Source organism: Rana temporaria, chromosome 1 (genome assembly GCF_905171775.1).
Source record: "Rana temporaria chromosome 1, aRanTem1.1, whole genome shotgun sequence".
Lineage (NCBI taxonomy): Eukaryota > Metazoa > Chordata > Amphibia > Anura > Ranidae > Rana > Rana temporaria.
The window spans coordinates 447,103,118-447,349,508 of NC_053489.1; the positions used below are offsets into that span (position 1 = coordinate 447,103,118).

Here is a 246,391-nt window from a genome sequence, read left to right on the forward strand (position 1 = left end):
ACTTTCCCTGTCTTCTCCATCCCTTGACCCACGGCTTGTGCTCCGGACTTGTCTTTGGTTCCTGTCTGCAACCCTGAACTTTCCGTCAGTAGTTACCTGACTCTCTCTGGAATCCTGGACCGCGGCTATATTTCGGCTATCCTTGGCAAATCCCTATCAAGCCCCCGTGCACAGACTCACAGCCCAGGTAGTGTCTTACCTTATTACTGTGGGCTGTGTGTATTTGTAAGGGTGAGCATACAAACCTGCAAAATGGACTCCACTCAAGGTAAGCCCTTACATAATGAACTGACCAATAACATGGAGTCCGCAGAGTTGTATAAAATGCTCACCTCCCTGGCTTTGCAAGTCTCCAGCCTGGGCCATACCATTTCTGAACTACAGCAAGAAGTTCTATTGCTTAAAGGGACAGTACGCCCAGCCCCGGAACCAGCATATCCTGAGCCATTTGTTGTGATGCCAGAGAGGTTTGACGGTAGCCGTGCATCCTTCTCATGCTTTAAGATGGATTGTGAGTTGCTGTTTACTCTTAAACCTAAGACCTATGCCACAGACTATGTTAAAGTTCGCGCTTCCATCAACCTGCTCACAGGGCAAATCAAATCATGGGCTCATCAGTTGTTGCAGGAAAAGAGTCCAGTCTTGGACAGCTGGGAAACTTTCATGTTTGCTCTGGACTCATACATTCCTGTCTCCAAGAGAACCAGTATTCCCAAGTCTGCTCTCGGTTCACGTGGCCTACGAGTATCCAGGGACAGGAATTCCCAGTACAGATATGACACCAAGCCAGCCCAGCATGTGCCAAGGTATGAAGCTCCAAAACCACATAGCCTTGACGCTCCTGTGGATGCACACACGCCTACCTTGGAGGATGAGGAACCCATGCAGATTGGGGCCATCCGGTCCAGCCTATCTAAGGTAGAAAGAGAGCGGAGGAGAGGCTATGGACTTTGTTTTTATTGTGGTGTTAGCGGGCACCTTATATCTCTCTGCCCAACTCGCCCACCTCGGCCAAGGGTTCTTCAGGTGGGTACTATTGGGAGTTGTTTCTCTACCCCAGAATCTTTGCCTGCTATGCAGCTTGAAGTTCCTTTGCCCCAGTCTGACATTCCGGCTCCAGTGTTTCCAGTGTCCCCAGTTCCTGTGTCTCCAGTGTCTCCAGTTCCTGTGTCCCCAGTTCCTGTATCTCCATTCGAAGTTCCTGTGTTTCCAGTCCCGGTGTCTCCAGTCCCTCTGTCTTCAGTTCCTGTGTCTCCAGTTAAAGTTCCTGTGTCTCCAGTTCCTGTGTCTCCAGTTCCTGTGTCTCCAGTTCCTGTGTCTCCAGTTCCTGTGTCTTCAGTTCCTGTGTCCCCAGTTCCAGTTCCTGTGTCCCCAGTTGAAGTTCCAGATCATGTCTCCCCAAGTGAAGTTCTTCCACCTGACTGCACATATGCCTCGAATGGTACTATGGTCCGTAAGCAGGATCTAGCAGTGTTTGAACAAGCTTTACAAGCAGTGAGTGCACCCCCTACCAGAACTTCAAAAGCAACGAAGTCCAAAAAGAAAAAGTCTTCGGACTCTGTCGTTGGTGCTTTGTTTCCCCATGGTTTGGACGAGAACTGTTTGTATGGCATGGATGCCTATGGCAACATATCTCTCCTGTCGGACGATGTGTTTGACTACTCTAGTGAAGAGGGTGGTTTGGACTTTACAGACTGTGTCTATGAGGAAGCTCCTTCCAACACCCGGAGGGCGTCTTTAAGGGGGGGGAACTGTCACGATCGCTATCGTGACAAACAGACAGCGAGGCGTGGTCACGCCCCAAGTGGCTCTGGGTGGGATTGAACCCAGGACTTCTTCTTCACTGCTCCAGATCTTTGCCACTGAGCCACTTCTCAAGTTCATATTCTGCTTGCTGTCCATCAAAGCCTGGTTCTGAACTATGTGCTGATTGCCTGTCTTTGAATCTCCCTGCAATCTGCACCTGTTTATCCTGGTCCAGCTGAGGCAGGTTTCCTAATCAACCAGGGTATAAAGCCCTGCCTCACTATGAGGCAGGTGTCAGTTCATTGTACTCTGCTTGTCCTGTCTGTGCCAACGGTTCCTGTGTTCCTGTGATTGACTTCATCTACAAGACTGACCCCGGCTTCTGACCCTTTGGCTTACGTACCCTGGATTGCTGCTGTCTCCTGCCCTCTGACCCCGGCTTGTACTTTTGGACTTTCCCTGTCTTCTCCATCCCTTGACCCACGGCTTGTGCTCCGGACTTGTCTTTGGTTCCTGTCTGCAACCCTGAACTTTCCGTCAGTAGTTACCTGACTCTCTCTGGAATCCTGGACCGCGGCTATATTTCGGCTATCCTTGGCAAATCCCTATCAAGCCCCCGTGCACAGACTCACAGCCCAGGTAGTGTCTTACCTTATTACTGTGGGCTGTGTGTATTTGTAAGGGTGAGCATACAAACCTGCAAAATGGACTCCACTCAAGGTAAGCCCTTACAGGGGCTCGTCCGGGATTATCGGCTGTTGCCATTGACAACCAAAGAAAGTGTGAGTGTGATCTACTAAGGAGATAAGAGTGTTTGCCCGTGTGTGAAAACTGTCCAGGGGTGAAGGAGTTAACCTTGCATCGCTGAGCCTGGGCTTGCGTGCAGTTCAGCACGCGCCAGCAACATGCCTGAGAAAGTTTTCCAAGTGGGAGGAGCCACCCTCCCCTGCGTGCAACGTGCACAGAGACTTTTCACGCCAAGCAGTGGTGCACCGCCCATCTACCAAGAAGGGAAGAGCCGTGTGAAAATGTCTACCTTCCTGCAAACTGAATTTGTGTCTGGACACTGCTCTTTATTCACACTCACAGAAGTCACCCCTAGACCAAGTCAAGAAGGTAACCTAGAAAGCCGATCCTGAATCAAACAGTGGCTCCTGCGGGGGTAGCGCTACACGTGGGGGCTCGTCCGGGATTATCGGCTGTTGCCATTGACAACCAAAGAAAGTGTGAGTGTGATTTACTAAGGAGCGAAGAGTGTTCGCCCGTGTGTGAAAACTGTCCAGGGGTGAAGGAGTTAACCTTGCATCGCTGAGCCTGGGCTTGCGTGCAGTTCAGCACGCGCCAGCAACATGCCTGAGAAAGTTTTCCAAGTGGGAGGAGCCACCCTCCCCTGCGTGCAACGTGCACAGAGACTTTTCACGCCAAGCAGTGGTGCACCGCCCATCTACCAAGAAGGGAAGAGCTGTGTGAAAATGTCTACCTTCCTGCAACCGGGGGGTGCTGCCCCGCAACAAAGGTCACCTACCCCATCAACCGGGACTTTCAATATATTTGCGCCATCAGGGGTACTGGTGACCGATACGGGTGTTCGTTTGTCTGCTCAAGGACAGTTTGTTCTCCTATCTAGCAGAGGAACGGATATGCTGGGCCTGGCCTGCCCTCGCTGCGGGGACCTGTCAGTGAAAATGCAGCCCTTTGCCAGGTGTCAGCGATGCGGGACTTACTTGTTTGTGGCCATTTCACCCACACAGTCCCCCAAGGAGTACCGGGTGAATGTCGTTACGGCCGCCCTCACGGCAGAGGAGGAGCAAACCTGGCCGAGGTCCTTTCCATCGGTAGTGATCGTGGAACCGAAAGTTCGGGACTCGGGTGTGATCTCAGTGTCGTCCACCCTAACTTTACCCTCGGCTACCTCGGCACCTACTTCATTGGAGGTAAGCCTGGGAGAAAGCCCAGACTTAGAAAGTGTTCTGTCTAGTGTGACAAGTACATCGGATGTGACAAGCACCCAGGGAGATACCCCCTCGGAGACGTCCGAAATTCCTTAGCGGTCTCCGAGTGGCACAAGCCCGCCCAAGAGGGGCCTACTGCAGCCTCCCACAGCCATGGTCGAGGCCTACGTGTTGAATGTCTCCCAGCAGAACAGCCAGAAAGTTCTCTGGTTGTCAAGCCCTTAGATTCCTTATCGCCGGAAGAATGGCGTTTAACGAACTTTAGTTCAATACCGGAAGAATCTAGGATTGTTGACGGAAATCTCTCTGATCGCCTTCTCTAGTCCTGTCTCCCGCGGTCGCGGGACCTTGAGGCGCCTCACGTTTCCGAGGATACCCAGTAAGGAAAGACCCACTCCGGCCGGAGTGAATCCGGCGAAGTCCGCCAGCCATCTGAAGACGCTCTGAAAATTAACTCGGGGGTCGGTGAGTTAAGCCCTGTGTCCGTTACCATGTTTGCCGCCCCACTGCCCCGCGCCACTCCTGCTTTGAAGAGAGCACCAGACGCTTTGGTATTGCCGGGATGTGGTGATTCACACACCTTGCCCAGGCTGGCTTACCTACAGTGTGTGGTGGATCAGAAGGTCGCCGCTGAGTACGGGTATGAATACCCATATGTGCCACCCTCTCTCCTTTGCCGAATTGATCAGGAGCGAGAGTTTTGGTACCAAGATGCCATTTGGGTGCATTTGAAAGTCCCCCGCATCTTAGGGGAGGCTAATTCATAAGGTTCAAATATTGTTACCGTGATTGGAGCCGGGCCGACACATCTACCGGGACCGGCTTGTGTTAAAGAGTCCCGGGAGAGAAGACCAGGTCTTCACTGTGAAATCTACCACGCCTGAGGGGAATGTTATTTGGTTACCTGACCCCCCGTTCTATAAGTAGAAAGCATGCGGACATTGCGTGACCTATTAGTTCTACGAGAACATTGGACAAGAACTCTGTTCCCACTCTCCTGGATGGTCCCAGTTCCCCTATTCCCCCTACTCCTCCAAAACCACATAGACTTCTTTTGTGCAGAACTCTCTGGGGGGTGGGTTCAGTCAGTTAGAGTGGAGGTCTGTGAACGTTGGAGGTACAGCATTGGAAGATCTGGTTGGAAAAGAAGGGCTATTCTTTTATTTTTTTCTCTTCCTCTTTCCTCCTTTTAATTAAGTGAACTGTTGCAGTACCAGCGCACTAACCATTAGGGGCAGTGCTCGGCACTGTTACTTTAAGAAACAATGCCATTACTGATGTGTGGATTAAAAAATGTTTTCTTTTTTTTTTTCTCTCTCTCTCTCCCTCTGAATAAAATGCCTTTTACCAGTACTTGCAGGTTTATGTTATTTGGAGAGGGTTTCACGTTCAGGTTCGAGCGTGCAGTCCTGAACCTAGACAATTATGATCCTAGTAACATGTTAGGATGCATGTCTTACATTGTTTTTTTTGTGTGTATCACATGTTTTTCTTTATACATACAGGTTTTTTTCTTTTGGACCCACCTGTTGTCCACTGCGGAGAATGGGCATTCTGATGACAGGGTTGTGTATGTGTGTATGTCATGAACATTGAAATGTAATGCCGTTTTACAAATGTGTTCTTCTCTTCTTTCTTTACTTTCCTGTTGTTCAGTATCAGACCCGCATTCAGGTGGGAGGAGAATTGATCTGCATCATTGCTGAGAGCAGGCTTGCTCTCACCTAACATCCAAAGGCCTGATACTAAAGTTCCTCTACGCTCATCAGCCTTTTTCCTGTCGTGTGCCCTGTTGATGTTGGCCAGTTTGGGCCTTGGAATAAAGCTTTGAAACTGAATTTGTGATTTTCTGGACACGGCTCTTTATTCACACTCACAGAAGTCACCCCTAGACCAAGTCAAGAATGTAACTTAGAAAGTCGATCCTGAATCAAACAGCGGCTCCTGCGGGGGTAGCGCTACATCAATATAATAAAAAAAAAATCCCTTACACACAGAATGTTTAGAATTTTTGGAATACAGAATTTGTATTTTGTGCAAAAACTGAATTTCTAACAAGAATTAAACCCCCAAAAACATTCTGCTACTCCTTGCAAGTATGAGGATACCACATGGGAGTCTTTTTTGCTGCCTTGTTGCAATAGAGGGGTGCAAAGTCCAAGGAACACCTTCAGGCTTTCAAGGGGCAGTATTTACACATCACTACAATAATTTTGGAGGCCCTGAAGTGCCATGACACTAAAAACAATCAGAAATTTTACACAATTTGGAAATCATATATCCCACGGTATTTGCCAAGAGGTATAGTGAGTCTTTTAAAGATTTCATTTTTTACCACAGGTTTTTGGAAAATGCCGAAAACATAGAAATGTATTTTTTCCCACGAATTATAATTTGACATTAATAAGATTTTAGTTTTTTAACACACAGCAAGGGCATAGTTAGAATTTCATCACAAAACAAACTCCCCAGTATGGGTATAACATATGGGTGAGACTGTTTTTGCAGCCTAGAGGAGCAAATACAGACAAATGGCAGATAGTCAGGATTGTCAGAAACATCTGCATCATACCTTCTATAATACCGTAACAAGGTATAGTGGTGACGGAAGCAGTCCTTGATGCAAATGACAGGTTGTAAAGGACAGTAGGCACAATAGTAACATGCATCATGCCTTATTCCACATTTGGTGCATACACAGCATCTTTTTTGGGGTCTTCAGAATGCTGACTACATCAGATCAAAGGTTTTCAGGTGCAGGGCCTTTCTGGTATTATTTTATCGTATCTTATTATGGTATCTTATATTAGGAAAGAGTCAGGTTTAGCAAGTTATGGCTGTTAAAATGTTTTATTAATTTATTTCCTATTTTAGGAAGGAGCCAGGTCAGACATTTAAAATTACATATGAAATTGTATATGGCCAATTGAAATTAATAGATGACACTTTTTGTAAACGAATCTTCAGGTTGTCAGCTAGGACATCATCATCTGAAATCTAAACTGCCCGTATGCAAATTGTACTTATGAATGCAGACCAGCATGTCCTTGAATTTGCACTGGTATTTGGGTAAATAGAAGAAAGAACATAAACATCCTATTTATCTTTCCAATTTAATAAAAAAAAAATCCTCATTATGCAAACTTGCTGACTTCCATCTTTTCTGCTTTGTGTTGACAAATCTTTGAAGAAAGCCTTTGCTATTTGGCCATATTGTACAACAAACTATGGTTTGCTTGAGAAAAAAGGCGTTTAAAAAGTGGCACACAGAAAAAAAGTTGTCCAAAAAGAGGTAGTATCTCAGATGGAAAAGGGTGTAGATATTTGGCAGTACACCATGAATCTTCAGATTGAGTCCAAAACACTTTTTAATGAAGAATGACCACTAGGGATGAGCTTCGTGTTCAAGTCGAACTCATGTTCGACTCGAACATCGTATGTTCGCTCATCGTCTAATTACGAACGTTATGGGCTGTTCGCGCCAAATTCAAGTGGCGTGTCACGGACCATAATTCACTGCGGCATCGCAGTGCATTGCTGGCTGATGATTGGCCAAGCATGCACTATGACCCGCATGCTTTGGCCAATCACAGCGCGCAAAAAATGGAGAGCCTAATGTATGTGTTGTACTAATGGATGCCAATCAGTGATGCCCATTGTGGGGACTGATTGGCATCCATTGTGGGCACTGATTGGCATCCATTTGTGATTGTCATCCCTGGTGGTCTAGGTTGGTATACCTGTGGTGGGCATCCCTAGTGGTCTAGTGGCATCCCTGGTGGTCCAGTGTTGGCAATGGCATCCTTGGGGGGGGGGGCTGTGCTGATAATCGACCAGCACAAACCCCCTCTGTCAGAGGAGCAGCCAATCGGCTCTCGTCTACTCGCTTCTGATTGGACACGGCTGATCTCCGTCGGAGACTCTTTACTTAGATCGGTGTTGCGGGGTGTCAGACTGACACCCTGCAACAACGATCACCGCGATGCGTGCCCCCTGGGGGTGCGCAGCGGCTCAATATCCTGAGGACATCATATGACGTCCACTCAGGATATTGAAACCACTTTGCCTGACGTCTTTATGCATAAGGCGGGTGGCAAGTGGTTAATACCACAGGCAGGGATCTGCAAGTATTTTCAATTGGTGTACTGTGTCCTCTGCACAGTGTGCACCTAAATCTACGTCAATACATTTGCTGGTGTTCTCATATTAATACCACATGCAGGGATCTGCAAGTATTTTCACTTGGTGTACTGTGTCCTCTGCACAGTGTGCACCTAAAGCCACATGAATACAATTGCTGTTGTTGTCATATTGATACCACAGGCAGTGACTGATCAGCAAGTATTTTCACTTGTTGTACTGTGTCCTCTGTACAGTGTGCACCTAAAGCTACATCAATACTTTTGCTGGTGTTCTCATATTAATACCACAGGCAGGGATCTGCAAGTATTTTCACTTGGTGTACTGTGTCCTCAGCACAGTGTGCACCTAAAGCTACATCAATACATGGTGTTCTCATATTATTACCACAGGCAGTGACTGATCAGCAAGTATTGTCAGTATTTGTGCAGCTACAACAAGGAGAGACAGAGAGTCACAAGCCGATAAAGAGGGCAAGCAGGCTCTGCGTCTAGAAGCAACAGTGCTGCTGGTAGTGGACATGGTGCATCCTCATCAGCACGTGCCGGTGGCACACGCTCGTCCTTTTTTTCGGCAGCTGGCCGTGTTGAGTCACAACATGTTGAACACTTGGTAGAGTGGATGACCAAGCCATTCTCATCCTCCTCATCCTCTCTCACCCAGGCTCAGGGTACTTTGTCTGGCAAAGCAGCTACCAACGCGGCCTCTTCGCTCTGCTCAATGGCATCAGTCACTCCTTCACTAGCCCCACCATGTCCTCCTGAGGAGTCCCCCGAACGGTTTGACCACAGTGTTGGGTACATGCTGCAGGAGGATGCACAGCTCTTTGAAGGCTCAGATGATGGTAAACAGCTAGAGGAAGGCAGTAACGTGAGCCCAGAGAGAGGGGGTGTCCAAGAAGGACAGCAATCTGGCAGTCATGTTCCCCCAGCTGCAGCATACTGCCAGGTTTTCTACAGTGATGAGGAGGAAGGGGATGATGAGGTCACTGACTCCAAATGTTTGGAGAAGGAGGAGGAGGCATATCTCCAACAAGGCCAGCTTAAGGGCAGCACACCGACTGCATCACAACGCAGAGCTACGCATGTGCAGGGCGCTGCTGTCTCTCAGCGTTATTCCAAAAGTTCTTTGGTGTGGGCCTTTTTTGAGACAAGTGCATCAGATCGCACTGCTGCTGTTGCAAGCGTATCTTGCGTGGCCAAAACATCACCCGCTTGACCATATGCTTGACCAGACATATGTCGACCTGCCATGCAGTTCATTGGCAAGCGTACCTCAAAGACCCACACCAAAGAACAAAGCAGACCTCTCCTTGCTCCTCATATGCTGGGATCTCCAACCCCACTATACCTTCAGTCCTCTCTGAAGCCTGCACTGATAGGACTGAAGGTGTAGAGTTAGGTGTGTCACAGCCAAGTACTTGCGGGCAATCTACTATCGGTACACCGACGTCAGATTGTACCAGGCAAATTTCCCTGCCCCAGCTGCTGCAGCGCCAAAATAAGTTTTCTCCCAGCCATCCACATGCCCAGCGGTTAAATTCTAGCTTAGCTAAATTGCTAGCACTTCAACTGCTGCCTTTTCAGTTGGTAGATTCTGCCCCCTTCCGGCTCTCTACCGGCATGTGGAAGGCAATGTCCATGCCTCGCTGGACAGGGCGGTCAGTGGTAAGGTGCATATTACCACTGACTCATGGTCCAGCAGGCATGGACAGGGACGTTACCTATCTTTCACGGTGCATTGGGTGACTCTGCTGGCAGCTGGGAAGGATGCAGGACAAGGTACAGTAGTATTGGAGGTTGTTCCGCCACCACCCTTCCAAAATGTTACTACTCTCTCCTCCACCCTCTTCTCTTCTTCCTCTGTGGCCTCTTCCTGTGCTGATTTGTCCTCGGAACCAGTGGTGCTCCGTAGGCGTTCAAGGGGCTACGCAGGTACGCAGGCAAATAGATGCCATGCGGTGCTTGAGCTGGTGTGCTTGGGGGACAGGAGCCACACTGGGGCAGAGGTTCTGTCAGCTCTGCAGGGGCAGGCTCAGAGGTGGTTGATGACATGCCAGCTTAAGCCAGGAATGCTGGTTTGCGACAATGGCACCAACCTCCTCTCCGCCCTGCGACAGGGACAACTCACTCATGTGCCCTGTTTTGCTCATGTCCTTAACTTGGTGGTGCAGCGGTTCTTGGGCAGGTACCTGGGCTTACAGGATGTCCTAAAGCAGGCCAGGAAACTCTGTGTGCATTTCCGACGGTCATATAATGCCAGTGCTTGGCTGGCAGACCTCCAAGAGGAATACAACCTGCCCAAGAACCGCCTGCACTGTCCTGTCACCATTTGAGGAGGCCACGAGGATGGTGAGCAGTGACAGTGCATGCATCAGTGACACTGGTTCTCTTATCCACCTGTTGGAGCACACGCTGCGTGGAATAATGGACAGGGCCCTTGAGGCAGAACAGAGGGAGGAAGAAGAGGACTTCCTTACCTCTCAAGGCCCCCTTTATCCAGACAGTGTTCCTGCTTGCCCACCTATCACACAGGAAGAGGATGAGGAGGAGGAGGATTGTGTCACCATGGAGGTGGAGCCTAGCACTCAGCATCAGCAGCAGGCTTCAAGGGATCAATTACAGTCCCAAGAAACCCATGGACTTGTACGTGGCTGGGACGAGGTGGCTGCAGATCATGTCGTCCTCAGTGACCCAGAGGACTCCGCACCGAATGCCTCAGCAAACCTATGCTGTATGGACTCCCTGATCCTGCAAAGCCTTCGGAAGGATGCTTGTATTTGTGCTATCAAGGAGAGGGATCATTACTGGCTTGCAACCCTCCTTGATCCACGTTACAAGGGTAAGGTTGCAGACCTTATCTTGCCAGCGCAGAGGGAGCAGAAGATGAAACATCTTCCGGAGGCCTTGCAGAAAGGTGTGTGCAACGCGTTCCCAGAGACTGGGAGGTTACAAAATCCTGGTCTTGGACAACGTGTTGCTGAGGCTTCCGTCAGTCACAGAAGGAGCTGTGGAGAAGGTGGCCGTCTGACCGATATGTTCAGACAATTTTTTAGTCCGCAGCCCCAAGGTATGACCGGTTCCAGCGACCATCGCCAGCATCTGTTTTACATGGTGGGGGAATACCTAGGGGCAAGATGAGACTTGGACACCTTTCCCACCGAAAATCCTCTGGCTTACTGGGTCTTGAGGATAGATCACTGGCCAGAGCTGGCACAGTATGATGTGTGGGTGAAATGGCCAAACATGGACAGCCTGTTCGGTTGTCCAGTGTTGCCTCCATGGTACAGGAAATGCTTGACTAGGGTGTAAAAGATGATTTTGTCCCTCTGACTGCTAGACCAAAACATCCCCTTTTACCATACCCAAGTAACACACAAGACACCAAAACTGGAGTTAAATGGCCAGAGCAGCCTTTTATTAAAAAAATAATGTACAAATAACATATAAAAAAAACATACAAACAACAGTCGGTACAGTCTGAAAATTTGAAGCCCCAAGGTCCTTGTAGGCACCACTACTTCAAGTACCTGCTAAACCAAACTTAGGCCTCCAGCCGCAAAATACTGACTCTGAGACAACACCACTACTAGCAGGTACAACCTAAACAAACTACAGGGAGCCATACCCAAGACGTGTCCCTACCAATGTACATTTATCAAATAAAGCAAATACAAGGACCTTGTACCCCACCAGCTGCCACTACAGGCCACCAAAAGAACCGACCCAAAAAGCAAAAAATTCCCAAGAACTTAACCACAAAAAAGGGGAGGGTGGGAAGTTTTTCCGATGTAGTATCTCTATTCTGAGTGAAGACCTCATCCGGATCCTCCTTCTTTTCTTTACTTCGGGCCTTGCTTTACTGACGAAATCCAAGCTGAAAAAAAGTATACTGGTTACTCTTGAATACATTTTTATGCAAGAAATTAAGTGAAGGGATAATTTTTATAGTCATAAATACCATTTAGCAGATTTGAAAATCTGGCTCGTATATCAATTGACTGGGCTGTAATGGAATATTTTAAAACAAGTACTTTCTGCATCCAAAATTGAGTTTGCATTCTCAGGTTGGTTCTTGTTTTATGCTACTGAAATCCAGACATGTAAGTAAAGGGCTCGTGCACATAGGTGAATGCATTTATGCTCCAAATATGCTAGATATTTTCTGCCAGATCTTGGCATTAAAAAGATGCCTCTAATGCTGTGCATGTGAATATGCGTTTATGCACATATGTGCATGCATTTAAGCACGTATGGTGTAAGGGGTACCACCAGGGACCCGGACCTCTTCACTTCAACAAGGGGGCCGGCTGGCTGGCTGGCAGCTTTACATATCAAAATGTATGCAAAGAGCTGAAGGCAGTTTAGTTATGCTACTGCTCCTGGTTCCGGTGGCTCCCAGGGGGTCTGAATGATTCATATTGGGCCCATTAGTTCATTCACAAGGGTCCAGGACCAGAAGCATAGAAGGACTTTTTTTGTAAATCGGCACGCAGGGTAGATTTATACCAGTTGCCAGCATCGCATTTTCAGATAAAATTATAGTTCTGGTTCACAATCCCTGTTGGCGGAGTTATATTACGCACGGCTGCTTATTCACTGCCTGCCTCCTTTAGCAAAGAAATGTTGAGGGAAGGGTGGGCTCGGGCTGAGAGGGAAGAAGCTGCAGGTTGGAAGGTGGTACGTGGCGGACATCACATCATCAGCGCAGCGGGCAGAGACCGCTGAAAGTGTAAAGTGAACACATAGGCACAGGAGCACTTTGATCAAGTCTGCAGAGAATTTTCAGAAAAGGTACAGTCAGTAAAAGTGTGTGCAATGCTCTGGATGTTTTCCATGATGAATTAGTCCTCTTTCACATGAGCAGTCCGAACAGATCCTCCCATTATGCTCTTTGGAGTGGCGGGTGTAAGCATACTTTTGTCCATGTACACCCGCTTATAGCCAATACAATCTGCTAAAAACAGACAGATGGGGATCTACTCTCAATCTGGGTGGACTGGATGGCAGTCGGGTGTAAATGAACAGGTGGTCTGTTAACATCCATCCACCCATAGAGGAGAAAGAGCTGTGTCTGCGTCTGCTCTGCATAAGCGCAGCAGACACAGACATGTCATCCACCTGCTCAGCGGGGGATAAGCCGACAAATCCCCCACTGAGCAAGCTGACAGCTAAGGCCCCTTTAATGCGATAAGTTTTATTGGGTCCACACCTGATCGGACCCTCTATTCTCCTCTATTGAGCAGTGGATGTAAACAGGCCTGTGTCTGTGTAGTGGTACCCCCGTAGGGGCTGCTGTTAGTTGTTTTCTGTCTCTAATCCTGCACAGCCAGACGCACAATCTTCAGACACTCAGAAGTCAAGAAGCAGTACTTGTTTTCATGTTTTATTGAGGAGAATTAAACTTGGGTGGGGTAAGGGTTGCCCAATTGATTGAAGAAATAAATAATTGGGACTTCAACTATATAAACTCCTTGTATATACACCTCCTCACTTTCAGCTCCAGCACATCGCTTGGCTATTCTTCCTCACTTCCAGGACCAGCTTGCACTCTCCACTCCACTGGCTCTGCACTCATCTCAGACTGCACTCTCCCAGTCCTCTCAGGCATGCTTCCCCAGTCCTTCTGAATGTGTGAACACTCCCCAGCCTTCTTGGTTGCCCCTGTGGAACCCCTGGAGACTTGTTCTCCTGCTGTCCTCTCTTGCTCCTCTTGTGCCTCCAGGCCCAGGGTCACCTCCCCCAGACTGGGGAGCCCCCTTAAAGGCCCGACAGCCTAAAACTCCATCTCCATCTTCCACCCCATACCACCACACACCAGCTGGGCTGACCCTGAATATTTGAGGGTGCCTACCTCATGCCAATCCAGACACCGCTACTCTCCTCCTTCCTTTCCAGAAGATTCTAGCATATTCTGGAAAGAAGTGGGAGGTCTCAGTGACGCTGCCTGTCACTCACCCCCTCCCCCTCTAATATCCAGCCAGTCCCTTGGATCAGGAAGTTTCAAAAATCAGCTCCTGGGGGTAAGGGGAAGAAGCTGGGACGGGGCACAAATAAATACGTACAAAAATAGAGATGGCATTTTACAAAATTTACACTACATACACCTAACTACAAGTCCCTGTAGCTAACAACAAGTTTACACCACATACTGTGTATATATGCGGCCACTCAGCGTGAAGACCCATTCGCAGAGAGGCTGCATATATGTGCGAAGCTGGCGTGAAGAAGTTAATTTCTTCTGGCTATTGGATTACAGATAGAATACATTACATCATATGCTCAAAAACCCCTCTCTGAATGCAACTTTGTTGGGGGTCTATGCTTCTAAACAATGCTCTTAAAAAAAACTGATCTAAATGCCTGATGTACATGACCACATAGGCTAACAAAGAATTGCATTTAGAGGCATTTAGAGGCATAAAAAAAATATGCTTTTCACTTGTAAAAGTGTTTTTTGTTTTTTTCGATGGATAAAAAATTTATGGTAAATTCTGATCGTCTGTGTGGAACTCCATCGGAGAAAAATCCACACATGCTCAGAATCAAGTCGACGCATGCTCGGAAGCATTGAATTTTTTTTAGCTCCTCGTAGTGTTTTATGTCACCGCGTTTTGGCACAGTCGGAGTTTAGTCTGATAGTGTGTATGCAAGACTGATGAAAGTCAGCTTCATCTGATTTCTGGTGGAAAAATCCATCGGATTCTATTCCATCACAAATCCGATCGTGTGTACAGGGCATTAGAGGCACCTCTCTTCTCTTTTATACTAAGTTGTGGCATGCTGCTACTTGTATATCAAAGCATCACTTGTATATCAAGTGAAAATTTACTAAAAAATGTTGCTTGTCTTGCAAAACGTTCTCAAACCAAGTTACTCTCAAATCAAGGTTTTACTGTATATTGCAGCAATACAAGTAATACAATGCCAGTGCAGTCAAGTTACTGTATAATGACTTTTAGTACCACTAGATGGCAGCAATGCCTTTATATTAAATCTGCTCCATTTGGCATTGATAGTGCATTTGCAATAAAATACTGTAGAAAAAAAAAACAGCATTCGGCATATTTTTAAGGCAAAAGGCAATGTGTTGTAACCCTTAGTAACCAAACATCTTTGACTGTTCTGGCTGCTGTACATTTATAGGCATTGCTCATTTAGGATTAGGAATAGGTTATTTCAGCCGATTATAATTTACATTGCTTTTTAGAATAGCCTATTTGTGCCTAAATGCACAGATGATAAAAAAATAAAAATCTCAGCTTTGAGGAAATTCTAAAAAATAATTTCACAACAACAAGCATGGTGTATATGCGTCTCCCATTTCTGATCATTCTTCCAGTGTGCAGAATGCTGTAAATTGACAGTCTACATTGTGAACAATTATATTGCTTAAATGAATATTGCCGCACCGCTTGCTATGAAAACATTTGCCATTTGACACCCCTGGAAAGCTACATGCCTTGAGAATTGACTGCCTTAAGAGAGGTACCAAAGAGGGGTGTAACTGTACTGCAGTCCTTCCTACATATTTTGCATCGACCATGCCCACTGCCCCTGTGGCAACTTAACTCCTCTTCTGCCACATAACCTCTTCAGAATTACACAATGATGTGTTTCCAAGTCATCTGGCAACAAAGGGGTTAAATCGATGTTGCTACCTCCTTACTAATTATGCTTTAAAATTTCACACGCATACAAAAGTTTTGGCTACTGTCTGGGAATGCTCCTTTAAACACAACCCCCTTTAATTATGTGAGGTCAACGCACTTTTTTTTTTTTTTAAGCAAGCAGCTGCCAGAAAAATCATCCACTACATAGATTGCTTAAAAAACTAGGAAAGAGCAGGTCCCAGGAACATCAGGATCAGTGTGCGGAAAGCCGGCACTCATTTGAAATCCTCAAGGAAGATCACAAAAAAAAAGTGTGCTCGGGTTCATTCTTCTAAAGAACCGGTATGTATAAATCTTTCTTCCTTAATACAAACTGTAATGAAATACTTTGATTTAGCAAGTAAATTGGTCTTTTTGTGCAGATATATTTTTTTTTTTAGTATACTAAAACCGTAGAACAGAAGTATTTTTATTTTTGCAGTCAATGAGACTAATACAGTATGTGTCTATATTTAATGTCCATATGTAAGTATAAATTCTGCATGATACCATAATTCTGTGTGACCTAATGTGTTGCTTTACAGGGAAGGCTATTTTCATCGTATTACTTTATCCAAGCCAAAGCGACTAGAAATGTTAATTTTGTAAGAACGGAAAAAAAAGGATTATTTTAGTTGAAGAACTAATAGCGTGGGATTTGATTTAATGAACTTACTGAATATTTGCATGGATTCTTTCTTTTTTTTTTTCAAAAGATCGCTTTTACTTATTTTTTTGCAAGTTGGTATTTGAACACAGCACTGCTGGAATGCATAGGTTACGTTACAGGCAGCTGGCTTGTAATGACTGTTTCTCCTTTACAAAGCACCCTTTGTATAAATCCTCTTATTATCCCTTCAATAACTAATTGCCTAAATCTTGTGATGTGGCTCTATAGCAGCTCACCTATTATAATAGTAAATCTCTTTAAATTTGCAGTTTGTTATTCAGTCGAGTTTAATATGTAGCCTGTATGTTCCTAATATGATTATTTCTCACCCTATTTTTTATTTAATTTTTACTCATAAATACTTTTTGTCACTGTAATCTTCCCAGTGTCCTGTAGTTAACACTAAAGAGCCACCATTACATTTTGTTAGGTCTTTTCTTGCTGAGACATTCCATTTTTTCTTTGAAGTCTGACCTCTGTGGTTAATAAGACCTGAGGAGTCTTCTTGAGACCTGATAGGGAAGAAGGGGTAATTGAAATGATGTGTGCAATTATGACAACAACAAAAAAGCTAAGAAGTAGTCAAAGCTAGCAATCACTTTATATTCTTTTGGCTGAACAGTTTATGATTTGCGCTACTGAACATATACAGTATATCCTCATTGACCTGAGTCATGTTTTGTTGATGATAGACTATGAGAAAATCACAATGTAACAGTATAAACTTTTATCTGTTGTGTAGTTAGCTTAAAAAGTTGAAGACATATGGACAAACCAACCAATATTTACCATTCAGAGTGCCAAATCAAGCAAACCTAAAATCACCTGTGTGATTGCTAATTGTACTCTATCAAAAATTTGTTATATTAGCAATACTCAATGGATATGACTCATGAAAATAAAAAGTATACCAAGTTAGGCCTATTCTAGACCTGAGCATGTTATTTGTATCTTGAAAAGCAGAAATTACATCTCCTGAGTTGGCTTCCGGTACTTATTACTATTTACCTAAGGTCTTGACCTATTTAGGTTACTTTAGATGCTATTGTATCAGATTAACCGCTTCACTCAGGTTCACTTAGGCAAACCAGTCATATGCATTGAGCCCAATTGGACTCTGGACAGACGGCGGACCTGAGAGACAATTTTAATCACGCTCACTTTGTATGTGTGTTTGTCCATGGTTTTGTTATAAATAAAATAAACTTAAGTTACTGTATTTATTGGCGTATAACACTCACTTTTTTACCCTGAAAATAGAGGGTAAACTGTGCCTGCGTGTTATACGCAGGGGGCTGTGGAAAGTTTTTTTCCTGAAACTTCCCTCTTAAAGTTAGGGTGCGTGTTATACGCCTGTTCGTGTTATACGCCGATAAATACAGTATATCGCTTTTAGTATGCCTAAAAAGTCCATATTTTATCAATTCTAGCTTTTGATCTATTCTAGACCTAGACCTAATGAGAAGATTTACAAATGTTTTACAGCATAAAGTACATCTAAACAACTCAACTCCTGTCCTCAGGACCCATTAACACACCAAGTCTTAAACTTTTTTCTTAGTTTTGGGTAGAATGGGTGCTTTCCGTGTATGTTGGGGAGGTTTTCCTTCACCTTCAGTTCACAGGAAGTGAGAGGAGGTCTCAGCAGTAAAGGAAATCCTTCTGTAGACAGTGGTCATGTGAATTTGTCATTAATGGAAGGTTCCTGTCTTGTTGAGCACTTATATTGCCCGCTTTAAGCACCAGTGATACTGGTCTTCAAGACAAATAGTAAAGATGAATTTCCCCAACAATAAAACAAACAGCAATATTACACTCAAACTTAAAAAATGGATTATAATATGTGAAGCTTTGGGTGTTCCTCAGACTATACAAAGACAAAACACTTTACTGTTCCTATACCAAAAATAAATACAAATGAATAAAAATATCTCAAGTAACATTTTTTTTTTAATGCAAATGACTGTACCCCATTTCCCTACTCTGAAATATAACCTAAAACCTAGATGTCACTCAGAAATAAAAACACCCAACGCTTGATAAGTCCTTCTTTATTAAAACAAAAATCATCAATCATGATTCCTGCCATCTCAACTAAGAAAAAAAAAAAAGGTTTTGCATATGCCTCTATCCCAATGTTACACATAGCCAAATGACAGCTCCCTGAGTTGTTTTTAGCTATATTAGGGGGCGAAAATAAAGGTGACATCATTGCCCAAATATACCCATGGGAATATATAAATAATGATGTAACCCCCCCTCAAATCCCCACCCATTTGCTCTTGTGGTTGGGCATTCCTGGCCATGTAAGTGAATGGGCTGGATGACGTGAGTGTTTTTCAAGGACACAGTGGGTGCAAGCAACTAACATTCTGACTGAACACTGTGCTCATCCTTAGTCAATAAGTGCCTACACCCTCAGCTTGAGATATCTCAGTGCTGAAAAGATTCTTCACATCTAGAAAAATGACTTGATCCTAAGGCCCCGTACACACGACCAGTTTCCTCGGCAGAATTCAGCTTCCGCCCGAGTTTCTGGCTGAATTCTGCCGAGAAACCCGGCCGTGTGTACACTTTCGGCCGAGGAAGCCGACGAGGACCTCGGCGAGGAAATAGAGAACATGTTCTCTATTTCCTCGTTGTTCTATGGGAGAACTCGGCCCGCCGAGGTCCTCGGCGGCTCCAGGACTGAACTGGCCGAGGAACTCGATGTGTTTGGCACGTCGAGTTCCTCGGCCGTGTGTACGGGGCCTAAGAGCTATCATCATCATCAAGAGTTGGGCATCACAGAATCTTGGCGTTGGAGATATCTTCAACTTAGTAATGCGGCTGAAGCTCAGTTGGGGAACAGAAATCAGTATTGAATAAAACCTTACTTCAACCAACAGACACTAGATTAATCCTTTATGGAACTGTACTACAAGCGAAATTGGCCAGGTTGCAAGTTAATTGGCTGAAAGACATTCTTGATGTCTTGAAAAGTGTCTTGAGTGTACTAATTTTTTTTTAAAAAACAACTCTATCAGCCCAAGATAGATTCTTTCAACTGAGAATCTTCCATAGAATATATTATACCCCCTTATGACTCTTTCATATACGTAAGAAAGGCAACCTAATTATCATAAGTCTCAAAAACAAAAAGAAGATTTCTTATATATGATGTGGAGTGCGAACGATCAAACTATTCTGATCCCAAGTCCTTAACTTTATTGCCACCACTATGATTTGCCATTGCTAAATGGTGCATCTTAAGTATCTTTGAGGATCTTGATCTTAGTGCCACACAGAAACTATTTTTGAGAGCTTTATTGTATTATGCTAGGAAAACAGCATTCTTTTATACTAAACCCATTCACCTTAACTTTTGGAAAAACATGTGAACCAAGCTTTACTGTTTTATATGCTAACCTGTGAAGCCAGAGGCTGCATACTGAAATCTAACATGGTATGGAACATTGATAAATTTTTCAGATACCTGTGAGATGCCTCCTCTCCTAAGTTATTCTGTGGGCCACTACTTATTGTCTTGTAACCAGTCGGTTAATTCTTTGTACACCTACAATTTGTGATATGATGCTTCTGTCATATAGTCTTACAATGGATGTATGTTCATGAGTCTACCTTTTCCAATTTATTTTCTTCACCTATGCCTTGTAAGACTACTGTACCTTGCATGTTATTGCATAGTTTGTGAAATAAGGAAGCATTATGAAAGACTACTGTATTGCAATTACTGCACTTGGTGCGTATGTCATTCCTTGTTTTTTTTTAATGCAGCAACTGCATGGACACAGCTGCTGCTCCCGAACTGACTGCTGTGTGGGTACGACTGTGTGTCCCTGAATGTAGACAATGTACACTCGGGGACAGGTACCCGCACACACAAATCTATGTGTCCGTGCAGCTGCTGTGTCCCAATTGATATAAGTGGGACTGCCTGTGCACCCAATGCAGGCAAAACACAGCCTTCCCACAGGTGTACGCTAAAAGTGGTTGTATGCCCTTACGTGTACCTAGTAAAGTCACTAGCCTTAGGTGATACACAAAGATTAATCAAATCCTCCTACAAAACTTGAACCTGCTGTCATGTTTTCTCTACCTTCGTTCCAAGTCCAGAATTTAAAAAGCTTGTCTGAGTTGTCAGAAAACAGGGGACGCAGAGCTAAAAATCTACACTGCAGAGCTCAGTGAGGAGAGCTCTGGGAGCTGATTGGAGGGAAGGACATACCCCCCTGCACACAGCACACAGGAACAGAGATGAGGGTGTCAATCTGCTGGAGCTCCCTTCCCATCACTTTTTTCTTTTTGTGTCACGAAAACTTGTCACAAGTGACTCATGTTGATAGCACAGGAATGAAGCAGCAGACAGAAATGACTCTTATGCCTTGTACACACGATCGGACATTCCGACATCAAAACCGTGGGTTTTTTCTGATGGATTGTTCGCTCAAACTTGCCTTGCTTACACACGGTCACACAAATGTCGGAAATTCCGAATGTCAAGAACGCGGTCACGTACAACACTATGACAAGCCAAGAAAAATTAAGTTCAATGATTCTGAGTATGCGTTGAATTGATTCCGAGAATGCGTAGGATTTTTGTGCATCGGTATTGGCTACAGACAATCAGAATTTTTCCGACAAGAACTTTTGTTCTCGGAAAAATTGAGAACCAGCTCTCAAACATTTGTTGTAGGAAATTCCGACAGAAAATGTCCGATGGAGCATACACACGGTCGGATTTTCCGACAACAAGCTCACATCGAACATTTGTTGTTGAAAATTCCGACCGTGTGTACGTGGCATAAGTGTTCTTAATTGAGACAAGAACATACTACACATGCAAAGGATATTGCATTCTTCATATTTCATGTCTTTAAGGGGGTTGTAAACCCTCAAGGTTATTCACCTTAATGCATTCTGTGCATTAAGGATAAAAACCTCCTGTGATGTAGCAGCCCCCCAGAGCCCCCCTTTTACTTACCTGAACCCTGTCTTTCCAGAGATGGGGACAAGCACACCTGCTCCAGCCGGTGTCTCAGGTCCTGATTGGATAGATTAATAGCAGCGCAGCCAGTGGCTCCCGCTGCTGTCAATAAAATCCAATGATGAGGGAGCTGGGGCGCGGGGCCGAGTCCTGCTGTCTGTGTCAATGGATCAGGACAGCAGCAGGACATAGGAGCGTGCCCGCACAAGTGCGAGTCCCCCGGTGGAAGAGTGGCTCTCCAACGGGGGAAATGGAGAAGAGGAGGAGGCAGGAGTTCAGCTAAGGGACCCCAGTAGAGGAAGATCGGGGCCCCTCTGTGCAAAACAAACTGCACAGAGGAGGTAAGTATGACATGTTTTTTTTGTTTGTTTGTTTTTTAAACCTAAACCATTACATATGCTTTAAGTAATCCTGTTCAGACTGCATAAAAAAAATCAAATAATCAAGATACAGAATTAGTGAATCATTTGTAACAGATGTTCAGTGTATACATGAGATAACATACATATATTTTTATATTATGTAAATGTGATGTCACATGCAGAACTCCAAGAAAGGCACCAAGAGGTTACATTGGTTTTGGTCAGATTGCCCTAGGGTCTAAGGTTTGAGTGGAGACATACAGTTTTGATAACTCAAGATAAAAAAACTATATAAACTCTACCAACACCATTTGTGTACTATAAACACAGACCACTGTGCATTGAATTTTCAAAAAGTTCATTGTATCAAAAGCATAGAATAGCCAACATTAAAATCCAAAATCAATCAATTGTGACATTCGTGCAGATAAAACTCAGTGTCCACCATACATGCCCACCTCCAATGACCATTTGTATATAACAATGGGAACTCTAATATATAAAACACAGTGGTAAAACTGACGCCCCCATTTATGCCAGATGATTAAAGGGTAAGTTCTCCTGGCATGGATATACCGGGGCTCAGAACTGGAGATTGCGGTGGTCCAGGTCAGCGGGACTGGGGGGGGGGGCGAGGACTGGAGGGGGACCTGTGTAAAGTTCACCTTACAGATTTTTCTGTGGAGGTGAACTTATACTTAAATGTATATACATATACACAGGTTAGTGCTTGGCTGAATTCCTGCAAGGGATGTATAGAATATGCCTTGGACTAGTAAAAACCTAAAATCCTGGAAAAAGCACACAATTAGATCAATTCAGCACTAGTCCTTAGTGTGATGAAGTGATAAGGAAGTAGCTGAAAAAGCACAAAATGATAAACAGTGGTCCAATGTAGGTATGTTTATCAGGACTGTGTTCAAAAACTGTATATCATAGATCGGCATGTAAATGTAAAACTGTAATGGAGCCATGTCCTCAAATCGTAGAAAAAATTGATACCTTATTATTTGGTTTGCTGCAATCAGAAAAAAGGCGTAAAATGCCAAAAAATATCTAAACAATAAGTGGATTGCACTAACCTTATAGTTGGACCCAAAAGTGAACAACCTATCTGCAAAGCCCTAAAAGAGCTCTATACAACATAAATATGTGCTTATAAAGCAAAATTATTTATTCATTAATATGTATATATGTACTCAAAAGTACTTGAATTAGACAAACGAGACAAAACCCCTGTGCTTTAAATAAATATACTGTGCAAAATATTCCCCCAAATGGGCAAAAGTGTTTGCTGGTATATATCGCCAATTATTATTATTATAAAATTCTTTTGCTTTATAAGCACATGTCCTGAAATCACCTCCCTCACACTGTGCTGAAGATCACAATGGGAAACCAAAACTTGCGTGCAAGCTACCAATCCCAGTCCCTGGTGAACCATTTGTATTCCAAGGGGTAAAGTCCCAAACAAATATGCAGTTCCAAGGATATGTTTGGTAAGAGATACTTATCGTATCCTTCGAAGCGTCAATGTCATCGGCACAAGTTGAATACCAATTCCTTGCAGGATCTGCTAAGCCAAAAAGAATGAAGAGGCGTCCTCTGGTCACAGGGGCAAGGGTGGACAGTGAGATAGCCTAACCGGTTTCGCCGGTCTTCGTCGGCTGCTTCAGAGACTCATAGGAGTGCGAACCTGCCTCCACATGTGGCCCCCAAGCTTTAAATGGCGATCATTGCGTATCACCTCACGTGCGCATCTACATCCTGGCACATCACAGGTGTGCCCACCGTCATACTGCATGAGCTGCGGAACATCCACGTAACTCACAGGGTGGCGCCACGGTGCATGTCAGGTGATTATGCAAGTGTAGTGGCTCGTATCATTCAGCACAGTCTATAAATGACTGAGTTCTCCACAAAAGGGAGCTCCATAGTGATTGATAAAATGTCCACCAACACCAAAAGCTTAGGAGAACCACCACAGGAGGCTGAAGCACTCATAATTGGCTATAAGTAGAAATCTTAACATGATACTAAATATAATGTGTATCACTAAACAAAATATGTACAAAGGGCTTTAAAAAAGGATTGATAAATCTAGAAATGCAATAGCTCCTTTAATTTAAAAAAAGGTACAAAACTGATACTATCATTCAGGTCAGGGGTCTTGGTGGCCTCCAACTCCCAGATCCAATGAGTCTCATGTTGAAGTACCAATTAGTCAAAATTATCCCCCCTCTAGTATCCTGGGGGATGACTTCAAGGACCCAAAACTTGAGACAACGAGAATCTCAATTATGTTGTAGGCATACGAGTCTAGCTATTGGGGTCTTTAGATGGTAAGGCTCAATTTCATATAGATATACAATTTTCCATTACATTAGTAGGGTTTACTATTTAAAAAATGCTTTGGTGCCCGTTGGAAGATGCATGAGAAACAATACATGTCGGAAATGTTCTTGTACAAAAGAGTTTTATTGAAAAAACACATCAACAATCAAAAAAAAAGAGAATACAAAAGAAAAAAAAGGCAGTGGAGGACACACCATAAGCTTATCAAATATCAGAAAAGATAGTCCGTAAACCTGAGGTTAGTCCCGCTCCTAGGGATCCGAAAGCGAATCCAGAAGGCCGGCTATAAAATGTCCTCAACTCAAGTGGCCTGCTAGAGTGACCTAATGCTGGCTTAGGTAACATTCCGGTTATCACACCGGGGTAAATGTAAAACTTAAAAGCACAGTTGTTATACAATACACAACCTTACAAAAAAAATATATGTATATAAAAAATAAAAAAAAATTAGAAATATATACATATATATATAAAAATAAATGATGTGACAAAAATAAAAAATAAAATATATAAATATAAACATATATATATATATATATATATATATATATATATATATATATATATATATATATATACATACATATATATAAAATTCAAGCAGGCACATAACAGAGGAAATCAGTATTCCAATTTGTAAAAGAAAAAATGCATCCTGTGTCCAAGGCCAGCAGGACCAAGCCTGAGGGCCCGAGCCACAAAGAAAGAAAGGGAGGATGAAAAGAAAGAAAGCCAGCTAGAAAAGTAGCATGAACAAGTAGCGATGAAGGGAAAGAGGAATAGAAATAGAAAAGAACAGCAAGAAGAAAGTAAAAAGAATAAAAGAAGATAGAAGAAAAAAAAAAGGAGGAAGGAAAGGGGTCCACGGGGTGGGGGGAACGGAGGCTCATCAAAGAGAAAGTAGTGCTGGGTCAAACCGTGAAGGGTGGTTGTAAGCCACCCAGGGTTGCCACACCCGGAGGAATTTATCGTGGGTATCTGCCAACACAGCAGTAAGTTTCTCATTAACCATAATATCATTAATGCAGTTTTTAACTGCTTCGAAGCTGAGAACCGGGGTCTTCCAGGCCCTTGCAATGATCAATTTAGTTGCAGTAAAAACATGCGCCGCCAACTGGCGTTCAGGGCGGAGAAGCTCCGTGATCGGTTTCCATAAAAGGGCCTCAAAGGGGTCCCTCTTCAAGTTGGTATCAAAGAGGTTGCGGAGCAGCGCATAAACTCTAACCCACAATCTGCATACCCTGGGACAGGTCCACCAGACGTGTGCCATCGTACCCTCCTGAGAGCATCCACGGAAACACAAAGGAGAGTAGGAAGGTATGAAACTCGCCAGCTTGGTCGGGGTATAGTACCACCTATAGAACACTTTATAAGCGTTCTCTTGAAAGAGAACATTTGTAGAACATTTAGACAATGCCATGGTCATAGCCTGCCAATCTTCCGGATCGAGTTGCTTCCCAAGCTCAGCCTCCCACTGGAGGTGATAAGGTCTCAAAGGCGGTCTCTTAGAGTTGATAATCGCTGTGTAAATCAGAGATATGAGACCCGGGGAATGGGGGCGCGATCTACATAAGCTTTCGAAGGGGGTCATGATATAGGGGGTAGGTTGGGATCTGAGAAGGCGCTGAAGGAAATGTCGGAGTTGTAAGTAGCTATAGTGTTCCCTGAGGGGAATATCATGGGAGGAACGTAAGAGTGAAAAAGAAATAATCTTGGTTGGAGAAAGCATAGAATGAACATCTACGAAGCCATGTTCAGTCCACCATGCAAACTGTAAGGCATTATCCCTACCTGGTGGGAATAGGGGGCTATGAAGAAGGTGAAGCAACGGAAGATGAGGGGAGATCAGACCTGCAGAATATTTAACCGAATCCCATAACCGAAGGGAATGGGCCAGACAAGGACCTATAGAAGGCGGGCGATGTGCTCGAGGGAGCCATGGAAGAGAGGCTAGAGGCGTCGGGTGGGAGTCCACCAAATCAAAAGTAGCCCACAATGGCATTTGCTGTTTCTCATGGAGACGAGACAATGGAGCGATACCCGCCGCAGTATAGTAAGCAAGCAAATTAGGAACCGACAGGCCACCATTAATTCTGCGTGCAAAAAGCACCTGCCTCTTAATCCTGGGCCTCTTATGGCCCCAGATAAACTGCATAAGTTTACGTTGGTGTATTCTAAGGATATGAGAGGGTACCTGGACAGGTAAAACCCGAAAATAATAGAGCAGTTTTGGAAGATAGGTCATACGTACCGTCGCCACCCTCCCGAACCAAGAGAGCGGAAGAGTGGACCAAGAGGCGAGCATAGCTGACAAATTGCCAAACAAAGAAGGAAAGTTGGCCTGATACAGTTCGGAGTACTTCGAGGTAAGCTTAATCCCCAAATAGGGTAATGAGGTCAACCATTGAAAAGGGAACGCCGACCGTAGGGAGTCTAAATCCAAGGGGGAAAGGTTGATAGACATTGCCTTCGATTTTGCCTGATTAACTGCTAAGCCTGAGAACAAAGCAAAAGAATCCAAAAGGGACAACAAATTGGGGAGAGAAATTCTAGGTTTGGTGATGGTCAACAGAATGTCATCTGCAAACAGTGACAATTTGTGTGAAGTACCCGCCACCTCCACCCCCGACACGTCCGGATGGGATCGAATGGCCTCTGCCAAAGGCTCCAGAGCCAGGACGAACAGGAGCGGGGAAAGCGGGCACCCCTGCCGTGTCCCCCTCCTAATGGGGAAGGTGGACGACTCAAATCCATAGTACCGAACCTTGGCCTGAGGGGAGTCATAAATAGCCGAAATCCAGCCCAAAAAAGAAGTACCGAAGCCATAATGGCTAAGGACTTGTGTCAAATAAGGCCAAGACAGTGTGTCAAAGGCCTTATTGACATCGAGGGACAAAAACATCGTTTCCAGGGACCTGGCATGTACAATATGTTGAATTTGGAGAAGCCGTCTAATTGCATCCCCCGCTTGTCGACAAGGGACAAAGCCCACCTGATCCTTCTTTATCAGGCGTGGGAGAAAAGAATTCAATCGATTGGCCAAAATCTTAGTCAAGATTTTCATATCGATATTAATTAATGAGATTGGCCTAAAATTAGCCCAAGAGGAATGGTCCCTATCCGGCTTCGGGATCATCACAATGTTAGCGGTTAGCAGATCAGGCGTGAACGACTGACCTTTCTTTATGGAATTATACATGGCCGCCAAATGTGGGGCCAGGACGTCCGCTAACTTCCGATAATACAAGGCCGTGAAGCCATCCGGGCCCGGTCTCTTTCCGACCTTCAAGTCCTTAATACATTGAAGAACTTCCTGGACCTGAATATCTCGATCCATCAAAGACGTGTGTGCGTCTGATAGAGAAGGCAAGGATAAGTTAGACAAAAAGGTATCTAGACCTTGAGTAGAGGAATGAGTAGGGGGAGAATAGAGCTTTGTGAGACGGTGGCGGAATTCATCCAATATCCGTTGTGGGTTACCCGTGAGGACATTGTGGCGGGTGCGCAGGTTTATGGGAGCAAATTTAGGGGCGAAGGTTCGGAGTCTATTAGCCAGCATCGCATTAGGTTTATTCGCCTTGGCGTACCACTTTTGGCGAGCCCAACGCAAAGTGCGTTCGGCTTCATCAGTTAAACATAAATCTAAGTCCGTACGGACCGCATCTAAAAGTCTGCGATTCGCCGGGGAGGGAGTCTGCTTGAAGGCCGAAGACAAGACCTCCAAACGCTGCTCCAGAGCCCGACGAGCTTGAGTACGCTCTCTCTTGCGCTGTGACGCTATGCGAATCACATGACCCCGAAGGACCGCTTTATATGCTTCCCACAACGTCACAGGAGATGAGACAGTCCCCGTATTGAGGTTAAAATAGTCCTTAGAAGCTTCGTGAATATCATTAAGAATCGATTTAAAAGACAGGAGGGAGTCGTTCATGACCCAGGGGGCATATTGCGGTTTGTTGAGAAGAGAGTGACATACTGTCAAAACAGGGTCATGATCCGACCAGGGGGCCGCTAAAATGGAAACAGAGTCGACCAAAGGAAGATGTTTCCGGAGTACAAACATATGGTCGATCCTGGAATGGGAGTGATGAGGGTGAGAATAGTGGGTATAGTCCCTACCAAGGGGATGAAACTCCCGCCAGAGATCCACCAAGTCATGATTACGCAAAGCCTGAAGGAACTTTTTAGCAGCGGGAGAGGGGGACTTGTGTTCCGATGGATACTTGTCAAGCGAGGGGCTCAGCGACACATTGGAGTCACCAGCAAGTAAAAGTGTGCCCTTCTGATGGGTCCTTAACAGGGAGCAGACGTGGGTCAGAAAGGGTCCCGGATTATCATTCGGGGCGTAGTAAGTCATGATAGTTACCTCATTATCCTGAACAGCACCCTGCAAGAGGAGATATCTGCCATCCGGATCAGCGATCTGTTTACTGCAAATAAATGGAACTGAATTACGTATGGCAATAAGAACACCTTTCTGTTTAGTAGGACCATTGGCTAAATAAACTTGGGAGTAGTTTGAAGCAAAATACTTAGGACAAGAAGAAGTGGAGAAGTGGGTTTCCTGTAAACATGCTATATCAATGTTTTGCTGTTTAAGGTATTTGAAAACCTTGACTCTTTTTTGAGGGGAGTTCATGCCCTGGACATTCAGGGACAACCAGCGAAGGGTCATTGAATCAGGGGAATATCTCTACAATATACTCCGTTCACGCACCCCGGGGACCAAAGAAGAAAGGGGGAGAAAAGAAAAGAAAAAGAAGCGGAAGAAAGGGAGAAAAAAATAGAAGACAAAAGAGAGCAAAATAGAGCTCGGAGTAGAGCAAAGACTAGGTACATAGATGCATCATGACGTGGGCGCTGAAGCCCACAATGGGGTGGGACCACGACTAAGACAGCCGTCCTAGTCAGGTGCCAACACATGAGGGGAACAGTGGTCCGTCGGGACCAGCAGCCTATTGTTTTACTATAAAACTTAAATAACATTAGCACAGAAACTAAAACATCAGTAAAAAACAGGGCAGAATCAAAAAGAAAAAACATGGTTCAAACAATGACTAAAATGGCGACTACCATAGGCAGTCAACAGATTGAAACATATGACGTGCAGGTCCCCCGAGCCCCCAGAGACGACCAACATAGGGCCGTCAACTCCCGGAAGCAAGAGGGACCGAAGCACCACAGCCATAGCCACAACCCCCCAGCCCCACAGGGCAGGAGCGGAGGGCCGCGGCACGGCATCCCTAAACACACCCAATCCGGCAAACTGCGGGAGCGTCCCCCACCCCAAATGCACCCCCTCCCCCCTCCGCAACACCCCAGAAAATTACAGAAATAGTTAAAACGAACAAATAAGAAAAAAAAACTAAAATAAAAGTAAACTCACAGCCCGACCCGCTCGGGCAAAATGGGGGGACATCAGAGGAGGAGGGGCAGGAAGGCACACTCAGGTCAAGGCCTCGCGTGGCAACAAAGGGAGAGCAATCAGTGCCCCGGACCACCATCTCACAAGCGGGGCGGTCAGCAGGGCAACCCCCCCCCCCCGGCCACGCAGTCACGGCCAAAACAGGACGAAGTAACAGCAGGGGGACACAAACCAAAATCCACCATCCCGATCCATGTGTGGAGCTAACAAGAGAGCAACGTCCAGATGGTGCAACACAGGATCGGGTAGCTTTGAAGGAAAAAAAAAATAAAAAAAACAAAGATTGGGTGCAATCAAAATGAGAAAAAATCAAGCAAGTTCAGCCATTGTTGGACTGCTGAAAACGCTGGGCCTGCAAATCTCGCAGGGCCTGGGATCCAGACTGAGAGCCCTGAGAAGCCCGGGAGAGCTGACGGGGTGGTCCGGAGGGTCCGGGCCTGGAAGATGAAGACGGAGCATCATGCTGGGATGAAGGGAGGCCCAGTTGAAGATCCAGGAAGTGGCGCTTCAGATCGGCAGGGGAGGTAGCTTGGTAGTGGCGACCCAGGTGAGAGAAAGACAACTTGAACGGGAATCCCCATCGGTATTTTATCCCATGGGACTGAAGGATTTGAAGGTAAGGCTTGAGGCCCCGTCGCCTGGCAATTGTGACCGGCGAAAGGTCAGCGAATAGCTGGAGGGAATTACCTTGGAATGAAAGATCCTGACGTTCCCTAGCAGACTGCAAAAGCTTCTCCTTAGTACGATAGTAATGGAACTTGATAATCACATCCCTCGGGGGCCCCTCAGAAGGCTTGGGGGCCAAGGACCTGTGAATGCGATCAAATTCGAGCCTGTCTGCCGGTATGCCAGGAGCCAATTCTTGGAAGAAAGCAGTAGCTGTTCCCTGCAAGTCGGTGATGACCTCGGGGATACCACGGACACGCAGATTGTCTCTGCGGGCCCTATTTTCCGCGTCTTCCAACTTGTCCCGTAGTGTTTCCAGCTCAGTTGACAACCTGCACACTTCCTCCTCATGGCCGTCTAACACAGTGGTGGCCAAATCCATGCGTTGCTCCAACTGATTGGTGCGATGGCCTATTTCTTTAAGACCCCGCACAAAGTCCGAGGAGAGCTTACGAGAGGCAGTGGTGATTTCATCCCTCACAATGCTGCGAAATTTGGCCAGCAAAGTCTCCGAGTCTGCAGGGAGAGTGCTTTCCCCATCCATGGGAAACAGATGGAGACTGTCAGCAGGGGATCCCGAACTAGCAGCTGAGAGCCGAGTTTCCTCATCAGGCTCCGGAGGCTCAGGCGCCATCTTGTTTCGGCCCCTACCCGAGGCCGGGGAAAGCTTACCGGGCTGCCGCTTCTGCTTGTTCTTCGCGGCGCGGTGCATAACCACCGGCTGCCCCGTGTACTCACAAGCTCCCGGAGGTGAGTAATTAATGCCCCCGCTGATTCTGTGCTACGTTAGGCTGGTTTGTTGATCCCGACGGCGCGGAGCTAAGGAATCAGGCAGGCATCTCCATCACTCGCGCGCATGCGCCCCCCAGATTAATGTCCATTTCACGGGGTAATGTGCCCCCGGGCAGTCAAAGGGGACAGTGGTCTATATACAATTGTTTCTGCAGCAAGGTCAGGCAGCAAGTAGTGATTGATAAGTAGGTGACACCGACCAGGCACTAATCAGGGCTGAGGGGTAGTAGGATGCCTGAGAAGGCCAGGAGTAGTTGGAGCAGCAAGATGGCCGCCGACCTCCAGGAGTAGGCCGAAGCCACGGTCTTTCCTGAGAGGGGAGGCCGGCCGAGTAATAGTTAGGCCTGGTGTCCCCCCCCTATGCTGCAATCGTGTCCCCAGAGCAGGCTACTGGATGGTGACAGCCCGGGATGTCAGTCGGTCGGGGAGAGGCCTAGGCCCGTTACTCACAGTGTCCTGATAGCTGCAGGGATCCGGACAGTAGGCCGCAAGATGGCGCCGCGGAGCTCTGCGGTCCCCGGCCGGAGATTAGGGGGTTTCCCCCTAGCAGAGCGGGCAGGTGGATACCTCCGGAGATGTCCCGGCAGGCGGTGTAGGAAGGGCTCCTCTCCCTGCGACCGGGATGCAAGTGCCACGAGCTCCGGAGGAGGCACAGGCCGCAAGATGGCGGCGGCGCGGAGCGGGTCACTCCACAGCTGTAACCCGGGATTCTCGGTGGATGTGCCTCCAAGCCAGCCGGACCGGCCACAGTCAGCTATGGAAGGTAGGTGGCGTAGTAGCTGCCGAGTTAGGCTGGATTTGAGGCGAGGATGGCAGTGGATTCTCTCTGCCTGCGTGGAGCTCAGCATCCACACGTCCTCCCTGCTTCACGTCCGGACACGCCCCCTACATGTCGTAAATTTTCAAGGGTGGTGTATTGATACACTTTTTGACACTGCAGGAAACTTAGGGCCATATCCACAAAAGAGATACTCCGGCGTAAGCCGTCGTATCTCTGGTTCTAACTTTGGAACTGATCCTCAGAAGCAGTTTTCCTAAGTTAGGCAGAAGATCCGACATCTGTAAGGGACTTACACTGCCGGATCTTAGGATGCAGTACCGCATCCGCCACTGGGGGCATTTCGAGTCGAAATGCCTCTTCTAGTATGCAAATTAGCACTTAGGGCGATCCTCAAAGCTTTTGTGCCTAGTTTTTTCGCCGTAAGTGTTAGTTTGCCTGGTGTAAAACTAGGGCTGCTTTTACAAAGTGTAAAGTTAGTCACACCTTGTAAAGGCCCATTCAAGCGACGGCATTTGGTATGCATTCCCGAGGGAGAACTCCACGGCAATTTGTAAAATCCAAACCGGCATGGGTTCCCCCCAGGAGCATACCAGGCCCGTAGGTCTGTTATGGGTTGTAAGGAGACCCCCCTCCGCCGACAAATCGACGTAGGGGGTCCCCCTACAATCCATACCAGACCCGTATCCAAAGCACGCTACCCGGCCGGTCAGGAATGGGAGTGGGGACGAGCGAGCGCCCCCCCCCCCCTCCTGAGCCGTGCCAGGCCGCATGCCCTCAACATGGGGGGGGTTGGGTGCTCTGGGGCAGGGGGGCGCACTGCGGGCCCCCCCACCCCAGAGCACCCTGTCCCCATGTTGATGAGGACAGGACCTCTTCCCGACAACCCTTGCCGTTGGTTGTCGGGGTATGCGGGCGGGGACTTATCGGAATCTGGGAGTCCCCTTTAATAAGGGGGCCCCCAGATACCGGCCCCCCACCCTAAGTGAATGGATATGGGGTACATCGTACCCCTATCCATTCACCTGTAGGCAAAAAGTAAAAGTTAATAAACACACAACACAAGGCTTTTTAAAATAATTTATTATTCTGCTCCGGATGCCCCCCCTGTCTTCGTTATTAGCTCAATTACCAGGGGGGCTTCTTCTTCCACTCTCCGGGGGTCTTCTTCCACTCTCCGGGGGTCTTCTCCGCTCTCCGGGGGGGTTTCTTCTTCCGCTCTCCGGGGGGGGGCTTCTCCGGACTCCGGGGGGCTTCTTCCATCTTCTCCCCTCTTCCGCTGTTGACTCGGCGAACCCCGGTTCTTCTGCAGATGTCCGGTGCCTTCTTCTTCAGCGCTGGCTGCCTGCTATGTTTGTGTGTTAGCTCAATTAGTAACAGGCAGCCGGCGCGGTCTTCTGTGACGTCAGGGTCTTCTGTTCTTCTCCCTTCTTCCGATGTTGACTCGTCGCCTCTTGTCGCTGTAATGATGGAAGCGCGCCTTGCATCCCATTTATATAGGCATCACCGTCCCATCATGCTCCGGCAGGTACCCACGTGGTGGGTGCCTACCCACGTGCACCCACCACGTGGGTACCTACCGGAGCATGATGGGACGGTGATGCCTATATAAATGGGATGCAAGGCGCGCTTCCATCATTACAGCGACAACAGGCGACGAGGCAACATCGGAAGAAAGGAAGAGAAGACCCTGACGTCACAGAAGACCACGCCGGCTGCCTGTTACTAATTGAGCTAACACACAAACATAGCAGGCAGCCAGCGCTGAAGAAGAAGGCACCGGACATCTGCAGAAGAACCGGGGTTCGCCGAGTCAACAGCGGAAGAGGGGAGAAGATGGAAGAAGCCCCCCGGAGTCCGGAGAAGCCCCCCCCCGGAGAGCGGAAGAAGAAACCCCCCCCGGAGAGCGGAGAAGACCCCCGGAGAGTGGAAGAAGAAACCCCCCCTGGTAATTGAGCTAATAACGAAGACAGGGGGGGCATCTGGAGCAGAATAATAAATTATTTTAAAAAGCCTTGTGTTGTGTGTTTATTAACTTTTACTTTTTGCCTACAGGTGAATGGATAGGGGTACGATGTACCCCATATCCATTCACTTAGGGTGGGGGGCCGGTATCTGGGGGCCCCCTTATTAAAGGGGACTCCCAGATTCCGATAAGTCCCCGCCCGCATACCCCGACAACCAACGGCAAGGGTTGTCGGGAAGAGGTCCTGTCCTCATCAACATGGGGACAGGGTGCTCTGGGGTGGGGGGGCCCGCAGTGCGCCCCCCTGCCCCAGAGCACCCAACCCCCCCCATGTTGAGGGCATGCGGCCTGGCACGGCTCAGGAGGGGGGGGGGGGCGCTCGCTCGTCCCCACTCCCATTCCTGACCGGCCGGGTAGCGTGCTTTGGATACGGGTCTGGTATGGATTGTAGGGGGACCCCCTACGTCGATTTGTCGGCTGAGGGGGGGTCTCCTTACAACCCATAACAGACCTAAGGGCCTGGTATGCTCCTGGGGGGGGGAACCAATGCCGGTTTTTTCTTTGAAAAGTGGCATGGAGTTCTCCCTCTCAGGAATGCATGCTGAGCGACGCTGTCATTTTTTTTTTACAATTATTTGTTTTCCCGGCGCGTCTTTTTTTTCACCCGTCGCAACTTTAGTGTCCCGTCGCAATCCACAAAGCCGCCCGGCGTCAATTACGTTCGCGCGATGCACGTCGGGAAAATGACGTCACACGCATGCGCAGTACGGCCGGCGCGGGAGCGCGCCTCATTTAAATTGTAAACGCCCCCCAGAGAGGAGGAACGCCTTACGACGGCGGCACTTAACTTACACGGCTTGAAATTTTTACGTAAGTGCTTTGTGGATCAGGCACTTAGGTAAAAACTTTAAGTCAGTGTAACTTAACTGCTGAAAGTTAAGTTACGCCGCCTGGCTGAGGATTTGGCCCTTACTTTCTACCATCCCATATGCACTTTTATGCACAATTGAAACATGTTGTCAGAGTGCAAGGAGATATGGGCAGATGGACCCATTCCTATTTGTAATCTGATTCAATCCACCAATAGCTCCAAAAAGCTTAATTCCCCAATGTTATGTTACTGTGTTATCTGAATTCCTTACAGGCGACCCTGTAAAAATGCTGGCCAGGTGGGAGAGGGATGTTGGTCTGTTAACCACTTACCCCCCGGACCATATTGCTGCTCAAAGACCAGAGTACTTTTTGCGATTCGGGACTGCGTCGCTTTAACAGACAATTGCGCGGTCGTGCGACGTGGCTCCCAAACAAAATTGGCGTCCTTTTTTTCCCACAAATAGAGCTTTCTTTTGGTGGTATTTGATCACCTCTGCGTTTTTTATTTTTTGTGCTATAAACAAAAACAGAGCGACAATTTTGAAAAAAATGAATATTTTTTACTTTTTGCTGTAATAAATATCCCCCAAAAATATATAAAAAAACATTTTTTTTCCTCAGTTTAGGCCGATACGTATTCTTCTACATATTTTTCGTTAAAAAAAATCGCAATAAGCATTTATTGATTGGTTTGCGCAAAAGTTATAGCGTTTACAAAATAAGGGGGTATTTTTATAGCATTTTTAATAATATATATTTTTTACTAGTAATGGCGGCGATCAGCGATTTTTTTTTCGGTATTGCGACATTATGGCGGACACTTCGGACACTTTTGACACATTTTTGGGACCATTGGCATTTTTATAGCGATCAGTGCTATAAAAATGCATTGGATTACTATAAAAATGCCACTGGCAGTGAAGGGGTTAACACTAGGGGGCGGGGAAGGGGTTAAATATGCCTGGGTGTGTTATTACTGTGGGGGGGGGTGGCCTCACTAGGGGAAACACTGATCCTCTGTTCATACATTGTATGAACAGAAGATCAGCATTTCCCCTGCTGACAGGACCGAGAGCTGTGTGTTTACACACACAGCTCCCGGTCCCCGCTCTGTACCGAGCGATCGCGTGTGCCCGGCGGCGATCGCGCCCGCCGGGCACACGCACGGGAGTCGGGGGCGAGCGGGGGGCGCGCGCGCGCCTCCTGCGGCGCGCGCCCCTAGTGGCGGCTGAGAGAGAGGACGTTATACTACGTGCTCTCGCCCAGCCGAGCCGACCTGCCGACGTAGAACGGCGGTGCGCGGTCGGCTAGTGGTTAACAGGTGATCACTAGAATGAGACATTTTATTCTGTGGTGACTTGCTCCCTTAATGTATCCCGACATGTACAATTAGGTAGATTCACGTAGGGGCGCCTAACTTTAGGGCGGCCTAGCCTAGCCTTTTTAGGCTACACCGCCGTAAATTAGTTAGGCTAGTAGTGATTCTCAAACCACTTACCTGCTAATTTTCGGCGGCATAGCCTAAAACGAGCGGGCGTAAGGGCGCCAAATTCAAATGACTTGGAGGGGGGCGTGTTGTATGGAAATGAGGCTTGACCTCACGTTTTTTGACGTTTTTTGACACTGCGCATGTGCCGGGCGACTACATTTCCCAGTGCGCATTGCGGCTAAGTAGGCCGTACGGGCCTATTGATTTTGACGTGTACGTAAACGACGTAAATCCCGATTCGCGGACGACTTGCGCAAACAACGTAAAAAATTCGAACCTCGCGGCGGGAACGGCGGCCATACTTAACATTGTTATTCCACCTCATAGGTGGAATAACTTTAGGCGGCCTATCCCTTACGGAAACGACGTAATGCGACGGTGTAGGCCTGGCGTACGTTCGTGAATCGGCGTATCCCCTCATTTACATAATCTACGCCGGCCGCAATGGAAGCGCCATCTAGCGGACAACAGAAACATTGCAAGCTAAGATAGAACGGCGCAAGCCGGCCTATCTTAGCTTTGTTTAAGTGTATCTCTGTTTGAGAATACACTTAAACAAACGCCGGCGTAGATTCAGAGTTAGGTCGGCTTATCTACTGATAAGCCGGCCTAACTCTTTGTGAATCTACCTAATTGTCTTAAGAGCACATCACACTCCCCTATGCCTCTGTGAAAGGGGCAGCAGTGAGGAACACCTTTGTAACAGATGTAGTAGAGATCACAGGGGTTTGATTAATTAACTATGGCAATGCCCAAAATGACATATCTGTTGGAAAGAAATGTTAGACACTTTGAATAAGTTAATGTACCACTGGACCCTAAAAATTGCCTTTTGAGCATTCTTGGGGAAGCAGTGCAAGAAGAGTTTGTTGGGGTAGTGATGGGCCATGCGCTCTTTTATGCCCATGAATTAATACTGCATCTTTGGAAATCCCCAGATCCTTCCTCTCATAGGACTTAGGTGACTAATGTAGGTAATATCCTAGACCATACGGGTATACTTCTGGCTATGTTGTATAGTGTAAAGGGCATTCTTGTCTTTTGATATCTTTGATGCTTTATTAGTGCTGGCAATTGCTGGAGGACTGTTAGAAACTGTATAAGTGTTTCACTAACGTGCTATCACTTACCTAATGACAATTGTATGTAATGTCCTGGAATGCCATATTTTCTTTAATAAACTTGTCTTGATTAAAAAAAAATGCTTGACTGCAAAGAAGAATTATAATCACTAGAAACCAGGAAGGATACAAACACATATGGATGCAAGGCACAAAAATCATTACATGCCAGGAAGTATGCCAATGGTAACAAAAGCAAGTACGACTGGGAGGTCTTTCTGCAAGCCAAAAGAGGAAAAACTGGAAAACTGGAAACATCTTTTTCAAGTCTTTTCTCATAAGTCTTTTCTCATGTCTCCTTATGAGTCTTATTTTAATGTTTGGACTTGCAGAGCAAGAAATACTCCAATATAACGTTCAACTTCAAAAGGTGACACCTGGGAAAATTAGGACAGTGTGTAAGACACAGCTTTTGAGTGTTAGTATGCAGTTAGTATGCTCAAAAAACACTCTGTGTTATGTTTAATACTTGTATAATGTAATGTTTCCCAAAGTGGAAATACAAGGTTATGATGTAATTTCCTTTCTGTGTTCGCTTAATTTTCAAATAAAACAAGAAGGGTTTAGCTATGTGGACAGTACTATCTTTATTTTTTGAACAGATTATAGACTAAGCTACCGTCAAAGTACTAAATACTAGGGCTGTTACCGATTAAAATTTTCGTGTTCGATTAAACGATTTTTTTTAATCGATTAATCAACTAATTTTGATTAATTATAACGCACATACATTTTTCGGATCACCACCATATATAGTCCCCACTGTAATATCCACAGACAACTCCCCACTGTAATATCCACAGACATCTCCCCCACTGTAATATCCACAGACATCTCCCCACTGTAATATCCACAGACATCTCCCCACTGTAATATCCACAAACATCTCCCCACTGTAATATCCACAATCACCCCCACTGTAATATCCACAATCTCCCCACTGTAATATCCATAGACATCTCCCCCACTGTAATATGGTCCACATCTCCCCCACTGTATAGGAAGATTAGTGCTTGCTTAGTCTTACCAGAAAAGCCAGTCAAACACGAGCAGTCGAGGCTGGGTGATGATGTCAGTGCGCCTAGGCTCACCTAGGCCAGTGCCGGGTGGACCAAGATGGCCGCCTCTCCGGGAGCTAGGCCGAAGCTGTGGCCTTTCCTATGGCCGAGGCAGCAGCGGAGCTCCGCGGATCACCTGGTGTGCCGATTCGCATATGGTGACCCACTCAGAACAGGGCTCATTTACTATTCGTAAAAAAAAATGACCTCCCGAAAATAAATGTCCTTAGTATCATTAGTATGCTAGATCTAATTTAAAAAAAATGTTTTTTGAGTGATCCCTCGCTTTAAAGTATACTATGCTTTGCTGGTAACCTAGCAAAGATGAAGTTCCAGATAAACTACAACAATGGCTTACCCAAGTAGGCAACACATTCGTCAAAAATGCATAGATAATGCCACAGGGTGCACAAGTGATAAAACACAAGCTTTTTTTGTGAAAGAATAGAATTATGGTCCAGACTGTTATAACATACAATCCAGAACAAAATAGTGATGCAGAGAGAATGAACCACACTTTAAGCGAAAGTGGCAGACACATGCTTTTGAAGCAGAAGTGCCACAGAAAATTATGACCGCCTTCTATCTACAAAACTGCTCCCCTGGAAAAGCAACAGAGAAACCCCATATGAGCTATAGAATGGAAAGAATTTGACCTGAAACACATCAAAATCAAAATTGGAAGCAAAGCGTACGTCCATGTTCCTGAAGAAAACCATAGTAATTAGGAAAATTGGAACCTTGTGCTAGGGAAGATATAGCACATTTGACATTTGAACAACAACCTGAGCATGAAGCCCCACCACCAGTACTGCATGAAAAGGAGAAGAACATCACTGAAATTGCAAAGAATTTGAATCAGTGACTTTTTCCCTGAAAAGGAAGCTGCAACCTCAGTCAGAAAATCTGTGAGATCCAATAAGGACATCTCAGCTAGACAATTGTCATATACTGTACGATTCACATAGTGCCACATGAGAAGAAACACAAAAGTTACATATTCATGAGAAGCAAATGTGAATTAAAACTGCATATGAAGTGATAACATCTCTCAACCAGATCAAAGCTAAAATGCAAAGGTGTAAGCATATTGATAGAAACAGCTCACCTTAAAGCCGAGGTTCACCCTAAATATAAAGTAGAGATCATCCATAACATCTTTTTATGTAGATCGACATTTCGCTATGCAATTTTTTTAAAATCATTTAAATACCTTTTAATGTCTTTTAGATACAGACACTTCCGGGTCTGTCTCCCGCGGGAGTGGGTGTTTCGCTTTTCTGTTTGCTTAGAGTCTTTCGCTATGTCTCCTGGGAGCACAGCGTCATGCTTTCCAGGAGACTAGTAATTCCCCATAATGATGAACTCCCGCGGGATTTTAAACGTCACATGACTCTTAAAGCAGGTCATGTGACGAGGACGAGGATATCAGCTTCACGATTCCCGGAAGTATTTGCTTGTGGGCTTCACAATGCCCACAAGCAAGATGGAATCTTGCTGCAGAAAATTTTATAAATCAATATTTCCGGCCGAATGTAATTGCGGATGCATGTGGATTTCATACAAGTGAGTACACTCCTAACAATCATAAAAGCAGTAGATGGACATGTTAAAAAAAAACGATTCCCCGCAGAACCCCTGCTTTAAGGTGGAAGAAGTAGAACTTTGACCCTATAATGGATAGCGCAGACATGCCTTGGGGGGGACTTTAAAACACTGCAATGACTACATGTGTAGATATAATAGCTGCCATGTCATCTCTCTACAGATGTAAATCGCTACCAAGACAAAGTCTGAAGAACTCCAAAAGAAGATTTGACTTACAGTATATGCGAAGTAGCTCTTGAGTTCTGATGTTAGCATGCATAGGTGGAACAACTATTCTCATATATTACTCCATGATTAGTAGTTTTGCCTGTAGATAGTTTTGTCTCTAGGTGGTGTGTGTTACACAATTCCAAAACAACTTGAGATTCTATATAAAAACAGAATGCAATGATTTGCAAACCGGATAAACCTATATTTTATTCAAAATAGAAAGTAGAAAATATATCAAATGTTTAATTTTAAAATTAATGACAGCAATATTGCAAGTGAAAAATCTATTTCAGAAACATACAAAAGAGAAGAAAAGGCAAAACAAAGGGAATAATGCAAACATTAATACAAAACGTCATTATTTGTGGCAGTGGGATGGCACCGAAGTCAGTTTATAAGTCTATCTTCAAAGGGGAAGGCAGCAACACACGCTAGTCCTTCTTATCTTCATTTAAATCAAGTTGCTGGTGTAGAAAATGCATCCTTCTCAATGGTAGAAGGTCTTTTACACATGAACCATTTACAACACCCTTCATGGTCCTCAGTATTGGTTGTGAAATGATCAGCAACATGGATCATTTGTGAGATAGCTTGCACAACAGAAGGCTTCTTAGAAAGGCATTCAAAACGGTGAGAACTCAGCCTTGTCCTTGACTTCACAGTGATGTTGAGTGTAACAGTATTGGTTCTGATTTCCTTGTCAGTAGTGTTAATTTCGTCAACAAAAACATTTTTGTCAAAATTTTCATCAGCGGCATTTTTACAGTGATGAAAATTAAACAAGACAAAAAGTACAGCACATTTCGTCCACTGACGAACACTAGGACAAAAATCAAATCCGTTTTCGTCAATGAATGAAAAACAGGACGAAAATGTGAGGCGGGGACCTTTACCCTCGTGAACAAACCCTCAGAGCTCCGCCTGCTTTCGCAATTTATTCCCAGCAAGCAAGCGCACTGTGACGAGGACGACACTGAGTCTGTAACTAATGAGATGACCGCACCACCAGGCGCACAGAGCAGAGCAGACTGTGAGTGTGTACAGTAAGGCGCCTTTCACACGGACGGCTGTTCTGCCACAGTTATTTCTTTTGAAATGCAAGACTCCAGGCACAGCGATCGGCTGCATTTGTACACTGCGATTAGCTGCGTTTACATGCAGCTACGTTTAGCTGCGGTTGGCCATTATTGTCATCCCCATAGCAACCGTTTTTATCTTGATGTGTCCTGTTGTTTTTTCTTTTGTTCACGCTGCTATCCGCAGCTGACACAGTGCACTGCGATTACCTGCAGTTATGTGCAGATAGCTGCGCAAAATCGTTCCTGGACGCAGTCAAATCTAATTTTTCTATCTGCACCAAACCACATGTAACCAAACCGCAGCTAAACGTAGTGTGTGAATGGGGCCATAGGAAAGCATTGTGTGCTTTCAGCTGCGGTAGAAAATTATAAAATCCGCACCTAAAAGCACCATTCTATCCGCCCGTGTGAAAGAGGCCTAACAGTTGCGTAGTACATTACAATTACAGCAGCCTGTGGCCTCCCCTCAGACCACCATTTGTACAGACTGAGCACTGTGTGAGCAACTGTGCATTACAGGCCTCCTCTGACCACTGGCAGTTGCATCCAGGGCACTGTAGATTACAGGCCATCCCTCAGACCCCATCCAGCACTGTGCAGCATTACAGGCCTCCTCTGACCACTGGCAGTGGCATCCAGGGCACTGTGCATTACAGGCCATCTCTGAGGCCCCGTACACACGACAGAGTTTCTCGGCAGAATTCACCGAGAAACTCGGTCAAACCCGGATTCTGCCGAGAAACTCTGTCGTCTGTACACTTTTGGCCCGATGGAGCCGCCGAGGAACTCGTCGAGAAAATAGAGAACATGTTCTCTATTTTCTCGTTGTTCTATGGGAGAAGGCGGCCCGCCGAGCTCCTCGGCGGCTTCATCCCTGAACTCGACGAGGAACTCAACGTGTTTGGCACGTCGAGTTCCTCGGCCGTGTGTACGGGGCCTCAGACAACAACCATCCAGCTTTTGTGGGAGAATAGTTTTGCTAAAACATGTTACAGCTGAAAACGCTATTGCAAAAATGCTAAAAAACGAATTTTACAGCTACAGCATTCTACAGCTAATGCTACTGCCCTTTTTATGATGTCCAGTGTGCATAAGGCCTTTAAAGGAGTTGTAAAGGAAAATGTTTTTTCACCTTAATGCAATCTATGCATTAGGGTAAAAAAACTTCTGCTGCTGCCGGCCCCCCCGAGCCCCCATTATACTTACCCGTCCCCTCGAAAGTCCTGCACGGTTCCGATATCCTCTTTGACGCTCAGCCTGGCCGCCGATTGGCTAGAGCGGATGGATTAAGAGCAGCGCAGCCATTGGCTAGCGCTGCTGTCAATCACATTCAGTGATGCGGCGCGCTGAGGGGCGGGGCCGAGTGATACAGTGAGCGGCTATGGCCGCTCGCTGTATCACGGGAGAGCGCCTTCAATTAGTGACCACCATGCAAGCTCTCGCATGACTGTGGTGACTAATTGCGGGGAGGACCAGAGACAGCCGCCGAGGGACCCCAGAAGACATGGATCGGGGGCACTCTGTGCAAAACGAACTGCACAGTGGAGGTAAGTATAACATGTTTATTATTTAAAAAAAAATTAAAAATTTCCTGTAGTAACCCTTTAAACGGTGTTCTGTGGAAGCACAGCATTTGAAGCAAACCCCAAATGTATTTAAAGACTCTCTGTGTTCTTGCAATTGTTTCTTTCTGAAAAGGATCAAGTACATTTGCCTAGTCTGTGTCAGACTAGTGGCAATCTGCTTAGAAAGCACCAGATATGCTTCAACATTGTCTGTGGTGGACATCTTTTTGTAGGGCCCACTGCACAGCCTTTCACAGGTCATTCTGCATAGTGGAGTCATCTTGAAACCTGCCTTTTATAGAGCTTAATGAGTTCAGCCAGCAAATGGTTAGTCTCTTGTTTGGCTATGACGGCCTCTGATATGGCTTGCTGTCGTGTAGTCATAACTATTATTGCAATAATCACTGGAAGCTTCTTGGATGCAGTAATAGGCTTTACTTTCATTGAGAAATATATTACATGTCTTACAGCATGGAGAAACAAGAACAGGAAGCAGGAATATACAAGTAGATGCACTGAGATAGATAATACATCCTGTTATATCATAGAAAACATGAACTATCCACTCTAATCCTACAGCGTCACCTGCTGCATAGATAGGTATACAGAGGCATTTTAAGAGGAATATCGTTTTTCTGGCAGCAGCTAGCTGCCATAACCCCAGTATCCGCTTCTTCAGCAGGCGGTCCTCTTTCAGATAAAAGTGGTCTCTGCGGTGGATTTGCTGCAAGATCACTTTTATATATATATATAGGGCCAGATCCACAAAGAACTTAGGGCGGCGTATCTATTGATACTCCGCGTAAGTTCTACGATGCGCCGTCGTATCTTTGTTTTGTATCCACAAATCAAGATACGCCTGAATGTGGGCTAGATCCGACTGAAGTACGTCTTAGTACGCCCTCGGATCTTAGGTGCATATTTACGCTGGCCGCTAGATGGCGCTTCCGTTGATTTCCGCGTAGAGTATGCAAATTAGCTAGAAACGCCGATTCTCAAACGTACGTCCGCCCGGCGCATTTTTTACGTCGTTTACGTAAGGCTTTTTTCGGCGTAACGTTACCCCTGCCTCTATGAGGTGTACGCAATGTTAGGTATGGACGTCGGGACAGCGTAGAATTTTCCGTCATTTATGTTGATTGCGTAAAATGTTCGCGAATAGGGCTTTGCGTAAATTACGTTCACGTCGAAAGCATTGACTATTTGCGACGTGATTTTGAGCATGCGCACTGGGATACCCCCACGGACGGCGCATGCATCGTAAACCTTATTTACGTGGGGTCAAGATGAATTAACATAAAACACGCCCACATCTTAGTCATTTGAATTTCGCGCCCTTACGCCGACACATTTACACTACGCCGCCGTAACTTACGGCACAAATTCTTTCTGGATAAGGAACCTCCGCTCTAAGTTAAGGCGGCGTAGTGTATCTGAGATACGCTACGCCTGCCTAAAGATAGGCAGTTCTTTGTGGATCTGGCCCATAATGTTTGGGTGTTGTAAGTAATATTCTAGCAAAAAAAATATATTTTAACTTGTAAACAACAAGTTTGAAAAATAGGCCCGGTCTTAAAGTGGTTGACAACTTTACATTACATGCTGTTGTTCTTTTCCAACAATAACCTGCTCATGGTGGGTCTGCACTTGCTCAAGGTGGGCCTGTTCTTGCATGGGGCAAGCCTGTCCTTGTAAATTGGCCAATACTAGCTACATAATCAGCTCTTACATTGCTTTTTCTTAGGTTTTTAAAGCCTGTGCAAATTTACCTAGGACATGGAACTAGTCTGCGTCCCTTAAATTTAAATATTACAAATGTAAATCCCTGCTGTGAAAATCAGTAAATACAGTATATGGCTGCTAACACTAAGGTTTGATATACAAACCCAGAAGGAATTAAAAAAAAATAAAAACTTAAGCGCCACACATATAAACAAGCACCAATAAATGAAAAGTGTAGAGATAAGTGTCCACTATTGATATATAGACAAAAGAGAAACATAAATCAATAAATAAAACCAAAAAGTCCCATAAACACTTCCTATGCAACAGCAAAAAAGCTTATCATCCACCAACTTCTTAAATTACCCTTCATAACGTCCAATTGGACGAAACACATCGGGATAAAGACTAGTTGCTGACATCACAGCGCTGCACAGTCCTGGTTCGGCAACAGCCATCTATGCGAGTTTAATTGTTTTTATGTTTGTATATCATTAAATTGAGAGATTTCAATAAAATACTGTGCTATTGATGATATTTGGCTCCTGGTGAGCTTTATTTGCCAGAATTTTGACCAGATTTGGGTGGCATTGAACAGAGAATTCTTGAGGCCGGAATGCACCTCCTGGAAGGATCCCTACTGTTACACATGCCGTTGATGCAGTATTTACCTGCAGCATTCATATTAGGTGACTTTCTATTTCAGACGGAGGTGGCTGGTGTCTTCCTCTGGCACATGGAGGATTAGAGCAATTTAAGAAGTTGGTGGATGATAAACATCTTCACTGTTGCCCTGTAAGCGTTTATCAGACTTATTGGTTTTATTTATTGATTTATTTAGCTGATAAAAATGCTGGTGGGCTAGGAAAAAGTAATATAATATTGCACCACTAGCCTCCGATTTTAAAAAGATGACCAGGAAAAGGATGATTTTCTGATCTTTGAATGACAGAACTACTTTCTTATTCACAGGCTATTTGGCATGTTATGGAAATACACTCAGCATGTTCCACACCAACTTTAGGGGGAAACTGCTTATTTGAGCCTAGCAAACATGGGCTAGACATCTAGTAAGGCTTTCAAACAGAAATTGCAGTCATATTTATCGATAGGGTTAAGTAATAGGGTGCTGACAATACTGCATAAAAGCTAGGGAAAAGACCAAGTAAGGTAGGGCATGACATGGTATTAGATAGTACTTGTTTTTCAAAAACCACTACCGGTAGTTAAGTATGTTAACCGGAAATTACACTGTACCGTGTTGGCAGGACTGGCTTTGGCACACCCATAAATTTACCCCAGAAATAATGCCCTCTTTCTCTGAGTTAAAGTATACTTAAACCCTGTTTTTAAACTTAATGCATAAAGATAATAAAATATGTATGCAAAAGTAGTGTTGCTCACGAATATTCGTATTGCGAATATTCGGCTCGAATATGGCATATTCGAGTATTCGCGATATATTTCGAATTTCGCGGTGAATATTCGCTATTCCGAATATTCGCATTTTTTCAATTTTATTTTTAAAACAGATCACATCCTATCGACGTCTAAAAGCATTGCTGGTATGATTAGAGACCCTGGGCCGAGTAGCTAAGCTGAGGCGATCCTTTTATGTTGCCGAATATAAAAAAAAAAAATTGCGAAATTTCGCTAATGCGAATGCGAAAATGATTGCGAATTTTCGATAACTGTGGTAGGAGAACTCTGATTGTCTCTGATGCAAAAGGGGGGGCTTTGTGTATGTTTCTGTTATGAATATTTGTATGTTTGATATTATTTTTTTTTGTAAGAAGGAAAAAATTGCGCATACCTTAAAAAAAGGGGAGAATACAGCAGCAACTAAAAAATGTTATACAACATAAATTAATACAAGACAGAAAATGGAGTCGCTCTACAAGAATAAAAAATATGTCTAGTGACAAGACATGTGGGCAAATTATAAAATAAGCAAGCGCAAATAACTTGTGAAATACACAGTGAAACAAATATATAAAGAAATATAGTCCCAATAATAGAAAAATAATCTTTCATAAAAATGTCTTTGATATGTGAAGTGAAAAAAAGTCCAAAGCATGCAGCATGAACGTGTTCAATCTTCAAGGTGTTTGATTGACAAACGGCTGTGACAGATGGATAGAGTAAAGAATCACCACCAATGCAAAACACTTTTTATTTTCTATTGTAAAATATCACGAATATTCTGAGCCAATCAGAGTGCTCCTTCCGCATTTGCCGAATATTCGCAATTATTTTGTATTGTAAAATATCACGAATATTCTGAGCCAATCAGAGTGCTCCTTCCGCATTTGTCGAAATTTCGCAATTATTTTGTATTGTAAAATATCACGAATATTCTGAGCCAATCAGAGTGCTCCTTCCGAAATTTCGCCATCAATATCGCATTCGCATTTTGCGAAATTTCGATACAATATCACGAATATTCTGAGCCAATCAGAGTGCAAAATATCACAAATATTCTGAGCCAATCAGAGTGCTCCTTCCACTGTTGTCGAAATTTCGCAATTATTTTCGCATTCGCAATAGCGAAATTTCGCAAAAATTTCATTTCGATAAAATATCACGAATATTCGAATTTAGCGAATATTTCTCGAATATTCGGCTATATATTCGTGATATATCGCGAAATCGAATATGGCGTATTCTGCTCAACACTATGCAAAAGGCAGTATTAAAGCAGAACAAAACTCCCCTTCCCTCGCTCCCTCAGCAGCGCTAACATCTTCACTCAGCTTTTTCTAGGCTCAGGATCTTCAGCCAACTTAATTGGCAAAGCTGGCATGATGTTCCATTGTACTCCAAAATCGTAGGCGATCTGTTCTGGTAGGGGCCTAAAGCACACAAATATGCCTGCTGGATAATTATGCACTTCATTAGAGACAGGCTTCATACAACTGATAACAGTGCACCCCTCAACTAATGACACTTGAGGTCTCTCAGGCACTTTGGATGGGGAAGAGGCATACACCAACATGTATGCTCTTTTGGGGGCAAGGAGTGTTTTTTAAAATGGCACTTCAGAGAACTGTATAATAAAACAAGCACATGTATAGATCTGAAGGTGGTGTTTTGATGAGCTTGTAGGAGGAAGTAAGGCCGGGTGGTTGGCATCCAAGAGGGAAGGAACGATACACGGAGGTTCAAAGGAGTGTATTATCAAGAATGTTCCAAATACGCTGTAACAGAGTCTATGTAGAGGTTTCAAGCAGGCAAAAACACTCACGGATAATGATGCAGTACTTCGGAGAGCGATGCTCGAGAACCGACAACACCTGGCACAGGAGGCAGTTGATAGGCAGTATGCAACAAGGCACTGAAGAGGAAAAACTCCACACAGTAACCATAACAAACAATTCCCATACTGTTACTCCTCCTCTGGAACCTTTCCCTACGTTAGGCACACTAGGCCAGATTCTCATACCTGCGGCGCAGCGTAACGTAACCCGTTTACGTTACACCGCCGCAAGTTTTCAGTCTAAGTGCCCGATCCACAAAGCACTTACCTGTAAACTTGCGGCGGTGTATCGTAAACACGTCCGGCGCAAGGCGGCCCAATTCAAATGGGGCTGGTACCATTTAAATTAGGCGTGCTCCCGCGCCAGACGTACTGCGCATGCTCCGTTCGCAAATTTCCCAACGTGCTTTGCGCAAAAATTACGACGCGCCGACGTGTTGAGAATCGCGACGTGCGTAACGTACTTACGGCGGGAAAACCAAAAAATTCAAAAGCGACGCGGGAAAGACAGGCATACTTTAACATGGTGGAGTAATTTTACACCATGTTAAAGTACCCCTATCTTTGCGACGGGAATATAAAACTTGCGACGACGTAACGACGGGAAAAACCTTTGTGGATCGCCATTACTGCTAATTTGCATACCCGACGCTGGTTTACGACGCAAACTCCCCCCAGCGGCGGCCGAAGTATTGCATCCTAGGATCCGACGGTGTAATTCAATTACACCTGTCGGATCTTAGGGCTAGCTATGCGTAACTGATTCTATGAATCAGTCGCATAGTTAGAACGGCTGTAAAACAGAGATACGACGGCGTATCAGGAGATACGCCGTCGTATCTCTTTTGTGAATCTGGCCTACTATCCCTATCCTTTACCTATTCTGTCCCTATCCTAACTACATGCCAAATGTACATCAACTGCAGTGACCCAGTGCTTCTTATAAGCACTGCCCTCACTAAAGGAGGCCATGGAGTTCATGCAGGATAGCAGCATCCAATGGGACAGCTGCTCACCTAATGATGCCTATGGAGGCCCAAAAGGAATGTGAGTTCTTTTTGTCCTCCACTCTTCCTGCAAGGTGGTTGAAGACAGCACCACCTGTTTAGGGAGGTCAACCTGAACCTGCCTACAAGCTAACTATTCCATATTTCTATTTTATGATAGGTCAACCTGTCTGATGCAATTCTCAATGACTATGTTTTGCTCCATAGCAATATTGGGCCAGATTCACAGTCAGCGGCGTAAATGTAGGCAGGCGTAGCGTATCGTAGTTATGCTACACCGCCACAACTTAGAGAGGCAAGTGCTGTATTCACAAAGCACTTGCGTCTAAAGTTACGGCGGCGTAGCATAATTTTGCCGGCGTAAGCACGCCTAAATCAAATGAGGAAGATGGGGGCGTGTTTTATGTAAACTAATCATGACCCCACGTAAATGGCACTTTTTTCGAACGGCGCATGCGCGCGCATGCTCAGTATCACGTAGAATTTTCAAATTAAATTACGCCCGCTCAATGCCTAGTCGACGTGAACGTAACTTACGTCCAGCCCCATTCACGGACGACTTACGCAAACAACTTAAAACACGGCGCTGTTCTGACGTTTCCGACGTCCAAACCTAAAATTACTTACCCCTGCTTTATGAGGGGTAACTTTATCTTGCTACGCCAGGCGCACGTACGTTCGTGAATCGGCGTATCTAGCTCATTAGCATATTGGATGCGGAAATATACGGAAGCACCACCTAGCTGCCAGCGTAAATATGCACCCTAAGATACGATGGTGTAAGAGACTTACGCCGCTCGTATCTTAGCCAAATTTATGCGTAACTGATTCTAAGAAACAGCCACATAGATACGACGGCTCTCATTCGGACTTACGATGGCGTACCTGGCGCTACGCCGTCGTAAGTCCTTTGAGAATCTGGGCCAGTGTCGCTTTTTTAACCTTTTGTTCAAGTTAGGTGGTTTATGTCTGAGCATGTAGAAATATCAGCTTTTAGATTTGCTTCATGTACATTTTTTGTGACTTGAAAAATTCAACGGAATAACCACAAGGTGGAAACAAACATTATTAGACTGCAGGAAAATATTTTTGCTTTGCCGTTGTGTTGCCACACCCTGTCAAACAGTCATTTTTTTTCAAGAAAAACATTACTTGTTCTCATTCATTTTCTCAGATTTTGCTGGGAGGCCAAAACTATGTAGTTTACCTCCCTCCAAAAAAATAGTTTTGTAAAAACCCATGAGTAAAAAGATTTTAAAGTCACAATACAGTTTTTTATTTTATGTTACTGGATTGGTAAATCGTCAAGTGATAAGGGTTTATGGAGTGATCTTATTTTTATTTACAGGTCAGTGGATGTAGTTAGTTAAAGTGATTTTAGAGGCTGTGGGGTAGATTCAGAGAGAATTTAAGCCGGAGTATCCATAGATACGCCGCGTAAATTCAAATCTGCGCCGGCGTATCTACTTTCTGTATTCAGAAAGCTAGATACGCCGACATTAGCCTAAAATACGACTGGCATAAGTCTCATACGCCGTCGTATCTTAGGGTGCATTCTGACGCTGGCCGCTAGGGGCGCTTCCGTTGTTGTCGGCGTAGAATATGCTAATTACCCAGATACCCTGATTCACAAACGTACGTACGCCCGTCGCCATGTATTTACGTCGTTTACGTTAGGCTTTTTCGGCGTAAGGTTGTTCCTGCTATTAGGAGGCGCAGCCAATGTTAAGTATGGACGTCGTTGCCGCTTCGAAATTTGAATTTTTTACATTGTTTGTGTAAGTCGTTCGCGAATAGGGCTGGACGTAATTTACGTTCACGTCGAAACCAATACGTTGTTGCGCCGTACTTGGAAGCAATGCACACTGGGATATGTACACGGACGGCGCATGCACCGCCCGTAAAAAACGTCAATCACGTCAGGTCATCATACATTTACATAAAACACGCCCCCCCTTCCACATTTGAATTACGCGCGCTTACGCCGGCCCCATTTACGCTACGCCGCCGCAACTTACGGAGCAAGTGCTTTGTGAATACTGCACTTGCTCCTGTAAGTTACGGCGGCGTAGCGTAAATACGATACACTGCGCGGCCGTATCATTACGCGCCCCTACCTGAATCTACACCTGTGTTATTTGCTTCTAAAAATAGGAAAATATGTTACAGTTTCCTGTACTGTGCAATAGTATTGTACACAGATGTCTCTTATCTCCTCTCCTAGAGTCCCCCACCAGTGCCGCCTGTTCTTTCTTCTTGTGGGTGCCATAGCAAGCCATGTGCAGGTGTGCGCTCAAGCTTCGCTGTGTGCATCCATAGATACAGACACACCACTGCTTGGCCATCCCCCACTCCTTCCTTTAAGTTTAGAACCAACGCAAGAAGGGTTAGATTAAAAAAACACACAAGTCCATCAACTTCAACCAACGAAAAAAATAAAAACAATCCTATGCCCACAGTTGATACAAAGGAAAGCAAAAGCCCTATAAAGTATGGCCCAGTTTGCTCCAGTGGGAGGCAAATCCTTTCCTTATCCCCTGGGTTTTCCCTGCATTAACAATCTCTGGTATTACCTATAAATGTTACTATTCAGTAATATTTTGTACATTTAGGAATGCATTCAGCTCTTTTTTTAAAAAAAACAATCTACTGAGCTGGTGTTTTTGTCCATTAAACACAGAGGGGGTTCAGACTTGCAGACTGACTTCAGTTCCTACTATAGGAGATTGAATAAAAACACAGTGAATAATTGTGCTTCATGCAAATTTATTACAGAACTAGCTGAATACCCGGCGTTGCCCGGTCTTCCTATCTTAACCTTTTGGGGAGGAAAATCATAGTAATATAAATATACCCATCTTTTATATAAGGGTGTAGGTAAGGGTTAATTTAACTGTCATATATTTTTATTTGGCATATAAGTAATATGTGTACCAGGTATTATTGAAATATCTCCAGGCGTACAGAACTTATGTGGGAACATACATTTCCCATTGATTTGCATGGGACTTTAAACAAAAACCCCGACCCTCACAAATGGGGGTAGTTAAGGGATAAATTAACTATCCTATAGTTTAAGTGGACATATTAGTAACATGTGACCAAGTGTTATCGAAATATCTACAGCCGTTTGGAAGTTATGAAGTAACATGTATTTCCCATAGAGTTGAATGGGACTTTAAAGGAAAACCCCGACCATGGCAAATGGGGGTGGGTAAGGGTTAAACCACCTATCCTATGTTTGTTGCTGACATATAAGTAACATGTGTGCCAAGTTTCATGTTAATATCTTTAGCCGTTTGGACGTGATGCTGGAACATACATACATACATACATACATACATACATATATATATACACACACACACACACGTTGAGTTTTATATATATAGATTCTGAGTTTTTCGAATAGATGGGAATGTTGTGTTCCATTTTCTGAAATAATTACAATAATTAGTGTTTCTATTGTTTGCATTTGCTTGTGAGCAATGCTTGTGTTTATTTGCGTACCACTGTATACCTGGAGTACAGCAGCCATTCATATCTATAAGGGGGGGTGGGTATGCAGCCCCCAGACTGCCTAGGTGTGGGAAAATTCACCTTCCATTGGCTCAGACGCCCATGTGCAAGAGACCTTAAAATCTATGCCTGTCAGGAAGTGAAGCAAAATATTCCAATACAGTGGAACCTTGAATTACGAGCATAATCCGTTCTAGGAGAATGCTTGTAATCCAAAGCACTCACATCAAAGCGAGTTTCCCCAAAGAGGTCAATGGAAACAAAGATAATTTGTTTCGTATTGACTTCTATTGCATGCAATACTGCATGTGGCCAGAAGGGGGGGGGTGCCGGAGAGACTTAGAAATACTCAGAGACCATTCGGATGCAGTCAGAAACAATTGGAAAGGTTCGAAAACACTCGGGTGATGGTGGCAATCTTACTGAGGAGAAACAGGAAGTGAGAAATTCAGACAAAGAAAAAAAACATTTAGAAGGGAAATCGAAGGAAAAGGTAAGTGAACCAACAATGCACTAGCTTAAAGGAACCTATTTAGAAAATAAAAAACAAACCTTTACAACTCCTTTAACTGCTTGCTCACTAGCCGCCGCAGTTCGGCTCTGCAGCTCTGCTGGGCGAGAGCACGTAGCTATACGTCACCTCCCCCAGCAGCCAATAGGGGCGTCCCTGACTCCCGTGCACGTGCCCGGCGGGCGCGATCGCCGCCGGGAAACCGTGATTGCCACCACAGCCGGAGCACTCGTGCTTTAACCGGCAAGACCCTCCGAACTTGCAGTTTCCTTAGTTGAACTGCCAGCAGACCCCCTTTTTCTTTCCGGCCGACTGTCCTGGGGAAGAGGTTCCACCCCCCCCCCCCCCCCTGAAAAAACGGCGTGGACGTCCGTGGGGCCGACATAAGCCGCATCCAAAGGCCAATGTCCTTAGTGTCCCACCTAATATCCGGCCTGATAGCCCGGCGTTGCCGGAACTGCTCATCATACCGGAGCCACCCCGTGCCCCATAACACCGGTAGGCCTCGCTAATCGCCTCCTGATAACTGAAAAGCGCCGAACAATGTTCAGGGTTTTTCTCACCGATCACGCTCGCCATGATCGAGTAGGCCTGCGACCAGTTCGCAAAAGTCCTAGGTTTAAGCCTATACCTCCTCTTCTCCTCGTCCTCTTTCTTGGACTCCTCCGGCTTAACCCTATCAAGGTTAAACTTTTCAAGCGGTAACAACGCGAATATCTCTACATATTCACTCTTCCAAATCTTTTCCCGCACCTCCGGCTTCAAATGCGAACCCAGTGGTGCCTTATAACACGTATAAACCTCCCCTTTCGCCGCGTCCGCCAACCGGACCAAATCCCTCTTCTTCGCAGGATCGACCCCCGCATCCCCCTTTTCCGTAGGCAGCACCACAGTACCTGCCGCCACCGCCCCTACATTTTGCCCCTTGTCCACGGGCACCACAGCCCCCGACACGGCGACTGCTACTGCAGGTGACGTAACCCCGGATCCCCCCGCCGGACCCCATGCTGCCGCCGGGCTAACGGCGGGGCTGACCCCACCCTTCAGCTGGCTCACCAACGCCTCTAGACCAGCCAGAAACCGGTGCAAACCCGCATCCTCTCCTGACTGTTCCCCCAGGGCACCAGAACCACCACTACTCACCCCCACCACCGCGGGCACCCCTATCCGACTACGGGGACCCCCCACCCCCCCCATCCCCCCACTGACACCCCCACATTTTGTACAGTAGAAGAAAAAGACAAAATCGACTCACCGGGCTGTCTGGAAGCAATCCCACCAGCTGTCCGGCTTGACTCCCGCGCTGCGACCTCCGTCCTGGGCACGACTTCCTCCTCCTCCTTCCGATCGATCTCCAGGCCGACCCTCCGCACCAGATGAAAGCCCACCAGGCGACTCGGGCCTGGCTGCCGCGGGCCCAGAGCTGGACTCGCTCTCGCTGCGCACCCTGGACCCATGCACCGACTTCCTCGTCGCTTTCCTTGGTGCCTCGTACACTCTGCCGTCTTCCCCTCCCCCTCGCTCCCTCACCACGGGGCTGGATTGGAGGTGGCTAGCCGCGGATGCTGGAGAGCTAGCCACTGCTGGGACAGATTGTAGTCGCCGAGGCTCCCGGCCCCCCGGTGCACAACCAGGGTTGGAGCACGCATCTCTCTGCTCATCCCGCCGAGCGGACCGGGCCGCCGCATTAGAGCCCCCTGGCCGCCCCCCCCTGACCCGCGCTGCCGCCCAGTGATCCTCTCCTGGCGCCCCGCCGCCGCCGACCGTTTTGCGGGGGGCACGAGGGGGCCCGGATGGGGCTGCCCTCCCTTCTATGGGACCGGGTGGACGGTCCTGGGGAATATCGATCTGGAGGCCGAGACACCCGCGCTCGCGGGGTGTCCCCATCCCCCCCCGGATGGGTGAATTCAGCCTGGTGTCCCCGGGCGGGAGGAGAGGCCCCAGCATCGACTGCAGCCACCCCTCGCTGCGGCGATCCGCCTCCTGCCTAAGCTGGGCGAGCATAGCCTCGACCCCAGACATAGTGGCAGGCGGCCTAACTGTGCTCGTTTTTTTTTTTTTTGGCAGAGCCCGAGACCCCCGAAGCGCCTGTCTCTAATCACTGATAAAAAGAAAAATTAACGTCCCCAGCCGCGGCCTACCTCCACTCGTTTTTCTGGCAGAGCAACAGAATCCCCAGCAGCGCCTGTATAGAAACTTCGCCCCTCGTGCGTTGACCCGGGAAGCTTGGGAGGGGAAATTTATAACCTCCCTCCCTCCGCTCTCCTTCCTTGCTGACCACTCCCCCCGACCATGGCAGGGTTTTTCTTTAACCCCGTCATGGCCGGCCCTGCGCCTATGTCATTCAGTTTTGCTCCGGGCCTCTCTGGAGGAGAAGTTCCTAGCCTGGAGGGTTGCTGTCCTCCGAGGCAATCCAGCTGAAATTTACCTGAGTTCATTGAGGTTTCAGCTATACTAAAGCTGGGGGGGCTGCTTGCTAAGAACTTCTGAAGCTAAACAAGGGGATTTCACCTAGGATCTGGTCTGGAGTTCACTTAGGAAGTGTCTGCCTGATACTGGAAGCAGGCATCCAAGTATACAGGGACCTTGTGAGTACAGGCCTGAGTGCAGGATCTGGGTGACTGTTGTTGCTGTTAACCCTTGTGCACTAATATTAAGGCTTGCCTGGTCTGGAACATTGCTTGGTGTCCCAGTGCTGTCCATTAACAGGCTATAAGCAAAGAGACTGTTCTAAGAAGTAGCTGCAAAGGGAAGCATGCCCTTTTGTTACTGCTCAGGGTTTGTTGGAGTATCCCACAGCCCCCAGTGCCCTATGCAACTTTGCTCAGCAATAAATATCAAAAAGGTAACCCCTAGACTGTTTATTGAGCCAGAAGAGTGAATGTTGCTGTGTACCTGGCTGCCACTGCACTAGTGGGGGGAGGAACCTGTGGCAGATCAGCGGCCCTATACGGGGGTAGCGATATACTCCATGTATGGCAAGCTATACTGTCAGGTGTTTAAGTAAAACTATGGATCCATGGGGCAAAGTCTGGGAGCCTCTTACCCACAGCTCATATTCCAGGAAAACCTCTAGAGGGATGCAATTAGAGGTGAATAATGGAAAACCGGCTTACCGTGTTGTTGCTTTGCTCATCTGGATACCACCTAATAAGGAAGAATACTTATTAGGCAAGTGATCGAGGTGAGGATTACTGCTTTTTTCCCTTGGAGCATGAGATTTTGGTTTGAAGCACGGTTTACGCTGTTAAGTAGTGCTTTGGACCACTTTACTAATTTGCAGCATAAATCAAATTTGACATTTTCACAGTATGTTCTGAACTTATTTACTCTTGGCTAGTGAACTTTTTTGTAAGAAAATTGTAAATGTTTTTTTTTTGTTTTTGGTTTATCTGCTATGCCATTTTAAAAGGTATGCCTAAAATTGTGAGCTGATTGGGACCCATTATGTTGGTTTTGCAGGCGATGCAGGCAATTACACATGTCAATTCTCTAGCAATTTAAAATTATCTGTGGGGTACACACTATAAGGTTTTTTTTCTGCTCAACCCAGCAGCCTGAGTTACAGATTGTTGTGCTAACCCTATTCCCCTGCCAATGACTGAGTGCTGATCGGATGCTGGCTCTCCAGCTTGCTCGTTCACGGAGCTGTACTCATGGACCAAAAGTTGTCCGATGCCTGCTGAACCGAACGCTTTCAGATGTGTGTACCCAGCCTTAAAGCAAAATGGATCCCCATAATGCAGCAAGCTTTTAAAACCAATTTATTTAAAATATAGTGCACTTACATGACGTAATAGCATAAATAGTATGTAAAAATAGCGTTCAACTTTGAAGTTAAGGGCCGGCATTAGAGTAAGTATCTTATGGTACCAATTAAGCAATGCAGTAAGTTTTTTTTCTTTCATGGATTTCCTTGGGCCTATCTTTATGCTACATTGAGCTGCTCTAGGGCACATGTTCCGAGTTGGACCTTCTGTATCCTAAGGCCTTGTTTACACTTGCTTCAAAATGTGGCATTGGACATGCTTTTTTAAAGCACACTGAATGCCGATTACAGCCCCTTTTACTAAATTGGTTACCTTACAGTCCTGTTCACATTTTTGTGTTTGCTTTGCTTCAAAAATTATACCCATGTTGCTTTCTTGGTGCTTCAAAATGTCTCCAATGCCTCCATAGAAGTCCTTTAACAATGCTCGTAACAGCCTTTGAAGGGATTTTATTCAGCGTTAGCTTTGCTTTGTTTTAGAGGTATTGCAGATATGAGACATCCCAGGATTCATAGGGAAAACAACAAGTGAACCGTAAAGACGTCATCTGCAGTCACTTCCGGTTCATGTGTAAATATTCTGGGAGTGCCAGAGCAGAGCTATGGGTAACACTGAGCAGGGGATCTACTGAATAAGAGTACTAATAAGATGGGAATCTGCTGAAATAGAGTACTAACAAGCTGGGGATCTGCTGAATAGGGGTACTAATGATCTGGGGATCTGCTGGGTGGGTATACTAATGAGCCAGGGTTCTACTAGGCTCCTTTAAAACACATAGAAAATCAACACACACACAGCATTTGCAAAGCTTCAATAAAGCATGTTGAAGCGGTAGGCGCGTTAAAGTTGAAGCAAGTGCAAATGAACCCTAAATCTTCAAAAAGGCATCACAAAAGCATCAAAAACACATCAAAAAAGCAAGTTGAAGAAGTAAGCACTTTGGAATCAATTTACTGAGAGTTAAATAACGACTAATAAAATGCGGTAAAATACCGCATGCGGTAACAATTATGCAAGTGTTCAATTCTTAATACATTTCGCGTTAAATACTGAATGTGGTGTTTGTATGATTTAGCGGTAATTAAGGAGCGGGCCACGAAGCCAGTCGCCGCGTCCTTAACAACGGATGACTTATCAGCGGTCAGCAGGTTCCCCACTGACAGCTGAATATAAAATAAAGAGCAGACAATTAAAAAAAACGAAAAAAAAAAAACCAGCGTAAAGTACCCCCCCACCCCCAGTCCTTTGGATCGGATATGTATTTTAAGCAGAACCCCACACCAAAATTAAAAAAAAACGCATGGGACCCTGCCCAAAATCCATACCAGACCCTTATCCCAGCATGCAGCCCGGCAGGTCAGGAAAGAGAGGAATAAGAAGGCGCGCCCCCCTCGAACCATACCAGGCCACATGCCCCCACACCCAAAAGCAACTTGTTCCCATGTTAAAGGGGACAATGGCCTCATCCCCACAACCATGGCCGGTGGTTGTGGTGGTCTGCAGGCAGGGGGCTTATAGGAATCTGGAAGCCCCCTTTAAAAAAGGGAGGGCCGAGATCCCGGCCTCCCCCCTATGTGAATGAATATCGGGTACATAGTACCCCTACCCATTCACCAAAAAAGTGTCAAAAGGAAATAAAAACGCAGAGACAGTTTTTGACAATTCCTTTATTTCAAAAATAAAACGCAATATAAATCCATCATCAATCACGCTGCCCACCGCACCCAAAAAAAAAAGAAAAATGCCCGCCTTTGATGAAGGCTGGCTGCCTACTGCAGGCGCCGCCGTTTTAAATTTCTTATATAGGTAGGGGACGGGGCCACCTGGCTACGTTACCTGGTGGTCCCACCCCCTTATGATGTCACAGACTGATGCATGCTGGGTCGGCGTGGAGATTTTCTCGACCCCCATGCTGTTTTTTGACAAATACCACATGTGATACCGTCAGCAAAACCCTGGTGGTAAATATTGCATGTTTTTTTAATCTCTGGTCCGCATAATCGTTATTTTTTTTTTATGAATTGGACTTAATTTACTGTGTGTGATAATTTATGCAAATAAGTATTATGATAGCCTTATCCCATGCAGTAAAGTTTAATGAATTGACCCCACTGTGTGTTAAACTCATAGCAAGTGCAAACTAGCCCTAAGGCCCCCGTACACACGGTCGGACAAAACCGATGAGAATGGTCCGACGGACCGTTTTCATCGGTTCACCGCTGAAGTGGCCTGATGGTCTGATATGCGTACACACCATCAGTTCAAAATCCGATCGGGTCAGAACGTGGTGACGTAAAACACACGACGTGCTGAAAAAAACGAAGTTCAAAGCTTCCAAGCATGCGTCGACTTGATTCTGAGCATGCGCGGGTTTTGAACCGATGCTTTTCTGTACTAACCATCGGTTTGGTCCGATCGGGCAGCGGTCCATCGGTTCGGTTTTGAAGCCGAACCGATAAACCGATGAATTTTGGACCGAAGGAAAACAGACCGATGGCCTATACACACGGTCGGTTTGGTCCGATGAAACTGAACTTCGGTTCATTCTCATCGGTTTTGTCTGACCGTGTGTACGACCATGTGTAAGGCTTCTTTTAACCACTTAACGACCGCCGCATGTACATACACGTCCACAGAATGGCACGTACAGGCAGATGGGCGTACCCGTTCGTCCCTGCCTAGATGTGGGTCGGGGGTCCGATCGGGACCCCCCCCGGTACATGCGGCGGTTGGAAATCGTCTGGGAGCGATCCGGGATGAGGGGGCGGCTATTCGTTTCTAGCCACCCCCTTGCGATCGGTCCCCGGAGCTGAAGAACGGGGAGAGCCGTATGTAAACACTGTCACTCTATTTTTGTTTATAGCACAAAAAAAAAACGCAGAGGTGATCAAATACCACCAAAAGAAAGCTCTATTTGTGGGAAAAAAAGGACGTCAATTTTGTTTGGGAGCCACGTCGCACGACCGCGCGATTGTCTGTTAAAGCGATGCAGTGCCGAATCGCAAAACCTGGCCTGGGCCTTTAGCTGCATTTTGGTCCGGGGCTTAAGTGGTTAATGAATGCTAAATAAACAAAATCTATCTGTGTATAGTCAGTTTAAAGTGGAACTATACAGTACTTACTGTTTGGGCTCATTTACACTTTCTTCGACTTTAACACACATAAAAGTGCCTACCACTTCAACATGCGTTTTGATGTGTGTAGCGCATTCCCCCGTAGGAGCCGCTGGTAAATAGGGATCCCCCACCCTACACAGCCAGGCACACTGAATTTCCACAGACTCACTTGAGACAGGAAACAGTCCAGTGGCTTTGTTTTTGTATTTTATTAGGGGTTAAACTTGGATGGGGATGGGATGGGATGATTGACTGAAACAAACTTCTTCAGGGACACTTCAACTATATCGACTATCTGCATACATGTCTCTTATTCCAGCACATCACTTGATTTCAGAAAACAACAAAGATCCAGCTGGAACACTGTTTTATGAATCTGGCAAAGCCAGATTAAGCAAAAGCCCTTTACAGGCAGGGACCGAGTGCCCCTTTGGTAGGTTGAGAAAACATCCAGTATCTAGCTACATTCCTGTGGCTATTGATCCCAGCACCACCTCTTCGGGCCATTTGCAAACCTATCAAGACATGGCCGTTCACTTAAACTGACAGGCCGGGCAAGGAGAGCATTAATAAGAGAAGCAATCAAGAGGCCAATGGTAACGCTGGAGGAGCTGCAGAGATCCACAGCTCAGGTGGGAGAATCTGTCCACTGGACAACTTTTAGTTGTGCACTCCACAAATCTGGTCTTTATGGAAGAGTGGCAAGAAGAAAGCCATTGGTGAAAGAAAGGCATAAGAAGTCCCAATTGTAGTTTGGGAGAAGCCATATGGGTGACACAGCAAACATGTGGAAGAAGGTGCTCTGGTCAGATGAAACCAAAATTTTACTTTTTAGCCTGTAAGCCAAACTCTATGTGTGCCAGAAAACTAACACTGCACGTCACCATCCTCACTGGGGAAAATGGTGGTGGCAGCATCATGTTGTGGGGATACTTTTCTTTAGCAGGGACAAGGAAGCTGGTCAGAGTCGATTGGAGGATGAATGAAGCCAAATACAGAGCAACCTTAGAACAAAACCTGTTAAGAGTCTGCAAAAGACTTGAGCCTGGGGTGGAGGTTCACCTTCCAGCAGGACAACAACCCTAAACATACAGCCAGAGCTACAATGATCGAGCATATTCATGTCTTTGAATGGCCCATCAAAGTCCAGACCTAAATCCAATTGAGAATTTGTGGCAAGGCTTGAAAACTGATGTTCACAGACACTCTCCATCCAATCTGACAGAGCTTGAGCTATTTTGCACAGAAGAATGGGCAAAAATGTCACTCTATAGATGTGCAAAGCTGGTAGAGACAGGGCTTTTTTTCTCAGAGAAAAGGTGGTGGAACTCACCCTCCCTCCCCTGGCCACGCCCCTACCCACCCCTAGGACCGCCCCCTAGAACCGCCCCTTTAGAGAACAGGGATGCAAGTAAAATTTTGGGGGGCTAAAAAGTAATTGTATGTAAATAAATAAAAACAAATGCGTACAGTAGCAGCAGAGACATTCCCAAATGTACTGCAAATACATTCCCAAATGCGTAGCAGCAGAGACATTACCAAATGCGTAGCAGCAGAGACATTCCCAAATGTACAGCAAAGAGACATTCCCAAATGCGTAGCAGCAGAGACATTCCCAAATGCGTAGCAGCAGAGACATTCCCAAATGTACAGCAAAGAGACATTCCCAAATGCGTAGCAGCAAATACATTCCCAAATGTACAGCAAAGAGACATTCCCAAATGCGTAGCAGCAGAGACATTCCCAAATGTACAGCAAAGAGACATTCCCAAATGCGTAGCAGCAGAGACATTCCCAAATGTGCAGCAAAGAAACATTCCCAAATGCGTAGCAGCAGAGACATTCCCAAATGTGCAGCAAAGAGACATTCCCAAATGCGTAGCAGCAGAGACATTCCCAAATGTGCAGCAAAGAAACATTCCCAAATGCGTAGCAGCAGAGACATTCCCAAATGCGTAGCAGCAGAGACATTCCCAAATGTGCAACAAAGAGACATTCCCAAATGCGTAGCAGCAGAGACATTCCCAAATGCGTAGCAGCAGAGACATTCCCAAATGCGTAGCAGCAGAGACATTCGCAAATGTGCAGCAAAGAGACATTCCCAGTGCATTAGAGACAGCCACAGTCCAGCACAGAGACCGCCCAGCTAGTCCAACAAAGACTGGCCAGCCCAGCAAAGAGACTACCCAGCAAAGAAACCGCTCATCCTGCAAAGAGACTACCCAGGCAAAGAGACTGCCCAAACAGTGCCCAGGGAAAGAGACTGCCCAAACCGTGCCCAGGGAAAGAGACTGCCCAAACCGTGCCCAGGGAAAGAGACTGCCCAGCAAACAGTGCCCAGGAAAGAGAGTGCCCAAACCGTGCCCAGGGAAAATTTCCCATGGCACGGTTTGGGCACTCTCTTTTCTGAGCACTGTTTGCTGGGCAGTCTCTTTCCCTGGGCACGGTTTGGGCAGTCTCTTTCCCTGGGCACGGTTTGGGCACTCTCTTTCCTGGGCACTGTTTCATGGGCACTCTTTTCTGGCCAGTCTCTTTCATGGGCACTGTTTGCTGGGCACTGTTTGCTGAGCACTCTCTTTCCTGGGCACTCTCTTTCCTGGGCACTGTTTGCTGGGCACTCTTTCATGGGCACTCTTTTCTGGCCAGTCTCTTTCATGGGCACTGTTTGCTGGGCACTGTTTGCTGAGCACTCTCTTTCCTGGGCACTCTCTTTCCTGGGCACTGTTTGCTGGACACTCTTTCATGGGCACTCTTTTACAGTGCCCAGGAAAGAGACTGGCCAGAAAAGAGTGCCCATGAAAGAGTGCCCAGCAAACAGTGCCCAGGAAAGAGAGTGCCCAGGAAAGAGAGTGCTCAGCAAACAGTGCCCAGCAAACAGTGCCCATGAAAGAGAGTGCCCAACCAAGTCAGGAGATCACCCAGCACAACCTCATTGAGCATGATTTTTTTTTCAATACACAGACCTGGCCTAGGGCTAGTGAGGAGGATAAGGCAGACCGCCTAAAAGGCTACTTACCGCCACCATTCACATCAGGGGAATCTCCCGCACAGCACTGAGGGGCAGTGCAGAGCTGCGAAGTACAGATTACTCCGCCTCCCGCCCTCACAAGCTCTCAGGTCAGACGGAGAAGCAGGAGGAGGAGCCGGCCCGGGACTACACATCGCTAAGCTACAGGCAGGGACATCAGGTCAGTCACCTGAAATCTTTACAATAGCGATCTCCCGCACAGTACTATAGGGCGGGCAGAGCCTCTCTTACAAGCTCTCACCTCTCAGGGCAAACGGAGGAGCCGGCTCGGGACTTCAAAGCGCTACGGACGTTTTTACGGGCGCGCTGCTGGCTGTTTACTGTATTAAGGAAGGGACACTCAAAATAGGTGGCGGAACGCCGTTCCGGTGCGTTCCGCCAGAAAAAAAGCCCTGGGTAGAGACATCCCCAAAAAGACTTGCATCTATAATTGCAGCGAAAGGTGGTTCTACAAAGTATTGACTCAGGAGGGCTGAATACAAATGCACGTCACACTTTTCACATATTTATTTGTAAAAAATAAATAAACCATTTATCATTTTCCTTCCACTTTAAAATTTTGTGCAACTTTGTGTTGATCTATCACATAAAATCCCAATAAAATAATTTTTTGTTTTTGGCTGTAGCATGACAAAATGTGGATAATGTCAAGGGGTATGAATACTTTTTCAATGCACTGTAGTTATCACGTTAAGACATATAGATGGAAATAGTTACCTGAAGTCAGTTAACATAGTTTGATAGTTTAAAAACAGTCCTCTCCTGGTTCGACTGCTGTATAAGCATTGTGAGAATTTTAGCATACCTAACTGCAGATCCTTACTTCCCTATGTTTGTAGGTATTGAGAAAACACATTTAAGAGGAATTTCCCCCTCTATCCACTTATCAGTTTGTTTTAATCCCTGCTAACCTGTGCTGGATTGTGCACAATTCAGATACTCACCCACCCAGCGGACCCAAGATTCACTGCTCTTCTGCCATCACTTGGGTACCAGGCTGCCGTGTTCTGGTGTGATGTCACCAAGAGGTTCCAGTCTCTTTCAGGTTCACGCCAATGCCTCCCAATGACATGCCATAAGGCTCACTCCTCCTCCTTTTATGAATGGAAGACTGTCTCCTGGTATTGGTGACATGCATATCCCAGAAGGCACCGGGAGTGCTGTTTATCATTCGCCTAGGCTAGAAAAGAAGATGGGGTGGGACTGAAACCTCTAGTACACGGAAAAAAGAATAGATGCGTGGAGTAGGGTAGGAGAAAACATATTTTTCAGTGTGTAGATATGCTTTAAAACACAAAATAGATTGTGATGTTGCAAAAGACTGGCTGTAATTTTATCTCAATCTCAAAGTTAATAAGGCACTTACAGAGCAGGGGTACAGTGATTCTGGATAATCCTGAATGTGAATATTGCAGAAAAAGCTTGCGTTGTTGTCCTATATTTTATTTGGCTATTGCTGTTTGTCTTGTCCTTGACTGGAGTTTTGCTTTTAAAATATTATATAACAAAATTAATGCGTAACAGTTAAATTCTGCATTTAAACTTTAATGGAGCTGGAGGTATCCTTTAAACCAAGATGTGTGGAGCTTGTTCTCTTTCAACACTCACTAAAATACTGAAGATTTAAAGCCAATAACTTACTAAACATCTAAGGAATTTGGCTCTTGGCCTGTTTCTGCCTTTTATCAGCTTTCTTATCGGGTTTCACAGCACAGAAAAGCAGCATAATCAAGTTTTGTTGTTTTTCTAATTATTGTAATACTCCACCTTTATTTTATTTCTCACAGTTGTACTTCATTGGGGCTTCAAAATTTGCTTCTAATATTAAAGGCATTTAAAAAAAAATTATAATAATGAAAATAACGTTATACTTACCTGCTCTGTGCCGCAATTTTGCACAGAGCAGCCTCAATCCTTGTAACAATACGCCAAATTAGTTTCAGGTTTATGGATCGCAACTGCGGAGACTTCTCAGGTTCGAACCCAGGTTTCACTCCTAACTCAGTCAAGAGTTTGGGTTCTATCATCACAGCCTCAGTAAAGTAAATAGTGCTTATTCCAGCATAAGCAACATTAAAGTAAATCTTGGTATTAATGGTATAAGGATAATTATAGCTGCAGTACTGGGACTGCACACTAGGGGTTAGTAATGAACATTAACATGAGAGCTGGTATCTGTAGCAGTGAACATTAACATGAGAGCTGATATCTGTAGCAGTAAACATTAACATGAGAGCTGGTATCTGTAGCAGTGAACATTAACATGAGAGCTGGTATCTGTAGCAATGAGCATAACTTGGAAGCAAGCGACAAGTATGGAGATCAGCGTTTAGCAACTGGTTTCTATAGCAGAGTACTTGCGGTTGCAGATAGCTGGGCATGGATGAGCGTCCTGGGAGCCTGGAGCTGGTTGCTGTGAGCTGTAGCAAACAAGGAGTCCTGGTGGTCCAGTTCAGGAAGCTGGAGCTTAGATCAGGTGAGTCTGGAAGCCCAGCTGACAGTGGCGTTCTGTCAGCAATAGAGGAACACCTTCCTGTCAGTGCTGGGAGTTTAAATAGGCCGCAGGAAGTGAGAGGGTATTCGGGAAGAAGGAAGAAACAAAGAGAGTTGACTGGGAAAGAAGCAACTATAGTTGTACTTAGTGGAAAGTTATAGGTGTGACGTTACAATCCTCCCCTTTTCCAGTACATCTCCAGCGCTTCTGGCCCCTCCCTTCGACCAAGCGCCCCCAGAGCAAGCAGCTTACAATGGGGGCCTCTGAGCAGGGTCACATCTGATGCATGTCCATTCACACACTGAGCTTTGGCTCGGCCCTGCCCCCTTTTTTCTGTGTTGATTAGCTGTGATTGATAGCAGCAGGAGCCAATGGCAGTTCCGCATTCATATAATTCATTGTATTTTTAAACTTATACAATTGTGAGAACCATGATTAGACTTGGTATCAGCCTCTTTTAATTCCTTGTACAAGAGCATTCGGATTATGGGGAAGGGGCAGCGCAGGGAGCCAATCAGGTTTGTATGTGCTGGCAAAAAACATGTTGGTAGGTGGAAAAAGCAGTGTTAGATAAAGAGCGCTAAGTAGTTGCTGCACCTTTAGGCCTCCAAACATAATTAATTTGCATAAAGATGCAAGCTATAATTGTGCTACACATGTTGTGGGGAAATAGATGTCAACCTCTAACATTCAAAAGTGATCCCTCACAAATCAATGTTGAATTGATTTGTCTTAAAAATATTCTTTTGTTGTAAGGAAGCCCAAACTGGGCAAATATTATGGTGTAATACAAGCAGTCATCGTGTAGCAATTTTCCCAGGTATGGCACATCTGAGTGAGTGAGTGAGTGAGTGAAAAACGTATATAGCGCTGCACATGCAAACTGAATCGCCTCTGGGTGCTCTTGTGTCCATTTCTCCTTTGAAATCTTAAAGACCATTGTATATGTCAGGAAAGGATTCACCTGCTGGTGGCACTATGGCTCCAAGATCCATTGGATGCAGTTCAGTGTCCACCAGCAGGTGTCCCCCAGGAGCCAGCAGGCTGTACTAATTAGTGATATTAGAGTACAGCTGCCGGGGGGCTACTTAAAGGGGAGTTCCAGCCTTTTAGTGTTTATTAAAAGTAAGCAGCTACAAAAAGTGTAGCTGCTGACTTTTAATAAACAGGCACTTAAATGCTCCATGGTCCAGCGACGCGGCCGCCCGGAGCTCCTCTCCCCCCCTCTCCGGCCAGCGCCTCCATTGATAGTGTGGGCACCCAGCCGTGACAGCGTTCGGCTTCACGGCCAGACACTCACTGCGCATGCGCAAGTTGCGCTGCGCTCTATGAGTGGACAGGCAATCTCAAGGGACCTGTTACGTGTCCCTGGAGATCACCTAAAGGGAGGGGCCGAGGCGGTCCCTGGGCGGAAGTAGGAAGTGGGACATGATGTCCCACTCCTACTGAAGCCCCCACTCCCCCCCCCCCCCCCAAAAAAATTACATGCCAAATTTGGCATGTAAGGGGGCGAGGAGTGCTTAAAGTGGAAGTTCCACTTTTGGGTGTGTGATGGATCTCAGATACCCCAGATGGGAACATCTGCCAGACCTGTGTCTCCTGTCCTCCAAACGCACCCGCAGCCTGCAGATTCGCTATAACCAGCCCTTAACCCCTCAATCACGAGACAATCCACACAGGTGTTGAGGGTTAAACATGCAGAGCACAAACTGTTTATTAAATCCAAAAAATAGTTTTACACACAGTTAGGGACACTCCCCTTAGCCTTGTCTAAGAGGGGAGGGGGGCAAGGAACAACCAATGGGAACTGAACATTTGTACATTGAAACAGGCTACAGATAAACCTAATGAGATTATGGTAAGCAGGCAGCCTCTCAATACACACCCCCCTGCGGAGAGACGTCTCCAGTCCAGTCTCCATTGTCTATGTGTCATGAATCAACACAATTAGGCACAGCAACAAGGGGGGGGTGGGGGAGAAGGGATGTAGCATTACATTATCTCAATGCCAGCCTAAGGTCTCCAGTATTTTCTGTCCCATAGTCTGTGGGTAGGAGGCCCGCCCCCAGTCCCTTCCAAAACAAACAGTGACAGTGGGTTCTGTCACATTTCTCCCCTTTTAAAAACAGAGTAACCAGGTTCCTGACCCTCAACTGGTCTGGACCTGCGTTAGTCACAAACTTCCACCCCAGGCAAACAGGAAAAGTAAAAGTACGACTCTGGCGCTGGGGAGCAAAACCGCACAATGCTCCAAAAAGATCTTGTAATGTCCATAGTAAGTCCAAAAGTTTTTTTACTGCACATTCATACCCCATAAAATTTTCCACATTTTGTCATGTTACAACCAAAAACGTAAATATATTTTATTGGGATTTTATGTGATAGACCAACACAAAGTGGCACATTATTGTGAAGTGGAAGGAAAATGATAAATGGTTTTCATTTTTTTTTTTTCAAATAAATATGTGAAAACTGTGGCATGCATTTGTACAGTATTTAGCCCCCCATAGTCAATATTTTGCAGAACCACCTTTTGCTGCAATTACAGCTGCAAGTCTTTTTGGGTATGTCTCCACCAGCTTTGCACATATAGAGAGTGACATTTTTGCCCATTCTTTGCAAAATAGCTCAAGCTCTATCAGATTGAATGGAGAGCATCAGTGAACAGCAATTTTCAAGTCTTGCCACAGATTCTCAATTGGATTTAGGTCTGGACTTTAAATGGACTATTCTAACACAAGAATATTTTTTGATCTAAACCATTCCATTGTAACACTGGCTGGATGTTTAGGGTTGTTGTCCTGCTGGAAGATGAACCTCCACCCCAGTGGAGTCTTTTGCAGACTCTAATGCCACATACACACGATCGGATTTTCCGTCGGAAAAACCTTGGATGGTTTTTCCAACGGAATTCTGACAGAATTCCGCTCAAGCTTGTCTTGCATACACACGGTCACACAAAATTTGAGATGTACAACACTATGACAATCTGAAAAAATTAAGTTCAATACTTCCGAGCATGCGTCGAATTGTTTCCGAGCATGCGTCGGAATTTTGCGCATCAGAATTGCTACAGACGATCGGATTTTCTGATAGGAATTTTTTCTGTCGGAAAATTTGAGAACCAGCTCTCAATCTTATGTTGGCGGAAGTTCCGACAGCAAAAGTCCGATGGAGCATACACATGGTCGGAATTTTCATTCAAAAGCTCACATTGAACTTTTGCTGTTGGAATTTCCGATTGTGTGAACGGGGCATTACAGGTTTTCATTACAGGCCTATGCTTGCACGGATGATCGTAGGAAAACCCTGGGTAGATGGTTGCACTGATTCTCACACTGATACCACCATAAAGTCCGTGATCATAACATTCAGCATTGGACCCCAAAAGAGAAACTGACCATAGCGTAATATTGTCTAGTTGATAGTTTATTTGAGTAAAACAATTGCACTTACATTTAAAAGGTTAAAAATTTGCACATAAAATAAGAAGTCGGCCGGCTACAAACAAACTCCCACCCTCCTAGTGAGACAGCCTGGCGATGTCAGCACGTACCCTCCTCAGACGCATTTCGTCATACATAAAGTTGTCAATGGGGAACAGTGAGCGTGCTGACTCACCACCTTTTATAAAACCACACCTCGGTCTGAGTCCCGGATGTGGAACCGAAAACGCCATATTGGATATGGGCAGCCCTGTTTGTCTATTCAGAAACTGAGCCGTAGCTTGGCACTGCCCCCTCTCTCTCTCCTCGCTAGTTCACTGACTGATTGAGAGTAGCGGGAGACAATAGCACCCAGCTGCTGTTTCAGCCAATGAGGAGGGGAGTTCCAGACAGCCGACACTCTTGTGCAACATCGCTGGATCGAGATAGAGCTCAGGTAAATATTGGGGGGGCTGAAGGGGGCTGCTGCACACAGAAGGTTTTTTTTATTTAATGCATATAATGCATTAAGATAAAAAAACTTCTGACTTTAGAACCAATTTAGGCAGGCCAAACACTAGTGATTAGTTTTATTTTTTTTATTTTCTAATCATTAATGGGGTCAAATGGACACTCGATCTCAGGAAAAATGAAAGGAACAGAATGGAAAATTTCCTTAAACAAATTTCAACAGTGAGTGTGGTTTACATTCAGTCCATTCATTTGAACATTGGGGGCCAGATTCACAGAAGAGATACGATGGAGTATCTCAGATACACCATCGTATCTCTGATTTTTACTGGTCCTATCTATGCACCTGATTCATAGAACCAGTTACGCATAGATAGGGCCGAGATCCGACAGTGTCACACTGTGTTACACTGTCGGATCTTTTTTTGGATTTAAAAATGGCGCCGGGGGCGTTCCCGCTGATTTACACTGAATAATATGTAAATCAGCGAGATACGCGAAATTCACGAACGTACGCGGACCCGACGCTGTGTTCTTACGTCGTTTCCGTAGCGCGGTACCCGTCGTATACTTACCCTTTCTAAAAGCAGGGGTAAGTATTGTTAAGTATGGCCGTCGTTCCCGCGTCGATTTTGAAATTTCCTACGTCGTTTGCGTACGCCGATTCACGAACACGCGCGTCGCAAGTCCCGCTCACGTCGCAACCACTGACGTCCTATTGACGTCAGTGGGAGCAATGCACGCCGGGAAATTCCCCGGACGGCGCATGCGTATTTAAATCGGCGCGGGAGCGCGCCTGATTTAAATAGTACACTCCCCCAGCCGCGGAATTTGAATTCCGCCGGGGGAGTTAGGATCCGCCGTCGCAAGTTTGGAGGTAAGTGTGTTGTGAATTTGACACTTTCCTCACAAACTTGCGAGGGCGGATCTTAAAACACATAGGTTACACGGATCTAAAGATCCGCTAACCTTTGTGAATCTGGCCCACGATGTTTAAGCAAATATAACTTTGAAGTACTTTCAAACCACATTTATCAAGTCATGATTGTACTAAGTATTGTCAAGCATCTACAATAAATTTCCAAAAAATGATTTGTACAAACATACATTTGACAAAATCCTAGTGTATAGCCAGCATTAGTCATAGAAGTGGGCTATTTAATGATGTGGGTGGGTAACTGAGGTGAGAATGGTCATAAAACTATTTGATAGTGAATAACGCAAGCCCAAGAAGAGGAGGAAAACTCCCAAAAACTAGAAGACGAACTGTTAGTACAATTAAAAGGTATCACAGGACATTACTGAGCTGTGTAGTTGCAGGTGAATGAGTATTGGTACAATTAACTAAAAGCCCAACCCATTTTTCCCTGCTTGTTATCTTCTTGGGCACTGCCCCCTTAATGCCCCCATGAGTTCTTCAGCCTGTGGAGTTTGTAAGAGAGGACCTGGTCGCACATCCATGCAGTAATGTAGACTTTTGAAGAGGGACCCCAGAAAGAAAACACATGGAAGGATCATCACATGACCATGGCTTTAGGCAAGTACACTGGGCGTATAGTTATTTTTTTATTTTTTTTCAGTGGTTAGCTAGAGGCAGGTGGGAGCAGTTCTTGCTAATCCTGGAGTTGGGCTTTAAGCACTGCAGAAAGTATAGATAGTATGCAGACAAACTGTCATTCTCTCCTCAGATAAAAACTGCATCATGATTTATGACTGATCCTTATCTGTCACTCTGACCTCTCTGTAATATGTACAATACTTTGACAGACTGCTTATTGCTCTTTTTCTTAGGTAACTGTAGAGCAGACCCTGAACAGAAAGAAGGCAAGGCAGCTCAGATGTCATAAAGTTAGTAATAGGATGATAAAGATTATTTACATAATTCATAAAATATGTCTTTCATAGCCTGTTTCCACAAACATCTCATCAGTGCTCCTCTCTTTGAATAATAAATATATGTTCAAGCTTGTGACATTAGTTCCTTAACCACTTTAAGACCAGGCCTTTTCTGGCACTTTTTGTTTACAAGTTTAAATTAGTATTTTTTACTAGAACCCCCCCCCCCCCCAAACATTAGGGGCTGGATTCAGAAAGATCAGCGGATCTTTCTGCTGGCGTAACGTATCTCAGATACGTTACGTCGCCGTAACTTTGGGCGCAAGTTCCGTATGCAGAAAGAACTTAGTTACGGCGGCGTAGCGTATGTGTGGCGACGTAAGCCCGCCTAATTCAAATGGGGATGTTGGGGGCGTGTTTTATTTAAATTTCACTTGACCCCGCGTATTTTACGTTTTTTGTGAACGGCGTATGCGCAATTCGTGAAAAAAAACAGTGCGCATGCTGGAAATTCCGCCGCAAAATGTCATTGCTTTCGACGTGAACGTAAATTACGTCCAGCCCTAGTCGCGAACGACTTACGCAAACGACTTAAAATTTTCAAAACTCGACACGGGAACGACGGCCATACTTAACATAGGATACGCCTCATATAGCAGGGGTAACTATACGCCGAAAAAAGCCACTTAATGGCAGTACTATAGCCATCTGTATGGGAAGTTTCATCATACTCTCCTGCCATACAGCATCTAATACATTTGAAATATATAGTAATATGCAGTAAAGAAAAAGTTACTATCAATGCCAACTTTTTAAGAGAAAAATTAAGTTGGGATAAATCAAAGGATAGAAAGGGGAAGAAGAGAAATAAAAAAAAAAAGAGGAAAAATAAAAATAAACAAATAAAAAAGCACTAGTAGAGTAGCATCCAGTAGAGGGAACTGCTATGCAAGTCTGCCATAAAAAAATAATAAAAAAATTCAGTAATTGTCTAACCATGGTGGCTCGACCAACTATGGCTTCCTTAAGTAAAGGAGAGACAGTGAATAGCTATCTTGTATAGGATACAAATAAGGGAGATTCACGAAACTTCAGTAGTAGCATACTTAAAGTGGAGGTTCACCCAAAATATACATTTTTAACATTAGATTTAGGCTAATTAAGAAGAGCAGAAACGGGTATTTTTTTTTAAATCAATGCCATACTTACCGTTGTAGAGATAGATGTTCTCTCGCCGCTTCCGGGTATGGGCTGCTGGACTGGGCGTTCCTATTTGATTGACAGGCTTCCGACAGGCTTCCGACGGTCGCATCCAGCGCGTCACGAGTTTCCGGAAGTAGCCGAACGTCGGTGCGCAGGCGCAGTATAGAGCCGCACCGACGTTCGGCTTCTTTCGGCACCTGGTGACGCGCTGTATGCGACCGTCGGAAGGCTGTCAATCAAATAGGAACGCCCAGTCTTGAAGATCATACCCGGAAGCGGCGGGAGAACATCGATCTCTAAAACGGTAAGTACGGCATTGATTTAAAAAAAATACCCGTTTCTGCTCTACTTAATTAGCCTAAATCTAATGTTAAAAAAATTTTTTCGGGTGAACTCCCGCTTTATTTGTATATTTCATGTCTAGCCATTTGTGCTGCATTTAGTTGTTTATTATTTGTTGGGATCCTTTCAAAGCCTGAAGCAGCTCTGTGAAGCCAGCTGATAGTGAACTGTAGCCCGCTTTCAGCTGATTCTAGGTCATAGAAGAGCAAAAGTAAGTGCACTCCTGTGACCCACAAGAGAATTATGTTTAATATATTTTTATTGAAGGAAAGAAATGGCATTGTAATAAGAATAACGGCACTTAATGGCAGTACTATAGCCATCTGTATGGGAAGTTTCATCATACTCTCCTGCCATACAGCATCTAATACATTTGAAATATATAGTAATATGCAGTAAAGAAAAAGTTACTATCAATGCCAACTTTTTAAGAGAAAAATTAAGTTGGGATAAATCAAAGGATAGAAAGGGGAAGAAGAGAAATAAAAAAAAGAGGAAAAAAAAATAAACAAAAAAAAAAGCAATAGTAGAGTACCATCCAGCAGAGGGAACTGCTATGCAAGTCTGCCATAAAAAAATTATAAAAAAATTCAGTAATTGTCTAACCATGGTGGCTCGATCAACTATGGCTTCCTTAAGTAAAGGAGAGACAGTGACTAGCTATCTTGTATAGGATACAAATAAGGGAGATTCACGAAACTTCACCCAAGGGGGCCACATTTCCCTAAACTTGGATTTGTTTTTGTTTGCTGTAGAAATGAACTCGTCCATCCGTATAGTGTGATTCATCTCGGCTACCCACTCCTGTAAAGTTGGTGATATGTGAGATTTCCAATGTCTTAGAATTAATGCTCTGCCTGCCATCAGCAGGAAGCTGAATGAGCCCTTTTTAATGGATCTGATTGATTCAGGGATCATAGAGAAAAGCGCTATCTCTGGGGTCTTTGGCCATTTTTTGCCTGTGACCAAATGACTAAGCTTAAATATAGCCGATCAATATGGTGTTATCGCGAGATAGGACCACCATAGGTGTAAAAGTTTGCCTCTCGATTTGCCACACCTCCAGCTTTTGTCTGATACAGCCAGATTAATCTTGTTTAGTAGGACCGGTCAAAGGTACCATCTTGTTATAATCTTGTCATTGCGTTCCTGCGTGTAAGAGGCTAGAGTTAATTTAAATGTGAGGGAGAATGATTTTTCCCATTCCCCGGGGGCCAGATGTCATTTTGAGTCAGAAAGACACAGCTGCTCGAACTGAGTCAAATCCATACATTGCCTCTCCCTGTTCAGCTATTCATAGAACTGGCATAATTGAGAACATTGGAGCCACTCTCCTCCCTTAGAGTTGGAGCAGGAGCTAAGCTTTCCCAACGGTCTCAAGCCTCCATCAGTAAATGAACATCACATAGGTGATGGGTGTGGCGGTTGCTAACAAAGAAAGCCCTTGTCTGGCATACCTGGTGGAAACCCCAGATTGCTTAATATTGGGGATAATGGACCTGGACAGGGGCGTTACCTGTGTTACAGGAGGACAGTCAGTGAAAAGAAGTTATGGAAGCGAGGTCAGTAGTACGGATGATTATTAGAACTCAAGAATGACCCACTGCTTAAGGGAACCATGATGTGACCAATCTAGTACCCTGCTAAATAGTGTGTCCCTATGATATAGTTCCAAATGGGGCAGACTGGCTCCACCAGCATCTTGCCTCTTTATCAATATATAATACCTGAGTCTAGGCCAAATAAATTTAAGTACCAGTAGTGAAGACCATGCCGATCTAAAGAACAAATGTGGCACTTGAATCAGGATCATTTGAAAAATATAAAGAAATCTCGGGAAGATGTCCATCTTAAAAAGGGTCTTCCGTCCCAACCATGAATGTCACATTGGTGACAATCTCTTGAAACTTTGTTGCAAGAGATGCATGACCAAAAAAATGTTTGTCCATACTCTTCTTTTAAAGCTGACTTTACACTGATATGTTAGGTAATAGGCAGGAAACATGTTTTTTTTTTGCTCATAAATAGGGATGAGCCGAACACCCCCCCCGTTCGGTTCGCACCAGAACCTTCGAACAGGCCGACCGTTCATACGAACATTTAGAACCACATTGACATCTATGGGACTCGAACGTTCGAATTCAAAAGTGCTAATTTTAAAGCCTAATATGCAAGTTAATGTCGTAAAACGTCTTTGAGAACCCGGGTCTTACCCCAGGGAACATGTATCAATGGAAAAAAAAGTTTTAAAAATGGTCGTTTTAGGTGCACACTGCAGAGGACACAGGCAGTACACACCACGTAGCTTTAGGTGCACACTGCAGAGGACACAGGCAGTACACACCACGTAGCTTTAGGTGCACACTGAAGAGGACACAGGCAGTACACCACGTGAGAATACTTCAGCTAGCACAATCACCTGCCTGCCACTAAATTAGGAAGTGCAGATCTAGCTAAACTATACAGTGTGTAAATATATATACAACACCTGTGATGCATATATATCCTCTACACACTGTAACTTTAACTGACTAGCCTGCCTGCCTGCTCTATCTACCTACTAAAAATGACACTCTCTCTCTCTCTCTCTCTCTCTCTCTCTGTCATCTCTCTTTTAAACACTGCAACACACTACACAAGGCCGACCTGCAGGCGGCCTTTTATAGTGTGGGGCTTGTACTAAACCCCCTGAGCCATAATTGGCCAAAGCCACGTAAAAGATATCTTTTACATGAATGTTAGAAGTTGCATTAAGTAAATACAACTAGGTAAAACGAAAACTATGTCTGTCTTTATTTCAGGCTGCAAAGCAACAAAAAGTGATTATTTTCTGTACCCACTGTAACTACAGTGGGTGGTCAAAGCATATGTTGTATTCATGTGGGAATAAATTACCAATTATTACTAGAATACTAGAGTTTAGCACTGTATCTCTGCTATACACCAGCAGTTCAGGATGTTCAGTGAATGATTTGCAAGGCTGCACCCACTAGACTAAAAAGAGATAGTGATGACATGTAAATGCTTTCTGTATTTAAGAAGGCATGCTGTTCTCTTTCTAATTTTAAAGTGAGACAGTTTTAGTACACTTAATATATTTAAAACTAGGGAACTTAGAATATTCATCGGATTTACATTAGGTGTTGAAACATTGATCACTTACTTGTAGAATAGGTCATAGTGCAGTAATGCCATCATAGACACATAGGAAGACAGTGCTAAGTTACTAGACTGCATGATTGTTTTGGATAAAGAAAATAATCATCTCTGTAAAAGTCAAATATGATTGCTACTTGGTAAAAAGGCATGCTATAACTAAACTTAAGTAATATGTGTGTAAAAGATTGGCAGACATAGTACTATGGTGTATAAAATACATTATTTGTTCAAAAGAGCAAGTGACCTGTAAAGTCTTGATTTATTTCATACCTTAAAACTGTACTTTAAACACATGCTATTATTCAGAATTGTGAATAACACTACTAAATGTTAAGATAAGCACTGCTCTACACACTCACATGCAAGGTAACATATAGGCACACCCTAATTCAGTCTAACAGGTACAGTATACATACACTGAGTGTCAACTGACATGACCCCCATAATCAGACAGTTTAAGGATATATACAGGAAGTCGCTGCCCAAAAAGACAGACAGTCTTTCAGGAGAGAGTAAAGCTGGAGAACAGTGAAACTGTTGTATTAAAAAAGAGACCCTTCCATGCATACCCTGCTTTTGCTGCCCTATGTAAAACAACAAAATAGTATCCTGCTAACACAATGGCACATTCAGTGCACAGACTAGCTGAGGAGCACATTAGTAATGAAAGTGGCAAAAATACGAAGAGAAATGACATAGAGAGCGCTAAGAGGTGCCAAAACGTATAGCTTATGTAGCAATTGTATATGCTGTATTATTTTTTTCTTTGCTATTATTTTCCCCCCATGAACGTGGAGTTACCCTTTAGCCACTTCCATACCAGGCCAATTCTGGTATTCTCTTCTACATATAAAAAACATAATTTTTTTGATAGAAAATTACTCAGAACCCACAAGCATTATATATATATTTTTAGCAGACTCTAGGGAATAAAATGGCAATAGTTGCAATTTATCATGTCACATTGTGCAGCAATTTTTTAAATGCAACTTTATTTTTTTAAATACATTATTTATATTATCATTTTTTTATTCTGGTACAATGTTTTTATTGGTATATAAAAAGGGGGGAAGCCAGATAACTTTTCCCATGCAGGGGATATGGACAAGAAGCATAAGATAAGAGTTCATGCAAAATACATAATAAATCATATTAGGTGCCCCCACACAGGCGTCCCAAAGGGTTGCTGAGTGATCATGTGTGACTCTACAGGGGGTCACCGGATAAGGGGGCGACGCCCGACAAAGTGGATAGGAAGGGAGAGAGCGGAGGGGGGGGGGGGGTTTTGGCCTGCAGTAAAGTAATTAAAGCACATCTTGTATTAATTGATTGGATCCCATTAATGGCCAGCCCTGACAGATCCCACAAATTAAAATTGATTGAAAAATAAATGAAACTATGTTGATTTCTTATGTTAAGTGATAGTGTCACGTTAATTGAATTAAATTGAAAATCACTAAAGGTGAGAATGTGAAAAAGCGGTGAAAAAGTGAGAGGGCAGAAAGGTGAAGAAATGGTGGAATGGTGAGTGATAAAGTGCAAGTGCATAAGAAGCTAGAGGGAAGAGAGGGAAAGGAGAAAGGAAGTGAGAGTGGGAATAAGGGAAGGGGACATGATCACTCAGCAACCCTTTGGGACGCCTGTGTGGGGGCACCTTGAAGTTGGAACATCATCCAGGGAACCAGCTGGGCCTCCTCTGTTGCGACGATGAAGCTTAATTTGGACTGTTCCATACTCTTCTACTTGGTAGAGATGATTTTGATATCGATTTTTACTTTTTTTCTATTTTTATGTGCATTTGTTTTTTCTCTCCCCCCTCTATTTCACTAGTGCCCATATACAGACGGGGCTGGGGCGGGGGACAGTTGATATAAACATATAATTAATAAATAATTTCTTGCAAATTTCTTTTCAGTCACAACTAAAACCTCTGAAGAAGACCTTTAGGGTCGAAACGCGTCAGTATCTATTTTTGTATATGCTTTGTTTACACTTACCAAGCTGTATAATTACCTGTTGTGTGCTGTAAAAAGTTATGGAATTTTAAATGCTGATGTCAAAGTATTCTTTACCTCTGAAAATGAAACAGACGGATTTTTCCAGGCCCTTGCTATTGTTCGTGTAGCTGCGATAAATAGGTAAGAGGCTAGTTTCTGCTGGTGAGAGAAGAGGCCCGGGATTAGACAATGGAGTAATGCAAATTTGGGATCCTTGTGGAAGGGTACGTGAAATGGGGAAGATAGTAGGCCAACGACCCTTGACCAGAATTCTGCAAGACCACCATGTATGCAGTTTATCTCCTCGCTGACCACATCCCTGAAAACATCTATCATTGCATGATGGGTTTAACTTGGCGATGCGGGCTGAGACCCAGCACTGGTGTAGGGGAACCTTATAGGCTGCCTCCAACGTGGCAGTGTTAAAAGAGCACTTTGCTATGCTGGACCAGGCTTTACTCCAGTCTGCAAGATTTATGGGGGACAGGTCACGTTTCCATTTAAGCACATAGGAAAGGGTAGTGAAAGTGCCTACGGCAGTTAGTAAGAAGTGGATCATAGAGATGGTGTTGCGAGCGCCTGGGCAATGCTGGCAGGTGTGTTCAAAGACAGTCATTTGAGATGGGAAGGAGTCAAGATGCCGCAGGAAAGTTATCCAGTGTCACAGCTGAATGTAATAGAAAAGTTTGGTTGGTGGAGCATCGTGGGTCTCTTGGATCGAGGACCACTTGAGGAAAGCGAATATTTTGTAACATTAGGAATATATTTAGGAATATTTTGCAATTTGCAGTTCTGGAATGCCCAGCCTGCCCCATAATATATGAGCATATAGAGTAGAACAGGAAACCCTGGTGTACTTGTGTGTGCCTAGGCTTTGTTTCCTTTATTTATACCTGGCGATCTGGCCAGTAACACTTCCTGTCTTAGAGTTTCTCCCTTCTGGGTGGAGAAGCAGTGGAGACACCTTTGGACAGCATCATCATCAGTCTGGGGAAACAGTAGTGTCAGATGTTCTCACTGTGACCAGACAACAAATAGGAGGTGCCGCTCAAGGCTCCAGCCAGGTCCTCTCCTGTAGTACACTGCTGGGAGTGCTGGCGAGGACAGAGCTCATCCCAGCTCCAATGATACAAGAGAAAAATAATCCTATGAGCCGCACATCACTGCAAGATCCTGTGGATCTTTGAAATGACAGCCTCAGTTCGAGTTCCAGACAAACCATGCCCCCAACATGTTTCACTCCACCCCGGAGCTTAATCATGACTCACTAATTGCACACAGGAATCCAAAAGATGTGATTCGTTAAAAGAACTGTTTGTTGCTTCTTAATCTTGTTCGTAAAGGCAGAAGCTATAAGTGAAAGTGCTTTCTTCATCCAGGAGGGGAGAAGAATAAAGATTCTTCTTTCCCCTAATCGTCCAGTGGAAAGCTTTGGCACTATCAGTAAATCCTGTTACCAGGCTATTGATATTTAAGTTTACATATCCTTAAGCCATAAATAAGCTTTAACCACCATGGCCCGTGTATACATATATATCTATATCTATAAATATATATATCTATATATATATATATATATATATATATATATATATACAATGTTTCCCCAAAAATAAGACCTACCCTGAAAAAAAGACCTACCCCAATTTTCAGAAAGGGCTGCAATATAAGCCCTACCCCTAAAATAAGACCTAGTTTAAAGTGCTGGTGAAATACTAGAGTCCACACTATTACAGTGTTATATAGTGTAGACTGTGTGTGTGTTTATGTGATCTAGTTGTGCCAAATACCTTCTGTAAAGCGCTGACCTCCCGCTCCTCTCAGCTGATCTCACGCTGCTCTCCTCTCAGCTGTTAGGTGGGAACTCGGGCCCCCCTCCCTCTGCATTCCTTAGAGCTGGGAAGAGACCTCCGGCAGGCCATTGAAGCGCCGTGTGAGCGGCGCTCAGCTGATGTCACGCTGCTCTGCTCTACTGAAAGCTGTCAGGGGGGATCTCGGGCCCCCCTCCCTCTGCATTCCTTAGAGCTGAGAAGAGACCTCTGGCGGGCCATGGAAGCTGCTCTGCTCGTCTGCTCTTATGCAAACTGTCAGGGGCAATTTGGGCCCCCTCCCTCTGCATTCCTTAGAGCTGGGAAGAGACCTTCGGTGGGCCATGGAAGCGCCGATCGGCGCTCAGCTGATGTCATGCTGCTTTGCTCTTCTGCAAGCTGTTAGCGGGGGATCTTGGGTCCCCTTCCCTCTGCAGTGTTTGAAGAGGGAAAGAGAGCTCCAGGGTGTTACAGATGCGCCCAGCACTTGAAGAAGGTATGTGGCACAATTGAATTGCAGACATACACATTTTGCAATATGTGGTGCTGTGGATTTTAGGAATTTACAAGCTTTTTTACACAGTTCCACAGGGGATTTCTGACAGGCAGGGGGGAGAGAAGACAGCACATGGCATGATAAGACTTACCCCGAAATAAGCCCTAGTGTGTTTTTGGTTGCCCAAATTAATATAAGACCCGTACTTATTAACACGGTATATATATATATATATAGATATATATGTGTGTGGCCTCAAGAGAAAGTGGTTATACTAAAAAAATGAGTGGGTATTATTTTTTAGAGTTATCGATCGGCTTTCGGGCTTTAAAAGTGATATGATCCACTCTACAGCCACCCAATGACTTTTACAAGGCACAGAAAAAGGCCTCCCTCCAGCTGCCGCATGTCCATTCCGGGCTCTCTTGTTCCACCAGGGAGCTTGGGACTTCTGTAAATGGTCAGGTTGGCTGCCCACAGAGGAGATAGAGAAACATTCCATTCCTGATTTCCTCTGTGATGAATGAAGTCAAAAGCAATGAGGATTTTGTCAATTCCAATTTAAGCTCAGTGCTCCCTGACCGGTACAGCCAAGGAAATAGCCAAGTAAACAGATCTACTGTATGTTTGATCAGCTGCCCTGAAGGGCAGTGGAGGGATAAGGGGACCCCTGATCTCTTCATAAAGAGCACCTGTCACTGCCCAAAGCTATGATAAGGGGTGGTGTTAACCTCTTCTGATAGCAGTAAAGTTGAATGTATTTTTGTTTTTAAACTGTAAAAAAAAGAAAGCACCCCTGTCTCACATGTAAATGGTATTGTAGGTCTCTTTCACATATGTAAATGGTGATTGCACCAAAACACATGAGATATCGCCACGAATGTCAGGGTAAGAGCAATAATTCTAGTGCCAGAGCTCATGTTTAACTTCAAACTGGTAACCTGTAAAGGCTTTCAAAAAGTAATCTATGACATGTGGTTAACACAAGCCGTCACTGCAGGCACAGTGGAGCAATAATCCTTTAAGTGGAACCTTTGTTAATTTATTTATTAGTTACAGGTACTTACAGTATACACCACCGACAATTTCTGCAGTGCTTTACAGTATATATTGTACATTCTCATCCGTCCCTACCATCAAGGAGCAACAATCTAAGGTCCCTAATCCACATTCATACATATACATACTAGGGCCATTTTAGACAAGCTACCAGAATGTCTTTAGAGTGTGGGAGGAAACCCACAAAGGCACAACTCTAGTGCTGCCAGGCAGAAGTGCTAACCACTTAGCCACTGTGCTGCAGCTGTGTGTTTTTTTTTACGATACAGTAAAATACAGTAGCTGCTGACTTTTTAAAATCAGGTTATTAGCAGTGCCTGGAGTCCAGTGCTATCTTCCTGAAACCAGTTCTTCTTACTGCTAAGTGTCCCTGGCACCAGCATCTTAGATACATGAGCCGGGTCCCTCACTGCACATGCGCAAGCTCATGTGGCCCTCTGTGATAGGTCCAGCAGCCTCCTGGGACAAGTAACATGTCCCAGAATGCTGAGGGTGTTAACAATATGGTGAAAGGGACCCCCCACAAAAAAGCAGACTGGGGGGGGGGAGGGAGCAAACCAGTGGTACATTTTGAGTGAAGTATTGCTTTATGTTCACAGTGAAAGCATTCATTCAAGTAATTTTCTCAACAGCTCAGCCCACCCTGCTTCCCTCCCTGCAGTGACTCAGCGGCTTTTACAGCCTTCTAATCTGTAATGTAAACACAGGTGCTATGAGAGGGAATAACAGAGTGAAAGGAGCAGCTGGGAATGTTTTTGCTGTGAAATTTGAGGATGACTTGCTCCACAGTGCCTGCAGCAACAGAGGTCAATAGGAGTTTGCTTTAGTGCCGGTTCACACTGAGGCGACCTGGGATCCGACTTCAAGTCGCCCCAAGTTGCCCCAAGTCGGGTGGTTGAGAAAATGAATGGAAGTGAATGGGAGCCGTCTTAATGTACACTACTGAAGTCGCTCCGACTTCAGAAAAGGTTCCTGTACTACTTCATTCTGACTTCTAGGCAACTTGTAGGCAACTTGTACCCATTGATTTCAATGGAAGTCGCCTCAGAAGTCGGATCACTGTCCTAACTGAAGCAACAATAGAGGAAGATAACATACATTTCTCAGGCAAACCCCTCCCTCCCCCCTCCCTCCCACAGAGCTGATTGTTGTTTGATTGGCCACTGGAAAGCCTCCTGTCCTGGAGGCGACTTAAAGTTGCCTTGTACTGTCCTGGAGGCAACTTGAAGTTGCCTTGTAAGTTGTCTGATGATTCATACTCAAGTCGTGTCCAAGTTGCCGCCCAAAGTCGTGCTAGAAGTCCTGTTGCCCCTGTGTGAATGGGCTCTTAAAAATGTATTTACAATTTGTTAAGAATAAATATTTGAATTTCCAGCATGTTAACTTTTCCCCCTATAGACAATTTAGAAATTGCTCTACTGCTAATATTCAAAAAATAAACATGATATGTGAAAAGCAGCGACTTAAATGGGTAAACCCTCATGTTTTTTTCATCTTAATGCATCCTTATGCAAAAAAAATACTCAAATAAATATAAAATAACAAAGTCCACGTGAAAAACAATTAAAGTCCAAGTGAACTTTTGAGTGAAAAAATCTCCTTATAGCATCAAGGAATCCAACACCATCAGTGAACAGAATTCCTCCAGTGAAAACCTCCACTTCTGAGAGTAAGGGGACATTACCAGATCTTATTGACCCTACATCTCTGGAGAAGTCAAACAAGCAGTAGTCAATAGGACATTTGCAGACACAGGTAAACTCATATTGAGAATGGTTGACTCTATTTGTCTCCCCAACCACACCAGATATCGTGGATCAATGTATGTAAGGGAAAGGAAGCTCCAATAGTGTAAAATTGTCAAATGATATTTTTAAATAGTTAAAACTGCACTTTCATAGGTCAATGTAAAACAATCAATGCCAAACTGTACAGACTTTGCCAGCAAAAGCAATCAACCCATGCTTCCGGGATTGGTAAGGACACACTGACGTCATTACGCAGCACTGTCCCACATGTTTTGTCATAAATTACGTCATTCAGGGTTGCGCCATTGCTATTTATGGATACATGCAGTAACCAAGCCTCATTTTGATTTGTGGCCATATTAGGAAATAGACTGACCTAATATCTGAACTAGTAGCAAGCCTCATTTTGGACTGTAGCCATACTATTCAGCTATTGAGCTGTCCGGATGGTGAATGAGTGCATGTCTAAGTCATTAAAAATAAGCATAAAAGAAAAAAATCAAAAAGATGTAATTTATGACAAAACATGTAGGGTGGTGCTATGTGCTGATGTCATCGCTTCCTCACAGATCCCAGATGCTTGGGTTGATTAATTTTGCTGGCAAAGACTGTACAGTTTGGCGTGTTTTACATGAACCTATGTAAGTGCAATTTTAACTATTTTAATAAATCATTTGACGGTTTTACACTATTGGAGCTTTCTTTCCCTTACATACTACAAACCACGGTATCTGGTGTGAGTATGAGTGTACCTGTGTCTGCAAATGTCTCATAGATGGCAATGACTACTGCTTGTTTGACTTCTCTAGAGATGGAGGGCCAGTAAGATCTAGTAAGCGCCCCTACTCTCAGAGGCGGAGGCTTTCACGAGAGGAGTTCTGTTCACTGATGGTGTTGGATTCCTTGATGACACTATAAAGAGATTTTTTTCACTCACAGATTTACGTGGACTTTACTTTGTTATTTTATATCTGATGTTTTTTCACGTGGACTATTTATTTTATTTATTTTTTTGCATAAGTGCGACTTTGTTTTTCTGCAATTAACTTTTCCCTCTAGTCTACTGCTTGGCTGGCATTATTCTTATTTTATAATGATAAATGTAGAGCTTTAACCACTTCCCTACCCGCCCATTGCCATATGACGTCCACAGATGGGATCTCCCATCCTGGGTGGACATCATATGAAGTCCTGGGCTTCTGGGCCGTCTAGGAACTTCAGTCTGCTCACATAATTTGTAATATAAACACCTTTGCCATTCTGAAGTTTCCCTCCAACCACTTTGCATATTATTTAATATATACTGTGATACTGTACTTGCCAAATATGCTGAAGAAATCTCCCTCCGCTGAGTCTGGCTGCATCCATTTTAACTGTGTGCAGCTGAAGCTGCTGCCTGTTTACTTCCTGTGTTTACACAGACACACAGAGGCACACCTCCAGCTCTGCAGCTCTCATTGGCAGTCTTATAACTCATCCCCCCTCCCTTCCTGGTAAACTCTCAGGAGAGTGAGAGAGAGAGCTGTGCATGATGTCATAAGCATAGGCTAATGACCAAAACAAATGCTTCCAGTTACTTAGCACAAGCTAATTTACAGCCTTTAATGAGAACATAGGGGCAGATTCACAGACGAAGTACGCCGGCGTATCTACTGATACGCCGGCGTACTTTCAAATTTCCCGCGTCGTATCTTTAGTTTGAATCCTCAAACCAAGATACGACGGCATCTGGGTAAGATCCGACAGGCGTACGGCTTCGTACGCCTTCGGATCTTAGATGCAATACTTCGGCGTCCGCTGGGTGGAGTTTGCGTCGTTTTCCGCGTTGGGTATGCAAATGAGCTTTTTCCGACGATCCACGAACGTACGCGAGGCCGTCGCATTCTCTTACGTCGTCTCTAGTCGGCTTTTTCCGGCGTATAGTTAAAGCTGCTATTTTGTGGCGTATAGATAGACTTGCCATGTTAAAGTATGGCCGTCATTCCCGCGTCGAAATTTGAATTTTTTTTTTTTTTGCGTAAGTAGTCTGTGAATAGGGATGGACGTAACTCACGTCTAAGTTCAAAAATTTACGTCGTTGCGTCGTCATTTCGCGCAAAGCACGGCGGGAAATTTCTGGACGACGCATGCGCAGTTCATTCGGCGCGGGGACGTGCTTCATTTAAATGAAACACGCCCCCTACCCGCCGATTTGAATTCCGCCGCCAGAAATACACTACGCCGCCGTAACTTACGGCGCAAAATAAGGTTTAAAATGTCTGTCTATTTTTCATTGCTGTCAGGCCCCGTACACACGACCGAACATGTCTGCTGTTTCGGTCGTGTGTAGGCCCAAGCGGACAGGATTCCAGCGTACATTTGCCTGCCGGGCCTTTTTCCAGCGGGCAAATATTTCCAAACTTGTTTTAAAACAGCCCGCTGGAATCCTGTCCGCTCGGACATGTTCGGTCGTCTGTACAGACCTACCGTACATGTCCGAGCGCCCGCCATCCCTCGCATGCGTCGAATGACTTCTACGCATGCGTGGAAGCATTGAACTGGCAGGGCCGCCCACGTCGCCGCGTCATCGTCGCGGCGACGGCGCGGCCACGCCCCGCGTATTGTTTACGCGCGGATTTCTGTATGATGGTGAGTACAGCCACCATACAGAAATCCCCGGGCAGACATGTACGGTGAAAACGGTCCGGCGGACCGGTTTCATCGTACATGTTTGCTCGTCTGTATGAGGCATCAGTCTCAGGAGAAATTTCCTTCAACTTCCTGTACTTGACAAGGTGTCACAGGCACAAGTGATGGAAGTGATGGGAAATCTTTCTCCCAGCAGTGGTCTCTGCGATGGGTTTGTCCCTTTAAGATTTTCTTTATCACTCAGGCATGGTTTACCCAGACCTACAGTAGGTTTCACCTGTGTGTGATTGCATTCCATGAGCATGTTAAGAGGATTTTGATGCAACCTACAAAGTAAGAGAGAAGTGAATACTAAATCCAGAACATTTACGAAGAGCACCTTCTCATTTTCTTTGTCTTATGCCGCGTACACACGGTCGTTTTTTGTCTTGTAAAAAAATGAAGTTTTTTTCTCATGAAAAAAAAACGAAGTTTTTCAAACTTCATTTTAAAAAACGACGTTGCCTACACACCATCGTTTTTTCAAAATGCTCTAGCAAAAGCGTGGTTCAGCACGTACGACGGCACTCTGTTCCTTTCAAGCTCGCGTCATAACTTGCTTCTGAGCATGCGCGGGTTTAAAAACGTTGTTTTAAACGTCGTTTTACCCACACACTATCATTTAAAATGACACAAAAAACGACGTTTTGAAAAATGACATAAAAAATTGAAGCATGTTCGAATTTTTTTTGGTCGTTTTTCAGAAGACATAAAACGATGTTTCCCCACGCACGGTCATTTTAAATGACGTTTTGAAAAATTTTGTTTTATTTCATCACGAAAAACTATTTTAAATTTGTTCTTGTTATTTTCGTTTTGTCATGTTTCAACCAACAACGTAAATGTATTTATTGGGATTTTATGTGATAGACCAACACTCAGTGACACATGAGAGAGAGAGCTTGAAACACACTGCTCAAAGCCACCTTTGATGAGCTGCTGAAGAGATCTGGGTGCCTGCCTGGTCCGCAGCAAGGAAAATCCAATGGAAACAAAGTGGACAGATTCTCCCACCTGAGCTGTGGATCTCTGCAGCTCCTCCAGAGTTACCATGAGCCTCTTGGCTGCTTCTCTGATTAATGCTCTCCTTGCCCGGCCTGTCAGTTTAGGTGGACCGCCATGACTTGGTAGGTTTGCAGTTGTGCCATACTCCATTTTCGGTGATGGATTGAACAGTGCTTTGTGAGATGTTCAAAGCTTGGGATATTTTTTTATAATCTAAGGTATTTATTCACTAAGGTTCTCCAACAAACCTCTGAGGGCTTCATAGAACTGTTGTATTTATACTGAGAATAATATAAACACAGGTGGACTCTATATACGAATTAGGTGACTTCTGAAGGCAATTGGTTCCACTAGATTTTAGTTAGGGGTATCAGAGTTAAGGGGACTGAATACAAATACACATCACATTTTTCAGATATTTATTTTTAACAAAATGTGAAAACCATTTATAATTTTCCTTCCACTTCACAATTGTGCCACTTTGTGTTGGTCTATCACATAAAGTCCCAATAAAAAACATTTAAGTTTTTTTTTGTACCATGACAAAATGTGTAAAATTTTAAAGGGTATAAATACCTTTTCAAGGCACTGTATAGATATATACAGTCATGGCCAAAATTATTGGTGCACCTGCATTTCTGTCAGGTAATGCACCACTTCACCCAGAAAATTGTTGCAATTCCAAATGTTCAGGCATTCTCATGTTTATTTCTTTTGTTTGTATTGGTATGACACAAATAAGCAGAGAAACAAAGGGCCAGATTCACAGAGGAGATACGACGGCGTATCTCCTGATACACCGTCGTATCTCCTGTCGTATCTATGCGGCTGATTCATAGAATCATTTCCGCATAGATAGCCCTAAGATCCGACAGGTGTAATTGACTTACACCGTCGGATCTTAGGATGCAATACTTCGGTTGCCGCTGGGGGGAGTTTGCGTCGTATTCCAGCGTCGGGTATGCAAATGAGGATTTACGGCGATCCTCAAAGTTTTTCCCGTCGTTACGTCGTCGCTAGTAATTTTTTACCGTCGCAATTTTATACCTGCTTTAACATGGCTTAACTTTAGTCGAGCCATGTTAAAGTATGGCCGTCGTTCCCGGGTCGAATTTCAATTTTTTTTTGTTTTGGCGTAAGACGTCCAGGAATACGAATGGACGCTACGCACGTCACCGTTCTAAAAAATGACGTCACATCGCGCAAAGCACGGCGGGAATTTCGAAACTGAGCATGCGCAGTACGTCCGGCGCGGGAGCGCGCCTAATTTAAATGGTACCCGCCCCATTTGAATTGGGCGGGCTTGCGCCGGACGTGTTTACGATACACCGCCACAAGTTTACAGGTAAGTGCTTTGTGGATCGGGCACTTACACTGAAAACTTGCGGCAGTGTAATGTAAACGGGTTACGTTACATGGCCGCAATTCTACGAGAATCTGGCCCAAAAAGCCAACTCTGACACATTCCACACAAAACTCCAAAAATGGACTGGACAACATTTTTGGCACCCTCAATTTAACATTTGGTAGCACGCCTCTTGGAAAAAATCAGTATCTACACTTCTTTTCTATTAAGTATATCTTTAGATGTGGGAACACATTTAGGTGTTAGCAGCAGCTATTTTTATTGGGTATTTATTTGAGTTAATTTTCTATTTTTTATTGGTGACGCAGGAGTCTCTATATTATTTATTTACTTTGGTTGGCTGTTATAAATTAATAATCAGTCACCGTATAATCCCCACTGTTTTTTCACCTCTTGTTTGAAGAAAAAAGTGTAAACAAAGAAAGGTGTGTAAAAAAAATATATACAGTATATATAAAAAAATAAAGATAAAATTGTTAGATTTGGGGTTGATCAGGGTTAGAGCCGGTTCACACTTTCGCGGCACGACTTCGGGGGCGACTCTGCAAGTCGTCCTGAAGACGACTTCAGAGGCGACCTGCAAAACGACTTCTGTATAGAAGTCAATGCAGGTCACCCCGAGCCGCGTCGCGTTGCGTCGCTCCTATTATGCCGCGTACACACCATCGCTTTCTGCGATGGAAAAATGCGACGCTTTATGTGCTTTAAAAAAACGTCATTTTTCAAACTTCAATTTGAACAACGGCGTAGCATACACACCATCGCTTTTTCACAACGCTCTAGCACAGCGCAGTTCCGTCAATCACGCACGACGTCACTATAAAGGGTCGTTTCCATGCGGAAGACGGCCTCTTTTGCTGATATCGTGTTGCTGCGTGTTAGTAAAAGTTTGGTGAGATACGATTCGTGATTTTCAGTGACTGTGCTTTAAATTTCGTTTTCTGTCGTACAGTTTGTCTATTTGTTGTCGGATCTGTGATACAGTGCTTGTACTAAGGACGTATTTGTTTTGGCATTACGTTTTGTGTGCACGGTGCTGTTTAGCAGGTCGTTCTTCAAAGGCCATTCTGTACTTCAGGGCGTAATTTTTAGTCTGATCTGATTTGACGACCGTTTTCTAGCCATGTTGCGGGTACGAACTCGTCGCCGAGATCGTGCTGTGCTTGTTGTTAGGATGTGTGCTGCATCCCAGCGACGGTCCATGAACAGGGTGAGGAGGAGGTTGTGGACCAAGAACTGGTTGCTACGCAGGGACCAGTTCTCTCATATGCCTCTGCTGCGGGAGATCCGAGAAAATAACCCTGATGATTTCAGGAATTTTCTTAGGATGTCTGACCCCGTATTTCAGCAGCTTTTGGCTTTGGTGTCGCCATATATCACCAGGCAGGACACCGTTATGCGGGAAGCCATCACTGCTGAGCAGAGGCTAGTTGCTACATTGCGCTACCTTGCAACAGGGAGAAGTCTGCAGGACTTGAAGTTCTCGACGGGCATCTCCCCCCAGGCTCTGGGCCTCATAATCCCGGAGACCTGTTCGGCCATCATTCAGGTTCTTCAGGAGGACTATGTTAAGGTAAGTGGTGTTCTTTCAATGGTCAAACTATGGCCCAAAAAAAGTAAAAAAAAAATGTTTCTAATATGCTCAGAATGCTCACTTTGTCTCTATGTATGCTGTTCTACACAATTTGTAAAGCCCTACATGTTTATTTAATTTAGCCAACCTGTCCATCATTCTATGTTGTGGCCAAACCCACCTAGCATAGTCCCTATATCCCCGTTTATTTGTGGCCTCCATTGTAGTGCTGCATTTTGTGTGTCCCTATATCCCCGTTTATTTGTGGCCTCCATTGTAGTGCTGCATTTTGTGTGTCCCTATATCCCCGTTTATTTGTGGCCTCCATTGTAGTGCTGCATTTTGTGTGTCCCTATATCCCCGTTTATTTGTGGCCTCCATTGTAGTGCTGCATTTTGTGTGTCCCTATATCCCCGTTTATTTGTGGCCTCCATTGTCCAAACCCCCCCCCCCCCTAGATTTTTTAACTACATACTAATAATTATTTTTATTATTATTTTATCTTTTTTGTGGGGTTGTTTCTCAGGTGAGAAACTCATCTTGGGCCCCCACTCCCCCTAAATATATTTGTTGAACATCAGAGGGGGTGATTAATATGCTTAGTGTTCACATGTTATTTTTTAATACTAACCTTTTTTGTGGAATTGTTGGTGGGATCCCTTGAAATTTTAGCTATATTCTGTTCAAAATGTTTGTTTGAATGGATTTTTTATTTTCTTTCTATCCAGTTCCCCACCACGCCACAGGAATGGCAGACTGTGGCAGCGGACTTCTCCCAGCGTTGGAACTTTCCGAACTGCGGAGGAGCCATTGATGGCAAGCACATCCGCATTGTGCCCCCACCCCATAGTGGATCCCATTTCTTCAATTACAAGGGGTTCCACAGCGTTGTTTTGATGGCGGTGGTCTCTGCCAATTACGAGTTCATGTACGTGGATGTTGGGAAAAATGGCCGGATGTCGGACGGCGGTGTCTTTGCGGAGACGGAGTTCGCCCAACGGCTTCGGTCGGAGGACCTAGGATTGCCACCTGCGGAGGAGAACGAAGAGGGTCTGCCCTTCGTGTTTGTTGCAGATGAGGCTTTTGGTTTGGGTCCCCACCTCATGAGGCCATTTCCCGTACGCACCCTCACCCATGAGAGGAGGGTTTTTAATTATCGGCTGGCCAGAGCAAGACGTGTGGTAGAGAATGCCTTTGGAATCATGGCCAGCCGATTCCGATTGTTTTTAACAGCAATAAACCTTGCGGAATACAAATGGAATTACATCATCCTATGTTGTTGCATTCTACACAATTTTTTAAAGAGAAATTCACAAACTTATCTGACGGTATTGCCTGATGAGGCTGATGTTGTGGCTCCGGAGCCAGGACATCAGGCTAGCCATAGAGGCTTGGCCCCCCAAACCGCACGTGCAGTGCGTCAATCATATGTGGACGTGAGGGCGTGGCCAGGCAGCGGATGTAGCCGGACGCAACCTAAGCGAGCTCCGCTGAAAATCCTTGCTACTATCCTGTAAAAGGCAACTTTACCTATCCCTGAGCACACCGGAGGAATCCTCAGCTCCCGAGGAACAAATACTTACCTCTCCCGGCGAAATCGTCCCACGATGTCACACAGCAGACGCCAACTAGTGAACAAGCCGGCGGAAATGATGGCTCAACATGGCGCGCATGCAGGCCGCAGCGCGAAAGAGAAGCACCGCGAGGCGGCCGAGAAATTGTTCTCCCAGCCACTGCTAACGGAACCCGTGGCATCCTCCAGCTCTCCGGATGATTCGGCAGGCGGTGGGTCGGAAACGGACGACACTGTCCCCCTGGAAGAAGCGGTTCAGGCCAGACTCACGTGGGACACAGTGAGTACTCCAAATCAGGCTCCAACTAGGCCGCAGGGCCGGGAGAGCCCTGTAGTTGAAGGGGAACCCACATTAAGAGACATATTCACAGCAGTAACATCATGCAATGTGTCCCTAGCGGCCTTAACCACGGAGGTGAAGGGGATGAAGTCTGAAATTTCATTCCTCAGGCAAGATGCCCAAAAAATCAGGGAAAGAACCTCTGCTTTGGAGGAACGGGTGAGCACCATAGAAGATGACATGGGGCCCATGCAGAGAGACCTTGCCTATAACAATCATCTGGTAGATCAACATTCTGCCCGTTTGGAGGAATTAGAGAACAGAATGAGGAGGAATAATGTGAGGGCCATAGGCCTCCCGGAAAAGGTAGAAGGGAAAAATCCTGTGGAGTTCATTGAGAAATGGCTGATCGAAGCGTTTGGGCGAGAGGCATTTTCCCCTATGTTCACTGTGGAACGTGCTCACAGGGTTCCCTCCAGACCCCCGCAGCCAGGAGCACCTCCAAGACCTTTTTTATTTAAATTCCTGCACTACAGGGATAGAGATGCCACGCTATACAATGCCAGAATTAACCCGACGGCCCTGAAGTTTGATAATACTAGGGTTTCTTTATTTCTGGATTTTTCTGCCGAATTACAAAAGAAAAGAAGCAAGTTCATTGATGTAAAACGTCGCCTAAGAGCTCTCGATTTAAAATATGCCATGTTGTACCCAGCCCACTTAAGAGTGGAAGTCTTTGGCTCAGTTCAATTTTTTGATTCCCCTGCCAATGCAGCACAGTGGCTGGATCGTGAGGAGCAGGCAATTAAAGAAGCCAGAGGGAGACGGCCAGCAGACTGAGATGGCTCAGATTATGGATCTGGTGAAGCACACATGCACACTTGCCTTTGTTCTAGGTTGCCTATAGATAGGCGATGACTGTTCGCTTGGTTTGCTAAGGACCAATGTTTAGCTGTTGAGAAGCACCAGGACTGTTTGGTTGCTTCCACTGTTGCCCCCGAGAGGGTTGTTATTGGCCCTTGCCAGCCTAATATCTGAGTGGTGTCAATCAGACTAACTACACCTTATATGTCTCAGTTAAGTGGAGGCCTCTCCGCATCGTACGCACTGAAACCATCTATTTGTTTTGTTTTTCTCTCCATGATTTTTCTTTTTCTTTGGTCTTTGTCCCTGTCATCTCTGACCAGCTGCCACCTTGACCATAACCCAGGATGCTTTTTACCTACTGTCTGCCTGCCCTACTACTATAATGCAATTTTAGTTTTTAATGTGATACTCGATATCAATATGCTCCATAACTTTGCTCCAATGCTTTACTCGTATGCTGTTCTTGAACATATTCTCCTGATGTTACCCAAAATTGCAAGCCATGTCGAATGTCGTTAGTCGTTAGCTCTGTTAAGCACATAGAAGTGCTACGCACTATCAAGAGATTAGGTGCGGAGGTGATATGCTTACAGGAGACTCACTTCCCCTCGGGTTCTACCCCGAAACTGGCGAGTAGGCAATTTTGCTACCAATATCATTCAACTCACACGGTTTACTCAAGGGGAGTGAGTGTCCTGATCCGTAGAGGATCCCAATTCACGTGTATAGATACCAAAATAGACCCAGAGGGTAGATATGTCTTTCTATACGGTTCTTTTTATGGAGTTAGATGTGTGTTGGCAGGAATGTATATCCCCCCCCCGTTTTCCTCTACTATACTGAAAACTCTAGCTAATTTTATATCCAGTCTCCCTGGTGTCCCGGTTATGGTCCTAGGAGACTTTAATAACTTGATGGATTACGGTCTGGACAGACTTAGACACACCATGGATATGGAGGAGGCGGGTAGGAGGGGCCCCACCCCTTTTGCACGGCTAATGGGCGAACTAGGCCTGACTGACATCTGGAGGATGCGCAACCCTGAGTCCAAAACATACTCATGCAAGTCAGCCTCAGTGGGTGGGTTATCCAGAATTGACATGGGCTTTGGCAATGGTCTTCTGCTTCCTAAGGTGAGGGACTCAGAATACCACCCGAGACACACCTCCGACCACTCTCCATTCACAATAGACTTGGGGTTGGGTGAGATAAGAGACAGAAGTCTCTGGAAACTTAACCCATTTTGGTTATCGCTCTTCCCAGAGCCAGATCCAATAGCACCACTCCTTACGGAATTCTTCCAGGTAAACTTGAACACAGCAGATATCCACATTGTGTGGGATGCGGCTAAAGCCTTTTTACGGGGACAATTTATTAGAACTATTAACCACATCAAAACCGACACTAAAGAATGGGAGAAGAGGGTACTGACAGATGCAGGAAATGCAGAAATAGACTATATTGCAGACCCCTTTAATGATGATTTTAAAAGAAAATGGTTGGCTTCCCAGACCCTGCTCAAGGATCTCTCGTTTCAATTGGCCGAAAACAAGAGGTTCTTTCTGCAACAGAAGCATTTTGAGGAAGGTGAGAACACAGGCCACTTACTGGCGATGTTGGCCAGATCACAGCAGCCTTCCTCCCACATCGCAGCTGTTGCTGATGCAGGGGGAACGCTATACCATTCCACTCGATCTATTACAAATTGTTTCAGAGAGTTCTTCCAAAGTGTTTACTCATCAAAGGTCAACCCCACTCCGGAACAGTTGAGCTTGTTCCTGGTCAAGTGCCAATTAACACAGCTCCCTAGGTCTGAGGTAGTATTGCTTAATGCTCCCATCACTAGTGAGGAACTTCTAGAGGCACTGGCGCAAGCACATAATGGGCGGGCGCCGGGAGCCGATGGACTTCCTTCGGAGATATATAGCAGATACTCTGACCAGATTATCCCCATCCTATTGAAAACTTACAACGCAGCATTCGAAACGGGAGTACTGCCACCGTCTATGAATGAGGCCTTGATTGTGGTCCTGCTGAAGCCGGGGAAGGACCCTCTTTCCCCGGATTCATATAGGCCCATCTCCTTGCTGACGTTCGATATCAAACTTTTGGCTAGAGTCCTGGCCACTAGGCTCTCTAAATGCATTCACCTCATAGTTCATAGGGACCAGTCCGGCTTCATTCCAGCCAGATCCACAGCACAGAATCTACAAAGATTATTCCTAAACATACAAATCCCGGTAGATAACCCAGGCAATAGAGCCATATTCTCCCTTGACGCCTCAAAGGCATTTGATAGTGTTGAATGGCCTTATCTCTGGGAGACACTGAGTAGATTTGGGGTAGGTCCATCTTTTTTAAAATGGGTGAAACTGCTATATAGTTCCCCAACAGCAAGAATGAGGATTAATGGTGAGGTGTCTGACTCGTTCCGTCTCTTCAGGGGCACACGGCAGGGGTGCCCTTTGTCACCCCTGCTGTTTGCCCTAGCTCTTGAACCCTTGGCTATACACATGAGATCTTCGCCTAACATCACAGGATTCATTAGAGGGAATAGACAAGATATTATCTCGTTATTTGCAGACGACACGCTAATATATTTGGGAGATACTCAGGAATCTCTGAAGAATGTGATGACATTGATCGCGGACTTTGGAGAACTATCAGGGTTCAGTATCAACTGGAACAAATCAGTGCTTATGCCTCTAGACCCCCTGACTGACCGACTACCTGACTGTGCTAGAGACATTTTAGTGGTAAACGAATTTAAATATTTGGGCATACAGATCACACCAGAACCTGCCCAATACCTTTCTCTTAACCTAGCTCCCCTACTCCTTAAATTTAGACAAAAATGCACAGCCTGGAAGAAACTCCCGTTGTCAGTAGCGGGCAGAGAAAACCTGGTAAAGATGGTGTGGGCCCCTCAGCTCCTGTATGTTTTCCACAATGCTCCAGTTTGGATCCCACATAAATGGTTCGCCCAGATTGATGCACAGTTTAGAGATCTGATCTGGGGGGGGAAGGTAGCACGCATAAAACTTACAACACTGCAGTTAGCCAAAGACCAAGGCGGCCTGGCCGTCCCTCATGCCCGCCACTATTTCATAGCATCTCAAATTCAACATTTGGGACATTGGGGGGAGGTAGACTCAGGAGACCCTGTAAGAGCCCCACTGATTCCTTCAGAGTCAATGCTCCCAGCGGTCTCCCACCTGGAGGCAGGATTTACACACTTAGACCAAACTCTACCCACGATAGTGTTACTTAATACCCTGTGGAAATACATTCGATCTAGTCTAGGTGTCAGGGGGGTATGCTTATATACCCCAATCTGGAAAAACTCCTACTTCAGGGAAATCTTCAAGCTAGAGGGTTTTGGGACCTGGGCCAAAATAGGAATCCGGTATATTGCACAATTGTTTGTGGGCCAAACCCTCAAGTCCTTTATTAATTTGCGGGAGGAGTTTGGACTGAACAGAACACAGTTCTATAGGTACCTCCAATTGAGACATGCTATTCAAAGGGAAGTCAGACTTTCTCCCATGTCACTAATACAACACCCTCTACATAATGATGTACTTCTTAATAAGGACAAGAAAGGCATGATATCCCAAGTTTACTCCAGGTTGCTGAATACTACCCATGACGCGTCTACGCTACCATGTAAAAGGGGGTGGGTCACTGACTTGGGCCCCATTGACGGTGACACCTGGGAGTTGTGCTTGACCTCAGCTCCGTTGGTCTCGGTGTCCGCACAACATAGACTATCACACTTATTTTTGCTACACAGAGTATATAGAACCCCTGCTCGCCTACACAAATGGGGCGTGCGGGATTCCCCCATATGCCCCAAGTGCAATACACAAGAAGGTGATTTGTTACATATGTTATGGAAGTGCCCCAAGCTTTTCAGGTACTGGCGGTATGTTATAGAGACTATATCTCAGGCGTATGACTTTTCGTTGCCTCATGACCCAGTGATCTGCTTACTGGGAGCCCTTGAGGTACCAACACTATCCCCTAACGGACACACTGCGGTATTGCGGTTGCTTTATGCGGCACGAAGGGCCATAGCTCGACATTGGATTACCCCCAGGATACCATCGGAGGGACAATGGGTTAAAATGGTAAACAGTTCTCTGATAAGAGAAAAGATCACATACCAGCATAGAAATGCCCTTAAAAAATTCTACTCAATGTGGCAACCCTGGTTAGATGTGCCAGGGTTGGGACCTAGCGAACTGATTATGGAGAGACTACTGCAGGGTTAATTTGCTGCTAAATGGAAATGGGTAGAGAGCCTGATGTTGGGGTAAACGTGGACTTATTTGATGATGGTGGTGTGACGGGGTGTGGAGAGGCAGAATAAGTTTAAGGTGAAAGTTCACATGTTTATATGTTAAATGCAGAGAAATCTCTCACTTTTATATTTATTTTTATATATTTTTTCCCCTTTTTTTTTCTTTTTTTTATTCTCCCTTTTATTATGGATGTTATAAATTCCCGATACAATGGATACAGGGGCTGATACTAAGAAACTAGTCCCAAGGATACAGGCCTAACATAGATGTAATATGTATAGATCAATCCCATCGAAGAGAGGGAGGGGTAGTTATAAACTATTGACCGTCATATTATGTAGTGAGTATATTCATATTCATTTTTCTCTGTACCCTCGCGAATAATTTTTTTCACAATGTTTGTATACATCCTACCTGTACTGTATGATTATGATGTATCATTATGTATCATTATCATTATGATGTATCAATAAAAAACAACTTTTGATTAAAAAAAAAATCATATGTGGACTATTTTATGGGGAGGGGGGCCATTGAAATGCCCGATCTTGACTAAAGAATAAAATTTACTTTACTTTGTTTGATTAAACAGTGTTTATTTTTTGGATTTTCTTTATTTGTAAGTTTTGGGGGGTAATGTTTCTTTTTCCTAGGTTCTCATCCAGCCATGTGTTTGGGATGTCATAAATTCCCATGAGTGTTAAATCTTAATAACTCTACAAATATGCCTGAGTAATTGAATGAGTCTGCATTGATACCAATAACTACACACAAATTTTTTGGAGTCCAAAATTTTATTTATTTTTTACTGTTTTTTTTTTGATTATTACAAAATAGAATCATTTTGTTTTTTTGTTTTTTGTTTTTTTATTAGTACAAAATATATTTTTTTCTTTTTTTTGTCTTTTTTTTGATTAGTACAAAATATAATTTTTTTCTTTTTTTTTGTCTTTTTTTTGATTAGTACAAAATATTATTTTTTTCTTTTTTTTGTCTTTTTTTTGATTAGTACAAAATATTATTTTTTTATTTTTTTGTCTTTTTTTTGATTAGTACAAAATATCTTTTTTTATTTATTTTTTTGGTGTTTTTAAAATTCAAGGGAAATAAAAATAACACAAACAATTAAACCCTCCCCAAAACATTAATAAAATTTTTAAGCTGCCGTTCCAGCGTCTTCGCTTTGTGGCGAATTTCCCGGCAGGCCAGACGTATGTCCTCGACTTGGGCCCTGCAGGTGAGAACCTCGCCGATGAGGAGCTGGGGACTATACGTGTCTAGTCCCTGACCAGCCCGATTTCCTCCTGAAATGTGGAACCAAAACATGTGTTAAAAGATTGTATGCCTATATCTATATTCACTGAAAATGTGGTATATGTTACTTTACCGGATGTTGTGGCAGGTTCCTCTTCATCTACATCCCTCGGGGGTGTGGCTTGATTGGCTTGTGCCTCCTGCCTTTCTGCTTCATTGTGCCCTACAAGATTGAAGAAAGGGAAAACATGAGGTTAAAACATTACGAGCGGCCTGAAATGACCCCAAAATATTCCGAAATTATAAACAAAAGGGCAATATTGTTGATTTTTAAACAATTAGCAAGAAAATAGACCAGTATTTAATCCATTCACAAAGTAATGTCAAATCTGGTGACCAAATTTTTTTTATTATATATGTAAGCTAACCAAGTCTCCCCTGGATCTGCTCACCCCTGTGTGTGACCCAACATAGGTTGTGATTGTGACAAACAATTGTGCTACTGAGTACACATGTTCAATAAAAAAAGGAGTAGCAAACGCTCCTTTTTGGGAATCTCAAGGTATTTACGTTTCTTATAAAATAAGCTGAAACACATTTACATCAATACCAGAATTGAATACACCTTTTTTTTAAGCCCCAAAAATGTCACAACTTTCATATTTGTGTCGACTAATTGGTCATAGGAGTCGTCGTTCATTCGCCCACAATTCCTAAATTTACGATTTTAGTTCAGATACAGTGCTTCAACTCCCCTTTGCACATGCAAACTAGGCATGATGCCATTTCTCATTAATATGGTATTGGATTATTGAAAGTCAGCGAATGAACGACGACTACGACGACTGCATCATGCGTCCACATTCATAATATTCATTATGGTCAACCTGCAAAAATAAAAAACATGGCACAAAGAACACACCAAAATAATTAATACACATGGAAAAAACTTACTTCTTCTTCGAATCACCCTATTAATTTTGGCAAGTTGGTGGGGTTCCCTTTTATTTAAATCCGACCACCTTTTGCGCAGGTGCTCTCTGCTCCTGGTTTTCCCAAACTTCCGCTGGAGCCTACGGATGACCTTCTCCATAATTTTTGCTTTGACTTTATTGGGATGCATGTAGGGGCCATGCTTGGCATCATAGTCCTCCCTCCTCAATATGGTGACCATCTCCACCATTTCATTAAAACTCATGTTGGAGGCTCTGCAGCGGAATCTGCGGCGTGGTTGGGCCTGGCCTGCCTCCTGGCTTGAGCTGGAATACACCTCCATGTTGTCCATCTTTTCTCACTCACCAAACGACAGAGAAGGGGCGTGGAAAGGACGATACCGAACGTCAGGGGCGGGGTGTCGTGCGGAGCGTCACGCGTGCGTAGTGTAAAAGGGATGGGACGTGTTTGTAAACGGCGTGCATAGTCTGTGGAAGAAGGCGTAAATCACGATCTTTCATAACGACGATACGTAAGTTTTTTATTCCGACTTTATTATAGTGAAGAGGGAATGAGTTTGTGGGCTAGTTAGGGGAAGTAAGCTAGTGGCTTTAATTACATTATGTTTTGGCTTCTGTTTCATGTGCAGAAAGAATGGATCCCTTCAAGGATGCTGATTTCCTCACAGAATTCATTCAAAAATGGAAGGAACATCCTGTTCTGTGGCAAACCAAAAACACAATAAATAAAAACAAAGATGCCAGGGAAAAAGCTAAAGAGAGCATGCTTGTTTTTCTGAAAACAAGGGTCCCCAACGCCACAACAGACACAGTGCAAAGCAAAATCAATTCCATCAGGGGCACCTACAGGGCCCAACGGGTCCAAGTCCTGGCCTCAATGAGGTCTGGGGCTGCAGCTGACTCCATATACAAACCAACCCTGTGGTACTACAGTCAGCTGCAGTTCCTGGACGACCACATTGAGACCAGGGCATCCATGTCTACCCTTCCCCCAAGAGGTAGCTCCCAGCTTCCCAGCAGCCAATCCTCCAGTGTTCCCTGCAGACAAGAGCAGGCAAGCTCGGAGGAAGAGCAAGAGTTCCTGGAGGACCCCAATTGTGAGCCATGGAGAATGGTATGTGTTTTTTGTATGAATTTAGTTAGTATATGACAAGTATAGTAATAATGTTAAATGTATGTTACTATTGTTCTAAATTCTATGTGAATCTCCTAAGTTTAGGGATAAGATCAATAGTCAGTAGTGGCAAAACATGATGGGGACAAAATTGGCCAATTAATAATGTTTATGAAGGAGTGGGTGGCATTTTCAGATAGGCCAGTAGGGGGGAGTAACGCAATACACCTGCAAGGGGTCCCAGATGGAAGACACCCTTTTTGAGTACTATCTAGTTGACACTAAATTTAATATTAAATTTTTGGGGGAAAAGGCCACTTATTTGCTAAATTAGGCATGCAACAACCCACATAATTCCAGGGGGACCATGTCTGAAGGTGTTTAAGGGGCCACATAATTAGGGATGGCGACCCTGTGTGTAATATATATTGACATTCAATTTGCATCACTCATGATTTTAAAAATGTGTGTGATTAATGACAAACACAAATAAAATATGTTCCTTTTTTTGATACACAGGCAGACCCAAGCCAGGAAGAGCCAGGGCCCACAGGGAGCCAGGAAGAGACAGGGCCCACAGGGAGCCAGGAGGAGCCAGGGCCAACTGCAAGGCAGGAGGTGGCAGAGCCCACTGGGAGCCAGGAGGTGGCAGGCCCCAGTGGGACCCAGGAGGCACGCCGGCGGGATACCATCTCCCGGATCCCTCCATTCCGCAATCCCAATAAACGGCTCAGGAGTATGCGACAAATGGAGGAGGAGACCCAGGGCCTGCTTCGCCAAGCTACTGCAGCCATCCGAGAGCCACCCAGTGAAGTTGAGGGGTTTGCAGCGCTCATTGCAGCCAGGCTCTACAATCTGGAGCAGAGCCAGCGTGTGCGCTGCGAACTCCTCATCTTCCAAGCCATAAGCATGGCATCCCTGGGGCAGCTCGATGACGACACCCACATTGTGCGGATTGCTCCTCCTGTCCTTGCTGCTCCTCCTGCTCCTGCTCCTGCTCCTGCACCTGCTCCTGCTCCTCCACTTCATGAGGCTGCTCTGGCTCCTGCCACCTCATCTCCTCCAGGAACCCAGCCCCCAAGGACTCGGGCTACAGGGAAGGCTGCAGGGAAGACTGCAGGGAAGGCTGCTGGGAAGAAAAAGCCCAAGAAATAATACGGTGCCCCTGATGGAATTTTAATGTGGACTCACAGGCTGTATTTGTGGCTTCGGGGACCCTTGTTTTCAGAAAAATTCAAGCATGCTCTAAAGTGCTGCCTTCCTTGGCATCTTTGTTTTTATTATGTTGTGTTTTTGGGTTGCCACCTTTTTTTTTTGGAATTTTTATGAAGACTAAAATAAATGTTAATTTTTCAGCCAAATTTCACCATGTTTCTTTATTGTAGATTTGAGAGATCATTATTGAGTGGGCAGACCCATTACAAAATAAATATTGCAAACATTAACAAGGTAAAAAAACATGCTTGTGGGTGAGTTAAAGAAAAAATTAGGTTGTTGCAGACACTTCACACACTCCTAAATCAACACAAAATAGAGATTACAAATAAAATTGGTGACAAAAATATAAAAAAAAAAAAAAAGGTGGACCAATATATATATTTAAAATGTTTAAGATGGAAGATACAACTAAATAACAGAACACAAACATAAACATTATCAAACAAGAAAGAAACTAATTAAAAGCTTGTCATAACTATGTAACAAGATCAGCCGCAACAAACGTCCATTTCAGGGTAGCAGTTAAAAGCAGGGGTTAAAGAAGCGCTTTCTTTTCTTGTCTATAAGCTGAAAAACACCTTAACGAATGTGCTGATTCCATTCTGAACAGTCGTTTTACATGAATGAGCGCTGCCGTCTCCTAACTTGCTTCTGAGCATGCGCGGGCTTAAATCGACGTTTTTACGTACACACGGTCAATGTTTAGAACACAGAAAACGACGTCGGCCAAAAACGACACATAAAATTGAAGCATGCTTCAATTTTTTTCTGTCGTTTTTTAGAAGACATAAAACGACGTTTTTGCCCACACACAGTCAATTAAATTGACGTTTTTCAAAATGTCGTTTTTTTCCATCGCAGAAAGCGATGGTGTGTACGCGGCATGAGAACGGTTCCATTGCATTTAATGGGAAGCGACTCGCCTGACGAGTCGCCCCAGTGTGAACCGGCTATTAGGCCCCATACACACCATAGAATCTATCCGCAGATAAATCCGTGCAAACGGGTTTCAGCGGATAGATTCTATGGTGTGTACACTCCGTGGGATATTTATCCGCAGATAAATCTCCCCTGGGATGGATTTCCAGCAGATGGATATTTGCTGACATGCTCAACAAATCCATCTGCTGGAATCCATTCCAACGGATGGATCCGCTCGTCTGTACAGACTTACCGGATCCATCCGTCTAAAGGGATTCCCCGCACGCGTCGTAATGACTTGACGCATGCGTGGAATTCCTTATATGACAGCGTCGCGCCCGTCGCCGCGTCATAATAGCGGCGACGGCGCGACACGTCATCGGCAGAGGATTTCAGCGCGGATTTCAATGCGATGGTGTGTACACGCCATCGCATAGAAATCCTCTGAAATCTTTGAGAGGATTTATCCGCGGATACGGTCCGCTGGACCGTATCTGCGGATAAATCCTCTCGTGTGTATGGGGCCTTAGAGTTACGCCTCACACGAAGAGATTATTGGACAAATAATTGTCCTTTTTTTTTTTGCTTACAATTCTCATATTGGAAATGAAGAGGTTGCTCAACTTCATTTGACAGAATAGAGCTTCACAAGTAATGTAATGGTTTGTATTGTTTTGTAATGTATTCTTTCATTTCCGAGCAGTCTTGCTCATGCGATATTTTTCGGACGAAAACTGTACTAATTAAATGAAAATCGGATGTTGTGTTCACTTACGATAAAAAATTTGAAGAACGCACCTTCGGGTTTTGTCATCCGAAAAGTCGGAATCGGCTTGTACTATGCTAACAATCGTATAATCGGCCAATTATTCGTCATACTAGATTTTCCTTCTGATCTTCTTATCGTGTGTATGGGCCTTTAGTGTCACGGCTAGAGTCAAAGGTGATGGCTTGAGGAAAAGGTTGGGTAAAAAGGTAGAATCGTGGGTTTTTTAGGTAGAAAGAAAAAAAGATTTTAATTTAGTATCAGTGTCAGATAGTATCAGTGTGTTTTAGGTAGGTAAAAATCACGATATATCCATGACCATTTACCACGAAATGAAAGCCCACCTAAAAAACAAGGTATAATTTATTTGGATACTCTAAGTAGTTGCGATGATATGGATTTTACTAACACATGCAAAACTGTGTTCAGGCATTAGGATTTGTTTTACCTTTTATCATGAAGGGGTTAAAGGGCAAATGCCTTTTATAAATGTCTGTCACCTCAAGGTGTGTGGGTGAGTTTTGGGCCAGTTTGGGTAGGTCATTGTGGGAGATAGAAGGACAGAAGAACGTGATTATCAGCGGCTTCCACCATTTTGTTGGCTTTATACAGATGAGTAATATAGGTTCCTTTTTACACGCCACTCGTGTTAATTTTTTTATCTTTTACAGTTTTCTGATGTTTTGTGGCTTTATGTTATATTAGTAGGACTTTCATTAATATATTAACTGCAAAGCTTGCATTGAAAATAAAGGAATATTATGAAAACTTTGAAAACAGTTTGGCTCTGTTTTTATTGACCGTGCTGCATCCAGAAGGTTTTGTGCATGTAATTTTACTACAGTCAGATGTTCCTCTCATATTTTCTAAAGCATGTATACACAATGACATGGGCTTCTTGTAAAAGTGTCTGTTGAATAATCTGTTCTGTATTATTCTTCTAGTGTAGTAGTGGGAGAATGAAGAGGAGAATCTAATTGGCTGACAAGCCTAGAAAGAATCATTGGGCCAAATCCACAGACATGCAGCCTAACTTAACTTTTCAGAGTTAAGTTACACTGCCGCAATTTTCCGAAGTTAAGTACCGATCCTCAAAGCACTTACCCGGAAAATTGCGGCAGCGCAACTTAACTCCGTCCATCGTAAGGCGTTCCTAGTTTAAATGGGCGATTCCCATTTAAATTAGGCGCGCTCCCGCGCCGGACGTACTGCGCATGCGTGTGACGTCATTTTTCCCGACGTGCAGCGCGCGAACGTAATTTACGCCGGGCTTTGGGGATCGCGACGGGACAATAAAGTTGCGACGGGTGAAAAAAAATTTACGCGCCGGGAAAAAAAATTCAAATTTAAAAAAAAAAACGCGGCGATCGAAAAAAAGGTCTGGTTTTACATGGTGTACTAACTTTACACATTGTAAAACCAGCCCTAATTTTACGCGTGCAAATCGTAACTTACGCAGAAAACACAAAGCTTAAAAGCTTTGTGGATCTGCTTAAGTACTCATTTGCATACGCTAGGCGGCATTTCGACTCGAAATGCCCCCAGCGGCGGATGCGGTACTGCATCTTAAGATCTGACAGTGTAAGTGTCTTACAGATGTCAGATCTTCTGCCTAACTTTGGAAAAATCCTTTTGAGGATCGTTTCCAAAGTTAGGCACAGAGATACGCAGGATCGTTTCCAAAGTTAGGCACAGAGATACGCAGGCTGAACAGCAGTTCCGCCTGCGTATCTCTTTTGTGGATTTGGCCCATTGTTCCTTCCTTTCCTCTGTCAGGAGGTCAAGTCGCATCTTCTTTTACAAACAAAGTTGATGCGTTTACAGTGTACCATGCACTAAAAGATTCTAACTAAGTTTACAACAATGCTATTGATGTATTGCCCAGAAACACCACTTTCTAGTAAACCTGAGTATAACGATGCTTTAGAACTTTATTAAACTAAAAGTTTGTTTTACTCTAGGGAGAGGAATACGCGTGAGTCTTTTGTTCCTTTTCTCTCAATTTCTCTTTCAGTCTCTCTCTCTCTCTCTCTCTCTTTCTCTCTCTCTCTCTCTCTCTCGCTCTGTCTGTCAGTGCTTGCTTTCCTTTCCATTTCCCCATTTCATTCTTTCCCACGCTCTGCTTTTCCTCAATAGTCCTCACATCTGTTCCTAATCTCTTTTTCAATGTTCTCTTTTCTCTTGTCCTCCTTTCCTCTCTGTGTATTCTTTTCTGCCTGTAACGCCTAGCAAACTTGATTGCGTGTTTGTAGCCAACTCAGAAAAATGTATGAGGCTCCTCTGATTTTAACGTTTTCAATGCCAGGCACAAACAGATTTCTATGACAAACAGAAAATTTGAGAACCAGCTCTCAAATTTTTGTTGTTGGAAAAACCGATGGAGCCTACACACTGGATTTCCGACAACAAGCTTGTTGGAAATTCCGACCGTGTGTACATGGCATTAGTGTTAGCCACAAACAAAACATTGTGTAAGAAACAGCGTCAAAACTTTAGCAGAGTACCTATTTATTCACTATGCTCAGATGCAGGCCCAAGTTCTTTACATCCATTTTCCACAACTTCTTGGGTTTTTGGACATGCCCAGAGAAGATAAGTTCCTCAGCTTCTCTCCCTCAGCAGCTCAAAAAGATCACATCGTTAAGGTAGAGGTAGCTTAGCAAATGATTTGTAGCAAGGTGAGCGGCCCTTCACTGTTAAAATCTGCATTCTGATTGCCTTGGATATAATGGTAGAGGAATAGGAGACAACCACCACTGAACCTCTGGTGGCAGAAAAATGTGTGGCTCAGGAACTTGGACAGTTTTTTTGAAAATCTCCTTGTAGGCTTCTATGTGGGTCTCAATGGGTATGAGGAATTTAGAGTAAAAGCATCTTGATTCCTCTTGGGTTCCTTCTCTCTTGATATTGCTTGGAATTTGGCTGTTGTAGGACAACTCATGGGATCTCTTCCCACAGGGTTTGAAATTTCTTTACTTTGCTGGTGCACACCTCTATGTTAGACTAGCACTATTTCCCCCAGAGGTTCAAAATTGGCTACATCCTGCTCTTCCACTGTTTTCTCCAAGGCTCCCAGGAGAAGCCATGGATTCTGACAATATTACACAGCCCAACGATTGCCCATCTCAGGTCCATGCTCTTGTTGTGGAGGCCTCTGAACCATTAAAAAGCTCAGCCTCTTGTCCTGGGGGATTGAATCAAGACTTAACCCCAGAAGTACTCCTGCAGACCCGATTTCAGAAGTCCGCCTGTACACTTTGCACAGGATGAATATGAATGGTCTGCAGACTTGCCAGGGAAAGATCAAAATATTCTTCAAAAGGGGGTTCTTGTTGAGTACGGCGTGGTCGACGAGTGGTAGTGGTAGAACTAGACTGGACTCTCCTACCAGAAGTTGCCTGCAAATAGATAGAATATACAGATTATGCTTTTGAAGTAGAAGTAACACTTGGTGGACAGCATACTGACACACCTGATGCTTGCCCAAATATTAAAGTAGTGGCAGAGCTTGCAGCACCTGTTTTAACCACTTAAGACCCGGACCATTATGCAGGTTAAGGACCTTGCCCCTTTTTGCCCCTTTTTGCGATTCGGCACTGCATCGCTTTAACTGACAATTGCGCGGTCGTGCGACGTGGCTCCCAAACAAAATAGAGCTTTCTTTTGCGGTTTTTATTTTTTGTGCTATAAACAAAAATAGAGCGACAATTTTGAAAAAAAAACAATATTTTTTACTTTTTGCTATAATAAATATCCCCAAAAAAGATATACATTTTTTTTTCTCAGTTAAGGCCGATACGTATTCTTCTACCTATTTTTGGTAAAAAAAATCGCAATAAGCGTTTATCGATTGGTTTGCGCAAAATTTATAGCATTTACAAAATAGGGGATAGTTTTATGGCATCTTTATTAATATTATTTTTTTACTACTAATGGCGGCCAACAGCGATTTTTTTCATGACTGCGACATTATGGCAGACACATCGGACAATTTTGACACATTTTTGGGACCATTGTCATTTTCACAGCGAAAAGTGCTATAAAAATGCACTGATTACTGTGGAAATTACAAATGCAGTTTAGGAGTTAACCACTAGGGGGCGCTGAAGGGGTTAAGTGTGACCTCATATGTGTTTCTAACTGTAGGGGGTTGGGGCTGGACGTGTGACGTCAGTGACATTGCCACAATGAAGAACGGGGAAGGTGTGTTTACACACACCTCTCCCCGTTCTTCAGCTCCTGAGACCGATCGCGGGACACCGGTGGCGATCGGATCTGCGGGTCCCGCGGGCACGATCACGGAGATTTGGACAGGGTCCTTAAGTGGTTAAATAGATCAGACACAGGTACTTGATTTTGCCTCCAAAAACTGATGTCGCGGTATTAGCAGCAAGACCTTCAAAGCCATAAGTATTGTGAACACCTCCAAAGACTGATGTGGTCCTTTGCTCAAAAGCCGAGTTGAATGTTGCCCCCCCCCCCCCCCCAAAGCCTGATGTGTTATTTTGCCCAAAACCAGAAACTGTTGTTCCACCTCTAAGAATATTTAAATGCACCAACAACAGTTGTGTCAGTAGTAAGTTGTAAGTTGTTTGTGGATGTAGGTAGTGACATTTTGGAAATACATACCACAGATTCATGAGTCACTGCTTGACTATCATTGGGTAAAACTGTCTCTGAAATTGTTTCTTGACTTTTGTCTAAATCATTTTCTGGTGACGGACTTGTACACCTCACTCTGGCAGAAACACTTGAGACAGTTTAGGTTTGAAAAAACATTACAATTATAAAAAAGAAAATACATACAATGGTTTGAATGTTTGCAGAATACTGTAATGCAGCCCTCAAAATTTGCACTCGCCTACTCGCATTTGGCGAGTAAATAAATGAGGAGGGCGAGTAATGACAGGGCTGTTCTGTCCCAGGAATGTATAGCCAGTGCTCCAGCCGAGAACAGGCTCGCAGCACAGCCATTTCAATACATACATAGTCAGCCGCGTAGGACCACACCTCTCCACCTCCTGCCACACATATCCACCAAGGCACACAGAACCTGCTGTTCAATAGGCATAAAATAGCCACCTGGGACCGCCCCTTTCTGCCTCAATCCCCACCCAGACCGTGCACTTCAATATACATTCCAGAGCCGCCTGGGACCGCCCCTCTCCACCTCCTGCCACACATCCCTGCCCAGGCACACAGACCATGCTGTTTAATAGGCATGAAAGAGCTGTCCGGGACCGCCCCTCTCTGCCTCTGTTTTACTGAACACACCTAGCCAGGCACAAAGTCCGTGCACTTCAATAGGCATTAAAGAGCCGCCCGGGACCGCCCCTCTCTGCCTCCTTCCTGATCATCTCCTTTCAGGCACACAGATTATGCTGTTTAATAGGCATTAAAGAGCCGCCTGGGACCGCCCACTCCGCCTCCCTCCTGCTGCACATCTAAGGAGTGGGGCGGTCCTAAGTGGGCAGGCTCAAACCGTCTCGGTCTGCCCTCAGTGGGCACAGTGATGAATGACACCCGTTAGGGAAGGGTACAATGGGGGATTAAATAATATGTGTGCTGGTGTGCTGGGGGGTGGTATTGAGTGCAAGCATGTGCTGGATTGGGGGGGGGGGTGGGGGAGTGCTAATTGAAGGCATAGATGCCATGGATTGGGGCGTGGGAGTTATTGGAGATCTGAATCATATCCATGCCTCCAATTACACCCCCTTCCTAATACATTATACCTATGCCTTCACCACCGCCCTGCCTTCCATATGATAGATTGGCAGGAGTGGTGTTGGAATTGGATAGATGCGCTGGATTGGGGGGAAGATTGGAGGCATAGTGTTCTGGAAAGGGGAGGTCAGAAGACGAGGTGTGCTAGGGGCGGTCATTAAAAACACAGATGGAGGGAGGCATTGGAGGCAGAGATATGCTGGGAAGAGGAATTAGAGGTAGAGGTGTACTGGGGGGAGGCGTTGGAGGTAGAAGTGTACTGTGCGAGGCGTTGGAGGCAGAGGTGTACTGGGGGGAGGCGTTGGAGGCAGAGGTGTACTGGGGGAAGGCGTTGGAGAAAGAGGTGTACTGGGGGAAGCGTTGGAGGTAGAGGTGTACTGGGGGAGGCATTATAGGTAGAGGTATACTGGGGGGAGGAGTTGGAGGTAGAGGTGTACTGGGGGAGGAGTTGGAGGTAGAGGTGTACTGGGGGGAGGCGTTGGAGGGAGAGGTGTACTGGGGGAGGCGTTGGATGGAGAGGTGTACTGGGGGGAGGCGTTGGAGGGAGAGGTGTATGGGGGGAAGCGTTGGAGGTAGAGGTGTACTGGGGGGAAATGTTGGAGGTAGAGGTATACTGGGGGAGGCATTGGAGGTAGAGGTGTACTGGGAGGAAGTGTTGGAGGGAAAGGAGTACTGGGGGAGGTGTTGGAGGTAGAGGAGTACTGGGGGAGGCGTTGGAGGGAGAGGTGTACTGGGGAGGTGTTGGAGGTAGAGGAGTACTGGTGGGAGGCGTTGGAGGGAGAGGTGTACTGGGGGGAGGGGTTGGAGGGAGAGGTGTATGGGGGGAGGCGTTGGAGGGAGAGGCGTACTGGGGGAAGGCATTGGAGGGAGAGGTGTACTGGGGGAGGTGTACTGGGGGGAGGCGTTGAAGATAGAGGTGTACTGGGGGAGGTGTTGTTGGTAGAGGTGTACTGGGGGGAGGCGTTGAAGATAGAGGTGTACTGGGGGAGGTGTTGTTGGTAGAGGTGTACTGGGGGGAGGCGTTGAAGATAGAGGTGTACTGGGGGAGGTGTTGTTGGTAGAGGTGTACCTGGGGGGAGGCGTTGAAGATAGAGGTGTACTAGGGGAGGTGTTGTTGGTAGAGGTGTACTGGGGGGAGGCGTTGAAGATAGAGGTGTACTGGGGAGGTGTTGTTGGTAGAGGTGTACTGAGGGAGGCAAAACAAAATCTAATACTGAATAAAGCATTTAACAGTGTCATTTCATGAGATAATTTATGAGGGCATGTATAGGGGCGGGGCAGGGTAGAATTTGGGTGGGGGAACTGGCAGTGAGTAACTCTTAAGACCTGGTTAGTAGCTCAGGACTTGAAATTTTGAGCCCTGCTGTAATGTGTACACTACCGAATAGCCCTCTATCTGTAGCTGGGGTAACATTCAAACAAGGGTTTTAGAATCCTTTCACACTAGGTTTTTTTTCAGGTGGTTTAGACCCCTTTCACACTGGAGCGGTTTGCTGGCGCCTACAAACCGGCCCCAAAATGCAGCTGCTGCCCAAACACTTTCACACTGTAGCGGTGCACTGGTAGAGCAGCATCTTTGGAGTGGTGAAGGAGCGCTGTGTATACTGCTTCTTCACCTCTAATGCCCATTGAAATCAAAAGTACACCGCAGCTATAAGGCCCCTTTCACACTGGGGCAGGATGTGTGGTGATGGTGTAGCGCCGCTATTTTTAGCGGCACTATACCGTCTTGTTGTGCTTTTTTAAGGTCATTTTTACCCGCACAGTAATTTATTTTGAATTATTTTTTAATGAAGATATTTTTAAATACAAGTCAATCTATATGACATAGTCTATAATATGAAACTTATTCACGGAGACGTATGATCATACAAAATAGCTAATTTATTGGTCGACAAAAATATGAATATTTACATGAAATTAAAATACCAATTGCGTTACATGAACTATTTTAAAATCAATAAAATACCAACCAAAATGGGTATGCAGTACATCTGACATTTGTGCCATGATAGGTTCTCAATGTGGTTTCAATAACTTTGTGTAAATGACAATGAAACAAAAGCGTCTATTTCACATGTCCAACCGTTACTATACTGCAGGTAAGTAAGTGGTTAACAATGTGAAATGTATTGGACGTTTGTTTTGTCAATAAAATTGTAACTACGTAAAAAGAAAAATAGAATGAAAAATGTACTCTTTAGGGAAAAATCTACCAGTTATTGATTACTGAGAACAAACCATAATTACAAGATATTCAATACTTTGTACTTTAGAGAACAACGTCAACATTTCAACATTTTAGGGAACAACAATAGATTCAAGATAAAATCAAAAATGGCATAATTACCCATTCCAAAAATGGCTATTTCCTACTTGCAAGTGACCAGAGCTAAATGGCTGCAGTGGCTTTCTATGGATCTTCATGGGATAATAATATGTCCTCATGCATTGTGCTAGTGTGCCCCTCCCCGTCGGAGTCAGTCCTGAGTCATCCCTACATGGATCCTTCCTCCTCCAGTCATACTTCAGTCATTGATCCATTTTCCCCAATGATCAATCTCTGATCTAATTTTCTCCTTTTTTATACCCGTCAGGACAATAAGACTATAAAGTTATACTCTATTCTGCCCAGCCGATATGTGGCCTTATCTCATAGGTGGGTTTCAGAAATGGGAGTTACTGTCCAGACGTGTCTGGTTTCTATTGGCTGACCACTTAATGATTTAACTGTTCCCTAGACTCGGAGATCCTCACTTTCAACCACTAGGTGTCTCACCTTTATTGTGAGATTATCTATACGTTAATATTTATATTATTGGGGTGACTATATATATATATATATATATATATATATATATATATATATACGCACACATATACACATTCTGGTAAGTTTATATTTCATAAAATCCAATTAGTATACTTTTGAATCCTACATAACATGCTTCTATATTCCTTTATAAACGTATATCTTTTAAAAACTGTTTTTCTAAACATGCACATTTTATATCCCTCAATCAATTGATATGACTATTAATGTGGATATATGAATCATTTTGATATGTGTTTGATGAATATGTGTTACAGGTTAATTTATATTTTTATAATCACAATTTGACGTCTTTCATAATGCTAGTTAGCTTCTATCACACTTCTATTTAAACTCATATACATATATGTATTTATACATTTCTTTCTTCTAAAAAAGTCTCTAAATCAGCAGACTTTAGACTGTCTCTTAATGAAGACAGGATAATAGCTCAGCTGTGTAAACAATTTCTTCTTAGGGATTCTTTTGGTCAACGTATATTCTTACTTTCAATATCATGTGTATTTTAAAATATTTCTGACTTGTATCATATGATATGTCCATATCATAGATAGAGGCATGTCTTTGTCCTTGGTGCGTAATTAACTAGGTTCTTCTGCTATTGTCTAAGAGACAGCTGGGTCAATACTGTTTATTTACCAAAATCTATTCATAGTTTTGCCATAGTTTTCTTAAACAAAAAGTCCCAATAGCCCGAGAGCTCAAGACACCAGTTTGTCCACTCCCAGCTACTTTGATATAATTGTTCAAATCATTCTGAGTACACATCAGGCCTTGTCTTTCGTTTCCACCAAGGACTCAAAAAAATTAGAAGATGGTCAGTTTAGCTATCTGTAGATCTGTAGATTGTCTCCTTAAACATCTCTTGTTTGGTTGCAAAAAACATCATTGTTCTAAACTTTCCACCCAAGCTTGTAAATGTTATAGATAACTAATCCAATTGTTCACGCCTTGGACACTCGTCAAACATGAGCTAAGGTGTGTTTTTTTTTCCATTTACGATCGTTCACGTCAATTCTGAGGCCTACTGGACTTTCATATTTCTGCCAGTAAATATTGAATATATTATTATTTGCGACATAACCCAAGACAGTCTGAGTATGGAAAAAAGGGTTACCGCCTGCAATGCACCTCGGCAGAGCAGAAACGCATTGCCAGCGGTCTTACTGTGTTTTCCCATAAATTTCAATGCGAAGGAGCAAGGAAGGAGAGATGAAGGAGCGGTAAACATACCACCACTCCAAAGCTGCTGCTGGCAGGACTTTTGGAGTTTTACAGGCGGTATTTAGGTGCTATTTTTAGCGCTAAAACTGTCTGTAAAAATCCACAGTGTAGGGGAGTCCTTAAAAATACAAATAAAAGTAAAATATATATATATATATATATATATATATATATATATATATATATATATATATATACTCACGGACGCATCTCGGTGGTATGCCTTAAAAACGACCTCCGGCGTGTCGAGGGTGCTCCGCTTCGATCAGCAGACTTCTCTTCATTGATTTATTTTTTGTAGCGGTCGCGTAGAGATCTCCACCTAGTGTAAATATCCTTTCCTGCAAAATATATATGAACAAACGCTGAGTGACGCAGTGCTCTATTGCAAATAATGGCCTGGTCATTTATGGGGTTAATCTTCAGCTTGTGGTTAGAGTTTGGTTACTATGGGCAACATATACACAACAAACGTAGCACTCACCTCAGTTATCTTGTTCACTTGAAGACATATTATCCCAGTTCGGTGTCAGAAATCAGTACACTTCCTCCCACTTCAATCTCTTCATTACTCTGTCTGCGTATCCTGGACATTCTGAGTCCCATAGCTCTGGTCGGTCATGGCCAAGGGCTATTATGGCCTCATGTGAGAGATATCTTGCCGCCATCGCCATGCTGCCTTCTCCTCTCTCCTCTATCCCTCTAATCAACTTCATGTGTCATTTCCAGGTATACCTAGCGATTGTGATGTGCTTTCTGGGTTTTTTCTTCCCCACCTTCACGCTGCTATCCGCAGCTGGCAAAAATCACTGCGACTACCTGCAGTTATTCGCGGATAGCTGCGCAAAGCCATACCTGGACGCAGTGAAATCTATTTTTTCTATCTGCACCAAACCGCATATAACGAAACCACAGCTAAACGCAGTGTGTGAATGGGGCCATAGAAAAGCAGTGTGTGCTTTCAGCTGCAGTAGAAAATTAGAAAATCGGCAGCTAAAAGCACCATTCTATCCGTCCGTGTGAAAGGGGCCTTAAAAGTTTGAAGGAAGACATACTGCTTTCTTTATGTTAAATCTGGTATAAGCTCTGAGACATGGTAGTTTAGGGAATGTGATTGTGTGGGGCACCTGTATCCTACTTGGCAACTTTTATTTACATTACTAACTTAGCAGCACTGTGCAGTCTTACAGCCAAATGTATACAAGCCACAATGATCTCCAGTGTTTTAATAGGACAGATCTGACTAAGGCTTGCAACCCCGAAGAGCTAGCATATCATTCAAGGCAATTTAGTCATTTATTTGTTATCTCCAATTCGGTATTTGATAACTGCACATTGTAGCCAATCTAACACTCAAAACAAAGAAAAAAAACATTTAGAAGGGAAATTGAAGGAAAAGGTAAGTGAACAAACAATGCACTAGCTTAAAGGAACCTATTTAGAAAATAAAAAACGAACCTTTACAACCCCTTTAATACCTACTAACTTTCTGTTTCTAATGGCCTGTAGTTTAGTACTTACCAAGTAGTGTGATGTATGTTTGATATTTTGAATGTTCGCAGTCCACCAATATTTCTTTCTTAAGGGTCACATTCAAATAAAATTTTGCAGTAGGTGAACTGAGGTGTGTACATCAGGATTCCTCCCAAATCAGGTTGTTTCAAAGACCATCTGGAGGCACAAATGCTAACATATACACCAGCAAACATTTCTAATGGATCAGTTTTTTTGTTTTGTTTTTTACATTTTTTCCAACAATTTTAATTACAGAAATGTATAATCTTCACTTAACTCCCCTGAAAAATGGCAGACGGACACACCTGATGTGTGGGCTGATATACAGTGCCTTAAAAAAGTATTCATACCCCTTGAAATTATCCACATTTTGTCCAACCAAAAAATGTAAATGTATTTTATTGGGATTTTATGTGATGGACCAACACAAAGTGGCCCATATTTTTGAAGTGGAAAGAAAATAAGAAATGTTTTTCAAAATGTTTTACAAATACAGTACAGGATCTTCTTGTCAAGAGATGGAGGACCCAGTAAGTCACTGGGGCCCCTTTTTAGCATCAGTTGCTCCGGGCCATGAGGGCCCAGAGTCAGGAACTCCACGTAGCACGTGCGCCCCGGCCTGGTAGGCCATATCGCTGGGGCCCGTGATGTGCGCACACCCTGAAGGTGGGTGCCGCACCTGGAACCCGGAACGGAAGGAAGCGAAGGACCCCACAAAATGGCGTCTGCCACAGAAATACCCTCCCCCAGCATGCCCCGCTGGGGGAGAAAAGTGGCTCCGCCTGGACCCCTCTGGTGCCACCTGCTATCCAAAGATGGGAAGGTATCTTTGGAACACAGAATGAACCCACGGGACAGCCCAGGGCTGGCAGCAGCCCAATTTAACAGATCAAATATGAATGAGAGCATGTAACTCTCTCATTCCCCAACTAAATTTGACATAGCACCTGTACTCAAAAGTACACAGGCGCTACAGTTGCAACATGACAAAGTGTGGAAAATTGCAAGGTGTATGAATACTTTTCAAGGCATTGTAACCATTACAAGAGGGCAGGTGTGTGTGTGCAGCCCCCTCAATGCTAATACCAGCCTATTCTGTTCCCCAGCATAATTCAAGCATGTTAATAGGAAAGGAACTCCCCAACAAGTGGCCACTCTCTATATTTTCTTCAGTAGCAAGGATTTTTGGTGCAATAAGAGGAGCTTTACCGGCCACCTTACTGACCCTGGTGATATTTTTAAGAAACAGGTGATGAGAGGCTTTTCCTCTTTTTGACTTGTGGAAATAATGTTTCTAAATTGTTTTGTGATGTGCACATTCTGTAGGCAAATGATAACCCATGACAGAACAATTCAGTACATTAAGAACATTTTTTTGCATTAGCATTTTGACAGCAAACCCATTGCCATAACATAAGTTTAGTCCCCTTTTCCATGTATTTCATCCATTGTCTCTCTAGTTTTTTAATATTTCTTGGCTAACTGCTATTTAGGTCAATTTTACATGTTATGTTATTATGTTTTTTTAAGCCTGTAGAAATCTGTTATTCTTTTTGGAGATCACTCATACTTACTATCTTATAGGCTGCAAGGGGTAAATCAAATAATTAGGGAACATGTACAATACATAAAATTGTATTTTTGTTTTTAACATTAAATACAATAAAAACTGTAAATAATTAAATGATAACATAGAAAACCTATTTTACAACAGGACACATTATTTTGTGTATGTAAACCATTGTCCAAATGTGTTTCAGCTATCTCTGGCAGGCTAAGGTTTATAACTAGAACTGTGCAGTCTCAAGATCCAGATATAATAATTATTTTGACATCTGGAGCAAGTCATATCTGCCAATATTCCCAACTGTATGCATCAAGACAGATAAGCCATGGAGAGCAGGAGATGTTGGAAGAGGTCAAATAGAGTAATTGGGGGAGCTGCAGGGTAAGAACATTTGGAAATTTTAGAGGCTGATAAAGGGAAAGCGGTATAGAAAACAGTATAGAAAGTTTGCAGTGTGGGTTTACAGTTATGTGTTTCTTAAGCCACGTATAAAACCTATTTTAGTTTACTGAAGTAAGATTGTAGGATTATTAATTTGAATTTTCCTCTTCACATTGTTTTCCTTCTTTATTTGAGAAAAACATATTGAAAATACAAAGCCAAAATATCATGGTAACAGATGGGTACACAGTTATATAAGGCAGGTAGAACATTATGCATCTCATCTGTCTTTCGTGACCATCATCTTATGATGTCTTGGTTAGACTGTGGAAAGTTGTGGGGAGAAAGGGACAATGATACATATATTCTGGGGTTGTCCAATAATAAGACAATTCTGGCAAAGAGAATCACTCAAATACTTACGGAGTATCAGATTCCAGATGATCCTGCTTTTTTCCTGTTACATCATACACAAATTCCACCGAAAAGATATATGAAGTCAGTGCTGTGTCATCTGATAAATGCGGCAAAAATCTGTATCGCAATAAACTGGAAGGATCCTAAAGTACCCTCAATTTCAATGTGGCTCAATAAAGTCAGAAAAATAGGAATAATGGAGAAACTTTTGCCAATGACGATAGATAAGAAAGAACAAATTAAAATGATATGGGCACCATGGGAGCTATTTGTACAATCAGAGGAAGGTAAAAAGTTATAAGGGGAGTAAGAATAAGAATTAGTTTGGCAGGGAGAGAGAGTAAAAAGAAGGCTGCCTGGACATCGTGCATCGGAGAAGACAACAAGGGGGTTGGGGTCTTTCTTTTTTTTCTCCCCGTTGCTCCACATAGTGTGGAGACGGGGAGTGGAGGAGACGGGGGTCTTGAGGAGGGGATACGGGGTGAGGGTATAGGGGAAAAAAAACAGGGAAGGAAGAAAAATGGAGTTAAAGAAAGAATTAGCTTAAAACAAGAGATTAAAAAGTATGGAATAGATGGATTAATTAGGGCGGGGGATGAAGTAACTGGGGAAGAATGGATTTAAGTTGAAGAAGGAATAGTATTCTTTTTTGCCATTTTCCCCCCGTTATATTGGAATTTAAGGCCTTGTGGATGTATTATTATTTTCTTTTGATGTAATATACGCAATGTAATATAGCTGAAGAGGAAGCTGTAATGTAATATCCATATATGCTGTCTGTTTTTCTTTTGGTTTCTTCTTTTTTTCTTAACAAAAAAAATTAAGAATTGAAATAAAAAATAAATAAAAAAAAAAGACTGTGGAAAGTTACCAAGTGAGGTAAGTCTTCTTAAACATCCAAACAAGGTATATTGACCGACACAGAAAGCAGAAAGGGAAATTAATAAAAAGATGAAGGAGTAGTTATGGGCAAAGGGGGAGGAGGGGAGGGGAATGAGTGGAGGTTATAATGTTAATCAACAACCCCAAAGAATTCTTACTGAGATTGTACATTGTTACACCCATTAAGGGGAGAACAGGAGGGAGCAATACTCTTTGAGAACATGTGAACTCCAACCAGTAGGACAATTTTTTCTTTAACTTTTTATCTTGGTTTTTCAGGTCAGAATTGAATTTTAAATTTGATAAATTTTAGAGAGCCAAAGTGACATTGAGCCTAGGTTCACACTGACAGCAGGATTGAAATTGTGCGACAATTTCATACCTGCATGTCAGTCCGACTTCAGGAGCGATTTAAGAGACATCTGTGTGAGTTTCTGTACAGATGTCTATACAAATCGCACCCGAAGTCACCAAAAGTAGTAGGCCAGACTTCTAATGAATTTCGCTCCACCCCTCGGAGCTTAGTCATGAGGATGAAGATCCCAAGCCCAGAAACATCTGAGTATAGGACATTCCCCAAAAATATGCACTGGTGGATTGTTTGCATCTCCAACACAAAAGGGACGATTGGGGGGAAAATGTTATGAAGGATGTTTGAGACCCTATATCATGGGGATTGTATTCTAAAACCTGATCTCTGAAATTTGTTTGAAATTGATGACCTGTGGGAAAAATTAAGAATATAGGGCCAGATTCTCAAAGGCCTTACGACGGCGCAACGCCATTTGTGCAGTCGTAAGTCCTAATCTGGCCCGGTGTATCTATGCGACTGATTCTTAGAATCAGTTACGCATAGATATCCATTAGATCTGACAGGCGTAAGGCTCTTACGCTGTCAGATCTTAGATGTAATTTTTTTTCCCGCCGCTAGGTGTCGCCGACGTTGTTTTCCCCGTCGTCTATGCAAATTCGCTATTTACACGAGATTCCCGAACGTACGCGTGGTCGACGCAGTGATTTTACGACGTTTGCGTAAGTGTAAATTACCCCTGCTATATGAGGGGTAAGTTTACGAAGGTCCGTCGTATGCCATGTTAAGTATGGCGTCGGGTCAGCGTCGTCTTTTTCCGTCGTTTGCGTCATTTTCGTAAGTCGTTCGCGAATAGGACTTTACGTCAATGACGCTCACGTCGGTGTCATTGACGTTTTCTGTCGTGAGCTGGAGCATGCGCACTGGGCTATTTTAACGCCCGGCTCATGCGCAGTTCGATCTGCGCGGGGGCGCGCTTAATTTAAATACAAACCACCCCCTTTGAATTACGCGGCCTTAAGCCGGGCCATTTACACTACGCCGACGCAAATTACGGAGCAAGTGCTTGGAGAATACGGCACTTGCTCCAGTAATTTGCGGCGGCGTAGTGTAAATGGCTTACGCTACGCCTACGCGGATTCTACAAGAATCTGGCCCATAGTCTTTTTGTACTGAAGTAAATGTTGTAGTAATCAGGGAGAGGATTAGTAAGCCATATAAGTTAGATAGCATGTGTCTCTAAGGCCCCGTACACACCATAGAATCCATCCGCTGAAAAATCCCAGCAAATGGGTTTCAGCGGATAGATCCTATGGTGTGTACACTCCAGCGGATCTGTTTCCGCGGATATTTATCCCCTGGGATGGATTCCAGCAGATCGAATATTTGCTGACATGCCAAGCAAATCCATCTGCTGGAATCCATCCCAACGGATGGATCCGCTGGTCTGTATAGACTCACCGGATCCATCCGTCCGAAGGGATCCCCCGCATGCGTCGTAATGATTAGACGCATGCGTGGAATTCCTTATATGACAGCGTCGCGCACGTCGCCGCGCCATAATCACGGCGAAGGCGCGACACGTCATCGCCAGAGGATTTCGGCGCGGATTTCAATGCGATGGTGAGTACACTCCATCGCATTAAAATCTGCTGAAATCCTCGAGAGATAAATCCTCCCGTGTGTATGGGGCCTAAGGGTAAAGAGTATATTTCTTCTTAGGGAGTGGGTGGATGTTGGCTGTGTTGGGGTGAGTGGGAGAGAGAGGGTGAGAAGTACCTGATCTGCATTACTTTCCAAAGGGCAACTGGCGAAGTAGAAATAGCTTTAATTTAAAGTGATAATTTTACAACATTTGTTATATAAAAAGTATTTCCATCTAAATTTGTTTGCTTCCAATAAAGGTCAAAAGCCCATATCTTGTAAGCCAAGTAAAAATGGCTGGGTCAAATGTGGGCTATTTGGATAGACGTAGACAATGCTGTCCAATCTGTCTTTGACCATTTTAGATTTTTTTCCACCACTATAGACATAAGTGATCCAAATATGCATTTTATTAGACCAAAAAATGTATTCAATGGTTATTAAAGCAGAGCTCCATCCTAAAGTGGAATTTCCGTTCATCAGAACCCTCCCCCCTTCGGTGTCACATTTGACACCTTTCAGGGGGGAGGGGGGTGCAGATACCTGTCTAAGACAGGTATTTGCACCCACTTCCGGGAGTCCTCTCTGCGGGGATTCTGCGGGTAGTGCGTCACTTCCCGCCCCTGCCCCTTGGGTTCTGGGAAACACTGGCTCCCAGAACACAGCGGGGACCAGTGAGGACAGCGCTGCGCGACTTGCGCATGCGCCGTAGGGAATCGGGCAGTGAAGCCGGAACGCTTCACTTCCTGATTCCCTCACTGAAGATAGTGGTGGGGGCAGCAGAGAGACGAGCGATTGCTTGTCTTCTGCTGCAGACGTCGCTGGACTCCAGGACAGGTAAGTGTCCTAATATTATAAGTCATCAGCTGCAGTATTTGTAGCTGCTGGCTTTTACATTTTTTTTTACAACGGAGCTCCGCTTTAAGCATATGGAACAACCATTTGCCATTCAATGACCATGGAAGTTTTAAACCTCTTGTAAACTTCTAGTGTGGGAGCTATTCACAACTTGCTAAAGGCTTTGGATTCTATAATTACTACATTTGGGCCCTAGAGACTCATTTCATTTAGACAAAAAGATTGATTCAGCAAGTTATTGTGTATTAAGAACAATATATTTTATAAGTCAATGCAAATGCTGACATGAATTAGGTGCAATCTACACTGCTCAAAAAAATTAAAGGAACACTTTTGAATCAGAACTCCTGGGATATTGATCTGGTCAGTTAAGTAGCAGAGGGGGAGGGGTGTATACAGAGGGGGTTGTTAATCAGTTTCAGCTGCTTTGCTGTTAATTGAAATTAACAACAGGTGCACTAGATCGGCAACAATGAGACGACCTCCAAAACAGGAATGTTTTTTTCAGGTGGAGGTGTCTGACATTTTTTTCCCCTACTCATCTTTTCTGACAGTTTTTCACTAGTTTTGTATTTGGCTAGGGTCAGTGTCACTATTGGTAGCACAAGGCGATACTTGGACCCTATAAATGTTGCACAGGCAGTCCAACTCCTCCAGGATGGCACATCAAAACGTGTCATTGCCAGAAGGTTTGCCATGTCTCCCAGCACAGTCTCAAGAGCATGGAGGAGATTCCAGGAGACAGGCAGTTACTCTAGGAGAGCTGGACAGAGCCGTAGAAGGAGGAACAGGATGAGTACTGCCAGAGCCCTACAAAATGCCAGCATGCCACTGGTGTGAATGTCTCTGACCAAACAATCAGAAACAGACTTCATGGGGGTGGCCTGAGGGCCCAACGTCCTCTAGTGTGCTCTGTGCTCACTGCAGGACACTGTGGAGCTTGATTGGCATTTTCCATTGAACACCAGAATTTGTAGGTCCGCCACTGGTGCCCCATGCTTTTCACAGATGAGAGCAGGTTCACCCTAAGCATATGTGACAGACATGAAAGGGTCTGGAGAAGCCACTGAGAACTTTATGCTGCCTGTACCATCATTCAGCATGACCGGTTTGGTGGTGGGTCAGAGATGGTCTGGGCAGGCATATCCAAGGAGGGACGCACAGACCTCTACAGGCTACACAATGGCACCCTGACTGCCATTAGGTATCGGGATGAAATCCTTGAACCCATTGTCAGACCCTACGCTGGTGCAGTGGGTCCAGGGTTCCTCCTGGTGCACGACAATACCCGGCCCCATTGGACGAGAGAATGCAGCCAGTTCCTGGAGGATGAAGAAATTGATACTATTGAATGGCCCCCACGCTCACCTGACCTAAATCCAGAAGAACACCTCTGGGACATTATGTTTTGGTCCATCCGGTGCCGCCAGGTTGCACCTCTGCACAGTCTGTTCAGGAACTCAGTGGTGCTCTGGTCCAGATCTGTGAGGAAATACCCCAGGACACCATCCATCGTCTCATTAGGAGCATGCCCTGATGTTGTCAGGCATGCATACAAGAACTTGGGGGCCATACAAACTACTGAGGACCATTTTGAGTTGTTGCAATGAAATTTCAGCAAAATGGACTGCATAATTTTTTCACTTTGATTTTCGGGGTGTCTTTGAATTCAGCCCTCTGTAGGTGGATAATTTTCATTTCCATCATATGATGTGCCATCGTATCAGTCCTAACACATTACACATTCCATATCAGTATAGATATCCAGCATGAGATTTTTGCCCATTGAGATCTGATATGTTTTCAAAGTGTTTCTTTAATTTTTTTGAGCAGTGTATATTCACCCATCTTGACCATGGCATAGAATCAGATGCCTTTTTTTGTACTCATATAAATGAAAGAGGATTAATAATTATTCTCTTTATAACAATTTTATGTTGCACTTTAGTATATTAGAAAAAAACACTGAAAAATTGTATAATTGCTGATTCGGACTCCTGCTTTAATGTTGCTCTCTAGGTGTCAAGCACTAGAAGTCTATAGGAAATCTGGCATTTGAGTTTAGCAAGGCAAAGAATACAAATTACAGGAGTTGCTTAGATCTGGACTTCAGCTGGTGGATTTGAGAGCCAAGGACAAGCTGGTGAGTGTAATTTATATGCTCAGCTTTTCAAATACCACTGATACTCACTTGATAATTAAATGAACAAGTATTGTAAAACAACTTGGTATTTAACATGTGGTGTATGCATTACAAACTGACATAAAAACATATTTTTTTCTTTGAAGGGTAACAATTGTGCAATTGAAAGAACTAAACTTATATCAATTATTGAAACTAACAAAGAAGAAAATAAGGCAAAATCAAAGAGCTGTTGCCAGGGCTGAAAGAGATGACTTCACAGGCTTTAGGTTAGTAGTCCCTGGGAGAAGGCCTAAGGGACAGCGTCATGGTGAAAGTGGGCGTTACAGTTAAGCTGAAGAAGACCATACGCCATGGCAGTTATCTGGGGTCTACTGGCTTTGGCCTTCTCCGTGACTGCTGCAAGACCTTCCAGTTTCAAAAGATTCAGAAATCACAACCACAGCTCAGAAGGTGAGAGATAAATATCTCTGTATTACAGTGAAATACTGATGATTTCTGTGTTTGGGCAGTAAGTAGTTGGACACACACGTGGAATACCGAACTGAAGATCTTGCTTGATAAAAAATTATAAAGAAAGAATAATGTATGTATTACCCATTTAGAGTCCAGCTCTAATTGTTCAGGTTAGTAAAAATAAGACATCTCTATGGTTGTTAGAGGCAACATTAAAATGTCAACATTTCTCTAGTTTTTATATCTTAGACTCTTACTCATATAAAGTGGAAGATAGGACGTTGACAAAAATTTCATATATATAAGTGGTATATGCCTATTTTGTCTTACTGTTCTTTGCTGAGCAATGTTTGGAAATGTAGTTTTTGCATTGTCTGTTTTCAATTTTCCTTACACATGATTGAGTATTCTTAGCAAAGTGAAATTGTACCACATTTGCTAAGCACTGGGGAAGATTTCCTGGCAAATGAACGGCCTATTTGCCTTTGGTAAATCAACCCCAGTGACTGAGGCCTCGTACACACGACCGTTTTCCTCGACAGAATCCATCAAGAAACTTGGTGGCAGAGCTTTTTTGCAGAGGAAACGGTCGTGTTTATATATTTCGTCGAGAAAACTGTCGTGGGGTTTGACGAGAAAAAAAGAGAACAAGTTCTCTTTTTCCTCGTCGGGAGTCTCAATTTCCTCATCGTGTTTCTCGTCGGGCTGGTTTACACACATTCGTGTGTATGCTTAGAAACCCGCGCATGCTCAGAATAAAGTATGAGACGGGAGCGCACCTTCGGTAAAAGTAGCGTTCGTAATGGAGATAGCACATTCGTCACGCTGTAACAGACTGAAAAGTATGAATCGTCTCATACCAAACTTTTACTTAACACGCAGTAACATGAGATTAGCAAAAGCAGCCCCAAGGGTTGTGCCAGTGGAATCGAACTTCCCCTTTATAGTGCCGTTGTACGTGTTGCACGTCACCGCGTTTGAGAACAACGAGATTTTGTCTTGACAGTGTGTACGCAAAGAAAGCTTGTCAAGATTCTCGACAAGCCTAACAAGGAACTCGTCGAGGAAAACGATGTCTCATTTACGACGAGTTCCTCGGTCGTGTGTACGAGGCCTAAGTGTTCTCATCCTAGGACAGAAAGTGTATTACTGGCAAGTTTACCAAGTGAAAATAAATGGGAAAAAAGAAAGGAAAAAAAAAATGAATACAGTCACCACATATAAGAGCTGGTAATGTATTACATTCATTTTGTTTTTCGTGTTTAGATAAACTTTAAAATAAATATATAAGCAACACTTGTTTTATTTTGAATAGAGTAAAGGAAGGTTATAACCTCTGTCGGGTTTTTTTTTTTTTTTTGCCATCTGTGTCCCATTGGGGAGGTTTGCCAAGAAGTGAGAGGACGTCTCTGCAAATTAAGGGAATCCTTTGGGCCCAACACAGGTCACCAAAACAAGCGTTCCCTTTGGAAGATTTTTCCACCATAACTTTTATTTGGGGGGACAACCCAAAATGTAGGATTTTCATTTACTTTCAATGATAATGGTAAACAGGACAAATATAGAGGGTGAATCGCAGTGGCGGATGCTCATTAGGGGAGCAGAGGTGTGCCCCCCGATCCATGCACCCAGCCCCTAATCTGCATGCAGGGTGCTGGACTAGAATTTAATGGTTCTTTTTTTGAAGCAAGTGATTAGAGCCAGAGGCTCTAATTGGCTTCCAAAAAGGGTGTGCTCGGGGTGCAGAGCACTGCGCCCCAAGTCCACCCCCTTGTGTGATGTGTGCCGCGGTGGTTGGAGCGGAAAAGGAGGAGGAGGCGGGCAAAGCTTGGTGCAGCCAATGAGTGTGCAGTCTCCGGTGTTCTGCCAAAACACAGGCGGTGACGTGTAGAGTTGAAGCAGGGAGAAGAAAGATGTTGATTTATATCAGGAGCGTGCAGGAGCCTGGCTCTGTCCACATGGCTACTCTCCTGCTGCTACCAAGGAGGAGAAAGTGCTAGGGTAAGTTCTTTGTATACTTCTCCCTTATTTCTGCTGACCATGTGGGAAATGTATAGGCAACTTCTTGTAAAGAAGTGACTATGGGAACATGGTACCATGTGATTAGAAAAAAAAATACAAAGACTGGCAGTGACATGCAGAGGCAGAATTGAAGCAGGGAGAAGAAAGATGGCGATTTCTGTCGGGCGTGTGCCGCGGCATGGCTCTGTCCATCTGGCTGCTCTTCTATTGCTTCTGCCGAGAAGGAGGGGAAGCGTTGATGGGTTAAGTGCGGACCTGGCCGCGGGGGGGGGGGGTTGTTTTCTGCCCACCAAAAATAGAGCACCAGCCACCACTGGTGAATCGGGTATTCTAATCCCTCACCACTCTATCCAAAACTACGTTTTGCCTTTAGTTATACATTACATTTGAGAATTCCCAAGGCAAAGGTACAAATTTTGCATAGGAAGTCCATACAAATCTCCCACACAGTAGCCACTTTCACACAGCCTGTGTCTTTTCCAATCAGCAGGGGATCCATGCATAGATCACCCACTGAATCGGAGCAGAATGGATGTTTGTCTAAGTCTAGGAGGGATTGGAGGTAGCCAGATGTAAACGGGCACACATCTGTTTACATCTGCCTGTCCTCAAACTAACATTGAGTTTCTATTCAAAGCCACCTGAAAAACTGACAGGTGGGCCTGATCAGACCACTCATCTTAAGGAACCATTACTGAACGTAATTTAATTATTTCAAAATATATTCCTGCTGTGCAGAAAAGCTACATTATTCAGAGCTGTTTCTACTTCTATTTCTGCTTTATATGTGTTTTTCTTTGTTCTGTCTTAACCCCCTTAGCGGTAAACCCGAGCGTGACTCGGGGTGGATTTTTAATGCTAAAATCGGTATCCCCGAGTCATGCTCGGGGTGGACGTGCAGAGTGTGCAGCGGCGCGGCTTACCTGCTCGCTGAATCCACAGGCAAGTTACTTACCTTGTCCCTGGATCCAGCGATGCCACCCCGCTGTGTGAGCGAGCGGGTCCTCCTCGCTCGATTCACAGTCTCCCCGTGTGCCGCCGATCTCCGTTCCCTGCAACATTACGACACACGGGAGCGGAGAACGGCGCCAAATTCAAGAAAGTAAACAAACACAATACATACAGTATACTGTAATCTTATAGATTACAGTACTGTATGTAAAAAATACACACCCCCCTTGTCCCTAGTGGTCTGCCCAGTGCCCTACATGTACTTTTATATAATAAAAACTGTTCTTTCTCCCTGCAAACTGTAGATTGTCCAAAAGTGTCCCTTTATGTCAAAAATGGTTTTAGATTAGCTAGAAAACAACGATAATAAATTATAATCACTTGCAGAATTGTGCGATAGCGATTTGTGGGGAAATTCGTCATAAAACAATTAAAGTAATGACAGTGACAATTCTGCAACTGAGCAAATTTCAGTGATTTTGAGTTGATTACATTATTGAATAATTTTTATTATAATTATATTATTATTTGTTATAATTATTTATAATTATTTATTATATTATAATTTATAATTTTGTTTTTAAAAAAATTTCATACCCGGGATCCCTACAATACTCTTGTTTGGTCAGATTTAAGTGAGTTATTCCTAAGAATTACAGGCCTACAGTATAAAACGCCAAATTTCCTTGCAAAATAATTGTACCGCTTTTGGTATGTAATTCCAGACAGAATCATACCGCCAGGGAGGTTAAGTCTCTCTGTCCCCTTCCATTTCTTGAGCAGTGCTCATATCATAATTTTGTTTAAGCTGGTTGTTGCTTAGCCAGTTTATTATGAAGACTTAAAGGGAATGAATAGTCTTGTCATGACATTGAACAAGATCCTGTTTCTTTAGTAATACTAACATAAAACTTATATAGCCTTCTAACTATAGCTTGTATTGAGATGCAAAGTTTTAACTGTACACATATGAGGCTTTGTGTAAGAAAACTGCAGGAATTACCCAGATCAGCATTAAATTTTTTCTTAAGCTACAAAAAAGTGTATTTGACATAATAAATACCTTTACTTTCATTGCCTCCAGTTTAATAAATTAGGCCTTTAGTAATACTCATCTGCAGAAGAGCTAATTTTTATATAACAATCAACTGTGGTACTCTGGAAAAATTATACCTTAAACATGTTCCTACCATTAGTACACTTTGGTCCTTTAATCATTATATAGCTTGTGCTTGTTATTGTGCTTGACGTGGTGCCTTATAATTCAGCCCAAGTCACTGCATCGTTGGGATGACAGCAGCCAGTGAAGTCCTCTCCTCTGACCCAGCAGATTTCCTCTCCCGTCTGAGCCATTATGAGATCGCCTTTCCTGCCCAGGTGGACGAGAGTGGGAACTTCTTGACGTATGACCTTCGCAGAGCATCACCCAGCTTCCGAAGGTCCAGGAGGAGCATCCCTGATGATTCTGAACGGCAGGTCTTCTACTGGCTGCAAGCTCAGAGTTCTAACTTTCTACTCAACCTCACCCTGCAGACAGATCTACTGGGACAGCACTTCACTGTTGAGTACTGGAAAAGAGGGGGACTGGACTGGAAACATGAGCTGTACGAAGACTGTCACTACGTTGGACACATACAAGATCAACAGCTGAGCTCCAAAGTGGCCATTAGCAACTGCAATGGACTGGTGAGGACAGGCTAAATATAATCTGAAGATGTGAACAAATTGATGCCTATTAATATCAGACTGCAATATTTATATATATGTATGTATATATATATATATATCACTCTGACAAGTTTGTACAGAAATTATATTCAGACTGTAGTATATTTAATCAGCATTATAATAATAGGTTAGTGCCACTGATGACCAAAGTGACCTAATGAAAGTTACGTGTTTAATAGAATAACAATAGAAGTACAATACCTGTCTTTAAACAAGGAAGACATAATAAGACTTTATAAAAATAAAGGCTTTTTTTGATTTTTGTCCTTTCCTTGTGGGACTTTTTTAATCTTGAAGCATAGGCAAATACTTTTCAATGCGTTCACAGTATGCTGTGTAATGTAAATGTTATACAGAATCTAGCCCTATGTGACCCTTTCATTACGAGCAGGGCACGTGTACAAAACTATCATCTCAAAATCGGATTTGAGTTACCAGCGACCCCTTTGGAATAAAAGGGGTTGATTGATAATACAATTCAGTGGCATTGACCCTAAAATTAAATATACATTTGGGGTGAATTTAAGTGTTTTTTTTCATGCTCGAGCAACAAGGTTTATTTTAAGACTATGGGATTGGTTTACTAAAACTGGAGAGTGCAAAATCTGGCAGCTCTGCATAGAAACCAATCAGCTTCCAGGTTTCTTTGTCAAAGCCTAATTGAACAAGCTGAAGTTAGAAGTTAGATTGGCTACCATGCACAGATGCATTTTGCACGCTTCCGTTTTAGTAAATCAACCCCTATGTCTATAAGTTCATGAGCTGAAACTGAGTTACAATAGCCATCTTATTTTGTCTATGACATTTTTTTTATCTTTCAAACTAGCTAGGAGTGATAGTATCAGGGGATGATGAATATCTCATTGAACCACTACCTCAAGGTAGAAATTACAACAAAACCAGTGAGGGGACTCCACATGTGGTATACAAGCGCTCTTCCTTGCAAAGACAGCATCTTGATGCGGCGTGTGGTGTAATAGGTAAACATTTCCTAATTTCAGACTTTTTATAGGTAGCAGAATGACATCTGTGCACTATTTTAAAAACATTGCTTTATTTGAATCACTGAAACGTCATACATTACATCTTTTGTTTATGCTATGCACACACAAACTCATCTTATTGAATGTATAGTGTTCTTGCCCTACAATAATTTTACAATGTTGGATGGACTTGCCCTTTATTTATCTTCTATCAGTTTTATCACATTGTTTATATTTTAGTTTAATAAGAGAGCTTTATACTCGGGGAGATTATGCTAAAAAAAATTGTAATCAAAGAAATTACCTGGATGAATGCTTGTTCTACTCTAGATGACAAGCCCTGGAAGGACCGTCATTGGTGGCTGAGAAACCCAAGGCCTCCACCATTGCGACCAGCATCCAATCACACACAGCGTGGACCTCTGCCACTTAAACGATCAGTGAGCACAGAGAGATATGTGGAGACTTTAGTGGTTGCAGATAAAATGATGATTGGTTATCACGGAAGAAGGGACATTGAGCAATATATCTTGGCTATCATGAACATTGTAAGTATTACAACCTATGCAAACTACTTCTTATCTTTAGAACAGTTGAAAATACCATTTTGTGTTCCACTTGTTTAGTTTTGTCAGTGATATTAAGACTGATCTTTTTTTCTTTCCTGGAGGTCAGGTTGCCAAACTTTTCCAGGACTCAAGTCTGGGGAACATTGTGAACATCATGGTGACTCGGCTAATCCTTTTGACTGAAGATCAGGTTAATAAAAATAATAATAATAAAGGCACTAAATCACTAGCAATTTGTTCATTGTTAGAAATTCGGTTTCTTTTTTTGCAAAATATTCATTTTTAAAATCATACTTTTTACAGCCTAAATTATATATGTGATCTGTCACAGGTTCTTTTTCATTACTTAGGGAATCGTTTTTCTTTTTTAATTCTTGTGCATTTAAATATACTGTAATTCTAGGTGCATAGCCTCAAAGACAATTAACGTATTAACTATTTGCTTAAACTAGAGAAATAGGGAAAAAATGTATTTTCTATTGTATGCAAACATTGACCAAGTTGGTAAAAGATGGCAGTGAGTAGGATGGATGTAACAATCCATTATCTATAGTTTTCTTAAAAACACCACATAATGTAGGCATGTTTTCTTTTTGTTGTAACATAAGGGGAATTATTTAACAACAGCAAGGTTGGTAGAGTGAAAAGAGCCCTGGATGTATGGCTGAGAGCCCGTTTTAATCTATATATGGCATAAAAAAACAAAATGCAATGTGTATCAGGGCATCGGTAACCATCGGCTTAACTTACCCCCCTTAGGTAACTTCACCCCCCCTCCCCATCAGGTTATGTGCTGGTGAGGGTTTGAAGAAAATTGCTCAAAGAGGGAGTATCCTGAAGTTGATTTCTCTAGCATGGCTTAAGGGTCTGATGTGGTTACTGATTTAGCAGATGCCAGACTGGCAACTAGAGCAGGCTGCCAAATCGGTGACCAGAGAAGGTTGCTTAATCATGACCAGAACAGGCCCTTAATCTATGCTAGTGAAATTAGCACAAGGATTCTCGCTGTCCATACATTTTTACTCTAACCCACACCTGCACATGCCCTGATGAAGATTGATCGGTAAAGTCCCACAAAAGTAAACTGGTATGCATATGCCACGTGGCCTTGTCACTCTACTAAACCTACTACTGCCAATCCAGCAATCCCTTTTCATACCCTGAGCAGCCTCTCAACTATAACATCAAGGGGTCTAAATATCTACAAAAAATCTTGATCTAGTGCACCACCAACATATGATTTATTTAAGTCAATACTAAAGCTAATGCTTTTTTATGTGCAAAAAAAGTTTAGCTAGTAGATATAGCTTAGTGCAATATATCTCAAATATGTTTAACAATACTAATAGGATGTATTAGCACCTTTGGCACAATAAATGTAGTTCACATTTTTATAATATTATTGTTGTCTGCAGCCTAACCTGGAAATTAACCACCACGCAGGAAAGTCTCTTGACAGCTTCTGCAGATGGCAAAAGTCCATTGTAAGTCGAAATGGTAATGCAATCACAGAGAGTGGCATAGCTGACCATGACACTGCCGTCTTAATAACCAGGTAATAAAAACATTATTAGAGACTGCAAATGAAATTGATATTGTTATACCAACTGCTGTGTCATGTTGTTAAAGTTAACATTGCACTTGAGCATTGGGAAAAATGTGGGAGCCAGATGTCCTAAGCTGCAACAGCTTTGATCAGAAGTTACATCTCTCAGGTCGAGTTTGAAGAGAGCTTTCTGGTGATCCATTAACCTAGCTGGAGTTCTCTAAAAAAGCAAAGTAGTAGCTGGTAGCAATTATGTACAAGTAGTGTCTGTATATTTAATATAGCCAAACTGATGAGAGTGCATTACGTTGAATGCTACAGTTGTAGTCTAATATTGTAGAACAAACAAACATTTGTGTTCATTTTATACATCTTGAATGTAACCAGTAGGGTTGCACAGATACCACTTTTTTAAGACCGAGTACAAGTACTCGCCGATACCGATTACCAATATTTTTTTTTTATGTCATGTGACAGTGGCACTAATATGCGGCACTACTGAGGCATTATATTTTCTTTCTTTTTTTACAATTTTCTTTTTTACAATTCATTTTCTTATTATTTTTTACAATTTATATTGTTTTTGTTATTATTTTTTTACAATGATTTTTTTTTGGGGGCGAGTAGAAGGTGTCAGTGTTTTTATAATTTTTTTTTATTTTTTACAATTTAACTTATAAATATTTATTACAATTCTTCCTTTTTTTATTATTAGTATTATTTTTGTCATCAGCCCTGTCGGGAGGGGGAGTTTTGGTGAGATATCAGACCCCTGACATCTCATCTTCTCTTTGAGACAGAGAAAGGGACTAAGAACACAGATTCATCAGTCCCTTTCTCTGCAGCCTCAGCTGCACTGAAAATGAATGAATAGGAGACAGCGGCTCCTGTTCATTCATAAACTGAAGCATCGTAAACACAGTTTAAGATGCTCAGTTATGAATGGACAGAGTCAGTGACTCCGTGCATTCAGAAAAGGAATGACATATTTACCGACTCCTTCCTCTGCTCACCCTCCTGACAGATCCGGGAAATTGGGGGACCGGACGAGCACACGGTGGGGGAATGGAGGAGCGCACAGAGGGGGACTGGAGGAGTGCATGGAGGGGGACCAGAGGAATACACATAGGGGGAACAGAGGAGCACATGGAGGGGGACTGGAGGAGCACACAATGGGGGCCGGAGGAGGATACGGTGGAGGAACAGAGGAGCATGGAGGAGGACACAGGGGAAAGTCAGGGAAGATCGGTGCATCGGTGGGGGCAGTTACAAGCACCGATCTCCCTGTATAGGTTTCAATAAAGCAGCTGATAGCCACGAGGGGGAGAGGAGGAAAAGCGGTTGTCAGCTGCTTTATTGAAATCTATACAGGGAAATCAGTGATTGTAACTCCCCCCACTGATGCACTGATCATCCCCGTTGTCCAGGTATCGGGTCAAGCATCGGGGCATTTGCACCAGTACAAGTACTGGTGAAAATACTCGGCATCAGCACCGATACTAGAATTGGTATCGGTGCAACTCTAGTAACCAGTAGGCTTCCAAAAACGGTACACTATGATGGAGATTCCTGTTTTTTTTTGTTCAAATAAATCTAAATAAATTATAATAATTGTCTATGTATTTTTTTTTTACAGATATGATATTTGCATTTACAAAAACAAGCCATGTGGGACATTAGGTGAGATATATTTTTTATATTCCTAAAATAAAATATATCTGTTTTATATTCCTAATTGAATGTGTGTGTACTATTTTAGAAGAATGTGTAAACAATGATAATTTCCAGATCTGTGATAAACCTAAGATTTTAATTATTATTTTTTAGGTTTGGCGCCAGTGGGTGGAATGTGTGAAAGAGAGAGAAGCTGCAGTATAAATGAAGATATTGGCCTAGCAACAGCTTTCACCATTGCACACGAGGTGGGACACACGTGAGTGAGTTCCATGTACAGTTTTCAACCTCCCTACAACCTAGCATATTTAAATTACTAGCTTTTGAATCCATATAAAGCATTTCAGACACATAAATAACACCTAAAAAAACGTGAATCATTCAAATCAGGAGTACTGAAGAAGGCATTTTTCAACAATAGTGACTTGGTCATTATGTTCCATGCTTTCATACTTAATCCCTAGTATTCCCTTAAAAGCAGGCCCCAAACCAACCATTTTTTTACCCCTCCAACACAAAAGAATAGCCTGTACTAACAAAGCAGCATGACAAATAACATAAAACTAGAGCCTACTCACTGTATATAAAGCACACATACACCATAGTCATGTTACCCACAAAATATGCTTTGTCTACTGTGCCACAAGCAAGGAGCCTAATGCTGGGTACACACAACTGTTTTTTTTATTGGAATAAACTCAATAGGTTTTCCTGACGGAATTCCGCTCAAGATGTCTTACATAAACATGAACACACGAAATTCCGACCATGAAAAACATAGTGACGTACAACACTACGACGAGCCTCGAAAAATGAAGTTCAATGCTTCCGAGGATGCATCAAATTGTTTCCGAGCATGCATGTTTTTTTCTCCATCGGAATGTCATACAGACAAACGGAATTGGCAACAGAAAAAGACCGATGGGGCATACACACGGTCGGAATATCAGATAAAAAGATTCCATCTGACTTTTTTCATCGGAAATTCTGACCGTGTGTACATGGCATTACAGACATGATCAACACTTAGCACAATCATTGTTTTAAATTAGACTCTTCAATTCAATATGCTTTTCCTCAGGCAACCTACCCTAAAACAGAACTTCAGGAGTATATAATATACATATAAAGCAAAAGAAGTGCAATCAACGCAAAAATATAAATAGCAACCAATCAACCAAACAACCTGCAAGCTGAACACTATAAAATAAACACAAAATTCTGGTAACAAGTCATATACAAAGAACAGTGCAGTGCAATAATAGCTTATTATTGGTGATAATTGTGCAAATCAATATCCAATAAAAAAATAAATAGATAAATAATAAAATTATTAACCATGTGTCAAGTGAAAAACGTCCATAAGGTAAACCACCAGTGTTGAAACGTTGAAAATTTGTGACAATCCCTCCACCATAAGTCTCTCTAGGTACTCTCACCTCCCGGCATAGACCCCTGAATCACCAGGAAGTCATGCAAAGCAGACAAAAACCAGGTATGATGCCACAAAGAAAGTCTTCCATTAAGGACTCCACAGTAATCAATCCCCCTTAAGCTCAGCAGGCATTGTAGGTAAGCGAAAAAGATAAAGGAAATTCTTAGTTTGAGGTAAAACGATAATTTATTAAAATATAGCAGGCAACTCACATATTAGCCAAATAAAAACAGCATATCGTGACAGCATGGGACTGTGTAGCAGCGGGTGACGTCATACGCAGTGGCGTAACAACCGGGGGGGCAGGGTGTGTGTCTGCCCTGGGCGCTGAGCTGAGGGGTGGTGCCGGCGACCGGCAGCTCTGCTGCTTTTATAGTGAGCGCCGAGTGAGCGGCTCCTCCACTGAGCGCACAGCCCCCCTGCCGGCATCTCCCAGCGGCCGACACGGGCACGCCTGGAAGGATGCAGGGAATGCCCTGTTTGGCATAATACCAGCGCGAGCTGCGGAGGCTCCAAGATGGCGACGCGCTCTGCAGTCTGGCGGCGCCTGCAGGGACTCCCGGTCTCCCGCTCAGCCAAGTAAGTAAGTGTCGCTGGGACGTGATTCCGGGTGGGGGAGAATGGTTTAGCAGAGGCAGAGTGTGCGCTGGGGAAGACCTGGGGCAGGCTGCCTGTCCCAGCGCACACCCTGCCTCTGCTACAGGCTGAGGCTGGGATTCCGCTCAGCTGGGGAGACTAGGGAGGGAGCAGCCAGAGCCGGAAAGTCTATGTGCCCACTGCCCAGCATTTTACTTTAGGATGGCTTTGGTGGACTACAAGGCCCAGCATTTTACTTTAGGAGGCTTTGGTGGACTACAATGCCTAGCATTGTACTTTAGGAGGCATTGGTGGCCTACAAGGCCCAGCATTTTACTTTAGGAGGCTTTGGTGGACTACAAGGCCCAGCATTTTACTTTAGGAGGCTTTGGTGGACTACAAGGCCCAGCATTTTACTTTAGGAGGCTTTGGTGGACTACAAGGCCCAGCATTTTCCTATAGGAGACATTGGTGGCCTACAAGGCCCAGTGGACTACAAGCGGTCACTGTGTGTATTGTGTAGCGGTCACTGTGGGTATTGTGTAGCGGTCACTGTGTGTATTGTGTAGCGGTCAGTGGGTAGTTTATTGTGTAGCGGTCACTGTGTGTATTGTGTAGTGGTCAGTGGGTAGTTTATTGTGTAGCGGTCACTGTGTGTATTGTGTAGCGGTCAGTTTATTGTGTAGCGGTCACTGTGTGTATTGTGTAGCGGTCACTGTGTGTATAGTGTAGCGGTCAGTGGTTAGTTTATTGTCTAGCGGTCAGTGTGTATTGTGTAGCAGTCTGTGGGGAATCGGGTAGGTCAGTGTGTAGTGTAGTGGTTGATCAGGTGGGTTAGTGTAAGGGTCAGTATAGGAATAAGATAGGTCAGTGTATAGTGTAGTGGTCAGTGTAGAGGTTAGTGTAGTGGTCAGTATAGGAATCAGGCAGGTCAGTACTATTGTAGGAAGGGACTGTACTCGGGGCGTGCGAAAAGTCAGCGGATAAGGGGGGCGCAAATTACTTACCTTGCCCCGGGCGCTTACAAACAACCCATAAAGCACATAAAACACGCCCCCATCACATCCATTTGAATTCCGTGCCCTTACGCCGCCAAAGATACACTACGCCGCTGTAACTTACGGCGCAAATTCTTTGAGTATTCGAAAGAAAAAAATAAGTTACGGCGGCGTAGTGTATCTTAGGTACACTACGTGAATCTGCCCCATCGTGTCCCTTGTACATTCTTATGTAACAGATTTGAACTCTGATTGGACTGCTATCAGCCATGCAACTGTAGCGTGACTACACTGTGGCTAAATATCTATCAGCAGATATCAGTGACATCCCCTTTGTTACAGTATGTTTTGGCAATCCAGGAAGTGTACATGAATCAGATGGACATGAAAGATGAGGGGCTAGCAACTCCAAGACTAATGCCGCGTACACACCATCACTTTATGTGATGAAAAAAAATGACGTTTTTAAAAACGTCACTTTAAATGAGTTTGTGGGGGAAAACGTCGTTTTATGTCTTGTAAAAAACGACCAAAAAAAATTGAAGCATGCTTCAATTTTATGTGTCGTTTTTCAAAAGTGCACTTTTTACTTCACAGAAATTGACCGTGTGTAGCAAAAAACGTCGTTTTCTAAGACGTTTTTTCATCCACGCATGCCCAGAAGCTACTTATGAAGCGAGCTTCAATGGAAAAACGTGGTGGAACGTAACCTCACTTTGCAAGATCATTGTGAGAAAACGATGGTGTGTAGGCAACTTCGTCTTTGAAAATTGAAGTTTCAAAAACGTAATTTTTTACTTCACAGAAAGTGTCGTTTTTTTTCATCACATAAAGTGATGGTGTGTACGCGGCATAAGAGGGCCATGCAGCCAAGTAGACCATTAGATATGGAGTAGATTGATATGTCCCAATTAGGAAAATCACTCCAATGGGGATCGCTTAAACCTGACAATTGGTCTATAGATATAGGTAATACCACAACCAATAACTGTTCGCCACCTCACTCTGTCCAAATGTAAAAAAAAAAAAAACATTTTAGAGCATCTTGAACAGTTTTGACCCTTTTCATTTTTAAATGTTCAGAAATGTGCAAAAAGATTGAGTTTTGGTGACCATCCCAAAAAACATGCAGGTTAACACTCCTCTCTCATCATTGGACACCAAACATATCTGCGATAGCTTTGGTGTGTATGTTTAGCAATATTGCCCTTCTAGATAATAAGTCCTCTTCTGTACCGTTTATAGGATTAGTTGCCTCTACTATGTATAAAAAAAATACTTATCTTTAATAAGTAAAACTATAGATTTTTGTATGCATGTCAGCAATTCCAAGCTAAGTCAAACATTCTCAGACCTAAATATTTTCACTACCATGTGTGACTAGGTTTTATGCACTGTTGCTTTGATCTCTCAGATGGTCAGTCCTCACATAGCCTCTCCAATTGCAGTTATGACCTTTGATGAATCTAGTCCAGATTTTAGGGCAACTAGGTTCTAGGTTATGTCAAGAAGCATCTGGTACCCAGAGAGGGTATATAGTTAGCCTGTGCCCTGAGGCAGTGTAATTGTGGCAAACAGGAAAACTATTGTAAACACAAAACAAAATGTATGCTCCTTCTCTTTGTGTAGTAGTTTGATAGTAAGCCCAGTAATTTAAAAGCTTAAAGTGGATGTAAACCCACTCTCATCCTTTCTAAACTACTGCCATAGTGCTGATCTATAAGAATATAGATGTCTCCTGCATGTATCCTTACCTGTCAAATGTCTCCCCTCTGTCTGTTATAAGAACTGAAAAACTGCAGATTCTGTGGGTGGATCTGTTGTCTGGAGCTCTGTGGGTGGAGTCGTGATGTCAGTAGACTCCCGACCCACCTCTAAACTCCCCTTACACTAAATTCTGCTATGATCACTAACATCCAGTCAAAATCCAGAAAAGTAACCACATGACTTCAGAAAAGGAGGGGGGGTGGGAATTAAAAGATAATGACTGTCTGAAGCTAGTGCATGAGATATGTAAATAACCTAACTCACAGCAAGGGGCGGAACGGACTGAGGTTTTTCTCTGTAAGTCTGTTTTTTTTCACTGAACAATAAAAGAGGATTGCTCAGAGCTGGATTAACTCTGTGTGACAAGACTGGGCACAGATGATAGGAAATCTTATACCGTACATTGTGACAGCAAAGAATTTATTTTTATTTTTTCGGGTTTACATCCACTTTAAGTGGCTAGGCATACCAATGTAGGTTGCAACTGCGTTTGGTAAAATAAGACATAGCTCCTTCAGGTTTCCTTCTAAATTACAGGTTTTTATATACAAATCTTCTATGCCTGTCTCTCCAGCTCATTAAGTGGCCTAATACCGGAAGCATTTCCCTGTATGAGGAAAGGTAATCACTCATTGCATAGCAGAAACACTTATAGGTTTCTATTGATATTGTGCAATAATGCATATGCATTGATGGGTATTGACAAGCAATTTCAAAGCAGGATGTTGCATTTACTTAAACAGCATCTTCCAAGCTTTGCCTAATGCCTAGTATACACAAGTTGAATGTCAGGAGGCATTGGCAGGTTCAATAAAAAATGTCTGTTTTGGCTTCTGCCGAAATGAGTATGCTGGAAACCCGTCTCCCGATCAGCGTTCTCAGCCAATGGCAAAGTGCTGACCGAAGTATTTAGGTGGGGAGGGGGGAAAATGCAGCATGAAGGTTGTTTTTAAGGTTCATCGACAGAATGCTGTAAACAATAACAGCTGTAAAAAATGACAGCTGTAAACAATGGATTTCTTCATGTATAAGAAATTTTCATGCGCTGAAAAAAAGTCAGATGGAACCTACACACGATCGGAATTTCCGACCAAAAGCTCACATCAAACTTTTCTTGTCGGAAATTCCGACCGTGTGTACGCGGCATTAGTGTTAAAAATGACTATGACTGCATAATCTGGAATTTCTATAGGCAAGGGATAGCTGCAACATGCATGCCTTATGAAACTATGTCAATGTATTCATCACACCCACTACAAAGTCCATAAATGCCCCATCTTTGAAGACCCTAGCGTGGAGACTGATATACTAAAGGAGTTAAATTGTGTGAATATTCCCTTCAATTATCCTATCATGCGCAGATGAAATAAGTAAACATGAGCTTGCTTTTTACATTACCGGATGATTGACGTGGCTATTTAATTTATTGTATGAAAATTCTGAATTCCTTTTGTAATCAGCATCTGTGCATCTGATTTAAATGTGCAATGTTGAAACAACAAAATAACAATAAAATAGACTTAATAAGTTATGTTTTCATAGGTGTGAAAATTTTATTTTTAAAAACTAGGTATTATCTGAGTGAAAAAAATGAAATTACTAACGGAAATATAACTCCCTTTTTAAATATTTTTCGTGTTCACCCATTGTTTAGCCATTAAAGTGAAATATACATTTCCCACTTACCACATTCACTAAGGCCTCGTACACACGACCGAGTTTCTCGGCAAAAAACAGCAAAAACCTTGCTGGTTTTTTTTTTTTTGCAGAGTAAACCGGTTGTGTGTACACTTTTCGACGAGGAAACCGCCGAGGATCTCATTGGGCCAAAAAGAAAGCATGTCTTCTTTTTCCTCAACGGGAATGGGAAAATTTGGCTCGCCGAGATCCTCGACGGCTTCACAAGGAACTCGAAGAGCAAAACAATGTGTTTCGCCCGTCGAGTTCCTCAGACGTGTGTACGAGGCTTTACTGTTAGCAAAATGTCCTACTAACATTTTTCCTCAGTTGCCACAGTTTGACATAATACTTGGACTTAAAACTGAATTTGGCATCCTAGGTCCATTTGAATTTAGTAGGTTTCAGGAGGACAGATGGAAATTACAAACCACTAATAAGAATATATAGGTGTTTCAATATATATACACATAATTAAAATATACCTATATTGATCACATCTTACCATTTTATTTTTCTGAGGTGCTTAGTAAAAACAAAATAAATCAAATAAACATCTTCTTCCTTTAGGTTTGGTATGAATCATGATGGTATTGGTAATGGCTGTGGATCTCGAGGTCAAGAAACAGCCAAGCTCATGGCAGCTCACATTACTATGAAGACCAATCCATTTGTGTGGTCGGCTTGTAGCAGGGACTACATCACCAGCTTCCTGGAGTAAGTCACCTGAAATAATCTCTTCATACAGTTCTGTGATAGATTATAATAATATGCTTATTTTATGTTAAGACTCATTTTTAAATTCTTTTATTAGAATCACTGAAATGTTTCTCTTTCCATATTCCTTATACTGTTTATTTGTTTTTATACGCATTATGCATATGTATGTATGGGAATGATCAATACTGCTTATTTTCCTTGATAAGATTTGTCAGATATCAGATGTTGTTTTAAAGTAATGAACTCAGCATTGAAAATACAAAGGAGAGCTATTTGTTCAGAAGCCATTTCCTCTCCATTTTTCCCTCATGTTACAAATGTGTCCGGCCCACCCCCCTATGGCATTTCCCTTCAACTTCACATTCTAAGCCTTTTCGTGGAGAGAAGGCAGATATGGACTTCAACCTTCCCTCCCCCTTCTCTTCACCCCACCAAAGGAATTCTATGTAAGATGGCGAATGAGTCTGAATAAAAGACACAAGGGGACTTTATGCCACATGACAAGAAGGGTGTGTGTGCATGCCCAAAAAAATGGACTTCCAAGGAGAAACCACCCTTTTATGTGAACTGACCTATGAGGGTGCCATGTGCTACAGACGTCACAGGGAGGGGCGTGGGTAGAATGGGTGAGGGGTGGGTAGAGTGGGTGTGTCTGTATAATGTGAACCAATCAATGCATGTTTTGTGATTCTGTGGTTTTAATAAAAAGCCAGCAGGCTCTAGTAACTTCCTGTTGGGACTGAGCTGAGAAAAGGTGAGGATGTGAAATCTTTTAGCCTGTAGATTGCACTGTCTCACCATAGTAATTTGAATCAGGCGGCAGAGATGGGTTAGCCCTGAGATTGTCAGGAAATCAATTAATTAGTCCACATCAGTTCAATATTGTTTAATCCAATTTTGTTCCATGTACTACAGAGGGCAAAAGTAATCCTTGCAAAGTACATGCTCTTTTTGAGTGCTAGGACTAGGACTTCTAGGATTAAGTCCCTAATGGGCAAAACATGTTAGAGGGGGTTCTCCCAGGGGGTAGAAGCTCAAACCGAAGCCATTTTTTACAAAGAGGAGCTCAATATATGCCGATGCAGTGTGCAGACGGGTGCCATTTTTGAATAGGATCAACAGTTGCAATTACTTGGCAATAGAATGGAAAAAATGTTTTTCCAGGGAATTCTTTTGGCTTATTTTGTGGGTCCGGGTAGAATGTTTATTTTTACTACTGTGCAGAAAATTTACCCACAGCAGCCCTGGGAGTTATTTGTCTTTGTTTTCACCTTAAAGCAGAGTTCCGCTGAAAAAAAATATATTAAAATATTATTATATTCGCAAGTCACACTGCATGATTCCACTGATCCCTGCTGTCTTCTGGGACCTGTGAGACTCCCAGAAGACAGCGGGGGGGCAGAGTAGGTGCCGGATGTGGCGTAAGTCACCACTATCACTCCAGTGATCTATGCCGGAAGTGGGAGTAAATACCTGTATCACACTGGTATCTGCTCTCTCCTCCCCCCTTAAAGGTGCCAAATGTGACACCAGTGTAGCTGCTGACTTTTAATAAGGACACTTACCTGTCCTAGGCGCCCGCGATGTTGGCCGCCCCCCCCGACGCCGACCCCTCGATCCTGGAAGATCCCAGCGCTGCCATCCTCACTAAGGGAAACAGGCAGTGAAGCCTTGCGGCTTCACTGCCCGTTTCCTACTGCGCATGCGGGAGTCTCACAGTGTTTTCTGAATGGGCAGCTGCTCTCTGGGATACACACTAAGGGGCAGATCCACAAAAAAATTACGCCGGCGTATCTATTGATACGCCGGCCTAATTTAAAATTTCCCGCGTTGTATCTTTGTTTTGTAACTACAAAACAAGATATGACGGCATCTGGGATTGATCCGACAGGCGTACGTCTTAGTACGCCGTCGGATCTTAGATGCAATTTTCCGGCGGCCGCTAGGTGGCATTTCCGTCGAATTCCGCGTTGAGTATGCAAATTAGCTAGTTACGGCGATCCACGAACGTAAGTCCGGCCGGCGCATTTTTTTACGACGTTTGCATTCGGCTTTTTCCGGCGTATAGTTAAAGTAACTGTTATGAGACGTACTCAATGTTAAGTATGGCCGTCATTCCCTCCTCGCATTTTGAATTTTTTACGTCGTTTGCGTAATTCGTTCGCGAATAGGGATTTGCGGAGAATGACGTCACCGTCGTGAGCATTGGCTTGTTCCGGGTTAATTTCGAACATGCGCACTGGGATACCCCTACGGACGGCGCATGCGCAGTTAAAAAAAAATTTGTTTACGTCGGGTCACAACGTATTTACATAAAACACGCCCCCATCACAGAGATTTGAATGCCGCGCCATTACGCCGCCAAAGATACACTACGCCGCCGTAACTTACGGCGCGGATTCTTTGTGGATCTGCCCCTGAGTGTGTTTTAACAACAAAAATAAAAAAGACTTGTAGAATATTATATTTTATAGGCTTACTTTGGCAATGCAAAAAGCAGCCATGACATGTAAAGTGCAGTAAAAGGTGATTTCTGGTCACTACTGATATGGAAAACACATTTATTAGGAGAGTATATTTAGAAGTGGGGACCAAGAGGTATGACTCTCAGTGCTAGGATAGTTTTTCCAAAAATTATGTTTTTCATTTTTGTGAAAAATCTTAAACTGTGGAAAATTAACATCCACGTTGCAGTGTACTAAGTTTTATGCTGGGATGCAAATTTGTTAATTAGCCGGCTGTAGTCCATGGTTATAATACTTGGGATAGTATTGTATGTATTGGGACACTGAATATTCTTCTGTCATGCATAAATATTCAGGAAATTTATAACCAAGTCAACTCCTTGAATGAATAAGAGAAATCATCGCTCTAGGATACCAATCAGAAATTCTCCTCACCTGATCCAAAGCCACTGGCGCTAGCAATGCATGGAATGATGCAAAATGAAGGAAAAACGTTCTGGACAGCCGCACTCCAAAAATAAATTGCTTTTATTGTAAAATAAAAAAACACACAAAAAGCATGCCACAGCAGACGGGGTAAAGAGTTGACGCGTTTCAAACCAAGTGTGAAACGCGTCAGCTTTTTACCCTGTCTGCCGTGGCATGCTTTTTGTGTGTTTTTTGATTTTACAATAAAAGCAATCTATTTTTGGAGTGCGGCTGTCCAGAACGTTTTTCCTTCATTTTGCAATTCCTTGAATGAGTCTGTGAAGTCATTGTATATATCTCAATCATTTGTGATGCAGTAACTATATATACAATATATTTATTATGAAAGATGTAAGCTTATATACACACACATATTGATGCAGACTTCCTATTCTTCTTCTCTCCGCAGTTCAGGCCTGGGCCTTTGCCTGAATAATGCGCCCCCACGTCAGGATTTTATTTATCCAACACAAGCTCCAGGACAGGCCTATGATGCAGATGATCAGTGCCGTTTCCAACATGGAATTAAATCCCGCCAGTGTAAATACGGGGTAGAGTCCCTTCCTATTTTGTCTTGCCAGTTCATGAAAAAAGAAATAAGGAAATTCTTAGTGTGTGACATAAGACTTAAAGTGGACTTTTACTCAAATGTTAATATGTTACATCATCCATTGTACTGATCTACAAACCTTTAAACTCCATACACTGCTCCAGAGTATGTGTAGTGTAAGGCTTCATGTACACGGGACATTGTTCAACCTCTCCTGAACAATTTAACTTGACAGCTAGAAATTGGCATCAAAAAATGTAATATTAGCCGTGTTTACATGCCGCGTTTAGCCGCTTTTGCATCTAGAAGCGTTTTTGTTTTCTTCTGGTGACAGATTCCCTTTGCAGCTTGACTCTTCATAGATAACACATTTCTGTCATGCCTACTTTGAAAACTTTGAGTCCATACTTTCCTGTAAAGCTTTCTTGAAGCTTTCAAATTAAATGTATCTGAAATATACGGGAGTTGACATAAAAAGTCCCTCATCAATCAATTTTATGTCTATAGGCAATTGCTCCAGTTTTCTTTGACCAGTGTTTCAAAAACAAGCTTATGATTTATAAGGTGGCCTTCATCACAAAATCTACTCTATATTGTCAAAAGTATTGGGACACCTGCCTTTACAAACACATAACTTTAATGGCATCCCAGTCTTAGTCCATAGGGTTCAATATTGAGTTTGCCCAGTGCCCACTCTTTGCAGCTATAACAGCTTCAGACCTTTTGGGAAGGCTGTCCACAAGGTTTAGGAGTGTGTCTATGAGAATGTTTGACCATTTTCCAGAAGTGCATTTGTGAGGTCAGGCACTGATGTTGGACAAAAAGGCCTGGCTTGCAGTCCCCACTCTAATTCATCCCAAAGGTGTTCTATCGGGTTGAGGTCAGGACTCTGTGAAGGCCAGTCAAGTTCCTCCACCCCAAACTCGCTCATCCATGTCTTTATGGATCTTGCTTTGTGCACTGGTGCGCACTCATGTTGGAATAGGAAGGGACGCCTTAAGAGTTCCCTTCACTGGAACTAAGGGGCCAAGCCCAAACTTTAAAAGACAAACCCACATCATAATCCCCCTCTGCCAAATGATTTGGACCAGTGCACAAAGCAAGGTCCATAAATACATGGATGAGCGAGCTTGGGGTGGAGGAACTTGACTGGCCTGCACAGAGTCCTGATCTTAACCTGACAGAACACCTTTGGGATGAATTAGCACAAAGACTGTGAGCCAGGCCTTCTCATCCAACATTAGTGCTTGACCTCACAAATGCACTTTTGGAAGAATGATCAAAGATTCCCATAGACACACTCCTAAATCTTGTGGACAGCCTTCCCAGAAGAGTTGAAGCTGTTATAGCTGCAAAGGTTGCGCCAATTCAATATTTAACCCTATGGACTAAGACTGTGATGTCATTAAAGTTCATGTGTGTGTAAAGGCAGGTGGCCCAATACTTTTGACAATGTAGTGTATGTTGGGTCCACATAGTGATGTTCACAATGACATAAGATAAAATACTAAAGGGCAAATTTATTTTCCTTATTTCATTAATATTATTGTTTCCAAAACAAAGAGAAGATAAGTAATAGTATACAGTATTCGAGTTAGACAGGTCTAACTGCAATGCATGTGGTTATCATTAGTGGAGTTCTGGGGACTAGAAATCCCTTCCCATCAGAATACGGGACATGCTGAAAGACATCAACAAAAATGAGACAGTGATGAATATGTATAAATTTCAGTTTTCATCTATCTTGCAATAATCATTTCAGGGTGTGCATATCATATAAACATATTACAAATTTGTTGTTACAAAAAAGAACTAAAAACAAATGAAATTTGCTAACATGTTGTTTTATAACAATACTTCTAGATATACCGCAGGGTACACTACTCCATCTTCCCTTCTTTTGTTTTTTGCATGGTGGCAGGATGTTTTTTTATATTTCTATTTCTATGTATCCCTTATTGTTTAGAAGTACAGCCATTTGAGGGGGATATTAAATACGGATTGAAAAATATGGACTTACAGGGGTTTCATGCCAATTTAATGAGAACAAATAAAGATTACATGTATTATTTCTGTATGTGATCTGAACATTTTATGAGATAACTATCATTTGGCATTTTAGCTCTTTGTTGGGACAATGTTCAAATCTAGTTTATAATTGAAAAGATGCAACACAGGCAGGGTTAACTATGGAAAACACAGCTCTCCAGCCCCACCCAAAACAAAGAGAACTAGTAGAATTTTTTCAATGCTGGAGTTTCCAGACAAGAGAATCTAAAAGAAAGAAAATTTATGATTTAAACCACTTTCCACTGGCCGTACACATATATGTGGCCTCTCGTGGGTGGGCTTTATCGTCGAGCGGCCACATAAGTGTGTCCCTGTGTAAATAGATTTCCTTGTTGAAAGCACGGTAACAGGCAGGTACTGGAAACATCCCGATGCATACTTGCGATTGGGAGCTTTCAGATCATGTGGAATACTTGCCTTAGCCTCCCGGCATTTAGAACCTGTTAAAGGGCTGGGAGGTGGTGGCGGGAAGGGGTTTAAATATTTTTCAATGTGCTATGTGAATAGCTACATGTAACAAATATAACATAGGTGACAGCATAAGGAAAGCAGCACCTGCTTGTCCTCTTGTTGGCTTTCTTCATGCTTTGGATGCCAGCCCCACTAGGATCATGACTAGCTCTGTTCATCCACCACGTTGCTAAGTTCAGGACCGCACTTCACATAGATCCACCATGTCCTCTGGTAAACATACAGTGCCAGATTCACGTAGGACTTACGCCGACGTATCTCGAGATACGTCGCGTAAGTGTAAATATGCGCCGTCGTATCTGTGCGCCGTACCCACAGAACTAGATACGCCTAAAAATAGGCTTCTTCCGACCGACGTAATTTTTCTACGCTGGCGTATCGGGGGCGCATATTTACGCTGAACGCATCTGGCGCACCCATTGATTTTCTATTCAAATATGCAAATGAGGGAGATACGCCGATTCACGAACGTACGCGCGTTCGGCGCAGGCTACGCGCGGTGCACGTAAGTTGTACGTCCGGCCTAAAGTTACCCCTCATAAAGCAGGGGTAACTCTGCACCAGACTTGCACAGGTCAGCTGGAGAGTAGCTGCAGCAGCACCGTTACAGACAAGTTGAGCAACCACATTTGCAGGACAACACATATGTATGCCAACATGCCAGGGGCAGCCATGGTCCTAGCACTACTAATGTGTCCACAGGCACGTAGGATGGCATGGTAGAGGATATACAGAACGCGCATGAACGTCTTTGGCATGGGGAATTCGGAGGTGTATCGCATCTTCAGATTCAGCCCTGCTGCCTTCCTAGAATTAGCCACAGCCCTGCATGATGACATCACCAGCAAGACACATCGCTCACATGCAGTGCAGCCACTGGTCAAGGTACTGGCAACAATGCATTTCCTTGCAAGTTGATCTTTTCAACAAACAAGTGGAGTCGTGTCTGGGATGTCACAATCCAGCATGAGCAGATGTGTGCACCAGGTTGTCCCGCAATCCTCACACGCATGTCCCACCACATCATCAAACCCACCCATGAGCATCTGCGGCAGAAGGCAATGCAGGATTTCTACAGAATTGCAGGATTCCTACGCACCGTGGGGGCCATTGATTGCACACATGTGGCACTACGGCCCCCCTGTGCCACAGAGCACATGTACCGCAATCGTAAGCAGTGGCATTCCATCAACGTACAGGTGATAGCCGATGCCCAATGCCTCATATGGCACATCCGTGCCAAACACCCAGGGGCCAGCCACGACAGCTACATATTCGGTCAAAGCAACATCCCAACAGAATTCAAACAGAACGTGTACGGGAACTCGTGGTAGGCATCTTTGCACGTTAAACACACACATTCATCATGGCACAAGGAGAATGCACGCATGCACACCACTGTGGTCCCTAGCTCACACACACCACATCCACCTCACATTGGATTATCCCAAGTCCACCATGCAGGACTTGGGAGCAGCAACGCCGCGCCAAGGCCCCAATGGTGTCGCTGTCCATTAATACCACATTCACACGGCCGTGGGGATAACTCCCCCCCGACGACCAAGGGTGACACACCTTGCTGGCAGGTATGTCACCCCCACATTCACACACCAGTCAAAAAAAACGCTCATCACCTGAGCAAATATAATAAAAAAAAAACGCTCATCACCTGAGCAAATATATAAAAAAAAAACGCTCATCACCTGAGCAAATCTAATAAAAAAAAAACGCTCATCACCTGAGCAAATATAATAAAAAAAAAAGGAATCAATTGCCCTGTCGTGGGCTCCGCCTGGTGCCACGGCACTGGCTCCTCAGTTGCCTGGGGAGAGCCTCAGGTGGGGGTGGTGGGGCATCAGGAGCAGGCTCATCCTCAGGTCTGCCACTCCTGGCAGGTGCTGGCTGCCTGCCCTCCAACGCCAGGGCAATGCGGATGAGCACCATGTTGGTTTCAGCCTGCATCCGCAGCTGGCCGGTGGTATTGTGCTGCTGGTGGCGCCTCCTCTGCCTCCCCTCTGCCTCTATGGCAGGAGAATTGGCCTTTACAGCCACTGTCAGGCTCTTGACCTCTGTCACGAGACGTGATGTCGTGGCCTGCAGCTCACCAACGCAGGTCACTATCGGAGCACAGTTCCCACTAATATCCTGCAGACTGTCGGGTATCTGTGCTGAGGAGGCCAGGCTGTCTGCCACATGTCCCAGGCAACAACACCCATATGGTGGGTCTGGCGGGCCTGATCCCTCGCAAGAGTTTCCTGGATGGCTTCAGGAACACCCCTGGTCTTGCGGGTCGCCTTCCTGGGGGCAGGAGAGGCTTGGGGCCGTGTATACGGGGAGGCCCTTGAGGAGCTTCCCCTGATGGTGGAGGAGGGTGAGGATCTTTCCCTGATGGGGGAGGAGGGTGAGGGGGTTCCCCTGATGGTGGAGGAGGGTGAGGGTCTTCCCCTGATGGGGGAGGAGGGTTGGGAGGGTCCAGGGATGATGGGATCCTCCTCAATGAGGTAGACCACTTCCTCCAGGTCCCTGTGCTCCTCCACTACTTCCTCGAGAGGAGAGGTGTGGGCACACTCCTCTGGGGATGGCGTGGGTCGCCCAGCAGCCGACGACGGCCCAGCTCCCTCCAGCACATCTGTGGATGACACAAAGCATTCACATGTTGGTGGACCCACACACTTGTCACATGTTCCCTTCCACCCCCTCATTTGCCACACACCAGATAGGAGATAAAACACACTTACCTGTCCTCAAGGACTGGTCACCGGAGTCGAATCTCTCCATGCCCTCCACCTGCTCATGCTGCAAACATTCGGCAATGACCTCCTCCTCAGGTTTCAAACGCACAGCACAGGCTGGTCCTCCTCCCGTGCCCCTGGCATGCTTCCTTATAAGGGCCAGCTTCTCACGGACCTGACGTCTCAGGTCGTTGATTTTTTTGCTCACGTCCTCGGGGGTCCTGGTTTCATTCCCTACGGCATTGACCTGCAGGGTGAGCTCCTCCAGGATCTCCTTCTTCCGTGTCTTGCTGGTCTGGGAACTGAGGGCACCATGGAGGTACTTATCATATTTGTCTATTCCAGCAATTATAATAGCCTTTTCCTCCATTGTAACGTTTTTCTTCCTCCTCTCCTTGCCATCATTAGCACAAGGTCACACCCACTTACGCTGGCTTACGCCTACAAAATTACGTTACGCCGGCGCAACGTTGGGAGCAAGTACTTTGTGAATGCTGTACTTGCCTCTCTGAGTTACATCGGCGTAGCGCATATGAGATGCGCTACGCCGGTATAAAGATGTGCCGATCTATGTGAATCTGGCCCACAGACTTTAGCTTTAGCCCTTGCCTTTTGGCCATATCGCTCTAAGACTAAGCCCAATCTGGGTCAAATGCATCAGACCGGCGTGGCCAAGATGTGGGGACTATAGCGGAAGCATGTATGTTTACCAGAGGACCTGGTGGATATATGTGGAGTGTGGTTCTGGGCTTATCATTGCGGTAAATATAAAATAGAAGTTATCCCAATTTGCCTGCAAATGTGAAAATACACTGCAAGCTCTTTATCAGAAAACTTGAACTTTACATTAAAAAGAATACTGGACCTCAAATATCTGAATGATTCATGTTTTCTCTTTTCAGGAGGTATGCAGCGAACTTTGGTGTTTAAGCAAAACTGGGCGCTGCATCACTAACAGCATACCAGCTGCTGAAGGGACCATCTGTCAAACTAATACCATTGAGAAGGGGGTAAGAAATATAAAAAAAAAGGAAAAATATTGCGCTCCCTAATGGTGACTAAACACAATAAAAATTACCAATGATAAATGTATACTGTATTTGCTGGCGTATAAGACTACCTTTTACACTTAAAAAATGTCCAAAAAGCAGGGGTCGTCTTATACGCCGGGTCAGCTGCTCGGATGCCTGCTGGATGTGCGGTAATACTGTATGTAGCTTCGGCTACATACAGTATATACCACTTAGCCAATCCCGGTGAGCGGTGTATTCAAATGAATACAGAGCCTGCTTGGATTTGAGTAACAACCTCTGCCAATCCAAGCAGGCTACATACAGTAGCGTACTCGGATTGGCTTTGAGAGTCAGAGAGGCATGGGATGATGATGTTACAGCCTCTCCCAATCCAAGCAGGCTTTGTATTCAATAATATAATACATCGCTTGCCGTGATTGGCTCCAGCTCCAGCAAGAAGGGAGAAGAATATGGCTCCAGAAGGAAGAAATATGAAGCGTTGGAAGCCTCGGAAGGGGGGTCATCTTATACGCTGAGTACAGGTAAAAAATCTTAAAAATAATGTAAAATTAGGGGGTCCTCTTATACGCCCGGTCGCCTTATACACCGGCAAATACGGTAGTATTGAAAAAGCAACTGGCCTAACAGCAAGTGCAATAATAGAAATATAAAGCAGCAGTGAAAAAATGTGTGAAAACACAAATAATTAGACAGAGGAAATACAAAAAACTGCGCTATAAACCAACATGTGAAAAAGAAACTGTGAAAAGTATCTTAAAAAAAAAAAAAAAATATATATATATATATATATATATATATATGTAAAAATATGAATACCACATTAAGTGCATAAGTGGAAATAAACCATATAATATGTAACATAAAGAATCTAATTGCCGACAATGGAAATGGTAGCAAAAAGTCTTAATAAGTGTCAGACAAAAATGTAGTCCATAATGGTGGAAACGTGAAAAGAAGCCTGTGATGACACCAATATCAAACGTGCACCTATACCAGATGTACAAGCCTGCTTACCAGAACACAGGCTATGCAAGCCTGGAAATCAACCACACTCTCGTCCTATGGGCGATGACATCAGCGTGTCAACCTCCCGACGATCGTTTCGTCTCACAAAGACGTCGTCACAGGGCAACGTCTTTGTGAGACGAAACGATTGTCAGGAGGTTCATCGCCCATAGGATGGGTGTTTGCTTGCCGGCCGGCTCTTTGTTTCTAACTGTGATTTTTATTCAGATGCTTTTACATGTGTCATGATCGAAGTGATCGTTTCTATTCGCCCGGATTACTTTCATCCACCTTCCAGCCACGGAGATCGATGTGACCGGTTGGCATCTGCTCGGATTACCAGTGTTCATCTCCCTGTCGTACGACCAATACCAGCCGAGATTGTGGTTGATTTCCAGGCTTGCCTAGCCTGTGTTCTGGTAAGCAGGCTTGTACATCTGGTGTAGGTGCACGTTTGATATTGGTGTCATCACAGGCTTCTTTTCACGTTTCCACCATTATGGACTTAATTTTTGTCTGACACTTATTAAGACTTTTTGCTACCATTTCCATTGTCGGCAATTAGATTCTTTATGTTACATATTATATGGTTTATTTCCACTTATGCACTTAATGTGGTATTCATATTTTTACATATATATATATATATATATTTTTTTAAGATACTTTTCACAGTTTATTTTTCACATGTTGGTTTATAGCGCAGTTTTTTGTGTTTCCTCGGTAAGAAATATTACCCTGAGGGATAGCAAAGAACAAGTTAGGACATAAAAAAGAAACTGATGAAAGTTGATTGCTGATTGAAATGATTTGGTCTGCAGATGTAGCACACCCAAGAGTGTGACTTAAAATTAGTGAGTAGATTTCTGCAATACAATCTGGTGGCACCCCTTACAATGCCTTGAAAAAGTATTCATACCTCTTAACATTTTCCACATTTTGCCATGTTACAACCTAAAACATAAATGTATTTTATTGGGATTTTATGTGATAGACCAACACAAAGTGGCACATAATTGTGAAGTGGAAGAAAATGGCAATCTTCTTGCCACAGATTCTCAATTGGATTCAGGTCTAGACTTTGACTGGGCCTTTTGAACACATGAATATGCTTTGATCTAAATCATTCCATTGTAGCTCTGGCTGTAAGTTTAGGGTCGTTGTCCTACTGGATGGTGAACCTCCTCCTCAGTCTCAAGTCTTTTGCAGACTCTAACATGTTTTCTTCTAAGATTGCCCTATATTTGGCTCCATTCATCTTCCCATCAACTCTGACCAGCTTCCCTGTCCCTGCTAAAGAAAAGCATCCCCACAACATGATGCGACCACCACCTTTTTTCATGGTGGGGATGGTGTGTTCAATGTGATGTGCAGTGTTAGTTTTCTGCCACACATAGCATTTTGCTTTTAGGCCAAAAAAGTAAAATGTTTGTCTCATCTGACTAAAGCACCTTCTTTCACATGTTTGCTGTATCCCCCACATGGCTTCTCACAAACTGCAAATGGGACTTCTTATGGCTTTCTTTCAACAATGACTTTCTTAAAGGCCAGATTTGTGGAGTGCACGACTAATAGTTGTCCTGTGGACAGATTCTCCCACCTGAGCTGTGGATCTCCAAAGCTCCTCCAGAGTTACCATGGGCCTCTTGGCTGCTTCTTTGATTAATGCTCTGCTTGTCTGGCCTGTCAGTTTAGGTGGATAACCATGTCTTGGTAGGTTTGCAGTTGTGCCATACTCTTTCCATTTTCAGATAATGGATTGAACAGTGCTCCGTGAGATGTTCAAAGCTTGCGATATTGTTTTTTAACCTAACCCTGCTTTATACTTCTCCGCAACTTTATCCCTGACCTGTCTGGTGTGTTCCTTGGCCTTCATGATTCTATTTCACTAAGGTTCTCTAACACAGTGGTCATCAACCCTGTCCTCAAGGCCCACTAACAGGCCAGGTTTGCAAGATAACTGAAATACATCACAGGAGATATCATTTGCTGCTCAGTGATTGCAGTATTCTAGTCTGCATTTTCCCAAGGTAATACGTAACATATGGCCTGTTAGTGGGCCCTGAGGACAGAGTTGATGACCATTGCTCTAACAAACCTCTAAAAGCTTCAGAGAATAGCTGTATTTATACTGAGATTAAAGTTCACACAGGTGGACTCTATTTACTAATTAGGTTACTTCTGGAGGCAATTGGTTCCACAAGATTTTAGTTAGGGGTATCAGAGTAAAGGGGGCCAAATAAAAATGCATGCAAATCTTTTTAGATATTTATTTGTAAAAAAAAAAAAAAATTGAAAACCATTTATCATTTTCCCCCCACTTCACAATCATGTGCCACTTTGTGTTGGTCTATCACATAAAATCCCAATAAAATACATTTACGTTTTTGGTTGTAACATGACAAAATGTGGAAAATTTCAAGGGGTATGAATACTTTTTCAAGGCACTGTAAATACTCCATAAATAGGCTGCTACAGTTTTGGTGCTATAGATCAGGTATTGTTACAAAGATTTATTGGGGTTCTAGACTTCCACTACATTCCTAACAAATCAATTTTTTTCCTTTGTTGCTGTTGTACATTGTTTCCTCATGTATAGGAATAGCGTGAATCATGGGAAAAAAAACACATTAGAGTCACTATGGCCACGAGTATTTATTTCCTATGATCATCTGCTTAATCTATTGGCCATAATGAAATATTTCCCTGATTGATCCTGATCTTATGAATGATGAACACCTGACTTAAAGAGAAAATAGCTTAGTTCCCAACATTTGAACAGAACAAATGTTCACATGGCACATAGCTCCAAAATATTTTTTAACCACTTAACGCCCGCCGCACGACTATTTATGTCCGCAAAATGGCACGGACAGGCAGAAGGGCGTATATATACGTCCTTGCCTTCTAGCGGGTGGGGGGTCCGATTGGGGCCACCCCGCTGCGTGCGGCGGGCGGATTCCCTCGGGGTGCGATCCGGGACGACGGCGCGGCTATTCGTTTATAGCCGCTCCGTCGCGATCGCTCCCAGGAGCTGAAGAACGGGGAGAGCCGTATGTAAACACGGCTTCCCCGTGCTTCACTGTGGCGGCGCATCGATCGTGTCATCCCCTTTATAGGGGAGACACAATCGATGACGTAAGACCTATAGCCACACCCCCCTACTGTTGTAAACACACACTAGGTGAAGCCTAACACGTTCAGCGCCCCCTGTGTTTAACTCCCAAACTGCAACTGTAATTTTCACAATAAACAATGCAATTTAAATGCATTTTTTGCTGTGAAAATGACAATGGTCCCAAAAATGTGTCAAAATTGTCCGAAGTGTCCACCATAATGTCGCAGTCACGAAAAAAATCGCTGATCGCTGCCATTAGTAGTAAAAAAAAAATAATTAATGAAAATGCAATAAAAATATCCCCTATTTTGTAAACGCTATACATTTTGCGCAAACCAATTGATAAACGCTTATTGCGATTTTTTTTCCAAAAATAGGTAGAAGAATACGTATCGGCCTAAACTGAGGAAATTTTTTTTTTATATATATGTTTTTGGGGGATATTTATTACAGCAAAAAGTAAAAAATATTGCATTTTTTAAAAATTGTCGCTCTATTTTTGTTTATAGCGCAAAAAATAAAAACCACAGAAGTGATCAAATACCACCAAAAGAAAGCTCTATTTGTGGGGAAAAAAGGACGCCAATTTTGTTTGGGAGCCACGTCGCACGAGCACACAATTGTCTGTTAAAGCGACGCAGTGCCGAATTGTAAAAACGCCTTTGGGCATTTAGCAGCATATTGGTCCGGGGCTTAAGTGGTTAAATACACCCTTTATTCTTCATAAATACTGAACAAACCCCTTGCCTAGCCTACAATTCAGCCCTTAAGGGTCCTTTCACACGGGCGTATCCCGTGATGATCCGCCCCGTGAACATCCGCTTGCTCAGCGGTGATCGATCCGTTGATCCCCGCTGAGCCAGCAGATGACAGGGCGGTCCCTGGACCACCCTGTCAGATTGCTGCTCTCCCCTCTGGGGGAATTGGATAAACACGGACTGTCTGTCCGTGTTCACCCAATCCGCTCTGCAGACGGATGGAAAAAAATAAAACATACATTTAAAAACATGAAAACTTTGAAAAAAAAAAGATTAAAACCATTATATTTTTCATTAAAGTTTAAGGTTAGGGTGAAGGGTTACATTTTTATTTATTCATTACTATTAAAGGTTAGTGTTTGATGTTGTATGTTGGGGGATTCACTTTAAATGTTTAGTTAAGAGTAAAATATAAGTGTAGGGTAACTATTAGGTCCCTTTCAAACATGCGGACCGTATGTCCGCATTCTCATCCATCCGTGTACAGATGAAAAAGGGATATACATGTATCCCTATGGGATAGTGGGTTTTACCGGATGAACATCCGCTGACACCCGATATCATCTGTCCCCGCTATGGTCCGATTCTGCAGACGGAGGAAAATCCTATATTTTACATAAAAGCAACAGTATGCACGCTTCTATTTATAGGGGTGGTGCCATCAAGTAGAGCCCCCTTTCCTCTTTAAATGTATTACCATTTTAGATCTTTTGTTGTCATAACATGTGATGGTGGGCAGGGTTGTACTTGTGGGCCAGTGCCTTGGGTATACTGGTTATGAAGGGCAGCAAAAGACCAAACAACTGTAGAGGAAAGGATGTGCATGAAGCTATGTCTCTTTTCTATTGGTTGGTGATATATAAAGTTGACAAATAGTCCTGCTTATAAAGACCATTTTAGCATTAGGGGTGAAGCTTGAACAAGGGACATCAAGATTCTTATTTGCTAAGGCTGTATGATGTCTAAATACAGCCCCAATGGTGGAAAAGGCTCTTCTACACCAAGTTAGCATCACATTACTGGTATGAATGGATCTGTGTTCTACTGAGCATGCCCATGGTGTAATAATGATGCCCCTTCCCATGGAAGCAATAGTTGATCCATGGGTTGCTCCCCCTGGGTATAAAAAAATTTTGATCACGTTTTAGGAGCTATTCATTTAGATATTTAGAAAAATCTGCAAGGTTGCTAAATATATATTGGAAATGCTTTGTATGTTTGGATTAAATTACAAATAGGAACATAAAAGGGACTTAGAGAGTACCAGATATTACCTTAGAAAGACCCACCAGCATAAACTCTATTTGTTCTGTCAAGTAGAATGGAAATCCGCCCAACAAACACAATTTCCCAAATCAGAAGGTGGTTTATTATATATGATAGAAGATGGGGTCTCCCAATCTAATCTAATAGAAGAGGCTGCAGGCAGTGTTCCCATATATCTTGCTCAGATGTAAATAATCCAAGAGCAGAGGTCAGCCTGGTTCGGTGGTGTGCAGAAAAGACTTCACCAATAGTGAGCTTAGTATGTTTGGATCAAAAAGAACAAAGAGATAATTTCACATCCAAAATAATTACTTTAGTTGAAAGACAACTTCATAATTACTATTTTTAATTTGTAGTGGTGCTATAAAAGGGAGTGTGTTCCTTTTGGGACACGACCTGAAGGAGTGGATGGAGCTTGGGGACCCTGGTCGACTTGGGGAGAATGCAGCAGGACCTGTGGAGGAGGAGTGTCAACATCTGTCAGGCATTGTGACAGTCCAAGGTAGGTTTAATCACCTATGTTTTGTGATTTATTCCTGCACATTTTAATTAGACATGTACAATTAATTTCGGTCAGACAGGGTGCTTTGGGAGGGGGGGACAGAGCCCCCCGCCCGAAAGCATCCTCCATGTTGAGGGCATGTGGTCTGGTATGGTTCAGGAAGGGGGGTGCTCGCTCGCCCCCTCCCTTTCCTGCCGGGCTTCATACTTGGATAAGGGTCTGGTATAGATTTTGGCACGCTGTTTTTTTGGAACGCCGTTTTTTTTTTGTTGTATATTTTTTTCTTCATTTTTCTTTTCTTCATTTTTCATTGCCAGCATTCTTTCGTTTACATTTCAGCCCTCAGCAGGGAAGCCCACTAACAGCTGATGAGCCAGCTATTCTTCCACAGAATTCAAATCAGTAGATAATTTTTGGACCGATTCAAATTCGAATAGTTTCAAAAAATGTGAATTTGTTTAAAAATGTATAAACGTAATTAAACCTATTGAATTTATCTGAAACTAAACTAAACTAATTTTTTCATTCTGCACGTCTCGTTTTAATCTACAGTTAACTTATAACCAACAAGGCAATAATAATAATTACAATTCTGCTTTGGGTTTTAGGCCAACTATTGGAGGAAAATATTGCCTTGGGGAAAGGAAGAGACATAGATCTTGCAATATTGACGTGAGTACAGCTCACGTAAACTGCATGTGGCATATGTGTATGTTTGTGGATTTAAGTAGCAGATTTACTGTTTTTTTTATATAAAACCCGCATGGAAACAATTTTGTAAATATATAGATATGTATAGCTAAACCTTTTTTCTTTAGCTCTGTATAGGGTAGCAAGCATTTATATAAAAAAAAAAAACTCAGCTCCCAGTCCTTAGCCCTATAAGTGTAACCCCTCTCTCCCACCCTGGTGCTTACTTACCTCTTCCTCCTCACAGACAGCAGTACAAATTCGACAGGGGTTCTAATATTTACCTACTCTATCCAAAGCTAAAGATTTTTTAGGGCTATACACAGATACCATACAGGCAAGGTCCACCTCCTAAAGTGTAACTAAAGAGTTAGTATAGTATAGTATAGTAAGGGAGGGTTATAACCCCCCATCAGTTTTTTGTTTTGTTTTTCTTGCATCCCTATAGGGAGATTTCCCTTCACTTCCTGTTCCATAGCTAAAACAAGAGGTGAGAGGAAATCCCTCCAAAATGAGGAAATCCCAGTGTGTCACCAGAACTAGTGTCCCAGGTGGAAGATTTCCCCTCTATTAGTGTTATGTCAACCCAATTTTTTTTTTTACTTTTTTTACTTTTACTTTTGATAGTAACAGTAAAGGGGGCACAGACAGCAATTAAGACTGCCAGGAGTTCTAATCCCTCTCCACTCTATCCAATGTTTAAAAAAAAAAAAACAGGGTTTGCCTTTAGTTACACTTTAACTTTGCTCCACCCTGTGCCAAAATGCAGCAAAAATGGTAAAACTAAAGCCTGTGGGGAAATAAGTCACAGTATATACTTTCAATCCTCCTAGCCACAAGATCCTGTGGAATGCTGACTTAGCCCAAATTTTGCAAGATGACTCACACATTGCAGAAACATGTTCTCACAAGTTTTGGGCTTCTCCACATTCCCAGGATCTCCCCAGAAGGAGTATAAAATCACCTTTGTCTGGGTACCATGGGCAGAACTATATTTAATATATTTTGTTCCTTTTAATATTTTTTATTTATTTTTTTTGCATGTGGGGAGAGAAGCAATGTAAATAAGCTAGACTTTTTTGTAGCAAGGTTGGCTTTAGCAAAACAGATCACCATCTAATGCCAATCGTTTTTTTTTTTTTTAACAGTGTACAGAATCTTTTTTTTTTGTTCGATTGGGATGATTCCCCTTTATATCCTGCCCCAAAGACACAATAATAAGGGAAAGGAACTGTCCAAAGTGTCAAACTGTAATCAGTATTATTCAATGCAGCATTTAAAATTAAGTAAATACTGTCTCTTCTGCATAGATGTTCATTGGGATAGCTTAGTAAAAACAAAATGAACAAGGATTCAACAGGAAATCTGCTGACTGAAATATTTAGGGCCAGATTCTCAGAGACTTACGTCGGTGTATCGGTAGATACGCCGTCGTAAGTCCGAATCTGCGCCGTCGTAAATTTAAGCGTATTCTGGAAACCAGATACGCTTAAATTAGGCTAAGATACGAGCAGAGTAAGTCTCCTACGCCGTCGTATCTTAGGGTGCATATTTACGCTGGCCGCTAGGTGGCACTTCCGTTGAGTTCGGCGTAGAATATGCAAATGACTAGATACACCGATTCACGAACGTACGCGCGCCCGTCGCAATTAGTTACGCCGTTTACGTTAGAGATACGCCGGCGTAAAGATAAAGCTGGTCTCTAGGTGGCGCATCCCATGCAAAGTATGGACGTCGGAAAAAGCGTATATTTTTACATCGTTTGCGTAAGTCGTACGCGAATAGGGCTGTGCATAAATTACGTTCACGTCACAGGCATTGAGCCAACGTATCTTTGGGCGTAAATACGACGTGATGCTGAGCATGCGCACGCATGCGCTGTTCATTCGGCCATGCATCTACATGGGGTCAAGCCTCATTTAAATACAACACGCCCCCTACAGCCTACTTTGAATTACGCACGCTTACGCCGGCCCATTTACGCTACGCCACCGTAACTTAGGAGGCAAGTGCTTTGTGAATACAGCACTTGCCTCTCTAAGTTGCGGTGGTGTATCGTAAATACGGTACGCCCGCCCAACGTAGATCGGCCCTACCTGAATCTAGGCCTGAATCTTCATGGAGTTCTTTTTCTTTAAAGTGATTGAAGTCATTGAAGACAGAAACTTTGAGTAAGTGGCAACTTACAGTGCCTTGAAAAAGTATTCATACCTCTTGAAATTTTCCACATTGTGTCATGTTACAACCAAAAACGTAAATGTATTTTTGGGGGATTTTATGTGATAGACCAACACAAAGTCACACATGATTGTGAAGTGGAAGGAAAATGATAAATGTTTTTTCAGTTTCTTACGAATACATATCTGAAACGTGTGGCGTGCATTTGTATTCAGCCCGATTTACTCTGATACCCCTAATACCCCTTCAGAAGTCCCCTAATTAGTAAATAGAGTTCACCTGTGTGTAATTTAATCTCAGTATACATACAGTTGTTCTGTGAAGCCCTCAGAGAATTGTTAGAGAACCTTAGTGAACAAACGGCATCATGAAGGCCAGGGAACACACCAGACAGGTCAGGGGAAAAGTTGTGGAGAAGTATAAAGCAGGGTTAAGTTATAAAAACAATATCCCAAGCTTTGAACATCTCATGAAGCACTGTTCAATCCATCATCCAAAAATGGAAAGAGTATGGTACAACTGCAAACCTATCAAGACATGGCCATCCACCTAAACTGACAGGCCGGCAAGGAGAGCATTAATCAGAGAAGACACCAAGAGTATCTCTGGAGGAGCTGCAGGGATCCACAGCTCAGGAGGGAGAATCTGTCCACAGGACAACTATTAGTTGTGCACTCCACAAATCTGGCCTTTATGGAAGAGTGGCAAGAAGAAAGCCATTGTTGAAAGAAAGCCATAAGAAGTCCTGTTTGCAGTTTGCAAGAAGCCATGTGGGGGGCACAGCAAACATGTGGAAAAAGGTGCTCCGGTTAGATGAGACCAAAATTTTACTTTTTAATCTAAAAGCAAAATGCTATGTGTGGCGGAAAACTAACACTGCACATCACCCTGAACACACCATGGTGGTGGCAGCAGCATGTCGTGGGGATGCTTTTCTTCAGCAGGGACAGGGAAGCTGGTCAGAGTTGATGGGAAGATGGAAGGAGACAAATTCAGGGTAATCTTGGAAGAAAACCTGTTAGAGTCTGCAGAATACTTGACACTGGAGCGGAGGTTCACCTTCCAGCAGGACAACGACCCTAAACATACAGCCAGAACTACAATGGAATGGTTTAGATCAAAGAATATTCATGTGTTAGAATGGCCCAGTCAAAGTCCAGACCTAAATCCAATTGAGAATCTGTGGCAAGACTTGAAAATTGCTGTTCACAGACACTGACCATCCAATCTGACAGAGCTTGAGCTTTTTTACAACGAAAAATGGGCAAAAATTTCACTTTAGATGTGCAAAGCTGATAGACACATACCCAAAAAGACTTGCAGCTGTAATTGCAATGAAAGGTGGTTCTACAAAGTATTGACACTTTTCAGATACGGTATATATTTGTAAAAAAAAATTGAAAACCATTTATCCTTTTCCTTCCACTTCACAATTATGTGCCACTTATGTGTATCACATAAAATCCCCCAAAAAACAGTTACATTTTTGGTTGTAACATGACAAAATGTGGAAAATTTCAAGGGGTGTGAATACTTTTTCAAGGCACTGGAAGAGTACTTCTTTCTTTTTCTGTACCCAGCATTGTTGTGGGATGGTCAGATTACCTTTGGCAGATTCAAGGTTAAAATATTTTAGAATATCAGTTAGTTAGAGCTAGTTTCAGGTTCCAAAGGCTGCTAAGCCTTACATTGACCCTTAGCTTATTGTTGCCTATATATTCTTTGGTTCAGCCCTCGGGCCAGGGTGACCAATTATGCCAGAAATGTGGGAGGTAATATATACATCTTAAAGCAGTGTTAAACCCAAAACCAAAAATGCAATATATTGCAGCTTACTAATCTTTAGCTGTAGTGACTGTATTCGTTTTCCTTTTTTAGGCTTTTTTTTCTTCTGTTTTCACCTGGTGATCTGGCCAGTAACACACCTCCTGTATTAGAGTGCCTACACTCTGAATGGAGGAAAGGAACAACATAGATGCTTTTGGACAGCAGCACTGTCAGCACTGTCAGTTGGGGGGGGGGGTTAGTGGGGTAGTGTTATATGTACTAGCAGATTTAGATACACTAAAACAAATGAAAGCTGAACTTCTGTTAACACTTTGATAAACAGTTACAACAACAGTTGTGTTGCTTTTTGGCTAAAGCTTTTACAAAAATAAAAGCTGACCCATATAAACACCCTTGCCAGTGGTAAATGGTTTATCTCAACCCTCAAACTGCTACATCTGCAGAACAGCTTGTTCTGTTGAAAAGAACAGACTAAGGCTGACTATACACCTGAGTAATTTTTTTTTTACGTTCAATCAGCGGGTTGAAAGAAAGAAAATAACTTGATACCCTTATCCACACAATCAATGTGGATCTGCACCCCCCTCCCCCCTGAAAGGTGTCAAATGTGACACCGGAGGGGGTGAGGGTTCCGATGAGTGGAAGTTCCACTTTAGGGTGGAGCTCCGCTTTAAGTAGTTAAGGTAAGTCAAAATTCCTGTTTTCTGAAACTGTTCTTTAAAGAACACTGGGAAGAAATACTTCCATAAGCAATCCAACTTAGGGGTGGGCAACACAGCAAACAAAATGCAAGCCAGGACGCCTATTAGAGCCTACTGCTCTAATCAGGCTTTCCAAAAAACGCAGCTGTAATTCAGGTGCCCGGTGCCTGACAAGGGGCCAGACACCTGAATAGGGGGTGGCAGTGGCAACCATAGATGGATTCATGCAATGCACAAATCTTTCTATGGTGAGAGAGAGGTGACAGGAGAGAGGGGGCGCCATTTATGGATGCACCACCCACTGAATAGACTCCCTCCAGAGGTGGTTCTAGCAAGCTCAGTAAAAACAGGCCTGGGATTTGTTCCTAAATGTACATAACTGGATACTAACATTTATAGGTAAAGTTGATCCAGGGAAAATCTGATTGCCTCTCGGCGGATCAGGAAGGATTTTTTCCCCTGCAGTAGCAAATTGGATCATGCTCTGCTGGGGTTTTTCGCCTTCCTCTGGATCAACTGTGGGTGAAGGATTGTGTATATGGGATTGTATTTTTTTTATTTTTTTTGGTTGAATTAGATGGACTTGTGTCTTTTTTCAACCTGACTAACTATGTATCCATGTAAAAAAAAGTAATGCAGCCATCACATCTAAAAATTGGTAAACTGGAACATAATATATGGTTGTTTTTGGGTTTAATACCGCTTTAAGTTGTATTTGTATTCTCTGTCCAGCATAAGTGGGTGTACATAGGTATTGAGTGTACATGTTATACGAACTTCACTCAATCCAAATGTGTGTATACGCCTTTAATAGATTAGGTACACAGGTAAAAAACTATTTTAGTACACCAACTCGCTAACAGCATGGTATGCGTTCTGAGGCTAGGATTACATGAAATTCCCTCCCTCTTTCCTCTCTATAACAATAGAGAGGCATGGAACCCCACTTCTCAGCAGCACTGCCAAAATAGACCTCTGTGGAGTTCCTTCGCACGCCCAGTGTTTTCCCAAAGCATCCCACACGTTCATTAAACATGTGGAAGGATTGAGCAAAGGATCTTCACACTTTGCTCCTCAAAACTCCTTGTTCCAGGCAGCATCCTTCTGACATCATTGACCTTGCATTGACTCTGCAGCAATGCCTAAAAGCAAAACAGTTCAAGCAGACTAAAGGGGATTCAAGTTCAGCTTTTCCTGCATGTAGATCTAAAACGAAAAAAAATAATTTAGACAGGATTTTTAAATATGATTAAATCTTTGTTTTGGAGTTCATTAAGGACAGAGGGCAGAAGGAATTCTGAGATGTATTTAACTCCTAAAGATTTCGTAACTAACAACAAAAAATTGTTAGTATAATCTATCTGACTACCATCATGCTTCAGTCCTTGCAAAAGCAATAGCAGGAGTGATCATGAAACAGATAGTAGACCTGCATCTTTTAATGAACTTTAGGAAAAGGATCTTAACCACTTGACAATTGATTCGCGCAGCGCCGTCCTCACCGGTCCCCGTTGTGTTCTGGGAGCCGAGTGTTTCCCAGAACACAACGGGCGGGAAGTGACGCACTACCCGCAGACTCCTCGCAGTGAGGACTCCCGGAAGTGTGTGCAAATACCTTTCTTTGACAGGTATCTGCACCCCCCTGAAAGGTGTCAAATGTGACACCGGAGGGGGTGAGTGTTCCGATGAGCGGAAGTTCCACTTTAGGGTGGAGCTCTGCTTTAAGTAGTTAAGGTCAGCAATCCAACTTAGGGGTGGGCAACACAGCAAACAAAATGCAAGCCAGCCCACAATACAACATAGTAAAACAGGTCACTAGTTGCAGTTTATGGAGCTCCCTAAAAGACCTACTCTCCAAAGTTTGCATCAGCAGATAAATGAACTACCTGGTAGCACTTAGAGAATTTGCTAACTAAATACCAACCAGATGCCCTAGGCCAGAAAGCCCAAGAGTCACTCAAATACCTTGTAGAGTGTGCCTGACAGGAAAAGGTGGAACCCTGTCCTTAAAGGGGTTGTAAAGGTTTGTTTTTTATTTTCTAAATAGGTTCCTTTAACCACTTAACGACCCCTTAACGCTGATATACGTCGGCAGAATGGCACGGCTGGGCACATCAACGTATAGGTACGTTGTCCTTAAGGCCCAGTCGTGGGGTTGCGGGCGCGCGCCCGCGGCGCGCTTCCGCGACCCGGTCCGAAGCTCCGTGACCGTGGGACTCGCGGACCCAATCGCCGCTGGAGTCCCACGATTGGTCCCTGGAGCTGAAGAACGGGGAGAGCCGTGTGTAAACACGGCTTCCCCGTTCTTCACTGTGGTGGCGTCATCAATCATGTGATCCCTTTTATAGGGGGACACAATCGATGACGTCACACCTACAGCCACACCCCTCCTACAGTTGTAAACACACTTGAGGTCACACATAACCCCATCAGCGCCCCCTGTGGTTAACTTCCAAACTGCAATTGTCATTTTCACAATAAACAATGCATTTTAAATGCATTTTTTGCTGTGGAAATGACAATGGTCCCAAAAATGTGTCAAAATTGTCTGAAGTGTCCGCCATAATGTCGCAGTCACAAAAAAAATCGCTGATCGCCGCCATTAGTAGTAAAAAAATGTTTTTTTATAAAAATGCAATAAAACTATCCCCTATTTTGTAAACGCTATAAATTTTGAGCAAACCAACCGATAAACGCTTATTGCGATTTTTTTTACCAAAAATAGGCAGAAGAATACGTATCGGCCTAAACTGAGGAAAACTTTTTTTATATATATATTTTTGGGGGGTATTTATTATAGCAAAAAGTAAAAAATATTGCATTTTTTTCAAAGTTGTCGCTCTATCTCAAAAGAAAGCTCTATTTGTGGGAAAAAAAGGACGCCAATTTTGTTTGGGAGCCACGTCACACGACCGCGCAATTGTCAGTTAAAGCGACGCAGTGCCGAATCGCAAAAAGGGGCAAGGTCCTTTAGCTGCATTTTGGTCCGGGTGTTAAGTGGTTAAGCTAGTGCATTTTTGGTTCACTAACCCTTTCCTTCGATTTCCCTTCTAAAAATGTTTTTTCTTTGTTTGAATTTCTCACTTCCGGTTCCTCCTCAGTAAGCTGTTCTGGCTGATTAACCCCCAGCCAGAACGGCTCAGATGATAGGGGCAAGCTTACTAAGGAGAAACAGGAAGTGAGAGATACAGACAAAGAAAAAAAACATTTAACTCCTTTAAGCCTCAAGGCTGGAAGAACATGCTGCTTGAGCCACCTAGAAATTGTGTAATGAGAGGCAGGGACCCTTAGGAATAATGAAAAAGAGTCAGTCCGCCTGAAGGAATATGTAGCTGAGAAATAAACTCAGACAGCTTGTACCACATCAAAACAATAGAGGAAAATCTCCTTGGAATGTATCAACACAGGACAGAGATATGAAAGCACAATGTCCTGGTTGAAGGGATGAAACCACCCTAAGGAAATTGAGTCACTAGGCCTGAAGACAAACTTGTCTCTGAGTAGAACAAGAAAGGGTCTATTTATAAGGCATGGCCACCAACCTAGAAACTCGCAGCAAACAGGCCAAGAGGAAGGCTAACATGTGGGTTAACTTGAGCTGAGGAATATCTTTGAGAGGTTCAAATCCTGGCACTTGAATGGCTGACAGAACCAGGTTGAAAATCCATTTAGTCACAGTGGGAACTATGAGAGCAGGACTGGGATTCAACAACCATGCTGATAAAGTTGGCAATTCTGAAACAGGATGGTAAACTGGTCATTGAGACAAAAGATCTGGGCTGTTAGAAAGAGTCCAGAGATAGTCTACCAGGTGCATGATGAGGTCCAATTATCACCTCTGAATGAATGAATGAATGAATATATAGCGCGACACATGCAAATTTAATCGCATGTGCCTCTGCCTGGGACAGTTCAGTGCAATAAGTGTCATTGGAATTATTTCTGTCCTGATTCTGTGAAGAAGAGGAGGAAATACATAGATCAGTTTGAACTGATCCTACAAAGTCATTCTATGCTATAGGATCCCTGGACCTGAAGACAAATTTGGATTTTTTTTTGTTGAATCTGGAAGCCAGAAAGTCAGCATCTGGCATTTAACACCAGCAACAAAGCTCTTGAAACACCTCTGGTTGAAGAGGTGAGTCCACACAATAACTGATGAAGTCCACCTCTCAGTTTTGAACCCCTTGATCAAAGATTCAGTGGAAAAAAAAGCCTGGACTGAGCAGTATTTAGAAGGAGACCTAGATACCCAAGCGACGAGGCAGTTCCAGCACTGTCTTCAGGTCCAACTGAACCTCTGTAAAATTTTAGCAGCTTGTTAGACATTGACTGGTAAGTCTGTGTCAACTGTTCATTTAGTAAGAGGTCATCCACAACAGGGATGTCCTGAGAGCATTACAAGGCTAAAGCTGGCTATAGATGGTTTGAATCTCTGGCAGGTCAGCAGGGACCAGCCAATTTTAATATATGGGCAGGCTGATGGTACCCAAGTCGTTCCATCAATCGACTTGAGTACAACCAGCATGTCGGATTTCTAGCATGTGATTATTACCAGCAGGTATAGCTGCTAGCAATAACCATTGTGTTCTCCCGGCAGGGACAACTCCGCGTGGCAGGGACAATAGCTTAGCGGGAGGGATTCCCCCTTCAACACTGACTGTGTTGAGGGCAGAATTGATCGATTTTCTTTCCTGCAACCTGTGATTTCAGGAAAGAAAATCGCGTAATCTGCGGCCTGTCTAACACAGAGGCTAGCGACTTGGTGAAAGTTGAAGTGCAGTGGACCGACCACAGCACAACTCAGGGAGCATTGATCCATTGGAAAGTTGCAGATATGCAGTCTCGGCATCCTGGATGTCAACAGGGGCCAGAAAGTCAGGTTATATTCATAGGAAGGGATACTGCAAGTCACCTTAGTAGGTAGAGGTCCAGGAAGGCCCACAGGACCACTACGTCTGTGCTTATGATCTGGTATACTGCAAGTATGTAAATTGTAAAAGTTTCCAAGAGATACACACAAACAAGCTGCAGTAGCAGTGAGAGCTATATGGCCTTCTATGATTTTGTCATTGTGGAGCAGCAGCAAGGAGAATCCACAGAGCACCCTCCAACAAAGGCTTTAGTGAAGGAGGCAGCGGCTGTGTAAGTGTGTGCAAGTGACACAGCAGTAGGTGACCCTCCACATAGGTACAGTGTACTTGTGACACAAGTGTTATAACACAGACTTTTCACAGTGGCACAGCCTTTTTCCCACCTGCAACACCATTATCGGTACCAGAAAGTGTCAAGGGACCAGGGACCCACAGGGATCAAACGCAAGTTTTCATCCCTCTGGTTGGGCATACTCCATAGAGAGTTTTCAGGGTTATGCCAGTGGGTCTATTATGGCCCTGGACCTGTACTGTGCTCTGTGGCTTACTAACACAACATACCAGGTCTCTGGAACACAAGCAGAGCACCTGGCTGATCCCAGGGACAACCGATCTGAAAACCTACAAAGGGAGCTCTCTTGGCTCTGTAGTTAGAAAGGGATATTGACTGAAGAATAACACCTTAGTTAAAAAGGAAAAAAAAAAATGTTTTTGCTTTTCTCTGAGGAGAAAAGCTGTGTGTACACAGGCAATACGCAGAAGTGAGATGGGAGTGGGAGGGGTTATGCTGACTAACAGATTTTTCCTTGTCCTTTAAAGAACAATCAAGAAATATGATTTATGACCAAAGGGTAAAAGGCTTGCATGATTTTAAAAAAAGAGCAAACACTAAGCAGTCCAGAAATGCACTGGTGACATTGATTTAGAATGGGGCTGTTCTTAAAGGAGAAATGTGGAAATGTGAAACAACAAACTTACATACTCACTTAAATGGCTGCAGTATTGATCTAATGCTGCAGCTGTCCCCTGCTGGCTCTATACCGGAAATTAAGCGATCAAAGATCTCTAATCGCTCAGTTCTTGGATCCGCTCTGAGCACAGAACCATGACCGTCAGTCAATGATCTGGACTCTGCCCCTACAGCGCTCACTGGAGCACTGGACTGTGAAGAGGGAGTGGCTGTCTCAGGCTCTCAGCGGCCCACTGAGAGGCTGAGCAAGCTGCAGCTGAGGCATCTGAGCAGACCCAGACATTATTGTCAGGATCCCTGGCCTAAACCAGCTCTGTTATGTCAGCCGACAGTAGACTTTAGCCCACTATCAACTACATCTGGGTCAAAGGAGTGCAGAAATAAGTGCACCCACAGGAGAAGTATGGCTAAAAATGTTTTGTAGTCATACTTCTCTGCCATACTTCTCCTGTAATACTGAACTCTGCCAGCAGGCTGCCTGACCAGTCACAAGGAGATAGAGCAGCACTGGCCTGTTTTTACTTCTGCACAGGCAAAAAAAAAGTTGCACAGATATACACAAAGGACACGGAGGTCCAAATAAGAATTCACATGGCTTTTTTGTTTTGTATTTGAAAAAACATTTGTTTAGTCCTGATTTCAGGTTCTAAGGGCCAGATTCACAAAAGAGATACGACCAGCGTTGGGTATGCAAATTAGTACTTACGGCGATCCACGACAGTTTTTCGCGTTCGCTACGTCACTGCTAGTCTAGTTTCCCGTCGCAAAGTTAGTCGTCGTTTTAGCTGCCCTAACTTTACGCAGCCCATGTTAAAGTATGGCCGTCGTTCCCGCGTCGAAATTCAAATTTTTTTTTTCTTGCGTAAGACGTCCGGGAATACGGAAGTACGCTATGCACGTTGCCGTTCGAAAAAATGACGTCACTTCGCGCAAAGCACGGCGGGAATTTCTAAACGGAGCATGTGCAGTAGATCCGGCGCGGGAGCGCGCCTAATTAAAATGGCACACGCCCATTTGAATTACGCGGGCTTACGCCGGAGGCCGCCGGCGTAGGTTTTTATTGCAAGTGCTTTGTGAATCAGGCACTTGCGATGAAAACTTGCGGCGGTGTAGCGTATCTACGATACGTTACGCCGCCTCGATTCTACGTGAATCTGGCCCTAAGTGACAGGCACCCTCAACTTAAGCTCTTGCATACATAGTTTCTGGAGTTCACCACAACATAACATTCACATTGTCACAATACGTAACTAAATAGAATTTTATTTTCCAGGAGTGCCCACCTGGGTCACAGGACTTCCGGGAAATGCAGTGTGCAGAATTTGACAATGTGGCATTTCGAGGCAAATACTATTCATGGAAAAGCTACAAAGGAGGCAGGTATCTCTTAGTAGTAGCATGCTATCTTTACTAGGTCCTCAATGACAAAACCACAAGCGTGATCTATTTGATGCATGTACTATGTTAAGGGAGTGTATTTTCTGTTTAAACTCTGTGAAACAAATATGGATATGTGCAATTTTATGGGCATGACTTCTAAGATTTTAAAAGGTTAAATTAATATTTGTAAGTGTAGCAAATACAATCCAGCAAAAAAGTACTCATTGTTTGTTAAAATATATCTTTGTACTTAACTGTCCCTGCTTTAGTGGTCTGAAACTCTTTCCTCTATAACAGGTCAATGGGGAGTTTGTAAGTGATGTCATTATTTATAAAGCGTTCTTTGTCTTGACATTGCTGAAGTATTAATTACTTTGTGTATGGTACAGAATATTATGTGCCTCACAAAGAGTCTTCAGGAAAATATAAAATCAGTTCAAGTTAGTCTGATGGGAAATGGAGAAGGGCCATTTAGTGTTTGTGCAATAAAAGTTAAAGATATCTAAAAAACAATAATACTCAACTTGCAGTGAACAATAATTCATATAATAGCTAACATCAAAAAATAATGTGGTCTGTGTCAATTTAAAAGGAAAATGCTTATTGGTTACTATGTTATTTACAACGAGAGACAGAAAAATACTAATAGGCAACAGTGAGAGAAGGAAAATGAAAAAGTGATTTGATTACTATGGGAAACAAAGTGAAAGAAAAATTATACCCAAATACCAATTGTTTGCTATAAGTAACAGAGTGAGAGAAAAATACTAACATTGCTTTTTCGGGAACTCCCAAAAAAAGCAAATTCTGCTTGATTGTTCTAAACACAGTTATGCCCCGTACACACGATCGGAATTTCCAATGGAAAAAGTCAGACGGACTTTTTCCATCGGAAATTCCGACCGTGTGTATGCCCCATCTGAGTTTTTACATTGGATATTCAGAGGACTTCCATCGGAGTTTAGGTAGAGAACATGTTCTCTTTTACTCCGATGGAATTCCGTCGTAATTCCGATGTGAGTTTGGCCGGGCAAAAGCCTGATCGTGTGTACGGGGCATAAGAATAAAATTACTGTTGTTTATGGAGAACAGGGTCTCTAAAGCACCTTTCTATACACAAGGCTCAGTATGAATTCACACATGTATGGATTATAGACATGTGCATTCGTTTTTGTCCGAATGCATTTTCGTCCGAATTTCTGGCTTTATTTTCGTTTTCGTTGCGGTCGAATGTGCCTAACCTTAACTCTTAGTCCAATATTATTCTACATAAAGAGAAAAGATTGGACATAGAGAGAAAAGATTCGACATTATAGAGACATGAAGAACAGTCGACATAGAGAGTAAAGATTCGACATAGAGAGAAAAGATTCGACATAGAGAGACATGAAGATTCGACATAGAGAGACATGAAGATTTGACATAGAGACATGAAGATTCGACATAGAGAGACATGAAGATTCAACATAGAGAGACATGAAGAGTCGATTTTTTTTTTTTTTTAAAGATTCTGTCGAATCGTTTTTTTTTTTTTTTTCTTAGAATATTCGACAGACACCATAAGCCTTCAATGACAGATTCGACCTTAATTTGGATTTACGGACTAATGCATTTTTTTAACGAAAAACAAAATAAAATAACGAGTTTCGGGAGTAACTAAATAAATTTATTTTTCGGACGAAAACTAAATTACGAAACAAAATATTTCAGTGTGCACATGTCTAATGGTTTATAGAAAATGTAGCTATATTTATATGTGTAATGCTAATCTTATATATCTAAACTAGAGGGATCCAATAGTGGAGAAGGATCTCAGTGTTATGGTAGATCATAAACCTAATAATAGCATACAATGCCAAGTTGCGATTTCTAAAACTAGAAAAATAACTTCTTGTATTCAAGGAGGTATATACTCCATAGAGAGAGAGACATTGTTTTGCCCCTGTAAATATCTTTATTAAGACCTTATCTGAAATATGCACTTCAGTTTTGGGCACCAGTTCACAAAAAGCATATCAAAGTACTGGAGAAAGCACAGGGAAGGGCAACTAAAATGATAAGAGGCATGGAGGAGCTCAGCTATGAGGAAAGATAACCTGAACTGAATTTATTCTTTGAGAAAAGGCAATTGAGGGGGATATGATCACCATGTATAATTACATAGGTGGTCCATTTAGTGAACTTTCAGGTAATTACAGATGACAAGAGGGCACTCTACATCTGGAGGAAAACAGAAAATTGTATACTCACCTTTCCGTAATTTTGCTTTCCTAGTGCATCTTCAGGGCAGCATACACTGGTTTGTGGGTCTGTCCCTTACCCTGATAGGCCCAATAAAATATAAAGCTCTCAAGGAACCAGCCCGCAGCATTCTCTGTAACTATCACCTCAAGGGTGAGATCCTGTATGCTGTCATGTAGATGCACAGGAAAGGAAAAATACAGACAGGTGAGTATACAATTTTCAGTTTTCTTGGTGCATCATGGCAGCATACACTGGAAAATAACTCACCAGTTGGGAGTATACAACACAAAGAGAAGATTTAATGACAAGTATTAGGGCAAGCCTGTACAACAGATCTATCAAAAACCACCGTGGTCAGCTGGGCCAGATCAATTTTGTAGTGAAAAAATTAAGGTGTTCCGGGGAACCAACTTACCTCCTTACAGAAAGTCTCCAGAGAAATTCCACAATACGCTCCCCAGGAGGTAGCCACCAACCTTTTGTGGGCTTCATAACAAAGAGGGTGAACACATACGCACATGTCAATTATAATTTTTTTATTTCAGAAAAATTGTTGTATGTATATATTTTTGCATCCCTCATAAAAGAGGTCCTCCAGTTAGTCCCATTGCCCTTTTCTGGACTTTCTCCAGTTCAAGGGCATCCTTTCTGAAGACTGGTGACCAAACCTAGATGGCATACTTAAAGAGGTTGTAAAGTCGCATAGCACAATTACTTGTATCCTCCCTGTTTTATAGTGCCTTGAAAGGGTATTAATACCCCATTTTCCACATTTTGTCTCACACAAATGTTGTCTCAAATTCGGATCGTCAAGAATGCGGTGACATACAACACTACGACGAGCCGTTAAAAACGAAGTTCAATGATTTCGAGCATGCGTAGGATTTTTGTGCGTCGGAATTGCATACAGACGATCGGAATTTCCGACAAGAAAATTTTGTTGGAAAATTTGAGAACCAGCTCTCAAACATTTGTTGTTGGAATCTAGACACTGGAACGCATACGGCGACTGCGCGATGACGTCATCGCCCGGTGCCAGCTTGGAACGCGGAAGTGCCGAATGCAATTAGCATTGCATTCAGCACACATGCCTTGCCACTATAAAGAGAACGGCGTGTATTACACACGCTGTTTTATTATTGTCAGCCGTATCGGACACGCTACAACTCTGGTACCAGCGCTGCCACACAGGACAACAGGGCTGGCTACCAGCGCTGCCACACAGGACAACAGGGCTGGCTGGAACAATATGCTCATCACCTTCACTACGTTCAGGCTGCCATAGCTGGGAACAACCAGAGAGATCTTCCTTGCTGACACCCTACACTACGGAATCCCTTGCTGCCAAGTTCAAGCCCTGCAAACAGATAAGTAGCAATTGGTTAATTTGTAGTGCCTTAATAAGACCAGCTACACATATTGCTCTAAACAACTGCTGTATTTAAAACTGGCTTTATAGAAAGTAACATACTGCTTGGGACTGTCTGTAATGCCTCTGGCTGTGTGCTGTGAAACATCTTAAAGGAACATTACTCTCAAATAAGCTGAGCTATTTATGCCACTATTATCCAACTATTAGTTGCTATTACATATCCTATTTACTACGTGCTTGATATAAGTTCTTACTTGTTTATGGGCCCTTGCCCTAAGTTACTGAACATGTTCTCCTTATCTTTTCTATGCTAAGGGTTGAGGTATATTATACCTGCTCCCTTAGTGGCCTAATGCATTTCCTTATGTTTAAGTGAAATGATGTAGAGAACCCCAAAACTCCTGTTTATTGATTGGAGTGACGCCTGGGGTCCTGTACTGATAATAACTTGCATACAGGAGTGCATTTAAATCTTCACGTGCATCATAACCTTTTAAATGCTAGGCACTGGATGCATGTTCTAATACATCCACCCCTAGAAGCTCAATGCATTCCTTTATGTGATAGATGATGTAGAGAACCCCCAAACTCCTGTGTTCTGATTGGAGTGACGCCTGAGGTCAAATACTGAATTCTCACATAACATAGAGAAGTGCATTGAAATCCTTGCTATCCGCAGTTGTGGTTCAATCCCGTTCACCAGTGTTTGTTACAAAAGCTCACATATAACATTTTTTGTTGGAATTTCCGATCATGTGTACGCGGCATAAGAGTTGACAGGCTGTGAGGCTGGCGGCGGTGGTGATGGGCAGATAGTCGCTAATTGCCGCCACTATTAAAAAAAAAAATATATGTCCCCGGATTTCATTTTAAAATCTGGTCACCTTAGCCAATAGGCCCATGGTAACTCTGGAGGAGCTGCAGAGATCCACAGCTCAGATATGAGACTCTGTCCCCAGGACAACTATTAGTAGTGCACTCTACAAATCTGGCCTTTATGGAAGAGTGGCAAGAAGAAAGACATTGTTGAAAGAAAGCCATAATGAGTCCCCTTTGCAGTTTGCAAGAAGCCATGTGGGGGACACAGCAAACATGTGGAAGAAGATGCTCTGGTCAGATGAGACCAAAATGTAAATTTTTGGCCTGAAAGCTATGTGTGGTGGAAAACTAACACTGCACATCACCCTGAACACACCATCCTCACCATGAAACATGGTGGTAGCAGCATCATGTTGTGGGGATGCTTTACTTCAGCAGGGACAGGGAAACTGGTCAGAGATGATGGGAAGATGGATAGAGCCAAATACAGGGAAATCTTAGAAGAAAACCTGTTAAGAGTCTGCAAAAGACTTGGGCGAAGCTTCACCCTCCAGCAGGACAACAACCCTAAACATACAGCCAGAGCTACAATGGAATGGTTTAGATCAAAGCATATTCATGTGATAGAATGGCCCAGTCAAAGTCCAGACCTAAACCCAATTGGGAATCTGTGGCAAGACTTGAAATTTGCTGTTCACAGATGCTCTAGATCCAACTTGACAGAGCTTGAACTATGAAGAATGGGCAAAAATTCACTCTCTAGATGTGCAAAGCTGGTAGTCATGCCCAAAAAGACTTGCAGCTGTAATTGCAGCAAAAGGTGGTTCCTCAAAGTATTGACTCAGGGGGGCTGAATACAAATGCACGCCACACTTTTTACATATTTATTTGTAAAAAAAAATGAAAACCATTTATCATTTTGCTTTCACTTCATGATTATGTGCCACTTTGTGTTGGCTCATCACAAAATCCCAATAAAATACATTTGCGTTGGTTGTAACATGACAGGATGAAGAAAATTTTAAAGGGTATGAATACTTTTTCAAGGCACTGTGTCAAGATATAAAGTGCAATGTGTTTCTCTTAAATTATAAACTCAAAGTGGACCTTCAGTCACTCTTTCATCTTCCCATCTATTAAATATTTTGACCTTGTTGTTTTAACTTTGGATAGTAAAAAAAAAAAAATTTGCTAGTAAATACCTATATACAGCCCACTTCCTATTTCTTGTCTGGTAATAAGCTTAGGCATATGGCATCATGCACAGCTCTTTCTGTAACTCTAATGAGTGTTTGCCAGGAAGGCAGGGGTATGAGTCATAGGAGGGCCAATCAGAGCTGCAGGGCTGCAGGGCTGCAGAGCTGGACGTGTGCCTCTGTCTGTCTGTAAATCCAGGAAGTGGAACAGGCAGCAGCTTCAGCTGCCCACAGTTAAAATGAATGCAGCCAGACTCAGTGGAGGGAGATTTCTGCAGCATATTTGGCAAGTACAGAGTCACTGTATATATAAAATATGCAAAGTGGTTGGAGGTAATATTCAGAATGGCAAATATGTTTTTATTACAAATTATGTAAGCAGACTGCAGTTCCTCTTTAAATACTTTTTTCACAGCTCCTCTGTGCAGTCACATGATCTCCATCTGCTCTCCTTCCTCAATATAAGAACTGCAGCGGGAGGGGCTAAGATTCCCCGATGATATCAGCAGATATAGGTCATGTGACTGCACAGAGAAGCTGTGCAAAAAGGTATTTAGAATTATAATAAAAAACTAACATACTGTACTGAATATCTTGCTAAAACAGAGGATACAAATATAAAGAGATTTTTTTTTTGGAGGCTATCATAGACTTTAATGGTACTGTACAAGGGCGTACAAGTAAAATACATAGATAAATCTATAAAAGATAAAATACATATAAAAACAAGGGGATGTGCCACAATAAGGCACATCAAGTGCTCTCTATTGGCAGGACAATAGTACAGTGAAGGCAAAAGGCTGATAATTATGACCTATCACATAACATATATTTAAATCTTTTCTCTCGATATGTTTCGCAGAGGAATCCGTTTAAGGAGTTTTATAGAGTGAATCAACTTGTCTATAAGAAGATAATAACAGTTATGACAAAAACAAGATGAAAAGAGATAATGTGTTTGATCAGAGGATACAAGTATTTGTGTTATGTATAATGCACACGATCGGAAATTCCGACAAGAAAACCATGGATTTTTTTAAGACGGAATTTTGGCTCAAACTTGTGTTGCATACACACGGTCATACAAAATTCAGACCGTCAAGAACGCAGGGACGTACAACACTACGACGAGCCGAGAAAAATGAAGTTCAATGATTCTGAGGATGCATGTTTTTTTGTGCGTCGGAATTGCATACTGACAATCGAAATTTCCGACAAGAGCTTTAACCTGTCGGAAAAAATTTCAACAGCATTACACTACTGATCATGCTTTAATGAAAAAATGAGCATTTATTTATTAATTATTTTATTTATTTGTCGAGTTACAACCACTTAAAGATGTGACCTAACCAGTGTTTTGTAAAGTAGTACAATTAAATGTTTCTCTCTTCAGTAAATACCCTTTATAATGCATGCTAATAGTCTGTTGCTTACTGAAGCTTTGCATTGCATGCTGTTGCTGAGTCTGTGATCTACTAGGACCCCCAGATCATTTTCCATTCTCGATTTCACCCAGAGGTTTTCACTGCAGCGAGTAACTTGCATTTTAGCTCCCATGCGCATTACTTGCCATTTTTCAATATTATACCTCATCTGCTATACAGCTGCCCACACCTCTGTTTTACCCTGTTTCCCCAAAAATAAGCCCTACCCCAAAAATAAGACCTAGCGTGATTTTTGGGAGTGGCTGCAATGTAAGCCCTACCCCGAAAATAAGCCCTGGTTAAAGTCCTTGTAAAAACATGTAATCCATTTTGTAAAAAAATGATATACTCAGGGGACACAGGAACCTTTGAAAAAAAAAATCTTGTTTTATTCCAGGTTTTTTAGAACATTATTAATATAAGACCCGGTCTTATTTTCGGGGAAACGCAGTATCTAGGTTTTCTTTTAAAAGTTACTATATCCTGTTGCCAAGTTAATTCTCTGCATAGCTTTGTATCTTAAAGTTTACACATAATTTTATGGGATATCACCTCAATGGTGTTTTTTAATCTACAACAAACTACATTAACCACTTAACGACCCCTGCATTTACATATACGTCCACAGAATGGCACGTACAGGCAGATGGGCGTACCCGTACGCCCCTGCCTAGACGTGGGTCGGGGGGCTGATCGGGACCCCCCCGGTACATGCGTCGGTCGGTTCTTCCGTGGGAGCGATCTGGGATGAGGGGGGCGGCTATTCGTTTCTAGCCACCCCCTCGCGATTGCTCCCAGCGAATCAGCTTCCTCCTCTGCCTGAACTGTAAACACAGGCAAGGAGGAAGTGATGTCATCTCTCCTCTGGCGCTCTTTTCGTCCGGAGCCAGAGAAGAGAAGACATTAGTACAGTGAGTTGCACCTAACAGCACACTAACACCAGTACACACAGGCACATAACCCCCTCAGATCACCGCCAGTCACCCCCTGATCACCCCCCCAGCCCCCTGTTGCAGTGATCATTTATTTTCTGATCACTGCATTTAGTGTCATTTGTGACAGAAAAAAGTGTTAGGGCAGTTAGCTTTAGACCCCTTTAGGTCCAGGGTAGCCCCCTACCCCCCAAATAAAGGTTTAACCCCTTGATCACCTCCCTAGTTAACCCTTTCACCCCTATTGCCAGTGTCACTAAGCGATCGGTTTTCTAGCTAGGTAGCTAGTTTTTTTTTGAGGTTCGCCGCCAGGTTTCTATAGCGTTAGGTACCCCCATAAATAAAGGTTTTAACCCCTGATTGCCCCTAGAGTTAACCCTTTCACCAGTGATCACCGTATAAGTGTCACTGGTGACGCTGGTTAGCCAGTTAGTTATTTATTTATTTTAGGTTCGCCGCCAGGTTTTTAGAAAGCATCAGGTACCCCCATATATTACCTAATAAAGGTTTTAACCCCCTGATTGCCCCCTAGTTAACCCTTTTACCAGTGATCACTGTATAAGTGTTACGGTTGACGCTGGTTAGTTAGTTTGCTGTTTATAGCATCAGGGCACCCACCGTATATAACCCAATAAAGGTTTAACCCTCTGATCGCCCGGCGGGTGATATCAATTAAATTTTAGTGTCAGTCAGGGTCTGCGTCGCCCCAGGCAGCGTTAGGTTAGTGCCAGTAACGCTTACATCCACGCGCAAAGCATACACCCCCCTTAGTGGTATAGTATCTGAACGGATCGATACCTGATCTGATCAGATCTATACTAGCGTACCCAGCAGTTTAGGGTACCCAAAAACGCAGACACGACAGTACAAATTCGTACGGGGACTGGTGTTGTGGAGAAACCCCTCTGTGTCCACCAATATAACCAAAATATGGGAGGGGTGGACCTCAACGACCAGTTGATGGTGCCGTATCATATTGCCCATAAGGCGAGACGCTGGTACAAAAAAGTGTCTCTAGATTTATTTCAATTGACTCTACTGAATGCTTTTGTCATATACAAAGCTTCAGGATGGAATGGATCCTTCCTTGAATTCCAGGAGGAGATCATCACAGAACTCCTGTATCCAGGCGGTTCTACACCTCACCATCCCCTACCAAATGCAGTAAGCCGACTTCATGAGAGGCATTTTTCGTATGCCCTCGAGAGTACCCCTACCAAACGGGCCCCCCAAAGAAAATGTTGTGTCTGTAGCAAGCATGAATTTAGGCGTGACACCCGTTATTTTTGTCCCCAATGTCCTGCCGATCCTGGTCTTTGTATTGGTGAATGTTTTGAACGCTTCCACACACGAGTGAAGTATTAGCGTAGGGTAAAACATTTCACAGGCTAGGCACACTTACACAGGGTCTCCCAAGATGCCATCGCATTTTGAGAGACCCAAACCTGGAACCGAAAAGTTGAACAGTTACAGTTAAAAAAAAGTGTTTAAAAAAAAAAATAAGTAAAAAATAAAAAAACACAAAAAAAAAAAAAAAAAAAAAAAACTAAAATAGTTGTCGTTTTATTGTTCTCTCCCTCTCTAGCCTAGCCGCGTATGAGGCCCCGAAAACCAAGCACCGCCTTCAAGATTTCTAAGGGCATACATTTTTGATATCACTCCTCACTACCTATCACTACCTATAACAGTTTTGAAGGCCGTAAAATGCCAAAATGGCACACAACCCCCCCAAATGACCCCATTTTGGAAAGAAGACACCCCAAGCTATTTGCTGAGAGGCATGTTGAGTCCATGGAATATTTAATCTTTTTGCCCCAAGTGATTGAATAATGACCAAAAAAAATAAAAATTTACAAAACGTTGTCACTAAATGATATATTTCTCACAAATGCCATTGGCATATGTGGAATTACACCCTAAAATACATTCTGCTGCTTCTCCTGAGTACGGGGATACCACACATTTTGGGAGCCTAGCCGCGTATGGGGCCCCGAAAACCAATCACCACCTTCAAGATTTCTAAGGACATACATTTTTGATTTCACTCACACAAATCTTGAAGGCGGTGATTGGTTTTCGGGGTCTCGTACGCGGCTAGGCTTCCACACATGTGGTATCCCCATACTCAGGAGAAGCAGCAGAATGTATTTTGGGGTATAATTCCCCATATGCCCATGGCATGTTTGAGCAATATATCATTTAGTGACAACGTTTTGTAAAAAAAAATTTGGTCATTATTCAATCACTTGGGGCAAAGAAATTAAATATTCCATGAACTCAACATGCCTCTCAGCAAATAGCTTGGGGTGTCTTCTTTCCAAAATGGGGTAATTTGGGGGGGGTTGTGTGCCATCTTGGCATTTTATGGCCTTCAAAACTGTGATAGGTAGTGATAGTTAGTGAGGAGTGAAATCAAAAATGTATGCCCTTAGAAATCTTGAAAGCGGTGCTTGGTTTTCGGGCCCCCAGTACGCGGCTAGGCTCCTAAAAAGTCCCACACATGTGGTATCCCCGTACTCAGGAGAAGCAACAGAATGTATTTTGGGGTGCAATTCCACATATAACAATGGCATGTGTGAGCAATATATAATTTAGTGACAACTTTGTGCAAAAAAAAAAATCAGTTTGTCATACTCCCGCAACTTGTGTCAAAATATAAAATATTCCATGGACTCGACATGCCTCTCAGCAAATAGCTTGGGGTGTCTACTTTCCAAAATGGGGTCATTTGGGGGGGTTTTGTGCTTTTTTGGCATTTTATGGCCTTCGAAACTGTGATAGGTAGTGAGGAGTGAAATCAAAAATTTGTGCCCTTAGAAATGCTGAAGGCGGTGCTTGGTTTTTGGGGCCCCATACGCGGCTAGGCTCCCAAAAAGTCCCAATCATGTGGTATCCCCGTACTCAGGAGAAGCAGCAGAATGTATTTTGGGGTGCAATTCCACATATAACCATGGCATGTCTGAGCAATATATCATTTAGTGACAACTCTTTTTTTTTGTCATTATTCAATCACTTGGGACAAAAAAAATAAAAAAATTCAATGGACAACATGCCTCTCAGCAGTTTCCTTGGGGTGTCTACTTTCCAAAATGGGGTGATTTGGGGGGGTTTTGTACTGCCCTGCCATTTTAGCACCTCAAGAAATGAGATAGGCAGTCATAAAATAAAAGCTGTGTAAATTCCAGAAAATGTACCCTAGTTTGTAGACGCTATAACTTTTGCGAAAACCAATAAATATACGCTTATTGCGATTTTTTTTTACTAAAGACATGTGGCTGAATACATTTTGGCCTAAATGTTTGACTAAAATTTTGTTTATTCGATATTTTTTACTTTTTGTTATAAGAAAAATCAATTTTTTTCTAAATTTACGGTCTTTTTCCGTTTATATCGCAAAAAATAAAAATCGCAGAGGCAATCAAATACCATCAAAAGAAAGCTCTATTTGTGGGAAGAAAAGGACGCAAATTTAGTTTCGGTACAACATTGCATGACCGGGCAATTACCAGTTAAAGCAGCACAGTGCAAAATTGTAAAAACACCTCTGGACCTTTAGCTGCATATTGGTCCGGGGCTTAAGTGGTTAATGAACAGACCATTTCAAAAAATATTAGCATCTGTGGAGCGTTTCTATTTTTGTATATACTATTGAAACTACCAGACCAAACAAAATGTATCATGTCAGCTAAATGTGCCTTGCATACTTTGCCCCTAACATCTTGTCCTGTACACTCACGTCCATGGACTCAAGTAACCTATTTTACCCAATCTCATCCAGCTGCAGTGATGGAAGACAGCCTACAGCGTTTACGCAACAAAGTATAATCTGACCTTGATGTATAACATATTCTGCACCTGCCTATCTGTTCTTCCATGTAAAATGTGTGCTCTGTGTTTATTTCACACCCATGTGTCAGGCCCCCCCTTTCACGGATCATCCAGTATGTGCTCTGTTCACCCCACCTCCTCCCCTCACTGGCTTGTTGGGGAATTTTTCCCTTGGGAGATTCTGCATACAATTTCTAAAGTGGAAGATTTAGCTGAAATGCTCAGCTCAGCGCATTCCTGAAGGGAGAGTGCAGAGGTGCAAAGGGAAAATGAGGCCGGGAACAAAGCTTATCTACACCAGATGCAGCTAAATTCTTCCAGAGATCAGGAGTGCAGGGAACCTTGTCTATACAAGACAAGTGTACAAAACCCAACACACTGATAAACAAAAATCAGAACGTACTAATAACCGACTTTTATATTTTAACACGCCTTTCATTTTGTGCTGTAAATATTTGGCTTACAATAGAACAGTATGCTTATTATCAGCAAAATCCAGATCAAGTTTTTGTCAGCATAAACCACATCTGGACCTGGAATGCCTAGGCTTCTCTCACTAAGAAATATGGTCCAACATTCTGACGAAGAGCAATTGCTACAATATTCTTTGTTACAAAGACAGCTGCTTAAGTCTCGAGTCTTGGTATTGGCTCAACAATATAGGCTGGCTTTGTTAAATGGAGTTTGGGTTTAACCAACTCAGCTAATTATCCTAAAGTGTATTGCCTAGTACACACAATCGTTTTTCCCATCTGGAAAACTGACGTGTTTTGCTTTGGCTGGGAAAACCGGCCATGTGTATACTCCTTGAGTACATGTTCTCTTTTTTCTCACGAGAATCGCTGCATTTTTTTCCCCGTAGTTTTCCTATGGGAAACACTGCGAGGGAGCATACACACGGCTGGTTTTCCCGACCAAAGTTCTCCTGGCAGTTTCCCTGTCGGGAAAACCGGCCACGTGTACAGGGGAAAAGGGACCGGTCTTTTGACCGTCGGAAAAAACGATCGTGTGTACTAGGCATATGTATCATTTTTTGTTATAGTTTTTGATAGGTACCAATGGGTACATTTCCCTTCACTTCTTGTCCCAGAGATGCAATAGGAATTTAAAGAAATTCTCCCAAAGTAAAGGAAATTCCCCACCTTATTAGTACTAGTACTCCTGGAATAGGTGTCCCTTTTAGATGATCCCTTGTTCTGGGGACAACCTTAAAATTTTGGATCTCCCCTCATTTTTTGACAATGGCCACCAGTACCATACCATCAAGAGAATATTCCCAATGGGAATATGGCGACACAGACCACAATAAAAAACATAGTTTATAATTTTTTAGTCCCCTATGCATGGTTTGCTGGAGCAAATATTGAGATTTGGATGAAGAAACACTGGATTTTTTTGAGACCTTTATCTATAGATATGCAATTTATAGGTAGTCCCTGAGTTAAGAACACCCAAGTTGAAATTATGTCTCAACCCGGCTAATGTTCCATATCTTACTGTCACTTTACAGCGCTGTTACCTTTGACATACTTCTCTGCTTTGAGGAGGCGGCCAGGGGCGGAGGAACTCCCCCTAACCTATCACCCCCCCCCACTTACCCTTCCCCCATCCTATCTTTCTCTCTCTGCCCTCTCTTTCTCTCTCTTACTCTTCTCTGTACTTCTCCTTACTATTATTTATTATCATTTTAAGTTCTCTTTCTGATTTGAAGGTTTTCAATATTATGCCCTTGTGTACTGAGCGAAACAAGGTTCAGGTTTGCGAGCCGTGGAGCATTTTGAAAAGAAAAGAGTACTAACAGTTATTGTCCGGTATATTGTCTCACTAAGTGCTCTTGAAAGTATTTTTCACCAATATGCCTCCATACCTCTAACGGTGATTATTGCCCGATTATGTTGTTCGCCAATACTGGGGTTATTACTGCCACTGTTAGTATTTGTGGGGAATATTCACTTCACTTTTATTTCATGTATGTCCTTTGATACTGTATGTCTTTACTTATACTTTCTACTCAATAAAAACTTTATTGAACAAAGAACACCCAAGTTACGAACGACTCCTACTTACGAAGCCGGCCTCAAATGGCAGTCACTTGTGCTCCACGCTGGTCCTGGATACCTCCGAGCACCTCCGGACACATCCCACACAGAGGAGCCCGAGATAACATAACAAGCGCCTGAGACATCCCACATCCATGCACAGGTGGAAGTTACACTTACGAATGCAGTGTTGCGACTTATGAACAACTTTGACTTACGAACAAACCTACAGTCCTTATTGTGTTCGTAACTCGGGGATTGTCTGTATTTAAGTATAAAGGACACGTTGGATGGACTTATGATTTGACATCACTGGATACTTATCACGTTAACTGAATTGATAATTTAACACAAGTTTTTTACATGTTTCACTTTGGGTATGAGGCCTTGTACAGACGAGCAGACATGTCCGATGAAAACGGTCCGCGGAAGGTCAATGCTTCCACGCATGCGTCAAATCAATTTGACGCATGCGCGGGATTTCGGGCCAGCGGACATGTCCGATGAGTCGTACTAACCATCGGACATGTCCGACGGACAGGCTTCCAGCGGACAAGTTTCTTAGCATGCTAAGAAACTTTTGTCCGCTGGAAACCTGTCCGCTAGGCCGGGAAACTTTCTGGTAGGCCCTACACACGACGGACCAGTTTCAGCGGACATGTGCGGTCGTGTGTACAAGGCCTAAGAGCACATTATTTATAATATATAAGTGGAGCGCAGCACTTTACTGTATTTTTTGCAATACAAATGGACAGATAGTTCAACCCTTCCCCACTCTACTAAGAATAAAAAAAAAAAATGTTTTGCCCAGAGATACACTTTAAACTACCACTATATATGGGTGTTGAAAAAATTAACAAACTTTCATAGGAAACCCAAACATAGGAACAAAATAGAACACTGTTCATACAGCTGGCCTAAAAACCAGCCCCAGTTTATTACCACTTGTAGTACAGAAAAGGTAGTGCAGCTATTTACAAAATGTATGATACTTGAAAATGCTCAGTGGAGAGAAAATTCAGGGCTTAATCACTGCAGGGTGCTATCCTGTGCTTTTCAAAGCACAATGCTTTATGGCCAGTGAGGTAATTTTACATCTATAAAGTGGTTGTGGTGTACTGACATTTTTATTCAGCTGTTCAGGAAACCTGTACTGAAAGAAAATCAGAAGGTGCTTCCTTCTAGTTAGTTGTATGGCTGTGGTTGGGTTCAATGCTTTCTCAAGGTGAGGTCAGCAATCTTGATTTACATGCTTGAATTAGAGATAAATATGTAGATTGGTTAAGGATATATCTTGAATAATAGACATGTTTAATTTTAGGTGGGGTGAAGGCCTGTTCACTCAACTGCTTAGCAGAAGGCTTTAACTTCTACACAGAGAGAGCTGCAGCTGTGACCGATGGAACACCGTGTAGACCAGACTCCTATGATATCTGTGTTAATGGAGAGTGCAAGGTAGGTATGGTGATTAGATTACTTATAATCTGTTTATAATGCATTAGTAATAATAAAGAGCTTACCAAGTCCTTTTTATATCTAAAATTGCCACATACAACATACATTTATATTGTATCTAATGTCTGTAGCCCCTTCATTTTCTTCCAACATGTCACATCTAGTTATAGGTGTGCGCAGCCTATTGCATTAGGGTGTGCACCCCAAAGCTCAAACACACGCTACTGATCACTCATGATGTTCATTCAGAAAGGGAAGGGGATGGTAAATTACATATTTACTGGCCCCTTCCTCCACTCATCCTAAAAGATCCTTGCAGCAACAGCTGGTGGGAGAGGAGGGAAGCTGGTAGCACAGCAGGGGGAAGGAGGGAGCCAGGGAAGTCAGGGGAATCTGTGCTGTAAGGGGTGAATTAGGGTGTGCCTGGGCACACCTGGCACACCCTGTGTGCATGCCTATGCACCTAGTATTAGAATAGTAGGCAAAAACAAAGAAAATTAGCTAACTTCCATGATGCAATGTTGGCTTCCCCTTCCATCCTCATATGAGCTGTCTAATCATTGAGCCTACTGTAGAGGAGTAAGTAAGCAAAGTAAGCAAATCTATTTTGAAGTTGTGGAGTTCTGACTACTATAGTAGTTACTCTCCCACAGCAAGAATATACGGTACAACTGTAAGGCCTCATGTGTACTGGACGTTTTTGGATGTTTTTGGCAGTAGAAGTTTTTTTCTACAGTCATTAAACTCTCTGTCATGTTATTCTATGTGTACATGCACACATAGGCTGTTATCAGCAGTTTTGGGAAGTGACGTTTTTGAGCAGGAAAAAAAAAACGAGTGGGTTCTGAGAGACGTTTTTTCAGCTGTAAAAACACTCTAACGCTGATAAACGCTCAAAAACTTCACTCAACAGTGTTTTTTAACATTTTCCATCCACTGAAAAAAAAACGCTAATGAGGAAAAATGCTAAAAAACACTTATAAACGCTTAAAAACGCTATTGCAAGTTGAAAAAAGTTGAAAAACTCACTGCAAAGCTACTGCCATTTTTATAACGTTATTTTAATGTCCAGTGTGCAGAGGCCTAATAGTTTAGTGGTTATAGTTTAGTGCAAGTTAACCACCTCAACAGAATGGCACGGCTGGGCGAATGGACGTATATATACGCCCCTTTTAATATGACGGCAGCGTGATCGCATGTCGCGAGCTCCGTGACCGTGCCCGTGGGACCCGCGGACTCAATGTCCACCGGTGTCCCGTGATCGGGTCACAGAGCTGAAAAACGGGGAGATGTTAGTGTAAACACACTAGTGACATGTCACTGATCGTCTGTTCCCTGTCATCGGGAACAACAATCAGTGACGTGTCACAGCAAGCCACACCCCTTAGAAGCACTCCCTAGGTCACACTTAATCCCTTCAGCGTCCCCTACAGGTTAACCCCATTCACTGCCAGTGTAATTTTTACAGTAATCCGTGCATTTTTATAGCATTGTTTGCTGTAAAAATGACAATGGTCCCAAAATGGTGTCAGAAGTGTCCGATGTGTCCGCCATAATGTCGCAATCACGATAAAAATCGCTGATCGCCAACATTACTAGTAAAAAAATATTAATAAAAATGCCATAAAGCCATCCCCTATTTTGTAGACGCCATAACTTTTGCGCGAACCAATCAATAAACACTTCTTTCGTTTTATTTTTTAGGGGGACCCCTACACCATTTAAAAAAAAAAAATTGGCGCAGGGTTCCCTTTAATATCTATACCAGACCTGAAGGAATATTTCACTTTTATTGTTTCACTTTAAGCATTATTTAAATCACTGCTCCCAAAAAAAACTGCAGTTTTTAAAACGTTTTTTTTTTTTAATTGATACATGTCCCCTGGGGCAGGACCCAATCCCCAAACACTTTTAATGACAATAACTTGCATATTACCTTTTAAAATGATCACTTTTGATTTTTCATGTTCGTGTCCCATAGACTTTAACGGTGTTCGCGTGTTCGAATACATTTTTTGCATGTTCTGCTGCGAACCGAACCAGGGGGTGTTCGGCTCATCCCTAGTCTTGTCCAGATGTTAGTGGAAATAGGTGGATGCATGTTCGTTTACATCTGATCGACCACAGGGATTACATGGGTCCATATTTCCTCCATCACGAGACCAGGGAAAGAACAAAATCACCCTAAGGCCCCATACACACGAGAGGATTTATCCGCGTATACGGTCCAGCGGACCGTATCCGCGGATAAATCCTCTCGAGGATTTCAGCAGATTTCTATGCGATGGCGTGTACACACCATCGCATTGAAATCCACGCCGAAATCCTCTGGCGATGACGTGTCGCGCCGTCGCCGCGATTATGACGCGGCGACGGGCGCGACGCTGTCATATAAGGAATTCCACGCATGCGTCAAATCATTACGACGCGTGCGGGGAATCCCTTTGGACGGATGGATCCGGTGAGTCTGTACAGACGAGCGGATCCATCCGTGGGATCTGATTCCAGCAGATAGATATTCTGTGCAAGAACGACAAATATTTATCTGCTGGAATTCGGAAATATCCGCGGATAAATATCCGCCGGAGTGTACACACCATAGAAACTATCCGCAGAAACCCATTCGATGGGATTTATCTGCGGATAGATTCTATCGTGTGTACGGGGCCTAAGTGCTATATGCAGTGGCTATAACCTAATTCTGGTACAGCGCTGCTACACCTGGTAATTCCTATTGCCATCACTTATATCCAAATTAAAATACAAATATTCAACGAATACAGCAATTGGCAACCAATGAAAAAAATAAAGTCAACTATACCAGCATTATTTATGTTAAAAAAAATGCAAATGTTCCACTAATCAAAGGTCTCTTGAGCGTTCTTCAACATGCTTCACCAGTCATGCAATATGTGACAAATGCTCCTCACAGATCCCCCTCCCTTAGCTCTTAAGCACTTGTAAAGTATTCAGTCTCCAATCTCTACCTTCCACTCTGCAGTAAGCATGTAAAAAAACTGAATAGTGCTTTAACCTTAAAAAAAAAAAAAATACTTTATTCCTTTCTCCAGCTTTTTAAAACCACACTCGCATTGTACAGGTGCTCCACTGCACCAAGTAATGTGCATATATTCTCCCACGCGTTTCGTCACAGGGTCTCGTGATTTCCTCAGATCCCCCGATCTTAGGAGGGTATAATTTTATAGGAGAAGGTGATATAGTGGAGATTATGAGAAGTGGTGACATCTAATACCCCAAACTGAGGGATAAAGCACATATTGACCATACATTAATTTGTAAGGTCATTGCAACCAGGTGAGAGCACAACTGATGGGGGGTATTGAAGAACGCACAAGAGACCTTTGATTAGTGGAACATTTGCAGTTTACTTTGAACTTAAATGATGCTGGTATAGTTGTGTTTTTCTGATGCTGTTATCAGCCTAGGATGCTTTGATGAAAAAGGAACAGGGGGCATGCATGTAAAAGGGGCCTTCGTTTCGGGTTCACAAGCATTAGACATCCAGTGTGCAATTGAACAATAGTGTGCAGTAGACCACAAATGAGCCAAAATTTCTCCACCTTCAAATCGCAGATCAGCCCCTCATTTTGAACAGTCAGAAATGTAAGGGTTTTATATTAATACCTGCTGCAACTGGTGGTTCCACAAGGAAGAGGGTAAATGGGCATGCTTCTTTGCGTAATCACATCCACAGCCATAAACAGGACTATGCTGGTAATGGTAGGGGGTGGTCAGCACCTAAGCATCAGTGACGTCAGACGGGCCTCTATAAAATGTCATATACGTGGGTAGGCTGTAGGTACAAAGAGACTGACCGAGCTTTGTAAATGGCAGTCTAGTAACCTGTCAACTACCACCTATGGCAGCATAGATGTGTGTGAACACTGCTCTAGGTCAGTCTCCCACCTCCACTAACACATAGACCAGGTGCTGGCTCTGTCCATCACGGATTCCAATAAGCAAAAAAGAATTATGGCTGGCCACACGTTCAGTAGAATCACATTTATAGTCCATAAAAACATGTCCAAAAACACAAATAGATGGGAATATCATCACCAGCTAACGTGTTTCACGCTTCCTCAGCACTTAATCATACCTTACATACAAATGTCCACTACAGAGATATGTATACATATATGTAATAATTACTTGTGATTGAAACATCATTGGAATCATATAAAGAACAGGCTGAATACAAAATAAAAATTTAACCCAATTTTTTTAAAAAGGTTGAAAAAATGTCTATCGGGGTCACTAGTAGCAAAAATTTGAAAAAATGTCTACAGGGATCACCAATAGCAAAAATTTGAAAAAGCGTCTATCGGGGTCACCAGTAACAAAAGTTTGAAAAAATGTCTATCAGGGTCGCCAGTACCAAAAACCTAGGATTAATTTTATTCATTCATAAAAATTTGACACATTCCATTCACGGTTCAGCCTTACAGGTTTACGTGTACCCAGATGGAAGATCCAGAAAACTTCCTTATTACACAGAAATCTGAACTTATCGCCACCTCTCCTGGGAACTATGATCTACACGCTGTATTGATACAGCTGAGGGGTCACCTGCATGACAATCATTGAAGTGGTTAGCTACATTGGTTGAATGTTTCTTGGTAATGTCATAAAGATGGTCATGCAGGTGATCCTTCAATCTGCAGGTGATATGGGGTATGGCCAACATATCGAATTTTGCAAAGGTTGCACGTAATTGCATATATCAAATACCGAGTGTTACAATTAATGAAGGAAATAATGTCATAATTTATGTCATTACTGGAAGAATGCACAGAGTCCCCCTTCTCACTGTGTGAACAGCAGGGGCAACCACTAATGCCACGTGCAAAAGTGCCTTTGAACTGAAGCCAGTGTGAAGGATTTTCCTTCCTGCTGGGAAATAAACTTGGAGACAGATATCTACCTAATGTCGGTGCCCTGCGGGGGACTTCTGGAAGACAACAAACCATATCAAAAATGCACCGGAACTTCATGTTTATCTGGAACATATCCAGAAGTGCATTTTTGGGGTGTGAACTGGCCCTAAGCTGTGTCACGTTTTCTTCTTGTCCATCTCTGATTTTCTAGATGGGAGACCTCCCCACCAGGCTTCATATTTTTTTCCACTAGTTACTCAACTGCCCCTGGAACCTTTATGAAAATCCTAATACTTCTCAATATGAGACAGCCAAGCATGCTCCCCAGGCCATACTGCAGCACCCAGATGGAAGTAGGAGTGGTAAATATAGGCACTAGGGCAGTGGTTCTCAACCTGGGGTCGGGACCCCCTCAGGGGTCAAATGAAGATTTTCCAGGGGTCACCGAATCCTGAGCTGTTCATGAAGCCTGCAGCACTCACAGCCTTTTTGCAGCCACCCAGCAGGGCAGTCCCTGTGGCATGGCATGAGGGGCAGAAGGAGACCCTATCTCCTGATTTCGGCATAGGTGTCACTGCTGCGAGACACCACAGAGATGGAGACACAGTGAGTAACACTACCTGTGATTAGAGTTGCCATTTAAAGTCCCCACTACAGTTCTCAGATCAGCAGGTGATCTTGATCAAGAGCACCCAAGTTGGCTGATCAGAACTCCCTGCCAGCACTGCCACTCATCCCCCCCCAAGGAGTAAGATAAGGAAAAAATATAAAAATAGAGAATACATGGAAGGGAGAGGAAAAGAGGGAACAAATGAATAAGAGAAAGAACAGGAAATACGGCTAGAGAGAGGGATATGGGGGGGGGGGGGGGGGACAAGAAATTAAGATAGAGAGGTAAAAGGGAAAGAAAGGAGAACATAGAGAGTGGTACATCCTAAAAGGTACCAGAAGGGGTTTTAATACTGTACGAATGGAAGGGACTCAGGGAGCCCTAAATGTCCGTGGGTTAGGGGTGCAATTTACTTGTCTTGCCTTGGGTGCTGACAACCCACGCTACGAAAATTCTACTGTTAGGGGTCCCCACAACTTGGGAAATTTTATAAAGGGGTCACTAGAAACTAGTAACTAGAAAGGTTGAAAACCAAGTCTGCACTAGGGGGTATGTTAATCAGGGGTTAAAGAGGTTTAAAGAAGTTGATATTAGTACAAATACCTATGGGGGATGGAGCAGAAAAATCTTTATTATCTATTATTGTTGGGGAGTTGCTCTCTATCACTCTGGATAGGGTAGAAGTTATTATTTTAAAATATAATCTTGTATGTCAATTTTTTATTTATTTCTCTTCACCAATAGCACGTTGGCTGTGATCGAATCTTGGGATCTGATGCTAAGGAAGACAAATGCCGTGTGTGTGGAGGAGATGGCAATTTATGTGAGACCATTGAGGGAATCTTCAACCAGTCATTCTATGAGGGAGGTGAGAAAAAATACATTGTCCAACGGAGATATTACAACTACATTAGTACATTTGTTACAAATAGTTGGCCCTTTGTGGCCCAGTGTTTTGCCTGGTAGTAAACTCAAACTTTTATTTACATAAAATGTCAATAATTATATACAGTACATTAAGGGGTTACACATTAAATTACAAACCAAATATTTCAGAATGTCTAGTTAGTAGGATGTAAAATCGAATCACTTTAACATGAAAAAAAAACAACATCACACAGTTGGGAGTTAATGTGAAACTGAAATTATAAATTACATTTCAGTAGTTTCCCTATGCACTTAGGATTATACAGTATACAGTAGGTTGAATGGAAAAAAAAAATTGAAGATGTAGACCAGAATTCCTCTTGCTTTTTTTATGTCATTTTCATCTGAATGCAGCATGTGGATCCTTTATTGTAGATCCATTTTTGTGGATTTTGTGGATATTTTGTGGATATTGTGGATCCATTTTTGGTTAATGACCATTTACAATTTTGTTGAATTTTTATTGATAAATTAAAATGGTTTAATTTCCTCAAAGAGTGATCAGATATAATGAACTAGACAAAGTATATAAGAATATAAAGAGAAAATGTCACTTTCTGTTTTCTGTCAGTGGCAGTGAAGATTTCTTGCCCACATTTTATACCCCTAGCGTGCATGCATTATCTGCCTCTCTGCCATGCTCTATGTTGTGCTACCCCTGTTCATTAACCATCTCTGCAGCCTTTGTTCTCTTGGCTATCCTTGCTAGGCTGTCTGCTCTGTTCTACACTCACTGGGGTTGGTTTACTAAAGGTGAATAGGCTGTCCACATTGCAAGGGAATTTTCACTTTGTGAGGGAATTTTGCCTTCTCTTAGTGAATGAGGTGAAGCTCTGCTGACTTTCATCATCCAATCACACAAGCAAAATTACAGTTTTTTGGGGGTGAATGGGTATTGTTTGCAAAGTGAATTGCCACCACATTTCCTAAGCAAAATTATCTTGCAAAGAAAACAGCCTATTTGCCTTTGGTACATTAACCCCACTATGTTCTGCATCTATGAAAGTGATGAGTCTTCCAGCCCAGAATTTTAGTGCATAGGGTTCCTGCAAGCACTAACACGGAAAGGAATTGTCTGTTGCTGTGAAGCTCTATCTGATCTTACAAAGCCTTTACTTCACTGTGCAATGGCTGGTACAGAAGGCTACACCTCTGAATCACACATTAGAGATTGATATGTATCTCTGCCCACAAGAGTGAATTACAATATATTACAATACCCACTGGTGTTATTAGGCTCAGCTACACATTATACTCAGCAGTAAGCAATTAAATCTAACTGCAACACTAGCTGTCACCGCTCTGCCTGCCCTAAGCATACAACATCCCACACGTCCAGCAGCTTCCTAAATAACGGGCATATGTGTTGATTATGGTGGCACCTATTTATGTAGTTCCCTACTGTATCCTGTCATTGTTCATTCATATATATATATATATTAGTAAATCAACCCCACTGTTAACATTATTTTACTTCCAACTACTGGGCAAAACACATCGGGAACTGTCACATTTAACTTACCTCTGCAAGTGTAGGTTTGTATGGCATTTTCAAAAAACTCCTGTGTATAGTTTTTAAAACACATTCAAGAAATCAGGCAAATGTCACTCCATGCTACATACTGCTGTTGCTGATTTTCCTATCATTTTAAGCAAGGATTACCAGTACTTTAGATATAAGGCGAGAGATGCACAGGTCACTCTCATCTACTGATGTTCTGGATACCATTCCCCTCCTGTATGCAGTGGTGTAGCGTGGGGGGTGCAAGGGGGTCCACCGCCCCGGGCGAAAAATTTAGAGGGGCGCTGTCGCGAGTGTGGATAGGAGGGAGCACCAACAACAGATGGGACATAGGAACATATGCATGATGTCACCACTCCAGACTTTACCAGCCATTATCAAGCATGCTCTCCTCTTCCCTACAGCCAACCGCTGTCTCACACAGTGGATCATGTGACCTGACTGGAGCTAGCTGAAAAAAGGCAAGTCCATGGGTCAAGGGGGCACAAATTACTTGCCTAGCCCCAGGCGCTGACATCCCACGCTACGCCACTGCCTGTATGCATGTACTTTAAGTGTGTCTGCAAGTGAAACAGATTCAGTGTGAATGTGAGCTATGCCCTTACACGATTGAGTGTTATGTCCAACATCTCTCTTACAGCTTGTTCCCCTCTCTCCCTCCCCCATTTCTCAAGGATATGAGGAGGTTGTCTGGATTCCAAAAGGTTCTGTCCATATTAACATTAAACAGCTCAACCTATCACAAAACTACCTGGGTAAGTAAATTCAATACACAGTCATCTTACTCACACAATCAGATAACAATAACTATTTAATAAACAAAAGATTGTCAAACATGGCCGGTCTGGTGGCTTGATCAGTCATAGATAAGCAACACAAATTGTGCAATATGTGGCCATACACTATTTTGACCACACATTAAAGCTTTGTGTAGTCTGGGGCTAGGATTTATCACTTTCTTACTAGGTTGCCAAAGTCATGATGTGCACCTCATGCAGGCCTTAGGTAGGTATTTTTTTCAACCAAAAGATACAATATTTAAACTCCTCTTTATTAGTTTCTTTGTTGTATGAATACTATCACATAGTCCTCAAAAGTGGCCATTTATTTTAAGAAATGAAGGCTCCAGCATACTCCCCTTTTCATTTGAAGCCTCTCCTTGAACAGGGATAGCAAATGGAGACCTATAATCATCCCACCTCAAGCCTCGTACACACGACCGAGGAACTTGACGGGCGAAACACATCGTTTTCCTCGTCGAGTTCCTTGTTAGGCTGTCGAGGAACTCGACAAGGCAAGTTTCTCTCTATTTTTTGGCTCGTCGAGTTTCTCGACAGTTTCCTCAACGAAAATGTACACACGACCGGTTTCCTCAGCAAAAAAATATCTCCCAGCAAGTTTCTTGCTGGTTTTTGCCGAGAAACTTGGTCGTGTGTACGAGGCTTTAGATGCAGTAGGTGATATTTCCTACCTCAGGTGCTATTCTCAACCACAAGTACAATAGGTGCTGTTCCCCAGGCCTCATACCTAGTAGCTGCTTCTTCTGCACACGTGTTAGCTAAGTGCATGGTAAAATAGACTGTATCTGTAAGAAAAAAGATGTCATGTGGCTTCTCAGTATTTACAGGAGTAACCTATTTATTTTACATCACAGCATGAATTGCACAACATTTCAGGCCAAAGTCAGTCTTCTTCATGTGGTTTTATAAAAATAGGGTAAACAGAGGAAAATACACAAAAGCATGCCCCTGTAGAGGGGGCTTATTCGTAATGGCACAGAGTAAAAAAAAAAAAAAAAAATATTGAAGTAGATGCAGGCTCTAATTGAATGACATTGAAAAATACTGCATGGGAGACACAAGTGAAGCATACAGACTAAAATATGCAGTTGCATGCTGTTCCACGTACTTGCTTTCAGAGCCATATCCATTTAGTGATAAATTCCCTAAATGCAGAATTTTGATATTTGGGGCATATGTCTCTGAACGCATGTGGCCTTAAATTCAAGTATGTTTTGGTACAGCAAAGAATACGAGCTGGGTATTTCAGCCTGTCATTGATTTTGACAGGGCTGCTGGCAGTGGGTTGTACACTGTACCTGTGCCTCCTGAGCACCAGAATATGCCAGTTTTTACGTTATGTGGGCAAAAGCGCCCATGTGCATGGGCTATTACTTTTTCCATTCCTTGTTACACCTCAGTGCTCAAAACCCAACTCGCCATTAAACCCATTTGGTTCATTGCATTTAATTTCTGAATCAAATCTAATAAGCAGTAGTCGCAAACTTGTTTAATAAAAGGTCTCCTAAAAATATCTATGCTCATTTCATTTTACATGTACGATCCATTGTACTCCTACCTATACATTAAATATGCCTACACTTGTGTAGCGCCTATGTACTTCATAGTACTGGTGCTAGTTAAATTTAAGGGTAGATCAGAGTGTAGTTAAACTCTGATCCAGATTGTTAAATGCAAAACAGCCCCGGTGCTGCAGGTGGCAGCAGTGGAGTCAAGGTTTGGGTGCTCTTTACCAGCAGCTAATCAGGAGGGTTTGTCCTCGCTGTGCATGCTGGGGAGGGGTATTTATAAGGCAGACGCCATTTGGTCTGGGTCTTCTTCGTCCAGTGTGGCACCCACCTTTAGGGCCTACCCGGCCGGGGCGTGCGTGCCACGCAGTGTTCCTGGTTCCGGGACCATGCTGGCCCGGAGCATCTGAACAGCGACGGGGACCCAGTGAGTGACTGGTTCCCACCTTTGAGGATCCCAAGCTGTACTGCTGTTCGGTGGGGAGTCAGCCATTGAGAGGCTGGCGGTCCAAAAGGGCCTTAACAAATCACCGGGGATCGAGGTAGCCGAACACTGAGGGATTGATCACCTGTCAGTCGGTACCTGGGCGACAAGTTGAAGGAGATCCAGGCGTAACTTATCTAAGGAGGGATATCTCCAAGAATTCAATCCAGAGAGGACCTGTGGCAGAGGTGTCTTTATGAGGCTCACCGTGGAGAGTCTGTGGCAGAGGCTCTTTCTCCTACAATTGTCAGAGTGATACTCCTGCTGCCAGGTCAGTGAGAGAGGCCTGTCTGGGTACGCTAAGCCCACTCTGACGGGAGTGGCGCATTGAAGGGTTACGTTTGAGAGCAGGACTGTTTCCTATTATCATGCCTGAATCTGCTATTCTCCATTCTTCTTCAACTTTACTTTCCTCACCACAAGTTTACTGTTTTTACCCGGCTGGGTAATAAAGAGCACTGCAAAGAGCACCTGTCGTGGACATTCCTTTACTTCTACTATATGCAATACGCATTATTCACCCCTAGGAATTTCGGAGGAGCCATGAGGTAATACGCCGCCCAAAAATCCAGCAGCTCCTCCGGGGATAGTGCTACACTAAAAATACGCTTCTATGTGTACCAAGCTTTGTTTGCCCTAACATCTGCAAAAGGCCATATGACTGTCGTGTAAAATAACTGTGATTCTCCCATAAATGCAAAGTGTAGACAACTAGTAGTAGTCACATTCAACTGGACTTGGTATTTCTTTGGTTCCAAAGGCCAAAGATTTCTCTTCCCTTCCTGAGAATTATACATGAAGCATGGATCTTAGGAAGCCTGGTGAGCCCCTTCTGAACTTTGTGCATTAAGTAGGGACTTTGCCCTGGGGCAAGTATAAAAACGCACTACTTAAATCATTCAGAATAATTATTTACAGCCCATGCTCCACTTCCAATACAGTTCACAGGAAGCTACAGGAGAAGTTTTTAGGGCACTTAGAAAGATTTTTATTAAAAATGGTCACTTTATGTCATCTGTATGTTCTGTTCTGCATGATGTTTATGTTTCTGTTTTAAAACCAATGCATCTGCAAAGCACACTATATTTTGGAAATGTTTTTCTCTACTTTAAAATGATTATTTATCCCTTATAAAATATAAAAAAAAAGCTGAGAGGACATATTTTTTTAACAGCCCTGAAGGCAGAAGGAGGAGATTACTATATTAATGGAAGACTCCCCCCAGATGCCCCAAAGAAGTTTTATGCAGCTGGGACAGCTTTTCACTACAAAAGACCCCAAGATGAACCAGAATCACTGGAGGCTTTAGGACCTACTAATGCGACTTTAGTTCTTATGGTAAGCAATTCAGTGTGTTCGTGGAGCATTTTCTGAATGCAGTGGGGCTGTGTGCAAAATCATATGTTAAGCCCCTTCCTCGAGAAAAAAAAGATGCCTGCCGTGTAATGCAGCACAAAAAAGAGTTTGCATTGCACTGAATATTGGGCATGGGTTGAAGGGTTTAGCGTCTGCGACGATTTTCATAACATATGAGGCAATGTGGAATAGGGAATTTATAGAACAGTGTACAGAATGAGACGGTATAAAAAAGTAAATGTATAACGCAGAGTACAGAATGAGGCAGTGTGAAGAATGAGGCTGTGTGAAATACGGAATGTATGGTGCAGAGTACAGAATCAGGCAGTACAGAATATGGAATGCACGGTGTAGAGTACAGATTTGAGGCAGTGCGGAATATGAAATGCACGGTACAGAGTACAGAACGTAAGGTGCAGAGTACAGAAAGAGGCAGTGTGGAATACAAAATGTATGATGCAGAGTCTAGAATGAGGCTGTGTGGAATACGGAATATACGGTGCGTGGTGTATTTAGGTTTTGTGCTGCCCTAGGCCTGACAAAATTCGCACAACCCCTAATTTAAATATGATCCACCCCTTCCTGTCAAGGTCACACACCTGCCCTGACCTTTTCCAGTGGGTACACTAGTTCTGAGGGCCTTGGTGGGGGGGGGGTACCCTTAATCTGCAGAGATTTCCTCTCACTTCCTGTTTGGCTATGGGGCAGGAAATCAAGGGCAATGAACAGATGACAAAAAAAAATTAACAGGGGCTATAACCCTCCCTTACTCTATTCAAAGTGGAGAAAAAAGTGTTGCCTATAGTTCTTCTTTAAGCACAAATTTCTGCTAAATTTATGGAGGACTAAGAGGATATAACCAGGCCAGTGGTGCAGCAGAAAAAATGTAGCACAGTGAAGGTATGTGGTCCAGGCAGTGAGCAAAGGAAGGATTGGGGGCAGGAACAAATAAATCCATCTGTTTGTTTTTCTCCTCATCTTTACCACCACCGCGCCTCCCGCCCCAGTGTGAAAGGGGCCTTATGGTTGGTGAAGGACAAGTCATTCATTCCTCTACCATTTTTCTACAGTCTCATGGGGTTGGGTAGCTGTAAAGTGATATAATCAGTAACTGGACCTAGTCACAAGAGTGAGGAGCATTTATCATTAGGAATGAGCTCAGGCATGTTTGGTTATTATTCCTGAGCTATCCGACCAGGAAGCTGTCACTTAGATCTGCTAATCATAAGCGATGGAGGAATTCCCTGCCCTGCAGCAGCACCTATACAAGGATGTGTATATGGGTGGCTGCAGGCTAGAAAATGCGTCTGCCTCTTAGACCCCTTTCACACTGGATTGGTTTGCAGACGCTATTGCGCTAAAAATAGCGCCTGCAAACCGATCCTAACAGCTGCTGCTGTCTCTCCAGTGTGAAAGCCTGAGGGCTTTCACACTGGAGCGGTGCGCTAGCAGGACGGGAAAAAAAAGTCCTGCTAGCCACATCTATGGAGCAGTGAAGGAGCTGTGTGTATACAGCTCCTTCACCACTCCCGCCCATTGACGGCACTATAAAGGGGAAGTTCCATGCGGATGACGCCACCCTTGGGGCTGCTTTAGCTGATTCCGTGTTAGTAAAACAGGATTTGCGCTTTTCTGTCTGTTACAGGGTGATGAATGTGCTTACTCCATTCCGAATGGTAGTTTTACCAGAACGAGCGCTCCCGTCTCATAATTGCTTCTGAGCATGCACAGGTTTTTAACATCGTTTTAGTCCTCACACGATCATTTTTTACAACCCGAAAAACGCCAAAGTTTAAAACGTTGTTAAAAAATGCAGCATGTTCGAATTTTTGTTTTGACGTTTTTCAGAACCCGAAAAATTATGTGAAGCCCACACACGATCATTTTAAATGACATTTTTTAAAAACAACGTTTTTTAATGCCGAAAAATTAACGAGTGTACGCGGCATCACCCTCTGCGGGGTCTTGAGTTTTTTTCTACAATACCAGTGTCTCCGCGCTTTGATCGTCCACTCCACTGCAGATGTCACTCAACCGCGTTTAACAAGTAAAAATATTTAAAATAGCCGGCATAAAAGTTTCCTAAGCTATCACCCGTGCTTCCGGGGTCACGTCAAGGTGTTGTTAAATAATTGTTCCAAACCTGACTGTAGAGATTTATTCAGTTTGGTTTTATTCACCTTAATTTTCTCAAAATCCCTAAGAAGAACGTCTCTGAATACCCTTACTGATTGAGTTAATTCTCCAGGGGGATTGAAAAGAGACGCATTAGCCAACTTTGAATGTTGAACATCAGTTGGGCCAATCCTATTAGTCTCAATAGGATTGGACATGATGTACCTTTTTACACTCAGGCCTCGTACACACGACCGAGTTTCTCGGCAAAAACCAGCAAGAAACTTGCTGTTTTTTTTTTTTGCCGAGGAAACCGGTCGTGTGTACATTTTTCGACGAGGAAACTGGTGAGGAACTCGTCGAGCCAAAAAGAGAGCATGTTCTCTTTTTCCCCGACGGGAATGGAGAAAATTGGCACGTCGAGTTCCTCGACAGCTTAACAAGGAACTCGACGAGCAAAACGATGTGTTTCGCCCGTCGAGTTCCTCGGTCGTGTGTACAAGACCTTAGTTTTCTAGTATACTTGTGCATGTCCATATACGTCTGGAACTTTTTAAATTTTTGTGGTGGAGCTAATTTTGTCCCTTGTCCAGAAGAGAAATTTCCTCTGGAGAAAGGCTAGCTGAACTCAGATTATAGATGCCCTGACCAACTATACTCTTTTCCTTTTGTTCCTTTGATCTCTGCCCCCTCTGACTCCTCTATTCGTTCTATAGGCCTTTGCTGGTTTTGATCCGACCTGGGAAAATCCCACTGCTGGAACTGATTCCTATTATGCTAAGGTTTCCGGTTGATAAGGATAATCATGTGGGCGTTCTCCTCTCACAGGTGGAGGAGGTGGGGAATAATGTCTAGGTGGTCTGTCATTCCAATTTCCCCTTCCTGGGGTGCAATTATCCTGGTACTGATCCCACTCTCTCTGAGAGAAGTCTCCATATGGGAAATAGTCATCATGGAGAGGTTGGAATCAATTATCCCGCGTACACACGGTCGTTTTTTTTTTAATGAAATAAAACAACGTTTTAAAAAACATCATTTAAAATGATCGTGTGTGGGCTTTATGATCTTTTTTGTCTTCTAAAAACGACCAAAAAAAAATCGAACATGCTTCAATTTTTTATGTTGTTTTTCAAAATGTCGTTTTTTGTGTCATAAAAAATGATCGTGTGTGGGCTAAAATGACGTTCAAAACGTTGTTTTTAAACCCGCCCATGCTCAGAAGCAAGTTATGACGCGAGCTTGAATGGAACAGAGTGCCGTCGTACGTATTGTACGTAACCGCGTTTTGCTAGAGCATTTAGAAAAAAACTATGGTGTGTAGGCAACGTCGTTTTTAAAAAGGAAGTTTGAAAAACGTCGTTTTTTTCATGAGAAAAAACTACGTTTTTTTACAAGACAAAAACTGACCGTGTGTACACGGCATTAGATGTAGGTACATGAAAATTCCCATATTGTCCTCCTTCATATGGTCTCCTCGGGGGAGGATGATAACCTCTATTCTCATTTTTAACTGGTTGAGGTTTGCGATTTTTTGTCTTATTCCTCCAAGCCGGAGACTTCGGGGGAAGTCCCTTTGGGAAAGTTCCTGGAGGTCTAAATCCCTGTGAAAGGGGGGGCATTCTAGACGCCCTCTCAGGAGATCTATACAAGACTCTTCTAGGCACAGGGTTAGACCTATTAGGGGTATGGGGATGAGCATAAATACCCGGTTGGTACACAGGTTTCTGTCATGATTCAGGAACGGTAACTCCACCCGGGGGTTCACTCTCATTTCCCAAAATTTTACTCTGCCACTCAAACACTATCCCAGTTTTATAATCACCTACGTCTCTATTACATTTCTTTTTTTGTTAAATTTCCTCTTTTTCCAGAAGCTTTTTAAGGCTAATGAATTGTTCCTTACATTCTTTATTATTGATATGGGGTGTCAATTTCTCTCTAGCTAATTTTATTTCAGTATCAAGGCGGACAAGCTTACATTTTTTTGCGTTGAACCAAAAATTCTAAAAACGTAACCCCTGCCTCATTAAAATATTTGAACCATTCTTGTTCGAGTTCGAGTTCGCCTTTTTCGGGACTGACCTCCATTCCTAAGCTTCTGGGAACCATAGCTTCTCCAACATACTGCTCCAAAAAGGCTAAATCCCATTGGGTGTGGACCTCTGATATCATGAGATTTTTAAGTCACATGAAAAGACCTCCCAAGTCACCCTCCGGTTCGCCATTTATCTCAAATAAACCGTCCTTTTTAATCACTCTAGTGGAGCGATACTCAAAGACATCCATATTGAGAATTAGTGAAATACAAAGAGATTACTAAAACAACCAAAAGCTACAAGTATTAACCACTTAAGCCCCGGACCATATTGCTGCCTAAAGACCCAAGGGGTTTTTACAGTTCGGGACTGCGTCGCTTTAACAGACAATTGCGCGGTCGTGCGACGTGGCTCCCAAACAAAATTGGCGTCCTTTTTTCCCCACAAATAGAGCTTTCTTTTGGTGGTATTTGATCACCTCTGCGGTTTTTATTTTTTGCGCTATAAACAAAAATAGAGCGACAATTTTGAAAAAAATGCAATATTTTTTACTTTTTGCTGTAATAAATATCCCCCAAAAACATATATACATTTTTTTTCCTCAGTTTAGGCCGATACGTATTCTTCTACCTATTTTTGGTAAAAAAAAATCGCAATAATCGTTTATCGGTTGGTTTGCGCAAAATTTATAGCGTTTACAAAATAGGGGATAGTTTTTTTGCATTTTTATTTTTTTAATTTTTTTTTACTACTAATGGCGGCGATCAGCGATTTTTTTCGTGACTGCGACATTATGGCGGACACTTCGGACAATTTGGACACATTTTTGGGACCATTGTCATTTTCACAGCAAAAAATGCATTTAAATTGCATTCTTTATTGTGAAAATGACAGTTGCAGTTTGGGAGTTAAACACAGGGGGCGCTGTAACGTTTAGGGATCACTGTGTGTGTGTTTACTAGTGTAGGGGGGTGTGGCTGTAGGACTGACACCATCGATCGAGTCTTCCCTATATAAGGGATCACTCGATCGATGCGCCGCCACAGTGAAGCACGGGGATGCCGTGTTTACATACGGCTCTCCCCGTTCTTCAGCTCCGGGGAGCGATCGCGACGGAGCGGCTAAAAACAAATAGCCGCGCCGTCGTCCCGGATCGCTCCCCGAGCAGACCCGACCTCCGCATGTACCGGGGGGGTCCCGATCGGACCCCCCACCCACGTCTAGCAGAGGACGTACAGGTACGTACATGTGCCTGTCCGTGCCATTCTGCTGACGTATATGTACATGAGGAGGTCGGGAAGTGGTTAATATATCAAATAATCATGGAAAAGGCAAATACTGTAATATATCCCAACTCTGTAATATATCTAACATGTATTACCAATATTAATAAAAAAAACTACTGTATGTAAATACAATAAAATACACAAGATGAGCATGTGACTCAAAAGTGATAATAATGAACCCTAATAACCCGTGCATAAAGCAACATGAATGTGTCTGAAGATAAATCAATCAATCTGTGTATATATTAGGAAACACAAACAAATTATCCAATGTAAAAAAAAAGGGGAGGAGAAAAAAGGGGAGGGACTGGTTGCAGGAAAAACCTGTTAAGTAGTAGTGAGTGAGTAAAAAATATCCAATGTGGACAATATTCCCCCAAAATAACCCCTAATAACTTTCCCTGATACCCAAACCTCAAAAAGACCATTCTTTACCTCAAAATTTCCGCCCAATTTCGGTTCTTAATAATGATCTAAAATTTTTTGGCAGATTGCTCGCAGACAGATTGTCTTCGGTGATCACCTCCCTTATTCATGTAGATCAAACAGGCTTTATCCCAGGCAGACAGATTGTTGACAATATTAGATTAGTCACTAACTTAGTACAGGATGCAAACCTACATTCCCGCCCTTTATGCTTACTTAGCCTAGATATTCACAAGGCATTCGACAGTGTTAACTGGTCATACCTCAACCACCTCCTTCCTAAGTTCGGCATTTCAGAAAGATGCCATCAGACAAAACTCCCACCAATTTAAACTCAGTGGCCCAGATTCAGGTAGGACTTGCCCCTTTCTTACGGAGGCGCAGCGTACCGTTTTAACACTGCGCCTCCGTAAATTTCCTGCGCTACGCTTGATTCACGAAGCAGTAGCTCCGTAAATTGCGTGTGCGCTCCGGAAAACTGCCCGGCGTAAGGGCGCGTAATTTAAATGATCCCGTAGGGGGCATGGATCATTTAAATTGGGTGCGTTCCCGCGCCGAGCGTAGTGCGCATGCTCCGTCGGGAAACTTTCCCGACGTGCATTGCGGTAAATGACGTCGCAAGGACGTCATTTGCTTCAAAGTGAAGCAAATGAATCGTGAATGGCGCGTCCAGCGCCATTCACGAATCACTTACGCAAACAACGTAATTTTTCAAAAACTTAGCATTGGCTGCCCCTGCTATTAGTTTAATAGCAGGGGCAGCCTTACGCAAAAACCGACGTACGCAAACGACGTAAACTGCGTACGCAGAGCTCGCGTAGGGTTGTGAATCGGCGTTAGTATGCAATTTGCATACTATACGCTATACGCTGACCACTACGGGAACGCCCCCTAGCGACCATCGTAAGAATGCAGCCTACGATATGACTGGCATAAGAGCCTTATGCTAGTCATATCTTAGGCTGCCGTCGGCGTAACGAGGTTCCTGAATCAGGAGCATTCGAAATGCCGGCGCAAGTAAGCAATTGCGCTGCGTAACTATGGTTACGCAGACGCAATTGCTTCTTGAATCTGGGCCAGTATGTACGCAGATGATGCCCTCCTATTCTTAACAAACCCCCATACCTCTATCCCTAACCTCTTGTCAGAACTCAACGCCTTCCATAAACTCTCTGACCTGTCAATTAGCACAAATAAATGTTTCATTCTCCCCATCAATTACCCCCCTGATCTTGTCTCCTTAATGAAGCAGAACTTTAATTTTATATGGTCCCCCTCGTCACTTAAATATCTTGGTGTTCACATCACATCCTCGCACAACCTACTATACAAATCCAACTACCTTCCCTTGTTCTCACATATTAGTGCTCTGATTAAGGTGTGGTCTTCCTATCATATTTCTTATTTGGGAAGGATATGTGCTTTCAAGATGACCATCCTCCCCAAGATTTTGTACCTTTTCAGGGCACTACCCATCAATGTCCCCAAAACCCGTCTAGAATCTCTACAGAGAGAAATTAATAAATTCATCTGGAATGACAAAAAACCCAAATGCAGCTACTCTCTCATGCACAGATCCCAACTTAATGGTGGACTCGGTCTACCAAACCTTTGGTTCTATTTCCTAGCCGCTAAACTAGTACACTTGGCACAATGGTTTTCCTCAGATCCTAATATCCCATGGCTCAGTTTCGAATCTTCCTCGATACTGCCTCTTAATATTAAGGGCATTTTGTGGTCTGACGCAATACCATACCATGCTCTTTCCAAGAAGAACATAATAGTGGCCCAAATGTTGCAAATTTGGAAAAAAATCAAAGTTAAACATATCCTCTCCTCTCTGACCCCTCCCCTTGCTTCATACCTTGGAGACCCCAGATTTCCCCCTGCCTTTCTAGACAAGACCCCTTTTGATGTTTGGATTTCCAGAGATCTCACCACTTTAAAATCATTCACCTTTAACTCAAAATGTCTCCCCTTTGCTTCCCTACAATCCAAATTCAACCTCCCTCCCTCCAGTCTCCCCTAGTACTCACAAATCCGAGGCTTCTTTTCACTATATTTCTCCACACATATTTTCCCTCCTAGTACCCTATTTGAACATGTTTGCTTAACCTGCCCTAGAGACAAGGGTTTAATCTCTAGTTTCTATAATAACCTTATTACCTCACTCCAACCAGAGAAATCGGCCCCGATGTTGCGCTGGGAACTGGAATTTAACTTCTCATTCCCTGTTGATCAGTGGACTGAAATGACAGAAAATCTCCGTAAGAGCAACCGTGCTGCTGCCTTCAGAGAAACCCCCCTAAAAAATATTCACCAGATGGTATATGACCCCTGCTAAAATTCACTCCTTCTACCCTAATACCTCCTCGAACTGCTTCAGAGGTTGCCCTGCGGTGGGTAACTATCTCCACATTTTTTGGGAATGTAAATTCTTAAAACCTATATGGCTCGCACTAGTGAATAGACTAGAAAACACTCTCAACAAGAAAATCTCCCTCACCCCACATATATGTCTACTATATGCCACAGTCTCGGATGTTCCACCTCCATGTAATAGACTGTTCCATTCTTTTATCAGTGCAGTACAATGGATGATCGCTTGTAACTGGCGTTCACAAAACCTACCATGGCCCCAGGTGGTATCCAGAATGGAATATATCAGACTCTCAGAAAGAATCCATCACACCTTATTTGATAGCATGCATATCTTTACTGGCAAATGGCTATATTGGTCTTCGCCACCTTAACCAATTCCCCCATCCTCAATCTTCCCACTATACTAAGAATATCTGATAGCCTGTCCTCACTCATATCCTTGGTCGATAAGGTGCCCTTTTCCGATTTATGCTTCATGTACAACTTATGCTCCTATATAAATGGTTTCATATATCTGTACCCTCCCACTTTATGTTCTCATTCCATCCATGGTCCACTCCTTTTATCCCCCATGTTATAGTCTTTATGTTATTTCTAACCCAATGCATTGTACTGAACTGCATTATTCCTTGTCTTCCTTGTCCGCAATAATGTCGCAGTCATGATAAAAATCGCAGATCGCCGCCATTACTAGTAAAAAAATATTTTTTTATAAAAATGACAAAAAACTATCTACGCTATAACTTTTGCGCAAACCAATCAATAAACGCTTATTGCGATTAAGGATGAGCTCCAGCGTGTTCGCATAGTACACGTGCAGAGCCCGCCAGGAAGTCTGCACGGCGCTGCGCTAATCACTGCCAGGGAGACATTTCCCGATCTCTGCAGCCGAGCATTGGGAAATGTCTCCCTGGCTTTGATTAGCGCAGCGCCATGCAGACTTCCTGGCGGGCTCTGCACGTGTACTATGCAAACACGCCGGAGCTCATCCTTAATTGCAATTTATTTTTTTCCAAAAATAAGTAGAAGAATACGTATCGGCCTAAACTGAGGAAAAAAAAAATTTTTTTTAATATATTTTTTGAGGATATTTATTATAGCAAAAAGTAAAAAATATTGTTTTTCTAAATTGTCGCTATATTTTTGTTTATAGCACAAAAAATAAAAACCACAGAGTTGATCAAATACCACCAAAAGAAAGCTCTTTTTGTGGCAAAAAAAGGACCTCAATTTCATTTGGGAACCACGTCGCACAACCGCACAATTGTTAGTTAAAGCGACGCAGTGCCGAATCGCAAAAAGTGGCCCGGTCATTTGGCAGCCAAATCCTCCGGGGCTTAAGTGGTTAATGAACATTTGCATTAAACTAGTTCCTTTTCAAAATAATTATATGTCCGCAGACACAGTTTTGATTAGTTCCCTGGCCATAATATTCTACATACAGTAGTTCCTCTTAGGTCCATGATTTCGGGTATGCATGTGTATGCGTGGGGCCCTTGGTACTGGCGCCATTTATGTGACAACTTTGTCAATATTGCATATATGTGTTTTTTATTAGGGGTTATTTTGGGGAAATATTCCACAACGATGCCATTGTCCACATTGTTGGATATTTTTTACTCACTATTTTCATATTCCAATAAAGCTATACTCTATTTTTCTAAAAGCTATACCGTGGCTGACCCTCTTTATTGCTTTCCAGGGGCATCTCTTTGCTCCACCCTTTCCTTTTTTTACTGTGTAGAGTAGACTGTGAACCTGACTTTGAAATCACAACAGATAATTGGTATTCAGGGAACAAAATCCGAAGCTGCCCATTTCATTTTTCTTTCAACATTCCTACCCCAAGGATACAATCATGAACTCTTTGATTGTCATACACAGGCTGCAAAATACAATCATCTAGTACCTGGCTTTTATGTATGTGTAAAACAAGGCTTTTCAGTAATAACGTTGTAGAGGAATGAAGGAAGGCATCTGGAAGAATAAAAGAATAAACTGTTACATAGCCAGTGACCTCCTTTCTCATTGGCAGACCTTCATTAAAAGAGAAGTATGGGCTTGTAAAATAGTAACATTTATACTTACCTAGATGGATGCAGCATTGATCTAATGCTGCATCTGTCCCCCGTCGGCTCTAAGACTGACAACTGAGCAATCAAAGGCCACTAATCGCTCAGTTCTCAGCTTTCAGTAAATAGAGAGCTGGTGACTGGCAATCACTGGCTCTCTGCTCTGCCCCTCGGTTGCTCACTGGAGCGCTGAGAAGGGAAGGGGCGGGAGCAGCTGGCTCAGGCTCTCAGCCATATGGTCGGGACAGGGGCGGACTGACCATTGAGTCACTCGGGCACTGCCCGAGGGCCCCATGCCACTAGGGGGCCCCATCAGGGTTGCCAGGCTCAGTAAAACCAGGGACAGTATGTAAAAATCTGTGTTTTTTTTTTAGATCTGTCCCTGATATGTCCGAAACTGACATGCTTTTAATGTGAATATCCCAAGATTTTAGCTGCCCTGCCTCTGCACTGCCTCCTGGCGTGGTGGCCATCTGTAAGCCAGAGGGGCCCCATAATCTTCTATTGCCTGGGGGCCCCATGAGTTGTCAGTCCGCCCCTGGGTCGGGATCTTTTCAGAGCCTGTACCGGCTCTGTGACATCGGCTAAATCCCGCTGTCAGCTAAAGACTGGTCACAAGAGTGCAGAACGAACTGATGCTCCTCTGACCCCCAGGAGCTATTTGTCCATATTTTTCTTGGAGATCACAGGAGTTGCAGTTCGTTCTAAATACAAGAGGCATGCCTATTTTGTCCCTGATGTTTGGTGTGCTTTGTGTATTTCTTCCAGATCTGTGCAGTAGTCCAGTGTGAAACTTTCACTCTGTGCAGAAGTCTCCTGTGATTAGCACAAGTCACTGCTTTTCTCTATTCTGGTTGGTGTTGTCTCCAACTCCTCCTGTATTTCTGTGCAGGTTGCCTATAGACAAAGGTATACCTCCAAGAGCTCTGATCTTTGCACAGACTATGTGCAGCAGAGTGATGATGTCACTAATACTTTTGCAAGCTACAATTTGGGTTTGCAAAGGCATTTGATGCACGCAAAGTAGATTTATATCCTTCCTGACTATTAAAGTGATTGTAAAGGCTTCTTTTGTTTTACAGAGAGGCCCCTTATCTCCTCTTCTAGTGTCTTCCGCTGGCACTCTCCACTCCTCCTCTTTAGCGTGTGCCCACATAGAAAGCCACTTGCTATAGTGGCACATGTGTGGGTGCGCTCCCAAGCCAGCCTGTGTGCATCCATAGACACACACACATAGATCTCAATGAACTGTGAGGGAGTTGGTGAGCCCTCTTGTAGTTCACTGACATTTCCTGCAGCTTTCAAACAGAAAGCCCATAAAGAGGTACGGGCTACAATCTGTATGCCATGTCTGCAAGAACCTAACATTGCACCCGCAATCTCCTGATTGTGGGTGCAATGCTTTGCAGGCTCCTGAAAAAAAATTAATTCACATTTTTTTACTGCAAAAATATACTGTTTTTTGTTTTTTTTTCAAAGGTGAACTTAATAGTAATTATGGTTACATTTTTCAATCAGCTATATTGGTAGAATGTTTGTGTGTCTCTGGTTGTTAAAGGGAACCTGTGTGGACTTATTTTGAAATGTATTTTGAAAGGTGTGGGTCTGTCTTCCTGATCCCGGCTATTAAACTGGAATAAGCGTGCAACCAGAGTCTGAACTGTCCTGCATGCTTATTCCAGGTCAATGGCTTCCTGATTAATGCAGCCCAATTACACTGACAGCCTCAGGGCTTGCACCTTTCCATACACCTTAGCACTGATTTCTTAAAAAATTCTGTCCTAACAGGTTTTTCCTAAATATCTTAAAGTGACACCAAACAATATCCTTGCTCTCCAAAAATAATCCATGCTCGTTCACCACCAAATGGTCCTCAGCCCTGGTTCACGCTGGTACGATTTGACATGCGATTTGATATGTCAAATCACATGTCAAATCGGCGGGATTTTACAGCAATGGCACCATCCTAATTGGTGCTGTACCGATTTCAAAAAGCAGTTTCTGTACTACTTTTTGCAATTTGGCCTGCGATTTACATTACGTGCAGAACCTGCTGATTGAAAAACGACTTTCGTACTTTGTGAGAGAAATATCTTAGACTGGCTATGTACTATATCATTTGATTGTACAATTTCCTCTAGGTCTACTGTCTATCATCTGTAGCCACTGGTTACTTCAAAGTACTGGTGCTATTTAAATTTAGAAAGAGATCAGAGTGTAGTTAAACTCCTGATCTGGTTAAAATGTTCAAATTGGGTCTCTGTCTCAGCTTGCCTGTGCTGTGAGCTCATTCTGTTGTGCTGGGGTGTTCTTCCCACTCCAGGGCAGTAGGTGGCAGCAGTGGAGTCAAGGTTTGGGTGCTCTTCCCCAGCAGCCAATCAGGAGTGTTGAACCGCGCTGTGGATGCTGGAAGAGGGTATTTATGGGGCAGACGCCATTGGTTCTGGGTTCTTCTTCAAGTGTGGCATCCACCTTTAGGGTGTCTGCACCACAGCGCCCCGGCGTTATGGCCTACCTGGCTGGGGCGTGCATGTCACGCGGAGTTCCTGGTTCCGGGACCATATGGGTCCGGAACATTGGAGTCGTGGCAGGGAGCCAAATGGTCGGCTGGGTTCCCAATCCTGAAGATCCCAAGTGGTATAGCTGTTCGGTGGGGAGTCCATCTGAGGAGAGCCAATGAGAGGCTGGCAATCCAATAGGGTCTTGACAATCCACCGGGGATCAAGGTATTCGGACACTGGGAGGCTGCTCACCTGTAAGTCGGTACCTGAAAGAAATTAGAAGGAGATCCAGGTGTAATTCCACTAAGGAGGTTCATCTCCGTAACTACAATCAGGAGGGCCTGTGGCAGAGGTTTCTTACTGAATCCATTCTAGGAGGGTCTGTGGCAGAGACTTCTTCTCAAAGGTTCGAGCGATCCTCTGGCTGTCAGGTCAGTGAGAGAGGCCTGTCCAGGTATGCTATTCCCACTCAAGCAGGAGTGGCGCAAAGAAGTGTTACACGTGGGAGCAGGACTGTTTCCCTATTACTACGCCTGAATTTGCAATTCTCCTTCAACTCTACCTTCTTCACCACAAGTTTATTGTTTTTACCCGGCTGGGTAATAAAGAGCACAGCAAAAGACACCTGTTGCGGACATCCCTTTACTTCTGCTATATGCACCATACACCCCTAGGAATTCGGAAGAGCCACAAGGTAAATGTGCCACCCAAAACAAACCAGCAGCTCCTCCGGGGGTAGTGCTACACATCTACTATGTAGTGCAGGGGCCTGCCTGATATACATACAGGAAGAGGGTTCCTTTTCACAGTCTGGCTTTATCACTAAACACACCGCCGACATGGTATAATGTACTCTGTAGTCTGTACATATTGAAGGCAAGTCTTGCACATGGGAGGCTGACTGTTCTGACTCAACTACAAGGCCATAAACTTTATCTCCAGCTTCATGTAGGGCTTACACGATCTGGTGTTCTATTTATCCCTTGCATCAATTCAGACAGCTTAACTCAATGAATAAACTCACTGTTAGGACGACAGGCGATGAATCCTTTCGAATGTCCCGTTTAATGATGGATATTCATAGGTAGAAAAACGGTGCAGTTGTAAGCCACATAGAAAGATGTTTAGCATGGAAGGTATACTGAGCCAATGAGAGAGAGACAGGAAGTGGAGGGGAATATAAGGAACTACTGTAAGAGAGGGAGTGCAGCTAGACAGAAGGGAGCAGAGCTTAAAGACACAGAGCAATAATAAATCACATAGTGTAACACAACACTGACCCTTTGTCCATGATGGGAGAGACAACAACCAATAGATTTACATAGAATAATAAACTTTGTGTCAAACAAGCATTTGCTTTTAAGATTCATAACTGCAGTGAACACTGAAAACAGTTATGTGATATAGTGCTGCAGGTCATTTAAGACTATAGTAATGCCCCTGCTATCGAGATTTTTTTTATGTGTTTTTATTTTTACCCTGCCTTGTGTTTTCCAGGTAATGATGAGAGAAGAGTTTCTTGGCATCCGCTACAAGTTCAATGCACCAGTCAGTAGACACACTGAGAGTGGATACATGTGGCAGCATTCCCAGTGGACTAAATGTTCTTCTCTATGTGCTGGAGGTAAATCAAGTATGCTTATATATTGTGATGGATAAACAGGATGTGGGGGAGTTGTAGGTGCCTGGAATTGACTTATAGTCTAACCCCCTGGTGCCCAACCTGCCAGCCTTTGGCACATTTATGCGGTTCTTGGGGCCCTTGCAGACACTAAACTGTGTTTCCCTAATAAACTGTTGTAGCAGTGATTTCTAGCAGTCTCGTGTAGTATGTTTCCAGTATATGACTGTCTCCTGAAGAATTTCCCCAGTCTCCAACAGCTCCTATAGCAGGTCCACAGTCTCTGATAATATTCTGTATCATGTCTGCAATCTTTGACTACCTCTTGTATTATGTCTACCGTCTCTTACTATTTCTTGTATCATGCCCACCGTCTCTGACCACCTTTTGTATCATGTCTGCAATCTCTGACCATCTTTTCTATTATGTCCACAGTCTCTGACCATCTCTTGTATCAAGCCCATAGTTGTTAACTACATTCTGTTGTGTGTCTGCTGTCTGTGATAATGAAAATTCTCTTTTAAGTTTTATGTGTGGCCCTTTGATGATCTTGAGAGCCACAATTGAGGTCCCCATATCATGAAAGTTAACCACACAGATTAACAAAAACATTAGGGTGTCCATGATAATGCCTGCCGTGTATCTGTTTTCTGTACATCACAGGCATATTTTTTCACTCCCGGAAAAAGTTTCCGGCTGCTTAAGTAGTTGAATTGTCACAGTGATATGCCATATATAGTTCCCATTCTATGCATATTTGAACTTCAGTACTTTGATGGTGGAATATTTGTCATAGTGTATGCACATTATATATCTTTCTTTGAAAGGGTAGTTCACCTTTTCCGAAACAAATGAAAAAGTGAACTAACACAATACACCATCTTAAGCTGACTGGTCCCCACTGTACTTACCTCTGTGGGTGATGAGCTATCAGTTCCCACGCAGTCCTTGTAGCAGTTTGTGAATCTGAAATCCCCACTCTTCTCCTTCCTCTTTCTGCAGTGCTTCCCAGGACAGATTAGAGTGACAGTCTGTGCCAGTGCTGACCAATCAGTCACTCTGATCCTTTGCGGAAGAGCTGCAGAAATAAGGGGGAGAAGCATAGGTGTGCGCACAGGGTGTGCCGGGGTGCCTAGGCACACCCTAATCACCCTGTGCGATGCAGATTCCCCCTGCCGAACCCCCGTGGCAGCTGAGGCTACAGAAAAAGAGACTGGGGAATCTCTGTCCTCAGTACCTTTCTCTACTATTTCACCAAAGCCCCTCAATGATGCTCCTAACAAATTGAAAAAAATAAATAAAAATATTATACAAAAATAATTATAAAAATATTGTAAAAAAAATTTAAATAATAATAATAAAAATAAACTGACACCATCCACTGCTCGACTGACACTGTCTTCTGCTCAACTGACACCATCCACTGCTCTACTGTGCATGTGTGTTTGAACTTTAGGGTGCACACCCTAATGCAATAGGCTGCGCACACCTATGGGGAGAAGAGAAGGGATTTCAAATCCCTGGAACACTACACCAGATGCATGGGCACTGAAAGCTCATCACCAGTAAAGGGAAGTACAGCGGGGACCAAGGGAAGGGGATGGGGGGTACCTTAAACAGTGTTCACATTTTCTTTTTTTTTTTCCTTAAAAGGCAAACTTACACTTTAAACAAAATGCTCAGAAAAAGGTCACGGTCCAAGATAATGTAAACCTAGCTTTTCTTTTAGCTTTGGATAGGGTGAGGTAATATCTAAACCCCTCTCAGGTTTTTTTATTGCCATCCATGTCACCATCAGGAAGAATCTCCCTTTTTAGGGACCACTAATTCCAGTACAAAAAGTGAAGAAAAATCCATAAATTGTCACAGGACCAGATGGTAACGGGAAATCTTTTTAAAGGGGGATGCAAGTGCTGGTGACAGCTGTTCAAGAGGGGAGTTCCTCTTTCTTTGGAGTGATCTCCTTTACTGTTTCTGGGACAGGAAGTGAAGGGACATTTCCCTGACTAGACACAGGAAAAGGAAATAGCTGAGGTCTTAACCATTTAACGCTCCAATACAAAAAATGTTTTGTCAGAATTTGTTTTGTCAAATTTGTCAGAATTTGTCAGTTCATATTTCTAATTTTCTTGTCCTACAGGAGTACAAATGCAATATGTTGTCTGTAAGAAGATAGCAGATGGATCTTCTGCCTCTGAAGACATGTGTGATGCACAGCAGAGAATGCAAGAGAAGCAACGTCAATGTAACACTGAGCCCTGCCCCTCTGAGTGAGTATAGCAACAGTTTATATTATACTAGTAGGACAGTGATCTCCAAACTGTGGGCCTTTGCTTGCCCTTATCCAGTCCTTGGGATGCTGCTCCTCCCACAGATGTGAGACACTATTCCTCCCACTGACACCAAAATTGGGGGACTATTCCTACCACTAATACCAGAAATGGGGCACCTTGTTGATGTATTAATTTTGGCTTTGAAAATTGTCTTATTGTACAATGGTATTTTTTATGCTATGCTGAAGAACGAATAAAAACTTATAACTGACAAAAAAAAGAATGGCAGTTCATGCATGTTTATGCCTATGGAAAAGGACCTGTGAACCTGCTGCGTTCTGCACTGAGCAGGACTGAGCTGTCACATTGATAATTCAGTCCTACAGATTACAGTGGAATAGCTTTCCCTGTGAAATCAGTGGTGTTTCCCTGTGTAATCAGTGGCGTTCTGTCAGTGTAACAGCTGCCCACTTTGTACCAGCAGTGCTGGCACCGCTACTAACAAAAAGCATTTGGAATGGATGTCGCACTGACTGATTATATGGAGAGAGACACCACCTCTCCATATAATTTACATGACTGAGCTATCAGTGTGACATTCCAGTTCATTTAAGGGTGCATTGGCAGCCCATTTAAAATGACATGGCCGTGAGTGCATTAACACATTGCAAAGGTGTGGTCCCAGCCTAAGGTCCCGGACAGTTTTTTAGGCGGACCTGATCAGACCCTCCAGTCTCTTCTATGGAGTGTCAGATGTCAGCAGACGCATGTCAGCTGACACTTTCCGCCATCTGATCCGATCCTGCCCGCCAAAACCAAATAGTGCACCTATTCCCCATCTGTCTGGCGGATCGGTTCAGATGGCATCGGATGGAAATGAACAGGCGATCCAGTTCCATCCCATTGCCCCATAGAGGAGACTGTGACCTGTCATCCGCCTGCTCAGCTGGGATCAGTGGAGAGAGCGATCAGATCCGCTTCACAGAGGCGCCCATGTGAAAGGGGTGTAGCACTACCCCCGTAAGGGTTGCAGATGACATGGTTCCCCAATGCTGCACAGCCAGGCAATTAGTAACTTTCACACTTTCTCCAAAGACAAGAACAGTCTTTGAGCTTTATTTTGATGTTTTATTAGGGGTATTAGCTTGGATAAGGAATAGGAATTGTGGGATGCCCAATTTGATAGCAACAAAACCAGGGACAACTTCCTCCCTATGTACAACTCCAATTGATTCTTCTCCTTTAAGCCTCGTACACACGATCCGATTGTTGACAGGGGATTGCCTGTTTACAGACTGTTGTCCTAAAATCTGACCGTTAATACAATTGTTGTCCAACTTTCGGCCAACCAATGTTGGATGACATGCTAGTAAATGTTCGGTGGACAGCGGTTGATTGTCAGATTTTCTGATGGTCAGTACACAAGTCCATCACACAAAAGTTGAAAGTACAAACACTCATGCCTGGAACTCCAGTAAACCCTGACCCAGATTTTATGACTTAGCGCTGAGCCAAACTATGTTTTACCTGCTCACACACTAGTAGCACACTAAAGGGTGCTACAGGGGCCTAAAGGTATTTTTTTTTACAAAGTATCACTAATAATACTTATCAAGCAATATTTGGTATACATTCTACACCATACAGATATCAGATTGTACTATGAAAACACAATGGTCACGCTAGGTTGGCAAAATAGTTTATTCTTTGCTGAATTTTGTTTATCCTTTATCAATGACATGAGTCATTCAGTGGTAGAGTTAAAGGTAGCCATACATGGATCAAAACTCGGTTGGCTCAGCAGTGACTTTTGTTGATTGACAACCAGCCTTTTGCCTAGTACACACGATAGGTTTTCCCATCGGGAAAACTGCTGTGTTTTCCATTGGTTGAGAAAACCGTCCGTGTGTATGCTTCTTAGCAGTTTTCCCGACAAAAAACTGCGGTTTAAAAAATGAGAACATGTTCTCTTTTTTCGCGCCACGAATCGCAGCGTTTTTTTTTCCCGCAGTCGTCCTATGGGAAACACTGCGAGGGAGCACACACACAGCCAGTTTTCCCAACCAAAGGTCTCCTGGCAGTTTTCCTGTCTGGGAAACCCGGCCGTGTCTGTACAGGGGAAAAGGGACCGAGCCGGTTCTCGGTTTTCCTGGCAGTCTTTTGACCGTCGGGAAACCCGATCGTGTGTACTAGCCGTTTCAGGTATAGCCGGTGGCACTTTAGCAGTGCCGCCAGCTATAGCCAGCAACACTGATCATTGTATTCTGATGGGGGGGGGGGTCTCTGTCAGAACCCCAGAACACAATAGCTGATTTGTGAATGTGAGGATGGGAAAATCTGATAATTTTTTCCCGCTGGGTTGAAATTATTATTAATTATTAATGTATGGCCAGCTTAACAGGGCAGAAGGGAGAAAATAGGAAAAAGTCCATTAATAGGATTTACACAAAATTTAAAACTCCAGGCACTTTTTTTATTAACTACTTAAAGGGGTTGTAAAGGTACAATTTATTTTCCTAAATAGCTTCCTTTACCTTTGTGCAGCCCCTCTTCACTTACCTCATCCTTCCATTTTGCTTTTAAATGTCCTTATTTCTTCTGAGAAATCCTTACTTCCTGTTCTTCTGTCTGTAACTCCACACAGTAATGCAAGCCTTTCTCCCTGGTGTGGAGTGTTGTGCTCGCCCCCTCCCTTGGACTACAGGAGAGAGAAAATCATTTCCATACCCATTTATTCTACAGGAGAGTCAGGACGCTCTATAAGTTGCAGATAGAGAAAGGAGCTGTGTGTTAGTGGGCATTCTGACTCTCAAGTAGTCCAAGGGAGGGGGCGAGCACAATACTTCACACCAGGGAGAAAGCCTTGCATTACTGTGTGGAGTTACAGACAGAAGAACAGGAAGTGAGAATTTCTCAGAAGAAATAAGGACATTTAAAAGCAAAATCGAAGGATGAGGTAAGTGAAGGAGGACTGCACTAAGGTAAAGGAAGCTATTTACGGAAAAATTTTTTAACTTTACAACCCCTTTAAGGACCGAGCCTCGTTTTGAGATTTGGTGTTTAGAAGTTTAAAACAGTTTTTTTTTTTTGCTAGAAAAGAACCCCCAAACATTAGATATTGTTTTTTTTTTCTAACACCCTAGAAAATAAAATGGCGGTCATTGCAATACTTTTTGTCACACCGTATTTGCACAGCGGTCTTACAAGCGCATCTTTTTGGAAAAAAATCACTTTTTTTAATAAAAAAATAAGACAACAGTAAAGTTAGCCCAATTTTTTTTATATTGTGAAAGATAATGTTATGCCGAGTAAATTGATAGCCAACATGTCACGCTTTAAAATTGCGCCCACTCGTGGAATGACGTCAAACTTTTACCCTTAAAAATATCCATAGATCTCCAAAATTCTATAGGTTGCGTCTTTTGAGTTACAGAGGATGTCTAGGGCTAGAATTATTGCTCTTGCTCTTATGATTGCGGCGATACCTCACTTGTGTGGTTTGAACACCGTTTTCATATGTAGGCTCTACTCACAGATGCGTTCGCTTCTGCGAGCGAGCTTGTCGGGACGTTGCGCTTTAAAAAAAAATGTATTGTTTTATTATTTATTTCACTTGATTTTATTTATTTTTACACAGTTTAAAAAAAAAAAAAAAAATGGGTCACTTTTATTCCTATTACAAGGAATGTAAACATCCCTTGTAATAGAAAAAAGCATGACAGGTCCTCTTAAATATGAGATCTGGGGTCAAAAAGACCTTAGATCTCATATTTAGACTAAAATGCAATAAAAAATAAGTAAATAAAAATTTGTCATTTGAAAAAATGACAACAAAAAAAATGTGCCTTTAAGACATATGGGCGGAAGTGATGTTTTGACGTTGCTTCCGCCCTGCTATGGTATGGAGACAGGTGGGGGCCATCTTCCTCTCACTCAACTCCATACCCAGCTAGGAAGAGGACCCGATCGCCTCCGCCACTACCGACGGCTCCAGTAAGCGGCGGAGGGCGCGGGAGAACGGCGGGAGGGGGGTGCCTCTCCCGCCACCGATAACGGTGATCTTGCGGCGAATCCTCGGTGGAGACCACTATTATCGTTTACAGGACCGTCGCCTGAAGAGATGGATACCTCAGTTCTGGCAGCAGCTGCTGCCGTTACCGAGATATCCCTCTTCAAAAAGAGGACGTATATAGTCGTTCCTTCCTCTCCCAAAATGGAGCACCAGCCGCCACTGGTGATACAGTAGGAGGGATTTAATGATGTGCATGACGACTATTCTTTTGAATGTAATTATAGCTGAAAATAGGGCATAAATTAGTGCATAAATATGTGTGTTCCTCAACCCCTCCTGTACATGTACGTAATTTTTATTTTTTTTACTGAATCCTTCCTTTTTAGATTCTTTATATACTGTATATGTGTATTATGTTCATTATATATGTCTAGCCAATCAATATGATTTCTTCATTAGGTGGGCAATAGGTCCTTGGTCTGAGTGCAGCCGGAGCTGTAACTCCGGTGTTCGTACCCGCAGTGTGATCTGCCAGCGCCGGGTATCAGCAGGAGAAGAGAGATCTCTAGATGATGGCAACTGCACACCACCTCGCCCCACAATGCTAGAGCCCTGCAACACCAACTCATGTCCACCAGAGTGGGTGGCACTGGACTGGTCCGAGGTAATAGAAGGATTTAGTGTAGGTTTCACATTTCACAGTTCATTTTATATTAGAGCTACTGGCCAGCAGTGGCAGAACAAGGTCATCTAGAGCCCAGGGCGAACATGCCAAATTTTCATTCAGGCCAGATAGTACACATATTTCTGTACTTCTGCCCCACTGCTACTGTGTCTTTGGAGGAAACCATCTTGGTAGTGTGGCCATGCTGGTTGCTTTCTCATGTCAGAGCTGCCCCTTGATGACTAGTGATGTGATTACTGGTAAGGAGTACCCAAAAGAAAGAAGAGAGGTGCAGAAAGCATAGATTCACAGAATGAATAAAGGTGAAGCAGGGAGATCCTTGCAATGCAGGTCCTCAGATACAGCTTTCACTCCAGCAAGGCGAACAGCGCTTAGAACAGTAGTGAGAATACCTAATCTCACTTCAAATCCTGTGTTACTAGAAGCCAGAGACAGCAGTGATTTATATGATCTCCTACTGCAGATACACAACTATAAGGCTCAAGGCACAGAAACCACATTGATACTTTTCAGGAGGAATTCAAGACAGGTTTTTTTTTTTCCAGGTACAACAGTTAAAGTGTTACTAAACCCACAACAGTAAAATCAGTCTGTATATGCAGTAAAGCATGTTTGTCATATTCACTGTGGAACCAATAGGGTTAATCCTCTGTATTGTGTAAAAAGCCTGGTCTTCTCTGCCCTCCCCTTCTTACACAGTCCCCAATCCTCCTCCTGACTGTACAGAGTATTAGGGGCACTCTGCACAAGCACAGTTTGGTGTGTATTGCTAAAGAGGTTTTTTTTTTGGAGGGTGCGTGTGATCAGCACAGGGCCAATCAGCACTGTCCAGACTGAGGGTCAGGGGTCATGCAGCCTCATAGGACAGTCATAGGAGAATCTACAAGCTTTAGCCACTGCTCGGCCAGACTCTGATAGAAGTCACAAGACTGTTAAATACTTCTGATGAGAAAAGGTATCGATCAGTTTATATTTACTAAAATAATTGCATTTCCATGTTCTGTGTACTGTGGGAGACCAGATATAGTGAATGCAGTATCCTGGGTTTAGTAAAACTTAAAGCGGCCCTCCAGCCTCCCCCCTCCAAAAATTAAAGGTCAGCAGCTTCTGTAGCTGCTGACTTTTAATATTAGGACACTTACCTGTCCAGGGATCCCGCAATGTCGGCACCCCAGCCAATTTTTCATTTGGCTCTCGGGTGCTGCCGCCGCCATTCCTTGTGAGGGAACTGGCAGTAAAACCTTGCGGCATCACAGCCGGTTCCCTACTGTGCATGTGCGAAGCGCGCTGCACTTTCTGAATGGTCCATCCAGCGGTGGTGGAACGAGGAAGGGGGCCGAATGTTCAGGAGATCTCAAGGAAGTAGGGATGAGTACCTGTCAAACACAGGTACCCGCTTCCCCCTCCGAAAGGTGCCTAAAGTGGCAGCGGAGGGGAGGAGTAAGCAAACAAGCGAAACTTCCCCTTTTGGGTGGAGCTCTGCTTTAAACGTTTCTAGATGTTCCCTAAAAGACAGAAAATCATCACTTTTTTGAGTTCAGGTCCAATGTTCAAGAATTGCATATAGTAATGTTCAGATTTTGAATAATGGCACTTCCTTTATTACAAACATAAAACAACTTGAACGTATTTTGTTTTTCCTTTTTTTTTCAGTGCAGTCCAAGCTGCGGCCCAGGATACAGACACAGAGTTGTGCTTTGCAAGTCTGGTGATGGTGAAAATACTTTACCCCCGTCTCAATGTCCAGCTAAGGACAAGCCTGCATCTAGCGTAAGATGTACCCTACAGAGATGCCCCCCACCACGCTGGGTGACTGGCGACTGGTCTGAGGTAAAGATCTGTAGCAGAATTGCATTAAACCTAACATAAAATGTCAGTGAAGATTAATAGTATTATTCCTTTTTTATTGTATTTTTAGTGCTCAGCCCCGTGTGGACATGGGCAGCAGAGACGCTCTGTGCAGTGTGTGAGCCACAGAGGACAACCATCAGTAGAATGTATAGAGTCTCTGCGCCCCGCTGCCATGCAGCAGTGTGAAAATAAATGTGAGGCAGGACCTTCTGACAGCCCTGACGGTAAGAATATCATAAGCTGTCTGAAACAAACAAGCGATTCTCTTTCGTAATTTTGTTGTTCTTCTTATGACTGTTATATTGCACCATCTTCTTCCATTTATGTATAATACTTTCAGTAACTATTTCCCCTTTTTCTGTGCCTCAGGCTTTCATCCCTCCCACAGTATGACACTTTCGTCCCCTGCCTCCCTTACAGAAATTCAGACCCTCCTTCACAAACGCAGAGACCATTTTCTCCGGTAATTCCTGCCTCTAATATGTTTTCCTGTCTTTTTCTACAGAATGTAAGGATGTCAACAAAGTGGCATACTGCCCCCTGGTGCTCAAGTTTAAATTCTGCAGCAGACCCTACTTCAGACAGATGTGTTGCCGCACTTGTCAAGGCCATTGATTCAAATCAGCAGCATTCTACAATACTGTATCACCTTTTTTTTTATTTTTATTTTTTTTTTAGGATTTTTTTTTTATCCTTTTTTTTCTTTTCTGTATTGAAAGCTTTTTTTTTTTTCTCTTTTCCATTTTGCCAGTTTAACAATTACTATGGTTTCTGCACTGTTCATTTTATTTAACCTTTAAATGTGCTCTTCTCCTGCTATAATATTCTCTCTCTTTACCTCTTCAGAGCTGTTTTATCAAACGTCTTTTGTTCATCGCTTACTTCCTCCTTTTCTTCCTGTTTGCATCACCCACCATCCTTTCAGACTTCTTTGAATTTCTCTTCCCTTTATCCATACTTAACCAACTTTATTTTTATTTTTTTTTATCAACGGACTTTTGTGATAAAGAATTATTATTTAGCCATACATAAAAATCACCGTTAACACCTCACTATCTACAAGACTTCAGTGCTGTCCAGAGCAGGAGCTGCATACTTACATACTCAAATTATGCTGTTATGAAACCTCCATGATTGACTGTTGACTGGCATCTATATACTTGTGTACACAGTCTAAAAGGAAAAGTCTACTAGCAAAAAAATCTATGAAAGACTTGGCATTGAAGAGTATATATATGGACTATTAAAAAAAAAGATTTATTATTAGATCTGAGAGCTATGTAAACTAAATGCTTGGAAATTTGTAATTGCTCTAAAATGAATGCAGCTAAAAACTTTTTGGCATTGAAACCAAAATTTAGCAACAGTAAAGGCAATGGGAGAGGATGAGCGAGGGTCTAATTAGCCCTGTAGTCTCATTGAGGTAACATTAACAATGCACACTTTGTCAAATACATAATTTGCTGTTGATCTGGGCTATGGAAGGCATGCAAAGTACAGTATATTGCCAGTATATCGCCTGCCTTTACATGCACATAAACTTTAATGGCATCCAACTCTTAGTCCGTAAGGTTCAATATTGAGTTGGCCCCCTCTTTGCAGCTATAACAGCTTCAACTCTTCTGGCAAGGCTGTCCACAAGGTTAAGGAGTGTGTCTTTGGGAATGTTTAAACAGAAGCACATTTGTGAGGTCAGTTACTGATGTGTGGACGAGGAGGCCTGGCTTGCAGGTGTTCTTTCGGGTTGAGGTCAGTACTCTGTGCAGGCCAGTTAAGTTCCTCCAATCCAAAGTTCCTCATCCATGTCTTTATGAACCTTGCTTTGTGTACCGGTCCAAATCATTTGGAGGAGGGGGGATTATGGTGTGGGTTTGTGTTTTTAGGGATTGGGCTTGGCCCCTTGGCTCCAGTGAAGTTAACAATTAAGGCGTCGGCATACCAAGACATTTTGGAAAATTTCATGCTCCCAACTTTTCCCATAGAAACACTCCTTAACCATGTGGACAGCCTCCCCAGAAGAGTTGAAGCTTGTATAGCAGCAAAGGTAGGTCAACTCAATCTTGAACCCTATGGACTAAGATTGAAGTGCCAATAAAGTTCATGTGCGTGTAAAGGCAGGTGTCCCAATATAGTGTATGTGTATACTGTTTGTAGTAAGCAGGCATAAACTTCAGAGATATATGCACAATCTACCTTTCAGTTATGCAGTCCCAGGGAGTTATCTCTGACAAAGAATATGACCTACAGGAGGGTGCTAATTTTAATGCTTGAGAGGAATGAAAAATGTGACTGTAATAAAATAAGGGGCAGCCTGTCGCTCCCCACCCAAAACGTTACCATCCCATGTCAGGGCTGTTGTTACAGATCATGCCATTATTTGTACTCACTGCATTATTGGTGCTATTTGAATATATTTCCATGAGATAGGCTTGCGGCAAGGAACATCCTTATTGCATTATGGCTTAGAGCCGCTATAGCTTTAGTTAAGCGTTAGTCTAACCAAAGTGTATATTTTAATTTTTTGGTGGATGTCAGGGAGTTGAAATACCAATTGACTCCTTTTATGCATTATGAACTCCAGTGGTGTAGTTGCTGTTGACAATTCCCCTTGTCTTGGATAACTACTCATCCAGGAGATGTGCCAATCCTCCTGCTTTATCTTTATAGTAATTAAAAAAAAAATGCAAGCATGAGGAATGGGACCCACTTGCAAATACTACTGGAGTCTCCAAATGGTAAACCTGGCAAGTGATTCAACCAAATATGGGGTGTACAGACTTTATTTATCACCATCTAGAATCTTTCAAGGAGTTACGATAGTTACATGAATGCTCAACCTGTGGCCCCCCATCTGTTGCGGAGCTACAAGTCCCATGAGTCATTGCAAGGCTGACAGTTACAAGCATGACTCAGAAAATCAGAGGCATTATGGGACTTGTAGTTCTGCAACAGCTGGAGGGCCACAGGTTGAGCACCCATGGGTCACATCCACCCATAACACATGTATAGAAAATAAAAATGTAGGACTAGCAAAGTTTTGAAATGGGCCAGTCCACTCAGTAATAATATTTTATTCATAGGTGAAGTCTTGTAAGCTGAGTCACCCCATGGCTTCTTTTAGCTTTTTGAGACCCAGCTATATTGTCGCCCACCTTGAAGTGTGAGGCCTCGTACACACCATCGGATCTCCGCTGGAAACGATCCGCCGGATCGTTTCCAGCGGAGATTCCTCCTCCGGGTTTGGATTCGATGGCGTGTACACACCATCGGATCCAAATCCGTGTGGAATTCATCCGCGGTGACGTGTCGCGCCGTCGCCGCGACGATGACGTGACGACGTGCACGACGCTGGAAGTTAAGTACTTCCACGCATGCGTCGATTCATTACGATGCATGCGAGGGAGGGGAGCGGACGGATTGATCCGGTGAGTCTGTACAGACCACCGGATCAATCCGCTGGAGCCGATTCAAGCGGATAGATTTCTTAGCATGCTAAGAAATTTATATCCGCTTGAAATCGATCGGCCCGAGGAATCTCCGCGGATAAATATCCGCTAGGCCGTACAGACGACCGGATTTGTCCGCTGGAACTGATCCGCGGATCAATCCCAGCAGATAGATCCGGTCGTGTGTACAGGGCCTTACTCATTTTACCTTGCACAACAAATTATCTGATTTGATAATTAAAAATTAAACTTTGGGTAAAATAAAAAATCCACTAAAATTGTTCTCAGCTATAAAACCCCCCGGAAATAAATAAGAAATCATTAGGGGAGTTAAATTAACATTAAAGGCATTTTTTTTTTTAATAACAAACGTCCTTTCTCCGGCTGGTGCTCATGGTGCTCCCTCCTGCCAAGTGCCCCCATAGCAATCAGCTTGCAATGGGGAGTGTGCAATGGGGATACCAGAGCAGGCTCGCTCCCTCTGTCCATTCACACACAGCGCCGTGGCTTGATTCCACCTCCTCTCTCTCCTCATTGGCTCAGTGGCTGGTATTGACAGCAGCCGTAAGCAATCTCAACCAATAAGGAGGGAGAGTCCCTGGAGAGCAAAGGCTCTCGTGCATATCGCTGGAGGAAGATCTGGCTCAGGTAAGTATAGGGGGGCTGTGGAGGCTGCTGCACACAGAAGGTTTATTAGCTTCATGCGTAGAATGCATGAAGCTAAAAAACCTTGAGCTTTTAGAACCACTTTAATTTTCTTCCAACTTCTACCTTTGTTGAAGGGCTTCTGTTTACTTCAGGCGGGTTTTGCATGATTATCCAAGTCTATGGGAATGCAATACCCTCTTGAAGCAGGCCAAATGCAAGTCAGAAGGAAGTCCACTACAGGTCAAATGTACATTTCAATGAATTCTGAATGATCTCAGAAGCATCTCAAATTGATGCAATCAACACAAGCCCAAAGCCTGTGGATACGAGTCTGAATACCATTTTCGAGTGAACTGGCCCATTTTTATTAGTGAGATCATACACAACATGTGCAGTGCTAAAAGAAACGTAAACGTAATAAAATTCTCATTCTCTAGGATGCTTTAATCAGTTTAGAAATCCCAGGGAGAGAATTTACCTACATTTGAAGTCAGTGGAGCAATTCACTTGCATCCTGCACAGAAATTAAGCAAGACGGAGCGAAAAAAATAAATTGTGTTTATTGGTGCTGCTTTGTTCTGCTTAATATGCAGTTTGTTTCTGTTTACCTGGAATTCAGCAATTTAAGCCGTTTTTGGTGTATTATTACAAATGCTTTTTTTTTCTAGTTGTTGAACATGTAATTCTAAGATGCAAATGTACTGTATCCCATAGCAACTAATGAAATATGAAATTAATTGTTTCGACAGATTAGCCTAAAATAAGCTGCTATCTGACTGGTTGCTATAGACTGCACCGTTTTTGTGCTTTTTGCACTATGATATTACTTGTGCATAGTTATACTCAGTGCAGGATGGATGTTTACTTTGAATATATCATGATGGTTAAAGCGGAACTACGCTGCATCTGAGCACTACAAGCCAAAAATGCTTTTTAATTAATTCTTATTATTCAAACACCCCCCCCCCCCCACACACACACACACACACACACATCCATCCATATAAGTCTCTATTGTTTATTTTGCTGAGAAATCATTCTAAAAAAAACATCCCCTAGCATTTCTGCCCGAGGCCAGCTTGAGTAAGGGCAAATGATTAATGTAGCATTTACCTGGAATGCATCTGCCCTTAGCTCAGGCATGCAGACAGAATGGGATGTATGACACAATTTGCCTAGGCATTGAAACCAGGAAACAACTGAAGACATGTAAAAAAAAAAGTTTAAAAAAAGTAACTATGATATACTTTCCTATCTATTTACTAATGCTAGCAGCATAAGGATTTAAAATAGTCAATGTTGATTGAGAGAGTGAAGTTCCGCTTTAAAGAAGCATCCACCAAAGTGATAACAGTGTCCTTTAAATTCTTTTTCTGAGTATTTTATAAGAGATCCAAAGATTTTTATAAGTGTTATATGAGCTACTGCAAGTAGCAGTGTGCCAAATCTATTTCACACATTATGGTTTCAGCTATAGTTATTTGTATATATACATACAGGACTAAGATATCAATTTAAAAATAACCCATGAGGTTTTACTATTTGCAGTTGCAGACTAAACTTGGAGCAAGCTGGTCTCAGGGCTGTCTGTAGGCCCAGAAGTTTCCCATTTAAAAGCATATAGTACATATTGCCTTTAGAAGCAGACATATTGCTTTCCCTTTTCCCATTCAGAAGCACATACATTGATTTCAGCCAATCTAAAATTAGATCTGACTGTACTGTATAGCCTAAATGAATAGGTTCTTTAAAATTATGAGTATATTTTAGTATATTGTAATGAACGAGTAAATTCTGTTTTATACCTACAAACTACATGATCATTTTAAAATTAGGGGTCATGGCCATTTATGGCTTGTGAAGCTTAAAATAAACAGCAATTATTTAATGTGGAACTAAACCCTTTTATCTTTTACAGCCAAGGAATCTGCCATCTTGGCCTCTGTTTGATCTGCAGTTGCCAAGGTGTTGCCCATGTGATCAGTTATGACATCAGCCATTTGATGGCTTGACAGTTCGGTTGACAGCACAAGCAAACACGACATTTAGGCTGGCCATAGATGGATCAAATTTTGATTTCAGTTATTTCATGGAGGCTCAGCATTGTATATGGGCATTATTTAGGGCAAATGAAGAACGCTTACATTTCTAGACTTATACCCATGGGTCAAGTCCTGGGGGAAAAAGTGTGGGAACTCCCACCCAAGATCCCCTCCCCCACCAAAAAAAAAAAATGATACGCTCATCGAGGAAGTGACGGAATCCCTGCACACCACCCGATTAATCCATATACAGGAAGTGGCCAGTAACAAAGGATTACTAAGGTTCGCCTGCCCCTGACAGTGACTCGAGCTGGGCATCGCCGCTTAGTGAAGGATTGGCTCAGGCGGCTCGGCTGCTCTAGTCCTGCAAAGGGAACTGGGTTCCTGCTGTGAAAAAAGTGCAGGAACTCCGTTCCCACGCGTTCCTGCAGGACTTGATACCCACCTATCAATTTGACATTCATGTTACCTAAGGTAAAGCTCCTATTCTGTTCTAGAGGCTTCCACTGCCCTATAGTCAGAATCAGTTGCAGGCCAAGCATATCACTGGGGCCAGTGCTACAGAATCAGAGCTCCCAACTCTCCCTGATTTCAAGGGATTGTCCCTGATTTGGAACAAAGTCCATCTGTCCCTCTTTCTTCCTTGTTTGTCTCTCATTTTCATCTGATCTATATAATTGAATATAACATTTTTATCTTTTTATCTTTCAAGAAGGGTTTCACAGTGCTAAACCTTTCATCCAATATATAAATGTCTGCATTTGTACATTTCAAAAGCCAGTATAGAGGAATAGTAGTGGGTTTAACTAATCATTTTTTTGTATATTTTATCCTTTAAGAGGGTGTGGCGGGGGGGGGGGGGTTCCTATGCCTACATACTTTTGCCAATAGATGTATCTTGTTCCCATCTCAAAAAGTTGGGAGGTATGCAGAATGTTTCTTTGTTCTGGAACTAGAGCTGCTTCTATGCCGCGTACACACGATCATTTTTCGGGTTGTAAAAAACAAAGTTTTTCAGGCTCTAGAAAAAAACGACGTTTTTTTCAACTTCATCATTAAAACGGCGTTGCCTACACACGATCGTGGAAAAAATGCTCTAGCAAAGCGCGGTGACGTACAACACGTACGACGGCACTATAAAGGGATGACGCCACCCTTTGGGCTGCTTTAGCTGATTTTGTGTTAGTAAAAGACGATTCGCGCTTTTCTGTCTGTTACAGCGTGATGAATGTGCTTAATCCATTACGAACGGTAGGTTTTTGCCCGTTTTTCAGAACCCGAAAAATGCTCTGAAGCCCACACACGATCGTTTTAAATTACATTTAAAAAAAACTTTGTTTTTTACAACCCGTGTGTACGCGGCATAAGGGCTGGGCTATGATAGCCACCATAGTTGGATGAGAGTAGAGGCAGATAGCAGCCATCCAGATTGATTTCCTTTAAAGAGTTTTTGCATTAGATAAAATGTTCTGTTCCCCTGTGACAATGACACAATTCCACCTTTGAAACATACATGTAGTGACAGTATAACTGGGAGCTTAGATCTTTAGACTTTACCACCAGGGTAATAATACAGAGAAGATGGCAATAGTATACAACAATCTGGAAGTAGAGCAATTGCTAAGACAATGGATAGATTGCTCATGGCCATTTACTGACAACTTCATAAAATCAGTTAGGGAAGCCGTTAATGCCTTGTTCAAAACTAAAGAATCAGTCCTTTTATTGTCTCCTTGATCTACATTGTAGCAGGATTTTTTCACTTATTGGTGAAATTGTAGGCTCTTGTAAATGATTCTGTACACTGAAATCCCCAGGTGATATTGGTGAGGCTGCAGTGGGCCTTTTACAATTTGCCTAAACAAGGAAAGAACTTGGCCTGCTGCTTTTCAGGCTCAGACTCAAAGCTTCTCAAGTATTGATATCAACTGTTCAATACTGGTAGTATGATTGATCTGGAGACTAACTATGGAGAAGTACAGACCACAGCAGAAGCTCTCATCTTCGGAAGGAAAGCTTATAATTTAATCAAATTCACAAAAGTACTATATAGCTTGAGGGCCTACCTGATTTGCTATAACTTGAATGGGTTGCATAGGTAAGTCCATGCCTTACTTATTGGTAAATTTGGCTAATGTAACAGGTCAAATTAAAGTAGGTGAGGCCAGTTGAGCTGCAAAGTTATGGCCAAAATACTATTGTTCTTGCCTATGATTGCAAAGGCAACAGCTTACTGTTGCTCAAAGGGGATCACAGGTGTGCTATATTTTGGCATACTGATGGAACACTGGCATTGGCTTTATATGTTTGGAGCTCAACGTCAAATAGTATTTTCATGTATGATTATTTTACCTTAAGTTGCATAGTTTTGCAAGCAATTAAAACAAAATTAGTAGTAGAATGTATTAAGAGAACAGTTTTGCTGTCCTGCTTAACCTAAACTAAAAACCCCATACTGATCCTTTTCAGTCCCATTTAAGTGTGTTCATGGCAAGCCTGCATGCAACAGAAGCCACTCCTCTTGGTAGACCAGAAAAAAAAAACTAAATGTTACAAACAGTGGTCAAATCTGGACCACTGTTTGTGATTATCAGGTCGGTTTTAGCTACCATAAATTGGAGCACACATGGTGAGTCCTCTAGTTTTAGGTTTAGCCTGTCAGGCCCCGTACACACGACCGAAGGAACTCGACGGGCAAAACACATCGTTTTGCTCGTCGAGTTCCTTGTGAAGCCGCTGAGGATCTCGGCGAGCCAAGTTTCCCCGTTGACTAACGAGGAAATAGAGAACATGTTCTCTATTTGGCCCGACGAGATCCTCGGCGGTTTCCTCGGCCGAAAGTGTACACACGACCGGGTTTCTTGGCAGAATACGGCTCCGATCGAGTTTCTGGCTGAATTCTGCCGAGAAACTTGGTCGTGTGTACGGGGCCTCAGATTTGTGAAACTGAGCAACCACGACGTGTGAGGGCCCACCTCAACAATCCATACAATTCCTATACAGTTAGACCATGCTACACAGTTGCTGGTGTGTATGTATATATACAGTATATATACATATATATATATTATTGACCTAAGAAAATCTGTCCCTTTGTGGCAGTCCTAAAACTTCAGATATGCAGTACAATAACGTTGAGGAATACAAGAGTGGACCTTTATTATATTGCAGCTGTAGAGTTAAGTCTAATATTGGAGGTAGGGTTACCTTATTTTTATTTTTTAAGATGTTTTCCACAAATAAAAATGTGCTACTATTTTTTATTATGATTAATTTGATTCAAGCTAATAAAAGATACTTTGAACAACCGTTTGATGACATACTTTGAAATCAGCCTGCTCATTGTATGCATACAAGAATTATATGTTACTTGAATTGCATTAAAAACACACAAATTAAGATATCATTTCCTTGATACTTATTTTATCAAATTAAAGGCATTTGCTATATGCTATAACTTATAGTTTAGAAGGAAGGGTTCTTTATATGGTGTAATCTTTCACTGTGTTCAACAAGATGTTCCAGTTATATCTGCTTTTTTCCTATTTGGGAAATTTTCTTTTCATATCCTTTGTGGTCACCAAGAGAGGAGGTGAGTATGAAATCTGTCTAGTTGGAGCATACACTGCAATAAAATCATGATTTGGGAGAGCTGGGATAATTTAGTTGGCTACTCCAACTGGGAAAGAGAACATGGTTCTTATGCCGCGCACACACGCTCAAAATTTCCAACCGTGTGTATGCTTCATCGGACATTTGCTGTCAGATTTTCCGTCAACAAAAATTTGAGAGCTGGTTCTCAAATTTTCTGACAACAAAAGTTGTTGTCGGAAATTCCGACCGTGTGTACACAATTCAACGCACAACAATTATACGCATGCTCGGAATCAATTTGACGCATGCTCAGAATCATTGAACTTAATTTTTTTCAGCTCGTCGTAGTGTTGCACGTCACCGCGTTTATGATGTCCGCAATTTCCGACAACATTTGTGTGACCGTGTGTATGCAAGACAAGTTTGAGCGAACTTCCATCAGAAAAAAATCCACGGTTTTGATGTCGGAATGTCCGATCGTGTGTACGCGGCATAACTCTTCCCTACTCCATCCAAGACACAAAGGAATGCTCACAGTTCCACAAACAAAGGACCTTTAAACTAAAACACGTTAGGAGTACACTTATATAAAATGTGTGCCAGAGATACATTCACTTGCCGCTGAACATGGCCATATAGCTCTGGGATGCCCTTCTGTGAGAAATATTTCCTTCCTGGGACCTTCCATTGTGGTGTTCCAATGGCCACAAATTTTCGAAAGGCCTCCGACTCCACCAGTTTATATGGCAGTAGTTGGGCTATCAGTTCCGACAAGCCAGTGGTCAACCGTTGGGAAAAAGGGTTATCCGTCATCATCGTTTTTTTACGTTCGAACATTTGGGCCACGGAAGCCTGCCTTTTTGCAGAAAACCTGAGGACAGCATGATGGAAGGTGGAGTGGAGGACAATTGTGAGGATAGAGGAGAAGAGGCTGGATGGTGAGAGCCTGGAGTGTGGCTTTGTGGGTTCTGATGACGTTGCTCCCACTGGGCTCAGTGATGGGAGGCCAGGTGCCTTCTTAAGGCAGTCGTCCTTAGGTGACTGTTGGGCTTACCGCAACTTATGTGTTGACTGCAGAGGCTGCAGATGGCAACACTATTGTCAGCAGCGGACACGTTAAAAAAAAAAAAACTGCGGAGCCATGGGACGGCGCCCTGGGAGCACCAGATGTGACCGTACATGGTTGATGGCTCGCTCCTGATACATTAGCAGTCAGGTTTGTCCCTCCTGTGCAATGTAAGTTCGGCCTGCTTCTCCTCTCTATCTGCTGGTCCTTCTCTCCCTCTGGACTCCCCTCCTCTTCCTCTCTTTTGGGCATCCACGTGACATCTGTAGACACGTCATCATCAGCGTCACCTTCCCCACCACTAACAGTAGAGATCTCCGAGTAGGCAGCAACATTGGGGACCAACCTCCTTGGGCTGATCTGGGTACTGATCTGAGAAGCGGCTGTTGCTACCTCCTCTTCCTGATCCAATGCCAAGAATGGCTGCGCATCAGAAATGTTAATTCCTGTGACTTAAGCGGAGGGTATATGGTGGTGGTGGTGTTGGTGGTGAGCCACTCAACCAAGCCTGGTGCGTCATTTGACGTAATCGAACCCACCTTGTGCCACTTCCCACTTTGGCTCCGGCCTAGTACTCCTGCTCTACCCCTATCACCCCTGCGGAAGGGCCTGCCTCTTCCTCTGCCTTTCATTGTTTAAATGACCCTGTGACAAAAGTCTCTAGAGAAGCGCAGTATATGTGGAAGAAGGTATATAACACCTGCTTCAATCTGTCGTTTTGGGGGGCCACTGGTTTATCGCACCACTTTTTTTTCAGGAAATTGTCAATGTGTGTAGCAGAGGTCACACAGCGAAAACGGCACAAATTCAACAGTAAACAAATACACCACCAGTCACAATGCTGCACAATACAAATCCACTATAATATGCTTTCTATATTAGAAAGTATATTATAAGTGTATTACACCCCTATATACTGCACACCAAACAATAGTACACCTATACCAGTCCTTAAAAGGACTTGTGTGAACCTGTCAGGTAACGATTGGTGTCACTACAGTCTGTCCCTGCTCCGCACACAGCAACCTGTCCCTACACTGACAAAAAGTATATAAGTGTATTACACCCCTATATACTGCACACCAAATAGTACACCTATACCAGTCCTTAAATGACTTTTGTGTACCTTTTAGATAGCTATTTGATTGAATACAGCCTGTCCCTGCTCCACACACAGCAACCTCTCAAAAAGCAGATTGTAAAATGGCCACCAGATCAGGTCTATTTATAAGATAGGGGGTATGTCCATGTGCTGAAATGTCTCAATTGGCTGTCCTGTACCACCTGATGGATGTGTCATGGGTCAAAGATCTTCTCAATGTAAAATGGCGGACCACCGCGAATATCACCAGATGTCCGCCTGTTCGGCGAACCGCGAACGAGCAAAGTTCGCTGCAAAACGACCGCCGGGCGAACTGCCAGGCCATCTCTAATCACAAATATAAAAATCCTATAATGTTCACATAGTGACAGGAGAAAACTGTTGAATCTGAGGACTCTGAAGAAGGCATACAGCCACACAATGAAGTTAGACAAAAAGTAGTTCAATTTTAAACTGTGTAAGTTGTTATTGACCGTTGGAGTGGTAGATATATGGAACTCCCTTCTACAGTTGAAATGCAGATAAATAAATAAAAAAACTTTCAGATGTCGATATCACTCGCTGTCAGAACCTGGATCGTCTGCTTGTGGCACTGTGGTTCCCTGGGCAGAGGGTTGTGGTTTCAGTGTTCACCAGAGGGTGTCTCCCAGCAGTCAGCAGTTTCCAGTAATCATCTGAGGCTGGTTGTTGGGAGGGTATTTAGGTCCTCACCTATTGGTGCCTCTTGCTACCTGTGATCCTAGAGATTGCTGTCTTTAGCTTTGTTCCAAAGATTTTGTATCAAATCCCAGATAGCAAGCAATTGCGCTGCAAGTTTGAAAATGACTTGCTAAACTATTGCTAGACTTGTCAAGCTTCGCAAGTTTGTTGCACAAGTCCACATTGCATGACTCCAGATCAACTTTCAAGTTCCAAGTTTTCAAGTCCCGGGCCTCTCCAGGCCTAATGGTGATCTCAAGACTAGCTGACATCCTTCTGCGTAGAATTGGTAACGAGGCATGGGTTCACTCAACTGCGTCTTTGCAGAAAAATTACTTGAGCACTCAAGCTTGAGAGCGAATGTCCTGGCAAAAACTGGGATTGGTGGGGAAACAGGAAATTAATAATATTAACAAACAATGCACACGGAGTACCACATGGAGTAAACATGTATAACATATACATGAGAAAATGGCAGTTCACACAAAGCAGATAAATATCAGACATTTTATACAATTAAAGTGTGGCGTACCACCCAAACTGTTAAGGGAAAAATATAAACAATGGCCTTATATCCTAACTATCTATCTAATATATAAAGTAGAAGACATGAATAGTTAATACATAAACAGCAATGCAAATCCATCCTATCCCTATGATAATACAGTGTAATACTGTATGTACATAAGTGAACCTTAAGAAGCTGGTAATTGCCCTCAGCCGAGAACAGCATAGAGTTTCCATTTATCTGGATTTAGCGGCTCGGATGTACATGGAGCGACTGTTCAGGTCTGCCTAAAAGACTGACAGACTGATTTTACTGTTGGGTTTACTGTGGGTTTAGTAACCCTTTAATTTTGCTTTGTTTATTATTTACCTCTTTTTTTATAAAGTTTAGTGGGTAGGTGCTGAGGGGTCTGCAATCCTATAAGTAAAGCAAAAGAAAGGAGATGAATGTAGTGCAGATTTCTCTACAGCGAGCAACACAGTCAAGGCGTTACCATATCTCATTCAAAATCCAAAGAAACTAGCAGTTTCTATGATTAACCCTCTTTTTCTTAGGCAAAACGAGTTGTCTCAGGTGGATGACAGGCAGGATGTTATCCTCTATACTAGTGTCATTGGATGAAACAGTTTTTAACACCTGTGACATATCGGTGTGCGGCACATTTATCCTTTTAACAGCAGTCACAAGCAGCCACTACTTAAAGTGGTAGCAAACAAATTTTTGTTATTTTTACCAACAGGTAAGCTTATAATAAAACTTATCTATAGGTAAAATGAATATCTTCTAAACGTGAACCGTTTAGGAAATATTCTAGTGAGCAGCAGCCAGGTGACATCACTGACACATGCGATCTGAAGGAACTGCATACGCGTGCCGTTCCTTCAGAGCTTTGTGCAGCAGCTGCGACTCTTGGGTGCATGCACAGGAGTAACATCATCGCAGCATGGCCACTCAGGTGGCCGGAATCCCCGAACTCGGAATGAAGACCAGGTAAAGATGGAAGCCTCTGCAGCCCTGACAGCGCACCACTGGAGGGCTTTGTTTTCAAGTAAGTCTTTCATACGGTGCACACTAGCACATTTTGATATTGCTTTGCAGGTGGAAACAATTTTTTTTTCTTAAAGACTTTACTACCACTTTGAGCTGGCCATACATTGAGGAAAACACTCATTGATGGCTGTACAGTGAATCAAGATACCATCATTTTTGCATAATATCAAAGGGTCACTCCTGTACAGATGAGACAGATAAGATTGTTTCGACTGTTAAAGAGCTGGGATCCTTTTATCCACCTTCATAATAAAGTTAATTCTGTGGAGTGTGTGTCAGGTCACCTGTGGCCAGATGACAAGTGCACCCCATTGGGGTCAGGGATGCACCACAGGGTAGTGAACCCTATGGCCGACTGCTGCGATTATAGAGGAAGCGTAAACCCAAGATCGTCCAGGGCACAGAGTCTAAGACCCAGCTTTGTGTTCACCAGAGCCTCTAGTGGTGAGGATGGCCTTCGCCGCAGCTGGATCCAGGTCGCGACCCCTGGGATCCCCTAGGTCACGCTCCGCAGGGAGAGAGGGGAAGCAGCAAGCAGGACAAGCGGTAGTGATGGGTAAGCCGAGGTCAGGGCAACAGGCAGACAAGGGTAACCGAGAGACATGCAAAAGGTCAGGATCACAGGCAAACAGGAGAAGTCAGGGAGGAGCCAAAAACGGTACACAGGAAGGAAATCGTAGCACACAGACAGGAACTTAAGCTAACAACACGGTTGAACAGCAAAGCAGACTAGCAGTGCAGTTGTTAATATAGGCTTCCTGGGATGGCCTAGGGTGGAGCAATACAGGGAGGAAGGTGATAAAAGACAGTCAGAAGGAGGGTCAGGCCTCTAATGAACACATGGAGATCAGGTAAGCTGCCAGACTTTATTGCATATCCATGACAGTGTGGGCAATTGCCCCCTTTTAAGATGGTGGACTCAGTGAAGCGTCACTCAAAGCTCAGAGCGGCATGTGGTTTCCAGATAGTTGGATGAATATAAGGCTTTGAGTCAGCATGCCGCACATGCCCCTGGACGACATTTGACGTGACAAAACACGTAAGGGTAGCAATGTGCTGACGCCACCGCGTTCACGCAGCTACCGGAGTGACGGGCTGCAATCGAGAGCCGGCCGACTCGGAGTTTATGCTGCATTTATTTTTTGTCTAATTGTAAATGCAATACTTTTTACCTATTAAAATCACCAAAAGATTTTACACTATGGAAGTTTTTATTTCTTCAGGGGGGACCATCTGGAAATATGTATCTCTGAGGGATAACACCTGGTAAGACACTGGGACCATTGCTTTACACCTTAAAGGCCCCGGGCTGGGTATTAAGAAAAAAGCATGATCTCCCGTGATAGGAGGTCATTTGGATTCAGTGTGTGTAGAGGTGGAAGTCACATATTTTCTCATCACAATTCTTGGGTGTATCGTGTGTCAGCTTCACAGTGGAAATTTATTGTCAATATTATGGACTATATATAGTATGATAACCAATCAATTTTTTATTGCACAGTTTCACTTTATATGGAAGTTTAGCGCAACTTAATACTGAAAGTTGTTGATTTTGTTTGTATCTCACAGGAAGTTGCAGATTGACCTTCTATAATTCTATTTTATACTTTATCCATTTACCATTTTACTTGATCTTTGTGACAGCGCAGTAGATTTAATTTGTTTGGTATTGATCAAAATTTGACAGTGTGTGGCAGTCCCCCCCTCCACAGAAGTTGAACGTTTGATCAATTTCTGTCAAAGGGGCATGCTAGAAATAATAATGCTATAATTTATTGTTTGTAGGGTAGTGTAAAGCCGAACACCACCCAAATTTCTCAGAAGTATTTCATTAACCACTTAAGACCCGGACCAAAATGCAGGTAAAGGACCAGGCCCCTTTTTGCGATTCGGCACTGCGTCGCTTTAACTGACAATTGCGCGGCCGTGCGACGTGGCTCCCAAACAAACTTGCCGTCCTTTTTTTCCCACAAATAGAGCTTTCTTTTGGTGGCATTTGATCACCTCTGCGGTTTTTATTTTTTGCGCTATAAACAAAAATAGAGCAACAATTTTGAAAAAAATGCAATATGTTTTACTTTTTGCTATAATAAATATCTCCCAAAAATATATAAAAAAACTTTTTTTTTCCTCAGTTTAGGCCGATACGTATTCTTCTAGCTCTTTTTGGTAAAAAAAATAGCAATAAGCCTTTATCGATTGGTTTGCGCAAAATGTATAGCGTTTACAAAATAGGGGATAGTTTTATTGCATTCTTAATAATTTTTTTTTTTTTACTACTAATGGCGGCGATCAGCGATTTTTTTCGTGACTGCGACATTATGGCGGACACATCGGACAATTTTGACACATTTTTAAGACCAAAAAATGCTATAAAAATGCATTGTTTACTGTGAAAATTACAATTGCAGTTTGGAAGTTAACCACTAGGGGGCGCTGAAGGGGTTAAGTGTGACCTCATATGTGCATCTAAATGTAGGGGAGCGGGGCTGGACGTGTGACGTCATTGATCGCCTTTCCCTATATCAGGGAACAGACGATTAATGACAGCGCCACAGTGAAGAACGGGGAAGCTGTGTTTACACACAGCTCTCCCCGTTCTTCAGCTCCGGGGACAGATCGCGGGACTTCGGCGGCGATCGGGTCCGCGGCCGCGGAGCTTCGGACCGGGTCGGGGGCGACCCACGACTGGGCACTTAAAGAGGACGTACAGGTATGTGCTTGTGCCCAGCCGGGCCATTCTGCCGACGTATATGTGCAGTACGCGGTCCTTAAGTGGTTAAAGTGTATCCAAATTAACAAACGTCCAGTCCACAAACCATGATATACATCACTCCCACCGAACATGACTCCTCACTGACACATTTTGCCCCCAGACTGGGCTGAATCATAGGGATTAACTTTTAAATGATCTTAATGGAACTCTATGTTCGGTATAATTTACTTTAAAACTAACAACCAGGTTTGTAAAAAAAAAGTACAATTTATTCTTGACTAACCCACTCTCTGAATACTTTATCAAGGTGGAGTCTAAAGGTCAGGGCACACTGCTCAGAAGTAATGATATCTTGTAAATAGATAGGTAGTCTACAATCATCTGTGTGTGGTTTTTAGTGCATCCTTTTAATGTCAGTGAGTTGGTTAAAGTTGTTTGTCCCACGCACACAGTTCCTCTCTCGCTATGAAATGTAAGGTTGCGTAGGAAATGTTTCTGCAGCAGTGTACTTTCAACAATTTAATCTGTGCAGAACAGCATGTCTGATGTGTATGTAGAAAGTGACAGACTGGCATTTGGGGAGAGCAATCACTAATTTTATGGCAATGCAGATGATCAGCAAGACACCAGAGGTGTTTCTCAACTAACCACATAAACTGGTGTTAGGTGATGATGACACAAATGCAAACATGCTGCTCTAATACAAAAGAGGAACTAGCAAATCTCTCCAAAGAACAGCTTAACACATTACTATTGAGACAGTATGTATGCTATGTATGCTAAAGCCTTGTTTTTATTAGAATCCTAATAGGAGTTAAAGAGCTTTAAAAAGGATACACCTACAAATGACAGCACTGTGCAAACAATTTAGCAACATGTGAACAAATGCAGTAAAGTGAGGATGCCTTCAAAAATTATGAAATTAATAGTTATTATTTAACAATTAGCAACCTACGAAGTGCCTAAACATATTAAATTATCAGTTCTCTCGGGTATGTAAGGGTAGGGCGGTGGTTGCCGTTCGATTGGGGAGTCGGTTTGAGGAGGACCCGGAGGCAGGTCGTCCAACAGAGCCTGAACAAACCAATTGGGGATCCGGTGACCAGAGTACTGACAGGTATGTTTGCTGTCATCTGGTGACCGATGCAGAAATCTACTGGGAGGATTCGCTCCATCTATCTATCTAGCTCAGTAACTGTAATTGGCCTGTGGCAGGGGCCCAAGCCGGGCCTGTGAGAGTGGCCTGTTCCTCCCAGAAATCCTAAGTGGCGTCTCGGCTGCCAGGCCTGTAAAGAGAGGTCTGTCCGGGGGCACTTTACCCACTCAGTTGGAGTGGCGACGAGTTACAAATCGGTACTACGTAGAGCAGTACTGACTGCTCTATCTAATATCCAGGCCTGATACTGCAAGGTTCTTCCTTTCTCTCTATTCTTCAACTTTGTCCGTGTTGGCCTGGAAAATAAAGCATTGGAAAAAACCTTTATTCACTGTCTGGACCTCTGCTCACTGTTTGTCTCTGCAATTGCACCCCTAGACAACGCCAGGGTAACTTAAATAGGCTGATCCCAAATCAATCAGCGGCTCCTTCGGGGGTAGCGCTACAAATGCAATAATGCAAGACGCATCTCCTGACGTCTAAATTATGAAACATTACTTCTTGTTCTTTAGAAGGGTTCGGACAAAATGAAGGTAACAAAACTTCTTGTTCTCTATGGAATCTCGAGACTACTTTCGGCAGAAATCCCGGATCCATTTTAAAAATTATGCGGTCCGCAAAAATCTGACAAAAGGGGGGTCTGATCGATAAGGCCTCTATCTCACAGACCTTTTTGGCTGTGGTAATTGCTACCAGGAAGACTGCTTAAGTGTCAGCGTCTTTAGGTTGCAATTTTCTAGTGGTTTAAAGGGGTCTACTGTCAAAGCACTAATGACAGGTCCCACTTTGGAAAGACTGTACTCTGTATAGGTTTTTGCCTGCTCAGGGATCTGAAGAGTCTGATTATCCATGGATCAGATGCTAATCTTTTTTCCTGAAAAAACGAAAGTGCTGACACTTGACTCTTTAATGTACTAAGGCTTAGTCCTTTCTCTACACCACTCTGTAGAAATTCTAAAACTGCCACTGAGCTCTGTGTGTTGAAGGTGTTTTCTGTGCACCAATTGTTAAAGCACTTCCACACTCTCTGGTAAATGTTGCATGTCTCCACTTTCCTGCTTTTTAGCAGAGTCGCTATTTAGCGGCTTGAGAACCCTTTTGCTTTCAGCAGCTGCTCCTCAGATACCAGGCGGCCAAGTTCCACCTTTTCATTTGGGGGCAGTATATTGGGCCCTGGGAGAGTAGATCTTCCTGCACTGGCAGTAACCAGGGGGGCTCTATAGCGAGTTCTTTCAGCATAGATAACCATGGTCTCCTGGGCCAGTGAGGTGCTATGTTGTGTTCTCTATGCAGAGTTTTCTTATTACCGCTGGTATTAGTACTGGTGGAGGAAAGACATAACATATTTTGAATGTCCACCTCTGTGCCAACGCATCCACACCTAGCGCTCCGTCCTCTCTTTTCAGAGAAAAGAACGCTCTGACTTTTTTGTTTTCTCTTGGAGGGGAATAAGTCCACCTGAGGTGTTCCCCATTTTTGCGTAATTTGTTTGAACACCTCTTGGTTTAATGCCCAAATCTGTCACTCTGTTTAAATCCCCTTTTAAGTGGACTGCTGATAGAGAGAGTATGTTTTTCTCTCCCCATTTCAGTTTTCTCTGCTAACGCCCACAGGGTTCCACTTCTTGTTCCTCCCTGTTTGTTTATGTAGGCGATGACTGATGCATTGTCGGACCTGATCTGTAAGTGATGTCCTTTCAACTCTTTCTGGAAGGATTGGAGCGCAAGCCCTACTGCTTTGAATCCCTTCCAGTTGGATGATCTCATCCTCTCTTCCTTTTCTCACATCCCTTGTGTTATCTGGGAGCCTAGATGCGCTCCCCATCCTACGCCGCTTGCGTCTGTGGTAAGGGTCTGAGAAAAGTGTCCACAGCCGTCCTTTAGTTACATTTTCTACTGTCCTCCACCACCATAGGGTTCTTTTTACCTTTGCTGGTATTAGAACTTGAGTGTCCAAGGACTCCTGCTTGTGATCCCATATTTGTATTAGGAACATTTGCAGTGGCCGAAAATGTAGGGCTGCTCATTGTACTGCTGGGATTGCAGATGTTAGTAACCCCATCGTTGACATCACCTTTCTGATGGTGCATGGTAGGTTTGCCTGTATTGCGCTTACTTCTTTTTGGATTTTTTCTATTTTCTCCTTGGGCAGGAATATTTTTTGTTGGACCGAATCTATTACATATCCCAAGTATGTTATCTGTTGGAGTAGGTTGTAGGTTGGATTTTTCTATATTTATTAACCAACCCAGATTTTTTAGGAACGTCTGTGTGATCTCGAGGTTCTTTTGTAACCTTCCTGGAAATTCTGCAAAAAGAAGATCGTCTAAATAGGCGATGATGCATATGCCTTGGACTCCCAAGGGTGCCAAGGCTTCCGCCAGAATCATTGTGAAAATTCTGGGGGAAGAGGAAAGGCTGAAGGGTAAGGCTCGGAATTGAAGGTGCATGGTTTTGTTTTTTGTTTCTATTGCTAACCTTAGGAATATTTGACAATTTTGGTGTATTGGGAATCTAGGGAAACTAAAAAACAGTTTGGGGGTAGTAAGGCCTTCACTGAGTATATTGAGTTCATCCTGAATCTTTTGTAAGCTATGGATACATTTAAGGGTTTGAGGTTTAGGATTGGTCTGACCTTTCCCGTGGGTTTTTGTACTCCAAATATGTGGGAGTAAAACCCTTGTCCTCTTTCTTTCTTTGGCACCTCTGTGATTACTTCCTGTTTTCTGAGATCCTTTATGGCTCTCATTAAACCTTTGGCCTTTCCTTTGTTTTTTGGAAGTTTTGTTATGTAAAGTCTATTTGGGGGTGATTTTGAGAACTCCAGGTGATATCCATCTCTTATTGTTCTCAAAATGAAGTAATTGGAGGTTATCTTTTCCCATTGCGGGAGGAAGGCCCACAGTCTTCCTCCTACTGTGACTAATTTGTAATTTTTTTGTCGTAGGTTTGTTCAGGAGGACGAAAAATCACCCCTCCTTTTCCTTACCTTTCCCTTACGGGACCCAAGGTCTTTTTTGGTTATATGCCTTGGATGCTGTATATCGGGGACCTTTCGGGACCCAAGTTGTACCTCCTTTTTGTCTCCTTTTATTTTGTTGCAGCTGACTCCAGGGTGCTTTCCGTTTCAACGGAAATGCTTACTTTTTATCCGCTGTATGATGTATGGCTTTCTCCAACCCTGTCCCAAATAGCAAGTCCCCTGTAAATATGATCCCTCATAATTTGGTCTTAGACGCGCAGTCTCCCTGCCATGTCTTTAACCATAGGGCCCTTCTTGTGTAGTTGGCTAGTGCGGATGAGCTGGCTGCCATCTGTACCAGTTCTGCTGAGGCATCTGAGATATAGGCTATGCCTCGTAGCAGTGTGGGAAAGGAGGATAGGATTTGCCCTTTCACAGTTCCTTCCTCAATGTTTGCCTGGATCTGGTTTAGTCAGAACTGCATATTTCTGGCCACCACTGTGACTGCCATTGCTGGTTTTAAACTTCCCAGTGTGGAGTCCCATGATTTTTTTAATAGTGAGTCCATTCTTTTATCCATTGCCTCAGATAAAATGCCCATATCCTCAAATGCTAAATCCGTATGCCTTGAAACTTGTGAGAAGGTGGCATCTAGCTTTGGGATTTTGTTCCATATTGATGATGGGTGATATGAGAATGGAAACCGTCTTTTTAGGGCTTTAGAGAAAAATGGTTTTCTTTCCGGTTCTTGCCATTCATTTTTAATTGCTTCTACTAACACCTCGTGAACTGGAAAATTCTTCTTTTTCTGTTCCCCTAATCCCTCATACATCTGGTCATGCAGGGATAGAGTCTTCTTCTCTGTTTGTATACCTAGTGTGGTATAAATGGCTCCCAAGAGATGATCGACATCCTCTAATGAGAGTTTATATCGGGATGGCTTTCTGGAATCTCCTTCCTGAGCCTCCTCCGCTGACTCGTGGGAACCGGACACTGCGCTGTCAGGTTCCTCTTATGCCTCCTTTCTAGGAGTTACTGCAGGGCCTGCACTGGTGGAAGGTATTACTTCTGGTACTTTAACCGCTGTCTGCACTGGAGGAGAAGCTGACTGAAGCTGCGGGATCTGAAATCCTTCAAAGAAGGTTTTAAAGGATTCAAAGGTGTTGGACAACTCTTTAACAGATGATGCTAGCTCACTCTGTTCTGTAGTGTGTTCCTGTACTTGTTTGCTAATACAATCACTACATATTGCTTTCCTCCATGAATCTCTAAGTTAAGGTGACCAGATTTTTAAAATGAAATCCGGGGACGTATTTTTTCTTTACTAGTAATGGCAACAATCAGCGACTCTCTGCCCGTCCCCGCCCACCTAACAGTCTCTCAAGTCTTATGGGGCCTTGCCTTGCCTACACACGATAGTGGGGAAAAAAATGCTCGAGCAAAGCGTGGTAACGTACAACGTGTACGAAGGCACTATAAAGGGGAAGTTCCATGCGGATGGCGCCACCCTTTGGGCTGCTTTAGCTTATTTTGTGTTAGTAAAAGACTGTTACAGCGTGATGAATGTGATGAATGTGCTTACTCCATTACGAATGCTAGTTTTCCCAGAACGAGCGCTCCCGTCTCATAACTTGCTTCTGAGCATGCGTGGATTTTTCACGTCGTTAAAGCCCACACACGACCATTTTTTACAACCCGAAAAACGACAACATTAAAAATGTAGAGAAAAAATAGAGCATGTTCGAATTTTTTTTGCCCGTTTTTCAGAACCTGAAAAATGCTCTGAAGCCCAAACACGATTGTTTTTAATGACATTTAAAAAACCGTCATTTTTTACAACCCAAAAAATGATCGTGTGTACGCGGCCTTACTCTTCGGGCCTCGGCTACTACTGGATGGGGAGCAGAGGAAGATCACTCTGCCAGGGAAGGCAAGGAGATAGGCAGGTGGCTGACAGTGACTTGAGCCAAGGCAGAATAACATGTAAGCGAAGCTGAATGGGCATGTGCCTGCAACTAAAGAAAATTTCCCTCTGCTCCGACCAGCACATGATAATCAGAAAGGGGCACAGATAATGGGAAAAATACAACCCCCCTATGCTAGTAGGCACGGCGGAGCAGAGGTGTGTAATTCAATTTTTTTTATTTTAATTCTGCACTGACTTTCTTTGAAATTGCCCCTGCCCCCTATTAAATCCAATCTGGGGACAAAACCAGGGACAGACTTGGTCCGGGGACAGTGTCCTCAATCAGGGGACTGTCCCCTGAAACTGGGGATGTCTGGTCACCCTTCTCTAAGTGTAACTTTGCAATGGGCACTTCCCCTTTGAGCTGTGAGGAGGCCTATTTGTGTCTGTTTTCTGAAAAGACATGAAGGGGAAAAAAAAAACACAGTTAGTACCAGTAATCGTCCCCTGCCCGTGGCAGGTGCGCAGTGCCTTCATGTGGGCTTGCCTCACAAGGGGCCCCATGAACCACCCTCTGACACTGGAGGGACTTTGGCTACCCCCCTTTCCTTTTTTTCCTGTGGCGGGGGGAGGGGTGGTGGGTTCAGGCTAGGGGAGATCCACCCTAGGTTCCCCTTACCTTGGAATGGCTGGAGCTGGTCTCTGCTGGAGCAGTATCTCTTCCTTCTGCTTCCGACATTTCCGTGTCACCAGCGGCGCTTCTGCTGTCTCCACAGGATATGCAGCTCCCTCCAGCCTCTGCCTGGCTCTGTTTTTATAGTTTGCGGCCGGAACCGGAAGCCTGCATGCCCCCTTTTTCCAGACATGACGTCACCTGCCGTCGGCTCTGTGCGGTCCCGATACCCTGGCGTGTCTCACACTGCTATGCTTCCACACACGCTGCTGGGGTATGGGACGACTGGCTGTGCACCTCTCCCCACCGCACTCAGTGCTGAAAAACGAAGCCCCCCCCGACCTGGCAAGTCTTCACCAGGTTAGTGACCTGGCCTGTCAAGGATGCCTCTGCTCCCTTTCCGGACATGTCTGCCTGAGCCTCCCTTGGCTCTCCTAGCTTGGTTCCTGTGGTGTCTCCCCTCTGGAGGAAACACAAATAACTGAGGAGCCAGCAGGGGAGGAGGACATTTATAGAAGGCTGGCGCTGTGTTTCAACTGGAGGGGAGGAGCCACGGTCTCTCAGATGGCTGTCCTGAAAGACGATTAGGGGAAACATTATGCTTTGGGGCTGGTAAAATCTTGGATGAGAACCTTCTTCCCTCAGCCAGAACACAGAAGATGGGTCGTGGATGGTTCATCCACCACTACAATGACCCAAAGCATACCGCCCAAGCATCAAAGGAGTGGTTTAAGAAGAAGCACCTTAAGGTCATGGATTGGCCTAGCCAGTCTCCAAACCTTATTCCTATAGAAATTTATGGAGGGAGCTGAATTTTTGAGTAGCCAAGCGCCAGCCAAGAAACCAATAATAAGAAATTAGAGAAGATCTGTAAAGAAGAGTGGACCAAAATCCCTCCTGAGATGTGTGCAAACCTGGTAACCAACTACAAGAAATGTCTTACCTCTGTGCTTACCTCTGTCTCTATCATTTAACCACTTAAGGATCAAGCCTGTTTTTCAGACTCTGGGGTAGATCCTCAGAGCGAGTACGCCAGCGTATCTACTGATACGCCAGCGTACTTTCAAATTACCCGTGTCGTATCTTTAGTTTGAATCCTCAAACCAAGATACAACGGCATCTGGGTTCGATCCGACAGGCGTACGGCTTCGTACGCCTTCGGATCTTAGATGCAATACTTTGGTGTCCGCTGGGTGGAGTTTGCGTCGTTTTCCGCGTCGGGTATGCAAATTAGCAATTTAAGACGATCCACGAACGTACGCGCGGCCGTCGCATTCTGTAACGTCGTCTCTAGTCGGCTTTTTCCGGCGTATAGTTAAAGCTAGTATTTTGCGGCGTATGGTTAGACTTGCCATGTTAAGTATGGCCGTCGTTTTTTTTTTTTGCGTAAGTCGTCCATGAATCGGGATGGACGTAACTCACGTCTAAGTTAAAAAAATTATGTCCTAGCGACGTCATTTAGCGCATTGCACGGCGGGAAATTTCGGGACAATGCATGCGCAGTTCATTCGGCGCAGGGACACGCTTCATATAAATGAAACCCGCCCCCTAATCGCTGATTTGAATTCCGCCGCCAGAAATACACTACGCCGCCATAACTTACGGCGCAAAATCTTTCAGGATTCGAAAGAACGCCAGGTAAGGTACGGCGGCGTAGCGTATCTCTGATACGCTGCGTGGATCCAATTCTATGTGGATCTACCCCTCTGTGTTTTTTTTTTTGCTAGAAAATTACTTAGAACCCCCAAACATTATATATTTTTTTCTAACACCCTAGAGAATAAAATGGCGGTCATTGCAATACTTTTTGTCACACCGTATTTGCGCAGCGGTCTTACAAGCGCACTTTTTTTTGGAAAAAATCTATTTTTTTATATAAAAAAATAAGGCAACAGTAAAGTTAGCCCAATTTTTTTATTGTGAAAGATAATGTTATGCCGAGTAAAATGATACCCAACATGTCACGCTCCAAAATTGCGCCCGCTCGTGGAATGGCGTCAAACTTTTACCCTTAAAAATCTCCATTGGTGACGTTTAAGAAATTCTATAGGTTGCATCTTTTGAGTTACAGAGCAGTTCTAGGGCTAGAATTATTGCTCTCGCTCTAACGATTGCGGCGATACCTCACTTGTGCGGTTTGAACACCGTTTTCATATGCGGGCGCTACTCACGTATGCGTTTGCTTCTGCACGCCAGCTCGTCGGGACGGGGCGCTTTATTTTACTTGATTTTATTTATTTTTACACTGTTTTAAATGGGTCACTTTTATTCCTATTACAAGGAATGTGAACATCCCTTGTAATAGAAACAAGCATGACAGGTCCTCTTAAATATGAGCTCTGGGGTCAAAAAGACCTCAGATCTCATATTTAGACTAAAATGCAATAATAAAAAAAAATAGTCATTTGAAAAAATGACAACAAAAAAAATGTGCCTTCAAGACGCATGGGCGGAAGTGACATTTTGACGTCACTTTCGCCCTGCTATGCTTTGGAGACGGGTGGGGGCCCATCTTGCCCTCACTCGTATCCACAGCAAGCAGTGTGAAGGACCCGATCGCCTCCACCGCTGCCGACGGCTCCGGTAAGCGGCGGAGGGCGCGGGACCCCTCTCCCGGCGCCGATAATGGTGATCTTGCGGTGACCACCGTTATCGTTTACAGGACCAGCCACGGAAAAGATGGATATCTCGGTTGTGGCAGCAGCTGCTGCCGTTACCGAGATATTCATCTTTACCCACTTGCTTACTGGGCACATATACCCCCCTCCTGCCCAGGTGAAATTTCAGCTTTCGGCACTGCGTCGCTTTAACTAACAATTGCGCGGTCGTGCGACGTGGCTCCCAAACAAAATTGACGTCCTTTTTTCCCCAAAAGTAGAGCTTTCTTTTGGTGGTATTTGATCGCCTGTGCGGTTTTTATTTTTTGCGCTATAAACAAAAAAGTGCGACAATTTTGAAAAAAATACAATATTTTTTACTTGTTGCTATAATAAATATCCCAATTTTCAAAAAAAAAACACATTTTTTTTCTCAGTTTAGGCCGATGCGTATTCTTCTACATATTTTTGGTAAAAAAAAAAAAATCGCAATAAGCGACTGGTTTGCGCAAAAGTTATAGCGCTTACAAAATAGGGGACAGAATTATTATTTTTTATTATTTTTTTTTTTACTAGAAATGGCGGCGATCTGCGATTTTTATTGGGACTGCGACGTTATGGCGAACACATCGGACACATCGGACACATTTTTTTTGTTTACAAAAGTTTATTGAGTAGCATATTGTAGTACAAGCATAGGTAAAAATATAAAGTACAGAAATTTTTCGGAGGTATACAAATATTAAAGCAACATGTGAACAATCTTGCATTGAATATTTCTGAGTACATTCAAAATGAATATGATAACGTTATTTTAGAGATTGAGGGAATATCACAACATCATTGGAAGCAACCACAGAGAATTACCAGTATGACCACTTATCTTCAAAGATGTGAAGGCTATCGTTAATTGTGTGAAATATTCTCTCCGAAAGCTTCAATAGCTCCATTCTATCAAGAACCTGTGACCATACCAATTCCTCAGACCTCCAGTTAAGGGCTATCATCCATTGCACTGAGCTACAAAGTGAGTGGAGGAGTCTGGTGCATGGGAGTGGGATATTTGGGGCATTACCATATAGGAGGCAGATTTGTGGTGTGAGGGCAATCTTGTGTTTGGAAGAGGTTTCCATTCTGTGAGCTGCTTCCAGCCATATATGTGAGAGACGAGGGCAGCTCCAGAATGTGTGGAGTAAAGTAACGTCAGCTTGGCAGCCCCTGAAGCAGTTAGGGGATACTGAAGGGTAGAAGGAATGGATTTTTGATGGTGTAAGATACCACCTTGTAAATAGCTTTATGGGTGTTTCTCTAAAGGATACCGCTTTATTGCTTTTACGGAGGTTTTCTGACATGGAGTGCCAAGTGTCAGGCGAGAGGGTGAAATCTAATTCTGTTTCCCATTGGATCATGGGATGTGATTTTTCCGGGGCAGAGGTGTCATTAAGGTGATTATAGAGCTTAGAGATCATGCCTCTATCTCTGGATGTAGATTTACATATTCTCTCGAATATCGTGATATTAGGATTTGTGGAAAGTGAGAAGTGCGAGAGAAAAAAAGATTTGATTAGCAGATATCTTTCAGATTCTGAAGAGGGGAAGTTATAGTCCTTTTGGA

The 246,391-nt window shown here is 43.4% G+C and overlaps 1 protein-coding gene across 2 annotated transcripts; it reads left to right on the forward strand.

The window, feature by feature from the left end:
• Positions 1–15,359: 15,359 nt before the first annotated feature.
• Positions 15,360–219,296, forward strand: ADAMTS10 (ADAM metallopeptidase with thrombospondin type 1 motif 10). Of its 2 annotated transcripts, XM_040327130.1 has the most exons (27): positions 15,360–15,792; positions 70,604–70,660; positions 121,696–121,819; positions 121,966–122,272; positions 126,579–126,934; positions 127,803–127,956; positions 128,290–128,507; positions 128,635–128,718; positions 129,944–130,083; positions 131,711–131,754; positions 131,902–132,007; positions 138,772–138,918; positions 142,264–142,405; positions 148,580–148,687; positions 155,215–155,360; positions 155,969–156,032; positions 167,835–167,937; positions 183,117–183,250; positions 189,500–189,623; positions 191,879–191,959; positions 195,171–195,334; positions 209,668–209,794; positions 211,932–212,061; positions 216,536–216,740; positions 218,415–218,591; positions 218,680–218,836; positions 219,118–219,296. In XM_040327130.1, the coding sequence occupies exons 4-27, from the start codon at positions 122,173–122,175 to the stop codon at positions 219,225–219,227; spliced, it is 3,321 nt and encodes a 1,106-aa protein (XP_040183064.1). In that variant the 5' UTR covers positions 15,360–15,792; positions 70,604–70,660; positions 121,696–121,819; positions 121,966–122,172; the 3' UTR covers positions 219,228–219,296. The 2 variants fall into 2 exon arrangements, with proteins under 2 accessions (XP_040183064.1, XP_040183072.1); XM_040327138.1 differs by lacking the exon at positions 70,604–70,660.
• Positions 219,297–246,391: the final 27,095 nt, after the last annotated feature.

Bases quoted from the DNA above. Each gene is read 5' to 3' on its own strand.
- ADAMTS10 (XM_040327130.1), top strand. From the start codon at position 122,173: ATGGCAGTTATCTGGGGTCTACTGGCTTTGGCCTTCTCCGTGACTGCT. The intron at 167,938-183,116 runs GCAGGTATCTCT...GTTTAATTTTAG, and splicing joins ATGGAAAAGCTACAAAGGAG to GTGGGGTGAAGGCCTGTTCA. The intron at 191,960-195,170 runs GTAAGTAAATTC...TTTTTTTAACAG, and splicing joins CCTATCACAAAACTACCTGG to CCCTGAAGGCAGAAGGAGGA.